Source organism: Heterodontus francisci, chromosome 3 (assembly GCF_036365525.1).
Source record: "Heterodontus francisci isolate sHetFra1 chromosome 3, sHetFra1.hap1, whole genome shotgun sequence".
NCBI classification, from domain to species: Eukaryota; Metazoa; Chordata; class Chondrichthyes; order Heterodontiformes; family Heterodontidae; genus Heterodontus; species Heterodontus francisci.
The window spans coordinates 146,245,140-146,533,497 of NC_090373.1; the positions used below are offsets into that span (position 1 = coordinate 146,245,140).

Genomic DNA, 288,358 nt, shown 5'->3' on the forward strand with positions numbered 1-288,358 from the left:
AAGTAGGGCTTCACGCATCAGAATTACATATTCAAAAATTGGAGACAATTTCCATGTTTTTCTATTAAAATGAATGGAAAATTATGAGAAGCATGACTCTGGCATGCAAAAGTCTGTACTAGGAGCATGAAGATTTATCCCATACCTTTTGTTTGAACGGAACACCTATTACAAAAGGTATTTTCTTCTGCTCTCTTGGGGTTTCCAAACCATGCACAGTTGAAAGAGTAGGCTGATGAAATCTTTCCAGGTTGCTGATAATGCCACTCTGGAACCAATCTATGGTGGAGCTGAAACTCCTAAGTTAGGTGAGGATGGAAATCTAGGTGTTTCACCATTTAGGATGAAATCTGCCAGGCTTTACACCCTGTTACCCCAATGCCAAAACCCAAAGCTCAACCATATCCAATCATGAATGGTGGTACACGATTAAGCAACTTGCAGGTGAAGGAGGTTCCATCAACCTTCCCATCGTCAATGATAGCAGAACCCGGCTAAAGTGTTTGCAACCATCTTCAGCCAGAAATGCTAATACTAAATGATCCTTCTCTGTCTCTTTCTGGGATCCCCACCATCACAAATGCCAGACTTCAGTCAATTCAATTTAGTTCCATGGCATCAAGAAACAGCCGAGCACAATTAACACAGCAAAAGCTACATGACCCGACAACCCGACCTGTGCTCCAGAATTAGTGGTGCCCCTAGCCAGGCTACTTCAGCACAGCTAAGATTCTGAGATCGACCTGATATCAATAACAACGTGCATTTACATAACACCTTTAACATAGTCAAAGAGTCATAGATTTATATAGCACAGAAACAGGCTCTTTGGCCCATCATGCCTCTGCCGGCCATCAAGCATCAATCTATTTTAATCCCATTGTCCAGCAATTGGCCCGAATCCTTGTATGCTATGGCGTTTCAAGTGCTCATCTAAATACTTCTTAAATGTTGTGAGGGTTCCTGCCTCTATCACCTCTTCAGACAGTGCGTTCCAGATTCCAACCACCCTCTGGGTGAATTTTTTTTTCCTCAAATCCCCTCTAAACCTTCTGCCCCTTACCTTAAATCTATGCCCCCTGGTTATTGACCTCTCCACTAAGGGAAAATGTTTCTTCCTATCTACCCTATCTATGCCCCTCATAATTTTGTATACCTCAATCATATCCCCCCTCAGCCTTCTCTGCTCTAAGGAAAACAACCCTAGCCTATCCAGTCTCTCTTCATAGCTGAAATGCTCCAGCCCAGGCAACATCCTGGTGAATCTCCTCTGCACCCTCTCCAGTGCAATCATATCCTTCCTATAGTGTGGTGACCAGAACTGTACACAGTACTGCAGCTGTAGCCTAACTAGCGTTTTATACAGCTCCATCATAACCTCCCTGCTCTTATATTTTGTGCCTTGGCTAATAAAGGCAAGTATCCCATATGCTTTCCTAACCAACTTATCTATCTGTGCTGCTGCCTTCAGTGATCTATGGACAAGTACACCAAGATCCCTCTGACCCTCTGTACTTCCTAGGGTCTTACCATCCATTGTATATTCCCTTGCCTTGTTAGTCCTCCCAAAATGCATCATCTCACACTTCTCAGGATTAAATTCCATTTGCCACTGCTCTGCCCATCTTACCAGCCATTCTATATCGTCCTGTAATCTAAGGCTTTCCTCCTCACTATTTACGACACCACCAATTTTTGTGTCATCTACAAACTTACTGATCATACCTCCTATATTCACGTCTAAATCATTAATGTACACTACAAACAGCAAGGGTCCCAGCAACGAACCCTGTTGTACACCACTGGTCACAGGCTTTCACTCGCAAAAACAACCCTCGACCATCACTCTCTGCCTCCTACCACTAAGCCAATTTTTGATCCAATTTGCCAAATTGCCCTGGTGTAGTAAAACGTCACAAGTTGCTTCACAGGAACAAATTTGACACCAAACTGCATTATGGGTTATTAGGGCAGATGGTCAAAGATGTAGATTTTAAGGGGGTTCTTAAACAAGGAAAGACAGGCAGAGAGATTTAGGGAGGGAATTCCAGAGCTTAGGGCCTTGGAAAATGAAGGCACAGTTGTCAATAGTAGAGTGATTAAAATTGGGGATGTACAAGAGGCCAGAGTTAGAGGAATGCAAATATCCCGCAGGGGGGAGGGCTGAGGAAAACAAAGATGAGAATTTTAAAAATGGGAACCAATGTAGGTTAGTCAGCAGAGGGTGATGGGTGAACAGGACTTGGTGCGAGTTAGGATACAAGCAGCAGAGTTTTGGATGAGCTTGATCTTATGGAGGATGGAAGACGTGAAGCCTGCTAGGAGTGCATTGGAATAGTCAAGTCTAAAGGTAAAAAAGGCACGGAGGGTTTTTAACAGTTAATGAGCAGAGACGGGGCAGAGTCGGGCGATGTTACCAAGATGGAAATAGGTGGTCTTAATGATGGCGTGAATCTGTAATTGGAAGCTCATCCCGAGGTCAAATATAGCACCAATGTTGCAAACAGCCTGGTTCAGCCTGACAGTTGCCAGGGAGAGGGATTGAGTTGGTAGCTGGGGAGAAAAGTTGTAGTGGGGACTGAAGACAATGACGACGGTTTTCCCAATATTTAGGAGGAGGAAATTTCTGCTGATGCAGTACTGGATGTAGGACAAGCAATCTGACAACTTAGAGACGCTAGAGGAGTCGAGAAAAATGGTGATGAGGTAGAAATGGGTATCATCAGCGTACCTGTGGAACCTGATGTGTTTTTGGATGATGTCGCTAAGAGGCAGGCAGCATGTAGATGAGAAATAGGACGGAGCCAAGGATAGATCCTTGGGGGACACCAGAGGTAATGGTGGACAAGCGGGAAGAGAAGCCATTGATTCTCTGGCTATGACTGGATAGAAAAGAATAAAACCAGGCAGTCCTATCAGGATGGGCAATGGAGGAGAGGCGTTCGAGGAGAATAGTGTGGTCAACACCTTCAAAGGCTGCAGACAGGTTGAGAAAGAAGAGGATGGATAATTTGCCATGGTCGCAGTCACATAGGATGTCCTTTATGACTTTGATGACAGCCATTTCAGTACTGTGGCAGGGGGCAGAAACGTGATTGGAGGGATTCCAACATGGAACTTGGGGACGGAAGGGTATGGATGTGTGAGGCAACAGGATGTTCAAGGACTTGAGAGGGAAGGGAGTTTGGAGATGGGGCAGATGTTTGCAAGGACAGAGAGGTCAAGGGTTTTTATTTTTGAGGTGATGACCAACATACACTCATTTTTTTCTGAAGTGCGTGGCCCCCTTAATTTTTTTTTGCAGCTGTGCACATGCGGTAACTTTAAGGGACTGGTTTGTGCATGGCCACTTTCTGGTTGCTGTGCAGCCATACAGCTTAGAGGGAACAATGGTGATGACAGCAGATTTGAAGGGAGGAGGTCAGTACTCTGAGGAGAGAGAACAGTTAACAATATCAGCTAATGTGGGCCAGGAAGGGAAGTTGGATTGTCAACAGTTCAGTGGGAAGCAGAAGAGCCTTCTCAGTGTCAGACCAATCAGGTACAACTGTGTTTGCACTGATAATCAACTGTTCTCTCTTGTTTAAAAGCATTGGAGAGAATACTGGTCATGTGTCGTAAAATGCCTTGGAAGTGGGTAGGAACAAGCCTGCTGCAGCAGTGAATAGAAATAGTATTATCCAACTACACATATGGCACATTGTCCTGTGCTGTGGTTTTGAATAGATTTTAGGGCTATTCTTCTCTCCAATGAATTGATTAGACAAAAGTTAAAAATCACCTTATGTAAGTAAGCGTCTCCTCAACCTCAACAATACTATTGTCCTCCATTGTCCAGCTCTATGGAACTACCCTTGCATGGTTTTATTGCTACCTATCCAAATGTAGCTAACATCTCTTCCCTCGCTTGCATGGCCGCTACGGAAGGCATGAAAGTTCGATGAAAGGTCATCGACCTGAAACATTAATTCAGTTTCTCTCGCCACAGATGCTGCCAGACCTGCTGAGTATTTCCAGCATTTTCTGTTTTTCTGGAAGTCCCATCCTTGGCCTTTTACTCTTTATTACCTGATGCCCTCCATCAACACAGGGCTAGTTTCCCCATGTATACTGATGATACCTAACTTTACCTCAACCACTTCCATATTGTCAGACATCAGGTCATGGATGAACCACAACTTCCTCAACCTTATTTGCACATGTGAAGTGTCCACAACTGCTTCTGATGCAGGCTCATGACACTTTTTTTTTGCCGAAAACAATATGGTGGGTGCTACACTTTGAGCTTGTCACAGGTGTGCACTTCCTGCCTTCCATATTGAAGGCTGAGACAATTTAGTGCCCAAAATACAGAAACTTCTCAATCGAATTTCTAAGCCCTTACCTTTAAACTCCATTTTTTTGTCCCACCATTACTGTCAGAGCTTTCTTCTGCATTGCCTTACTGTCTGGGACTCCCTGCATATCTCCTTTCGACTTATCTATCTTTAAAAACCCATTTTTTGATCAAGCTATTAACTATCTTTTCTAATCATTCCTCTCTAGCTCAGTGCCCTTTTCCTCATAAATTTCTATTTTGAGAGGTACCTTCGGACACTTTTTTTCTACCAAAGGTGCTATATAAATGCAAATTATTGGAGACCAGGTGTTTTCTCTGCTGCTCCCTTGCAGATACCCGTCCCAATCAAGGGGCCAAGAATGTTTATCAATGTTAACTTGAGTATAGGGGAGCCAGCCAGAGGGCCACTTAGCTCCAGATCTCATTACAGCCTCAGTCTTGGTCAGCCATGGACAAAAAGAGCTGAATTCCAGAGGTGAGGTGAGTGAATGCCCTTGACATCAAGGCAGCATTTGACTGAGTATGACATCAAGGAGTCCTAGAAAAGTTGAATTCAATGGGAATCGGGGGGAAAACTTTCCACTTGCCAGAGTCATAGATACCACAAAGGAAGATGGTTGTAGTTGTTGGAGACCAATGATCTCAGCCCCAGGACATCACTGCAGTAGTTCCTCAGGGTAGTGACCTAGGCCCAACCATCTTCAGCTGCATCAATGACCTTTCCTCCATCATAAGATCAGAAGTGGTGATATCCATGGATGATTGCAGTGTTCAGTACCATTTGCAACCCCTCATATACTGAAGCAATCCACGCCCGCATGCAGAAAGCCCTGAACAACATTCAGGCTTGGGCTGAGAAGTGGCAAGTAACATTCACGCCTCACAACTGCCAGGCAATGATCACTTCCAAGAGAATCTAACCATCTCCCCTTGACGTTCAACAGCATTACCATCACTGAATCTCCCATCGACAACACCATAGCGAGTTATCATTGAACAGGAACTGAACTGGACCAGTCATATAAATACTGTGGCTGCAAGAGCAGGCTAGAAGCTAGGAATTCTGTGGCGAGTAATTCACCTCCTGTCTCCCCAGTGCCTGTCCACCATCTACAAGGCATAAGTCAGGAGTGTGATGGAATACTCTCCACTTGCCTGGATGGGTGCAGCTCCAACAACACACAAGACGCTTGACACCATCCAGGACAAAGCAGCCTGGTTGATTGGCACCCCCTCCACCACTTTACACTTTCACTCCCACCACCACTGGCAGACAATGGCAGCAGTGTGTACCATCGGCAAGACAGAATCATAGAATAGTTACAGCAGAGAAGGCAGCCATTCTGCCCATCATATCTGTGTCGGCTCTCTGCAAGAGCAACTCACCTAGTCCCACTCCCCTGCCTTCTCCCCATAGCCCTGCAAATCTTTTCTCTTCTAATAATTATCCAGTTCCTTTTCGAAGGCCTCAATTGAATCTGCCTCCACCACAATCTCAGGCAGTGTAATCCAGATCCTAACCACTCGCTGCGCAAAAAAGTTTTTCATCACGTTGCTGTTTCTTCTTTTGCTGATCACTTTAAATTGGTGTCCTCTGGTTCTGGATTTTTTAGCCAATAGGAACAGTTTTTCCCTATCTACTCTGTTCAGATCCCTCGTGATTTTGAGCACTCCATCCAATTTCCTCAATCTTCTCTTCTCCAAGGAGAACAGTCCCAGCTTCTCCAAACCATCCACGTAATTGAAGTCCTTCATCCCTGGAACCATTCTTGGGAATCTTTACTGCACCCTCTTTAATGCCTTCACATCCTTCCCAAAGTGTGGTGCCCAGAACTGGACACAATACTCCAGTTGAGGCCAAACCAGTGTTCTATGCAGGTTTATCACACTTTCCTTTTTCTTGCACTCCATGCTTCTATTTATAAAGCTCAGGATCCCACATGCTTTATTCACCACTTTCTCAACCTGCTCTCCAACTTTTAATGAATTGTGCACATATACTACTAAGCCCCTCTGTTCCTGCACCCCCTTTAGAATTGTACCCTGTAATTTATATGGCCGTGCCTCGTTCTTCCTACCAAAATGCATCACTTCACACTTTTCTGCATTAAATTTCATCTGTTACTAGTCCACCCATTCCTTAGCCTGTCTATGTCCTCTTGAAGTTTATCACTATCCTCTGGTCCAGTTCTGGGAACCACACTTTAGGAAGAATGTTAAGGCATGTCTACATCCTATTGAGGTTTATCGCTATCCTCGTCATAGTTCACAATACTTCCAAGTCCTCAAATTTTGAAATTATGCCCTGTAGGCACAAGTCCAGATCATTAGTATATATCAAGTAAAACTGACCCCTGGGGAACCCCACTATATACCTTCCTCCAGTGAGAAAAACAACCGGTCACAACTTTTTTTAATTTGTTCATGGGATGTGGGCATCGCTGGCTTGGCCAACATTTATTGCCCATCCCAAATTGTCCTCAAGAAGGTGCTGGTGAGATGCCTTCTTGAACCGCTGCAGTCCTTGGGGTGTAGGTACACCAACAGTGCAGTTGGGAAGGGAGTTCCAGGATTTTGACCCAGCGACATTGGAGGAATGGCAATATAGTTCCAAGTCAGGATGTTCTGTGGCTTGGAGGGGAATTTGTAGGTGGTGGTGTTCCCATGCATCTGCTGCCCTTGGCCTTCTGGGTGGTAGAGGTCACGGGTTTGGAAAGTGCTGTTGAAGGGGCCTTGGTGAGTTGCTGCAGTGCATCGTGTAGATAGTACACACTGCTGCCACTGTGCGTCAGTGGTGAAGGGAGTGAATGTTGAAGGTGGTGGATCAAGCAGGCTGCTTTGTCCTGGATGGTGACGAGCTTCTTGAGTGTTGTTGGAGCCGTACTCATCCAGGCAAGTGGAGAGTATTCTATCACACACCTGACTTGTAGATGGTGGGCAGACATTGGGGAGTCAGGTGAGTTACTATCGCAGAATTCCCAGCCTCTGACCTGCTCTTGTAGCCACAGTATTTATATGGCTGGTCCAGTTCAGTTTCCAGTCAATGATAACCCCAGGATGTTGATAGTGGGGGATTCAGCGATGGCAATGCCATTGAACATCAAGGGGAGATGGTTAGATTCTCTCGTGTTGGAGATGGTCATTGCCTGGCACTCGTGCGGCAAGAATGCTACTTGCCACTTATCAGCCCAAGCATGTATGTTGTCCAGGTCTTGCTGCATTTGGACACAGGCAGCTTCAGTATCTGAGGAGTCACGAATGGTACAGAATGTTGTGCAATCATCAGCGAACATCCCCACTTCTGACCTTATGATGGAGGGAAGGTCATTGATGAAGTAGCTGAAGATGGTTGGGTGTAGGACACTACCCTGAGGAACTCCTGCAGTGATGTCCTGGGACTGAGATAATTGGCCTCCAATACTCATAACCATCTTCCTTTGTGTGAGGTATGACTCCAACCAGCAGAGAGTTTTCCCCCGATTCCCATTGATTCCAGTTTTGGCTCCTTGATGCCATACTCAGTCAAATGCAGCCTTGATGTCAAGGGCTGTCACTCTCACCTCACCTCTGGAGTTCAGCTCTTTTTGTGAAGGAATATAGGCATAATAGGCTTAATTAAGTAGAATTTGGAAATAGGTAGTGTACTATGCCTTTAGAGTTAAAGATTGAATAAATGGTTAGTATTCAGAGCTCACTGAAGTTCCCCTTTAAGATGGTAGAGTTAAACATTTCAAAGTCTCTGTTAGAATAGAATCTCTGTTACCAGGGACTTGGAAGATAAACACAAACATTGAAATATCCTGTGTGACCTCAGTAAGAGGTAGCAATAAAACTTAATTGGTTTATGGGGTTGTTGTTCAGACAGGTCGGCTCTGGAAGTTGCTGTGGGTACCATGGAAAGGTAATTAACAATAAATGGAATGTACTCACAGGAACAAGAGAGGTCAGGTAAACACAATTATGAACACTTTGACCAGATAAAAGCTCACAAACTGCAAATTCCAGTAAAACATTAAATTACAGATATATATTTTAAAAGGGAACACAGAAAAGTCACATCGAATGCAAAAGTCAGATGACACCTGAGAAATAGTATAAAAATACAAGGTTCTGCAGTAGATGCTTAGGAGTGTTGGATCCTCAAACAACACTTCTCATCCCATGCCTTATTCGGGGATTTAAGGCACAAGTTTACTTTAAATTTTGATAGATATTCTGGATATTCTAAGATAATTTTTCTGTAACATTAGCAAGGTTAAACTTATGAATTCTATGTTAGAAATAAGAATATGTGTTACATCTCTCAGTAATGTTTGATATTGTGATATAGAACAAAGAACAAAGAACAGTACAGCACAGGAACAGGCCATTCGGCCCTCCAAGCCTGCGCCGATCTTGATGCCTGCCGAAACTAACACCTTCTGCACTTCCGGGGCCCATATCCCTCTATTCCCTTCCTATTCATATATTTGTCAAGATGTCTCTTAAACGTCGCTATCTGCTTCCACCACCTCCACTGGCAGCAAGTTCCAGGCGCTCACCACCCTCTGTGTAAAAAACTTGCCTCGCACATCCCCTCTAAACTTTGCCCCTCGCACCTTAAACCTATGTCCCCTAGTAACTGACTCTTCCACCCTGGGAAAAAGCTTCTGACTATCCACTCTGTCCATGCCGCTCATAACTTTGTAAACCTCTATCATGTCGCCCCTCCACCTCCGTCGTTCCAGTGAAAACAATCCGAGTTTTTCCAACCTCTCCTCATAGCTAACGCCCTCCAGACCAGGCAACATCCTGGTAAACCTCCTCTGTACCCTCTCCAAAGCCTCCACATCCTTCTGGTAGTGTGGCGACCAGAATTGCACGTAATATTCTAAGTGTGGCCTAACTAAGGTTCTGAACAGCTGCAACATGACTTGCCAATTTTTATACTCTATGCCCCGACCGATGAAGGCAAGCATGCCGTATGCCTTCTTGACTACCTTATCCACCTGCGTTGTCATTTTCAGTGACCTGTGGACCTGTACGCCCAGATCTCTCTGCCTGTCAATACTCCTAAGGGTTCTGCCATTTACTGTATACCTCCCACCTGCATTGGACCTTCCAAAATGCATTACCTCACATTTGTCCGGATTAAACTCCATCTGCCATTTCTCCGCCCAAGTCTCCAACTGATCTATATCCTGCTGTATCCTCTGACAATCCTCAACACTATCCGCAACTCCACCAACCTTTGTGTCGTCCGCAAACTTACTAATCAGACCAGCTACATTTTCCTCCAAATCATTTATATATACTACAAACAGCAAAGGTCCCAGCACTGATCCCTGCGGAACACCACTAGTCACATCCGTCCATTCAGAAAAACACCCATCCACTGTTATCCTCTGTCTTCTGTGACTGAGCCAGTTCTGTATCCATCTTGCCAGCTCACCTCTGATCCCGTGTGACTTCACCTTTTGCACCAGTCTGCCATGCGGGACCTTGTCAAAGGCTTTACTAAAGTCCATATAGACAACATCCACCGCCCTTCCCTCATCAATCATCTTCCTCACTTCCTCAAAAAAGTCAATCAAATTAGTAAGACACGACCTCCCCTTCATAAAACCATGCTGTCTCTCGCTCATAAGCTTGTTTGTTTCCAAATGGGAGCAAATCCTGTCCCGAAGAATCCTCTCTAATAGTTTCCCTACCACTGACGTAAGGCTCACCGGCCTATAATTTCCTGGATTATCCTTACCACCCTTCTTAAACAAAGGAACAACATTGGCTATTCTCCAGTCCTCTGGGACCTCACCTGTAGCCAATGAGGATGCAAAGATTTCTGTCAAGGCCCCAGCAATTTCTTCCCTTGCCTCCCTCAGTATTCTAGGGTAGATCCCATCAGGCCCTGGGGACTTATCGACCTTAATGCTTTGCAAGACATCCAACACCTCCTCCTTTTTGATAATGAGATGACTGAGACTATCTGCACTCCCTTCCCTAGGCTCATCATCCACCAAGTCCTTCTCCTTGGTGAATACTGATGCAAAGTACTCATTTAGCACCTCACCCATTTCCTCTGGATCCACGCATAGATTCCCATCTCTGTCCTTGAGTGGGCCAACCCTTTCCCTGGTTACCCTCTTGCTCTTTATATATGTATAAAAAGCCTTGGGATTTTCCTTAATCCTGTTTGCCAATGACTTTTCATGACCCCTTTTAGCCCTCCTAACTCCTTGCTTAAGTTCCTTCCTACTGTCTTTATATTCCTCAAGTGCTTCATCTGTTCCTAGCCTTCCAGCCCTTACGAATGCTTCCTTTTTCTTTTTGACTAGGCTCACAATATCCCGTGTTATCCAAGCTTCCCGAAACTTGGCAAACTTGTCTTTCTTCCTCACAGGAACATGCTGGTCCTGGATTCTAATCAGCTGACGTTTGAAAGACTCCCACATGTCAGATGTTGATTTACCCTCAAACAGCCGCCCCCAATCTAAATTCTTCAGTTCCTGCCTAATATTGTTATAATTAGCCCACCCCCAATTTAGTATCTTCACCCGAGGACTTTTTTTTTTCTTTGGCCTCCTTATCTCGAGAGACAATGGATAAGCGCCTGGAGGTGGTCAGTGGTTTGTGGAGCAGCGCCTGGAGTGGCTATAAAAGCCAATTCTAGAGTGACAGGCTCTTCCACAGGTGCTGCAGAAAAATTTGATTGTCGGGGCTGTCACACAGTTGGCTCTTCCCTTGCGCCTCTGTCTTTTTTCCTGCCAACTGCTAAATCTCTTCGACTCGCCACACTTTAGCCCCGCCTTTATGGCTGTCCACCAGCTCTGGCGATCGCTGGCAACTGACTCCCACGACTTGTGATCAATGTCACAGGATTTCATGTCGCGTTTGCAGACATCTTTAAAGCGGAGACATGGACGGCCGACGGGTCTGATACCAGTGGCGAGCTCGCTGTACAATGTGTCTTTGGGGATCCTGCCATCTTCCATGCATCTCACATGGCCAAACCGTCTCAGCGCCGCTGACTCAGTAGTGTGTGTAAGCTGGGGATGTTGGCCGCCTCGAGGACTTCTGTGTTGGGAGATACGGTCCTGCCATCTGATGCCAAGTATTCTCCAGAGGCAGCGAAGATGGAATGAATTGAGACGTCGCTCTTGGCTGACATACGTTGTCCAGGCCTCGCTGCAATAGAGCAAGGTACTGAGGACACAGGCTTGATACACTCGGACTTTTGTGTTCCGTGTCAGTGCGCCATTTTCCCACACTCTCTTGGCCAGTCTGGACATAGCAGTGGAAGCCTTTCCCATGCGCTTGTTGATTTCTGCATCTAGAGACAGGTTACTGGTGATAGTTGAGCCTAGGTAGGTGAACTCTTGAACCACTTCCAGAGCGTGGTCGCCAATATTGATGGATGGAGCATTTCTGACGTCCTGTTCCATGATGTTCGTTTTCTTGAGGCTGATGCTTAGGCCAAATTCATTGCAGGCAGCTGCAATCCTGTCGATGAGACTCTGCAGGCACTCTTCGGTGTGAGATGTTAAAACAGCATCGTCAGCAAAGAGGAGTTCCCTGATGAGGACTTTCCGTACTTTGGACTTCGCTCTTAGATGGGCAAGGTTGAACAACCTGCCACCTGATCTTGTGTGGAGGAAAGTTTCTTCTTCCGAGGACTTGAACGCATGTGAAAGCAGTAGGGAGAAGAAAATCCCAAAAAGTGTGGGTGTGAGAACACAGCCCTGTTTCACGCCACTCAGGATAGGAAAGGGGTCTGATGAGGAGCCACCATGTTGAATTGTGCCTTTTATATTGTCATGGAATGAGGTGATGATACTTAGTAGCTTTGATGGGCATCCAATCCTTTCTAGTAGTCTGAAGAGACCACGTCTGCTGACGAGGTCAAAGGCTTTGGTGAGATCAATGAAAGCAATGTCGAGGGGCATCTGTTGTTCACGGCATTTCTCCTGTATCTGACGAAGGGAGAACAGCATGTCAACTGTCGATCTCTCTGCACGAAAGCCACACTGTGCCTCAGGGTAGACGCGCTCGGCCAGCTTCTGGAGCCTGTTTAGAGCGACTCGAGCGAAGACTTTCCCCACTATGCTGAGCAGAGAGATTCCACGGTAGTTGTTGCAGTCACCACGGTCACCTTTGTTTTTGTAGAGGGTGATGATATTGGCATCGCGCATGTCCTGAGGTACTGCTCCCTCATCCCAGCACAGGCATAGCAGTTCATGTAGTGCTGAGAGTATGGCAGGCTTGGAACTCTTGATTATTTCAGGGGTAATGCTGTCCTTCCCAGGGGCTTTTCCGCTGGCTAGAGAATCAATGGCATCACTGAGTTCCGATTTGGTTGGCTGTTTGTCCAGCTCATCCATGACTAGTAGAGGCTGGGCTGCCTTGAGGGCAGTCTCAGTGACAACATTCTCCCTGGAGTACAATTCTAGGTAGTGCTCAACCCAGCGGTCCATTTGTTTGCATTGGTCAGTGATTATGTCCCCTGATTTAGATTTGAGGGAAGGGGCGATCTTCTTGATGGTTGGCCCAAGAGCTCTCTTAATGCCATCATACTTTCCTCTGATGTTTCCGGTGTCTGAGGCCAGCTGAATATGACTGCATAGGTGGTGGTCAGAGATGGTCAGCAAGAGGTTTACTTGCCCTGATAGCTCTCCTAATCTTGGCACAAGGCCCCAGGTGTCAGTAAGGAGGACATTGCAGGGTCGACAGGGCTGGGTTTGCCGTTGTTGCTTCCAGTGCCTCGGTCGATGCCTGGTGGTCCGTCCAGTTTCATTCCTTTTCTTAGACTTTGTAGTGGTTTGATACAACGGAGTGGCTTGCTAGGCCATTTCAGAGGGTATTTAAAAGTCAACCATATTGCTGTGGGTTTGGAGTCATATTTAGACCAGACCAGGTAAGGCAGATTTCCTTCCTTAAAGGACATTAGCGAACCAGATGGGTTTTTAACAACTATTGACAATGGTTTCATGGTCACCAATAGCTTTTTAATTCCAGATTTATTAAAGTGAATTCAAATTTCACCATCTGCCAAGGTGGGATTTGAACCCATGCCCCCAGACCATTAGCCTGGACATCTGGATTACTAGTCCAGTGACATTACCACTATGCCACCACCTCCTAACCTCTGTTTCCTCTCACTCAGCCAATTTCATATCCATGCTGCTACTGTCCCTTTTATTCTATGGGCTGTAACTTTGCTGACAATCCTGCTGTGTGGCACTTTATCAAATGCCTTTTGGAAGTCCACGTACCCACATCACCCTCATCGACCCTCTCGTTACCTCGTCACAAAACTCAAGCAAGTTAGCTAAACAAGTTTTGCACTGTCCTTATACCCTTCTTTTCCCCAACACGGGTGTAACATTTGCAATTCTACAGTCCTCTGGCACCACACCTATACCGTAGGAGAATTGTAAGATTATGGCCAGTGCCTCTGTAATTTCCACCCTTCTTTCCCTCAGTATCCTTGGATGCATCTTATCTGGTCCTGGTATCAACTTTAAGTACAGCCAGCCAATCTAATACCTCCTCTTGGCAACGCACCAAGGCTCCTTCGACAGCACCGTCTAAACCCACGACCTCTACCATCTAAGGCGACAAGGACAGCAGATAGATGGGACCACCACCACCTGCAAGTTCCCCTCCAACCACACTATCCTGAATTAGAATTATATTGTCAGTCCTTCACTGCTGCTGGGTCAAAAACCTGGAATGCCCTTCCTAACAGTACTGTGGGTGTACCTACACAATATGGACCTTCTTTTCAAGGGCAATTAGGGATGGGCAACAAATGTTGGCTTTTCCAGCAATGCTCACATCTCAGAAACGAATAAAAATGCCTGCTCAGTGTTGGTTACATAAAGATTTAGGGTCCAGAAAAATGGATGCTATCAGACTTAAGCATAATATATCTTTACAAGACTCCTTGAATTCAGCAAAGAAAATATTCAAAACAGTGTGCATAAACAGGCGTAGCTGGACAATGTGCTAATAATGAATTACATGCACTGTAGACCTGTTACATTAGCATAATGTAACTATTACATCAAAGTCAAAGAAAAAAAAATAGCTGATTTGGTACAAATACTTAATTGGAATAGGAACACTATACCAATTTTTATTTGCTATTATTTTAAACCGCACATTTCAAGTGAGAAACAAACAGTACATGAAACTGCAGAGAATCACTCTTCAATAGTAATTACTATCTTAATGTGAGTATACTTCTGAAGCAAATTTGTATTACATGCATAGGAATGACCACAAATTGTTACATCTTCACTCATATTACATTTCACACAACATTCAGTGCTAACAAATGTCTCAGAATTTCACTGGAATTACCAGTTAACTTCAACTTTCCCTCAGTTAAAGCAAGTAGACTAGATCTACAATTTAATGTTCTTTTCCCTCCTCTTACCCTAAGGCATCAATTTAAAGTGTCATTATCTAAAACTCATCAGTAAATTCTCCAATGACTACATCATGTCTTTTCGTAGTTCTTGTCCAAGTATTTCTACATCGGAAGAGCTTTGAAAGGTGAAGTTATGATATGATATACCAATTGCAGGACAAAACAAATATCACTACACAGAGCATTCATCACAAATTCACCCAAGAAAACTATTTTGTTTGAAGTATAATGTACTCTCACATGCTTTTTATTTATATTTACAAATCAATTAGGTCTAGCATATTAGTAACAATTGCAATCAGCTGATTATAGCTGATATTTAGATTCATCAAAATTTGTCTTTTTTTAAAACACAAAAGAGTATTTGTATATCTGGCTTAGACCAAGTTTAATAGGTGCTGCGATTCAAAGGATTTACAGGTTATCTCGATATGTGTGTGTATGTAGGTAGCTAGGTGATGCAACACACTGACTTGTCAATCAGGTTGTGCATCAAAGAAAATTCACTGTAAAGGCAGGGAAACCTCCATCATTACACACCTCGAATTCTAATTGATTGATCAATTAAGTGCAAATTCAAGGTTGTAAAGTCTAAAATGTAAAAGCGACACAATGGGTTAGACTCTACTTTTTCATCTTTGATACCCATGTTAAATTTTAGCCCAGAACGATGAGTGATATTTCTGGCAGCTGAATATGAATGAGTTTGGATAATCTCCATTCAGTTCCTAGAATGTAGGGGAACACAGCAAAAGACTTGATTTGACAATTTCAAGAGACCCTCAGTTCATTAAGCAATATGCAAAAGGATCAGACTGTGCAGTGGTGGCTGGTCTTCCAAGATTGGCAAGAAGTAGAGAGGACTATACTTTACCTCAAACTTCTACACTTGACGTAGGAGTGCTTGATGAAAAGAAAAAAATTGTTACCTAATTTTTTGTGGAAACTTGAATTGTAATTGTATTTTTAAAAATCATGTTAAGTTCTTAGGGTTAACCTCAATTCTTCCCGTGTAAATCTGCACACAGAGTCTTGTACACTACTGCTATTACAGGTGGATAGGTAAGCACTAACACACCATGATGTTACACACAAAAGACTATAGATTATAAACACAAACAGATCAGCGACAGCCACAAGACAGTTTTTAAAGGATTAGGTCAATTTTCCATCACTCTACACGTTCCAAGAGACACATCATCCAAACTCCCAGCCTTTGGGATTGGCTATTCTCTGGCTTGATCCACATTTTTCAGAGGAATTCATCATTATATTTGTTACAAATTGTGACGGGATGACTTCATAAAAGCAGACACATCGAGATCATGGCCATTGTTGCACTGTTCCCATAAGGCCTACAAAAAGTAGAAAGTGAGTTAGGTTGCTGTAAGGCATGCTGTTTCAACATTTAAAACTGTTAAATCTTAGTTGCGATGATACAGGATCAAATGTGTATTAAATGATGTACAGACTTTGTTTTTCAGAAAATAAGTAAAAATAGAATGCAGTTTGAGTGCACAAACAGGCTACTATTTGTAACCCAAATAGTTTTCTCTACTTCAATCACATACAGAGGGTTTAACTTTAAATTAAACAAAATACCTGATAGTGTTTCAGGGAAAATTATGTGCAGAAGTATTTATAATTCTCATGTACCTCCCTCCACTTAAAAATTTTATTTATAAAGTATTATTCTGGATGCCACAAACGTGCTCACTATGTAACAGACTATTTCGCTGAGGACATGTATACATCATTCCAGAAGGCAACTCCAAAGCAAAGTTTTTAGTTTGGAACCAATCGAGTACCATAATGTTATTTTGTGAAATAAATTGTAAAGCCAGATTCTCGCCATGGGTAGGATTACAGAAAAATGCAACAGCCAACCAGTAATCAAATATAAAATAAAAACAAGAAATGCTGGAAATACTCAGCAGGTCTGGCAGCATCTGTGGAGAGAGAAGCAGAGTTAACATTTCAGGTCTGTTTCAGTTCTGAAGGGTCACTGACCTGAAACGTTAACTCTGCTTCTCTCTCCACAGATGCTGCCAGACCTGCTGAGTATTTCCAGCATTTCTTGTTTTTCACATTTCCAGCATCTGCAGTATTTTGCAGTAATCAAATACACTGGTTTGTATCTTGACTTACTGAACATAAATCAGGAAAAGTTCCATTTCAGTACTTTTATCAGAAGTATTTTTTCAATTAGGGGCGACACAGTGGCGCAGTGGTTAGCACCGCAGCCTCACAGCTCCAGGGACACGGGTTCAATTCTGGGTACTGCCTGTGTGGAGTTTGCAAGTTCTTCCTGTGACCGCGTGGGTTTTCGCCGGGTGCTCCGGTTTCCTCCCACAGCCAAAGACTTGCGGGTTGATAGGTAAATTGGCCATTGTAAATTGCCCCTAGTGTAGGTAGGTGGTAGGGAATATGGGATTACTGCAAGGTTAGAATAAATGAGTGGTTGATGGTCGGCACAGACTTGGTGGGCCGAAGGGACTGTTTCAGTGCTGTATCTCTAAATAAATAAAATAAAAATAAATTAGAGTAAATTTAGCCTGTAAAAATTTTCAGACAAACACACTACTAGAGAATACTCTAGATTATGCCATGTTGTAACACAAAATATTTTCTGGGTAAAAACCAGACAATTTAGAGCTATACTACAACATAAAACACCTTTGTGGACAGAACTCTGTGCACTGTGTAGATTTACCTAGCTTGGCTTAGTTGGTAGCCTTGGAGTCAAAAAGGCTGAGTTGAGGCCTTTCCACAATTTAAGCATATAATTTGGAGCCATCCTAATGCAGCACTGAGAGAATGCCACATTGTTGCAGATTCCATTCTTCAGATGAGGTGTGAGATAGAGTCCCTATCTGACATCCAACTGCTCAACCACAACTGGCAAAGATCCCATGGTATTGTTTTTAGCATAGACAATTCGTCTGGCCAACAATTCTTCAACCACCACCACAAACAGATTAACCGTTCACTCACTTCATCAGCTGTGGACAGAACAGCTTCTGTGTTTATCGAATGCTGCGGTCTTTATCTGCAAAAGGGGCAGTTTTTCCAACTAATTTATTGCATATGGCATGTCTCAGGAATGTTGTGACAAACCCCTAGTTGTTATACTGCACAATGCATTCTAGTTGTTCTGATTCCCAAACTGCAATAAATCAGGGCATTAAAGAAATGAAAGCAAAATACTGCGGATGCTGGAATTCTGAAATAAAAACAAAGTGCTGGAAATACTCAAAGTCTGGCAGCATCTGTGGAAAGAGAAACAGAATTAACGTTTCAGATCTGTGACCTTTCATGAGAACTGATGAATACTTCCAGCACTTTCTTTTATTTCATTAAAGAAATGAATATGGAATAGGGAATTGTAGAAAGGAAAGGTTTAAAAATGCAATAAACTTGAAGAAACAGAAGTGATAGCAAAAAAGTTAACTATTTAGGGAATCATACAATGTTTTTCTGTTTGATTCCTGGACCACTGACACGGACTTCAAGATGATTCGTGATGCCGAATGTAAAATTGAAAGCTTTTGTGAAAATATAGCATTTTTGGCATGTCTTATTATTTTACATCACAAGTATAACCACTGCAAGATGGTCAAGGCAGAAAAACAAGACCTAGCTGACTTTGACCATTTAACTTGTTTTTCCGTTCATGGGATGTGTTGTTGCTGACGAGGCCAGCATTCATTGCCCATCGCTAATTGCCATTGAGAAAGTGATCCTCAGCCGCCTTCTTGAACCATGTGGTGCAGATACACCCTCAGAACCGTTGGGGAAGGAGTTTCAAGATTTTAACCTAGTGTTATGACAAAGGTTGGAAGAATGCACTGTCTTTATTTAATTCCCCTACTCCACTGGTCGCAACATATAATTTAAATGTTTTACCCAGTTACTGATATGGCCAATTAAAAATTCACCAACCAGGTTTTTAAATAAACAAAATTGCTGATTTGTTAGAAAACAAGACTTATTCAATAAAGATGCAAAGCTGATCACAGTTTGAAATATCAAAGTATAAATATCTACCTTTCTAAAATAACCTAAACACACCGGTTAAAGATAAAAATAAAGAAAATGAAAAAACTGGCTCTGCAGGGATCAATTTTTAAAAAAAAACTTTGGCAAATTATTGGTCAATATTTGAAGAAAAAGGGCAAGATATAGAATGTTCCAGCTGACTTTCAGTCTGGCATCCTGGTACATGTAGACAGGTGTCACTAGACACATGCGATTGTCAGTGGGATCTTTTCAGAAACAGTTTGTTCAGCTGTCGAGAGGAAGTCTTCCAGAAGCTTCTCGGGAGAAATACTGCATCAGTGTCTCCAGCTCTCTCACTGGATTCTCAGGGTTTCTCAAAGAGGTGGAACAGGATGAGTTGGTTGGCTTCTCTCTTACTAGGCTATACACCAACTGACCAAACAAACAATCCAGCCCCAAAACAGAAAGCCAAAAACTCCTGACAACCACAAACCAAGACATGTGACTTCTCCATAACCAACTCCAATAACCAGCAAGGCTCCTAATGTTTATTTAGCACTTAATTGGATTTTTTAAAAACACTTACGGGAAGATACAAAGTGTCCTTCCAGTAACCTTTTTTTTTAAAAAAAAAGCCAAATCCAGGCATCATCTCAGTCTTTCAAATGAACCAATTTTCACAATCTTTTAAACAAGAGTCTTCAAAAAAGTTTTAATAATGGAAGCACCTTCATGACACGAGCAAAAGTGAAAGGATGACAGTATATTTCCAAGTCAGGATGGTGTGGGACTTGGAGGGAGACCTGAAGGTGGTGGTGTGCCCACTACCCTCGTTCTTCTTGGTGGTAGAGGTCACAGGTTTGGAAGGTTCTGCTGGAGAAGTTTTTGAGAGTTGCTCTAATGCATCTTGTAGATGGTGCCTCTGTGCGCCGATGGTAGAGGAAGTGAATGTTTAAGGTGGCAAATGGAGGTTCAATCAAGCGGGCTGCTTGGAGGGTGTCGAACCTCGAGTGCTGTCGGAGCTGCACTCATCCAGGCAAGTGGGGAGTATTCCATCACACTCCTGATTTGCATCTTGTAGATGGTGGAAAGGCTTTGAGAAGTGGAGAGTTATTTACCGCAGAGCGGTGGCATAGTGACGTCATTGAACTAGTAATCCAGTGGCCCAGGCTAATGCCCTGGGGACATGGGTTCAAATCCCACCACGGCAGCAGGTGGAATTTAGCTTCAATTAATTAATAAAAATCTGGAATTGAAAACTAGTCTCAATAACAGTGCCATGAAACTATCGATTGTCATTAAAACCATTCACAAATGTCCTTTAGGGAAGGAAATCTGTCATCCTTACCTGGTCTGGCTTACATACGACTCTGGACCCACAGCAATGTGATTGACTTTTAACTGCCCTCTGAAATGGCTGAGCAAGTCACTCAGTTGTCAAGTGCAATTACGGATGGGCCATAAATGCTGGTCTTGCCAGTGACACCCACATCCCATAAAATAATTCCCAACCTCTGACCTGCTCTTGTAGCCACTTTATTTATATGGCTGACCCAGTTAAGTTTCTAGTCAATCGTGATCCCCAGGATGTTGATGGTAGGGGATTCAGTGGTGGTAATGCTATTGAATTCAAGGGGAGATGGTTAGATTCTCTCTTGGAGACAGCCACTGCCTGGCACTTGTGTAGCATGAATGTTATTTGCCACTTATCAGCCCAAGCCTGAATTTTGTCCAGATCTTGCTACATATGGGCGCAGACGGCTTCAGTATCTGAGGAGTTGCGAATGATATTAATCATTGTGCAAACATTCACACTTCTGATCTCGTGCTGGAGGGAAGCTAGTTGATGAAGCACCTGAAGATGGTTGGGCTGAGGACACTACCTTGAGGAACTCCTGCAGCAATGTCCTGGAGCGGAGATGATTGGCCTCCAATAACCACAACCATCTTCCTCTGTGCTAGGTATGACTCCAACCAGAGGAGAGTTCCCCCCCCCCCTCACCAATTTCCATTGACTAAATTTTGCTAGGACTCCGTGATGTCAAGGACAGTCACTGTCACCTCACCACTGGAATTCAGCTCTTTTGGTCATACTTGGACAAGGCTCCCATGGGGTCTGGGGCTGAATGGGCCTGGCAGAATCAAAACTGAGTATCGGCGAGGTGATTGGTGAGTAAGTGCCGCTTGCTAGCACTGTCGACAACAACTTCCATCACTTTCCTGTTGATTGAGAGTAGACTGATGGGGCAGGAATTAGCTGGATTGGATTTGTCCCTGCTTTCTGTGGACAGGACATACTTAGCAAATTTTCCACTCTCTCACCAATGTTGCAGTTGTATTAGAACAGCTTGACTAGGGGGCAGCTAGTTCTGGTGCATGTCTTTAGCATTACAGCTGGAATGGTGTTGGGCCCACACAAAGTAATGCCATTGATGAAATAGAAATCTGGTGCCGTACACATTTTAGCATACTGAGTGCAACCTGCAAAGATATCAAGTGGAACCAACACTGCTGAATTTCCAATCTGAGGTATGTTGCTGTGTTACTGAGCAGATGCATGAATTCTGCTGTGGCAGTTAGTTAGGTCAGGAAGGGAGAGGGGTGGGGTCAACGAGAGAACAAACAGTAATAAGAGGTGATAAAAATGTATCTGAGATAACTACTGAGAAGCACAAGAGTAGCAAGCAATACCATAACCCTGGGAGCACAGCACACAGCCAGGTCAATGCAAGGCCCTGGGAGACAGTGTTTCAAAGACATGACCAGCAGGAGGGGGCAACACAAACTGGAAGTGAAAGTTGTACTTCAAACAGGGCAACTCCAGAAAAAATTATCCAGGCTGAAGACTCTTGTGCAAAACAGACACTGCACTTCAAAGTAATATGAAAGACTGAAATGACAAAATACTCTAAACATGAATGCATTATATTGCAAGTTATCAACAAAAAAAACACTACGGCACAAGTTTTGCTGCATTTCCAAATAAATGAAATCGGACAGTTAACTACAACTCAATTACCCAAGTCCAAAACATGAAATGAGTCAGGATGAGACTTACTCTAGTTGCCCTTGTGATGCTGTTTGGAGAATTCAAAGCTACCAACTGGCTTAAGATGTGATGCATTTCTTGTCTGGATGTCTTGCAGGGTTCCACTACTACACAAAATAAAGTATTCCATTGTTATGTCCAACATTCAAACTCGCAAACAGTTTAGCCAGATAGAGGAACACTCTATTCAAACAGTGGCACTTTCTCAGATAGAGTTGGATTCCTGTCCTTATTTTCTCCCTGGCCATTGTGTAACTCAGCAAGTACATATTTAAGTAAAAAAACTATTAAACATTTCATAATTATGCTTAATCCTGGCACATGGATAAAACTTCCCATTTTATTCTGCACTCAAAAGGCCAATTAAGGTTTTAATTACTTTTTGCAATGAAATTTCAAAAAGATCATTAAATTCCATGTTCCTGTGCAGAGCTCATGTTCCCCTTCTCTCCCCAAGCAAATAAACTTCAGTATTGCTTAAAAAGACATGCTGTCAAAGCCTTTCATCTTGCACTCATCAGGACAGACGCACAAATGCCCAATTTTAAAGGGAGCAACAATTTATACTGCATGAGCAAAGGGTGCCCATTGTTGGCTAATTGACTCTGGCCGAAGTGTTGCCATGGAGAATGCACCAGGGAACTACTGTCCAAGATTTTCAGTCGGGCTCGCAATGTGGCTCACTTATGCTTGCCAGAAGCTACATATATTCATATGCAGGAACCTATCCTCTGCAGGCAAAAGGAACATGTTAAGGCCTTTTTTGAATTTAACAAAAGCATGGGGAACAATAGTTCCCTGGTGCATTCTCCATGGCAGGTTAATGAAACAGAGGATCATGGTTACTGCGGTAATAGATCAGGATGTAATTTTATAATAAGTAAGGAACCTTAAAATAGATTGGGCTTCCAGCCCAAATGATGTTTATGTGAGGACCCTTAAGGAGATGAGACAGGTACTATGTGAGCCCTTTGTCATATCTTTATTATCTTTAATAGCTCATTGGAGTCTGGGACTGCTCGTTGGACTGAAAAGCTAACATAATTCCAATTTCTGAAAAGGGGTTAAGGCAAACTCTGGTACCTACAGGCCCATTTAGCTTGACTTCAGTGATAGGTAAGGTGCTCAAGACTATATTAGGAGTGAATGTTTGTTTGTCTGTAGGCAGAAAGTGGTTGTCAATGGATTTCGATCATCTTGGAGCGGTATTTTGCAGGGGTGGGTGTTGGACACTTTGCAATGACTATTTCCATGAATGATCTAGGTGCAAGTATTGGGGCAATATTCTCCACGTTTGCAGAAGATAGGAAGATATATGCGAGCATTAGAGTGCTCAACTACTGAAGCAGAACTCGAGTGTCAGCCGTGGTTCAGTTGGTAGCACTCTCAGCTCGGAATCAGAATTGACTTGCCAACCTATCAGCACCCTTTTCTCATGCGTCTTTCCTGATGAGTGCAAGACGAAAAGCTTCAACAGCAAGTCTCTTTTTTTCAGAATACACAAGTTCTATACTACCAAGCAACAATTAAACTTCACATTTTCCATTGGAATAATGCTAGTGATTTTTGACAATTTTTGGAGGAATTAGATTTCCAACCTGGACAGCCCATTGTCCGACTGGTCCATATAGCCACTCCCCTACAACAGTGATGCCTTAAGCATTACAATAAGTGCACTCAACACCCAACCTGAGCTATCTAAATGCATGGGAGAAGCCAAAAACAAATTTCTTACATAATAGTAATGCATTTCCTACATTACAACAGTGGCTAACTTCAAAAAGTACTTAATTGGCTGAAAGGCACCAAAATTGTGAAATGCACTTTGTAAATGCAAGTCTTTCTTGTATATAACCCCATGCCAATTAATTTTTTAAAATCTGGAAAATTCCTCTTTAGCTCCCTGAAGCAATGAAAACTAGTCCAAGAGATCTTGGTTGTTTTTCTTCAGGTTTGCACTTGCTGATGTTCATTATTCAGTATATTCACACCTAATCTGTACTAATGCTTTGTCTTTCAACACACCATTAACATATTGTTTGCCTTTGCTCCGTGACCTTTTGGTCAGCTATGTGGCCTGGTCCAATCTGCACCTTCTCCTTTGTTATCTCTTGCCCAACCCCCACCTCACTTGTTTATAATCTGTGACTTTTCTAATATTTGTCAGTTCCGAAGAAGGGTCACTGACCCGAAACGTTAACTCTGCTTCTCTTTCCACAGATGCTGCCAGACCTGCTGAGTGAATCCAGCATTTCTTGTTTTTGTTTCAGATTTCCAGCATCCGCAGTATTTTGCTTTTATTTTAGTGTTTAATTCACTGCCACTTCTCTTCCAGGAATGCCTACCTTGAAGAAGTTCTGCTCTTCTCTCCGACGGGATTTTCGTTTGTCTCTTTTACCTTGTTCACCTTCATTGCTTTCTATTTCCCTCCTGGTGTTTGATAAGGTATCTACCAAAACTCGTTTTCACAGCCACATCTCCTTCCTCAGTGACTGTCTCCGGCTCCGACTGATTCCACGTGGATTCCAACTGCAGTTTCACCCATCATGCTTTGAAACCACCCAGGATCACAGGTATCTCCGAGAAATACAACGTTCCTCGGACTGCTACTCTCGCCGCATCCTGAGATCCACACTCAGTGCTATGCGCCGCCATATGCACACACTGGACCTCTCTCTCCAGCAGCACCGTCTCACCTTATCTCAAATCTGTTCTACTCCGCAGTTTCATCTCATCTTGCGTCTCATCCGACGCATTAACAAAAAACTTTTTTTCTTCCTTTCAGGTGTTAAGGAACGCAAGCTCCAGCAGCTGATGGGGACTAATGCCCCTCCAGATCCTCCTTCCGCTTCACTTCCCTCTGACCCCACCCCTTCTGATCTGACCTCTTGCCGTGTATTCACTATACCCTCTGACCTCCCCCTCTCTGATGCTGAGCGTTCTGTACTCAGCAAAGGTCTCAGTTTTATCCCCTTACGCCCCCATCTCAATGAATTTCGCGCTCGGCATGATGTTGAGCTCTTCTTCCGTCGCCTCCGCCTCCGGGCTCACTTCTTCGACCAGGAGTCCTCCCCCCGACCAGCAGACCCATTCACCCGCCTCCAGCATTCTCCCTCTACCTGGACCCCTCACCCTGGCCTCTTACCTGCTCTTGATCTCTTCATTGAAAACTGTCGGCGAGACATTGGTCGTCTCAATTTCTCTGCTCCCCTCACTCACTCTAACCTGTCCCCCTCTGAACTTGAGGCACTCCGTTCTCTCAGGTCTAACCCCGACATGGTCATCAAACCTGCAGACAAGGGTGGTGCTGTTGTTGTATGGCGTACCGACCTCTACCTTGCAGAAGCTCAACGCCAACTCACAGACACCTCTTCCTACCTCCCTCTGGACCATGACCCCACCACCGAACATCAAGCCACCGTCCAAAGGACTGTCACTGACCTCATCTCCTCTGGAGATCTTCCCTCTACAGCTTCCAACCTCATAGTCCCGCAACCCCGGACAGCCCGCTTCTACCTCCTTCCCAAAATCCACAAACGGGACTGTCCCGGCAGACCCATTGTGTCAGCCTGCTCCTGCCCAACTGAACTTATTTCTTCCTATCTAGACTCTATCTTTTCTCCGCTGGTCCAGTCTCTTCCCACCTACATCCGTGACTCTTCTGACGCCCTACGTCATTTTGACAATTTCCAGTTTCCTGGTCCCAACCGCCTCCTCTTCACTATGGACGTCCAATCGCTCTACACCTCCATCCCCCACCAGGATGGTTTGAGGGCTCTCCGCTTCTTCCTGGAACAGAGGCCCAACCAGTCCCCATCCACCAACACCCTCCTCCGCCTGGCTGAACTTGTTCTCACATTGAACAACTTCTCCTTCAACTCCATGCATTTCCTTCAAGTAAAAGGTGTCGCTATGGGTACCCGCATGGGTCCTAGTTATGCCTGTCTTTTTGTGGGATATGTCGAGCATTCTTTGTTCCAGTCCTACTCAGGCCCCCTCCCCCAACTCTTTTTCCGGTACATTGATGACTGTATCGGAGCCGTTTCCTGCTCCCGCCCCGAACTAGAAAACTTTATCAACTTTGCTTCCAATTTCCACCCTTCTCTCACCTTTACATGGTCCATCTCTGACACTTCCCTTCCCTTCCTCGACTTCTCTGTCTCCATCTCTGGGGATAGGTTGTCTACCAATATCCATTATAAGCCCACTGACTCCCACAGCTACCTCGACTACACTTCTTCACACCCTACCTCCTGTAAGGACTCCATTCCATTCTCCCAGTTTCTCCGTCTCCGACGCATCTGCTCTGATGATGCTACCTTCCATGACGGTGCTTCTGATATGACCTCCTTTTTCCTCAACCGAGGATTTCCCCCCACTGTGGTTGACAGGGCCCTCAACCGTGTCCGACCCATTCCCCGCACCTCTACCCTCACCCCTTCCCCTCCCTCCCAGAACCGTGACAGGGTTCCCCTTGTCCTCACTTTTCATCCCACCAGCCTCCATATCCAAAGGATCATCCTTCGCCATTTTCGCCACCTCCAGCGTGATGCCACTACCAGTCGCATCTTCCCCTCCCTTCCCCTGTCAGCATTCCGAAGGGATCGTTCCCTCCGCGACACCCTGGTCCACTCCTCCATTACCCCCACCACCTCGTCCCCGTCCCCAGGGCACCTTCCCTTGCAATCGCAGGAGGTGTAATACCTGCCCATTTACCTCCTCTCTCCTCACTATCCCAGGCCCCAAACACTCCTTTCAGGTGAAGCAGCGATTTACTTGTACTTCTTTCAATGTAGTATACTGTATTCGCTGCTCACAGTGTGGTCTCCTCTACATTGGGGAGACCAAGCGCAGACTGGGTGACCGCTTTGCGGAACATCTCCGCTCAGTCCGCAAGCAGGACCCTGAGCTTCCGGTTGCTTGCCATTTCAACACTCCCCCCTGCTCTCATGCTCACATCTCTGTCCTGGGATTGCTGCAGTGTTCCAGTGAACATCAACGCAAGCTCGAGGAACAGCATCTCATCTACCGATTAGGCACACTACAGCCTGCCGGACTGAACATTGAGTTCAATAATTTCAGAGCATGACAGCCCCCCACTTTACTTTCATTTTTAGTCATTTTTAGTTATTTTTTCTTCCTTTTTTTTTTTGCATTCCTTTTTACATTTTTTACAATCTTTTTTTGCATTTATTTCATTTCATCTTAGTTTGTTCAGTTTGCTTACCCACTGTTTTTTTCAGGTTGTTTTTCTTCAGGTTTGCACTTGCTGATGTTCATTATTCAGTATATTCACACCTAATCTGTACTAATGCTTTGTCTTTCAACACACCATTAACATATTGTTTGCCTTTGCTCCGTGACCTTTTGGTCAGCTATGTGGCCTGGTCCAATCTGCACCTTCTCCTTTGTTATCTCTTGCCCAACCCTCACCTCACTTGTTTATAATCTGTGACTTTTCTAATATTTGTCAGTTCCGAAGAAGGGTCACTGACCCGAAACGTTAACTCTGCTTCTCTTTCCACAGATGCTGCCAGACCTGCTGAGTGAATCCAGCATTTCTTGTTTTTGTTTCAGATTTCCAGCATCCGCAGTATTTTGCTTTTAGATCTTGATTTATGTTACAGAATACCTAACTCTTGTACAAGGGGCTAAAGTGAACTGGGAAAATAGATTAAAAGATAGGAGTTGGAAGCAGTGGCAGAAATTTAATGAGATATAGCATAACTCTCAGCAAGGCTATGTGCCATTGAGAAAGGAAGATTATGAGAAGGATGCACCATCTGTGGCTAACTATGGAAGTTAAAGATAGTATCAAATTGAAAGAAAAAAAGCAGACAATACTGCAAAGATTAGTGGTGGGTCAGAAGATTGGACAGATTTTAGAAATCTGCAAAGAATGACAAAAAAAGGAAGCAGAAATTAGAGTATGAGAGAAATTTAGCTAGGAATAAAAAAAATAAGAGTTTCTACAAGTATTTAAAAGGGAAAAGAGTAACTAAAGTGAGCACTGGCCCCTTAGAGGGCGAGACTGGGGAATTAATAATGGGAAACAAAGAAACGACGGAAGCGTTGAACAGATATTTTGTGTTAGTCTTCACTGTAGAAGACACAAGAATGCTTGAAAGTCAAGAGGTAAATGGGAAGGAGGCACTTAAAACAAATCAATAGGGAAAAGGTACTGTGAAAACTATAGAACTAAAGGCTTACAAGTCCTATGGACCTGATAGCTTGTATCCTAGGGTCTTGAAAGAAGGAACTGTAGAGATAGTAGGTGCATTGGTTGTGACCATCCAAAATTCCCTAGATTCCGGAAAGGTCCCAGTGGATTGGAAAATCACAAATGTAGCACCTCTATTCCAGAAAAGAGGGAGACAGAAAGCAGGAAACTATAGCCTCACATCTGTATTAGGGAAAATGCTAGAATCCATTATTAAGGAGGCTATCACAGGACATTTAGAAAATCATAATACAATCAGGCAGAGCCAACATGGTTATGGTTTTGTGAAAGGTAAATTGTGCAACCAAACCCTGTAGATGTGGTGTACTTCAATTTCCAAAAGGCATTCGATAAGGTGCCACATCAAAGGTTAATACACAAAATAAGAGCTCATGGTGTAGGGGGTAACATATTAGCATGGATAGAGGTTTGGTTAGCGAACAGGAAGCATACAGTTGGGATAAACAGGGCGGCACAGTGGCGCAGTGGTTAGCACTGCAGCCTCACAGCTCCAGGGACCCGGGTTCAATTCTGGGTACTGCCTGTGCGGAGTTTACAAGTTCTCCCTGTGACCGCGTGGGCTTTCGCCGGGTGCTCCGGTTTCCTCCCACAGCCAAAGACCTGCAGGTTGATAGGTAAATTGGCCATTGTAAATTGCCCCTAGTATAGGTAGGTGGTTGGGAATATGGGATTATTGCAGGGCAAGTATAAATGGGTGGTTGTTGGTTGGCACAGACTCGCTGGGCCAAAGGGCCTGTTTCATTGCTGTATCTCTAAATAAAAAAAATAAAAATGGGTCATTTTCAGGTTGGCAAACCATTACTAGTGGAGTGCCACAGGGATCAATGCGGGGCCCTCAACTATCTACAGTCTATAACAATGACTTGGATGAAGGGACTGAATGTATGATAGCTTCATTTGCTGATGACACAAAGATAGGTAGGAAAGTAAGCTGTCAAGAGAACATGAAGTCTACAAAGGGATTTAGATAGGTTGTGAGTGGGCAAAAATTTGGTAGAGGGAGTATAATGTGAGAAAATGTGGACTTGACCACTCTGACAGGAAGAATAGAAAAGCAGATTATTTGAATGGAAAGAGACTGCAGAACTCGACTGTACAGAGGATCTGGGTGTCCTGGTACATGAATCACAAAAAGTTAGTATGCAGGTACAGCAAGTGATTAGGAAGGCATATGGAATGTTGGCATTTATTGCTATGGGAATCGAGTATAAAAGTAGGGACGTGTTGCAACAGCAGTATGGGGTCTTAGTTGGACTGCATCTGCAGTATTGTGTATAGTTTAGGTCTCCTTACTTAAGAAAAGATATAATTGCATTAGCAGTTCAGATAAGGTTCACTCAACTGATTCCAGAGATGAAGGTGTTGTCTTATGAAGAAAGGTTGAGCAGCTTGGGCCTATACCCATTGGAGTTTAGAAGAATGAGAGGTGATCTTATTGAAACATACAAGATCCTGAGGGGATAATAAAAGCAAAATACTGCGGATGCTGGAAATCTGAAACAAAAACAAGAAATGCTGGAATCACTCAGCAGGTCTGGCAGCATCTGTGGAAAGAGAAGCAGAGTTAACGTTTCGGGTCAGTGACCCTTCTTCTCTTTCCACAGATGCTGCCAGACCTGCTGAGTGATTCCAAGATCCTGAGGGGACTTGACAGGTCGGAGGTTGAGAGGATGTTTCCCCTTGTGAGGGGTGGGGAGTCTAGAATCATGAGAAACTGTTTAAAAATTCAGAGTCTCCCATTTTTAAGACTGAGATGAGGAGCAATTTTCTCTTTCATGGTCATTAGTCTACGGACTTCTCTTCCTCAGACAGCAGTGGAGACTGTGCCATTGAATATATTCAAGGCTGAGTCAGACAGATTTTTGATTAACAAGGGAGTCAAGGGTTATGGGGGGCAGACAAGAAAGTGAGGTTGAGGCCACAATCACATCAGCCATGATCTTATTGAATGGTGGAGCAAGCTCAAAGGGCCGAATGGCCTACTCTTGCTCCTAGTTCTTGTTTTGCAGCATCACTCCAGACTTGGGCCTTGTAGATGGTGGACAGGCTTTGGAGTTATTTGCCACAGAATTTCCATCCTCTAACCTGCTCTCGTAGCCACAGTATTTATGTGGCGGCTCCAGTTAAGTTTTTGGACATTTGTAATCCCCAGGAAGTTGATGGTAGGGGATTCAGCGATGATAATGCCATTGACTGTCAAGGGGAGATGGTTAGATTCTCTCGTTTGAGATTGTCATTGCCTAGCACTTGGGTAGTGCAAGTGTTACTTGCCACTTATCAGTCCAAGCCTGAATGTTTGTTCAGGTCTTGCTGCACGCGGGCACGGACTGCATCAGTATCTGAGGTGAGGAGTCACGAATGGTACTGAACACTCTGCAACTATCAGAGAACATCCCTTTCTGACCTTGTGATTGTGGGAAGGTCAATGATGAAGCAGCTGAAGACAGTTGGCCTGGGACACTACCCTAGAGGAACTCCTGTAGCAACATACTGATATGATTGGCCTTCAAACAACCACAAACTTCCTTTGTGCTAGGTATGACTCCAAATCATGGAGCGTTTTCCCCTGATTTCTATGGACTTCAATTTTGCTGAGGCTCCTTGATGCCACAGTCAAATGCCACTTTGACGCAGAGGGCAGTCACTCTCACCTCACCCCTAGAATTCAGCTCTTTTATCCAAGTTGGATCAAAGCTGTATTAAGGTCTGGAGCCAAGTGGCCCTGATGGAACCCAAACTAAGCATAGATGAGCAGGTTATTGCTGAGTAAGTGCTGCTTGATAGCACTGTTGATGACACCTTCCATTACTTTGCTGATGATTGAGAGTAGATTGATTATTGGATTCGTCCTGCTCTTTATGGACAGGACATATCTGGGCAACTTTCCACATTGTTGGGTAAATGCCAGTGTTGTAGCTGTACTGGAGGCTTGGCTTGAGGCGTGGCTAGCTCTGGAGCACAAGTCTTCAGTACTACAGCTGGGCCTGCATACTTATAGACTGAGCATTCGCAGCCCTCTGGGTAGAGAATTCCAAAGATTCACAAACTTGAGTGAAAAAGTTTCTTATCTCAGTCCTAAATGGCTGACCCCTTATTCCAAGACTATGCGTCCTTGTTCTAAACTCTCGAGGAGAAACAGCCTCTTAGCATCTACCCTGTCAAGTCCTCTTAATCTTACACATCTCAATGAAATCACCTTTCATTTCTCTAAACTCCAGAGAATATAGGCCTGTTTTACCCCATCTCTCCTCAAAGGACAGCCCCCTCATCCCAGGAATCAATCTAGTGAACCTTCATTGCATTGTCTCCAGGGATATCCTTCCTGAGGTTAGGAAACCAAAACTTTACATAGTACTCCAGGTGCGGTCTCACTAAAGCCATATATAATTGTAGCAACACTTCCTTACTCTGGTCCCTTTGGCTTCTTCTTACCACGCTCCCTACTTCTGAACTTGGGAATATACATGGGTTCAGCGTGTTTTATTCTGTTCTCAAACACTGCCTTTTATATTCTCCTTCAGTTTGATCTCACCTCCTAGAGTTGACCAATTGAACTATTCCAAATACTCTTATTAATGTTAGCCCTTTTGAAATATGGAATTAACTAGATTTTCAACAATTTTGGTTCTACCAGCCAATTGAAATCTTATAATATTGTGGTCACTGCAATCCAGATGTTCTCCCACATGGAACTCGATACCAAATTAGGCTGGCTATTAAACAGTAGATCTAGTATATGATTGTCACAGTGTCCTCCTTGACATATAGAAACTTTCAACAAGATGTAAAAAAATCTCAGAATCATAGAATCTTACAGTCCAAATGGAGCCCATTTGGCCCATCATGCCTATACCGGCTCTTTGAAAGAGCTATGCAATTAGTCCTGCACCCCGCAAGCTTTTCTGTTCCAAATATATATTCAATTCCCTCATGAAAGTTATTGAATCTGTTTCCACCACCTTTCAGGAAGTACATAACAGCTTGCCATGTGTAAAAAAAAAAAAATCTTCATTTTGGTTTCTTGGCCAATTATCATAAATCTGTGTTCTCTGGTTACAGAGTTAAGAGTTCAATACATCGGAAACAGTCAATGTGAGATTACATGACCTACCTGACTGTTGTTGAACTTGAAGATGTACATAGGGATGATCGAGAAGTGCAGTGATAGATATCCTTTCTTTAGGGTTCCTCATCAAGCATTTCTATTTGTATAAAACAAGCTTCAACTCATGCAGTAGAACAAGTGACCACACTGCAGGATAGTCACATTTAATCTGAAAGTTTCCTAAGTATTTAAAGCCATGACATCAAATGCCAGCCTCAGCAACATTGTGCAGTTACAAATCTTACATAATGAATTAAAGACTCAATACTTTTTGTATTTTTACTTATTCAATTAATAAAATTACACTGTTTAAACATGGATTTTTATTGCGCTATTCAGAAGAATAGATATTGCAGTATGGAACAACATTTAGTTTTTATTTTCTCTCCAGTGAAAAACAGATACCAGACTCAAACCCAGACAGTTGCATCTTCAAACCATAGACATTTATATTGTTGGATCTGGTGCTGGGGAATGAAGTGGGCCAAGTGTCTGTGGGAGAACACTTGGGTAAGCGTAATCATCATAAGGTTTAGATGAGCAATCTGAAGTACAACTTCTAAATTGGAAGATAGCCAACTTCAATGGGATGAGAGGGGATCTAGCCAGGGTAAAATGGAACCAAAGATTGACAGGAAAAACTGTAACGGAACAATGGGTGATCTTTAAAGGAGGAGATGCTTCAGTTACAGGCTAGGTACATTCCAACTAGGGTGAAAGTAGGGAAACCAAAGCCTGGGCTCTTTGGATAATGAAGGAGATACAGAATATGACGAAACAAAAAAAGTGAATTCTTCAAGCGAGAACTAGGTCAAATACAATAAGTTGAGTGGGGACGTGAAGAGGAAAATAAGACTGGTAAAGAGAGAATAAGAATAGTATGGCAGTCAACATAAAAGGGCAAGGCAAGGCAAGAATACTCAATAAGTACTTTGCATTGGTGTTTACTAAGGGAGAGGATGATGACAAGATATTGATAGAAGTGGAGATGGTAAAGGTAATGGATGGGGTGAAAATTGATAGGCAGGAGGTACTGGGAAGGCTGGCTATGCTTTGTGGATAAGTTGCCTGGTTCAAATGGCTTGCATCCAAGGTTGCTAAAGGAAGTGAGGGTGGAGAAAGCAGAAGGGCTCAGAATAATCTTTCACACATCCCTAGGTATGGAGGAGGTGTCAGAGGATTGGAGAGTGGCAAATGTAATACCCTTATTCAAGAAAGCATGTAAAGATAGCCCTAGTAACTACAGGCCAGTCAGTTTAATAAGAGAGGTGGGTAAGCTTTTAACAAACCCATAAATCGGGTTGGGGGGGGGGGGGGGGGGGGGGGAGGGGCTGGAAAAACAAAAAACAGGCACTTGGAGAGGTTTGAGCTAATTAAGGATAGCCAGAACAGATTTATAAAACGTAGATTGTGCTTGACTAATTTAATTGAATTTTTTGATGAGGTTAGAGAGAAGGTTGATGCAGGGAAAGTAATGGATGTTGTCTCTATGGATTTTAAGAAAGCCTTTGACAAAGTACCACATAAAATGCTGGCTCATGGAATAGGACCGTCAGTGTTACTTGGTTTAAAAAAAAAAAATTGGCTTAGGAACAGAAAATAGCAAGTCATGGTAAATGGTTATTTTTCAGGCTAGAGGATGGTAGACAGTGGTGTTGTCCAAAGTTCAGTGCTAGGACCACTGTTTTCTTGAATATATATATATATATATTAAAAATAAATGACTTGGATATTGGAATACGCAGTAACAATTCAAAATTTGCTGCTGATACCAAACTTGGAGGTGCAGCAAACAGTGAATATGATACAAATTGACTGCAACAAGACAGATAGGCTAGCAGAATGGGCAGACAAGTGGCAAATGGAATTTAACGCAGAGAAGTCTGAGGTGACGCCTTTGGGCAGAAGAGACAGGGAGAGGCCATATAGAATTAATGGTACAGTTTTAAAGAATATGGAGGAACAGAGGGACGAGAGGGGTGCATTTGCATAGATCTTTGAAAATGGCAGGACATATTGAGAAAGCAGTCAACAAACTATATGCAATCATGGGCTTCATAAATAGAAGTATGGAGTACAAAAGCAGGGAAGTTATGCTGAACCTTTATAAACCTCTGGTTAGGTCACAACTAAAGTATTGCATCCACTCTGGTCACTACTCTTTAGGAAGAATCTGAGGGTCCTTGAGAGGGTGCAGAAGAGGTTTACCAAAATGATTCCAGGGATGAGGGATTTTAGCGACCAGGTTAGGTTAGATAAGCTGGGGTTGTTCTTGAAGCAAATGAGATTGCAGGGAGATTTGGTAGTCGCGTACAAGAGTATGACTGTTTTGGATAAGGTGGACAAAGAGAAAGTGTTCCTATTAGTTAATGGTGCTAGGGGAGACAGATTAAAATTTTGGGCAAGAGGTGCAAGGTGGACATGAGGAAGAACTTCTTTACACATCGAGTGGTAACGACCTGGAACACACTGCCTGCAAGGGTGATGGAGGCAGAGACAATCAATGATTTCAAAAGGAAACTGGATGGACACTTGAAGTAAATAAACTTGCAGGACTACGGGGATCAAGTGAGGGAATGGAATTGACTGGATTGCTCTACAGAGAGCCAGCGTGGACTTGTTAGGCCGAATGCCCTCCTTCTGTGCCGTATATGACCATGAGAAAGCTGTTTGATCAATTGCTTTGGTGCTGGTTCTTTACTGGACCGATTCAAAGCTAAACCCACTGCTCCATAGAATCCCTATAGCTCTGCATCTTACCCCACTTCAAATAATTATCTATTTTTTCCTTAAAAGATGCAATTATCTCTGCTTTAACTACTCAGAGTGACAAATCATTCCGTGCTTTTAAAAACACATTGCATGAAGAAATGTCTCCTAATCTTCTGCATGTTGTGACAATTTAAAATGGAAAATTCTCCAATCTGTGAAAATAGTCTTTCCCTATTCATTAAATAAATACCTCCAATTTTAAAAATGTCTTAAATTCCCATCTATCTCAGTGGAAAGTTCCACTGTAATTTCTAAGTAATTCATCGAAAATTGGAACGTAAACATTTACAACAGGAAAACTCAGGCAAGCACTTCAGTAGCTGGTCACAAATAAAAGGGTTTTCATGACCTGGCACTGGTGCGGAGCTGTCTCATTTCTCTTTTCCCTCCATCTCCAACTCTGATAGCCATGTTGCTTTTCATTTGATGGGAAGGCAAGTTTGATTTTATTTCAAAAATTAAAATATATAGATCAGTGAATTTTTATATTTACTATTTTCAGTCTCCAGCTGCCCCTCTCAAACCAAACAAATTATCCCTCCTCTCACAGTCCATTGAGCTTCCTGACTATGGTCCACCTCAATCATGTCCTGCTTCTATGTCCAGCACCAGCAGCCTGCTCCTTCACCAAGCTAGCTTCCCTGTCTGAGATCCTCTCCCACTCTATCCAACCGAGTATCTTGCTCATCACCCATCACTGCAAACCTTCTTGAAAATTATGCCTTAATTCCATGGCCTCAGTCCCAGTAGACTCCAAAGCAACCTGTTGGACATTAATGATCCAACGGTCCTTCTACAGACACGATCACATTCCTTTCTTTAGCCCCACTTGGAAAAGCCTTTCCTGGTCTGCAGCAGGAACCAGTTTTTGGATACATCATGGGCAATTACACAGCACCATGAAGGCTCTTTAGGCAATCCAAGCCCCAGTGCACTTCAAAAATGTGGTTCCCAGTAATGGCCAAATTTGTATTTTGACTTACAAGGAGCTTCCCTTCAGGGCTCACCCATTAAGGAAGTTATTTAAAACACAAAAGAGCCTTCCCAAAATCAGCAGCTGTGACAAATTAAATTTTTCTCTCTTCCCAACCTGGTGGAAGGGTGTGTGGGGTCAGGGAAAAGGAAGTAAGGAAGTTGGCAGGGGTGGTCAGACACACAAAGAACAGTACAGCACAGGAACAGGCCATTCGGCCCTCCAAGCCTGCGCCGATCTTGATGCCTGCCTAAACTAAAACCTTCTGCACTTCCGGGGACCTTATCCCTCTATTCCCATCCTATTCATGTCAAGATGCCTCTTAAACGTTATCATACCCGCTTCCACCACCTCCCCCGGCAGCAAGTTCCAGGCACTCACCACCCTCTGTGTAAAGAACTTGCCTCGCACATCCCCTCTAAACTTGGCCCCTCTCACCTTAAACCTATGTCCCCTAGTAACTGACTCTTCCACCCTGGGAAAAAGCTTCTGACCATCTACTTTGTCCATGCCACTCATAACGCGCACACACAAACAGGTTTTGTCTCTTCACTGTTTTTCCTTTAGTGAGTTTGATATGCAAGGTGAAAATTTAAAATAAAATGTTGTTTTAAACAATTTGTTTGATAGAACATTGCATACCTTCAGTACATCAAGAAGATCTTTTTCTGCAATAGGAGGGAATTGAATTTCATGGTTTGGATCTGTAATAGCCTGTAGCTTGATGATCTGGTTTGTAAGGTGCTGAAATGGAGTCTTCCCGTAAGTCATGTAGTACAAGATACAGCCAAGGGACCACACATCACTCTTTGGACTTATCTGTAATGAAGTGCAGAGTGAAATTTTAAGTGTGCTGCAATAGCATGGGTACCTTTCAGTAAGGCATCATTCAGGGAATAGGTCTAGATGTTACAAGCCAATAACATTCCTCTTAGAATTAAAAACAAGAAATGCTGGAAATACTCAGCAGGTCTGGCAGCATCTGTGGAGAGAAGCAGAGTTAACGTTTCAGGTCAGACACCCTTCATCAGAACATCCAACCAGTTCTGAATCATGGGCATTGAAATGGCTGGAATATTGGTACAAGCTATGAGCTATCCATCCAGAAAACAACCCAACAGCCATTTCCATACTACCTTCTGATGAAAGGTCATTGACTTGAAACATTATCTTCATTTCTCCCTCCGTAGCTGCTTCCTGATGTACTGAGTATGTTGATAATTTTACATTTTTAATCCTGGTTACCTGTAGCCTTCAGCAAACTTGCTATGCTGCATGGCTCAAAGTCTCCATTCATATCTTGCCCAGGTATGAAATGTAGAAAGAAACAATTCTGTGCCTTTTTTTTTAAAAAACCAGTTCAATTTTTATCTTCACTAGTTTTAAAGTTGCGTATATGCAGGAAGATGGTATATACAAGATGCATCAGTTGGAGTTTGAAATCTGCTGATAATTTCCTCAGGGCTTCTACCACACTGCTGCTCTAATTTCAACAAGTGCAGTAGAAGCCCCAGAATACCCAATGCCGGAATTTAATAATACTCAGTAGAATCACTGGGGGTATAGCTGCACTGAGGGTTGTGCTCTGTTTTGGTAGCAATGGGAACAGTCTTGGACACTGACATCAGTGCAACGGGGCTGTTGGGATTTGGCACCATGGTGAAGGCGATAATTTCGCTGGTTCAGCATCACTGTGGAAGGAAAACCTAGGGTTTAGTAGAACTGGGGTAGGTAGGAATGGAAAATGAAGCGCGGCTCACTGATGGATTCCTAGCTTGTGTCAATAATGAGGGGAGGGATAGGGCATTCGCCTGATGACACAACATGGGTTAGCAGCATCTCAAGTCAGGCAGGCCTGGTTTGTAACCTTCCAAGAGATCTCTGCCAACATGAAATTTGAAGGTAATTTTCATCTTCACTGCCTGAGTAGTAATCTGGCAGACAGATCAGATTTAGTACCCGCCAGAAACCAATAAAAAAAAAAGAAAAATCAGTCAGGTTGTCCAAAGGGCAGGTGATCAGCTCACCAGATTACTGTTTTGTCAGTGAAGATACAAATCTCCCTCAGTGTTTTGCAGTTGGTTCCTGGAAGTGCATCTTTGTTCATTTGTCAGTCACTCTCTATCTATCCTTGTCTCCCAGTTATCAGGAAATGTAAACATTGTAAACAGTATCAACAAAAACACAGGCGATAATCATGGTTACAGGCTTTACTAATGCTCAAACGAGGATGAGAAAAGACAATAATGCCTCTCAGTCTAAAACCTTCTGAAACCAGAAGCTGCAACAGGTGCGATCAGTACAGATTTTGTTCGTTAATTTAGTTAAATGCTAAAGAGACACCCTGGGAAATTTGCATTATGCATTTTCCTACTGCAGGATCACCCTTCAACTAACAGTCAATGAAAGGAGCAAAAGATCCAAGTTCAGGCTTTAGGGAGAGGCTGAAGCCCTCAACTAAACATTTGAAAGATATTAAAAGACATAAAATAACACAACTGAAAAAGATTGTTGATTTTTTTTGTTTAGCACTTCATTTTGTATATTCGATTACAAGTTGAGGAAATAGGGCAGACTTTTTTTCAAAATAGCATCAATGATTTGATTGGCTCATCAAAAGAGTGAAACATTTATATAGGATTTTTCCTTATAAATACTTATGAAGCCAATTTCTATTATAAATGCTGACACAAAAACAACATACATGTTACATAAGAACTGAAAGCCACATGGAATAGTTGTAATATACTAGCTGCCATTGTATTGCTCTAGGTGAGTTGGAAGGTAAAGTGGGAAAGGGTTGGTGAGTGAATGGGGTTGGGTTGCATTAGCAAAAGTTTTAGGCTGGGCAGAAAAAAAGGATTTCAAATAATAATTAGTATGCTTTCCAAACATATTAAAATAACTGATTTTTTTATATTCGTGTTTTGTATAGCATTGTTTGCAGTAAGTCACAGAATATGATCGATGTACTGCAGGTCTGCAATATTCGTTTTGCTAGTCATCGATTTTCCTTTACTGCATCTCGTGTTTTTTTTTAATTGCTTGTATCCTGTTCTTCTCCTCCTGTTTATTGTTATTTTGCTTTCTATCCCTATTCTTGTTGCTGAGCAGTGTGGGCACAGTTGGAGACTGTGTTAATAAGCAAGACTGTTAATCAAGTGTTAAGCTTGATGATTGGTGGAGGAATCCAGGTGGAGCTGTAGGAAGGTTTTGAAAGATAGCAAGCACCTGGCTGGCTTGAGGCCTCCCCTACCTTCCCATAACACATTTGCTCTGGATGCCCATTTCCCACTTTTGCTTAGCAGCATTACCTGATGCACATATACTCTCTGCTGCTCTCCATTTTATCACTCCACTTCCCTTGTAACCAAATACCTTCTTTGTGACCCATCCACCCTTACTTACCACCAAATTCATCTTCCCTTGTACTCTGTCTTCATGTCCCTACTCCTATTTTCTCCCCCTCCTCATGCCACCACTTCCCCTGAACATTTACTCCCCAGTTGCCCGCCACACTCCTTTCCCACTTCACGCACTCACAAATATCTCCATCATACTAAAATTTTACCTTTGCCTTGTTCCTAACCATTTGGCTATATAAGGCCCGATCCTTATTCTTTTCTCTACACTCCTCACTAGCCCACTGTGACAGACTGTCTCTCTGGTGCATACTGTGCAACTTCACAAGACTTAATTATTTTTTTCTGCTAAACTAGCAGTTCAATTCTCAAAACACTAGGATTACAACTGATTCTTCCAGTGGTTATAGTTGCAATTCATAATACATCAAAATTTAAATTCAAGTACATGCACAAAGCCAATTTTAACATACAGCATACCAGAAGTACAGTTCTTACCTTAGACTTCGGTCTATTTTCACCATTGGAAAATGTATCTTTAATCGTCTCGGGTGCCATGAAATTCAATGTGCCAACCTGAGGGGCAAATAATGTTAGTATTCAGAGACTGATACGCTGATCAGATTAAAACAATATTGGTGCATTGCTTTCAAATTCTAAAAGTTTATTCTTTGGCTTAGGAATTCCTTCACATATCACTGTTTTTAGAAGAAAATCTGTACCAAAAACAGTTGCTAACCTTCCTTAATTCACACTTGCCTTGATCAGAGGTAGGATTTTTGTTCTTGGCTAAAAGGAGACAGCTGGAGCACTGAAACATCCAATGAAACAGACAAGTGGAAAAATCTGTAACAAACCAATCAAGTACAAATGCTGCTCCAAGCAACACCAGACCAAGTTGATCAAGAGGGAACTTTGTACCTGGATACTATATTACAAAAATAGGAAGGCCTAGCTACAATAAGTGATTCTCATTTAGCCTTCACATATAAATTTGGTGGTATGTGAGGGCCTGCATTTTTGAGTTACCTTCAGACATAGCAGATTAAAGTGCTTAAGTCAAAAAAGGCTGATGAGAAAACAATTAGTGGTAGAGGACTCACTGGTTGCTTCAAGTTAAACACTGCTTATGTTGGCCCACAACATGGCCACTATCTAAGTAAACAAAGTTTAAATGCCTCTCATGGCTTCTTCCATTAGAGAATAAGGGGAAATGCACTCCTTTACCAAATCAGTTAGTCACTGAAAACTAGTGTTTTTGCTCTCAAAGGAAAAACAGGATTGACAAATAACCTTTGTTGCATCTGCACAAAAGGAAGGACTGCAAGATGGCAGATGATAGACACATCTTAGAAAAATGGATTAGCTGGATTTGCTAATACACATGCCAAAAGATAAGGATGGTTTTCTATGAATAAATGCAGTTTATTAACCCTCAGGCTCAAGGTCTAGCAAAGTAATCGTCTTAAGTGAAGTTTAAATTGGTACTTCTCCCCTCAGAAAATAAATGAAGTTACTTCCAACGATCTGCCCAATCCCAATGGGATGTGCACTAATAGGGAATTCAATGAGTGGAGTTGTAGCAGCAAACTTTTTTTTCCAGCAGCTTTCTGAAAGCCATGGCAGACACACAATCATCAGGGTTAATCGCCCTTGATCGCAAAAGCCAATTTTTTTTTGTTGGGGGGGGGTGGGGGGGTGCTCAAAAGAGGGGAGCTAGATAGCTGCTTGGTCAGAATCTGTCCTCAAATATCTATTGGGTTGCAGCAAGAATGGCTTGCAGCAATAATTTTGCTTTTTAAAATATAATAACCTTAACTGAAAAACACTTGCTAAAGTGAAAAGATGTTGTTTGCTAATCGTTGCTGCAGCTTAGCCTTTAGGTAATGTAGCATGTATCAGGCTGCTGGCTGTAGCACAAATTTAAAGTAATAGCCAAGTCAGGCCCTAGTATAGTTGATTCAATTGCCTGAATGAACTTGGGCTTTCTCCCTCCCAAATGAGGGAACTTGGCATATTTAACCTTTATATAAAACTGGAAACTCAGTGGTCTAATTATGAAACTTCTCATTAGGACAGGACACACAGGCCTGGTGCTGTCTAGTGACCAAAAGAGATATTGCTGTAGCTGCTGGATAAGTTCCAGAACTTTTAGTGACTCTTAAACCCTCCCCAGACAGCAGCACCATCTCATTCCTGTGCCCCAATGCCATCAAGGGTAGCCTGGCTGCAGCAGAGTAAGGTGTAGTAAATGGGGCACCAATTAACACTGTCCAAACGTAGTTTTCATCCAGAACAGAAAAAGTGAACAGCTATTTGAAATAGGTCTTTCACATTATCAGTCTGGATTGGATACAGTTCCCAATTGTAAGTAAAACAATTTCACACAGCCTACCATCATTTACTCACTCAATGATTTCTCTTAACAAAAGTCCAACTATGGACAAAGTTCCCCTTAAACACTACAAGCTTTATCAACCTACTAAAATCTTTACAAAAATGTCAGCATAATCTAACACGGCAATAACTCACCAGAGCATCTTTACTAATACTGGTCACATCTGGCTGTATCTCATTGGCGATACCAAAATCTATCAATTTCAGCATTCCTTCAACCAGCAGAAAATTGGCTGGTTTCAGGTCACTGTGAATAATGCCTAAAAAAAAAGACATTATGCTTTTTCACGGAGTGGGATGAAATTAGAAAGACCACATTATCTTAACATTCAGTAATATTACAATAGCCAGTAAAACAAGATAAATAAAATATATACTTGACCAAATTCAAGATGTTGGTTGGTAGCAATGGGCAGCAAATTGCAAGATGAATAGACCTTAACATCCACTTCAATTGTGCAATTGTTATAATAATACAGAAATCCCTGAGAGGTTTTATTTATCTGAAGGAGTTATGCCTCATTCTGTGGTTGAAGGGGTGGCTTGGTGTTTGTAGTCAGCAAAATCTTTTTCAGGTGTTAGCCTTCAGGTTTGCACATCTGGTTCCATTGGTAATGTAATCAGGGACACACTTCCATGTTCTGAGGCCTGAAGAACACTCCATTCAGCTCACACATGAAGAGCAGCCATTTAGGTGGAGTAACAGAACTTTATTGGCACTCGTGCAATGATACATTTGCAACATTTTAAAGAAGGAAAAAAAAGTTAGTTAAAAATGGAGTCTTATACAAGTACTTACCATGCTGATGAATCGTGTGAACAGCTTCCAACATATTTTCCCAGTATAATTTGCGCTCTAATGGATTGATGACCTTTTTCCTTCGGAGCAGAGTGTTTAAGTCTATATTTCCGCATTCCATTACCATGTAGATATAATTTTCTGTGATATCACTGCATTAAAAGGAACCGATTATATAACCGCATTACCTAAAAATGTTATATACAAAATGTTAAACTCTTAGCTTCATAGGTACTGACTGACCCGCTGTGTATTTCCAGCATTTTCTTATAGCATTTGCAGATTTTTAAATTTTTTTAGTAATTGGATGGTTGGTAGTGATGAAAAGAAGCAGGGGTTTATTTTTACTGTCCAAAGTGATTTGGGAGTAGTAGGCTTTCTTAGCAGGAGACCCACTAATATGCTGTGGTATAGCCAGATGCAATAGATAGCTAAATCAGTTATGTACGGTATACACTCAAGTTTGCATCCTTAGTGCATGAGCGAACAAACATGGGAGCCATACCAGGGGACACTGGGATGGAGAAGAGCAGAAGTCTTACTACGAACAAGGGCAAAAAAAAAAAACCTGAAGTTGAAGAGGTGAATGAGGAACAAAAGAAAAAGAAAAAAAGATGGCTATTTAAGTGACTTGGGGAAGAGTGTTTTCTGGGGGGTGGGGATGCAGAAAGAAATGAGGTTGGAAGGGGATAGGAACCAATAGAAGGAACTGGTCAGAAAATACCTAGATGATAGAGACCATAGGAGATGCAATGGAAAATTACACGGTTAAATGGTCAGCTATGAATACAAGTAGGAGAACTTACTTAGATGTAGAGGTTTAGGATAGACAATGAATTCCTTGGCCCCAAGGTCTGTATGTTATTGAAACCACTAACCCCCAAATCCTATGAGGTGGCCCTGAAAATGGCCAAATCTATCAAGATCTATGATCCAAACAGCCCAGTTCTAAAGAGGAAGTATTTATGGCGACCTCATCAGCACGGTCATAGAGATCAACACCTTTTTTTAAAATTATAAAATAAATGTAAGGGCCGCTGAAATGGAGATTGAAACCACCAAGGATGTGAAGTTGCTCAGTGCCGAGGGTCAGGGAAGATATCTCGGGAAAACAGGGTGGAGCTGGGGGGTGGAAGAATTTTTGAAGAAATGCTAAGGATGGAACAAGGCCGAATACGTGAAGAAAGTAGCAGAGGAAATGGGAGACTTCAGCCTCAAGCCACTGTATTAGATCTTGGCTGATATATACCTCAACTCCATTTACCTGCCTTTGCTCCACATCCTTACTTAAAAAGTGATCGTAAATTAGAATCCTAACCCATCCTCACTCTCCCCTTGAGGGATGTCGAGACTAATTCTAGCATGCTTGCTAAGATCAACTAATGCAGTACAGATGGGCAAACACGTGATCACCTTCATCTACATGACTCAGTAACAAAGCAACATGTTGCAGAGTTTTACTGCAACTTAAACATTGAAAAATCAATAAGTAGCTGTTGAACCAGTCAAATTGATTTTTTACCAACTTGTGAAAGACTTAAAAACTGCATTTATATAGCAACTTTAACAGAGCAAAATGGCCCATGGACTGTATTTAGAAATTGTGTGGACCATTTAAAATTGATGAATTGAAGTACTATAGTGACAACAAAAAAAATGTAATACTACATAAACTGCCAATAGTAGTCTAGAGGCACATCAAAAAGGGATCCAAGTGTCTATCAGAAAGGTTGACAAACAACCAAATTAAAACAATTCTCAGTGTAACTTATCCAAAACTCTGCTACGTATATCCTGTTGTATTTGCCATCAACATAGCTATCCTACATCCATTAACTCCCCATTCTCCAGTGTGCTAACTCCAAAATCCCGGTCTTGTTTACAAAGCTCTGCATGGCTTTGCTCAAAAATATCGCCACAAATGTCTCCAGCTCAATGTAACAATCTACATCCTTCTTCTTAGTTATCCATCTTCTCCTCCCAACACAGCTCACTCAGTAACAGACCTGTCAGCAGTCTGGGACCAATACTATGGAACCACCTCCCTCTCTAAACCTCTTGGCCTCATTACTTTCCTCCCCTGCTTTAGACTGTGCATTTGGTCAACCATGGTCTTCAATTATCGCATAGCAAATGTCCCTCTGATATGAAGAGCCTTGGGAACAACTACTTTAATGCAAGTAGTTCATAAAGTAATTGTATTTTTAATGCATCTTAGTAACTAAAGTCACCTGGTAAAAACAACTCACTAATCAAAAAGCCTGATTATCTTGTCACTGTGTTGTTGTAGACGTTTCAAGTATTCAATTTCATCCTTGTAGCCAGCTACTGCCAGGTGATCAGCATCCTGCAGATTAACTTGCTTAACAGCGTACAGTTGTTTTTTCTGGTCAAGTACTTGGAACACCTGATGGGAATAGAATAGGTTATTGCTGGATGCAAATATTCCTCATTATTCTGATTAAATTCTTCTCTATAAACACCCAGATTATAAAAATAAAGAAACCCAACATGAGAATGGTTCCAGGGATGAGGAACTTCAGTCACACAGATAGATTGGAGAATTTGGAACTGTTTTCCTTGGAGAAAACAAAAAGGTTGAGTGGAGATTTGATGGAGATATTCAAAATCATTAGGGATCTGGACAGAGTAGATAGGGAGAAACTGTTCCCATTGGTGGAAGGATCGAGAACAAGAGGGCACAGATTTAAGGTAATTGACAAAAGAAGCAATGGCGACACGAGGAAAAACCTTTTCATGCAGTGAGTGGTTAGGATCTGGAATGACCTGGGAGTGTGGTGGAGGCAGGTTCAATTGAGGCATTCAAGAGGGAATTGGATTATTATCTGAAAAGGAAGAATGTGCAGGACTATGGGGAGAAGTCAGGGGAGTGGCATTGGGTGAATTGTTCCTACAGAGAGCCAGCACAGAAACGACAGACTGAATGGCCTTCTTCTGTGCTGTAACCATTCTATGATTACATGAACAGTTCACACCACTTTTCATCCAATCTCCTTTGCCATTTCTAATTCAGCTCATTAAGCACATCAGTAATTCAGTGAGAAGACGTGGTGAGGGGGTCAGGGGGAATGAAATATTAAACACGTTAACAAAGTTTTACTTAGTTTTAAAAAAGGTTGCATCACTCTTTGAAGTGCTGAAGTCGCTTCGATCAAAGAAAAAATTGCATTTCTTTTAAAAAATATTTAACTAAAGAGTAGTCAGAATGGATTTTTAAATTGATTTCGAGTTCGCCTTGGCTGCAACAGCTCTTGTGGTAGGTCAGGGAAGAAAGCAATGCACAAGCAGTCTAAAGATAGCTATCAGTTTCAAGGAGAGGTACACAGCTATTCTATCGGTGGCATTGCTTTATCAGAAACCATTCAGGCCATGCTTGTTTGGCCAGTCCATCGTGTTTTCCAAATGTCTATGTATGCTCATGGACTCGTGCTAAAATCAATTGTGGTTGTTGTCGTCAGAGGCCCAATTAAATACCTTGAACACTAATTTGCATTTATGTAGTCTCTTTAGTGCAGAAACAATGTCCCAAAGAACTCCAAAGAGGCATAATCGGACAAAAATGGACTTTTGGACAAATGAGGTTTCTGGGACCGAGGTGGAGTGGGGGAGCCGGTGACAAAAGCTTAATCAAAAAGATTGGTGTTAAAGAGAGTTTTAAAGGAGAGAGAAAAGAAAAAAGAAAAGAGGATTAGGGAGCAAATTCCAGAGTATGGGACAGAATATGCACAGCTGAGACAATGCCAAGGTTGTTGGTGGAATTAGTGGCCAGAATTTAGTGTTTCCTAGGGGGTCCAAGTACAATGTTTTCCTAAAGTTTAACTGGTTATCAGACAAATAATTTGACAGAGGCAGCAGAGGGGCGGAGGGTTGTCACAACTGGCAGAGAAGTAGAATTGGGCATCTTCAACGGACATGTGGAAATCATCCCCAGGTCTGTGGATGATGTCACCAAAGGATGGTGTGGTCAAAAGGTTCAAAGGCTGCAAAGACTTCTTTTTGTATTCCACTCTGTTACTGTGCCCCTACTCACTGGAATCTCCTGCCTAATTCCCTATACATTGCCACCTCCCTGCTTTTAAAAACTCCTCATCTTTAGTTCCTCATCCTAACCCAATCAATTTTTCCTTTTTTCACTCCTGCGCTTAATGCAAAAGGCAATATAAAAATGCAAGTTGTGAAAATGATTGTCACAAGTCTAAAACATTAGATATCTTTAAGGTAAATGTTAATTCTGGAAAAAGACCATAATCGTAGTTTGAGCTCCATGGGAATTTATAGAATCAAAGAATGATCAGCCCACCAAAGCTTGCACTGGCTCTTTGAATTAGAATTAGAATATTACAGCGCAGTACAGGCCCTTCGGCCCTCGATGTTGCGCCGATCATCTGACCTACACTATTCCATTTACATCCATATGTCTATCCAATGACCACTTAAATGCCCTTAAAGTTGGCGAGTCTACTACTGTTGCAGGCAGGGCGTTCCACGCCCCTACTACTCTCTGCGTAAAGAAACTACCTCTGACATCTGTCCTATATCTTTCACCCCTCAACTTAAAGCTATGTCCCCTCGTGTTTGCCATCCTCATCCGAGGAAAAAGACTCTCACTATCCACCCTATCTAACCCTCTGATTATCTTGTATGTCTCTATTAAGTCACCTCTCCTCCTCCTTCTCTCTAACGAAAACAACCCCAAGTCCCTCAGCCTTTCCTCGTAAGACCTTCCTTCCATACCAGGCAACATCCTAGTAAATCTCCTCTGCACCCTTTCCAAAGCTTCGACATCCTTCCTATAATGCGGTGACCAGAACTGCACGCAATACTCCAGGTGCGGCCTCACCAGAGTTTTGTACAGCTGCATCATGACCCCGTGGCTCTGAAACTCGATCCCCCTACTAATAAAGGCTAACACACCATATGCCTTCTTAACAGCCCTATTAACCTGGGTAGCAACTTTCAGGGATTTATGTACCTGGATACCAAGATCTCTCTGCTCATCTACACTACCAAGAATCTTCCCATTAGCCCAGTACTCTGCATTGCTGTTACTCCTTCCAAAGTGAATCACCTCACACTTCTCCGCATTAAACTCCATTTGCCATCTCTCAGCCCAGCTCTGCAGCCTATCTATGTCCCTCTGTACCCTACAACACCCTTCGACACTATCCACAACTCCACCGACCTTCGTGTCATCCGCAAATTTACTAACCCACCCTTCTACACCCTCATCCAGGTCGTTTATAAAAATGACAAACAGCAGTGGCCCCAAAACAGAACCTTGCGGTACACCACTAGTAACTAAACTCCAGGATGAACATTTGCCATCAACCACCAATTTCTGATCCAAAGCTCTAAATCACCTTCAACCCCATACTTGCGTATTTTCTGCAATAGCCTACCGTGGGGAACCTTATCAAACGCCTTACTGAAATCCATATACACCACATCCACGGCTTTACCCTCATCCACCTGTTTGGTCACCTTCTCGAAAAACTCAATAAGGTTTGTGAGGCACGACCTACCTTTCACAAAACCGTGCTGACTATCGCAAATGAACTTATTCTTTTCAAGATGATTATAAATCCTGTCTCTTATAACCTTTTCCAACATTTTACCCACAACCGAAGTAAGGCTCACAGGTCTATAATTACCAGGGCTGTCTCTACTCCCCTTCTTGAACAAGGGGACAACATTTGCTATCCTCCAGTCCTCCGGCACTACTCCTGTCGACAATGACGACTTAAAGATCAACAACAACGGCTCTGCAATCTCCTCCCTGGCTTCCCAGAGAATCCTAGGATAAATCCCATCTGGCCCAGGGGACTTATCTATTTTCACTCTTTCCAAAATTGCTAACACCTCCTCCTTGTGAATCTCAATCCCATCTAGCCTAGTAGCCTGAATCTCAGTATTCTCCTCGGCAACATTTTCTTTCTCTACTGTAAATACTGACGAAAAATATTCATTTAACGCTTCCCCTATCTCCTCTGATTCCGCACACAACTTCCCACTACTATCCTTGATTGGCCCTGTTCTAACTCTTATCATTCGTTTATTCCTGATATACCTATAGAAAGCCTTAGGGTTTTCTTTGATCCTATCCGCCAATGACTTCTCGTGTCCTCTCCTTGCTCTTCTTAGCCCTCCCTTTAGATCCTTCCTGGCTAGCTTGTAACTCTCAAGCGCCCTAACTGAGCCTTCACGTCTCATCCTAACATAAGCCGCCCTCTTCCTCTTGACAAGCGCTTCAACTTCTTGAGTAAACCACGGCTCCCTTGCTCGACAACTTCCTCCCTGCCTGACAGGTACATACTTATCAAGGACACGCATTAGCTGCTCCTTGAATAAGCTCCACATTTCGTTTGTGCCCATCCCCTGCAGTTTCCTTCCCCATCCTACACATCCTAAATCTTGCCTAATCGCGTCATAATTTCCTTTCCCCCAGCTATAATTCTTGCCCTGCGGTATATACCTGTCCCTGCCCATCGCTAAGGTAAACCTAACCGAATTGTGATCACTATCGCCAAAGTGCTCACCTACATCTAAATCGAACACCTGGCCGGGTTCATTACCCAGTACCAAATCCAATGTGGCATCGCCCCTGGTTGGCCTGTCCACATACTGTGTCAGAAAACCCTCCTGCACACACTGGACAAAAACAGACCCATCTTTGGTCACTATTCAATTAGTCTCACTCCTGCTTTTTCCTCACAGCACTGTAATTTTTTTTTCCTTCAAATATTTATCCAATTTTCTTTAGAAGGCCAATATTGAATGTGCTTCTGCCACCCTTGCAGGCACTGAACTCCAGATCACAATAACTCAGTGTAAAAAAAAAAAAGTTTGTTTGCTGACAATGCAATGACCAGGTGGTGCATTACTGGCACATACACAAATGCAGCCTCATCGTCTGAAACATCACTGTCTGTGACATCTCAGGCAGCTTCCAGTAACAAAGATGGCACTTCTCTGACAAAAAAAGCAAATTGAACCCGAACCCCCTCAACAGCCGCGATTGCTGCCTCTACCCCACCTGGCCCCAACAGTAACCTGCCCCCTCCCGCGATTGACACTTCTCTTCCCTGCTGCCTCCTATGATTGCTGCTCCTTCCCGCATCCGTCTGCTCACCGTTCCCTCCCGCCACTCCAAACTGCTCGCCACTCGCTCCCCACCTCTTGCCCCATCCCCAAAGCGTGGTTAAGTCATAACACACTGACATCATTATGCGGTGATGTCGGCCCGCGCATGCACAGATTCATATTGGCAATCTGGCAAGTGTTCAGATGCACTGAAGTCGAAGATCACTCTGCGCATGCTCTGCTCGTCAGGAGACACTCCAAAAAAAATTCATGTCACTTCTCATTCTTTTGCCAATCACCTTAAAACAGCATCCAACCCTTCTGCTACTGCACAGTTTATCCTTATATACTCTCTCAAAGTCATTTCTGACTTTAAACATCTAATTCAATCTCTTAACATTCTCTGCTCCAAGAACAACTCAGCTTCTCCAGTCTCTCCACAGAACTGAAGTCGCTCATCGCTGTAGCTATTCTAATAATACTCTTACGCATCTGCTCCAAGGCCTTGACATACCTCATAAAGTGCAGTGCCCACAACTGAACATAATACTGCTTCACAGCTGCTTCATCAATGACCTTCCTTCCATTAAAAGGTTAGAAGAGGGGATGTTTGCTGATGTTTGCACAATGTTCAACATCATACGTGACTCCTCAATTACTGAAGCAGTCCGTGTCCATATGCAGCAAGAACTGGACAACATTCAGGCTCGGGCTGATAAGTGACAAGTAACATTTGCACCACACAAGTGGCAGGCAATGACCATCTCAAACAAGAGAGAATCCAAGCATCTCCCTTTGACATTCAATGGCATTACCATCGCTGAATCCCCCACTAACATCCTGGGGGTTACATTGACCAGAAACTGAACTGGACCAGCCATATAAGTACTGTGGCTACAAGAGCAGGTCAGAGGCTGGGAATTCTGCAGCAAGTAACTCACCTCCTGACTGCCCACAGCATGCCCACCATCCACAAGGCACAAGTCAGGAGTGTGATGGAATATTCTCCACTTGCCTGGATGACAGCAGCTCCAACAACACTCAAGAAGCTCAACATCATCCAGGACAAAGCAGCCAGCTTGATTGGCATTCTATCCACCACCGACACACAGTGGCAGCAGTGTGCACCATCTAGAAGATGCATTGCACCAACTCACCAAGGTTTCTTCGACAGCACCTTCCAAACCCGCGAGCTCTACCACCTACAAGGGCAGCAGATGCATGGGAACACCAATTCCTGCAAGTTCCCCTCCAAGCCACACACCATTCTGACCTGGAACTATATTGCTGTTCCTTCATCGTCACTGGGACAAAATCCTGGAACTCCCTTCCCAACAGCACGGTGGGTGCACCTACAGGACATGGACTGCAGCAGTTCATGACAGTGGCTCCCCACCACCTTCAAGGGCAATTAGGGATGGGAAATAAATGCGGGCTTAGCCAGCGATGCCCACACCCTGCAAAAGAATTAGAAAAAGAACTCTAGCTGAGGCTCAACTAGTGTTTTATAAATTTCTAGCATAATGTCCTTGCTTTGTACTCTATTCCTCTATCAAAAAAGCTACAAATCTTGTATGCTTTTTTAACAGCCTTTTCAAGTTGTCCTGTCACCTTCAAAGATTTGTGCCCCTACACCCCAGATCTCTCAGCTCCTGCTTCGCCTTTCAAATTCTATAGTTTTGTTTATATTACCTCTCCTTATTCTTCCTGCCAAAATGTATCACTTCACATTCCCGGCTTGAAATTTCATCTACCATCTGTCTTCCCATTTCACCAGTCTATGCTCTCCTGAAGTCAGTTACTATCCTTCTTATTTACTACATTTCCAGGTTTTTCATCTGCAAACTTAGAAATTATGCCTGTACACCCAAGTTCAGGTCATTAATATATATCAAAAAGAGCAGTGACCAAATACCTACCCAAGGGGAACACCAGTGTATACTTCCCTCCAGACTGAAAAAGAACTGTTGAGCATTACCCTCTGCTTTGTCTTAGTCAATTTTGTGTTCACGCTGCCACCGTCCCTTCAATTCAACGGGCTTTAATTTTTCTAAAAGGTCTATTATGGGGCACTACACCAATCTATACTCTCCATTATAAATAACTCAAACACGAGTTGCCTTTAACAAATTCATGCTGACTTTCAATTTTTAGCCTATATTTTTCCAAATGCCAATCAGTTTTGTACCAGATTATTGTCTGAAAGTTTTCCCCACCAGACGTTAGGCAGACTGGCCTGGATTTGCTGTGTTTATCATCCTCCCCTTTTTTGAAAAGAGGTGTAACATTTGCAATCCTCCAGTCCTCTGGCACCATCTCCATATCTATGGAGGACTGTAAAATTGTGGCCAGAGTCTCTGCAATTTCTAATATAAAATAAAAGCAGGAAATGCTGGAAACACTCAGTAGGTCTGGCAGCATCTTTCATCAGAAAGGTCACTGCAATTTCTACCCTTACTACCCTCAGTAACCGAGGATGCATCCCATCCTGATCAGGTGACTTTTCTATTTTAAGAACTACCAACCATTTAAGTGCATCTTTTAAAGTATTTTTATCCTATTTCTGATCGTGACTACTTCCTGCTTAAGTTGTGACTGTAGATTTGCATGAGACACAAGATAATTATGGATAACCATTCAGACCATCTTTGGTTCATCAGAGAATGGTTCGAAAACACACCCAATTGCAGCATCAAATTAGCTTCTCAATTATTCCATCGCTTTCAGTGCCACTCTGCTATGGGATTCTATTCCATGCGTTGATCACTTTGAAGATAAAACTCCCGACACCAGCCCTGAATTTGCTTTTAATTAGTTTGAACTTGTGATCTTGGGCTACTCTTACAATGTAACAATTATTGCTCAGATTTACCTTTTCCATTCTGCCTTTACTGTTTAAAAATTGTACAGTATCACCATAAATGTCACAATGATCTAGCTTAACTTGTTACAAGTTCTACAATGTGAGTCTATGGTCTTGAGCTGCTGTAATGCTTTTTCGTACTTCATATTAGTCCGACTAATTGCTTTCAACTGAAAATTAATAGTAAAGGAATTAAATGTATTTTATTACCTTACTTGATCCTCCTGTTCCAAGTAATTTTATTATGGTGTAGACTCTCTCCTTAATCACAATAGTTTCATTGACAGCGAAAGTACCTGCAACCTGACAAAATAAACCACCAACTTGAAGTAAAACTTCACATTCAAATTCAAAACGCATTTCAATTATTTCTCAAGCTGAAGCTTTTTTGAAAATTCATCATGAAATATATTACCCCAAACTGTGACAGAAGCTGGGAAGATCCATATTGTTGCAGCTGATCACAATGTTGTTGTGGTGTTGCTGGAGGAGGTGGGAAACTGGTGTAAAATTGGGAAGCTGGTGTAAAATTGTGTGGAGTTGAAACCTGTGAGAGTACAAGTTTGCTCACAACAGGAGTCTGTGAACTAAAAAAAACCCACAGTACTTAAATAGTTTCAAGATTACATTTCAGACATGTTTTAAGGCATAGCATATAACTTCAATAAATATTTAACAAACATTATTACCTGTTTGTGTGGTGATAGGACATTTTGGTGCTGGGTGTCTGACAAATAGATGCTGTCGGAACTGCACTTTTACCAACACCACTAGTGGATGGAAATTTCTTTGGAGCAACCATCACAGCAGCCTTATTAAGTATTACTCCATTAGCCTGTATTTAAAAAAAAAAATACTTTCAATGACAAAAAGCTGTGAATTAGGGAGTTTTGACATTTACAGCTGCATGCATATTCAGGGCATCAACTAATTTTAGCTTGAGGAAGATTAGTAGATAGAAAGTTACGGGTAGAGTGAAACCCAAACTGTCAGTGGTGGATCCTGTCAAAATTACATGATTGCCATTAATCAACATTTTGGATTTGATTATGATTAATAGAGGTTATCAAATCTCCAACACAAGGGGTGATCAGGCTTTAAGTACCAGTGTTCGTAATGTGATCACATTTGACATTACAAAGATTGGAGAAGTTATTAAAAACCCAAATTAAATTGGAATTTTTTTTTTTTTAAAAAAGGACTAACTTTATGCACGTGGTTAGTCTGGGTCAGAGAGCGCCCGACAGGTTTGGATATGGCAGGGGAGTGCAGAAACTATAGAATTCAGTCAAGGTGGTGATTCGGAATGCCATGGACCAATGTACAGCCATATTAATAAGCAAAGCTACCACATTCAAAAAGGCATACCTGCCTGGTTGAATGGGATTACCAAATAATTCAAAGAAGGAAAAAAACCGCATTTATGGCCATGAAGGAAATGGCACAGAATTAAGAAGGATGCAATACCAAAAGGCATACCAGGATTATAAAAAGGCCATCAGAATGATTTTCATCAGAACAATTTCAAATTGCATATAGCTAGAGAAGTGAAAGATAATAAGAAGTTTAATTATATTAAGATAAAAGAAAGACATGGGAGGGAGTGGGACAACTGAAAGCAAGATCGGTGAGGGCATGATAACTGATAGTATACAATGTATACAAGCTGCAAAAACTGTCTTGGTTTTTATCAAGATGACATGCAACTGATTTGATTTGAAAGAGGGAAACAGGGTGATGCAGAGGTAATTTGTGACCATTCACATACAACCAACATGGTTGCCGAACAGCTGTCCAAACGCAAGGTAAATAAACTTTAGAAGCTGGATAAGATGCATCAGAGGATTTTCAATTAACTAAGACAGGACATTGTAAAAACTCTAACTCAAATCTCCCAGAAATCAGTGAATAACGGACAGTGCCTGGAGAAAGGGCAGATGTTACTCCCATTTAAAAAAAAAATGGTAGTTTCACATGACCCACGAAACATAGATATCCATCGTGTCTATAGTTATGGAAACACATGCTAAAGGTAAAATATAGATAAGTGTTATTGCTGGTAAAGATATATCCTACTCCTAACTTATAAAATAAGCGCTGTATTCAATGTTGACTCTTTGTCCACTTTTTTTTTTACAAAAAGGAAAAGTCAGTTTCAATGTGCTGCAAAGATGGCCAAAGGTCAGATGACTTGGCCTGTGCATTCAAAAATTGCCTCACTGTCTCGAAAAGTCAAAAGGATATATTTTAGACGAAGGATACATTGCAGTCGACTACACCCAGCTTGAAACCATCAAGAGGTATTCCTGAATTGAATGGGTTTCTTCTGAGACAAAGGTGGCGTGAAGTAGCCACATCAAAATAGAATGGCACCCATTCAGACATCAACAGATAGCCATGGATTGCACATCCTGGCCAATTGTGTGTCATACCGGGGAGAAAGCCATGTGTCAACTAACAGAAATGCTAATGTGATGGATTTTGACTTTAAAAGGTAGCCCTCTGGAGAGAGGAGGGAGATCAAAACATCACAGAAAAAGAGGCTGTGGAAAGAGATCCAGCCTAAACAATGAAAAAGGCCCGCTGCTAATTCTACACTTCAACTTGCTGCAGCAGAGAACTGAAATTGACCACCACATCCAGTCTGAAGTCTTAACCACCAGAAATCCACAACATCTCAACAGGTTCACTACAAACACCCAGGCCTGCACCTTTAAGAAAGACTGTCCTTCCGAGAAGATTCAACACGTCTACCGTAAATCACGAACACCTACCTCACTTTAAGCCACCTATCTTTTTTCTCTCTATCTATTCTTGTGTATGCATGTGTGAGTGAGGTTGTGACCATTTCAGGAATCGTGTAAAAATTGTTATTTTTTAAAAAACCTACAAGAAAACCTGTCATTTGTCTGTTTATCTGACCCTAAAAACACTCCGAGACCAACTCATTTTAAACAAAACACAATTGCTGTCAATTGGGAGGTGAACAGTGGGAACCACTCACACTCCTTACCATTTGTCCATAATATAAAACACGATAGAAATAAAATCCTGATCGCCAATATTGCTTCATGAAGGGGAGATCTCACCAAGCTAACATACTGATTTTCTTTGAGTTTGTGAGCTAAGGCAATGGATGTAGTGTACTTAAATTTCACTAAGAGAAATCATTCAGAGAACCAGGCAGGTAGTGCAGGAGTCCCCGAGACGATCTCGCTCGCTAACCGGTTTTCAGTTTTGGAAACTGGTGAGGGCGATGGTTCCTCATAGGAGGAGTGCAGCAAGAGCCAAGTCCGTGGCACCACAGATGGCTCAGCTGCACAGGAAGGGAGAAAGAAGAGTGGAAGGGCAATAATAATACGGGATTCATTAGTTAGGGCAACAGACAGGCGTTTCTATGGCCATAGACGTGACTCCAGGATGGTATGTTGCCTCTGTGGGGCCAGGGTCAAGGATGACACAGAGCAGCTGCAGGACATTCTTCTGGGACAGTCAGAGGTCGTAGTCCAAGTTGGTACCAACAACATAGGTAGGAAGAGGGATGAGGTCCTGAAAGCAGAGTTTAGGAAGTCAGGAAAGAAATTAAAAAGCAGGACCGCAAAAGCAGTAATCTCAGGATTACTCCCAGTGCCATGTGCTAGCAAGATTAGGAATAGGAGGAATGAGCAACTGAACATGTGGCTGGAGAATTGGTGCAGGAGGGAGGACGTCAGATTTCTGAGGCACTGGGACCTGTTCTGCAGCAGGTGGGACCTGTACAAGATGGATGGGGACTAACATCCTCGCAGGCAGGTTTGCTAGTGCTGTTAGGGAGGGTTTAAACTAAATTGGAAGGGGGTTGGGATCCTGAGAGGGAGCTCAGATTGGAGGGAAGCAGGCGAGTAATGTGAAATTAGAAGGCAGATGAAACGAAGGCAAACATCAAATAGTATCAAAATGCGGAATAATGTTAAGACAAAGTTAAGGGCACTCTATCGGAATACACTCAGCATTCGCAACAAGGTAGATGATTTGAAGGCACAAATAGAGGCAAATGGATCTGATCTAATTGCCATTACGGAGATGTGGTTACAGGATTACCAGGACTGGGAACTGAATATTCAGGGATATTCGTCACCTGGAAGGATAGGTGGAGGGGAAAAGGAGGTAGGGTAGCACTGTTAATAAGGGATGAGATCAGTGCATTAGTGAGAGAGGATCTTAGATGGAAGGAACAAGATGTAGAATCTGTTTGGGTGGAGCTAACAAACAGCAAGGGGCAGCATACATTGGCGGGAGTTGTTTATAGGCCACCAAACAATAGTGGTAATGTTGGGCACAGTATAAATCAGGAAATTAGAGCTGCATGTAGCATGGTCAATACAGTGATAATGGGCAATATCAATGTACATATAGACAGGGTAAACCTAATCAGCACTTATTCTGTGGAGGATGAATTCCTGGCATGTGTACGAGAAGGGTTTCTGAAGCAGTATGTTGAGGAACCAACTAAGGATCGGGCTATTTTAGATTTAGTATTATTTAATGAGAAAGGGCTAATTTAATAACCTTGCTGTGAAAAGAGCCATTAGCAAATAGTGACCACAATGATACAATTTTACATCAAGTTTGAAAGAGATATAGTTCATTCTGAAAATAGGGTCTTAAATCTGAACAAACAAAACTGTGAAGGTATGAGGGGCAAGTTGGCTACGGTGGATTGGGAAAGTACATTAAAATATTTGACAGTAGACAGACAATGGCTAGTATTTAAAGAAGTATTACAACAAATATACTTTCCTCTAAGACACAAAAACCCAACAGGAAAGGTGAATCAACCATGGCTAACAATAGAAGTTAAAGATTGCGTTAGATCAAAGGAAGCGGCTTATAAGGTTGCCCCCCCAAGCCGGAGGATTGGGAACAATTTAGAATCCAGCAAAGGAGGACCGAGAAACTGATAAAGAAAGGGTAAAGAGAATATGAATGCAAGCTAGCTGGAAACAAAGGCGGACTGTAAAAGCTTCTTTAGGTATGTGAAAAAGAAAAGATCAGCAAGGACAAAGGTGGGTCCATTACAGGCGGAAACTGGAGAATTTATGGTGGAGAATGGGGAAATGGTGGAGACACTAAACAATTACTTTGTGGCTGCCTTCACAGAGGAAGATATAAAAAATGTCCCAGAAATACTAGGGAACCAAGGGACTTGTAAAAATGAGGAATTGAGAGAAATTAGTCTTGATAAAGAGATAGTACTTGAAAAATTAATTGGAATGAAAGTTGATAAATCCTCTGGACCAGATGAGCTACAAGAAGTATTAAAAGAGATGGCTATAGAGATAGTGGATACATTGGTGGTTATCTTTCAAAATTCTATAGATTCTGGAAGGGTTCCTGCAGACTGCAAAGTAGCAAATGTCACCCCACTATTTAAGAAGGGAGTGAGAGAGAAAACAGGGAACTACAGACCAGTTACTTTGACATTAGTAGGGAACATGTTAGAATCTGTAAGAAAGGAAGTAACACTTGGGCAAAGTCAACATGGATTTATGAAAGGGAAATCATGTTTTGACAAACCTATTTGAATTTTCTTTGAGGAGGTTACTTGTAGCATAGATAAAAGGAGAACTATTGGATGTGGTGTATTTGGATTTTCAGAAGGCTTTTGATAAGTTACCACAGAGGAGGTTAGTGAACAAAATTAGAGCACATGGGATTGGGGGTAATATACTGCTATGAATTGAGAATTGGTTAAAAGACAGAAGGCAGAGAGTAGGAATAAATGGGACATTCTCAGGATGGCCAGCTGTTACTAGTGGGGTACTGCAGGATCAGTGCTTGAGTCACAGCTGTTCACAATCTATATAAATGATTTGGATGTGGGGACCAAATGTAATATTTCCAATTTTGCTGGTGACACAAAACTAGGTGGGAGTACAAGTTGTGAGGAGGATTGCAAGGAGACTTCAAGGGGAATTGGACAGGCTAAGTGAATGGGCAAGAACATGGCAAATGGAATAGAAAGTGAATAAGTGTGAAGTGGTCCAAAACAGAAAGGCAGAGTATTTCTTAAATGGTGAGAGGTTGGAAAGCGTTGGTGTCCTTGTTCAGGAGTCACTAAAAGCTAGTATGCAGATGCAACAAGCAATTAGGAAGGCAAATGGTATGTTGGCCTTCATTGCACTGGGATTTGACAACAGGAATAAAAAGATATCTTGCTGCAATTGCATAGAGTCTTGGTTAGACCGCACGTGGAGTATTGTAGACAGTTTTGGTTTCCTTATCCAAGGAAGGATATACTTGCCATAGAGGGAGTGCAGCAGAGGTTCACCAGACTAATTCCTGGGATGATGGGATTGTCTCATAAGGAGAGATTGTAGAAACTGGGCCCGTATTCTTTAGAGTTTAGATGAATGAGCCGTGATCCCACTGAAACTTACAAAATTCTTACAGGGTGTGACAAGGTAGATGTGGATAGGATGTTTCCTCTGGCTGGTCAGTCTAGAACCAGGGGACACAATCTCAGAATAAGGGGAACGCTATTTAAGACTGAGATGAGGAGGAATTTCTTTACTCAGAGGGTGGTGAATCTTTGGAATTTTCTACCTCAGAGGGCTGTGGAAGCTCAATCATTGAGGATGTTCAATCGATTTCTGGATACGAATGACTTCAAGGGATATGAGGATAGTGGGGAAAAATGACGTAGAGGTAGATGATCAGCCATGATTTGTTCAAATGGCGGAACAGACTCGACAGGCCAAATAGCCTACTCCTGCTCCTAAGGGTGTCTGATACAGTTCCTCAGGAAATATAGATACTGAAAAGAAAAGCAGTAACTGGTGGAAATATTTTATAATGAATACATAATTGGTTGACCAATAGAATGCAGAAAGCAGTAATACAGGAATTAACAGCAGCCTGGGAGACTGTTACGAGTGGTCCCGCAGGAGTCTGCTTAGGAAACTTTCCTGCTTAATGTCTCAACAAATGAACTCGAGTCAGGAGTCACAAACAGAGTGGCTAAATTTCCGGGTAACACAAAGCTAATGAACATCAGCGATTCTAAAACTGTGCAGGTAAAGCTCCAGGAGGATTTGAATGTACTTGGGTATTGGGCAGATGGAATTCAATGTAGAGACATATAAAGTACTTCACACAGGGACAAAATAATCCAGAAAGGGACATAAATTATCTAATGGATAGAAAACAAGGAGAGATATCTCAGAGCCCTGACTGACAACAAATCAAACTATTGCAATAATGCTTGGTGGCAATGAGTAAAGCAAATCAGATGATTTCAATAGTAGAAATTAATTTCCCGGTATAAGCAGCACTTCACAGTCCAGTTGGGCAAACGCCAGAAGCAGGTGTGAACGGCAGGTTTGTGTTAAATCTGACATCTCGCAGCTCCACAACTGTCACTTAGAGAAATTTGGCAGCGAAGACAAATAGCTGCCATAAAATTATATTTCCAACCTGTACAAAAGAAATGTTAAAAACAAAAATCTTATTCCAGTAGGATAGAAAAATGGTTATGTTACCTCGGGTGAAATGTAAGCAAATTTTTCTTTTCCCTTCACAGCTTCCACAGCAAAACAACCTTGTTTCTTCATCACACCAACAGTATGTGCCTTGGATTCCTTTAACCCCTTTTCTTTCAGGTTGTCAGATTTCAGTGCACATTCTTCCTGTTTAATTTGGTCAGGAATTGCTGCAAAACAAAAGCCAAACTTCTTACCTTTATTCTCATTCAAAGATTACTAGCTCATTGAGGGTGGCCAATGAAAAATGTTGAGTAGAAAGGGAAAAAGAAAAAAAAACTAGCACTTTAATCATCTAATGCCTTTTACTTATAAACTGCTCTCAATATAGCCAGACTCAATGATTTTGATCTTTTACAATGTAGGTAATATTGATGTTGTACCCAGAAACTCTAGTTAGTGTTAATCGTCATTCTATGGAAAGGATATCATTGTCCAAAAAGTCTCCAAATCCAAAATATGAGTAAAGATTTAGAGTTTGGCATGCACTCTTTCAAGGTTACATAAATATGCTTTGAAAATTGTTAGTGGGGTTTGATAATATTGATCCAGATAAATTTGGCAACTGATGAAGGCCTCTGAAACGTATGAAGTGAATAGAGAATTTAGGGAGAATTGCATCTCAAATGGCAATACACTCAGCTTATTAAAGCAAATACTAACAATAGTATGACTTGAGAAAATTATGATTGACAGTCACACTCACAAAGGGAACAGTGATTGAAATATGAAATGAAGTGGAGGAATTATGAAGTAAACGTCAACTGTTGAACTGAACTACAAATGGACACATTTATGCCACAGACAAAATGGAGTAGAGGTCAGGTGACCCATTCGGTCCGCTCAATAAACATAGCTGTCTGCTGAACATGAAACCCATTATCCACATCTGAATTGGCTTTGGGGAAAATACATTGGAACGTAAAACAGTGCACTCCAGGCAAACAACTCCTACCTTCAGCAGTGGAGCTAATAAAGACTATTTTAGACAGACTGACCCCGCAGCCAAGACTAAAATAGGCGCGAAGTAGCATCTATTCATCAGAATGGACCACATTCAGACACCCTCATGGAACAATGGTTCCTGGAACATTGTATGCATCACCCCAGGGGACAGCACCTTTAGTCACCTGGCCGACACCCCAACCTGACAAGTTTCTACCTTCAAAGGTATCTCTATAGAGAAAGAGAGGGACAGAACAGAAGAACAGACAGAGAAGGTCTATTCCAGCACAACAGCTGTGAGACTGTTCCAGCTAAGTAGGTGCCCTGCTGACTACATTTTCTAACTACTGCAGAGAAATTGCAAAGTGACTTTGGGACGCCCCATCTGCAAAGGGAACCAGGAGTTTCCCCATCGATTTGGGATAGAGGCTTAACAAGGAGCCTACAATGTTTCATTCTTTTCAAGACAATCAACATTCAGGTCTGCAACGATAAAAGATTTCCTCCAGAAAAGCTTCTAAGTTTTCTTAAACAACAAACACTTTGACCACAATTGAACTCTAACTGCATGTTACCACTCTCCTCGCTATTTTCTGTGCGCGCGCGAGTAGGAGAGGTTGCGAACATTTTCTGGTTATTGTGTAAAAGTAAACTTTTTTTAAACCCATGAGAAAACCTGTCCTTTATCTGTTTATTTGACCCTTAAAACATTCAGGGACTGAAACAGTATTTTTTTTTTTAAAAACACTATTTTCAGTCAGTTGAGAGGTGAAAAGTAGAAGTTACCCACACCACCTCTCACCTGTCCACTACAACAGTCTTTGTTCGTTCCATTCCTGAAGAAACGAGTTGTTTGCATGGAATGTGCTGTTTTACAGTTCAAACTGTTTTCCCCAAAGCTAATTCAGATGTGGATAATGGGTTTCATCTTCAATAGACTGATATATTTATTGATAATATAGGAGGGGTCACCTGACCACTACTCCATTTGGTCTGTACCATAAATGTGTCCATTTGTAGCTCAGTTCAACAGTTGACTTTTATTTCATAATTCCTCCAGTTCTTTTCATATTTTATCACTGTTCATTTCCTGAGTGTGACAACAGAATGATGCACTGCAATGTAGCCCACAATGGCACCATAAGGGAAAATGGGATTTTTCCCCCGTTTTATATACATTTTCAACAAGTTACTTCCATGTGATATCATTCCACTTACTCATAATATAAATTATAATTTTATAAGGCAGATGAGGCCTGCCCCCTTATTAGTGAGTCGAAACCATTGCGGTAGCAGCATAGAAATACAAATGGACTCCCTGAAGCTCCAACTTGTGCAGCAAATACTTCCCAAGTGGGGATAAATTGGGATAAACATGGGACATAGAAACGGAGTAAAGAAATAAGGCCAACATCCAGTTGTTTAAAATGAGCAAATCTAGAAAAATATAACTGGCTTGTTGATTCAGTCCTGCGTAGCTGATACTGTAGAAAAACCACGTTGAAATGGAAGGATGTAGGCTCCATTACGCAGAATCAAACAACAGCTAGACAGACATACCAGTCCCGATAGTTATGGGGAGTAATTAGGAGAGTCCTCAGCAACCAGGAAAGCCGGAAATGCAGGGAACGTGGAGGCTTTGCAGATTTTTTTTTCTCCATTTCTCAGACAGCAGTCAGCCAGACTGAAGGCTGACCAGACATTGGGCAGGAAGGCCTGTCCTTGAAGAGGGGTGTGGGGGTGGGGAGATGAGGTGTGGCAAATTTGATCGTGGGTTGGCCTTTAGATCAGTTGATTGCAGCTCCTCCTGACCACAAACAGTGCTATAAAAAAGTTAGATTCAGCAGCTCTCCCCTCTCTTCAGCTAATGATTTCTCATACTCTTGAAAACCCAGCCCCCAGCAATTAGATATGAAGAGTATTAAAATATGAGGCATGCAGGCTCATTAACATACTTAAGGTACTAACCTGCCTCTCAACAGCTGGTTAATTCCCTGTTGCCCACCCCACCCCAGTTAAACCCAAAGCTGGCATTTTCTCAGCAGGTTACAGATATTTTGGTATTTAAACCAGTCTTTTTTCCTGGCCCTTTATGCCCTGAGAGGGTGAGGGTTAAAATTCCCCCACACCTCTGCAAAAGTATAGAAAAGTGTGGAAGTCTCTCCCAAACTGCAAGCACTTTACCAAATTAAGGCATCTTTTCATTGAATGCAAGCACAAATAAGATTTTCTTTTGCTTAGTCCTCACTCTGTTTTTGCAAATTCCCTTCAAAAAAGCAACTGTCGTATCTTCATAGCATTACCTAACAGTTTCATTTAGAAGTTTCAAGGACAGCTAATGCAGAAGACAGGGGCAATGTTTATGCAAGTTAAATTATGATTGGGGTAGAATAAGGACGGTGATCTTGAATCTAGCCTGTACTCACTTTTTGCACTATCAGCCAAGTGAGCAAAATAGGGCTGTACTCTCTAGCATTTGCATCCCAGACTTTTAAAAACACACCAGTTGCCCCTCGTGTCCCCACTATAGAAAATACATTCAAATCTTTAGCATGGTTAGCTCTCAGTTTGGAGAGAATACAATTGTTACATACCCCCTTCCATTCTTCCCAACCAAAAAAAAACAGTAAATGCAAAATGTTAATTGTGTTCACTAATGGAGAATACCCAACAACCAAGGTCAGTTAATTAAACCCAGCAGCTTTTAAGCTGCAGCTTAGATACTATTTTATTAAACACTTACCTCCTTGATTTTTTAAAGCAAATGGTTTGGTGCAAGAAAAGATGGGAGAATCATTAACTTTTTCACGATCTTCATTTGAGCTTTGCAAATTTGGAGAACTGGTGACACTTGAACCACACTGAAAGTGTAAAACAAACAATTAAAAACTTCCATATATGGTTCATATTTATTGGAGACACCAGTACAGAATAGTGACCACAAATGGATTGCACTAAAATTAATGTAAACCTGATGCAGGCATTATTTAATGTTTACAAGTGCATAATTTAATTTTTCAGATTCTGTTTACTGAAGCTACCTCAAAAACCACAGATCTAAATTATGCCCATTTAAATAACTGAATATAAGTAAGATAATTCTGAAATAAAAATAGAAAATGCTGGAAATACACAAAGTGCCGCAACATCTGAAGGATGCCTTTCATCTACCACATATACTTTAGGATTTGTGGATTTTATCTGACATTACACCAATTTATATGCTTTGAGTTCTTTTTATTAAAGCAATGGACAAAACTGTGGCATAGCACATTGGACAGGGCAGAGAACATATATTTGAACAGAAAGCTTACTGTATGACAGGTTCGCAGTATTAAATGCATTGTTGAGAGGAGCTACATAGAACCAGATACTTTATGAGACCAATTTATTACACAAACAGCTGGTTTAGGAGAAATATTAGTTGCCAAATGACAGCATTGGCTGCAGAAGACTTTTAAAAAGGGTAAATAGATTACCTTCGAGTCATAGATACATGGATCTGGTCGAGGCAATGCTGAAGCCAATACATGCATTGCTTTTGACGGGCAGGTTTGCCTGAAGATTTAAAAAAAAAAAAGAGAATTTGTCCACAAAATTAGGTACAACCAATTACATTACAAAGTTTGTAGCTCTCCTGCAAAATTACTGCAAAAAAGTAAGAGTAATTGAGTTGGGAGTCAGTGTTGCAGATACTACGACACATCAGGGAGGGGGAAAGTTACCTGGACATTTTGTACCAGTAGGCGGTTACACCCCTTAGGATAGGGTCTTTTGATGTAGTCAGTGGTCAGGGACAGGAGAGTGTGGTTGCAGCTGAGGCAGGTAAGGGGACCCAGAGGGCAAGAGTGCAGGAGCCTCAGCCTTTGTGATTGTCCAACAGGTTTGAGGTTCTTTCAACTTTTTTGGTTGAGAGTGGGGGCTGCAGGGTGGATGAGCAACCTGATCATGGCACCATGGTACAGGAAGCCATTCAAGTGGAGGGAGAAAAAAAAGGAATGTAGTGGTAGTTGTAGTAGGTGACAGTGCAGTTAGGGGGATTGACACTGTTCTCTACAGCAAAGAGCGAGAGTCCAGACGGCTGTGTTGCCTGCCCAGTGCCAGGGTTTGGGACATCTGCTCAGGGCTAGAGAGGAACTTACAGTGGGAGGGGGAGAATCCAGTCATTGTGGTCCATGTAGGTACCAACAACATAGACAGGACAAGGAAAGAGGTTCTGATAGTCAGTATGAGGAACTAGGCGCCAAATTAAGAAGCAGAACCTCAAAGGTAATAATCTCTGGATTATCTGAGCCACGTGCAAATTGGCAAAGGGCAAATAAGATTAAAGAAATTAATGGGTGGCTCAAAGACTGGTGTGGTAGATGTGGGTTCCAGTTCATGGGGCACTGGCACCAGTACTGGGGAAAGTGATGGCTGTACTGTTGGGACAGTCTACGCATGAACCGTGTTGGGGGCCAGTGTTCCAGCGAGCCGCATAACTAGAAAAGTAGAGAGGGTTTTAAACTGAATAGTGGGGGCAAGAGATCAAATTTGGGAAGATATGGCAAATCAAGGAGTAGAGGCACGGCAAGAGAGAAAGGTATTAATATGGGAAATGATAGACTGTGACAGGAAGGGACAGAGTGTATAAATCTAAGAGTAAATCAACAGAAAAGGCTAGAGGTTACAAAAATAATAAAAAGGACACAACTAATGGCTCTGTATCTGAATGCACGTAGCATTCGAAACAAAACAGATGAACGGTGAGCACAAATAGAAATAAATATGATCTGATAGCCATTACAGAGACATGGTTGCGGGACGACATAGACTGGGACCTGAATATTGAAGGGTACATGGCATTCAGGAAGGACAGAAAGTTAGGAAAAGGTGGAGGGGTAGCTCTGTTAATTAATAATGGTATTAATGCAATAAAGAGGGATAACCGAAGTTCAGGAGACCAGGACGTAGAAGCAGTTTGGGTAGAGATGAGAAATCATAAAGACAAGTCACTTGTGGGAGTGGTGGACAGGCCACTTAACATTATACCCCGTCCTACAGTGTGGTTAAAGGATGAAATAATGGCAGCTTCTCAAAGGTACAGCGATAATTATGGAGGATTTTAACCTATATATGGACTGGAAAAATCAGATGGGCAGAGGTAGCCTAGCTGAGGAGTACATAGAATGTTTTCGGGATAATTTCTTGGAACAATATGTTATGGAGCCAACCAGAGAGCAGGCTATACTAGACCTGGTATTGCGCAACGAGATGGGATTAATTAATGACCTCATAGTTAAGGTGCCCCTAAGTAGCAGCAATCATAATATGATTGAATTTTACATTCAGTTTGAGGAAGAGAAGTGTGGGTCCAAGACTAGTATTTTAAACTTAAATAAGGGAAATTATGAGGACATGAAAGCAAAGCTAGCTAAAGTGAACTGGCAGATCAGGTTAAAGGATAGGTCAATAGAGATGCAGTGGCAGACCTTTAAGGGGATATTTCAGAATACATAGAATAGATACATTTCAACAAGAAAGAAAAATTCCAAAGGGTGGGGCCCACCATCCGTGGTTAACTAAAACAGTTAAAGATAGTATCAAAGTATTAAAGAAAAAGCCTACAGCTGCGCAAAGGTGGGAGGCAGGTCAGAAGATTGGACAGAATATTAAAAAAAAACAAAGAATGACTAAAAGATTGATAAGGAAGGTAAAATTAGAGTACAAGTGAAAGCTAGCTAGAAATATAAAGAGTTTCTATAGATATTTTAAAAAGAGTTAACAAAGTGAGCGTTGGTCCTATAGAAAGTGAGTCTGGGGAATTAAGAATGGAGAATAAGGAGATGGCAAATGAAGTGAACGGATGTTTTGAGGATACAAGGAACAGCCAGTATTAGTTTAGAAGAATGAGGGGTGATCGTATTGAAACGTAGGAGATTCTGAGGGGGCTTGACAGGGTAGATGTTGAGAAGATGTTTCCACCAGTCAGGGAATCTCGAACGAGGGGACATAGTTACAGAATAAGGGGACACTCATTTAAAACGGAGATGCAAAGGAATTTCTTCTCTCAGAGGGTAGTAAATGTCCGGAATTCTCTACCCCAGAGTGTTGTGGAGGCTGGATCACTGAAAGTATTTAAAGAGGAGGTAAATAGATTTTTGAAATATCTGGGGGTTGAGGGCTTTGAGGAGCTGGGACGAAAGAGGAGTTGAGGTCTGGGGCAGATCAGCCATGATCTTATTGAATGGCAAAGCAGGCTCGAGGGGCCGAATGGCCTACTCCTGTTCCTATTTCTTATGATCTTATTAGCTGCAAGTCAGGAAATGGAAGGGAGGGAGGAACTCAAGAAAATTACAATCACCAGGGAAGTGGTACTGAGCAAATTGTTGGAGCTACGGGCTGACAAGTCCCCAGGTCCCAATGGACTTCATCCTAGGGTGTTAAAAGTGGCTAGTGAGATAGTTGATGCATTAGTTTTAATTTTCCAAAATTCCCTAGATTCGGGGAAGGTTCTGTTAGATTGGAAAATAGCGAATGTAACTCCTTTATTCAAAAAAGGAGCAAGACAGAAAGCAGGAAACTACATGCCAGTTAACTCAACATCTGTCTTAGGGAAAATGTTAGAAGCTATTAAAGATGTTATAGCAGGACATTTAGAAAAATTCAAGATAATCAGGCAGAGTCAACATGGTTTTGTGAAAGAGAAATCATGTTTAACCAATTTATTGGAGTTCTTTGAAGGAATTACATGTGCTGTGGATAAAGGGGAACCGGTGGATGTATTGTATTTAGATTTCCAGAAGGTGTCACATCAAAGGTTATTGCAGAAAATAAAAGCTCATTGTGTAGGGGTAACATATTGGCATGGATAGAAGATTGGCTAGCTAACAGGAAACAGAGAGTAGGCATAAATGGGTCATTTTCTGTTTGGCAAGATGTAATGAGTGGTGTGCCACAGGGATCTGGAATGGGGCCTCAACTTTTTACAATTTATACAAATGACTTGGATGAAGGGACCGAAGGTCTGGTTGCTAAATTTGCTGATGATACAAAGATAGGTAGCAAGGTATGTTGCGAAAAGGACATAAGGAGGCTACAAAGAGATATTGATAGGTTAAGTGAGTGGGCAAATGGAGTATAATGTGGGAAAGTGCAAAATTTTCCACTTTGGCAGGAAGAATAAAAAAGCATATTATCTAAATGCTGAGCGATTGCAGAGCTCAGAGGTGCTGAGGGATCTGGGTATCCTCGTGCATGGAATCGCAAAAGGTTAGTATACAGGTGCAGCATGTAATTAGGAAAGCAAATAGAATGTTATCATTTATCACAAGGTTAACGGAATACAAAAGTAGGGAGGTTATGCTTCAGCTATACAGGGCATTGGAGAGACCACATCTGGAGTACTGCGTACAGTACTGGTCTCCTTATTTATGGAAGGTTGTAAATGTGTTGGAGGCAGTACGGAGGTTTACTAGACTAAAACGTGGAATTGCCAGATTGTCTAATGAGGAAAGATTTGACAGACTAGGCTTGTATCCACTGGAATTTAGAAGAGCAAGAGGTGACCTGATTGAAACATACAAGATCCTGATGGGTCTTCACAGGATGGATATGGATAGGATGTTTCCCCTCGTGGGAGAATCTAGAACTAGGGGTCACTGTTTAAAAATAAGGGGTCGCCCATTTAAGACAGAGATGAGGAGAAATTTTTTTCTCTGAGGGTCGTGAGTCTTTGGAATTCTCTTCCTCAAAAGGCAGTGGAAGCAGAATCTTTGAATATTTTTAAGGCAGAGGTAGATAGATTCTTAATAAGCCAGGCGGTGGAAGGTCATCAGGGGTAGGTGGAAATATGGAGTATTCAGTTCAGCCATGAACTTATTGAATGACGGAGCAGGCTCAAAGGGCCGAGTGGCCTACTCCTGCTCCGAATTCGTAGGTAATATTTTATATTACAGCGTGCACCATTTACAAGATGCACTGCAGCACCTCATTAAGGCTGCTTCGACAGCACTTTCCAATCCTATGACCTCTACCACCTAGGACTAGCAGGCACTTGGGAATACCACCACCGGCAAGTTCCCTTCAAAGTCAAATACCAACCTGACTAGGAACTACATTGCCATTCGTTCACTGTCACTGGCTTAAAGTCCCTCCCTAACAGCACTGTGGGTGTACCTACACCGCATGTACTGCAGTAGTTGAAGATGGCAGATCACCACCATCTTCTCAAAGACAATTAGGGATCTGCAACAAATGCTAGCCTTGCCAGCAATACCCATATCCCATGAACGAATTAAAAAGGAGAGAGGTATATTTGCCAAAATTACAAGACACAAATTATTTTATGATATACCAAATGGCAAAAATTGGGTCAACACAAAAAAAGATACTGTCCATAATGGGAAGTAGGAATGACTGACAGGGTAAATAAATATTCACCCATTCATCTTTTACTTAAAAGAATATGTATTCACTAGTTGCACTATTATTAACGTGTTTAAGGTTTACATCTTCATAGAGGCAACATCCATCTTCTTGTAGCCACTCACTGCTTCATTCATTATTGGTTGAAGGGGGACACTGCCTGCTTGCAAGACCTGTAAAGAAAGTACAAAAATTGGCTTGTGCTGCAACAATTAATAGGGGGCACTTTCTTTTTTGGTGGGAGTGTTGGGAGCAGGGAGAAATTACAATTATCCTGCTGAGCCAGATTGTCCTCATTAAAACTGACACCTTTGTTCGATAATGATCATGTTTTAACCTAGAGTCAATGATTATTGCATATTTAAGCGTAGGTAAAAAAAAAAATGACCTATATTTTGTCCAGATAATAACAGACTAACAATCCACATCATTACAAAAGAATATATCAGACAGAACTTACAGCGTCTGTGTATGTGCAATTAAACACGGAAATCAGGAAGTTGTTGTCAGAGATACCCTGCTCCTCCACAGGCTGTGCTATAACAATACTTTGCCAATAGACTCAGCACTCAATGCAATGGATGAAGTTGCCCACTAATTACCCACCAAACTCAGCAGAAAATGTTCAGGCTGCTGCTGTCAGAAGTACATAAGTTTTTAACAGTGCGACAAATGATAATTACTGCCAAACAATCTCTTTAGCCCTGAAAATGTAATTTTACAAATGTGGAGACTTATTTCTTCAAAAGTTCGTTAGTGTTGGGAGATTTAAAAGTTTTTCAAAAAACAAACCCACCAGCCTTTCCCCACCTTTATTTTGCTTACTGTGTATGATTTAAACCTAATTTATACTTCCTGGTTTAGACTGCACGTTTCAATGAGGATTTTTCAAGCTGAATGGTTGGTTCACTGTTTTTTGCCCTGCTCACAGATGCTCTGGAGAGAGCACCACACTAGATCAGATGCCAGATTTGAGCAAGTCTCCACTCGAAAGACCACAAAAAATCCATAGGCAATTGTCAGCGATGTGAACGACGAGTGCCATTCCTTCACCATTGACTGCAAAATCCAGGCCACTGAGTTCACGTGAACACATATGTATTCAGACACAGTCAATTGAAAAGCAACATAAAACCGATATAACTTGAAATTTGAATAGCACTGTTACACTCTCAAAAGTTAATACTTACATGAAAAAGACTATTTCCATTTAAAAACTAACTTGAAACTTGGGACTGCCAAGAAAATTATTAAAACTAAATGAAACTGCCATATAAGTCAGATTTCAGTTATGATAGCTTATCAATTTGTATCATCACAAAGTTGCTTTTGCTATTCAGATAATGCATCTTATTCTCCTCTAACCCTGAAAGCATTTCTCTGTCCTCTAAAGTGGTAACAGACCATATAAAATCAGATTTCACTACTTTTCCATGGATTGAATACCTGCAAACAACAGTCACAACTCTAGACAAAAATATGAAATCAAAGTCTATATTTTAAAGGAGATACCAAGATCAAGTAAAAATTTCAATGAAGTCATTAAAAAACATAGAAGACAATGGATAAATGTTAATGGTCGTTGTTCAATATTATCTTCCAACTTTATTTTTAAAAATGTTGCTAAAAACCACATACTTGGCATTAGAAATTTTAGTTTGCAAAAAATAGGGTGGCGATGCTGGGCTCTTCTGGTGAGAGAAATTGTTACAGCAAACTGTTATTTAACATTGAAATCCACATTTAAAGTGCATAAACACTTCTAACACAAAATCTTGATGTGGAACTGCTTGTGAACAAGAACTGCATGCCATATGCAAGGATGTTGCATATATGCATTTTAAGAAAACATTTGATAAAGTACCACATAAAAGGCTGGTTAACAAAATTGAAGCTCAGAATAGGAGGGTCAGTGCCCAATTGGATTAAAAAAATTGGCTTAAGGACAGAAAATAGCAGGTCATGGTAACTGATTGTTTTTCAGACTGGAGGATGGTAGACAGCAATGTTCCCCAAGAGTCAGTACTAGGACACTGCTTCTTTTGCTACATAAATGACTTGGATCTTGGAATACAGACTAGAATTTGAAAATTTGCTAATGATACCAAACTTGATGGAGTGGTAAAACAGTGAGGATGATACAAACTATCTACAACAAGACATAGATAAGCTAGCAGAATGGGCAGATGGAATTTAATACAGGCAGGTGTGAGGTGATGCATTTTGACAGAAGAGATAGGGTGAGGTAATATAGACTTAATGGTGCAGTTCAGAAGAGTGTGCAGAAACAGAGGGATCTGTGTGGCAGGACATATTGAAAGAGTGGTTAGCAAAGTATGTGGGATCTTGGGTTTCATAAATAGGTGAATAGAGTACAAAAGCAGGGATGTTATCCTGAACCTTTAGACCCCAACTGGAGTATTGCCTCCAGTTCTGGACACATATTAGGACGGATGTGAGGGTCCTTGAGAGGTTGCAGAGGAGGTGTACCAGAATGGCTCCAGGGATGGGGGATTTTAATTGCAAGGTTAGGTTGGAAAAGCTGGGTTTGTTCTCCCTGCAGCAAAGAAGATTAAGGGGAGATTTGATAGAGATGTATAAGATTATAACAAGTTTAGATAAGTTACACAAGGAAAAACTGTTCCCATTAAGTAATGGTACACATGAGGGAACACAGTTTAAAGGTTTTGGGCAAGAAATGTAGGGAAATGAGAGGACGAACATTTTTTTTAAAAACACAAGTTGAAAAAAACCTGGAACTCGCAGCCCACAAGGGTGGTGGAAGTAGAGACAATCAATGATTTCAAAAAGAAATTGGATAGGAACCTGAAAGAAATAAAATTGCAGGGCTGTGGGGATCGAGCAGGGGGAATGGGACTGACTGGATTGCTCTGCGGTCCCAGTATAGACTCGATGGACCGAACAGCCGCCTCCTATGTCGTAAATGGCTTTATGACTCTATTCCCCTATAGCTACAAGGCTAGGAAAACCAGAGAGGACAGAGACATGAATGAACACATTGTATGCAAATATTAGATATGCATGGAAAAAAAACAGCTACAACACTGACATCTACCTGACAATAGAGCTCTGCACAGGGTACTTACATGGAGGTAGAGGTCTGCATAGGAAACCTGACCCGAGCCCGAATGCCGGACCTGGAAGTCCGACCATAGAGTCATAGAGAGATACAGCACTGAAACAGGCCCTTCGGCCCAAATCTATGCCGACCATTAACCACCCATTTACACTAATCCCATTTCCCTCTCACCTCCCCACCTTGCCTCGATTCTCCTACCACCTACCTACACTAGGGGCAATTTACAACGGCTAATTTACCTATCAACCCACAAGTCTTTGGCATGTGGGAGGAAACCGGAGCACCCGGAGGAAACCCACACAGGTCACAGGGAGAACTTGCAAACTCCGCACAGGCAGTACCCAGAACCAGACCCGGGTCGCTGGAGCTGCGAGGCTGTGGTGCTAACCACTGCGCCACTGTGACCAGAGCCGACATGTCACTGGGACCCATTGGAGTCAGGTCGGGTAGCAGGTCTTTACAACAGTACATGGGTAAAGGCCAGCTACCAGACCCGATGGGACCGCATATTCGTTGGGTTCGGGTTGGGTCAGGTCAGACCTCCGGGTCCGGCATTCGGCCTCAGGTCGGGTTTCCCATGCAGACCTTTACCTGACAATATGAAAAATTGCCCAGGTATATCCTGTCCAAAAAAAGCAGGACAAGTCTAATCTGGCCAGTTGCCACCCCATCAGTCTACTCTCGATCATTAAAGTGATGATAGGTGTCATTGACAGGGCTATCATGAGCCACTTACTTAACAACAACCTGCTCACTGATGCTCAGTTTGGGTTCTGCCAGGGCCACTCAGCTCCCTGACCTCATTACAGCCTCGGTCCAAACATGGACAAAAGAGCTGAATTCAAGAGACAAGATGAGAGGGATTGCCCTTGACATCAAGCAGCGCTTGCCAAATTGAAGTTAATGGGAATTGGGGGAAAACTCTCCACTGGTTGGAGTTATACCTAGCACAACGGAAGATGGCTGTGGTCACTGGAGGCTAATCATCTCAGTCCCAGGACCCTGCCGCAGGAGTTCCTCAGGGTAGTGTCCTAGGCCCAACCATCTTCAGTTGCTTCATCCATGACTCTCCTTCCATCAGAAGGTCAGAAGTGGGGATGTTCGCTGATGACTGTACAATGTTCAGTACCATTCGCAACTCCTCAGATACTGAAGCAGTTCATGTCCATATGCAGCAAGACCTGGACAACATTCAGGCTTGGGCTCCAAGTGGCAAGTAACATGCACGCCACACAAATGCCAAGTAATGACAATCTCCAACGAGAAAATCTAACCATCTCCCCATGACATTCAACAGCATTATGAATCCCCAACCAACAACATCCACTGACCAGAAATTGAACTTGAACAGCCACATAAATACTGTGACTACAAGAGCAGGTTAGAGGCTGGGAATACAGCAGCAAGTAACTCACCTCCTGGCTCCCCAAAGCCATCCACCATCTACAAGGCACAAGTCAGGACTGCGACGGAATAGTCTCCACTTGCCTGGATCAGTGCACATTCAACAACACTCAGGAAGCTCAACACCATCCAGGATAAAGTAGCCCACTTGATTGGCACCCCATCTACCATCTTCAACATTTACTCTCTCCATCACTGGCGCTCAGTGGTAGTAGTGTGTACCATTTACAAGATGCACTGCAGCAACTCACCTTCGATAGCATCCTCCAAACCCACAGCCTCTACCGCCTAGAAGCTCAAGGGCAGCAGACGCCTGGGAACACCACCACTTGAAAGTTCCCGTCCAAGCCACATACCATACTGACTTGGAACTATATTGCAGTTCCTTCACTGTCGCTGGATTAAAATCCTAGAATTCCCTCCCCAACAACAGTGTGTGTGTACCCGCACCACTTTTTCAAGGGCAGTTAGGGATGGGCAACAAATGCTGGCTTTGCCAGCAACTCCCATGAAACGAATTTTTAAAAATGCAAATGAAAAATGGAGAAACTAGGCTCTCAACTATCTAATATGGAACTATGGATTAACATAGAATATGCTGATAATAAGCAAGTTAAAAACAATTAAGCCAAAATTACTGAAAATATTGACTGGAGAACATTTAAAGTACAATGGTGGATAGCATGTTTAGCGAGGTGGTCACACCACAGGCAAATGCTGCAAAGGCAGGAAAGGAATGGGTGACCACCAGGCAGAGCAGAGGGAGGCAGGTAGTGTAGGAGTCCCCTGTGGCCATTCCCCCTCTCTAACAGATATACTGCTTTGGATATTGTTGGGGGGAGATAGTTCAGGGGAAAGCAGCAAGAGCCAAGTTCATGGCATCATGGGTGGCTCAGCAGCACAGGAGGGGAGGAAGAGGAGTGGCAGGGCTGGAGTGATAGGAGATTCTATTGTAAAGGGTACAGATAGGAGTTTCTGTGGCCGCAAACATGACTCCAGGATGGTATGTTGCCTCCCTGGTGCCAGGGTCAAGGATGTCACGGAGCGGCTGCAAGACATTCTGAAGGGGGAGGGTGAACAGTCACAGGTCATGGTACACATTGGAGTGGAGGTACAGCAAGGGATGATGCACAGTCAAATATAGGAGAGAAGCTGAGTCAGTCTGGAAGGCACAGCAAATATAGACCTGTTAAGGCACAAGTGAACAATGCAAGGCTGGATTGCATCTTTTTTTAAGGCAAGGTGTCAAGGCAGATGAATTGAGGGCATTGATTAACACATGGAAATATGATATTATTGCTATCACAGAGAATGGTTGAGGAAAGGGCAGGACTGGCAGCTCAATATTCCATGGTGTAGAATCTTCAGGAGAGACAGAGGAGGGTGTAAAAGAGGTGGCATTGCACTGTTGATCAAGGAGTCAATTACCGCAATAAGGAGGCATGATATCTTAGAAGGTTCCTCAAATGAGGCCATTTGGGTAAAACTTAAAAACAAAAAGGGGGCAATCACTTGGCTGGGAGTGTACTACAGGCCACCAGTCAGGAAGAGATAGAGGGGCAGATATGTAGGCAAATCTCAGAGGTGTAAAAATAATAGGGTAATAATAGTAGGGGATTACAACTTCCTCAATATTAACTGGGATAGCCTTAGTGCAAAAGGCTTAAAGGGAGCGGAATTCTTAAAGTGCATACAGGAGAGCTTTTGTAGAAAATCCTACAAGAGAAGGGGCGGTACTGGACCTAATCTTAGAGAATGAAGCTGGACAAGTGGTAGAAGTGTCAGTGGGGGAGCATTTTGTGGATAGTGACCATAACTCTGTAAGATTTAAGGTAGTTATGGAAAAGGACAAAGATGGACTGGAAATAAAAGTACTGAATTGGGGGAAGGCCGATTTCAATGATAAAACAGGATCTGGCCAAAGTGGACTGGGAGCAGCTACTTGTAGGAAAGTCAGCATCAGACCAGTGGGAGTCATTCAAAAAAGGAAATAGTGAGAGTTCAGGGCCAACATGTTACCGTAAAGGTGAAGGGTAGAACCAACAAATCCAGGGAACCCTGGATGTCAAGGGATATAGAGGATTGGATCAGGAAAAAAAAGGAGGCTGATGGCAGATTCAAAGTGCTGAAAACAGCAGAGGCCTTTAGAGGAGTATAGAAAGTGTAGGGGGTACTTAAAAAAGTAATTAAGAGAGCAAAGAGAGGACACGAAAAAACATTGGCGGGCAAGATAAAGGAAGAACCCAAGGCATTTTATGAGTATATTAAGGGCAAGAGGATAACCAGGGAAAAAGTAGGGCCCATTAGGGACGAAAGTGGCAATCTGTGTGCAGCCGGAGGACATGGATGAGGTTTTAAATGCCTACTTTTTACTCTGTGTTCACTACGGAGAAGGGCGACGTAGGTGTAGAGATCAGGGAGGGGGATTGTGATATACTTGAGCAAATTAGCATTGAAAGGGAGGAAGTATTAGCTGTTTTAGCGGGCTTAAAAGTGGATAAATCCCCAGGCCCAGATGAGATATATCCCAGGCTATTATGTGAAGCAAGGCAGGAGATAGCAGGGGCTCTGACACAAATTTTCAAATCCTCTCTGGCCACAGGAGAGGTACCAGAGGACTGGAAGACAGCAAATGTGGTACCATTATTCAAGAAAGATAGTAGGGATAAACCAGATAATTACAGGCCAGTGAGTCTAACATCAGTGGTAGGGAAACTATTGGAAAACATTCCGAGAGACACTAATCTGCACTTGATTAGGGAGTGTCAGCATGGCTTTGTCAGGGGGAGACCGTGTCTAATAAACTTGATTGAATTTTTCGAGGTGACTTGATGTGTAGATGAGGGTAAGGTAGTTGATGTAGTCTACATGGACTTCAGTAAGGCTTTTGATAAGGTCCCGCGTGGGAGATTGGTTAAGGTGGTAACAGCCCATGGGATCCAGGCCAATTTGGCAAATTGGATCCAAAGTTGGCTTAGTGGTAGGAGGCAGAGAGTGATGGTCGATGGTTGATTTTGCGAGTGGAAGCCTGTGACCCGTGGTGTACCACAGGGATCGTTGCTGGGTCCCTTGCTGTTTGTAGTGTACATTAATGATTTAGACTTGAATATAGGAGGTATGATCAGTAAGTTCACAGAGGACACAAAAATTGGTGGAGCCGTAAATAGCGAGGAGGAAAGCCTTAGATTACAGGACTATGTAGATTGGCTGGTAAGATGGGCGGAGCAGTAGCAAATGGAATTTAATCCTGAGAAGTGTGAAGTAATGCATTTTGGGAGGACTAACAAGGCAAGGGAATATACAATGGATGGTAGGAACCTAGGAAGTACAGAGGGTCAGAGGGACCTTGGTGTACTTGTCCATAGATCACTGAAGGCAGCAGCACAGGTAGATAAGGTTAGGAAGCATATGGGATACTTATATTCTATACCTCGGCTAATAAAGAAAAGAGCAGGGAGGTTATGATGGAGCTGTATAAAATGCTAGTTAGGCTACAGCTGGAGTATTGTGTACAGTTCTGGTCACCACACTATAGAAGGATGTGATTACAATGGAGAGGGTGCAGAGGAGATTCACCAGGATGTTGCCTGGGCTGGAGCATTTCAGCTATGAAGAGAGACTGGATAGGCTACGGTTGTTTCCCTTAGAGCAGAGAAGGCTGAAGGGAGATATGATTGAGGTATACAAAATTATGAGGGGTATCGATAGGTAAACTTTTTCCCTTAGCGGAGGGATCAATAACCAGGGGGCGTAGATTTAAAGGTAAGGGACAGGAGGTTTGGAGGGGATTTGAGGGAAAATCTTTTCATGCAGAGGGTGGTTGGAATCTGGAACACACTACCTGAAGGGGTGGTGGAGGCAGGGACCCTCAAAACATTTAGGAAGTATTTAGATGAGCACTTGAAACGTCATAGCATACAAGGCTACAGGCCAAGAGGTGGAAAATGGGATTAGAATAGATAGGTGGTTGATGGCCGGCACAGATACTATGGGATGAAGGGCTTCTTTCTGTGCTGTATAATTCTATGACTCTAATGTGCAATTCTTGCCCCCCAATAAAAGATCATAGCACGCTTATGCAGACATAAGAAACTACTTCATTCAGGCACCTGTAATTTTCTTTAACAAAGCAAGTTTAAAGAATGTCAGGCTCATCATTGGGAAAAGCAGAAATTTAACTTAAAGTCTTCAGGATTATGAAGACAAAGCTGATTGAGAAAAGCTATTCATTACAAATCTCAATAACACACAGAATTTCTTTAATAGAAAACACTAGCAGTTACAATGGAACAAGTTGGTAAGAAATGTCAAAGAAATAAATTGTACATCTAGTTAAAGTGACAGGAAGAATTTCTGAAGAAAAGATTGGAGGGACAAGGAATTTGTTTTTAAAAACAAGATTATTTGGGTTGTGCTGGGATATTTAACAAATGTAGCCTCACCCTCATATTATGCTCCTATGGTAGTTAAAAAGACACTAGCAGCCAAAGGCAAGATAAATCCTTATTTAACCATAAAATCCTTGAAAGAGATATATCTAATCTTGAGACATAACGGAGCACAAATCAGTGAGCAATACTTTCAATGAAATTAGTAATTTAAAATTGAAGAAACTCAAAAATATATGCAAATATGGAATATTGTCACCTGAATAGCCTCTCTTAGCAATTGGCCTTCGGGTATGATAGGTCTATCATGGGTGTCATGAGCATCTACATTATCACTATCCAGTTGTTGATTTACTCATGACCTTCATCATAAAATACATGAACATTTAAAGTATAAGTTGAAATAAAAACAGACGGTGCTGGAAATACTCAGCAGGTCTGGCAGCATCTGCAGCAGGAGAAACAGAGTTAACATTTCAGGTCTGTGACCCTTCATCACACACAGACTCTGTGGGGTTAACTCTGCTTCTATCTCCAGAGATGCTCCCAGACCTGCTAAGTATATCCAGCATACAGTAAAAGCAAAATACTGCAGATGCTGGAAATCTGAAATTAAACTGGAAATGCTGGAAATATTATAGAAATATTATAAAAGTATTTCCAGCACTTGGTTTTTATTTCAGATTTCTAGCATCTGCAGTATTTTTCTTTAAGATACAAGGTGCCTCGCTTATTTCTATCAGCTGCTCAGAGTCTGAGATTTTATAATTAATTCCGATTATTGTCTTATGATGCTTCAGTGCTCTTCGAATTTTCTCCAAGACCTCAGCCTTGATGAAAGCCCATATCCCATCATGCAAAGCATTCAAATGTGCAGGAAAAAAGTTAGTACCTTCTAGAGCAGATAACTACTGCACAGCATAGAAGGCAATTTGGGATTTTGCCCATAGGTAGAATTGATAAGAGACTATATCCTTCAACCATCTGAAGTGAATTCTTTGCATGAACCGCCCCATACCAGGGCAGGTTGTGAACTTGCAGTCTGGTTGATCAGCTAAAATTTTTTTGCAGTATTTCATTGATCACTGCATATCCATGGCGAAAAGGACTTTCATCTGTGGCCTTCATGATTATCTTCATATTTTCACATATGTCTCTGAACTTTTCATTAGTAATGGAGGGGAATTTACCAGTCAAAAACTTCACTAGCATCCCAAGTCCAGTCCCTATTAATTTCTCCATGATTTTGTCTATAATAACCATTTTGTTCTTACCAAGTATTATTGTAGAAAGACTAAATCTGGTTGCCAGGTGCACAAAATGTTAAATGAAAATATTTGTCCATGTCCATACCTTTAGACTCTTGGCAACTACCTTGTTAGTCACATGCCAATGGAAGGCTTACAATAGGACATGGCAGTGTCCTCCAATACTCGTTTTTTTAATATAGGTTTCACACTTCTCAGTAATTCCTAGTAGCCCTGGATATTCTTCAATCACACCTGCATCTTCTAGCAGGATTTTTAACTAGACAGCTAGGATCAGCAAATAGTCAATGTATCTTAAAGACAAAACGCCATAGCACACAAGGCTACGGCCAAGTGCTGGAAAATGGGATTAGAATAGATAGGTTTGATGGCCGGTGCGGACACGGTGGGCCGAAGGGCCCGTTTCTGTGCTGTATAACTCTATGACAACGTTCCCCCCTCCCCCCCGATTCTCATCCCCTGATGTCATTAATATTTGTCTAACACTAATAAGGGAATACAAATAATGTCCTGACTGGGTAAACTGCAGATCTACTGACTTTTCATTTTATTTGTGCCTTTTTCATGAGTTTACTCAACAGCATAGGCATCTCACTAGAGACCTAATCAGTACTTGCAAAATGGCTTACGCCTGCTATCTTACATGGAATTACAACTTTCTTTAGTGACCTCAATATAATTTGCTCAGAATCATTATCTTCATCCTCAGAATTCTCGTCATTTTGAGGACCCTGCCTCTTCCCTTTGGGCAGTCCACTGCATAATGATACTTCAGTATCACACCTGAAGCCCCTTTTAACTATTCCTTGGGCATTCCTGGGATTCATTCACCTATTATTGCTGTTCCAATTTTGTCGTCTGCTATAATAGCCCAATCTGCTTAAGATGCTTTCATCCTCATGCTGCCTGTCTTTAATCCTTCCATTGTCTTGACTACTACATCCAGCATCTGGACCATTTCAAAATCTGGTAATCATGAAATCCTCGTCCCAGGAATCTTTTCACGGCAGCAGACATCTGATCCAAAAGGGTCTCGCTCTCAGAGAACCAAACAACAGTTAGAACAAGTAACCTGACCACGAGACACTTTCGCACAATCCAGCAATTTAAACACTAGCACTGATCCCCAAATTGTATAAAAGACTGACAAAATTCAATCTGTTCAAGTCCATGATATATCCGTCCATGGAATGACTATCTGCTTTTCGAAATCTCAAAGTCTGACTTTGCCTTATAGGCAATTAACAGATCTTTTTTGGTAGATTTCATCCAAGAATTCTAATAGGTCAAAATAATTATCACTATCCAACAGATAGGAATCCATCTCAAAATGCTTTACTTCCAATCTTATTTCTTGTTAGAAGCAACACCAATTCCATACCTCGTTTCCTCTTTGGTAGGGACATAACCCGTGTCCACATATCCACTTAATTGTTCCACTGACCATATGGTTCAGACTCTGAGAACAGAGGGTGAGCATACCCTGACTATTTACACTTACTTTGTCATTTTCCACAATGGCCACTAGGGTTTTAGTTTTCTGTCTACATTTTTTTCCATAAGTTTCCAACCTTCACCTTTAGGCAACATCCTCTGTTACTATGGTTTACTAAGGAGGATACAATCTACAAGGGCCAGGACTGGTTAGACCAGCTGGTCACATGACTAACTGGCTGTTCCAGGGTTTAATTTTGAACTGGCCACAGAAACTTTAAATTCAGAAAGACTGTTTGTTCCTGGACTGAATATATCCCCTGTCTGCTCCCATCTCTTTCTCACAAGCCTCCGAATCCACTGAAGACACATGAATCCCAATCTTTTACACACTTTTTAAGCATTACATATTAGAAGCATATACCTCCTAATCCAACAACCAAAGTTTCGGTCTGTGTCTATTTATTGGGACACATGTGAATGCCCACCACCTGCATACAATTAAACACAATGAATGCACAATTAACAGTGAACAAACATATTTGCAATACATTACAGTTAAAGTTTTTGCCGTGAAAGCTCCTACCTTGCTACTAGCACTGTTTTTCAGTTGCTTGACGGTTATCTGCTCCAGTAGTGATTCATCATTCTCTTTGGCTAAGTTGCCCGTGTCAGTCCTAACATAAACAAGCAATAATTGGTGACCACTTGATGACTTGAGCCTATGCTCAAAGAATGAAAACCTGAATCAGTACTGACAAATAGTAATCTTTTGCAAGAGACAGAAAACTGCTTATTTATTTATTAAGGACTTGACTTCACACTTAAATAGCATTGACCAAAGACCACACGCAAGAAAATGATTGCCCTTGAGCCGCAGCAGGTATTTACTTGCACATATTTTATCAGCTATTTTAGAAAGGCAAGAGGAAAACCAGGGAATTATAGGGCAGTGAGCCTAACATCTGTTGTCAGGAAATTACTAGAGTCTATAATTAAGGATAAAGTGAGTCAACATCTTGAAAATTTTCAGCTGATCACAGAGAGCCAATGTGGATTTGTTAAAGGTAGGTTATGCCTGACTAACATATCTGAATATTTTTGAAGAGGTAACTAAAGTAGTGGACAAGGGAATGTTTCTGGAAGTTATTTATATGGACTTCCAGAAGATATAGGAGATAAATTTCCCTTAACAGACTGTTAGCTAAAGATGAAGCTCATGGAATTGAAGGTCTGCACTGAGTGCTGCTGGAAGGCTCAGAGTGTGAAGAAGGGGGTTTGGTCAATGAGTGAACTTTTAAGGGTTAATCTCTCAAGAATAGTTCTCGTTTGGTTTACATCGAGCAATTAATTGAAATTCCTGTTTCAGTTAAGAGGCAAGCTAGGGTTCTTGCAGTTTTAAATAGGGGTATACTATCACTGAGTAGCTGAAGCAAGTTAGTTAATTAGGTATCTCGCTTCAACTAGTTTCTAAGCTTTAGCAGAGCTCCAGCAGAGCTGACAGCATTGTTTTCAGAGTATAAATTGAGGGGACTCTCAGTGCTGCTTGTCTGCATTGAGTGCTGCTGGAGGGCAGAGAGTGTGAAGAAGGGAGTTTGGTAAGTGAGGGAGTTCGGTAAGGAGGGGAACTATAAATTAAGAAGAAAATGAATGAGTGCACCGAATGTAAAGTGGGAGTTTGGTGCATGAGGGACGGGCTTGTTTCTTTCTTTCTTTTACCTTTTTTCAGCCTCCAGTAGCTGTCTTTCTCTTCAGTACAGGGATAGAAATTGATTGGTGAGTAACTGGCAAGTTATTTTACTTCTTATTGTAATAAAAAGTTTTTAAAGTTATGTTATGGCAGGTCAGCTTGGCCAAGTGGAATGTACACCCTGCAGTATGTGGGAAGTCATGGATGCACCATGTGTCCTAGACGTACACATCTGCAGGAAGTGTCACCAGCTGCAGAAGCTGGAGCTTTCGGTTTAGGAACTTGATCGGCGGCTGGAGTCACTGTTGTATCCACAAGGCAGAGGACTATGTGGAAGCACATCTAGGGAGGTGGTCACTGCAGATTAGGAGCATACAGGCAGAGAGGGAATGGGTGACCACCAGGCAATCCAAGAGAACCAGGCAGACATTGCAAGAGTCAGGAGTCTATCTTGCTTACTAATCGGTTTTCCATTTTGGATACTGGTGAGAGCGAAGGTTCCTCGGGGAAGTGCAGCCAAAGCAAAGTCTGTGACACCAAAGATGACTCAGCAGCACAGTAGGGGAGGAAAAAGAGTGGAAGAGCAATAATGACAGGGGATTTGATAGTCAGGGGATCAGACAGGTGTTTCTGCAGCAGTAAACGTGACTCCAGATGGTGTGTTGCCTCCCTGGTACCAGGGTCAAGGATGTCATGCAGCAGCTCTCCCTTCTGGGAGAGGGTGAACAGCCAGAGGTCATGGTCCACATTGGTACCAATGACGTAGGTAGGAAGAGAGATGAGGTCCTAAAAGCAGATTTTAGGGAGTTGGAGAGAAAATTAAAAGCAGGATCTTCAAAGCAGTAATCTCAGGATTACCCCCAGTGCCAAGTGCGAGTGAGCACAGGAATAGGAGGATAGATCGATTGAACATGTGGCTGGTGAATTGGTGTAGGAGGTAGGGCATCAGACTTCAAAGGCATTGGGACCGGTTCAGGGGTAGTTGGGACCTATACAAAATGGATGGGCTACACCTTAACAGGATCGGAACTAACATCCTCACAGTGATTTGCTAGTGCTGTTGGGGAGGGTTTAAACCAGTTTGTCAGGGGATGGGAACCATTCTACGACTCTATGGCATTTGATTCCTAACTTGCAAGAAGTCTGCTCAACTCTCACTCTGATTTCAGAATGACTTTTTATTTTTATTTAGAGATACAGCACTGAAACAGGCCCTTTGGCCCATCAAGTCTGTGCTGACCATCAACCACCCATTTATACTAATCCTACATTAATCCCATATTTCTACCACATTCCCATCTTCCCTCAATTCCCCTACCACCTACCTATACTAGGGGCAATTTAGAATGGTCAATTTACCTATCAACCTGCAAGTTTTTGGCTGTTGGAGGAAACCGGAGCACCCGGCAAAAACCCACACAGTCACAGGGAGAACTTGCAAACTCCGCACAAGGCAGTACCCAGAATTGAACCCTGGTCACTGGAGCCGTGAGGCTGCGGTGCTAACCACTGCGCCACTGTGCCACCCATCTCACTTAGAGATGCCTTCAAAGCCCTTTGAAGTTAGGCCTCAACAAACAGGTGCCAATCCCACAGGATTTAAAAAATGTATATAAATCCAATATCTCAGCCTTCTGGAAATAAAGCAATTGGTTGCAAACATTTTAAACTGGCTGCCACACCATTCAAAAATGTCTAGGTAATGGCAAATGGATTAAAAACAAGAAATGCTGGAAATACTCAGCAGGTCTGGCAGCATCTGTGGAGAGAGAAGCAGAAAGGATGGCAAATGGATGATTGTTGTCTCTTACTAACAACTCTGAAAACAAAGAGCAAAACACGCAGGTAAACAGTTATAATTTTAAAAAGGTATTGCATATGTATGTATCCCTGTCACATTAGGAGGCATATTGTTTATTCTGGGTTTACTGTGCATCAACAGCCTGGGATACGGTGTGTGTGAATCTGGTTTCTTACAGTATGTACAATGACAAGAAAGAAAGGGAGAAGTTATAACCCAACATATTAGAGACTTTTGTCACACCATCGAGGGAAATATTCCAGGTACTCTTACCAACCCTTACTACAGGATACCAAAAAAACCCGCAGGTATGCTCAGGTTGAAAAGCAACTTCCAAAAGATACAATCACACAAAGAATTCTGAAATTAATGATGAAATTCAACTTCACCTCAATGATAAAATAGGGTCAAATTGCAATTCTTCAGAACAATTGCTGTTTTTTCTGTTCCTGTTCACTGTAGCAGTATTGGTTGATAACATGCTTGGTGTGGTTTTAATCACTGTCACTATGAAAGAAAAAAAATACTCAAGTTAAAGATGTACAAATATGCTTAAATATTTTAGCCAGGGTGGCTAAAGAAGTCATATTCCATTTTAATTAATTGAGATATCAGGATTTATACTTACCATAAAAAGTTAACTAAAAAAGGCAGCAAGCTTCTATTTTATGAAAGGAAAGACATTATCAACACATGCATACAAAAAGCACCTAGCTGGAATTCTCTCAAGTGCAAATAGATTTCTTTTCAGTCTAAGTTACAGCAAAGTTCTAAAATTCCTTCCCAGTGTTCTCTACAGAGTTCCCCCAATATTAGTATCAGGAGGTGGTGAGAATTATGCAACTACAATCTTTAGTCTACAGGATTGCGGAACTTCGGATTTTGAAAGTTTAAGCATTTGAATTGAAAAGCAATGCAATATTTTTCAGAGTAAGCCATTTAATTCACGTCATATTTAATACATGCTAATCGTGGATAATCTTACAGAAAAAAATGTTCAGAACGCATTGAACTCCCAAAAAATAGTACCAATACAAACTAGTACTGCTGAAAAAAGAGACATAATGTTGAACATTTTTGTCTTGCACTCATCAAGACAGACACAAGAATGCCAAATTTCAAAGGTAGCAACAATTTATACTGCATGAAAAAAGGTACTGATTGGTTGGTAAGTCAACACTGGTCGAGACATTGCCATCGAGAATGCACCAGGGAACTACTGTCCCTCACGCTCTTGCTTAATTCAAAAAAGGCACAACACCTGGACATGTTCCTTTTGCCTGCAGAGGACAGGTCCCTGCATATGAGTATATGTAGCTTCTAACAAACGTAAGTGAGCCACATTGTGAGCCTGACTGATAATCTTAAATTGGGTGTGAGTGTAATTCTTAGCACACTCGGGGTTGTTCAATACGTGCCGTTTGATCGAGGAATCCGATCTAACATTAGACATTATGTCCTGAGTTTTGCAAGTATGGGCTGGTTGAGTATGGTCAGTACTTTGCCTATTGCGCACAGCCGAAGGGACGTGTTGTTTGATACGATCTGACAGTCGTTGGGATGTGCAGCCTACGTATCTGGCATTGCAGTGGCACTGGAATTCATATACATTACTCATTGCGTGGTAGGCAGAATGTCTTTTTACCTTGACTGCAGTATCCTGTTAGTGGAAAATACCACCTGTATTGCTACTGCATAGTAGCTGCGTGAAACAGCGAGCTTCACCCATTGCTCAATTTTTTTGAGATACCTTACCCTTCCAGGGTAATTTGATATTTTTATTCCAGCAACTCTCATTTTCTTTTTTGCCTTGCCCTCCCCCAACCCATCCAAACAACTTCCAATTTGATACACTTACTCACCAGATAGATTTTCTTTCTCTCCGTCTTCAGGTAATACAAGCTGCGCTTTTCCCTGATTTAAATTTTGAAAAGCAACTTGCAAGAGCTCAATGGGTTTTGCTTTGATATCCAGTGCTTTCTGAAGAATGCTTCGACATTTCCTTACAGAGCCTGTCCATAGGCAATAAACTTAATTACTTACTTTCCACAAATCTCTAATAGCACAGTTATTAAAGTCTTTCAATAATAAAATTGGAATACAAATCGTACAAACCTCGGTTCAGCTCAAATTGTGCATACGCTATGTGCACAAAGGCAAATTTCTTGCAGTTCACTCGAGCCAAGTTGAATTGCTCCTGAGCTTCATCGACATCTACAAAACTGAAGGGAACAAGTGATGAGAATCGTAGTGCTTACCTAAAGATGTAAGCATAACTGAAGTTTGAACACTTAAACTATGAGTATTTCTAAGCCTCCAGAAATTGTTGCCCATGGGATAACAATGTTTCTTTACTGGATCTGCATGCCTGTTCAGTGTTAATTTTGAATTAAGTTTTCATAACTTAAGGCTTCTATAGGAGAAAGTCCTTTTTAACTTATTGTGCTTTATTTTATACAATGCAAAGAATTTTGTCACTGTACTAAGTGCCCAGGCGTAACTGACATAGAAAAATCTATGCCACTGCCATTTTTCAATTTTAAAGAAGCATATACATTTTGCCTATACATTTACATTAATGGTTTGCACTTGATCACTAGATTACAAATAGCCTAAGTTTCAGTGAGACTGTGAGCTCATTTTAAAGAGATCTTCAGAATAATGGCCTTCCCCGTTAATTCACTTTTGACCTGTTAGCACTTTACTTCCATGTAGTAATTTTCCAGTTCAGTTAGCTCAAAACAGAAACTTATGTGGAGCAATTGATTGCAGGGAGAGGAATGGAGTAAAGTGAAGAGACACAGTGGGGTATACTAGGGACTGCCACATGCTCTGAGTAGGCAAGAACTTCTGTAGCTGCAGCTGCAAGTCACGAGTAGCATGCTGTCTCCCCGAGTAGCAAGATAAAGGACAAAATGGAACAAGTGCAAGAGATTTGAATGGGAAATAAATAGCAGGAAGGCAGGGTTTATATGAACATGGGAAATGAACCATGAAAAGGGAGTTTCAGAAATAAGCAAACTGAAGAGCACGACCTCAAGGTAGTAACTTACCAACTTACTCCCAAGAGACACGTTTTAATAAATGTAGGAATCAAAGGACAAGGGAGGTAAATGAGTGGCTAGAAAATGGTGAAAAAAAGTAAAAGTCCAGATTCCTGGGACATTGGGGTCAGTTGAGACTAATGGAAGTAACGGTGTGGGTGAGCAAGGAGAAAGAACAAAACAACAGTAATTTATACAGCGCCTTTGAAGTAGAAAAACACCCCATGGAGCTTCATAAGGTGTAAAGAAGGAAAGTTTGGTCAGAGACATGTTTTAAGGAGGATCTTAAAAAGCAGCTAGAGGTAGAAATGGGCAGGGATTTAGGGAGGAAATTCCAGATGGAGTTGAATGTACAACTGTCAATAGTGGTAAAAGGCTTACAGGGTGGTGGCTAGGACATTGAGGGATGAAGCACGTAAAGGGAGCAGGAGCCAGTGTAAATCTGAGCGCACAGGTTTGGTGGGCAATTGTGATTTGATGTGGGATGGGATATGGGCAGCAGTTTCAAATGAGCTGATGTTTATAGAGGATGGAGAATGAAATGGCATCAGAATATTGAGTTTGGAGACAAAGGCATGAACAAGACTTCCAGCTGAAGATAGCTGAGGTAGGAACAGTTTGGCCGGGGGGAGGCGTGGGAATAAAGCTTCTAATGTTGAAATGTATAGCTTTTGTAATTGAGCGACTAATGAGGTTGGAACTCAGTAGAGAAAGGGAGCAAAAAAGGATGTACCAAACATCTAATAGAAAAAAACAAAGCATTAAAGAACAGCTTCTCAGGAGGAAGAATTACAAAGAGTAAAATAGGAAATTGGTGGTAAATTTAAGTTGTAAATTGTACAAAACATTTATATGGTAAGAAAATTGGTGAGCTAGAAGTACAATTGTTCAGGTTGGGGAGTGGCAGTAAAAGAGTAGGTATGATTTACACCAAACCAAGTCTTCAAGAATGAACACACAATTGTAATTTCCCTTTTGCTGTATATATCAGTTGGCATGGAGGGTGCAGTGAAGGGCAGTTAACAACTTATGAATTTGACTTCAGCAGTTATTGGGAACTTTAAGAAATTGCATTGGTGCAGCAACAGGCAAGTCAGTTTCCAATAACTCACTGCATACTTTAGCAGTCCATAGTCAGAAATGATTAACTGTACATTTTAAATACAAAAGTAGATTCAAACAATTGTGGCCTGTTAAAGCATGTCCAATGATATTATGAGTCAGTCAGCAAAGAGTTTCTGAAGACCATCTACAAGTTCTAAGTGTACAGTGAACATCCTTTCCTGAGGAATCACTACACTGATGTCAAAGCAATGTAATCTTGAAGATTATGTTCTCTGATGAAATGATGCACCCAGTTCAACGAAACGTCAGTTTTCATCTTCTATTGATGTTTACACGCCATATCCAATCAACAGTCTACAAATAGAGAGCTACTGCCACCGACATTTCTGGTTCGCAATAATGAGATCAGCGATCAACAGATTGCAACCAGAAGCTAACTAGTGTCACCTAGCAATTTTTGATTATATCATAATCCCTCCTACACAAAGGTGGCAACCTCATCCTGTAACACTCAACACAAAGGTATAAATAACTGTGTGCCAAAACATAACTCTACAACTTCAGATGGTTTTAAAAAAAAAACGTAGTGAAAAATTCTCAATTTTAATCTGAATTCAAATTAAATAAATTATATTAGACTAGGCTAAACTACACATGGGCTGCCTTTTCTCTGCCAGCAAACTGTTCCTTCAAAAGATAAAACACTGATTTTGTTCACATCCAAAATTCCATACTGTAGGATAGGAAGTTCAAATACCTGTATCTAAATGCTTTTATTGTACAAGATAATAGAAAAATACTTACACTTTAAGCTCTGCAAAACGGATCAAGATGCGAGCATAGCATTCATTTGCATAATGCTTCTCGACGGATAGGGCAGCAACTGTGTCATTATATAGCTCCATAAGCCTATTCAATAAGCTCTCATTAGTTTGAGGATCACCCATCTTTTCCACTTTCTGAAGGTATGCAAACCAGTCTTCTGGAAAGTTTCCATCAGCCATAATTTGCCTGATAGTAGCAGTGTGATCTGTTGTAAAATAAAATTTAATTACAATATAAACATTCCAAGTGATAGTTAAAACATGTGGATAGATGATGTAATCACATCAGCAATAAGGCCCAGGTCAATTCAGTATTTTAAATTAATTTTATTTTGGCATCATAACACTGACATTCCCTTTACTATGAATGAAGGGTTTTTAAACTCACTTTTTGAACTGCCTCCTACTTTTGTAAATTCCTCAAGTACAAACAGGGCCTAGCTTTAAGAATTGAAGATCTCTCCCAAGCTGGTATTCACTCAGACCAATTCAGTTGATTCACCATTCATTCAGAGCACATTAACAAGCATGTAATACTCACATACTAGAACTTGTTATGATGGGGGTGGTGGAAGTGTTCAATTTTAATTGGCAGTTCAATGTTTTTCCAATTATGGATATCTGAACATTTCAGTTTACCTATTTGGAATTTCAGAAAAAATTGCTGCACTGTACCTGTAATATCCGAATTCGATTTCAATTCTTCAGTTCTGTTTGCTTCCTCACATTTTGTTCGAAGATATGCTAATCGGCTCGTAAGGCGAGCCAGTCGCATCCTTGACTCATTTATTTCATCCTCCATCACTATAAGCAAAAAAGGATAGCATTAAAGTATCTAGACTGTTAGAAGTTCATCAATACTTTCAAAATATAATACCCCACTGAAAATGTGTTTAAGAAAAAAATTCTAATTTCTTATTAGAAAATTTCTTCACTCAAAGGGTTGTGAACCTTTGGAATTGTCCACCCCAGAGGTTGTGGATGGTCCATCATTGAGTGTATTGAAGGTTAAGAAACAGATTTTTGGTCTGCCAGGGAATCAAGGGGTACGGGGAGCATGCAGGAAAGTGGAGTTGAGGCAGATCATCAGCCATGATCATATTGAATGGTGGAGCATGCTCAGGGGCAGCATGATCTACTCCTGCTCCTACTTTTTAATGCCATAGGTCAAGCTCAAGCACAGAACGCACATGGCATGATCATCTCATTATAACCATAATCCCACTTTTGGGGTCCAAATTAAATATGCATTATAATGAGACACACTAAACAACAAGTCTCAAAATTACATCACAGTCTAATTAATCTGTGTAGCATAAGATTATTTGCTGTCCAGAACACATTCTGGAGTAAATGAATAAGACAACAGCTTATTAAATGTCTAGGTTAAAAAGGGATGCATACGATTTCCAGCTTTGGGTTCTTTTATGCATTGCCTGTATGGTTACAAGGCCAGAAGAACTGTTGCATTTGTCTCATCCTGTAAGAAAATATATATTGTTGAATTTAATGTAGATGGATCGTGAAAGATGCCGTTAAACATCTAATTGAATATACAGGCTGAGAGATGAGGGGGGTAGGAAGTGGAGCAGAGAGTCATGGGTCCCATAAAACAATGGCAAGGAAACCTCAGCTGAGGAAAAAGGATAATGTTTCAGAAGTTCTAGTGTGGAAAGTAGGACTGGAAGCAGCATAATCAAGATATGCAGGGGAAACCTTGAGCTTGTAATAGATACGGTTGATTACAAATGTTAAAAACCCATTGACAGAGAGAAGACAGGAAGAGCAGGTGCAGAGATGGGACATGTAAAAGTGAAGAATCAGTGACCATTTGAAGTACAGTAAACATAACTGTGCAGATCAGAGACAGAATAAAGAAACAGAACTTAGAGTTATGATCCCGTTAGAGGTCAGTGACTTTTTTTTTTAAAAAAGGAAATTTGAACTCCCAGTTATGCCAGAAAGAATTATGCCACAATATTTCACATTTTAAACAAAACAACTTTACTGTACAAGAGTTTAAAAAGTAAGCACAACTAACACTACAATTTGAAATCATTTTTTAAAACTTAAAAAATTAACAGAACATGAAAACGTGAACTTTAAACTCTAAATCTCAACAGAACTTTCAACTTTAAGTTCCATCCCAGGAGTTCCCTTATACTTTACAGGATCTTGGCAGTTCGTTCACTTCTTTGGGACCAATTCAAAGTGTACCACAGCTCTAAGGAACTCACTTCAGTTTTCCTTAGCTTCACAGCTATCTTCCAAGGTATGAGATTTCTTGGCTTCTCTCTCTAGCATCAGCAAGGAAAACCCTCCAACTCTCTCTCCTTCAACACCTCAAAAATCTGGATTTCTCAGTTTGAGCATGGGCCTCACTCAAATCAGAAACATCCCTGGTTCCTGACGGCCTCTTTACTCCCGGGTCCAGCTGCTCCCAAAACTGACTTTTCTGTGAGCAAAACAGAGATAAAACACCTGATCAACGGGCATCCCCCTGCACATCTATCTCCATAGGAATGTGGTACATCTGGGATGTCCCCAATAGAAATTTAAAATAATTAACTCCAACTCCAAAACATCTTGATTTCAGATACCCACATAAATAAATACTGCCAACAATGACAGGGCAAATTCTCTCCCCAGATGTACTGGCTTCAGTTCCCCAACTAAATAAGGCCACCTGCTGTTTTATGGCTCTCATCTCTCAATCCGTGCCTGTGAGTACAAATGGAAAAATCTTTGAAATAAAATCCCTTGGGTGGTCCTGCACCTTTTTTAAATTCCAGAGTTTCAATTATTTTACAACTAGACATTTAATGTCTCAAAACTAAAAGTGACCTCTAAAATATTAATACAAACCATGAACTAGACGATTGTAACAATAGCCATCAGTATAAGAGCAAAAGGTCAAGGAACCCCACGCCCACCCAACTAGGATTAGAAATCTATTCATTATACCAAACAAAGCCAATGGGAATCAGAGGAAAACTCTCCAATGGTTGGAGTCATACTTAGCACAAAGGGAGATGGCTGTGATTGTTGGAGGTCAATCATCTCAGCTCCAGGAAATTGCTGCGGGAGTTCGTCAGAGTAGTGTCCTCAGCCCAACCATTTTCAGCAGCTTCATCAATGACCTTCCCTCCATAAGGTCAGAAGTGGGGATGTTCGCTGATGATTGTACAATGTTATGTACAATTCGCGACTCCTCAGATACTGAAGCAGCCCATGCCCAGATGCAGAAAGACATTCTGCCTTAGGCTGATAAGTGGCAAGTAACATTCGTGCTACACATGTGCCGGGCAATGACCATCTCAAAGAAGAGTGAATCTAACCATCTCCCCTTGTTGTTCAATGGCATTACCATCGCTGAACCCCAACTATCAACATCCTGGGGGTTACCACTGACCAGAAACTGAACTGGACCAGCCACATAAATACTGTGGTTACAACAGCACATCAGAAGCTAGGAATTGTGCAGTGAGTAACTCACCTCCTGACTCCCCAAAGCCTGCCCACCATCTACAAAGCAAAGTCAGGAGTGTGATGGAATACTCTCTACTTGCCTGGATGAGTGTAGCCCCAACAACACTCAAAGAAACTCGACACCATCCAGGACAAAGCAGCCAGCTTGACTGGCACCCCAGTCAACATTCACTTCCTTCACCACCGACACACAGTGGCAGCAGTGTGTACCATCTACAAGATGCACTGCAGCATCTCACTGAGGCTCTTTCAACAGCACCTTCCAAACCCGTGACCTCTACCACATAGAAGGACAAGGGCAGCAAATGCATGAGAACATCACCACCTGCAAGTTCCCCTCCAAGCCACACACCCCATCCTGACATGGAACTAGATCACCGTTCCTTCACTGTCACTGGGTCAAAATCCTGGAACTCCCTTAAACAGTACTGTTGGTGTACGTACACCCCAAGGTCTGCAGCGGTTCAAGAAGACAGCTCACCACCACCTTCTCAAAGGCAATTAGGGATGCGCAATAAATGTTGGGCCCACATGACCCCACATTCCAGAAACAATTAGGAAAAAAAAACACCATACTTTTCTCTTTATCAAAAAGAGTCCATCCTGGTGAACAAAGTTGTACGAGAGCTAAAACAATAGCAATGGGAAAAATGTTTGGGCTGGAGAATCTGAAATCATGTTTAACAATAACGTGTACAGAATCTCAAGAGTTCGAGGAACCAAAATTTGTAATGTAAACAAAACTACATTGCTGTAAGGAGTGCACTATAGTAACTGTCATAGCTGACCACGGGCAGCATTGAATGCAAGCTAAACACAATCCAGTTAAGACAGCCTCCCCACAAGTAAAACCCAACACTTGCATCAGACTAAAGAACATGTACAAGATGCTGTAAAGAAATGGTTTCCCACTCAAAATGGCAAAATTGGCTTTTTATAGCACTAATGCTTTCCAGATTTCAGGAATGTTGTCAGCACATAAATAGAGTTACTAAAAACTTAGTCCCTCATGTAATCGATCAGATCAAAAGCAAAGCCAGGGCTTCAACTGGGGAAGCAAGACCCAGAGTAAAATCATATGGTGAGGGAGACAGTGGTGTGAAGAAATAGGGTTGCCAACTCTGCTTGGAAGTACTACAGGAGGAAAAGAACGTGCAAGGCTACAGGGAGAAGGCGGGGGAGTGGCACTTGAGAGCCAGCACAGATACGACAGACCGAACTGCCTCCTTCTGTGCTGTAGCAATTCTGCGACCTCCTGCCTCTAACCACCCACCAACACACTCGCCAAGGTGCCTGTCTACCCTCCTGGCACATTCCCTTCCCACGCCAGGAAAGCAAGCAGATTCGCAGGTGCACGACTAGATAATTCTCGACTCTCAAAAAAGCTTTCCTCCAATAATTTTGTAACTGATAAGTTATATTTATATAGCACCTTTAATATAGTAATAAACGCTTCACAGAAGCGTTATCCAACATAGCCGCGCACGTCAAAAGCTACAGAGATCGGTATCCAAAAGCTTGGTCAGAAAGGTAGATGTTAAGGAGCATCTTAATGGAGGAGAAAGATGTTTAAAGTAAACGGAAAGAAAAGCGCCAGTTTTTTTTTAACGCCCGATATTTCTCCCCGGTTGCCCGCAGCCTTTACTTGCCGAAGGACGGGCAGACCGCTCCACAACAGCACAAAGGCTGTTTTGCCGCTTGAAGCTATTGCGCCACAACACCTCACTTACCGAGTTCAAAATCGCCGCTCTATAAACAGCACATCCGCCACCAACTGCCCACATTCAAAGTTCCCGCACTTCTCAATAAAACGTAACTGAATTGGCTGGGAGCACATCACAGATTCCGATTGGCGGCTGGCTGCCTTACTCGTCTCGCCCCGTCCCGCTCCGCTGTGAGCATGCGTGAGAAGAGGGCGGGGTTGCAGTAAAATGCAGCTCGGATCTATCAGCCAGTCTCCTGTCCAATTGGACACTTTGAATCTTAAAGGGACGGAGCTTCTGTCGCGTTGCCAGGGACGCCCTGGTTTCGGAATCTGGTTGCGCCTCGCGGTGGCGGCTGTATCATCCCAGTGCAAAAATTACAGAATATTGAAAGTTTACTTCATGCTTTTTTTAAATACATTTTTATAAGACTTTCTACGCAGAATTCTGCAAACCTTTCCTCTGCCACACAAAGTCCACTAATCTATTACCTCCTCTCTCCTCACTATCCAAGGCCCCAAACACTCCTTTCAGGTGAAGCAGCGATTGACTTGTACTTCATTCAATGTAGTATCCTGTATTCGCTGCTCACAATGTGGTCTCCTCTACATTGGGGAGACCAAACGCAGACTGAGTGACCGTTTTGTGGAACACCTCCGCTCGGTCCGCAAGCAGGACCCCGAGCTTCCGGTTGCTTGCCATTTCAACACTCCCCCCTGCTCTCATGCTCACATCTCTGTCCTGGGATTGCTGCAGTGTTCCAGTGAACATCAACGCAAGCTGGAGGAACAGCATCTCATTTACTGATTAGGCACACTACAGCCTGCCGGACTGAACATTGAGTTCAATAATTTCAGAGCATTTTTTACAACCTTTTTTTTGCATTTATTTCATTTCATCTTAGTTTGTTCAATTTGCTTACCCACTTTTTTTTCACGTTTGTACTTGCTGCTGTTCAATATTCAGTCCGTTAACACCTATTCTGTATTAATGCTTTGTCTTTCAACACACCATTAACATATTGTTTGCCTTTGTTCCACGACCTTTTGGTCAGCTATGTGGCCTTGTCCAATCTGTACCTTCTCCTTTGTTATCTCTTGCCCCACCCCCGCCTCACTTGCTTATAACCTGTGACATTTTTAATATTTGTCAGTTCCGAAGAAGGGTCACTGACCCAAAATGTTAACTCTGCTTCTCTTTCCACAGATGCTGCCAGACCTGCTGAGTGGTTCCAGCATTTCTTGTTTTTATTTCAGATTTCCAGCATCTGCAGTATTTTGCTTTTATCTCCATTCTCTACTCCGCCCAAATGGAACAATTTACATTTTTGCTCACTAAAGAAGTTGTTGGTTTGATTGGCATCCTTCCATCTATGAAAGATGATGGATATGCAACAAACAATCCATTTAGGTTGGGGTGTCTTCTCTTGATGAACCTTTGCTGATGACTGTGAAGGTCAATTCTTGAGAGGAAGGTTCTGCCACATGTGCTGCATGTGAAGCTGCCAAGTGACGCTGTAACTTGTTGTTTTTGGTGTTGGCACCTGTTGGCAAGCTGCTATAACCACTGGTCTTTGTGGTAGTGCATGCCAGTCCACAGAATGTGTTGCCATTTCCCTCTTTCGCCAGCTAGTGACTCCCAGGTGCGATAGTTGACATTTAGGGCCTTCATCTCATGCTTCCAAGCATCCTTAAAGCGGAGCTTTGGATGTCCCACTGTGGTATAATATCTACTTTTTTATTTGTAGAGGATAAACTAGTAATTAGAACTAAACCACTATTTTTTATTTCATGTTTTTTTTGTTTTTGGAGAGCAGTTTTATAGATGATTTTGCTATTTCCCATATACATCTCCTGTAGACACATCTTTTGTTTCTTGTCCCACTACCATCTCTTTTTGCCTTGCACTATCATCCTTTTTGTCATTTAACCTCTTCTGTTTTTCACCCTCTCACAGACCCCTTTTGTTCTTCCCACCCACCCCCTTTCCATCCTTTGCTTAAAAACTCTTGTATCTTGAAGTACTCCCAGTTCTGACAAAGGGTTAGCCACCTGAAATGTTAATTCTGTTTTTCTCACCATAGATGCTGCTAGGTCTGCTGAGTATTTCCAGCATTTCCTGTTTTTATTTCAAGTTTACCAATTTAGTTGGAGCCAAAAAAAAACTGCAGACACTGTAAATCAGGGGAAAAACACAGAAAATGTTGGAAACACTGAGCAAGTCAGGCAGCATCCGTAAAGAAAGAAACATTATAACATTTCAGGCATAGCTCCTCATCAGAATCTGAAGATATGTCTTTCTGGGGAAGAAACCTGTCATTCTTATCTGGCCTGGCCCTATATGACTCCAGTCCCACACAAACATAAATGTCGTTGCCACACAGTCAGATTTTACCCTCCAAGATTGTCCTGCTATTTCCAGGAATTAAAGATTAATCTTGTCATTGCTGCAAGAAATCTGGGGGGGAAATGATATGGGCATTAAAAATAAAATATGTTGTTTTCATTTTCTTTGAGTGCTTTAATTTATTAGTTAGAAAAATATCAGAGATCGGGAACAAAGACTGTTTGACCAGGCAGGACAGTTGGAGGCGTGAGATCATATGATGATACCTTCAGTAATATGACCAACGAGAAATGGCAATCTCAGTTGTATCAAACCACTTTGATTCACGTAGAAGTCCCACCAGCGCCTTTTCAGGGCAACTACGGATGGGGATTAAGTAATAAAAACAGAAAGTGCTGGAAATACTCAGCAAGTCTGGCAGCATCTGTGAAGAGGGAAACAGAGTTGATGTTTCGAGTCGGATATGACTCTTCTAGTTCCGACCAAGAGTCATATCCAACTCAAAACGTCAACTGTTTCTCTTTCCACAGATGCTGCCAGACCTGCTGAGTATTTCCAGGACTTTCTATTTTTATTTCAGATTTCTAGCATCCGCAGTATTTTTCTTTTATTGTGGGGATTAAGTGCCAGCCTTGTCAGTGACACCCACAGAATGAATTATAAATGAGAGCACCTTACCAGAAAGAACAAAACAAGGGAAAGAAGGGGAAGGTCATTAAGTTCGGAAGTTATTGAGGTCAATATTAAGGCCAGATGACTGCAAAATTTCCAACAGAAAGATGCGGTGCTGTTCATTGATTTACATTGAGCTGTAATGGAACAGTAGTTGTAAGCAAGGGTGCCTCATTATTGTTAATTCACTATATATGTGATTCAAAAGTGGGAGCTTCCAATGTTGAGAGTAGAATAAAATATGTGACAGGCTTTAAAATCTTGTATTGGGTCTTGAAGATATAGTGCTTTTGAAAAAGAGTTTTGTATAAAGTTGCATCGAGATATTGAATAGCATGGAAACAGGCCAGGAAAGACAGTAACAGAATGAGCCCAAACATTTAGGCATGCTAGCCTGAAGGTGTTGCTTGAGCAGTTGTGGCTCAGGAGCACAGCAATATTTGCAAAACAAAGGCATAATAGGTCTCAGAGAAGTATAACCTAAAATGCCTAAAAGGAGGTAGCTACAAATGTCATCTTTTATAACAACATAGCTGCAAGTCAGAAAGAAAGAATATTCGTGACCTCATAACATCTGAAAGGGAGGTCCAAGAACTACTGCTGTTTATAGAATGCTTCTAAAACAGCAAATGTTCCAAAGCACTTCACAAAAGTGAGACAGACAGCAAACATCAGGCTTTATAAATAGGGCTATAGACTACCAGAGCAAATGCACAAGGTAATGCATATGTCACAATTGTGAGAAGTTTTGTGGGCTCCATTATAGAAAGGACATTAACACTATACAGAATGCACAAGTATGGTACAGGAAGATACCACTGATGAGAAGCAATAGTTATGTGGAATAATAGTTATTGAGACTATTTCCACTGGAACAATGGCTAATAAGGTTTTTTTTTAATTGGTAAAGGGTTTTAATAGGGTGACAACAAAAAGATTTCTTCTGATTGAAGAATCAGTAACAAGAATTTTAAATTGTGACTGAGGAGAGAGATTAGGATAAAGTTATTTACACAATCATTAGAGCATGTAATGCTTTGCCAGAGACTAGTTGAAACAGAGACAATTGTAACTTCCAAAGGAAATGTAGATAAACATTTGAAACAATGAGATTAGTTTTGTATTGGTCTAGCAAAGAGTCAGCACAGATACAATGAGTTAAATGGTCTTCTGTGATGAAAACTTCTTTGTATGGAAAGAAGACTGGAAGCATGATCAAAAGGTGTTGGAGAGGTGTGGAGAAAATTAGCAAAGTGGACAGATTTTAGGATGTGCATTCAGAAAGGAGGCTGAAGATGGCTGAAATCTTTGTTTCAGACAATAGAGTGGCAAATAGGAGGGTGATATACAGGAGGCCAAGTTTGGAGGATAAAAGCAGCTGGAGGGGAACATAGGATTGAAAGAGTTGCAAGGAAAAGGAATTTTGAATTCCGTGCATCAGGGAGAGAGAACTAACAGAGTTTGAGCACTGGAGAAGTCATAATAGGTTTAATATAGCAAAGAATGTGGGCGAGGAGTTTTGGACAAGCTCAGGGTAATAATATTGGGCAAAGATCATGAGGTCAGTTAGGAGGACATTGGTGAAATTAAGTATATATAAGATAGCACAAAAGCAAAATATTGCGGATGCTGGAAATTTGAAATAAAAGCAAAAATGCTGGAAATGCTCAGCAGGTCTGGCAGCATCTGTGGCGAGAGAAGCAGAGTTAACATTTCAGGTCTGTGACTTTTCATCAGAACTGATAAGATAGTGTTTGGAGAAAATAAAAAGCATGGATAAGCGTTTTAACAGCAGTGAGGTGATGTAATGCCTGAAGAATTGCCTTCAACACGTTCTCAAAATTGAGTTTTTTTTAACATTTGTTTGTGGGATGTGGGCATCACTGGCTAGGCCAGCATTTATTGCCCATCAACTGAATGGCTTGTTAGGCCATTTCAGAGGGTATTTTAAGAGTCAACAACATTGCTGTGGGCCTGGAATCACATGTAGGCCTGACCAGGTAAGGATGGCAGATTTCCTTTCCTAAAGGACATTACTGAACCAGATGGTTTTTACAACAATTGACAATTTCCAGATTAATTGAATTCAAATTTTATCATCTGGCATGGTGGGATTTGAACCCATATTCCCAGAGCAATAACATAAGTTCTTCATTTAGTAGCTCAGTGACATTCCCACTACACCATCACTTCCCCCGAATAAATACTAGGAAAGGAAACTGTTTATCTTCATTAAGTAATGGACATTGCTACAAACAAAACATTACTTACTGGGGAAACACAAAAAGTTATCAACAAGACAACAGGCTCTCAGGTTGTTCATTAAGGGGATCTCAACCATTCACTATTTATTAACGACTAACTGAAGGGAAAGGAAGCCACATATCCAAATTTGTTGATGGCACAAAGATCACTAGTATTGTATGCAGCGTGGATGGAAACATTACAATATTGATAAATGAAGTGAATAAGTGAAAACTGAGGCAATTGGATTTCAATGTAGGCAAATATTGCTTGATTTCTCCTTTGGAAATTTTCTATTTAATGCTGAAATTACAGTACTAATTGATGTTATTTTGGTACAATTTACCCAGTACCATTTTGCGGCACTTGCCCTGTCTGGTGAGCGCGGGATGTGCCATGATGTTTGAGTGACAGGTGCAACCGCATGCGCAGTGAAGGCTGTGCGAGTGTGATGAGCTGCGGGGTGGACAGTGATGGACAGTCAGTGTCGGGCGGAGTGAGGGAAAGGCGCTGGTCGGGCCGGATCGGGTAGTAAAATAAGGATCCCCCCCCCCCCCCCGCCGCCACAGTAAAAAGCGAAAGCTTATTAGATACCCCTTGGTTTCAGATTGTTGACTGTCGTCGTTTTGACCCGCCAGCTGGCCAGTGGGTCGGTTGGAACAGGGGGCGGTTTGTGTGAGTCTCATCTCCCGGGAGCGCGGGCAGGCGGGAGCGAGCGGGGGAGCGCGAGCAGGCGGGGGCACGCGGGCAGGCGGGAGCGAGCAGGCGGGGAGACACTGACCTTGGAGCGGATGAGCAGCAAACGAGCTCTGATCGCACTCAAGGTAAGTGCAACAAGAATAAATATCTAGCATTGCCCACAAGAGTCCCCGCCCCGGGCCGTAATGCCAAGGAGAGCCCGTGTATGTTGAGGTTCTCATGGTTTGTACCAATCGCAATCCTCGTGTAATAACTGGGTGATCGGTTTGGAACGAGTGCATTTCCCCCCCCCCCCCCCCCTTTATCTTATGCGATTAATGTGGTTGATCAGACGAAGGAGGATTTGGAATCAGCGATGGGCTTGGCCTGCCTGCGGGTTTGCAGAATAGTTTGCAGAACTAAATATTTCTTTCCCCAAAATTCTTATTTTTACAAATTTTATATTGTGTGTGAATTTCAAGTTGGTTTTCCTTGCCAGATGTTGACATGTTAATTTGATCTTGTTTTCGTTTGATTTGTTCATCTAACGGTATACCAATAAGGAATATTTCTAGAAATCTAAGACTGAGACAATGCAGAGGGATGACATGCAACTCACTTGATGACATTATCTTGGAAGAGGGACGGAATCGTACAAGAGTTGCCGCTGTTTAAAATGGAAATAGTCGTCTGTTTTTGGCTGGTTTTTTTTAACCCTATTTTCACATGAGTAAAATAAATGGTGACTCCATTTTAGCCAAAAATACATTTTTCAGCGATGATTTGGAAGCTTTGTATTTATTTCCAACAAGCTGCGTGTAGGAATAGAGATAGCATAATGAACGCCGTTAATCTGATTTTTATGCTGGCTAATATTTCGATTGGTTGCTTAGCATTTAGCAATAAGTCTTCACATTTAGTCCTGGTAAATTCGGTCTTTCAGAAAAGAAATCGATGTTTTTCGGTATCCGCCTAGTAATAACTAAGGGCATTTTTTTTATTGCTTTGTGAGATGTTCAAGATTATTTTGAATGTGCCAATTTCCAAGAGTTCACCAGTAAGAGAGAAATCGGCGTGTGTGTAATATCCTTTAACATCGCGCATTGATACAGGTCAAAAATGTATGATAATTTACTGTTGGTAAATTCTGCTAAAAAGAGATTTACACTGTTCGGGGTTCAGCCCAAATGTAACACGGAAGATTGCAACTCAGAACATTTGACCTTTCCAGAAAAAGGTTCATCACTCCAGATACATGTTTGTAGGTTCCTTAGGAAATATGGAAAATTAGCACAATTCATACGTATTGTTTTAATATTTATTTTTAAATAATGAAAACATACAAAATTATGCACAATTCAGAAACAGCCCTCACTTGTTCTAAATGTATGTACAACAGCTAATGTGTTTGCCATTTCCAGTTAGAATATAAATTAATCAAAGTGGACATATTTTCAATATAATACATGGTAATAGTAATAAAAGCAAACAGATTAGTGCAGTATTAATAACGTGCTATCAACTTTCACAAGTAAACTACAAAAATAGTACACATTATGCAAAAGCTGTTTTAGGAGCAAAATGTTTAACATGTTAGCAAGCATTTTTGTTCCAATTTATTCCCTTCTACAGTCTTCTGGATATAGTGACTCATGCTGCAGCATAGTTTCATAGGCACTGGCAACCATGCTGCACTTTTTCGATTCTTCATCTGTGAGTCTAGACAACATCAGTAGCTTGCATTTATATAGCGTCTTTAACATAGGAAAGCATCTGAAGGTCCTTTACAAAAGCGTAATCAGACACAATGGGCACTGAGTCAAAGAAGTAGAATTTGGAAGGGGTGATGTAACTTGGTTAAAGGTCATTGACTGTAGGTTGACCATTCACCAAGTAAGACATTGTAGCAAATCTGGTTCTGTTCTGACTTGGTATCTATACTTTCCTTCAGATAGGCCCTGGTTAACAATCTGAATTGAGAATCCTTGCAGTGAGTCCAGAATGTCTGAGGTCAATTATAGCAAACCACTGCCACCCTGCTAACTCAACACAGACAAGGGACCTCACTTGTAATATTCCAGCTTTGTTAGGCTAAGTGGAATACTGTGACATGTTATCCATGGAGTCATAGGAAAGAACTGAAAAGTATTTGAATTTTGTAAATTAGTGCAAATTGCAATATTACCAAAATTTGAGGATTCGACTGGGAGAAGGGGAGGATTTTTTCTTTCAGGGTGAGACTCCATTTTAAGATTTTGGCTTCTTTACTTGGGCCTCCTTCCACGACATACCAACCATAGTCAGGAGTCAAGTATCACATGGTAGAAGTTGTTATTATAGAGTCATATCCGTTAGGAAGTGTCCGGAATAATTTGAATTGCAACCTTTATATAGCTGAGAGAGATTAGAGACTGAATTTTAATCTAGATCGTAGAAGCAAAAGGACAATGTTCTGTCTCACAGCACCTTCTAATCCTCATAATTATATTTAAAGTGGTGGATGGGGTTCAAGCTGGCTACTTTGTCTTGGATGTGTATGTTGAGCTTCTTGAGTAGTGTTCGAGCTGCACTCATCCAGTCAAATGGATTACGCTTTTGACGTGTGCCTCGTAAGCTTTGGGGAGTCAGGAGGTGATTTACTCACTGCAGAGTACTCCGTCTCTGACCTGCTCCTGTAACCACAGTATTTATGTAGCTGGTCCAGTTTAAGTTTCTGGTCAATGGTGACCAACCCAGGATGTTGATGGTGGGATTTGGTAATGGCATTGAATGTCAAAGGGACTTTCTCTTGTTGGAAATGGCCATTAGCTGGCACTTGTGTTGTGTTCATATTATTTGGCACGATCAGCCCAAGTCTGAATGTTGTCCAGGGCCATAGCCATTGCTGTATCTAAGTGTGCTGTTTCTTGCTATCATGTGGAGTGAATCTAATTTGCTGAAGTTTGGCATCTGTGATGGTGGGGACTTCAAGAGGAGGCTGAGATGGATCATCCACTTAGTACTTTTGGCTAAAAATGGTTGCCAATGGTTCAGCCTTGACTTTTGCACTCAAATGCTGGGCTCCACCATCGTTGACGATGTTCGGGAGCCTCCTCCACTTGTTAGTTATTTAATCGTCCATAATTGGATGTGGCAGGTCTGCAAAGCTTTGATCTAATCTGTCATTTGTGGGATCCCTTAGCTCTGTCTGTAGCATGCTGCTTCTGCTACTTAGCATGCATGTAATCCTGTGTTGTAGCTTCAGGCTGGCACCTCATTTTTAGGTACACCTGGCACTGCTCCTGACATGCTCCCCTATACTCCTCATTGAAACAGGGTTGGTGCCCTGGCTTGATGGTAATAGTAGAATGAGGGATATGCCAGGTCATGAGGTTACAGATGGTGGTGGAATACAATTTTGCTATTATTGATGGCAAACAGCACTTCATGGATGCCCAATTTCTAGCTGCTAGATCTGTTCTGAATCTGTCCTATTAGGCACAGTGGTGATGCCACACAACAGGATGGAGGGCATCCTCAGTGACATTGTCAGAGCCAGTAACTAATCAAGAACATTTGTCCCATTTCCGTATCATTAGAAATCACAGTTGCAGCAAAATAATTGAATAAATTGACTAATTTTGTTTAAATTCACACCATTGTTCGTAGCTGTTACTTATTGTGGGGGAGACTAAACTCAGTAGAATGAAATGGCCATATGTTGTTTGAAACTGATCCTGGAATGCTCAATTTAAATTCAGAAAATATCCAAATGACTCAAAAGTCTGGTTTATTTAATGATGATCAATAAATGTGTGCAGCACATGCTGAATTGTTCAGAGAACACAAATGATCTATCAACTTTGTTCAGTGAGCAGCTGAGTCATACAGACTCGGAAATTCCCAGGTTCAATCTCTATGCTGAGTTATCTGATATTTGTAGGATGGTGGCAGGGACACCAGAATTGACCTTAATACACATTGGTTAGGGAGAGGAAAGTTATTCAGCGTTCCTGTTTTTGGTTGCTAACCAGTGACCTGGACAGCAAATTAGGAGTGGTTTGGGTACAGCTATGACTCCCTCCTTGGTTGAATAATGACATCGTTGAGCCTCACTTTTTTTTTAATTCTTCCGTGGGATGTGGGCATTACTGGCAAGTCCAGCCCTTGTTGCTCATCCCTAATTGCTCTTGACAACTGAATGCCTTACTAGGCCATTTCAGAGGGCACTTAAGAATCAACCACATTGCTGTGGGTTTGGAGTCACATGTAGGCCAGACCAGATAAGGACTGCAGATTTCCTTCCCCAAAGAACATTAGTGAACCAGATTGGTTTTTACAACAATCAATGATAGTTTTATGGCACTGTTACTGAGACTACCTTTCAATTCCAGATTTTTATTAATTAATTGAAGTTAAATTCCACCAGCTGCCCAGGGCATTAGTCTGGGCCTTTGGATTATTAGTCCAGTGACATCGCCACTACACCGCCATCTCCCCCTATGAATAATGATCACATGGGCTGGTACTGGAGGGTATCCAGTCCCATGGAACCATATCCTAAGGATGACTTACAAACTATGGAAGAGAAGAACTGGTGGAAAAACACTTTAAATAAAAAAACACAAAACATTAATGGAAAATGAAGCTTCAATGATATTAGGGATAATATATACACAATACAAATGTTATTTTTGATTTATTTCAATGGAACTGACTGCAACTAATTTTCACACAGGTAACAGACACTGAATAACCAATTTTTAAATAAATTGCTTACAATTTCATTGGAGTTATTAATCAGACAGCTTCTTGTGCAGCTATGTTTGCAGCTTGATGGTTAAAATTGTTCAGATGGTTTTGTTTCATGCGCTTGGTAAATGGGATGGGGGGAGTGACAGAACAACTTTCCTTATTCCGTGCTGTCGTGTAATAAACTCATCCCACGCTTTAATAATATTAAACTGTTGTCTCTTTGTTGTATGAAAGACAATAGCTTCATACTTTAATATTTTTCATTATTTGGCATACAGGCTCAAATCTTATACCGTAATATTTGAAAATAGAGTATAACTTAGCTTATTACTAGTTTCTTGACTGTGTGCAGCCTTCACTTCACATCCATCCCCATTCCCAACAACTTTACTGCTATGTCTATTTTTTCATATAATTTAGAGCTCATTATCCTGATAGGGATTTTGCTCTTTTCTTTGTGCCCCGTTTGAGTCAAACGGGTCGGATGATTGAAAAACTTAAGAGTATACTTTCATCTCGGACAGAGTTTGACAAGACAGTCTTTATGGTGGACCTCTTTAACTGCAAGGGCATGACCTGCTCCAAAATGTCAATCAGAATGAAAGAGCTGGAACTTCTAGATCTTGAGTGATATTCTACATTAAGCTTTAATTGCATCATGCACATTTCTTGTTTCCATGCCGATCACGAGCTCAAGTCAATATTGGCAGCAGACGCAACCTGTTTGTCCGTCTCATCTTAAACTAAAAGGAAACTTAAGCAAAATTCTTGAACCCCCTATTCTAGATGTTATTCTTTTGCTTCAAGGATTTATCATAATGATGAAAAAAAATTAGATGAATCACAAAAGATGGAGTTATTTTTTCAGAGAAAATAGCTCAACATTTTATCTGTTTGCCTATAATTCTATAGCAATACCTGTTGTTTTCTGTAGTGTACATTCTTTGCTAGATCTTGGTTGGAATGCGATTTGTTGTTTCTTTTGATTCCTTTGCCTTCCTGATGATAAATCAGAAGTATTTTGGAGTATGTTTTTTCCCCCAAAAATATACTTTAGTCATAAAAATCTGTTTAAAAAAAATGCATTACAAAACAGTTCAAAACAGCACCAAGTTGACATTCCAAAAAGTGCAAAGGAAAGCAGTTTTCTTCGATACAGGAGTGAGTTGCCTCACAACCCTTCCTGTACATTTTACAGCAAACCCATATTTGGTGTATACAGCCCAGGGGCTTTCCCATGGGTCCAGCCCCTCAGTTCACTTTGGTAGGAGGACCTTACACAGTGCATCCCTCAGCATGTAGTCTTGGACCTTGGACTGTATTTTGGAGTATGTTTTTTTTAATTTCCAAAATATACTTTATTCATAAAAATCTGTAAAAAATACATTGCCAAACAGTTTCAAACAGCACCAAAAAATACAAACATTGCAAGGGAGATCAGTTTCCTTCATTACAATCATGAGTTGCCTCACAACCCTTCCATTTCACATTTGTCATGCCAATTACATTTTTACATTTACAGCAAATGAAAATTTTCCCGATACAGTTCGAGGGGTTTCCCATGGATCCAGCCTCTCAGTTCAGCTTGGTGGGGGGTCCTTACACTGTGGTCTTTCCCCATTGAGCCTTTGCTGTGGCTGCCCCAAGCTTTAGTGCGTCCCTCAGCACGTAGTCCTGGACCTTGGAATGTGCCAGTCTGCAACATTCGGTCGTGGACAACTCTTTGCGCTGGAAGACCAGCAGGTTTTGGGCAGACCAAAGGGCGTCTTTCACCGAATTGATAGTCCTCCAGCAGCAGTTGATGTTTGTCTCGGTGTCCCCCCCTGGGAACAGCCCATAGAGCACAGACTCTTGTGTTACAGAGCTGCTTGGGATGAACCTCAACAAAAACCACTGCATCTCTTTCCACACCTGCTTTGCAAAGCCACATTCCAGGAGGAGGTGGGTAACCGTCTCTTCCCCACCGCAGCCACCGCGGGGACATTGCGCGGAGGGGGGCGAGACTTCGGGTGTGCAGGAAGGATCTGACGTGGAGGACCCTTCTCACCACCAGCCAAGCTACATCTTGGTGCTTGTTTGAAAGTTCTGATGATGAGGCATTCCGCCAAATGATTTTGGCGGTCTGTTCGGGGAACCATCCAACAGGATCCTCCATCTCCTTTTCCCGTAGGGCCTTGAGGACATTCCGTGCAGACCACTGCCTGATGGATCGGTGGTCAAAGGTGTTTTCCCGCAGAAACTGCTCCACGAAGGATAGGTGGTACGGCACGGTCCATCTGCATGGAGCGTTTCGCGGCAATGTGACCAGGCCCATCCTTCGCAACACCGGGGACAGATAGAACCTCAGCACGTAGTTGCACTTGGAGTTTGCGTACTGGAGGTCTACACACAGCTTGATGCAGCCGCACACGAAGGTGGTCATGAGGATGAGGGCCACGTTGGGTAAATTTTTCCCGCCCTTATCCAGAGGTTTGAACATCGTGTCCCTCCGGACCCGGTCCATTTTTGATCCCCAGATGAAGCGGAAAATGGCTCGGGTGACCGCCACAGCACAGAAGTGGGGTATGGGCCAGACCTGCGCCACGTACAGCAACAACGTGAGCGCCTCGCACCTGATGACCAGGTTCTTACCCACAATGGAGAGAAATCGCTGCCCTCACATGCTCAACTTTTGTTGTACCTTGGCTACTCGCTCCTCCCAGGTTTTGGTGCACGCCCCGGCCCTTCCGAACCATATCCCGAGCACCTTCAGGTAGTCTGACCTGACGGTGAAGGGGACAAAGGATCGGTCAGCCCAGTTCCCAAAAAACATGGCCTCGCTCTTGCCTTGGTTAACTTTGGCTCCCGAGGCCAGTTCAAACTAGTCGCAGATGCTCATCAGTCTGCGCACGGACAGCGGATCCAAGCAGAAGACGGTGACGTCATCCATGTACAGGGAGGTTTTAATGTTTTTATTATAATGTTATCACTAAAGTTTCTTCTTTAATTTGAGGCCATTTATTTGCATCCTTGACATCCCTTCTTTAAGTTCCCTTTAAAATAAAGTACAGGGGTGTGGGCTTGGTGATAGTGTGAGGGTATTTCACCTTCTCATTTACCATTAACTATATTGAATAGATAGCCATTCTTTGTCAATGACATAGGATATTACTAACAGCTATTTTTATTGAAATATGCCAAATAATTAGATCTGCATATACTTTGCATAAAGGCATTGTAAAACATGGTTTTCCCATTTTAAAGGTGAATCAAAATATGTTGTAATTGAATTGTTCACATTAGTTAAAGGAGATTGGGGTTGCTCACACAGATAAAAATACAAAATGTTTATCTAAGTGGTGTCCTATAGCATTTTTTTATATTCCTTATACTAATTTTCATTTATTTTCTCAGGTCTTGTATTCCTTGCTCAATTTGAATAATTTGGGTTTCTTATTTACATGATTTCATATTTCATGTACTTTGACTTGTGAGGCCCCTCTTCACTGCCTTTCCAGACTGTAAAGCTATGCTTCTCTAATCTTTCCTCCTAGTTCACCCCCTTTATACTTGAATTTGGTCGTGTCCTTTATTGTATCCTTGTTTATCGTTATTATGGTAAGGTCACGAACATTCAACAGAAGGTCTGGACGGTGCATTATAAAACCTAAATAATTACTGTAGAGTTTTCTGGTGTGTGTTCTATTAGATTTTTTAAATTACTTCCATGTTTTGTGGAAATCTCACTGTACTAATTCAATTCAACTTGCTGATAAAAAAATCATTATAATTATACAATACTTAACATTTACCGATGTGAGAATATCATCTCAGTTGTAAATTCAATTGTGTAAGCAATCTAAATCCATTTGCAAATCATTTGTTGTATTCTCTACTGCTCTCCCTGTTTTAGCTGGTTTTAGGATCAGGTGATTAATCTACATGGGAATTAACACAGATCCAAGTATTGTTTCCATCAAACCACTCTTTTTATTCATTTGTGGGATGTGGGTGTCGCTGGCTAGGCCTGCATTTATTGCCCATCCCTAATTGCCCTTGAGAAGGTGGTGGTGAGCCGCCTTGAACCGCTGCAGTCTATGGGAGGTAGGTACACCCACAGTGCTGTTAGGAAGGGAGTTCCAGGATTTTGACCCTGTGACAGTGAAGGAATGGCGATCTGGTTCCAAGTCAGGGTGGTGTGTGGCTTGGAGGGGAACTTGCAGGTGGTGGTGTTCCCATTGCAACTGCTGCCCTTGTCTTTCTATGTGGTAGAGGTCGTTGGTTTTGAAGGTGCTGTCTAAGGAACTTTGGTGCGTTGCTGTAGTGCATCTTGTTGATAGTACACACTGCTGCCACTGTGTGTTGGTGGTGGAGGGAGTGAATGTTTGTGGATGGGGTGCCAATCAAGTGGGCTGCTTTGTCCTGGATAGTGTCGAGTGGCTTGAGTGTTGTTGGAGCTGCACGCATCCAGGCAAGTGGAGATTATTCCATCACATTCCTGACTTGTGCCTTGTAGATGGTGGACAGGCTTTGGGGAGTCAGGAGGTGAGTTACTCGCCGCAGGATTCCTAGCCTCTGAACTGCTTTTGTAGCCACAGTATTTATATGGCTACTCCAGTTCAATTTCTGGTCAATGGTAGCCTCGAGGATGTTGATAGTGGGAGATTCAGCGATTGTAATGTCATTGAATGTCATGGGGAGATGGTTAGATTCTCTCTTGTTGGAGACTTGTGACTTGTGTGGCACGAATGTTACTTGCCACTTATCAGCCCAAGCCTGAATATTGTGCAGGTCTTGCTGCATTTCGACACAGACTTCTTCAGTATCTGAGGAGTCGTGAATGGTGCTGAACATTGTGCAGGCATCAGCGAACATTCCCATTTCTGATCTTATGCTCCCCCTCAAATCTGATGTTAAACCTCAACAGTCATAACAGCTGTTTTTTTTTAAAAATTAGCTTTGTACCCAATCTAGTACTTTTCTGAATTTCTGTGGCTTTTAGCTTAATTAAAAATTCAGTGTGGCTAGTGTTCTGTTTGTTGAGACTTTATTTGTCTTGCCCTATGGGTTTATGGGTTGATTCATAGAGATTGAGGGAGAAAGATTTCAAACAGGCTAAATCATGATGTGCCATCATGTATCTTCAAAATCCTCAAAGAAGCCGAAGGGGTTGTTAGGCAGGATCTTCCCTTTCTAAATCCATGCTGACTATTTCTTAAGTATTTGCTATACAGCCACTCTCTATTCCAATATGTTACCTATATTTGATGATGTGTAGTTGCTAGACTCCAATTTACCCTTTTAAAATCTGTTTTCTTGCTCCAAGCCTTATGGAGCCTTACCAGACATTACCCAATGATTCCTTGTTGATAGCTAGTGTCCCGCAAATTTACTCCCTAGTCTCCTTTAACATCCTAGGATACAAGCCGTGAGTACCTCTTCCAAGCTGACTTTAATAGCCACTAGTTTTTCGGGTGTGTTACAGATATCAGTTTGCAAATTAGTAAAACTGTTTATGATATCTCCAACCAACCACTGCTTGCATTTAAAATGTTTTCATAGAGGAGAAAACATAGATACTGAGCCTTTGATAGATAGTTGACTGGAGATATGACTTTTGAATATGGCTTTTCATGACTGTGAGGGTTGTATAAGGACAGAGCGGTTTAACAAGGAAACTCTAGATAGTAATGCCGAGTTGGCTGAAGGATCTAGTAGTGAAATGGAGAGGGGAGAGGTAGTGCTGTGTGAGAGGATAAAGTGAGATGACGGGAGGGCATATGAGGGACTGTAAAGCTGGAGAAGGTTGTGGAGGAGTTTGTAGATGAGGATTTTAAATTCAAGATATTGGGGAAATAGGGAGCTAGTGTTGGTTGGTTGAGATGCTGGGCAAGCTGGACTTAGTGTAGGAGAGAGTATGGATGGCAGAGTTCTAACAAATTTAGAGGTTGGGTACTTGAGGAATACTGCGTTGGAGAAAGAGTTTGATGCAGAGCACTAACTTAGAAATTGAAAATGTGTTCTTTTCAATGCTAGGAATTTTTAAAATATTGAGAGGAAGTGCGAACAGCATATTAGAAATAATTTTCTGTCCGTTTACACCATGCCCTTCTTACTAAAAAGTTATATTTAATTAATGTTAATTTAGCGTCTCTTTGGTAGTCATTGAGGTGATGCTTATTTTGAAGAACGTAATTGGGTTCTATTGATTTCAGTAATGAGAAACCTACAATATTCTGGTACATTTTTAGCAATTTTAGAGTCTACAGAACAAAAACCAAATACAAATGATGTGCCTATAAGCAGCCAGACTTGAAGATTGGGCAATTGAGCACTATTAATAGTACAGTATTACAGTTGCTGGGATGCTGTTGCTGGGATGCTGTTATCAATATTGGCCAATTTTTGAAGGTGCTGCTGTGTAATGTTAGTCCAGGAACTGGCAAGGAAGTTGTGATTCACAGATACCATTGAAATAAAGAAAAAGATTTTGTTGGCATGCTTTAACATATATTAGTTTTTATATTGAGTTTCAAGTACTAAATATAATTACTATCAGTGCTATTGATTTTTTTTTGTAATATGACTTTAAGGTACCCTTATTGTATCTGTGCTTTGGAGTAATTCAGTATCGTACAGTAGATCACTGACAGTTCACTCTTCTATATGAAGGCAAAATCAGGCCATTTTAGAAATTTCCACTTTTAAAATAGTTCAGGTCTTATTCTTTACTATCTGAACATCCTGAATGTTTGAGTTAGTTGGACTGTAATATTTATGTGGGGACAGACTGTTCTGGTTAAAATGAACTGCTGCTAGATATTGTTGCAATGATAATTGTCACAGGTGACTGGCAGTTTGTTGGCATGTTAAATCACTGTTCTAAGGAGTAGCTTATAACAATATTTCCACCTCCGTGTTAAATTTCTGTTGTTGATGTGGCTGTCTGGCAGAGGTGATAAACTTGAGTGAGGGGTTTCCTCCTGGGAAGGGAAAAATTTACAAGTTAACTCTTGCATAGTTCCTGAAGTCCAGTTAGATGGTGGCATTGACAGAGACATTTAGGAACAAATTGTTGCTTTGTTTATGCAATTGTGCTATCAGTGAGGAGAGCTGAATGAATCAGAAATAACAAAAGATAAGATGAAATACATTTGGTTAGGGTGGGAGTGGGGACATTGGTTTATTTAAATTAATTTTTCCCCAAATCATTCACAGGCTTGAGTTGTTCATCTTAAAGATAAGAGCTTGAATTTATATAGTATATTTATGTGTCCCAAAGAGCTTTGTAGCTCCTTTTTTATTCTTTCATGGAATGGAATGCGGGTGTTGCTGGCAAGGCCGGCATTTGTTGCCCATCCCTAATTGCCCTTGGCAACTGAGTAGCTTGCTCTGCCATTTCAGAGGACAGTTAAGAGTCAACCACACTGCTGTGAGTCTGGAGTCATACATAAGCCAGACCAGGTAAGGATGGTAGATAGTAATTGAGACTAGTTTTCGATTCCAGATTTTTATTCATTAACTAGCTGCAGTGGTGGGATTTGAAATCGTGTCCCCAAGGGCATTGGCCTGGGTCTCTGGATTGCTAGTTCAGTGACATTACCGCTACGCCAATGGCTCCCCCAATACTAATGAAGCATTTTTCAAGTGCAGTCACTTGCTGTAATGTAGGAGGCATAGCAGCAAATTTGTTCAGCCACAGCAACAACAACTTGCATTAATATAGCACCTTTAATATAGGAAAACATCCCAAAGTGCTGCACAGGAGCTTAATCAGATAAAAATTGACACCGAACTCATGAAGGAGATTAGGAGGGTTGACTAAAAGCTCAGGTAAAGAGGTATGCTTTAAGAAGGGTCTTAAAGGAGGAAAAAGACGTAGAGGTTTAGGGAGGGTCCCACAAACGGCAATGAAATAAATAACCAGCTCATCTCTTTTACATGTTAGTTGGGAAACAAATGTTAGCAATGAGAACACCCTGCTTTTCTTCAAGTAGGGCCATGGTGCATTTCCCTTCAGGGAAGAGGGCAGACTTAGTTTCACATCTCATCCAAAAGACAGTGGGCTGAATTTTACAGACCCCCCAACGCAGGGTTATGGTGGGGGTGGGGTGCAGAGGGGCGGAAAATGCCTCTGGCAAAGGTCTGCCATGGGCCTCGACGCTGGGACTGTGCGGCCCAATATTGCTGGTGGTGGTGAGGCCTCGTGGCGGCGCACCTGCACCCCCCCCCCCCCGCCCCAGCTCAGTGACAGCAGCCAAATTTAAATGTGTATATTAATTTAAATAAAGGAATAAATTACGTTCTTGCTCCCGCCATCTGTCCTGGTGCGATATTGGTGCCGGTGGCCTTCACTACCACACCTTCGGATCCCCATCTGCGGATTCAGGCGGAACACTGGTGGCTGGTGGGGATTGGGGGAGCAGGTAAGTTTGTCTGTGCGGGAGTGGAGGGTGGTGGTGTGGAGCAGGGGCAAAATAATATCATTGATTTAGGGAATGGTGGGAAGGGTTAGAGTGTAAGGTTTATGTACTTTGGAGTGGGGGGGGGGAAGGTCAGGTGAGCAAGGGAAGTGTTTTGGGGGCGGAGAGGGCAAGTGATTAATTTTATGGTTTTTGTGGGGGGGGTGGGAGAGGAGCAATTTAAATGGATTAAATTTTTTTATTGACGTTACCTTGGTTTGTTAAGTGCGTCCAGGATAGTTTTCTGAAGCAGTATGTGGATGGCCCTACTAGAGAAGGGGCTACACTCGACCTCCTCTTAGGAAATGAGGCTGGGCAGGTGGTTGATGTGTCAGTGGGGGAGCACTTTGGGACCAGTGACCATAACTCCATTAGCTTCAAAATAGTTATGGAAAAGGATAGGACTGGTCCTCAAGTTGAAGTCCTAAATTGGGGGAAGGCTAATTTCGATGGCATCAAACAGGAACTCTGAAAAGTTGAATGGGAGAGGCTCTTTACAGGTAATAACGAGGGATATTGTGAGCCTAGTCAAAAAGAAAAAGGAAGCATTCGTAAGGGCTAGAAGGCTAGGAACAGACGAAGCCCTTGAGGAATATAAAGAAAGTAGGGAAGGGTTGGGATTTTCTTCTCCCTGCTGCTTTCACATGTATTCAAGTCCTCTGAAGAAGGAATTTTCCTCCACACAAGATCAGGGGGCAGGTTGTTCAACCTTGCCCGTCTAAGAGCAAAGTCCAAAGTACGGAATGTCCTCATCAGGGAACTCCTCTTTGCTGACGATGCTGCTTTAACATCTCACACTGAAGAGTGCCTGCAGAGTCTCATTGACAGGTTTGCGGCTGCCTGCAATGAATTTGGCCTAAGCATCAGCCTCAAGAAAACGAACATCATGTGGCAGGACGTCAGAAATGCTCCATCCATCAATATCGGCGACCACGCTCTGTAAGTGGTTCAAGAGTTCACCTACCTAGGCTCAACTATCACCAGTAACCTGTCTCTAGATGCAGAAATCAACAAGCGCATGGGAAAGGCTTCCACTGCTATGTCCAAACTGGCCAAGAGAGTGTGGGAAAATGGCGCACTGACTCGGAACACAAAAGTCCGAGTGTATCAAGCCTGTGTCCTCAGTACCTTGCTCTATGGCAGCGAGGCCTGGACAACGTATGTCAGCCAAGAGCGACGTCTCAATTCATTCCATCTTCGCTGCCTCCGGAGAATACTTGGCATCAGGTGGCAGGACCGTAACTCCAACACAGAAGTCCTCGAGGCGGCCAACATTCCCAGCTTATACACACTACTGAGTCAGCGGCGCTTGAGATGGCTTGGCCATGTGAGCCGCATGGAAGATGGCAGGATCCCCAAAGACACATTGTACAGCGAGCTCACCACTGGTATCAGACCCACCGGCCGTCCATGTCTTCGTTTTAAAGACGTCTGCAAACGCGACATGAAGTCCTGTGACGTTGATCACAAGTCGTGGGAGTCAGTTGCCAGCGTTCGCCAGAGCTGGAGGGCAGCCATAAAGGCTGGGCTAAAGTGTGGCGAGTCGGCAGTTGGCAGGAAAAAAGACAGAGGCGCAAGGGGAGAGCCAACTGTGTAACAGCCCGACAAACAGATTTTTCTGCAGCACCTGTGGAAGAGCCTGTCACTCTAGAATTGGCCTTTATAGCCACTCCAGGCGCTGCTCAACACACCACTGACCACCTCCAGGCACTTACCCATTGTCTCTCGAGTAAAGGAGGCCAAAGAAGAAGGAAGGAACTTAAGCAAGGAGTCAGGAGGGCTAAAAGGGGTCATGAAAAGTCATTGGCAAACAGGATAAAGGAGAATCCCAAGGCTTTTTATGCATATATAAAGAGATAGAGGGAAAGGCATGACCCACTCAAGGACAGAGGAGGGAATCTATGCGTGGAGCTAGAGGAAATGGGCGAGGTACTAAATGAGTACTTTGCGTCAGTATTCACCAAAGAGAAGGACTTGGTGGATGATGAGTCTAGGGAAGGGAGTGTAGATAGTCTGGGTCATGTCATTATCAAAAAGGAGGACGTGTTGGGCATCTTGCAAAGCATTAAGGTAGATAAGTCCCCTGGGCCTGATGGGATCTACCCCAGAATACTGAGGGAGGCAAGGGAAGAAATTGCTGGGGCCTTGACAGAAATCTTTGTATCCTCATTGGCTACAGGTGAGGTCCCAGAGGACTGGAGAATAGCCAGTGTTGTTCCTATGTTTAAGAAGGGTAGCAAGGATAATCCAGGAAATTATAGGCCGGTGAGCCTTACGTCAGTGGTAGGGAAATTATTAGAGATGATTCTTCGGGACAGGATTTACTCCCATTTGGAAACAAATGAACTTATTAGCGAGAGGCAGCATGGTTTTGTGAAGGGGAGGTCGTGTCTCACTAATTTGATTGAGTTTTTTGAGGAAGTGACGAAACTGATTGATGAAGGAAGGGCAGTGGATGTTATCTCTCTGGACTTCAGTAAAGCCTTTGACAAGGTCCCTCATGGCAGACTGGTACAAAAGGTGAAGTCACACGGGATCAGAGGTGAGCTGGCAAGATGGATACAGAACTGGCTCGGTCATAGAAGACAGAGGGTAGCAGTGGAAGGGTGCTTTTCTGAATGGAGGGCTGTGACGAGTGGTGTTCAACAGGGATCAGTGCTGGGACCTTTGCTGTTTGTAGTATATATAAATGATTTGGAGGAAAATGTGGCTGGTTTGATTAGTAAGTTTGCGGACGACACAAATGTTGGTGGAGTTACGGACAGTGATGAGGATTGTCAGAGGATACAGCAGGATATAGATCGGTTGGAGACTAGGGTGGAGAAATGGCAGGTGGAGTTTAATCTGGACAAATGTGAGGTAATGCATTTTGGAATATCTAATACAGGTAGGAAGTATACAGTAAATGGCAGAACCCTTAGGAGTATTGACACGCAGAGAGATCTGGGCGTACAGGTCCACAGGTCACTGAAAATGGCAACACATGGATAAGGTAGTCAAGAAGGCACACGGCATGCTTGCCTTCATCGGTCGGGGCACAGAGTATATAAATTGGCAAGTCATGCTGCAGCTGTACAGAACCTTAGTTAGGCCACACTTGGAATATTGCGTGCAATTCGGGTCGCCACACTACCAGAAGGACGTGGAGGCTTTGGAGAGGGTACAGAAGAGGTTTACCAGGATGTTGCCTGGTCTGGAGGGCATTAGCTATGAGGAGAGGTTGGATAAACTCGGATTGTTTTCACTGGAACGACGGAGGTGGAGGGGCGACATGATAGAGGTTTACAAAGTTATGAGTGGCATGGACAGAGTGGATCGTCAGAAGCTTTTTCCTAGGGTGGAAGAGACAGTTACTACGGGACATAGGTTTAAGGTGAGAGGGCCAAAGTTTAGAGGGGATGTGCGAGGCAAGTTCTTTACACAGAGAGTGGTGAGTGCCTGGAACTTCCTGCCGGGGTAGGTGGTGGAAGCAGGTACGATAGCGACGTTTAAGAGGCATCTTGACAAATACATGAATAGGATGGGAATAGAGGGATACGGTCGCCGGAAGTGCAGAAGGTTTTAGTTTAGACAGGCATCAAGATCGGTGCAGGTTTGGAGGTCCAAATGGCCTGTTCCTGTGCTGGACTGTTCTTTGTCTGGCAAGTGGGAGGTTTTTAAAAGTGAAATAGGAAGAGTTCAGGGCCGGCATGTTCCTGTTAGATTGAATGGCAAGGCTGGCAAGTTTAGGGAACCTTGGTTGACGAGGGATATTTAGGGTCTGGTCAGGAGAAGGAAGGAGGCATATATAAGGTATATAAAAGCAAAATACTGCGGATGCTGGAAATCTGAAATAAAAACAAGAAATGCTGGAACCACTCAGGAGGTCTGGCAGCATCTGTGGAAAGAGAAGCAGAGTTAACGTTTCGGGTCAGTGACCCTTCTTCGGAACTTATGGCATATATCAGGTATCGGCAGCTGGGATCAAGCGAGTCCCTCGAGGAGTATAAGGGATGTAGGAGAACACTTAAGAGGGAAATTAGGAGGGCGAAAAGGGGCCATGAGATTTCCCTGGCAGATAAGATAATGGAGAATCCTAAAAGATTCTATAAGTATATTAAGAGTAAAACGGTAGCTAGGGAGAGAGTAGGTCCCCTTTAGGATCAGTGTGGTAATCTATGTGTGGAACCACGGGAAATGGGTGAGGTCTTAAATGAATACTTCGTCTGTATTTACCGTGGAGAAGGTCATGGAAGCTAGTGAGTTCAAGGGAGGGAACAGCGATATCCTGGAGCATATCAACATTACAAAGGAGGAGGTGTTGGAGGTTTTGAAGCGCATTAAGGTGGATAAATCCCCAGGGTCTGACCAGGTGTATCCTAGGATGCCATGGGAAGCAAGGGAGGAGATTACTGGGGCCCCTGGCAGAGATTTTTGTATCATCGTTAGCCACGGGTGAGGTACCGGAAAACTGGAGGATAGCTAATGTTATGCCTTTATTTAAGAAGGGCAGCAGGGATAAGCCAGGGAACTACAGGCCAGTGAACCTTACATCAGTGGTGGGAAAGTTATTGGAAGGGATTCTGAGAGACAGGATTTATATGCATTTGGAAAGGCAAGGTCTGATTAGGGATAGTCAGCATGGCTTTGTGCGTGGGAAATCATGTCTCACGAATTTGATTGAGTTTTTTGAGGAGATGACCAAGAGGATTGACGAGGGCAGCGCGGTGGACATTGTCTACATGGACTTTAGCAAGGCCTTTCACAGGGTCCCGCATGGTAGGCTGGTCCAGAAGGTTCGAACACATGGGATCCAGGGTGAGCTAGCCAATTGGATACAAAATTGGCTTGGTGATGGGAGGCAGAGGGTGGTAGTGTAGGGTTGTTTTTCAGATTGGAAACCGGTGACCAGTGGTGTGCCGCAGGGATCGGTGCTGGGCCCTGTGTCGTTTGTCATATATATTAATGACTTGGGTGTGAATGTAGGGGGCATGAATAGTAAGTTTGCAGATGACACCAAAATTGGTGGTATAGTGGACAGTGAAGAAGGATGTCTAAGGTTATAACAGGATATAGATCAACTGGGAAAGTGGGGAAGGGAGTGGCAAATGGAATTTAATGGAGACAAGTGCAGAGTGATGCATTTTGGGAAGTTAAACCAGGGCAGAACATATACAGTGAATGGCAGGGCCCTGGGGAGTGTTGTTGAGCAGAGAGACCTTGGGGTGAAAGTACATAGTTCCCTGAAAGTGGCAACACAGGTAGACAGGGTGGTAAAGAAGGCGTATGGCATGCTTGCCTTCATCGGCCAAGGTTTAAAGGGGATCAAAGGGGTAAATTTTTCACACAAAGAATAGTGGGTTTCTGGAATGAGCTGCCAGAGGAGGTGGTGGAGGCAGGAACAGTAGCAACATTTAAGAGGCTTCTGGACAGGTGCTTGAACGAGCAAGGTATAGAGGGATATGGAATTAATGCAGGCAGGTGGCATTAGTATAGATAGGCATTATGGTCGGCATGGACGCAGTGGGCCGAAGGGCCTGTTTCTATGCTGTACAACTCTATGACTCTAAATATTTAAATTGAATGTTAGGGCTTAGAGCCCTTTAAAAATGGCATCAGCGCCTGCGCAAAGGCGGCTGACGCCATTGCTGGGGATGGACTGCCCGCCCCCTCCATGTCATCGGGATGGGCGGGCCGCCCTGGCTATTTGAATGAGCTGTCAAGCTGAATAGCATGGCAGCTCCGCGAAGTGTGGTCTGCGCGGGTGAACCTCCACTGTTTTCGTCTGCCGCCAATTATGGCGGCGGAAGTATAAATTCTAGTCCAGAGTCTCTGATGGTGCAGTACTCCTCAGGCTGAAGGGTCACCCTAGAGTAAGTGCTGAAATCTTTGCAGTGGGGCATCAATCCATGGCCTTCTGACTCAGCATAAGCCAAGGCAGACTCAATAGTGCAAGTCTTGAAGTTAGAGTTTATTAACCCCTGCTGTAGTTAACATGGATTTTATTAGATTTTGCTGGGTTTTATGATATGTTGTGAGATCCCTATATTTAAGGTATGATAAAGTAAAGTATAAAAACATTGGCGCTGTGACTGGAATAATTGATGAAACAAACCAAAATGTTATTTTTGTTTTTCTTAGGTTTTGTCGGGATAATCCTTTATGGGTGAAATCATGGATGCAGTAGTCCACCTCATTAATGATTCTTTGGAATTCTATCGATGGAGCCTCATCATTGCAGGTACTTATATATATTCTATTCAGATTAATGCTGCATTAATACTGGTCTTTCTGTATTCTTCCTGTGAAGTGAGGGTGTGTTCACATTAATTCTATTAGAAAAGCACACATTGAGTATTGTCTCTATGTCAAGCCCACGTATTATCTGGTTTGGATTAAAAAAGAGCCTTTTGTTACAATTTAGTCTTCCTCCAAATGATTAATGTGCTCATGCCAAATATCTAATTGTGGATACAGCCCAAATGTCTAATGTACAGACACATCATAGGTCATGAGAGGATAACAATGGAAAGAACAGCACTTTATATTCGTAACATGTCTCCAAATATTCTGAGGTGAAAATAAGTGACCATGGTGATGAGAAAGGTTAAGAATGCTGACTTTAACTAGATCAAAGATTTAAATTTTGTGTATGCTTCTGAAAGAAGGGAGAAGTAGCAAATTAGAAGGATTTAGGGAGAGCATTCCAGAGTGTGGGATGGACATGGCTGTAGACTTTGACTGAAAGTGGAATGGAGGGAGGGGTATTCACAGAAGCCCAAGTTAGTGGAAAGTCTGGGGTGAGGGATAGGTACTGGTTATTGAAGGCATAGGTGATTGGGAAGCAGGCTAAGTCATAGAATCATTATGGCATTCGGCCCATCGAGCCCAGGCTGGCTCTTTGTAGAGAAATTGAATCAGTCCTATTCGTCTGCTCTATCCCCGTAGCCCTGCAAGTTTATTTTCCTCAAGTGCCCATCCAATTTCAATAAGATCACCCATCGTTCTGTTACAGTTTATCCTGTCAGTCTTTGGTTCCATTTTACCCTGGCTGGATCCTCTTTCATCCCATTGTAGTTAGCCCTCTTTGATTTTAGAAGTTCTACTTCAGATTGTTCCTTGCTCTTTTCCATTATTAACCTAAACCTTACGATACAGTGATCACTCTTACCCAAACATTACCCGCAGACACTTGGCCAAACTCATTCCCCAGCACCAGATCCAGCAATGCCTCCTTTCTAGTTGGACCAAGGACATAATGGCCAAGGAAGTCCTTCTGAACACATGTCAGAAATTCCTCCCCCTCCTTACCCTTTACTATAACATTATCCCATTAGATATTTGGATAATTAAAGTCCCCCAATATCACCACTCTATAGTTCTGGCACATCTGTGATTTCTCTACGGATTTGCTCCTCTCTCTCTCACTATTTGGAGGCCTATAAAATACCCCCAGTAGCGTGATCATACCTTTTTTGCTTCTCAACTCTAATCAAATAGATTCTGTCTTTGCCCCCTGAAGAACATCCTGTCTTTCCAACACTACAATGTCTTCCCTAATCAATACTGCCAGCCCACCTCCCTTTTTTCCTTCCTTATCTTTTCTGAATACTTTGTATCCTTGAATGTTAAGTGCCTAGTCCACACCATATTTAGGCCGTGTTTCCATTATTGCCACCACATTATATTTCCACATACCTATTTTACTTGTAGCTCACTAAGCTTATTCACCACACTTTGTGCTTTTACATACACGCATTCTTAACTGGTCTTTGTATTCCTCATAGTCCTTCTTGGTCTGCTCCGAATATGGTCCTACATTCTTCTCTAATGTTATCCAACACACTCACTTCTTTATACAACTTATTCCTCTTTTCTACTTATATATGTTAATACCCATCCACCTGCCAATTTAGTGAACCTCCCTGCGAGGACATTGGTCCTAGTCATGTTGAGGTGCATCCCATCACTTTTGAATGGATGCCTCCTGCCCCAGAACTGGTCCCAATGTCCCAAGAATCTGAAGCTCTCCCTGCTGCACCATGCTTCAATTGCAAGCAAAAGGTCTCAGCTTTCCATCCATGATCCAAAAAAAAATCTCGATTCCCTCTTTTAGAATCTAGTTAATACTAATATTATATTAAAATAATAATTTGAATTAACACCTCTAGACCTGCTCTTAATACTAATGCCCTTACAATTGCACTTCCCCCAATTGAAATTTTTTAAATTAGTTTCACTAGTTAAGGAATAACCCCTTCCTGAGGTTCCCAGCATCACAGATGCCAGTCATTTAAGCAATTCGATTCAGTCCACATACCATCAAGAAACAGCTGAGTGCACTGGACACGGCAAAGTTTGTAGACCCCGACAACATCCCAGCTGTAGTGCTGAAGACCTGTGCTCCAGAACAAGCAGCACTTCTTGCCAAGCTGTTCCAGTACAGCTACAATACTGGAATCTATCGGGCAAATGTAAAAAATTGCCCATGTGTGGTCCTATTCACAAAAAGCAAGACAAATCCAGCGCAACAGTTTATTACTTTATTTGCCTAATCCCAAATATCAACAAAGTGATGGAAGGATCAAGGGGAAAACTTGATCATATACTGCAGTAAAGGAAAATGCTTTTTGTTGTTGAGGACCGATTATCTCAGCCCGAGGACATTGCTACAGGAGTTGATGGACTTGATGCCTTTTGTTGAGAATTATTTAATTGTTGTCTGTTTCATATGCCATTTTTTATTTTCATAAGTAGCTTGAAAACCACATGACTACTGAAAATTTTAGAAGTTCTTGTGAATGTTTTGGTTAGTCTTGTGGTTGGTTGCTAGTTGATAGATTTTTATTGTCTACCAATGGTTCATTTGTAGTTTTCCTACTGTATAGTCATATTTGAGGCAAACGGCATGCTCAGTTGACAGTGATTTTGTTGTGATTTTCTCTCAATTTCTCTTGAGGCCGTTGCACATGTCCAAGCTCTTGGTCCCATTTTCTGTCCATACACTTTTCCATTCTTGCTCTAACCCTCTCCTGCACCATTTTCAGTCCCGATTTTTGATGCACTCCCAGTTCATTAATCTTTCCTGAACATGGATTTTGGCAGTGCTATTGTTTTCACCCCTTCCTGGGGATTGTGGTGATGTTCTACAGCCCATCAGTACTGAAATCTTGAGAAGCAGTGATGCTGACTAACTAGGCTAGTATCTGAAGGCCTGCATTTAGCAATGAGAGTTCAATTCCAAAGAAGTTTCCAACCTTGACAATCTTTTAATGTGACTTGGAGCAACAAAAGTGCTGAGCTAGTTGTTGATGGGAGAGCTGCCATGTCCTAGCCACTGTGAAATATTGCTGGACTTCGAACCCATTGCTACCAGATTCCAGTCCTACCTAAATGCCATCAGGCTCCAGCATGCTTTACCTTCCAAAGTGCCACCAAGTCACACATCCTTGTCATTGAGTGTTTCTAGCCCCTCACCCTGGGTATCTGAATATTTGTAGTTCCTGCCCAAGTGCTTCAAGACACCCCCCTCTTTTTTTTTCTCCCACCCACTCCTGAGTGCTGTCCATTCTCAAACCTAGTCATGAAACACAGACCACCTAACCTCTTGCTCCCTTTCTATTCTATATGCCAACCTCATCCCCAAATTCCCTCCTGGCCTCAGTCATAACACCCAGTTTCTCAGTCGTTTACTTGTTTCTCATCAGTGCCTGAAACACCCAGTCATTCATGTTGGATGATATTAATGCTGCTTACCTTCAGTTTTATAAAGTTCAGTGCTAGAAATTCCAAACATCAGGAACATGTATAACTACCAAATGAAGAAATTTGAAAATGAACAAAAGAAAGCAAAAAAAAGGCTTGCAGAAGGAATGAGAGCAAGAGTTGGACACAAATGTTATCACAGAATCTTAGTGCACAGAAGGGGACCAGTCAGCCCATCATGCCTGTGGTGGCTCTTTGAAAGAGCTGTCCAACTCAGTCTCACAGTGTAGCCGTTCCCTTGTATCCCTGCAAATCATTTCTCTTCAAATATGACCAATGTCCTTTTGAAAGTTTGTATGGAATCTGGTTCCACCACCTTTTCAGGTGGTGCGTTCCAGGTCATAACAACCCTCTTTGTGAAAAACTTCTCTTCATTTCCCCTCGAGGTCTTTTGACAATTATTTTAAATCTATGACCTCTGGTCATCGATCCACTTGCCAGAGGAAATTAAGTAAGCAGGGAGAAACTATCAAAACCTGTCATAATTTTGAACACCTCTGTCAGGTCTCCCAATAACCTTCTCTGCTCTAAGGACAACAATCTCAGCTTCTCCAATTTCACCACATAACTGAAGTCCTTTACCCCTGGTAAACCTCCTCTGTAACCTCTCCAGGGCCTTGAATTGTACATAATACTCCAAGTGGGGCCTAACCAGTGATTTGTATAGGTTTAGCATAACTTCCTTGTTTTTGCACAAAATGCCTCTGTTTACGAAGCAAAGTATCCCATGTCCTTAACCACCATTTCAACTTGCTGTGCGACCTTCAAGGATCTGTGAATATGGTTACAGTCAAATGAAGAGGGATCCTTGTTTGAGCACAACAGGTTTAATTGTTTCTTAAAGTGGATGTACTGGCCAATTCAGTAGGTGTTTGATTATTTACTTGCTATCATCATAACAAGAGTCAATCGGACAGGTTTTCTTGAGTTTAACAAAGAAAGAGGTTAACTTTATTGTACCTAAATCGAACTAATGAAAATAATAAACTACGCGCCAACTTGCGCACACACACACTAAAGGTTTACACACACAAATAGGTTACAGAGAGTGGACGGGTAGATTGGTTCAGTTAGAGTCTATAGAAAAAAAGGGTTATGCAGTCTGCGTCTTCTGGCCGAATTTGGTGGTCCTGGGATTTTTGGTTCAAAGAGGTTGATGACTGGTTTGGTGGCTCTCTTGGAGACAGTGATGCGGATGATTTCCTCCAATGGGGTTTCGGATTGTAGCCGGAGTATGCAAAAGTGGTCAGTCAATGGGCAGGATTTGAAAGCATTCAGGCTGGAATTGAGACAGACAGAGAGAGAGAGACACCCACCTGGGTCTGTACGTGTCAGAGTCCAGAAGCTGCTTTTCTCCATGCAGAAAGAAACAAGCTTAAAACCACAGATGGGGAGGGGCTTTTCACATGACAGTCACTCAGTGATTCAAACATAGTAGTTAGCAGTATTTCCCTCTTGCTAAAAAGAACACGCAGCTCTCTTAAGCTTTCTGGGTCTTGGTTCTTGCTGGGAAATGCAGCCATTTTGTCTCCCTCCTCAGTCCTTGCAACGTAGGATACAGTGTTGCAAATTAGGTTGCCAGCTTAAGCTGCTAGAACAGTCATCTTTTTTAACACTTCCTTTTAAATTTCTTCAATAAAAATATAATTTCAGATATCCAGTCAGTAGATTAAAGAAAATTATCATTCAACACAGCCACATTTTACACCCCCCCCCTTAAAATAGTACTGTTAAGATTATGATACCAGTGACGAGCTCGCTGTACAATGTGTCCTTGGGGATCCTGCCATCTTCCATGCGGCTCACATGGCCAAGCCATCTCAGGCGCCACTGGCTTAGGATGGTGTATATGCTGGGAATGTTGGCCGCCTCGAGGACTTCTGTGTTGGAGATACGGTCCTGCCACCTGATGCTAAGGATTCTCCGGAGGCAGCGAAGATGGAATGAATTGAGACGTCGCTCTTGGCTGACGTACATTGTCCAGGCCTTGGCTCCGCTTTAAAGACGTCTGCAAATGCGACATGAAATCCTGTGACATTGATCACAAGTCGTGGGAGTCAGTTGCCAGCGATCGCCAGAGCTGGCGGGCAACCATAAAGGCGGGGCTAAAGCGTGGCGTGTCGAAGAGACTTAGCAGTTGGCAGGAAAAAAGACAAGGGCAAGGAGAGAGCCAACTGTGTAACAGCCCCGACAACCAATTTTATCTGCAGCACCTGTGGAAGAGTCTGTCACTCTAGAATTGGCCTTGATAGCCAATCCAGGCGCTGCTTCACAAACCACTGACCACCTCCAGGCGCTTACCCATTGTCTCTCGAGACAAGGAGGCCAAAGAAGAAGGAGAAGAAGATTTAGATTATACTACCTCTCCATGTTGTTTCTCCTAAAATTAATCACTTCACATTATCCACATTAAATTGCATCTGACATGGGTCTGTCCATTTCATCAGTCTGTCTATGTCCTCCTGAAGTTGACATTCTTTACAGTATTTTGTTTTATCTGCAAACTTCGAAATTGTACTCCTATACCCAAGTTCATGCAATTTATATAGAACAAGAAACGCCATGGTCCTAGTACCAACTGCTGGAGTACCCCATTCCTTACTTCTCTCTCGTCAGAAAACATCCATTCACCACTATCTCTGCCTGCTATTCCTCAGCCAAATACCTACCCAAGTCACCACTGTCCCTTCACTACCATGTGCTTTTATTTTCCAAGTAAGTCTGTTATAAAATACTTTATCAAATACAATATTTACAGAACTACCTTCATCAACCAATATACAAACTGGGTGGTTTTATTTTAATAAAAAAAAGTCAACAGATGAAACTGTCCGCCGAACAAAGGCGGTGGAGGGGTGCCACCACCCGGTAAACGGGACCTGGAGAGGAACTTGATGAGGTTAGTCAGACCATTCTTAACAAATCTGTGCTGGATGTCCCTTGTTAACCCATGCTTCTCCAAGTGAGAATGATTTTTGTTCTTGGTAGTGGTCTGTTGTAGTTTTTCCACCACTAACCTTAGACTGATTGGCCTGTATTTCCAAGCTTTATCCCTCTCCCCTTTTTTGAAAAGGAGTGTGACATTTGAAATCCCCTGATATGCCACAGGAGTTCTGCAAATATTCTGTAAAAAAAGTTGTAAATCTGCATTCAGTCATTCACAAAAATGTAAATCTGCATTCAGTCATTCACAAAAAAAAAGGAATAATAAGTAACGTTGAATTTTTGAAAAAATGTTAATTAACTGAAGTCCTCCTTTAGTGAGCCCTGTCGCCAGCACCCCCCCCCGTCACTAGCCCAACCCCCGTCGCCAGCCCCCCCCCCCCCGTTGCTGTCCCCAGCCCGGTTTCCAAACTTCAGACAGGTTTGGGGTTCCGACTTTTCTTCAAAAGCCTGCCGGAAAACTGGAGTCTGGAACTTCGGGACACAGTCTGAGTATGGGGTTGCCTATTTAGGACTGAGATGAGACGTTTCTTCACTCAAATGGTTGTGACTCATTGGAATTCTCAACTCCAGAAGGTTGTGGATTCTCAGTCAATGTGTATATTCAAGGCTGAGGTAGATATTTTTGGACACTAAGGGAATCGAGGGATGGGGGATTGGGTGTTAAAGTGCACTTGAGCTAGAAGATCAGCCATGATCTTACTGAATAACAGAGCAAGCTCAGAGAGCCGAATGAGCTTCTCTTCCTATTTCTTATATCCTGAAAGACTATTTAAATGCAAGTTGTTGTTGTTTTTCCTTTAATTGTGACATGCAAATTTTGAAGGTTACTATTTGGAAATACATTAATAGCAAGTTTTGAAACAGCATGCCGACATATGCTGTAACTGGGCTTAAGTTGTCTATCATTGTCATTATTGGGGGGAAAAATTAAGAGTGTACTCAGTAGTTCTTGACTTTCATTAAAATTATGAAGGCTATGGGAAATTGTGCCAAATAGGAACATAGGAGCAGGAGTAGGCCATTCAGCCTATCGAGCCTCCCCATCATTCAGTATGATCATGGCTGATCATCCACTTCAATGCCTTTTCCCCACACTATCCTTATATCCCCTTATGTCATTTGTGTTTAGAAATCTGTCAATCTCTGCTTTAAACATACTCACTGACTGAGCTTCCACAGCCCCCTGGAGTAGAGAATTCCAAAGATTCACAACCCTCTGAGTAAAGGAATTTCTCTTCAGGACCTTTCTTCGTCCTCCTTTGCTGTATTCTAAGGCATCCCCCTTATTTTGAAATTGTGTCCTCTGGTTCTGGACTCCCCAACCAGGGGAAACATCTTACCTGCATCTACCCTGTCTATCCCTTTAAGTATTTTGTAGGTTTCAATGAGATCACCTCTCATTCTTCGAAATTCTAGAGAATACAGGCCCAGTTTCCCCAATCTGTCTTCATAGGACAGTTCTGCCGTACTGGGAACAAGTTTGGTGAACCTTCGTTGCGCTCCCTCTATGGCAATAACATCCTTCCTAAAGTAAGGGGACCAAAACTGCACACACTACTCCAGATGCGGTCTAACCAAGGTTCTATACAATTAAAGCAAGTCTTCACTACTCCTGTACTCTAATCCTCTTGCGATAAAGGCTAACATACCATTAGCCTTTCTAATTGCTTGCTGCACCTGCATGTGAGCTTTCAATGACTTATTGACAAGGACACCTAGGTCCCTTTGTACATCTACACTTCCTAATCTCTTACCATTGAAGAAATACTCTGCACGTCTGTTCCTCCTACCAAAATAGATAACCTCACATTTTTCTACATTATATTCCATCTGCCATGTTCTTGCCCACTCACTAAGTCTGTCCAAATCCCCTTTAAGCCGCTTTGCATCTTCCTCACAGCACACATTCCCACCTAGTTTTGTGTCATCCGCGAACTTGGAAATACTACATTTGGTTCCCACATCCAAATCATTGATATAGATTGTGAACAGCTGGGACCCAAGCACTGATCTCTGCAGTACCCCACCAGTCACAGCCTGCCAACGTGAGAAGGATCCATTTATTCCTACTCTCTGTTTTCTGCCTGTTAACCAATCCTTAATCCATGTCAGTATATTACCTGCTATCCCATGTGCTTTAATTTTGCTAACCAACCTCGTGGGGGACTATATTAAAAGCCTTCTGAAAATCCAAGTATACCACATCCACCAACTCCTCTTTATCAATTCTGGTGGTAACATACTCAAAAAAGAAAACTCCAACAGGTTCATCAAACATGATTTCCCATTCATAAGTCCATGTTGACTATGCCCAGTTAGATCATTATTATCAAAGTGGCCATTTATCACATCCTTTAGAATAGATTCTAGCATTTTCCCAACGACTGATGTAAAGGCTAACAGGTCTGTAAGTCCCAATTTTCTCTCCCTCCCTTCTTAAATAGTGGGGGTGACATTTGCGACCTTCCAATCTGCAGAAACCACTCCAGATTCTATAGTATTTTGGAAAATGATCACCAGTGCATCCACTATCTCCATAGCTAACTCCTTCAACACTCGGGGATGTAGAAAATCAGGTCCTGGGGACTTATCAACCTTCAGCCCCATTCATTTCTCCAATGCAGCCACCTTACTGATACTAATTTCCTTCAATTCCTCATTCCCTCTAATCCCTTGGATCTCTAATTCTGGGAGATTTCTTGTATTTTCCTCAGTGAAGACAGACACAAAGTAATCATTTAGCTTCTCTGCCATTTCTCTATTCCCCATTATAAATTCTTCTGACTCTGCCTGTAATGGACCCACATTTGTTTAAGCCAAGCGTTTCCTTTTTACGTCCCTGTAGAAGCTTTTACAGTCCGTTTTTATATTTTTAGCTCACTTACATTCATGTTCTATTCTCCCTTCATCAGTTTCTTCGTCCTCTTTTGCTGTATTCTAAAATCCTCCCAATCCTCATGTTTACTACTATTTCTGGCAACTTTATAGGCCTTTTCTTTTAATCTTATCCAATTCTTAACTTCCTAAGTTATTCATGGTTGACTGCCTTTACTTTTGGGGTTTTTGTGTCTTAAGAGATTGTATAGTTGCTGTAAACTATGTAATAGTTCTTGAAAGACTATCCATTGCCTCTGTACTGTCCTACCTTTTAATGTATTTTCCCAATCCACCTCAGCCAGTTTGCCCCTCAAAGCTTCATAATTTCCTTTGTTCAAATTTAGCAGCCTGGCTTTGGATTGAACTACCTCACTTTTAAACATAATGTAAAATTCTATTATATTATGGTCACTCATCCCTAAAGATTCTTTTACAACAAGATTATTAATTAGCCCTTTCTCATTACATAATACTAGATCTAAAATAGCCTGTTCTCTAGTCGGTTCCTCAACATACTGCTCTAGAAAACCATCCCTAACGCACTCCAGAAACTTGTCCTCCACAGCATTAGTGCTCATTAGGTTTACCCAGTCTATATGCAGATTGAAGTCACCCATGATTACTGTATTACCCATGCCACATACTTCTCTAAACTCCTGATTAATATCATGCCTCATGCTACCACGACTGTTTGGTGGCCTATAAACAACTCCTACCGATGTTTGCTGCTTCTTAGCTCCACCCAAACAGATTCTACATTTTGTTCTTCGTATCTGAGATCCTCCCTTACTAATGTACTGATCCCATCCCTTGCCACCTCCTTTTCCTTTTGGCCTGTCATTCCTAAATGCTGAAAATCCTTGAATATTCAGTTCCCAGTCTTGGTCACCCTGTAGCCATGTTTCCGTTATGGCAATTAGATCATACCCATTTACCTCTATTTGGGCCTTTAAATCATCTACCTTGTTGCAAATGCTGCGTGCATTCAGTTAGAGTGCCCTTAACCTTGTCGTCTTGACATTCTGCATTCTAAACCTAGTTGATGCTCGCCTTTGTTTTGCTTGCCTTCTGATGTCACTTGCTACTTTTCTACCTCCTGTACTCAGCTTTACTTTCCAATTTGAGCTACTCCTCAGGTTCCCATCCGCCTGACAAGCTCGTTTAAACCCTCCCCAACTGCACTAGCAAAACTCCCTGCGAGGAATGAATTGGTTTTATAGTTTCACATAGCATCAAATCTGGTTACTGAATTCCATTAATCATGTCATCATTCTTTATAGAGTAGTCCAATGTGTCACATCAGCAAGATCTGAATATAGTAATTGAATGCCATATCAATTTGTTGACTGTAAAACAACTTAATCTTGGCCTCTAACAAGTCTATTTCTGATTGTTGATTCACTCTGCTAATTAAGTTCCATTGCAGAATATTGTGAACAATTAATCCAGTTTTAGTGTTTTTTACATTTTTCAATTTCTGAAGTTACACAATTTGAGAAATGTTTCTAGTATTAAATAATTATAAAAACTTGTCTCTGGTTTAAGTTCCATGATGGCTATGTTTGTTTGAATGCTAATCCCAAGGAATTTTCCAGTGGGAAGTGCTGGGAAATGCTAATGGCTAACCAAACCTTCCTGCCATCCCTTGGAAAACACCTTTGTCCTGCTGGACACTTCAACACTATGGTGGAGGGAGTGGGTGTTTAAATTGGTTGACAGCCTGCTTTTTCTTGGATGATGTCGAGTTTCTTGAGTGTGATGTAGCTGCACCCATCAATGTTGATGGCATGTAAAGTTCACAACAAAAGGAACAACAACAACAAACCGCAGTTATATAGTAATTGTCCACAGTTCACAGGTGGGACTCAGAACCACGGAAAAGTAGTAGGGAGTTGTGAGGAAGTGGCTAAAAATGTAGTCGAAAAGGAAGGTTTGAAGAAAGATTTTGAAAGTGAAGAAAGGATTTGCAAGACAAAACGAATTGGGGTGGAATTAGAGTGTGGGAGCAAGATGGCTGAAGACTGCCACTGAGAGTGCAGTGGAACAAGAGAGAAATGCTTTGTCATCTACTTTCTAAGTCCTACATCACCCTTTACAAATCACTGGTTAGCTTAGTTGGAGTATTGTGTTGTGCCCAGAATTCTACACTTCAGGAAGGATGTCAAGACCTTGGAGGGTCTTCAGTTTTATGAAGAGATTGGAGAAGTTGCGATTGTTCTCCTTGGAGCTGTGAAATTTAAGAGGAGACCTAATAGAAGTGCTCAAGATACAAAGGGTTTTGATAGAGCAATTAGGGAGAACCTGTTTCCTCTGACAACTGGGCCAGTAACCAGAGGTCACAGATTTAAATTAGTTGGCAAAAGATCTAGAGGGGAAATGCGGAGAACTTTTTTCACACAGAGGGCTATTATGGTCAGGAATGTACTACCTGAAAGAGTGTTGGAAGCAGATTCCATAGTAGGACATGTACTTGAAGAAGACTAATTTGCAGGGTTATGGAGAAACAGCTGAGTTGTAGGACTAAGTTGGAGAGCTCTTTCAAAGAGTTGCCACTTGATGCGCAAACATTTTTTTCCCCAATTTCCTCCTTGGATTTTTTGTCAATTATCTTATATCTGCATCCTCTCAACCTCTTGCCAACAGAAACAGTTTCTCCCTATTTATCAAAACCCTCATAATTTCGAAAACTTCTGTTGAGTCTCTTGTTAATGTTTTCTCCTCTAAGGAGAACAGTCCCAGTTGCTCCATGTAACGGAAGCACTTAATTCCTGGTACCATTCTGGTAAATCTCCTCGGCACCCCTCTCCAAGGCCTTGACATTCTTTTAAAAAGTGGTCCATAGGTACATGATAATGTTGCTGATGTGTAAAAAGTGATTCATAAAGGTTTCCCATAATTTCCTTGCTTTTGCACACCATCCCTCTATTTATAAAGCTCTGCAGATATTGAATTAAGTGTTTTTGGAAATACCTTTTTTGAAGAAAAACACTATATATCACAGGTACCTAATAATGCTTTTCTACTATTTAGGCTAGCTTTTGTTGTCCTTAACTATCTATTTTTGAGTGGTAACAGTGTGGCCGGTGAAAGACCAGGGAACCGAATTGCCAGCTCCCAATTGGTTGCCGCCACTCTTGGGACTTCCTTCCGGAAATGAAAGTGGAGGCTGAATAAGCTTGTCCATATTTGGGCAGCATGCTCAGTAACATGTTAACAAATATAAGTATTTTGATGTATTTCCTTCATTAATAACTTAGCAACACTACTTATTAGGATTACTTTTGCAGTCCTGCATCGAGCTAAGGAGGTGGAATGAGCATCATTTTAAATGGCTTGCAAGTCAAATGCCCTTGTTTTTTTTTATTCTTTCATGGGATCTGGGTGACACTGGCAAGGCCCCTGCATTTGTTGCCCTTTTCTAATTGCCCTTGAAAACTGAGCGGCTTTCTAGACCATTTCACAGGGCAGTCAAGAGTCAACCACATTGCTGTGGGACTGGAGTCACATGTCGGTCAGACCAGGTAAAGACGGCAGACTTCATTCCCTAAAGAACATTAGTGAACCAGATGTTTTATGTTTACGGCAATCAATGCTAGTTTCATGGTACAATTAATGAGACTAGCTTTCAATTCCAGATTTTTTGTTCTTTAATTGAATTTGAACTTGTGTCTCTGGGGCAATAGCCTGGGCCGCTGGATTACTAGTCCAGCGACATTACCACTACACCATCATCTCCCCTGATAGAAACATAGGAGCAGGAGTAGGCATGCATCTCAATCAAAGACATTTGAACAGCCCTACCTAATTTAATGCCAAATGGTTCTGCTGTTGCTGCAAGTGCCCAACGCCTGCAACAGTGACATTTCTCTACTTCCTCCCATTGATCGAACTGGGTTCTCCAGTGCTGTTGGAAATTCATCGGGAACCATAAACAAGCTAACCCAGGAAAGTCCACCAGGGTCATCATCAGGAACCATGGGCTGGCACAAAGCCTGCTCTGCTGCAGCTTCAGTGAAAATAGTACCGAAGAGAAAAATCTGTCTCTGCTTCTACCTCTCAGAGATAGTAAATAGACAGGCTGCATTAATAAAATGGTTCCAACTTTCGTTAGCAAAATTAAGTCAACAATTTTTTCAGCTTCAGAAAATGAATGGAAGGCTTACAACCAATATTCTGGGCTAAAAATTGATAAAGAGCAGGTATTAGATGGGCTGGCTATTCTTAAAGTTAAGTAACCAGGACGGGATGAGGTGCATCCAAGGATACTTACGAAAGGAGGGTGGAAATTGCAGAGACACTACCCGTAATCCTCCAGATTCAGGTGTGGAGCTGGAGGACTGGTGATTTGCAAATGTTACATGCTTATTCAAAAAGGGTGTAAGGACAACCCAGCAACTACAGGCCAATCAGTTTAACCTGAGTGGGAAAGCTTTTAGAAACAATAATTTTGAACAAAATTAAAAGTCATTTGGACAAATGTGGATTAATTAAGGAAAGCCAGCCCAGATTTGTTATGGGCAAATCGTGTTTAACTAGCTTGCTTGAATTTTTTTGAGGTAACAGAGAGTTGATGAGGGTAATGCGGTTGATGTAGTGTAGATGGACTTCCAAAAGGAATTTGATGAAGTGCCACGTATGAGGCTTGTCAGCAAAGTTAGAGCCCATGGAATAAACAGGACAGTAGCAGCATGGGTACAAAATTGGCTGAGTGACAGGAAACAATAGTTATGAATAGTTGTTTTTCAGACTGGAGGAAGATATATGGTAGGATTCCCCAGGGGTCGGTGTTGGGACCCCTGTTTTTGATATATATTAATGACCTAGACTTGGGTGTACAGGGCACAATTTCAAAATTTGCTGGTGACACAAAACTTGGAAATATTGTGAACTGTGAGGAGGATAGTGATAAACATCAATGGGACATAGACAGGCTGGTGGAATGGGCGGACAAGTGATTGATGAAATTTAATGCAGAAAGTGTGAAGTGATTCATTTTGGTAGGAAGAATGAGCACTGGCAATATAAATTTAAGCGTACAATTATAAAGGGGGTGCAGGAGCAGAGGGAGCTGGGGGTATATGTGCACAAATCATTGAAAGTGGCAGGGCAAGTTGAGAAAGCAGTTAATAAAACACATGGGGTCCTGGACTTCATAAACAGGGGTATAGAGTACAAAAACAAGGAAGTTATGATTATCCTGTATAAAACACTGGTTTGGCCTCAACTGGAGTATTGTGTCCAGTTCTGGGCACCACACTTTAGGAGTGATGTGAAGGCATTAGAGAGGATGCAGAAAAGATTCACGGGAATGGCTTCATGGATGAGGAACCTCAGTTACATGGATAGATTGAGAAGCTGGGACTGTTCTTCCTGGAGAAGAGAAGATTAAGAGGAGATTTGATAGAGGTGTTCACCACCCTGAGGGGGTCCGGACAATGTAGATAGGGAGAAACTGTTCCCATTGGCTGAAGGATCCAGAACCAGAGGACACCAATTTAAGGTGCTTGGCAAAAAAACAGCGACATGATGGAAAACTGTTTTACACAGCGAGTGGTTAGGATCTGGAATGGACAGCCTGAGAGTGTGGTGGAGGTAGATTCAATCAAGGCCTTCAAAATAGAATTAGAATTATCGGAAGAGAAAAAATTTGCAGGGCTATGGGGAAAAGGCAGGGGAGTGGGACTGGGTGAGTTATTCTTGCCGAGAGATGGCGCGGACACGACGGCCTCCTTCCTGTGCTGTAACCATTCTATGATTCTACATGGTCACTCTGTAGGACCTACCATCAGCTAACTCAGCCATTTAGGGCAAAAAATATCAAATCCAAGTTTAGGCTTTTGGAAGAAGCTGAGATTATTATCGTTAAAATAATTCTGTTAGTTCTGATGAAGGGTCACAGACCTGAAACATTAACTCTGTTTTTCTCTCCACAGATGCTGCTGGACCTGCTGTGTATTTCTAGCATTTTCTGTTTTCATTTCAGATTTCCAGCATCCGCAGTATTGTGCTTTTCTATTGTTATCATTAAGTTTAATCATACTATTATATATAATTTTAGTTTTTTTTAGGTAACCGATCTTATTTGGATAATTCAATTACTGAGGGAAAAATGGTGGATAATGATTTTTTTTCCAAAATTTTGAGAGTGATCTGTTTAATTCAACTACATTTAGTAGTAGTTTTCTTAACTGGGCATTCAGGATTGGTTGATTCTATAAGTCCTTAATAGTTCCCCTTCAGTTTTCCAGCTGATTTCCTTGCACTTGATTCATGTTTCTAATTTGCTGCTTTTAAAATCTAATAGATGGTATTTGTACCATGCATTTCCTATCCATCACACTTTCAAATATCACATTCAGATTTCTGATTACATCAGGGGGAGAAAAAGTCAGCTTAGAAAGCTCCCAGTAGTAGAAAATATCTTAATTGAAACCAAAATACATATCTTCTTTAATGAACCATATCAATCATACACATTTAATAAAATCTTAAATGAAAGGCAGCATCTAAGCACTTAAACTCAGTCCTTCATTATCATTTACTTAACAGCGAGTAAATCTTTACACAATTTTACTTTATCAGTCAGTAGCTTTGAGAGGTCACTGTCAACCCACTGACTCCAGAGATCTGGTTTGAGGAGATCATATGCCTTCTGAAGGATCACAGGAGCAATACACAGACATGTCAACTTTCACTTACTGATTGTGGGGGATGAGATTTTTCAGCTAAGTCCAGCCTCATTCAGCCATATACCCCTCCACAGGGAAGAGGGAATGGCCACTGAGATGCAGCTGGAAGGATACAAGACCCCCTACAGAAGGTCTGCAGGCAGAGGGTCAGCTGTCCCGACAAATGCAAGCGCCAAGCTCTCCCGGCAAGTTGCAGCTGACATTGGCAATCTCATTGCTAGACTGCCTTCCTAGTGGACCAGATGGGCATGCATTGCCAGTGGCTGACAAGGTGCCTGTTGCTAGATGCCCACACGCCCTGCCTCTCCCAACCATGCATCTCTGCCTCCCACCAGGTTGCGTGTTCTCTGATATAAAATAAAAACAGAAAGTGCTTGAAATACACAGCAGGTCTGGGAGCATCTGTGGAGAGAGAAACAGAGTTAATGTTTCAGGTCTGTGACCTTTCATCAGAATGCTTGGGCTCAGATGGGGATGTGAGGCGCCTGCAGGGAGAGGACTGAGTGGAGCTGCAAGACGTGTTGACCTGAGGCTTGCTGTACAGGAGAATGCTGTGTAAGTCAGAATATGGGGATTGGCACCTGAAGATGTTATGCCACTCACCTGTCGTGCCCTCCTGAAGTCCTAGATCCTCATGGTACACGATATCCAGCTTGGAGACGACACACTGTTGCTTCTCACTTTCTCGGCCACTTCCATCCCTTGCCCGCTTAGTTGGAGTGGCTGTCATCTTCCTGCCATCCTTGGGATGGATCACCTCACTGCAGCCTCTCAGCTGCACTTCCAAGTATGTGTCAGGAGACCTGGGGAGCAGCCTTCCCACGTCTCCTTTCCATTCCATTTGTTCCTATTTTTCTTGTATTTTTAACTATTTATTTACTATTCATGTAGCACACAGTATGTTATCTATATAAAACATTAAAATTCTTCAATTTCCTCTTTGGCATTCATATTTCCTCTATGCCAGATTCAGTAATGTTTATATAAAGCCAATTCCCCACAACATTAGATAGGTAATGAAGTCAAGTCTTTTCTAACATGTCCAAGTACTGTGGAGGGGTGTCTAAAGGAAGCTTCTGAGGTATCATCTAGCGTGGCCAAAGCATCTCATGGGCTGTATATAGTCCGTCAGTGTAATATTTGCTTCATCTAACATTCATGTCACCTCATAATTCCTATATAGCGAATATCCTGTGGAATTGCTCCCAGTCAGTTGAAATGGCTATCTGCCATTCCCCTACACCTCTACACGTCCTGTTTACTGATAATCAATGAGCCTAGCTGATCACATTTCAACTCCGGAGTTATCTGTTTGCGGCAAGACTCCAGATTTTGGGTTATGCTCACCAGGGCTTGTAACGGCTTTTGGGCTATCAGAGGACAACACTGACTTGGCTAGAGTGCAGGGTGACTTTTCAGCTACCCATTCCTATCTAATGCTGTGGGGGAAGGATACTTCACAATGCAGACTACTACAGAAGTGTATGATGACCTGCACACATCTGGATTAAGGAGTGTTCCTCCTGTGCAAGTGTAGGTTACCACACCATTAAACTTTTCATGTCGGATTCTTCCAAGCCAGCTAGGAGTCACCTACCACATGAGACCACCTGCAGTGCAAAGGCATGAAGCAAAGGCTAACATCTTTATCACTTTGCTTTTGGAATGGGGCGCTGGCAGGACATTATATACAGCAGATGTGGAATTCTCTCAAGTGCAAATGTGACAAATTACATTTGGAATTTTTCATTTCTTTTTTATTTTATAATGTGTTCTCAGTAATTGAAGCAGCTGAATCACTTTTATCCATGTGTAGCCAAGAAAAAAAGGAAACAGCAGAGATTGTAGCTAGTGGTGTCATCTGTGATGAGCAGAATGAGAAGGAAGTTGGAGAAATTAGCACCTGAAAATTATAAAGGGCAAGGTGGCTGCTGAGTGCAGAAAATGGGCAGTTTGGATTGTGTGATTTATGGTTTAGAGAAAAAAAATAATTAAAACTGCTTTTATATTGGTTTGGTTCTGATGCCAGTACACCAGCATCTGAGCCATTTCTTGCCATTCATATGGCTAAATCAGGCACCTTTCTCCTAAAAATAGTATGTGGCTCTTTAGGTCTGCCACTAGGATAATGAAACAGAGTTCAGCAATGTAAACTTTAGAGCTTTATAGGTGCTGATTTTCTGAACTCTGAATTAAATGATGCCAATCTAATAGCAGCTTGAGTTGAAAGCTGTATTGTTTGCTGCATGCAGCTATTTAAAAAAACATTTAAAACTAGTTTATTATTTTAACAGACAAACGGGTGGAAAACTGGACTTTGATGCAGTCTCCCCTACCTACGTTGGCAGTGAGCTGTCTTTACCTCCTCTTTGTGTGGCTGGGTCCAAAATGGATGAAGAACAGGGAGCCTTTTCAGCTACGATCTCTGCTTATTTTCTACAACTTCGGCATGGTTATACTAAATTTCTACATCTTTAAAGAGGTTAGCCTATCATAACTATACATTCTATTTAAATTGGCTCTTTCGGCTATGTCTAGAGGTTTGTGTTCCTTAGATTGGAGAATACTTAAGTTTTAATTAAAAAGAAAAACACATGTAATATTCACAGTTCAAAAAAGGCCATTCAGACCAACAGGTCCATGCTGGTGTTTATGCTTCACACTACCTCCTCCCACCTTACTTCATCTTTTCCTATCAACACATCCTTCTTGTCCTTTCTCCCTCATGTACATATCTATATTCCTCTTAAGCCTCAGTTCCTCCTTGTGGTAGCAAGTTCCACATTCTAACCACTTACTGGGTGAAGAAGTTTCTGCTGAATTCCTTAATGGATATGTTAGCGACTGTCTTATAATTTATGGCCCCTAGTTTTGGTCTGCATAGTAAGTCATAACATATTCTCCCATTCCCCTCTGATAAACTTGATATTTATGTCGTCATTGTCGACAGGAATAGTGCCGGAAGACTGGAGGATAGCAAATGTTGTCCCCTTGTTCAAGAAGGGGAGTAGAGACAGCCCTGGTAATTATAGACCTGTGAGCCTTACTTCGGTTGTGGGTAAAATGTTGGAAAAGGTTATAAGAGACAGGATTTATAATCATCTTGAAAAGAATAAGTTCATTAGAGATAGCACGGTTTTGTGACGGGTAGGTCGTGCCTCACAAACCTTATTGAGTTTTTCGAGAAGGTGACCAAACAGGTGGATGAGGGTAAAGCAGTGGATGTGGTGTATATGGATTTCAGTAAGGCGTTTGATAAGGTTCCCCACGGTAGGCTATTGCAGAAAATACGGAAGTATGGGGTTGAAGGTGATTTAGAGCTTTGGATCAGAAATTGGCTAGCTGAAAGAAGACAGAGGGTGGTGGTTGATGGCAAATGTTCATCCTGGAGTTTAGTTACTAGTGGTGTACCGCAAGGATCTGTTTTGGGGCCATTACTGTTTGTCATTTTTATAAATGACCTGGAAGAGGGTGTAGAAGGGTGGGTTAGTAAATTTGCAGATGACACTAAGGTCGGTGGAGTTGTGGATAGTGCCGAAGGATGTTGTAGGGTACAGAGGGACATAGATAGGCTGCAGAGCTGGGCTGAGAGATGGCAAATGGAGTTTAATGCGGAAAAGTGTGAGGTGATTCACTTTGGAAGGAGTAACAGGAATGCAGAGTACTGGGCTAATGGGAAGATTCTTGGTAGTGTAGATGAACAGAGAGATCTTGGTGTCCAGGTGCATAAATCCCTGAAAGTTGCTACCCAGTTTAATAGGGCTGTTAAGAAGGCATATGGTGTGTTAGCTTTTATTAGTAGGGGGATCGAGTTTCGGAGCCACGAGGTCATGCTGCAGCTGTACAAAACTCTGGTGAGACCGCACCTGGAGTATTGCGTGCAGTTCTGGTCACCGCATTATAGGAAGGATGTGGAAGCTATGGAAAGGGTGCAGAGGAGATTTACTAGGATGTTGCCTGGTATGGAGGGAAGGTCTTACGAGGAAAGGCTGAGGGACTTGGGGTTGTTTTCGTTAGAGAGAAGGAGGAGGAGAGGTGACTTAATAGAGACATACAAGATAATCAGAGAGTTAGATAGGGTGGATAGTGAGCGTCTTTTTCCTCGGATGGTGATGGCAAACACGAGGGGACATAGCTTCAAGTTGAGGGGTGATAGATATAGGACAGATGTGAGAGGTAGTTTCTTTACTCAGAGAGTAGTAAGGGCGTGGAATGCCCTGCCTGCAGCAGTAGTAGATTCGCCAACTTTAAGGGCATTTAAGTGGTCATTGGATAGACATATGGATGAAAATGGAATAGTGTAGGTCAGATGGTTTCACAGGTCGGCGCAACATCGAGGGCCAAAGGGCCTGTACTGCGCTGTAAATGTTCTAATTCTAATTCTAACATTTACCCTACCGAACCTCTTCACAATTTAAAGAACTCTACCAGGTCACCTTCCAGCTTACTCTTTTCTTGGAAAAAAAAGAGTGTTACCCTCTTCAGTCTTTCAGAATTCAGAGTACACAGCATTTGGATCTCTGCACAATCATGTGGAGATGCTGAGTTAAGGCTGGAGAGAAGATTGGAGGGACAGATTCATTGCAAGCTCCTGAGAAATGGTCAGGCACTGCAGCTGAAGCTGAGAAGCAGATCACCTGCCGATCCTGTCTCTTTTTGCTTTGGTACATTGGAGCAGGAGTAGATCATTCAGCCCATTGAGCCTGCTTCGCCATTCAGTTAGATCATGGCTGATCATCTACCTCAACACCACTTTCCTGCACTATCTCCGTATTCCTTGATGTCATTAGTCTTCAGAAATCATTCGATTTCTGTCTTGAAGATGCTCAATGATTGAGCTTTCCCAGCCCTCTGGCTTAGAGAATTCCAAAGATTCACCACCCTCTGAGTGAAGAAATTCCTCCTCATCTCAGTCTTAAATGGCCTACCCCTTTTTCTGAGATTATGTCCCCTGGTTCTAGACTCACCAGCCAGGGGAAACATCCTATCTACATCCACTCTGTCATGCCCTGTAAGAACCTCTCATTCTTCGAAACTCTAGAGAACATAGGCCCAATTTCCTCAATCTCTCCTCAAAAAACATCCTGCCATCCCAGGGTTTGACTGGTGAACCTCTGTTGCATTCCCTCTATGGCTTAGATAAGGAGACCAAAACTGTACACAATACTTCAGGTGCGATCTCACCAAGTTTCTATACAATTGCAGCAAAACATCTTGCTTCTGTATTCAAATCCCCTTGCAATGAAGGCCAACATACCATTTGTCTTCCTTATTGATTGTTGCACCTGCATGCTAGCTTTTAGTGACTCATGAACAAGGACACCAGTACTTCCCAACCTCTCTCCATTTAAGAAATATTCTGTCTTTCTGTTTTTTTTCCCTACCAAAGTGGATAACTTCACACTTATTCACATTATATTCCATTTGCCATGTTTTTGCCCATTCACTTAGCCTGTCCACGTCCGCTTGAAGCCTCCTTGCATCTTCCTACATGAATAAGAGAAGGGAAAATAAAATAAATTTTACCCAAATTTTCTAGCCTTAATTACCTCTTTTCAGATTTACACCTGGGGCTAACGTTTGCTCCAGGCGTGTTATGGCAAAACAGATTATCTGGCGATTTACTCATTGCTGTTTACCTCAGTGCCCATATTGGCTGGAACGTTTCCCTGCATTACAATAGTGACTGCACTTCAAAAGTGCCTTGTTTGGGATATCCTGAGGTTGTGAAAGGTGCTGTGTAAAAGCAAGTTCTTTCCTTCCCATTCTTTCCCTTTCATTTTCCAGCTGTGTAATTGTGGACAATATAAGGAGGACTCCAGATGCTGACCAGGCGGTTGTTGCTCATCCACTTAGCTACCCTCAAATTAAAAAAAAAAAGGGTTACCAGTATACAGGCTACAGAATGATCATTAGCATTAAATAGTCTCCAGATAAGATGTTTCATGTGTGACTTCTGTTTGCCTAATAACAAATGACAAAATGTATAAAGACATCTGTAAATTTAGAAATAGAGAGACATGCATTCCTAAAGCGTCTTTCACAATGTCGGGACATCCTAAAGCACTTTAACAGCCAGTGAAGTACTTTTGACCTGTAGTTACTGTCGTAATGTAGAAAATGTAAAATGATTTCTGACTGTAAAATGCAGTCATCTAAAGATACTTGTGGCTAATTACAAGATTTTGAACTTATTTCTTTATTAAATGTTGTTGAAATTTGCATGTGAGAAACAAAAGCAACCTTTGTGAAGGAAACACAGCCACCATACAATTGATGCCTATTTAACCCATAAGATCTTTTTCTATGTTAATTGTTTATGTTTCATTATATACGAGTGGAGGGCATTCATTGGGATTTCACATAAGCACATATAAAGAGATACTTACTGAAGCTGTGGGGTGGTTGAGTTAGGGGGTGTATGCTTGTAATGTTTCACTTTCTAAATAAATGTAAGACTGAGTAAAGATTGGCTCCAGTATTATCCTTCACCAACTGGCTTTCTGGAATAGGGATGTTATTCCTTTAAATGGGAGTTTATACAAGTTTTCAGACACCAGCTTAAAATATTTTGCAGTCTGTTTTTGTTGTTCATCACTAACGCTGCATGATGATTTATTGTTTTTTTTTACAGCTCTTCTTTGCTGCAAGAGCAGCAGGATACAGTTATATCTGCCAGACTGTCAACTACACAGATGATGTCAATGAAGTGCGGGTAGGAACTTTCATTAATTGTGCAATTTTTGATCTCCATAATGTTGGGGATTTTGCTTTCCTACACTGTTAAAAGGATCATTTACCTCTAGTGATGTTTCATTTCCTTTAACTTAATGTACAGTGGTCAAATGGTGTCCCTCTGTTATCCCTATGGTAAAGTGCATTATAGTTTGAGAGAGATCATTGAACAAATTACTGTGTTTTATGTATACTAATGAACCTAGGGTAAATTGAAGGAAGAAGTGGGAGTGGGTGGTATGGAAAATATTTAATGTCTTAGGGGTGGGAAGGAAAGAAATTAAAATGGGAGAGACAGTTTTTAGTACATAAGTAGAAATAATTTTTTTCTACAAGAAATGCCATAGCATACCTTGCAGTAAGCTGCACGATGCACTCTTTCTTAGCTGTCTCTTTTGCCTCGTGTTGTCCATCCATCCATCCTTCCCTTCCTTCCTTTGTTTTCATTATGTCCAACAGTTTATAGTATTGGAATGATAATTCATTAAAAAAATTTAATTCTTGGCAGGTAGGTGGCGCCGGCAACGCCAGCATTTATTCCCCATCCCTAGTTGCCCTTTGAAGCTGTTGACCTCTTGAACTGCTGTTGTAGTAGTTTGATAAACTGTGGCTTGCTACGCCATTTTAGAGGACAGTTAATAGTCAGCCACGTTGGTGTGGAACTGAGGTTACATATAAGCCAGACCAGGTAAGGATGGCAGATTTTGTTCTCTGAAGGAACTTGTTGGCCTTTTTCTAACAATCTAATAGTTTCATGTCCCTTTTACTGATAACCCTTTTTATGGAGTCTCACTCAAACTATTCATCACTTTCAAACATTGGCCAACTTGTTAATTTTTTCTGGCAATTTCTTTTTGGTTCAGATTTCCAGTGTTTGTCATTTTTATTTGACATTGTTAGTAAAAACATCAGTTATGAAATGTACATGTTGTGAAATTCATGTTTTGTTTGTAATTGTTGAAATAGTTTTATTCATTACAATTATTTTTCTTGTTGACCACAGATAGCTTCAGCCTTATGGTGGTATTATGTCTCAAAAGGGATTGAATACTTGGACACAGTATTTTTTATATTGAGGAAGAAATTTAACCAGGTCAGCTTCCTGCACGTATATCATCACTTCACAATGTTTACCCTCTGGTGGATCGGAATCAAATGGGTTGCAGGAGGGCAATGTGAGTACAAAAGGAGAATTGCCAGACATAGTCATAGACAATAGAGTCCTGATTATTAGGGAAACTAAATCTATATCAAAATTAAGTTATCAAGATGAAAAGATTTGCAGAGGAATTGAGGAACAGTGTAGTCTAAGTTATCTTCTCTCAAGTTATGGGCCTGTCTTGAAGTCCTACTACCATATAAATATAAGTAAGTTATGGACATGATCAAATAGTAATAAAAGAGGAAAACATTTTTATATACTTGTTTCATCCATAGCTGGCTATAGTATATGATCTCATGAGGGTAAGCACAAAAGTGTTATGGTGTTCTCAGCTCTTGTGCTTGGGTGTCAGTTAGAATGTGGGAAAATCCTTGCATATCTTTTTGAATGTGTGATTACCTTAAAATTCTATCTCCAATGCATTTAGTTTTAAAGCATCAATATAGGAAGGGAAAAATCTTTCCAGTGCTTACCAATTATAATGGGCTGGAGTTTGCAGAAGATTTTGTAGAAGAAGTGAGAGACCTTGGAGTGCATGTCCACAGGTCCCTGAAGGTGGTAGGATAGATAGAAAAGTGGTGAAGAAGGCATATGGAATGCTTTCCTTTATTGGCTGAGGTATGGAATACAAAAGCAGGGATATAGTGCTGGAACTGTATAAAACGCTGGTTAGGCCACAGTTGGAGTACTGCATACACTTCTGATCACCACGTTACAAGAAGGACATCATTGCTCTGGAGAGAGTACAGAGGAGGTTTACAAGAAGGTTGCGAGGGCTTGAAAGTTGCAGCTATGACGAAAGATTGGATAGGCTAGGGTTGTTTTCCTTAGAACAGAGGAGGCTGAGGGGTGACTTAATTGAGGTGTACAAACGTATGGGCGGCCTAGATAGAGTAGACAAGAGAGACCTGTTTTCCCCTAGCGGAGCGGTCAATTACCAGGGGGCACAGATTTAAGGTGATTGGTAGAAGGATTAGAGGGGTCATGAGGAAAAACGTTTTCACCCAGAGGGTGGTGGGTGTCTGGAATTCACTGCTCGGATCGGTGGTGGAGGCAGAAACCCTCAACTCATTTAAAAGGTATCTGGACATGCACCTGAAGTGCTGTAACCTGTAAGGCTAAGGTGCTGGAAGGTGGGATTAGATTGGGCAGCTAGTTTTTTTTTAGCCGGCGGAGACACAATGGGCTGAATGTCCTCCTTCTGTGCCGTACCTTTTCTGTGTTCTATATAGATTTTGAGGGAAATCCCCAGGAAAGTAAAGGTAGGCAATTTAATGTTCTTCCATATCCCATCATCCTTGGCATACAAATTAGTTATATCAAAATATATTAATTGAGGTGGATAGGATTGAGTCCAAGTTGCAGCTGAAGAGTGGCAAACGTTTTGTCATCTATCAAAACAAGGCAATAATTCATCATAAAAGCACAGTTAACTTGTAGATAATTAAGAAATTCTTTGCATGTTTGCCTAATGAGATGCAGAAACAAAGGATGAATGATGAGTTAGAGGATATGATTTAGATTTTATAGTGAGTTATGATTAGCATCATAAGTGGAATATAGATCCCACAGCTGCTCACCTAAGGTAGAGTGAAATAAGATTATCCTTTGTGGTCGAATTGGAGACATGTTCTTGGAATCCATCCTTACTTAGTATGTTGCAAGGAAATATACAGTGCTAGACCTGTGTAACCAAGCAGGATAAGTAAGTGAACTGGAATTAGAACACTTGAGTCACAATGACCAGAGCCCAATTAAATTCATATTGGGAAAGTGCGGGAGTGTTACCCACCCTTCCAAATTGAGAGACCCTCTCAAAGCCTTCACACTGAAAGTTATCTGAGTGCTGACAATCATTCCTTTAGTCCTACGCAATGGCCTCTGTGCCTGATATTCCGTTCCCAACAACTAGCTAGTTGCTGCTTCCTGCATAGAGGTTGGGGGTTTTGTTGCTCACCACGGCCCCTGCATGATTCCCATTCTGGGTTTTTTGCTTATTCGTATGTAGGATGTGGGCGTCGCTGGCAACCCCAGCATTTATTGCCCATTCCTAATTGCCCTCGAGAAGGTGGTGGTGAGCTGCCTTCTTGAACTGCTGCAGTCCTTGAGGTGTAGGTACACCAACAGTGCTGTTAGGAAGGAAGTTCCCGGATTTTGACCCAGCGACAGTGAAGGAACAGTGATATAGTTCCAAATCAGGATGGTGTGTGGCTTTGAGGGGAACTTGCAGGTGATGGTGTTCCCATGCATCTGCTGCCCTTGTCCTTCTAGGTGGTAGAGATTGCAGGTTTAGAAGGTGCTGTCGAAGGAGCCTTGGTGCGTTGCTCCTGTGCATCTTGTATATGTTACACATTGCTGCCACTGTGTGTCGGTGGTGGAGGGAGTGAATGTTGAAGGTGGTGGATGGAGTGCCAGTCAAGTGGGCTGCTTAGTCCTGGATGATGTCGAGCTTCTTCATTGTTGGAGCTGCTCCCATCCAGGCAAGTGGAGAGTATTCCATCACACTCCTGACTTGTGGATTGTGAACGGGCACTGGGGAGTCAGGTTGTGAGTTACTCACAGCAGAATTCTCAGCCTCTGACCTGTTCTTGTAGCCACAGGATTATGTGACTGGCCCAGTTCAGTTTCTGGTCAGTGGTGACCCCAAGATGTTGATAGTGGAGGATTCAGCGATAGTAATGCCATTGAACGTCAAGAGGAGTTGGTTAGATTCTCTCTTGTTTGAGATGGTCATTGCCTGGCACTTGTGTGATATGAACTTATCAGCCCAAGCCTGGATGTTGTCCTGGTCTTGCTGCATATGGACATGGGTTAAAGTCAGGCCTTGTGTTTGCAACAGACAAAAAGAGGAACTGTTGAGCATCTAGAACATGAATTTGTATGTAGGATTAGTGTTGCTACTGTGAGGTTATAAAATCTGTAATTTCTTTTTTTAATTGCACAAGTAAATAGGCATCCTCTAAACAGAATTCCAGAGATTGTTTCTCCCTCTTATTTGGAGGGCACCCCATTTATATGTGAAAGCTAAAATGAATTCAAAAATGAGAAAGATAGTACAAAAGACTGATGAGACTGAAATGTATCTTATAACATTTAAGGTGGGGGAAATTTGGCTTGGATTTTTCTGAAAACTCCTTTTTCTCAAATTATGGCTGTTTCAGAATCCAATTTTGTAGAAATCCAAACTTGAATTTGTTTTCTTGAGGTTATTTAGCACTCTATCCAATTTCTTAGATGTAGATCATGTATTAAAACAATTATGGACACTAAGAGGGATGCAGTGAAGAAGTTCGTTGTAGACATGAATCCTGTTACAAAAGTCTCAGTAAAACAAGAAAATATCAATAGCTGGAAGCAGTATGACCCATTAACTGGGGTGAGTCACAACTTTTGACAAGTTGGATTGCTTTGTACCAATACTGAAAATACTATTAAAAAGTCAAATATCTGATCTTCTAAATTTTTTCATAATTTAAGAGACTTTGACATTATCAGAAAATTAATTATCAGTTAAGTTTGAAGAATGTATTTCTCTGACTTCAGTAACTCTTTCTTTTGCTATTTCAGCTTTTTTTGGAGCTCATATGAATGCTGTCATCCATGTTGTTATGTACCTGTACTATGGATTAGCAGCTTGTGGCCCACAGTTTCAAAAGTACCTCTGGTGGAAACGATATTTGACCATCTTACAACTGGTAAGTTTAAATCAGTTTTTTTTTAAATGTAAAAATGATTCAGATCGTATTGGGGAGGTCTGGATGTTGTAGTAGGAGGATATTTGCACATTCTTCTTTGCAGCTTGGTCCAAATACAGCCCAGTCAGGTGGAATCAGTCACTCTTTACTGGCTGTAATGGTCCTACATCAAATGAACCTTGTAGTGGTATGGGTCCATAGATGATCTCTCAACCTCTGAACTAGCTAATCACACACCATTTCCACCTGCCCTTCACACCTCAGTGGAAAACGTCAGAGCTGTAATTGGATAAATATTAACAGTGACACAGAAAGAAACCCTATTTTAAACATATTGGAACTGTGTATATTTTTAAAAGTGATGTATATAAATATAGTTTGCCATTTTTAGATTAAAATGGATGATTGTCTCTCCTGATGAGTGGCATAGCTGAATATGTTTACAGTAAAGAGCATTTTTGCTTCCCAAGAGGGAACTTAACAGAAGCAGCAGTGTATTTAACTTGCCGCTTTCCCAAAGGAACACACATTGTTTCAAAACAGAGTATTTAACAGTAATAACTTCCCACCATACTGTAACTGCCACTTAATTCAACAGAGAAAATGGAAGCTATTGCACAACAAAATTACCACATATTTTCAAAATAATTGTACAATAAAATTGTAAATAGTTGCTACTCAATTTATAGTTGAATAATTTTTGCCACAGACAAAGAGTAATAGATATCTTAATTGTTTAAGCTGTTACATCCTTCACATGTAGGATAAATAATGAGCTGCTCAATACTGTTAACAATTTTTAACTCACTCTCAACGTAGAACTTAATTTCAAGATTTGAATGCCGTTTCCATGTATAGTTGGGCTCTTTGAATACATCTTTCACATTTCTGGACAGGATGCAAGATAAAGCTTGCCACCTAATAGGTTTTTCTTTGTTTATCTTTAGCAACCAACCTCTATTTTCCATTACAATCTTTTACTTAATAAATATACTACTTAGAGTCATAGAGTTATGTTTTTCTCTCAAAGTGCAAATTCAGAACAATTTGCTACATGTTCTTTGTCCCTAAATGGTGGTTATTTTGATCCGTTATAGTTTTATTTTATTCATTTTTTTATTTAGAGATACATTACTGAAACAGGCCTTCGGCCCACCGAGTCTGTGCCAACCAACAGCCACCCATTTATACTAACTCTACAGTAATCCCATATTCCTTACCACCTACCTACACTAGGGGCAATTTACAATGGCCAATTTACCTATCACCTGCAAGTCTTCGGATGTGGGAGGAAACCGGAGCACCCGGCGAAAACCCACGCAGTCACAGGGAGAACTTGCAAACTCCGCACAGAATTGAACCCGGGTCCCAGGAGCAGTGAGGCTGCGGTGCTAACCACTGTGCCGCCTTTCTTGACCAATCTCCCATGCGGGACCTTATCAAAATCCTTACTGATGTCCATGTAGACTACATCAACTGCTTTGCCCTCATCTACATACCTCGTTACCTCCTCGAAAAATTCAATCAAATTTGTTAAACACAATCTTCCCCTCCAGAAGCTATGATGACTATCCCTGATTAATCCCTGTCTCTCCAAGTGGAGATTAATCCTGTCCCTCGGAATTTTTTCAATAGTTTCCCTACCACTGATGGTAGGTATTCACTGGCCTGTAATTACCTGGTTTGTTTCTACTACTGTTCTTGAATAATGGTACCACATTCGCTTTCCCCAGTCCTCTGGCTGCTCTCCTGTGGCCAGAAAGGATTTGAAAATTTGTGCCAGAGCCCCTTCAATCCCTTCCCTTGCCTCACAAAGCAGCCTGGGATTCATCTCATCGTTGACTAAGGCAATTTTATAGTTTTGTCCCTCCAGGTTCTTAAAATTGCAGAGCTTACCTTCCCCTGCCTTTTTCCTTCCTCCCGCACTTCTTTGAGATTTCTCAATTATTACATTTAGTTCATCTAGTCTTTTACTTTTTTATAAATTCTTGGTGTCCTGCACAATAAGCCTGGGCCTTTCAATTTGATTAGTGTGCAAATGTAAAGTCACTGTAATATTCTTTGTACTTTCACTTGAAACATTCACTTGTCTCCAGAAGTGTTTGTAATGTCCCATCCTATTTAGGTTATTTTCAATATAGTGTAGAAGTTCAGAAAAGTTCGAAAAAAAAGGGAAATTTCATGGTTTAAGGATATTTCATATGGGGAAAAATATGAGATACAAGAAGATAATGATGTCAAAATATATAATTTAATATCTGGACAAAATGTTTAAACAACACTGTTTGCTCTTATTAAAAATATCATTTTCTTAATACAGGTACAGTTTCATGTTACCATAGGCCATACTGCTTACTCCCTGTACATTGATTGCCCTTTCCCAAGATGGATGCACTGGGCACTGATAGCTTACGCCATTTCCTTCATCATCCTCTTCGCCAACTTTTATTACCAGACCTACAGGGAACCAAAGAAAGAGTCCATCAAGAATGGAAAAGTAGTTGTGAATGGCAATGGAATGGCTAATGGAATGATCAAATCAGAAAACAAACTAGTGATAGAAAATGGGAAAAAGAAGAAGAAAGGAAAAGCCAAGCGTGAATAAGATAAATGGGCAAGGTTTAAAATAAAAGGTTGTGTTTAAAGCCAAAAAGTCTGTCAGCAAAAGATGGCTGCATGTGTTGCCAGTTGGCTTTAAACCGATCTATTGTACCCTTTGCCATCTTTGTAATTTATTGTATTTACTTTGTAAATGAAATTTGTGATCAATACATTGGTATTGACATGAAGATAGACAAGAAAACTCACCATTAAATAAATTGCACTGAACAAGTTTTATGAAAGAGGAATTTGGTCTTTACCCTTTTTCAAATCCATATCTTAGTGTTAATTTTTTTTATGTTTAGTTATGTTTACTGTTTTAGTGAATTCTTGCTATATAGCTTTTTACTTTACCACTACCTCAGTTTTAATGCTGCTTTTTATGGCTCCATTTTCTACTGTATACAAACATTGGTGTACCCTTTGTTATCAGTTCAGATGTCTACAAATCCAATGCTAGTTTTGATTGCAAGTTATTAGCTTCTTATAAGAAAGTCAAGGAAATGGCTAGTGTTCATTAGCTCTGATGTTTGTCTTTGTATTGAAGGTCCTAACATAGAGGTAGAGTGGTCATGCTAATCGCTGTCTGGACCCATGTAAATAGATGAGTACAGTTTTATTAACATTAAAACTTAACTCTCAACTTCGGAGCAGATCTTAAGTCTGATGTTTCTTTTGAGTAAGATCATAATTTTCTTCTGTTGATTTTATACAATACAAATTATTGGGGGCTTCTCAACACCTCCCAACCCATCAATTTTCTTCCTTTTACTTAAGTCAGTGACTGCTGGGGTACAGTTTGCTGAACCCTAGCAGTTGTACCCTACCCTGCAAAATGTTCAATTTCTTTGCATGAGCCGAGGCAATAAATATTAGTTTGATTTGTAAGGGGGAGGGGGATTCAACATCAAGGCCAATCCAGCCCGTGACTACAATCCACATACATGCACTCTCCTTCAGTGCTCAAAGACAGGAACCCTGACTGATTTTCCCTCCCTAAGGAGACTAAAACCAAATGTAATCTTCTCACAGCTGCCGCTCTGGCTGAACTTAGTCAATTCTGCACAGACGAGGAATGAAATAGGACCTTTTTGACACTATGGCTTAGTGTTAACCCACATTTATCTACCAAGCCACTGGGATAGCCTACAAATGTATTTTATAAGGTGGAGTTCATAAAATCACACTGTACAATTTATACTGAGGATAAGCAATTGAATTAGTCTTTTTCCACATCTTCAGAGTATTGGGATCTACAATGAGTTGTGCATTGGTCTTAACTGTATACCCAGCGGTTTATACCAGAGGAGAGCGTGTGCTTTAAACAGAAAAAAGTGTTTCAAAATATTTTTTCATCCAAAAACCTGAAATACTAGAATCACATGTATGTCTGGCTGTGGCAACAAAACAGATACAAAACTGGACCTGTTACTCTGCAACCAGGATTTTAAATCCTGGATGTAGCACGTTTCTTGCCGCAAAAGATGCATTTCAAAATTAAATTAACATTTTAAGCAATAAAATCGCACTTTTTTTGTAGTGACGGCCATGTTGTCATATGGGACCTCAACTTCTAAGTTTAGATTCCTAGAGTTGTCCACAGTGTGGAACCAACTTCAAGTAGTATATTATAACATATTCACTGCATTATAAAAGGTTTCAATTATGAAAAAAGAAAGCAACTGTTTGGGGGAAATATAAATCATTTCCCTCAATCTATACATTTTATAAAATGCAAAGAAACAGCTGAACACTTATTGTAACAATTATGTTTCAAGTTGGCTATACAGATTTACAGCTTACAAGATGAGAGTTGAACCAAACCAATCCATTCTTAACCAGGGTAAGGACGACCTGGTTTCAAGTAAAGTCTTATTTTGGGGGATGATTTCCTATATTGCTTGTATAGGCACATTAATGATTCAAAGCTTCATTTGTGTGCAGCAAAATATTATCTGCAGAGCAGCTTACAGCTTCATTACGTGCAGTACAAAATGAAATCATCCTTTGTGATTATCACAGTAGATCAGGTGTTTGTATTTGCACATGTATGATCTGGCTTTAGTCATTTTTCTGACATGAGGTCCATTTAATCCTATTCTCATACAAATATTTCTTCGCTGCCCTTCATTCCCACATTCGAATCTGGCACTTTTATAAATGAAGTCCATTAGAGTGGTTTTGCAGAATTATTTCCTAATAAGCTTATCGACGGTGATATTCCAATCACCAAACCTTCAGTGCAAATATAATTGTGTATCAATGTCATGCGTGCACTAGCAGTAAGTGCCAACACTGTCTTCAGTTGCCAGAACAGAAATGGACCTACAACTGAATAAAGCTCCCATATAAAATTGGAACAATATATTTATAAAGACATCTAAAAGAGTGATTTGGAGACTATATTGGATTTTTGACATTGAAATGACTCAAATTACATTTGCTGACTTGTGAACACCAAATATCCATTATATAATAAATATAGCAAAATTGTGGTCTAGTGTGATTATACCGCTCTAAATATCTGGTACCAATAATGAAACAGTGGAAACCTTTTCTCTCATTCATTTTTCAGTTGAGCAGGTTTATTAATGTGTGATGAGTATGGCATATCCTTTCTAATCCTAAATCTACATAAACCCTTGTGACTTGTGTGACACTCATATCCTGACCATCCAGAAATTTGAGATGTTGTTGTGAGTGGCATAACAGGGCCAATGTATTTTGTTATTTTAAAGGCTGAGGTGGTTATACTTAAGGTAGGCTGTCCAAACAGGATAATGCTTCTTTAAAATTCTTAATTCAGTGGCTGCTGATGTGGGTGAGAAGGCTTGGATAAGCCTGAGCAGCATCTTGCCTAGGTTTAATTTTCCTGCTGATTTAGTTGATGACATCCTAATTGACATCAGTGAGTCTTTCTACTGAGTCACAGAAACCCAGTCTTATTGCTAATAGCTTAGACTTTCGTGTACCTGGGTCATGTAATGAAAGTGTGAACCCCCAATCAAACTTTTAGTTCTGGAATAAGAACTAGGTTAGTGCCAAAGAGATTTTGTTGAATACTAATTATAACACGCGTAAGCTCTTTGAATGTAAGCTAATCCTTATATTGGTCAAAATCCTGGAACTCCATAACAGCACTGTAGGTGTACCTTCCCAACATGGACTGCAGAGGTTCAAGAAGGCAGCTCACCTTCTCAAGGGAAATTCGGGATGGGCAATAAATGCTGGCCTCGCCAGTGATGTCCACATCCCAGGAACGAATCATAAAAAAAACAACTGCCAGGGGCATTCCCCTATATATTTATTTTGATAGAGATTGTAGTGTGTTCTAGTTTTAGTACTTGGTAATATTGTGTGCACTTGAAATAATTTATTTAGCTATATGTCATTGATTTCACTTGGGTTTAACGCAAACTGATGTGACCCTAATGCTCTTGCTGGCTGTTATTGCTGATGTTATTTATATTTTGGGGGGCAGTTTTATAATGCATTTAATATTGTATAATTTCAGAGAAAATTAAACTGTATATACTATCGGTTTTCCTTTAGAATACTAGATGTTAAAGTAAAGTACTTTCTGTACTGTTCATTTTTGTTTTTTATTTTTCAACATTAAGGTATTTGAAAGCTATGCAGGGAATTCTGGCTCCTAAATTAGTTATTCCTATGGATTAAATGCTAATATGAAGGCCTTTTTTGTGTGTAGGGGTGGCCAGTTAACAAAATCAGTTTAAAGGATTTTTTTGGCGCTATTAAGATGATAATATGCTTGGGAAACAGTTTGCATCATATACTACAATTGGATTTGCAGCAATAATTAGACTGGAGGATTTCATGAGCACCAAAGTTCAAAAACACTGAAACAACGTTTTAACAAGTTTTCAGTCTCTGAAAATGGGGGTAGAAATCTGAACAAGTTTCGACATGTACAATGAGTTATCCACTCCTTACATATTTTTCAGGTCATTTGAAATGCTTTCTTTTTATTAACAAAAAGGCACAAAAACAACAGATGCACAAAAAATGTAAATAAGTATTCGCTGTATCTTACAGGAGTTTTTTCTTGATGCTGCTTTCTTTGGATCTGCTATTTCAACAAATTAGAACATCTTTAAGAAATCTGTTTTTCCATTTATTAATACTAATGGTTTATTTCCTGGATATCTGAAATGAATGTTATTGAAGAATTGGATAATTTGTATTAATACATTACTTGTTTCTGTTAACAATGAAATCTGTCAAATGGCATTGCACTGTTCACTAATTTAAACAACTTTAATATAGGAAATGCTGATGTATTAGTTGTCTCATTTTTTTAAAAATGTAGTTAGTTCATTTTAAGATGCATGGACTGCCCTATTAAAAACTGGAAATGTAATCTAATACAGGTTAGATCTATTCATCCCTTAGTTAGCACATTGCCTATCAACATATGTGCATTTTATCTTTCAGTGGTTATCATGATACCACTAGACAAAAATAGTATAGGCTTAATGGATGCAGTTTTTTCTAATATACTTGAGTATTTTCTAGGTGGTATTGTTGAGATTCAGCTGACAGTTATAAATTAGCATGTGCTTTGCTGCTGAGATTGTTTTCTGAGCTTTGTTGTTTGAAGGTCCTGAAGGGCACATTCAGGACAAGTGTCAAGAACTATTTCTTTACACAGAAGGTGATCAACAGCCAGAGTAGATAGTCAGGAATGACGATTGAGACCAGGAGATTGTACAGATCAAATCAAAGGATGAAATCTAGTGGGCTGAAGGGCTTCCTCATTCAGACTGATCTGTAACCATTGCTCAGTGGCCAATGCTCTCTGAGAAATAATTGAAATTAATAACCATAGTGTCCAAAACTGTTATTGTATATATGTTAACCAGCAGCGCAAGTGGTTGTCTGCTTAGTTTCCAACTCAGAAGTCACTGAGTTAACTTTTTTTTTTACTCGCATTTGTTTGCCTCTGTTGAGTGAGCAGCAATGGTGGAATCCAAAACCCCTCAACCTGTATTGTTTGCACCTGCTACTATGTAATCATAAAACAACACTGAGAGCAGCCATTGAGATGTCTTCTGGCCCATTGGATGATGGACGATGGTATACTTGCTTACTATGCTCTAATGTTAATATGTTACATTTTTACATATTCAAATGAGTGCATATCCAAGATGACGTGTATTCAAAGAAATGATTCCAATAAGATCACATGCTCAATATTGTATTACCTGTTAGTTTTATTCATAATCTTGTATCTATTATGGCTTCTCTGCAGTAACTTTTGAATGTTTTGAGAGCACTGGAAACTTTTTATTTTTTAAAAATTCTTTGTTTACAAAGCGCTCAGGAGTTCTACTGGATCCCTAAGTATAAAATGAATTGACACTGCATTGTAGTTATGCCCCATGTGTTGTCAAGCCTAAGCAGTGCAAGATGGGATTTCATGCATCTTGGCTCCAGATGTTGATCAGAACCAAACACCAGTTATATGAAAATAAAAACAAAATGCTGGCAATAGCAGGTCAGGCAGCATCTGTGAAGAGAGAAACTGTGGCAAGGCCATGGACCTGAAGCATTAACTCTTATCCCAGCATCTGTGGAGAGAGGATAAGAGTTAATGTTTCAGGTCCATGGCCTTGCCACAGTTTCTCTCTTCACAGATGCTGTCTGACCTGCTGAGTATTTCCAGCATTTTCTGTTTTTATTTCAAATTTCCAGAAGCCACAGTATTTTGCTTTAGTATCCGGACTTGTACTGTCACTTTTGCACTCTCATGAAGCGGAAATCTCTGCAGCAATACAAATGTAACATATAGCACCTTTAAAATATTGTATTTATTACATAAAACATGCATCTAAAGATGGCTAAATGTTTTTCTAATATTCTACACTAATATTTTACCTATGTTTATCTTGCACAAACAGAATTTTATCCAATTCATTAGTTGACTTGCAAATAATAAAGTTGTAACTGGAATGTTTCCAGTAATTTCTGGATAGTGTCAACAAAGAAATCTGAATTAAGTTAAAACAAAGTCGAAGAGCAGACATATTGGGTAGATATTAGTTGCATGTGGCTGTTTTTAATGACAAAAATGAAATTGCTGGCAGTTTAATGCTTATTTTTAGTATATGCTGTTTATTTGTGTTTATTTCTAGTTTACACTTTATGTTTCTGTTTTAAATTAAATTTGCAACTTGAAGTATTATTACTTCATGGAACATAATGTTTCAATATATTACACATATTATAAATGCAAGTTGATTTAAGTGTTGCCAGTACAAGTAAGCTGTTGATGTAGAGCATGGTCTTGCCTGTAACTTTGCTGCTGGTTACATAAGGGTCAAATATGGGTAACTCAAGTTGTGCTGACTTACCATATACAGAGATAAGATGCAGGATTTTCTCAACTACCAAAAGTGGGTGCCACACCACTTCACCTTTCTTTCTCCATTTTGGATGAAAGTTTATAATAATGGTTGTGGACAACATGTACTTTGAAGTGCACAGTACCCACTTTGTAAAGAATTTGGGGGAGAACCTTGAAATGTTGTATGGAGTTTCATGAAGATCTAATTTTGACTTGGTGTGTATTGACTTGGTTCTGTTGTGTTGTACTGTCCTAAAATGCATCAGTTAAGTAACTTCACTGTTAAAAGTTAATAAGTTCACATAATAAATGTGTAAACTTGAAAGTGTGCAGTATTATAAAAGTTAAGGCCAAGAACTGAAAAGTGTATATAATAATGTACACCATCTTTCTGTATGTAAACACTTTGCTGTAATTGCCGTGGAAATAAATAGAATACTGCTACTTGTGTTTGGCTTCCACATAATTTATTCATGGTGCAAAACAACCACTTGATATTTGAGATGCCAGAATAACTCCTACCAAATACAGGATATGTTTCAGACAGGGCTTGCCACAGAAGATATCGAATGCATGCATTTCTTAACCCCAATCCAGAAATGTTACATAGGGATATTGTGAGATATCAGAAATATTTGGGTAGCTGAAGTTAAAATTTGTATTTCCAAGACCTATAGAACAATTTTTAAAAATGTGTTTCTTCCTTTGTTTTATTAAGAAATACCTTTAGTAATTGATGCAGTATGCAAGGTTTTGTGATCTATACTCAAAAAGGCATAATATATTAAGAGAGCTAAGATGTTACAGCTAAAAAATACCCTATGGAGCTAATCTAAAATGAGATAGAGCTTTATTATGTAAAATAGCATTATATTCTGTATGTTTGATACTGGCACTGATATTCTTATCCAGCTTTAAAGCTATAGATCTAAATTGTAGTCAAAGTTGTAATTTTAGGGTTTTATAAAAATGAAAGGGGTGAAAATTGGATGGATTCTACAATTATAGGTGATCTGCTTTGCCAGATTACCACCCAGGCAACAGAGCTGAATATTACTCACCAAGTCCTAGATGCTAACTTGAAATTAATTTTACATTGAATACTTGTAAACATACTTTCATCAATGTAATGCATCACATACCAAGGAGTGAATCAGCCTTCTGCATCCATCTGTCTAAACGCATACCAAAATTATGAAATAATGCTTAAAAGTAATCTCAACTTTTAACCTACTAGATCTCACACGCATTTCCACAATTCTTTACTGAAGTAGAGATTTACAATTGAATTTAACAATATATATTGTCAATTGTATGAGTTCAGTAAACAGATGACACCAAATAATAAGGATGAACATACTTTAGTTGCTTCACATATACAAGTCAGAAATGGAACAAGCAGATTCATAGAATGGTTGCAGCAGAGAGGAGGTCATTTGACCTGTTGTGTTCGTGCCAGTTCTCTGCAACAGCAACTCACCTAGTCCCACTCACTGCCTTTTCCCCGTAGCTCTGCAAATTTTTTCTCTGCAGATAAGGGCGGCACAATGGCATAGTGGTTAGCACCGCAGCCTCACAGCTTCAGCGACCTGGGTTCGGTTCTGGGTACTGCCTGTGCAGAGTTTGCAAGTTCTCCCTGTGACCATGTGGGTTTCCTCCGGGTGCTCCTGTTTCCTCCCACATGCCAAAGACTTGCAGGTTGATAGGTAAATTGGCATTGTAAATCGCCCCTAGTGTAGGTAGGTAGTATGAGAAATGAGGGAAGGTGGGGATGTGAGAGGGAAATGGGATTAATGTAGGATTAGTATAAATGGTTGGCATGGACTCGTTGGGCCAAAGGGCCTGTTTCGGTGCTGTATGACTCTAATTATCCAATTCACTTTTAAAGGCCTCTATTGAATCTACCTCCACTACACTCTTAGGCATTGCATTCCAGATCCGAACCACGTGCTGCGTAAAAAGGTTTTTCCATCATGTCGCCATTGCCTCTTTTGCCAATCACCTTAAATCAGTGTCCTCTGGTTCTGGATTTTTCCAGCAATGGGAACAGTTTTTCCCTATCTACTCTGTCCAGATCCCTCATGATTTTGAGCACTCCATCAAATCTCCTCTTAATCTTCTCCAAGGAGAACAGCCCTAGCTTCTCCAACCTTTCCACGTAACTGAAGTTCCTCATTCCTGGAACCATTCTCATGAATCTTTTCTGCAGCCTCTCTAATGGCTTCACATTCTTCCTAAAGTGTGATGCCCAGAACTGGACATAATACTCCAGTTGAGGCCAAATTAGTGTTTTATATAGGTTTATCATAACTTCCTTGTTTTTGTACTCTATGCTTCTGTTTATAAAGCCCAGGATACCATATGTTTTATTAACTGTTTTCTCAACCTGCCTCACCACCTTCAATAATTAGTGCACATATACCCCCAGGTCCACCTGCTCCTGCACCCCCTTTATAATTGTATCCTTTAATTTATATTGCCAGTCCTCATTCTTCCTACATGGATTACTGAATCCAATGCAAATATTGCACACCTTTTGATAAATTGTTGAACAATAAAATCAAATTGTTGTCATAAATTGTGCTACAGTACTTGAAAAACAATCAAGGTTTTTAAGAACATAAGAAATAGGAGCAGGAGTAGGCCATTTGGCCCTGCAAGCTTGCTCTGCCATTCAATAACATCATGCCTGATCTGATTGTGGCCTTACCTCTACTTTCCTGCCTTCCCCCCCCCTAACTCTTGACTTCCTTGTAATTCAAAAATCTAACTCAACTTGAATATATTCAATGACCCAGCTTTCACTGCTGTCTGGAGGAGAGAATTCCAAACATTTACAACCCTCTGAGAGAAGAAATTCCTCCTTATATCTGTCTTAAAGGGAGACCGCTTAATTTGAAACTCTGTCCCCTAGTTCTGGATTCCCCCATGAGGGAAAATCCTCTTGGCATCTACTCTGTCAGGTCCCCTCAGAATCTTATGTTTCAATAAGATAACCTCTCAATCTTCTAAACTTCAATGAGTATAGGCCCAATCTGCTCAACCTTTCCTCATAAGACAGATTCTCCCCCCACCCCCCCCCCGCCCCCACGAATCAGCCTAGTGAACCTTGGCTGAACTGCTTCCAATGCAAGTATATCCCTCCTTCAATAAGGTGACCAAAAATGTACACAGTACTCTAGGTGTGGTCTCACCAATGCCCTGTACAGTTGTAGCAAGACACCCCTACTTTTATACTCCATCCCCCTTGCAATAAAGGCCAACATTCCATTTGCCTTCCTAATTACATGCTGTACCTGCATGCTGACTCTTTGTGGTTCATGTACAAGGACACTCAGATCCATCTGTACCACAGTATTCTGCAGTCTCCATTTAAATAATATTCTGCTTTCCTATTCTTCCTGCCAATATGGACAACCTCACATTTTCCCACATTATACTCCATCTGCCAAATTTTTGCCCAGTCACTTAACCTATCTATATCCCTTTGCAGACTCTTTGGGTGGAATTTTGTTCTGGTGGCGGTGGTCTCACCGTTAGGGGAAACTGATGCTGAAATCAATGTGTTGGCTCTTGTATAGAAGACCTGTCGAATTTAGTGCCAATCAGGCAATTAACTGGACGGTGGATGGTTGCCAGAAGTCCTGCCCTTGGAGAGCTGTCAGCCAATCAGAGACCGGCAGCTGCAGTGCCACCATGGAGGTGGTGGCTGCTGCTGTATCTGCGGCAACCAGACACCAAGTAGCGGCGCTGGAACCAAGCTGAAGGTAGGGCAGGTCAGGAGGGGTCTCGTGAGGTGGGGGTCGTTGGGGGGGTAGCGGTTTGGCAGCAATGGCAGGGGTGGGCCTTCAGCAGGCCCCCCCCCACTTTTCCTGATGCCGGTCCCTTTTTCAGGCACGGTGCCTTTGAATGAGGGACACCCCCTTCCCCCCCCCAATCCCCCCACTTCCCCATTCTCCCCCCAAACCCGGAGCCGGGAAGCTGCCCACACGGTTTTTCATGCTATGCTTCTTGTGCAGTGATGGGGCTGCCCGATGCATGGGTAATTGTGGCTACAGCAGGAGAGGCCCTTAATTAGAGGTTAATTACCCAGTTAGGAGCCTCAATTTGCAGCGGGGCAGGAAAGCGGGTCACAGGCCTTCCAGCCCTGGACTAAATTTTGTCGGAGGTGGGATGGTGGTGAGGTCCCCCCCACCACTGCTACCATCCCACCCAATTTTATGCTCTCCCCGCCTCCAAACCTGCTGCAGAGGAGAACATAAAATTCTATGCTTTCTATCCTCCTCACAACTTACTTTCCTACCTATCTTCATAATCATCTACAAATTTTGCAGTCCCTTCATTCAAGTCATTGATATAGAATATTGTGCAACTCAAGTATTCCTAAAGTTTATTGAGGGTGGGGTACTGAAAGCCAGTGTAACATAACCAAACATACATTACATTTTTACCTTAAGATGGAATCAAAACACTCCATATAGGGAAGATGTTATGACTGATCAATTTCAAGTGTCCATACTAAATAATATACCAAAGAGTGCAACTTGAATTTCAGAATGTGACTGCCCTATTTGCCTAAAGATGGCTTAATCCTAATCTTCACATTTCCCTTGAGGACAGTAGTGATTAAACCAGGCAAATTTTAGTTGATCCTTAAACTCTGGTCAAGAATAGGGCTTACTGGTATCAAAAAGCTATAAGTAAAAACACAGACATGTGATAGTATGCAAATTATTTAAATGATTGTAATGTGCAATTCCTGATATTAAAATGAGTTTAAATAGCATATGCAACTGGACAATATTGTTCCTAAAGGTAAAAACATCTTGTTATATGCTGGTTCTGTATGCTGCCACCTTACTTAGTCTAGCCAGAGAGACTCTTAGTCTGTAGTAGTTAAACATTAATCTTTATTACAGTATAACTATTTAAACTCTACACTAGTCTGTGTGACTCCTCCAAAAGCCACACTGTATCTGTTCTCGAGTCTCTCTCACATGATCTCTTACGTCAACATGGTGGGAGGTATTCTTTATTCGCGCTCAAGATTAACTCTTTTCAGACCCTTATACTACACATCTCTAATTAGTAAACAAGGATCACAGACTGTGCACCCTGTTTTCACATATGAAACCAACAATTGCCTTGTTTAGCAGAGCTTCAAAAGTTCTTGAACTCTGTGCGATGCAATATGTGCTAAGAGTTAAAAACAGAAAATACTGGAAGTACTTAACAGGTCAGGGAGCATTTGTTTCAGGTCGTCTTAGTATACCCTAGCAAATTATCAGTGATTCCTCCTACTATTGCTGTGTAATGAGAGTGCATAGGAACATTAAAAAGAAAAAGGCTTGCAATCTCTAGCGTCTTTCATGACCACCATATGTCCCAACGTGCTTTTACAGCCAATGAAGTACTTTTTCTGATGTGTAGTCACTGTAGTAACATTATTGAAAGCCTCTCCATGCCTCAAACTAGGTCATAAGTCGTCATTGTCAGTCCCTCGAAACGCCAGGGTTCATGATTTGTGCGTCCTCAGGTGACTCAGCAAGCCAATCCTGGAACCATAGGTCTTTGTGCAGAGAGGACAAGTGGTACCCCATCTCAAGGATAAGAGAGAAAATGTTTGAAGGACGCTCTAAAGGCCTCACTGAAAAGGGGGCAACATATAACGGAGCAATGTTGAGGAGGAACCAAAGCCAATTAAGAGAAATGTGCAATATTCCAATTGTGTACAGCAGACTGGAAAGAACACACTTCCGACGATGAGGGTATGATGGAACAACATGACAACACCCAACACACTGACAACTTGCCTGCAAACCACAAACAGCCAAGGGTAAAATCCACATCCCCAGAACGTTATACCGCAACGAGATCTGGAAGAGTTGTCAAACCACCGAAATGATACAAGGGCTCTTAAGCTTCTGTATTTGTAAATTTTACAAGACCTATCTTTATATTTGTAAATTTTATAATCACTATACCTGTGTAATTAATTTTGATATTATCCAATTTTACGTGTTTTTACTTGTAATATACAAGATTTATCTTTGAGAAAAAAGGGGATGTTGTATTATCACTTTAAAAAGTGCTATAACCTGCAAGGCTATGGACCAGGTGCTGGAAGGTGGGATTAGATTGGGCGGTTAGTTTTTTTGGCCAGCACAGACACGATGGGCTGACTGGCCTCCCTCTGTGCTGTAATTTTTCTATGGTTCTATGGTTCTAAGAGTGATGTCCCTTTAAGAACTCAGTATGCTAATGAGCTAAGTACCAGAATGTAGTCTTGTGACTAGAAGCCATAGGCATTCTGCACTGCAACATCCTGCACAAAGGTTCTGTATATAGTTTGCTCTGTATTGTATATATTAGTTTTAGCTGTTAATAAACCTTCTAGAGATCGTCAAGAAACTGGAATCCACGTACCTCATTGCATTGCTTAAGATAACACAAAGAAACACATGACAGCCATATGGCATGGTTAGTTCCTCCCATGCACTGATGTCAATTTGTCCGCTTTTCAATGAGGGTTTCGGACCGTCCTTAAAACATTTTCTCTCTCATTCTTGAGATGGGGTACCATCCTTATGTTGTGAAAAGAGGATCTGCTTTGGAAGCTGATCATTTGGCATGTGGATGTAATGTCCAGACCAGTGGAGCTGATTTTGCATGGTCATGGTTGTGATGCTGGAGGAGTTGGCTTCGGTGAGGATGCTGGAATAATAGCTGGAGATGTTGGTGCTTGTTCGAGGGAGGGCTGGTGGAGGATTTTGGTCTTGCTGATGTTGAGTGAGAGACCAAACCTTTTGTATGCGGAGTTGAAGCGGCTGAGAGTGGTCCTAATGTCACTTGCAGTGTTGGCCACAACTGCACAGTTGTCTGCATATTGTAAGTCGTGAATGTGCTGGAGAGTCACTTTAGTCTTGGCTCTCAGCCTGTTAAGGTTGAAAAGCTTCCCATCGGGTTGAAACTCAATCATGACTCCTTGTGCAAGTTGATCCTGAATGAGTTCCATGACCAGGCTGAGATAAATAGCAAAAAGAGTTGGTGCAATCACACAGCCTTGCTTGACACCCGTTCGGATACGAAAGGGCTCGGTCTCCAATCCATTGCAAAGGATGGTTGCTGTCATACCATTATGCAAGAGTCACAGGATAGTAACATATTTTCTGGACAACCAGGTTTCTAGAGGACTTTCCAAAGAGCTTTAAGGTTAATGGAATCAATGGCCTTTGACAGATCAATAAAGGCCATGACAAGCTCTTTAAGTTGTTCCAGTCACTTTTCTTGGATTTATCGAGTGACAAAGATCATATCTGTGGTTCCTCTGGATGGCAATAAACCAGATTGGGTCTCCAGAAGTAGGTCTTCATTGATGGGTAGGAAGCAGTTCAGGAGGATTTGTGTGAGAATCTTCCCGACAGTGGACAGAAGGAATGTGCCTCTAGAGTTCCCACAAATTGATTTCTCACCTTTCCTTAAAAAGTGAGACAATGATGGCATTGTGGAAGTTGGGAGGTAGTACCCCCTCTTCCCAGCTTTTTTTTAAAATAGGTCTGAGAGTTTGAGCAAGTGTACATGACCACCATCTCTGCAGGAATGTTGTCCGGACCACATGCCTTATTCTTCATCTGTTGGATAGCCTTTTGTATCTCAGCAAGTGTTGGCAGCAGGCCCACATATGACCTCTCAGGCTGTTGAGGAATTGTTTTGATGGTTTTGTCTGACACTGTTGACTCTCAATTGAGAAGGTTCCGGTAGTGCTCCTTCCAACGGTCTCGGATAGCTGCATCATCTTTGAGAAAAGTAATGCCATCTTTGGCTCAGTATAGAGGATGGACCATTTGTTTTTGGTCTATAGATGGTCTGGAAGAAACTACGCATGTCATGCAGATCTGTGTAACATTGGATTTTACTGCCGTTCTCTGCACACCATTGATTCTTGATGACTAGACATAGTACTTAAAGGAAGAAAATGATATTGGAGTGCAAGGACAAGAGTTTTGACTGGAGCCGCACTGCATTGAGTTGCTACAAAATGGAGATCAAATGCTTTCCCATGTGAGAAAAGGAAATTTGATTGGCTAACAACATTATTAGAATATCATTTACAATTCATAAAGGTGTTCAAAATTATGAGGTGTCTTGATAAAGTAAACTGGAAAAATTATTTCTACTGTTCAGTGAATCAATAATCAGAAAGCATAAATTAAAGAGCACCAGCAAAAGAATGAAGGAAAAGATTGGAGGATTTTTGGCGTGCAGTTCCTTGCTGATATATATTCTGCAAACATGGGGGGTTAGGTTCCATATGTAGTTTAACTGCACCTAGACCTGCCTATGCACCACCTCCCTCAATCCTTTCACTGCTTCTGTTTTCTAAGATTGCTTGTTTATCGTCCAGTCTAGGATAAGCTGCAATTTCCTCCAGTTAAACATTGGTAGGACTGAAGCCATTGTCTTTGGCTGTCTGAAAACGTCACACCCTGCCAGGCGATTCCATCCTCTTGCCATGACCACCATTTCAAGCTGAATCAGACTTATCAAACTTGGTGTCATATTTGACCCTCTGCTGTGCTTCCACCTCCATAATCTCTCCATGACAAAGACTGCCTACTTCTCCCTTAGAATTCTGATGCAAGCTCATTGATATGAAACATTAACTCTTTTTCTTTCTCCACAGTCGCTGCCTGACCTGTTGAGTATTTCCAGCATTTTCTGTTTTTCTCCCACCTGTGTAATATTGCCTGTCTCTGCTGCTATAGCTTTGCAGCTGAAACCCTCATCCATGCTTTTCTCCTCCAGACAATATTTAGCTCTCCACTCTCCATGTTGACCTACCTTCCTACACACCCAATAAATGTCCATTCATCCAAAGCTCTGCCACCCATATCCTATGCCACACCAAGTACCACTTATCCTTCATCCTTGTCCTTGCTGATCTACAATGGCTCTTTGTTCCTAATCTTCATGTTGAAATCCCATCTTGGCTTTGCTTGTCCTTCTCTGTAAGTTCCGACCCTACAACTACCCCATGCCTACATTCTTCATTTCTCTGACTCTGGCCTCTCTGTATATCCTGTAATCCCTTCAGCCCACCTTTGGCAAGAAGGCATTCAGCTGTCTAAACCCATGCTTTGGAATTTCCTCCCTAAACACCTCTGCCTCTCCATCTCCCTTCCTTCATCTCCTTAAAACTCACCTCTTTGACCAAGCTTTGATCTCACTTCCTAATATCTCTTCCTTTGGCTTGATGTTCAATATTCTTCTGGTTGCACTTCCATGAAACGCCTGAGGATGTTTTTCAATGTTAAAGGCATCATTTAAATGTAAAGGGTTTTTTAATGTATAAAGTGTACAAGTGCCAGAAACAGTGGTAGAAACAGAATCTGTAACTTCTGCTCCTCCTGGTTCCACATCAACCTTAAAAACATTACCTAAAGTTTTAGCACCTGCTCCGCTCAAGTCAGCCAATTGCTCAGAGGGGAATTAGCATATTCAAGTTTGCTTAAAGGTTGGTGATTTATTCCCCACAATTCAATCTTTTTGATTGAGTTTAGAAGCAAGTTTGGGAGGCATCAACTCCTTGTGCTGCCTCTAGAGAGTGAGAACTGGCTGCTGTGATGGTGCTGATATAGCTGAGGAAACAAGAAATTCACTATCAATGCAGATGTACAGCAAAAACATTAGGCTCATTAGCTTCCTCACTGCCCCCAACCTGCCCCCAGCCCCTTGTCTAAATATTTGAACTGGAGGAATTTAATGCTGAATCTTTAATAGAAATTATACTTTACTTAATGGCGGCCAGCAATTTCACAGAGATTTAATCTGTATTTTTCTTCTGGACATACACAACGTTTTAGTGCCTTTCCCCACTCTTGCAGCCTCTGCATTTGTAAGCTCTTAATGCCATCCTTGAAGATCAGTTATGGTACTTATTATGACTTTTAATTTTAAAATATCCCATTTCATGACTAATTTATTTCCTTTCTTTTCCTGGTTGTCCCATGCCATGCTCCATTCCCAAACTGATACCAACAGACTGGGTAGGTGGTCTGCTTCCAGCCTTCCGAAAACATGTTTCTGGAGGTTGCTGTGCTCAGAACAGCAACATGCGGAGAGCTGCAATTACGAAACTGCCTGCTAGATGTAGCATAATCCAGGTGATGTACAAATGTTCTGTGTCACTTTGTACTTGAAGGCGCAACTCATGGACAAACTGTAGTTTGTGTCTAACCAGATGAACATAAAAACCTATAGTTATTGTCATAGCTGCAACAATCGGTACTTGACCTCTGAGTTTTGGAGTCAATCATCAGGAGCTACAAAGGTCAAACCTTTGCATATTCTTGCCAAGTGCCAGAGGGAAAGAGAGGCACACCTGGCCTTTCTGACAGCAGAGAGCAACATTATTAGGGTCACCCCAGATCCCCATCCTTCCCCCTTTAACAAATTGAACCACAGTCCCTCCGTTGGAAACACAGTAATATTTCCTCAATCACTGCTAGGAGCACGCATTAAAAACATGCTTATGAGGAAAACAATTGATCTCCCACTTCCGCTCAGAAATGTAGTGGCATGAATTATGTTATTACCCTAAACCTGTTCTAATAAACTGCAAAGACACTCTATATGTTATTATTTGTGTTCTCTACATGATGGGGTGGAAGATTATTGGGGGAGGGTGGAAATGTGGAGTAATCAGTTCAGCCAAGAACTTATTGAATGGCGGAGCAGGCTCGAAGGGCCAAACGGCGTACTCCTGCTCCTAATTCGTATGCTCGTATAAGCCTTAACCTACTTTTATAATTTAATGTTCACTGGTTGATTTTCTGTGGTGTACATGGGGAGGCAAGACCAATTGTGGTATTTGCATCAAGCAGGGTTAAAATTCTGGAAAATATTTATACCCAGGTGAGGCGGGGGTGCCCAATTCCTTATCGCCACAGGAGTACCAAAGAACCTGTTCACTGTTGTACATCTGCCATCTCCACCAGCAAGAAAAATGCAGCCCAGCTTGCAAGAAAATGTGCACAATAGGGAAATGGTCTTGTACAATGCTTGAAATCGTGTCCCACAGAGAATATTGCAGTTCCCAATTCATGTTTATGGAACACTTGATGAGCCATATCGAGCTCAAGAATGGTGTGCAAAAGTGCGAAACACACTTACTTTTGCCTTGCTCCTGATACCAGGAACACTTTTACTCACTTACAGCCAAGTACAAGGGACCTGATAATTGCTTTGACTTGGTTGGCAACCTCCCCATCATGCTGTTTGCATCTGTGTTTTTACTGGATGGTGGCCTAACCTCAATTGGGCCACTTTATTGCACCTCTTGCAGTAGGATCTCAAATCCTTCAGCATCAAAGGAAATAATCAATTCCATGTCTCCACTGTGCCATTGTGAACCACTTTCTTGCTATTACCACAACTTCCCCTTTAATGGTGAACTGCAACCCTTTAAGAGCTGCTGCTTCACCAAATTTTATATTAATCAACCATGTCTGATACAGGCCAAACTCTCTGAACGTTAAGTAGCCTATTCCAATTAAGGGGATGAATTTCCTTCAGTAAACTTGGTGTGTCCTATCCTGAGGTGCTGTCACTGATGAATTTGTGCTGTGTTAACTGCAGTAAAGACAGAAATAATATGGACATCAAAAACAGTACTTTGTCAATTAATATTGTCTGACTTTGATGTAGTATGTCTTGTTTGAACTATATCGATCACCTCTAACCAAACGAACCACATGATACATTTCAGGATTTTTGATAATTTTCTTCTTCATGGAAAAATGTGCTTTAAAACTGAGTGTATTCACGCAGGCTTGAAATAAAATCCACAAGTTGTAGGCATTAAAGATGTGTATTAAAGCTAATTGAATCAGTCTGTGAAATGCCACTATACTTCAAATCAAGGCAACAGGGTTCAATTGACCAATGAAGCCACCATCATCCCAATTCATTTTGAGAACAGCAGGAGATGGTGTCTTGAGATCTATGCCCCAAGGAGGATACTGATTTAATTACAAGGCCTACTGGTGAATTACTGAAAGGCAAAGAAGACAGCGAGACAGCCCTCCCACACATGGACAGACAGTCAGCCATCTATCTAGTTCTGGGGAGGAAGCCTGATGTAGTAAGCACAAACTTGTTCATCTCAAACTCAGAGCTGGTTAGAATTAGAAGACTGACCAGGAAAAATTAAGCGAGCCTAATGGGATCCCAGCATATTTTACTATTTTTCTTGTTCTCAAGGATGGTTCTACAGTTAGTTGAATCAAGCTGAGATTTGATTACTAGCATTAATCTGTATGTTCAGCAAGAGGTAGAAATGAAAAACTATTATTAAAAACAGCTCTATGCACTTGTAATTCTATGTGCTTATTCATGAAATGATTCTATTCATATTGTGGAGTGGTTCCAGAAGCAGGAAGGAAAAAGAGGCAGCTAAAAATATATTAGATACACAACTACCTCCTGCCCCATTCAAGCCCTCCTACTCTTGTAATTTTTGGAGCACTTGTCAGTGCCATGTATTGGGACAACTATGCAGGTTACAAACCACTCTGCATACTTGTGGAATGAATATTCATTTTTTAAAGTTTAAATTTTTAATAGTTTTATAATGTTATTCAGTGGGGCCAGGGACCAAAATCTGCTTCAGTTACAGCATGGGCTGGAAGAGGAGGAGATTGTCTTTATCAAACTTTACTTCTGCTACTGCTACTGAATTTTACAGCCCCCCAACGAGCAGGCTGGTGGCGGGTTGCTGAAAAATTGAATGGGGGTTGGGGGGGGGGATGCCATTCCCGACATCTTCCCATCTCCGCTGTAATTTTATGTGGGGCGGCAGCACGAAATGGCCCGCCTGCCCCAGGCCCTTACTTGGCCAATTAACTGCCACGTAAGGGCCTCCTCCTGCCATCGCTAATATTTTACCTGAGGCGACTGGATGGCAAAGGCCCCAAGAACCCCGCCTGGTAAAGCCTGGCGGCCACCTTGCGGGCTGGGGGGATGGCCCACCTGATCAGGCAGCCTGTGCCTCACGGAGGGCTGACCCGAAGCCCCAACTGCCCCCAACACACGACACTCCCCTTCCCCCCAACTGACCCCTCCTTGCCTTTCAGCGGCCTGGCCGATTGTCCCCAGTGAGGCCCCGAAAACTTACCATCTTTCGGGAGCCATCCTTCCTCTTCCTGCTGAAGCTGGGTGTAGTCCAGCAGTGGCTACCATTCCTGTGGCACTACTGGGACTAAGAGCTGCCGACCCACTGATTGGCCAGTAGCTGTATTAGGCAGGACAAGCCCAAGACCAATTAAGGGCCTGCGGAGCGGGAAATCACAGCGTGGTTCCTCAGGCCCGGCGGAGGCGGGCAAGCCATCGGCTTTTTGGCCAGTGGGCGGGGCCTCCTGCCCAATGTAAAATTTCGACCAATAGTTCCACTGCTGATTTTTAGACATCTACTGAAAAGATAAGCTTCATTTAAGTAAAATTTACAACACCTATTAGTGAAACTTCTTTGTGCAACAGTGATAAAAGTCTGTTAGGGTCTCCCAGGCAAAGTAATGGACTCAGAAACATTAAGATTGCTCCAAGTATTAATTCGAACCAATGACAGGAAAAATAGGGTACTCAAGGGATGAGATTTAATGAGCCAAATGGTCTTTTCTTGTCCTTGACTTTTCTTATGTGATGTTCTACAGCCACATGAGATGATAAGCTTTGTATAATAGGTCTGGTGAAATTGGAAACCCAGTCCTTATAATCTCATTTCTGATGTCATTACACCTGAAGCACAGACAAAACCTTCACCCCTGTACGTAACAGAAGCAAATGGGAATTAAATTGTGTGTTCGTTCTGCTTCTGTTCTAAATGGGATACAGTTGACATCAGATAAATTCAATCTTAATCCAAATATTTAATGCTTGTGATTCAAATGACTTCTGACATTCAAATAATCATAATAATAAAAGTGTTCTTCCTCAATTATTCAGATCTTTGTTGCTCAGCAATATATGTTAATATTGTTAATCTGTTGTGACATACTAATATTTCACATGCTGCAATAAAGTTAACAGCATTTGAACCTAGTCTCTCAGTTGAAGTATGAATAATTAATTGAGACTGGATACAGGTTTAAAATAAAGAGGTGATGAGTAAGAAGGGAAATCTGGTGAAATGCTTCATTAAAAATGTAATAGCGTCGTGGAATAGGTTACCTAGAGATGACATTGAAGTGGCAGGGTCTGGAACCTGTGTAAAACCCCTCGGGCTATATGCACCAAAATGTTTTTTGCTATATAATGTCACGTACATTGCATATAAAATGGAATGGCAAGAGTTGTGAGGCATCTCATGTTTCTGTGTCGAAGAAATCTGATCTCTATTGTACTTTCCGAAATGTGAAATTTGACTGTTTTGTAATGTCTTTTTGCAATTTTTTAATGAATAAAGTACATATTTGTAAAAAGAAAACATTGAACAGATGTGTTCAAGAGACAATTGAGTGCATTTCAAGAGAGAAACTGGATAAAGGATGCAGTACTGAAATGGCCACATGTGTCAGGGGATTTTATCCCAGCGACGGGGGTCTTGACCACCAGAAAAGATGTCAGTGAGAGCCCCACCTCATCTCCTCTGGGAAAGGCCCGCCAGATCAAGTGCCAAATATGCACTTAAATGGACAGCAGTGGGCCTTTGCTGGGATCAAGGATCCCTGGGGTGGAAGTCCCGCCTGCTGAGAACTGCTGGCCAATCAGAGGCCGACAACTCTTTAACTGAGCAGCGCCACTGCGGAGGTGGTGACTGCTGCTGGTAGGAGCACTCACCTGAGGCCCTGGACCCAGGCCAAGGCAAGTCTCAGCGGGCGGAGTTTCGTGGGGTGGGAGTCATGGGGAAGGGGGTGTGGCGGGGTTGGTAGCAAGGGCAGGGGAGTGGCTCTCAGTGGGCCCCCTCCTCTTCCCAATACTGGGTCCCCCATTCAGGCACTAAGTGCTTTTTAACAAGGCCTCCCCCACCCCCAGAGCTGGCAAAAGCCTGCACGAGTTTGCTTGGCATGCTCCCCGGGTGGCGACAGGTCTGCCTGCCTCTGGGCTAATTCCGGTGGTGGTGTTCACACGCCTTCCCACCCCAGACTTAATTTGGGTGGATGCGGGAAGGTGACAGGGTTCCTTCCCCACCACCGTCCCACCCTATTATATGCTCTCCCCCACCTCCAAACCCAACGAGGGGGAGAGCATAAAGTTCCCCCAAGGTGTTGATCTAGCAATAATGATTGGGTGTCATGGCTTTTTTCCTTTTCTTAATGTACTTATGAATTACAAACAATTTTTCTCTTTGTATAAGCTGTCTGTAAGTATTTCTGTCCAAGTATAATATTAAACATTAGCTCGGCTGTGTTTATCAAGATTCAGTTGTATATCTCATGGCAGCTGGGTCTGCACCATTTATGATAAATTCAGTGGAGTTAACTTTTTCATATAATAATCTGTCACTAGTACTGAGAAGGGTTAGCTGTAATTCATCCCCTGAATGTTACCTTCAGTTGCTTTTAGCAGTAACAATAAGTTAATGAGTCAATACTAATCTTTTACCATTCTCACTGGTATCTGCCTGTGCTAAAGGGAAGCTTTCTAAAGTTAATTTTTAGATTTAAGCGTTAATGAATGGGAAAGCCTGCATAATGTGGAGGGGATGACGTTGGAGGCCTTTTAGCAACAATAATTTTGGTACCAAACTCCATTTGTAAAAAAAATGAAAATCACAATTTTTTATTGATGCCTTTGGATCCTATTCTTGTTATTAACAAATAAAATAACAATTGTTCACATATGGAGTTTAACTCTGAAATAACAGATTTGGTAGTCTCATGTTTATGATACTGCGCTCGTAATGCAAAGGTTACAAGTTCAAATGCTACCATTGGCAGTTAAATGTGAAATTAAACTCAATGAATCTTGTGGTTTGTGAGCTAGCACCAGATTAAAAAAGACCATGAAAGCTGTTGGATTGTTGTAGAAAAAAGCCAACTGGTTTACCAATGACCTACAAGTGACTTCTGTACCATGCTAAAGGCAGGATTTTATCTGGACGATGGGGGTCTCGACCACCGGCTAAAGTGCCGGTGAGAGCCCTGCATCGCCTCCTCTGAGGAAGGTGGGCCAAATCAAGAGCCAATTAGGCACTTAGGTGAACAGCAGTGGATTAAGGACCCCGGCAAAGGATGTCCCGCTCTCTGAGAGATGTCAGCCAATCAGAGGCTGGCAGCTCTTCAACTGAGCGGCGCCACTGTGGAGGCAGTGACTGTCGCCGGTACTGGACTCACCAGAGAGGCTGGATCCAGACCACAAGTAAGTCAGGAAGGGAGGTGTTTTGTGGGATGGGGGTTGCAGGTTGGGAGGTATGGGGGAATCAGCAGCAAGGACAGGGAGTAGCTCTCAGCGGGCCCCCCCCCCCCTTCCTGATGCTGGGTCCCTAATTAAGGTACTATGTGCCTTTTACTGAGGCAGCCCCTCCCTCGAGTTGGCAGGCACCCCCCGCCGGGTTTGCTTGGTGTGCTTCCCTTGCGGCAACAGGCCTGCCCACCACTGAGATGATTCTAGCGGCTGTTGGATGAGGCCCTTAATTGGGCATTAATTGCCCACTTAAGGGCCTCGATTGGCTGTGGGGCAGGAAGACTAATTTGGGTGGAGGCGGGAAGGTGGTATGGCACCGCCCCCACCACCATCCTGCCTGGTTATATGCACTCCCTGCCTCCAAAGTCGCCGGAGGGGAGAGCATAAGGTTCCCCCCTACATGTGTAACTCATGATGCCCTCAGGGCAATGAAGAATCAAGAATAAATACTATCTTCAGGTCCCAAGAACAAATGAAAAAAATGACTGTTATACAGCACATGTGGAATCCAAATGCAAAATCTCAATTTAAAATTTACTTCTTTATTACCATACTGTCACGACCAGCCATTGCACTGAGATCTAATGAAAGATTTTGTGCTTCATTCTTTACTATTGATAAAAACTGAGGCAGCTTGGAGGATTCTATCACTCCCGACTGTCCGTACCAACAGAAAACACTGAGATCAAATCGTCCAATGTATCAGGCAATTTCACTTTATAACAAAAAATTCATAGAAACACATATTTATAAGAAATATTCTTTTGAGTGTAAAATATTACTTTATTTGAAAAATTTGTTGTATCTTGCATAAAGAATATGTTAAATTAACATTCAGCACATAAAGAATAACACAGAAGTGACGATATTTTGAAGTCAGGGTTAATGGTAGTGCTAATTATTTCTTAATTCAATTACATTTTATTTTAAAAAGGTAAAACAAATTCAATAATCACCCAAGCTAATGGGGAAGTGATTCACAATCTCAGCTAAAACTGAGAAGAATTGAGTTTGTCAAAAAATAACATTGTGGGTCGGCCTGATGTGCATCATGTCGTGGTCGGAAGGTAAAGATTTGCAGCGAACCTCTAATTCTTCAAATGTGCTTCAGTATAACTTTGGGAGCCTCTCCGCCACAGCAACGCTACAGCAGGAAATTGCAATGGTTATCTTAAAATGAAGGGTTTTCTGGGAGAAAGTTATGAAGCAAAGCAATATGTTCGGGAACTAACAAAACTTCCCACTGATCTTCACATAAATTACCATTTATTGCGATATTTGCTTAAACCATCAGTTTTCAAAGTGGGGTCCATGGGTATTCTTGAGATCATCAGATTTCTACATCTGTTGACCCAAAAGTATTTCATCAAGCCATGCACCTCCTTAAGTCAACCTGCCCCACATCACTACCAGTACTGCCTTTCAGCCACTTCCCCCCAGGACTTGCAACACCAATGGGCTTTCCCCCACCAGCTGCAGAGGCCATGGCTTCCATTTTGAATCTCACACAATGCAGTGCAGCACAGCACAACACAGTGCACATTAGCAACATTGAAATAAGAACAGAAATACTCAGCAGGTTCTAGACTCCCCAGCCAGAGGAAACATCCTTCCTACATCTGTCCTGTCATGCCCTGTAAGAATTTTGTATGCCTCAGTGAGATCACCTCTCATTCTTCTAAACTCTAGAGAATACAGGCCCAGTCTCCTCAACCTCTCCTTGTTGAACAATCCCACTATCCCAGGAATGTCTGGTTGCACTCCCTCTATGGCAAGTATATCCTTCTTTAGGTAAGGAAGCTTATGCTGTATCTCTGTGCTCTGTGATGCCAAGTGCTGATGCCTCTTTGATTGTTGGTATAATGGGTGAACATACACATGATTTTTAATGCCGCAGTGATGAAACTATCAACTGCGAATTTTTACTTCATCTGATCTTGCAAGTTGCATTCTCATATCTAGGTCTTATCCGATGCTGTAATATTGGTTTCCAGAGAGTCACTTGTGTATTTCCTAGAAGGGCATGATTATTAGAAGAGGTTCTTTAGCAGTGCATTTGATACCAGCCACAGTGTAGGCCTGATAATTGTACAGATCAAAGATTAACCTGAATTGCTTGAGGGTATCTAATTTCGATCACATCCATCCAATCTTGTTTTAGGCCTGGCGATGTAAACGACAGTAAAGTGAGTGAACTGTCTCAATATCACTTCAGATAATCCAGCAGGAAGAATGCAAATCATGTGGGAACAAAATTCATCTTGTGCTCACATTTGGCATAAAACTGGATGAAAACATTAATATTTCCACAGATAACTGCTATTTCCATCTGGCTGCAGAATAACAGGAAACATAAATATGGCAATGAAATAAACATACACATGTGGTTTCTTTGTGGCCATTTACTCTTTATGAATAATTACTGTTTATGAACAGAAGAAATTGATGCTTGTCAGATAAATCTCTATTCCTCCTCTTCTCCTTTTAAATGTTTTTATTCATTGGTAGGATGTGGGCATTGCTGGCAAGGCCAGCATTTATTGCCCATTCCCTAATTGACCTTAAGAAGGTGGTGGTTCTTGAACCGCTGTGGTATAGATACACCCACAGTGCTGTTAGGAAGGGAGTTCTTGGATTTTGACCCGGCAACAGTGAAGGAACAGCGATATAGTTCCAAGCCAGGATGGTGTGTGACTTGGAGGAGAAGTTGCAGCTAGTGGTGTTCTCATTCGCCTGCTGCCCTTATCCTTCTAGGTGGTAGAGGTTGTGGGTTTGGAACACACTGCACATTAATAATATTTATGTAAGCCTGGGCATAAACAAACGGACAATATATTGCTTTCTACGTTCTGTAAAACTGCCATACATGAGAAGAGTAGATTTGAGGAAAAAGGCATGCAAGCACATTTTTAGCAGTTAACAAACACGCAATTCCAAAGACATTCAGTTTTCAAAAGGGTATCTGCATCTACAAATAACAACGATGTACGTGTGAAAAATGTAAACAAATTTCATTTGTGATGCTTCCACAGAAAAACGCAATCGAATTGCGTAGAATCACCCTAAAGAAAGGAACAAACCAACACTTTAGTGTGACATGTTTCTCAAAACATATGTCTCCTCTTTACTAATGACATTATTAACATAGAAGAGAAGTTGCTCCTGGTGTCGGGGAGGAACCTCACTCCCCCAGCTCCAACAGAAAATCTTAGGAATGAATGGCAGGGCAGTGTTCCCTACCAAATTCCAGCCCCCAGCAGGCACTTTATCCATTCTTTGTTCCTGGCACTGACTGGAATTCTGGATTCATTAGCTCCAAAAATACACAGGACTTCAGGCCCATCCCTGTCATAACCCCAGGGGAAATGCAGCTAAAAGCACAAAAAACATAGTAACAGGAATGGGCCATTCAGCCCCTCAAGCTGATCTCTCAGCATTTTTTTCTCTTCATCAATCTCCCATGGCATTGCACATGAGGAATCAAGACTGAGTGCAGCATTCAGGGCAAGATGAGATCAAGGGTAGAGGAGTTATAGAGATAGATATAAACAGGCAATAGGCTGGGGAAAGAGGACGGGAGAGGAGAAAGAAGAGATGGATAGAATGAAAGAGGAAGTAGGAGAGAGGGGATGGAGAGTGGGGAAGTGGGGAATTGGGTGAGGGAGGGAGCTGGAGAGTGGGTACATGGAGTGGAGAAGAGGCAGGGAGAGGTGGAGGTGGAAGGAAGAGGATGGGAGAGACAGGAAAAGAAAGAAGGAGTGAAGGGGAAAGAAAGGAGAAGGGAAAGAAAATGGGAACAATGGGAGCAATGGCAGGGAAACTCAGCAAGGGTGACTGGGAATGATTATTATGCACATGGGGTTTGAGAACACATTGATACAGGCCTGATTTTCTTGTCAGTTTAAAATCTATGAGTTTTGTATAATAACAACTTGTTGGACCTGATTATTAAGGAAAGGTTCTGCAAAGTGGGGCTGTCATGTAATGTTAATTGAGACTCAATGTATTTAATAGATCACATAAAATAGTCCACTCAGCAGCCCTGACATGTAATTCTAATGGAATGCGGCAGCCACTCACCAATTTTACTGTGTAATAGATTGCATAAGAAGCACACTGATACAGTTACCTTATGGTAATAGGCTATTTTTTAAAAAAAGATCATTACAGAATGAGTCTCACCATCAGGATACCCTTTCAAAGTTAAACCAGTACAAATAACGATAATTAACTATAACATACTCTGTTTTTAATGGGACCAATGTTCCTGACCCACTCCAACCTGGCACTAAAAAGGAGCAGTGCACCTGAAGTGTGCTGCACCTGTTTAGGCTCAAGTACAAAAAAAGCTCTTGTCCCAGGAAATTAGTATGGCCATGGGTTGGGGCACTTTCTGATATGGCTTGATCCCATGGCTAGGCCCAGGACAAGAAACCAGGGCAGCTAACAGGAGCACAGCTACTGGCCTGCAGCTGTGTTACTGACTTCTGACCTCACAGCCTTCTGGCTACTACTCTCTGTAGCCTGTAGGTCTGCTGGGAACATATCAACTTAGACAGCACCTTCCAAACCCTCGACCTCTACAATCTAGAAGGACAAGGGCAGCAAATGCATGGGAATACCACCAACTGCAAGTTCCCCTCCAAGTCACACACCATCCTGACTTGGAACTATATCGCCGTTCCTTCACTGTCGCTGGGTCAAAATCCTGGAACTCCCTTCCTAACAGCACTGTGGGTGTATCTACACCACATGGACTGCAGCGGCTCAAGAAGGCAGCTCACTACCACCTTCTTAAGGGCAAGTAGGGATGGGCAATAAATGCTGGCCTGGTCAGCGATGCCCACATCCCATGAATGAATAAGAAAAAACACCTTTGAGCTTACCTTCCTCTTCGGCTTGGGGGAAGGCCAACTATACCAAAATTCGGCAGGAGCTGGGGAATGTAGATTGGGAGCAGTTGTTTGAAGATAAATCCACATTTGATATGTGGGAGGCTTTTAAAGAGAGGTTGATTAGCGTGCAGGAGAGACATGTTCCTGTGAAAATGAGGGGTAGAAATGGCAAGATTAGGGAACCATGGATGACAGGTGAAATTGTGAGACTAGCTAAGAGGAAAAAGGAAGCATACATAAGGTCTAGGTGGCTGAAGAAAGACGAAGCTTTGAAAGAATATCGGGATTGTAGGCACAATCTGAAACGAGGAATTAAGAGGACTAAAAGGGGTCATGAAATATCTTTAGCAAACAGGGTTAAGGAAAATCCCAAAGCCTTTTATTCATATATAAGGAGCAAGAGGGTAACTAGAGAAAGGATTGGCCCACTCAAGGACAAAGGAGGAAAGTTATGCGTGGAGTCAGAGAAAATGGGTGAGATTCTAAACGAGTACTTTGCATCGGTATTCACCGAGGAGAGGGACATGATGGATGTTGAGGTTAGGGACAGATGTTTGATTACTCTAGGTCAAGTCGGCATAAGGAGGGAGGAAGTGTTGGGTATTCTAAAAGGCATTAAGCTGGACAAGTCCCCAGGTCCGGATGGAATCTATCCCAGGTTACTGTGGGAAGCGAGAGAGGAAATAATTGGGGCCTTAACAGATATCTTTGCAACATCCTTAAACACGGGTGAGGTCCCGGAGGACTGGAGAATTGCTAATGTTGTCCCCTTGTTTAAGAAGGGTAGCAGGGATAATCCAGGTAATTATAGACCGGTAAGTCTGATGTCAGTGGTAGGGAAGCTGCTGGAGAAGATACTGAGGGATAGGATCTATTCCCATTTGGAAGAAAATGGGCTTATCAGTGATAGGCAACATGGTTTTGTGCAGGGAAGGTCATGTCTTACCAACTTAATAGAATTCTTTGAGGAAGTGACAAAGTTGATTGATGAGGGAAGGGCTGTAGATGTCATATACATGGACTTCAGTAAGGCGTTTGATAAGGTTCCCCATGGTAGGCTGGGAGAAAGTGAAGGTGCATGGGGTCCAAGGTGTACTAGCTAGATGGATAAAGAACTGGCTGGGCAACAGGAGACAGAGAGTAGCAGTGGAAGGGAGTTTCTCAAAATGGAGACGTGTGACCAGTGGTGTTCCACAGGGATCCGTGCTGGGACCACTGTTGTTTGTGATATACATAAATGATTTGGAGGAAAGTATAGGTGGTCTGATTAGCAAGTTTGCAGACGACACTAAGATTGGTGGAGTAGCAGATACTGAAGGGGACTGTCAGAGAATACAGCAGAATATAGATAGACTGGAGAGTTGGGCAGAGAAATGGCAGATGGAGTTCAATCAGGGCAAATGCGAGGTGATGCATTTTGGAAGATCCAATTCAAGAATGAACTATACAGTAAATGGAAAAGTCCTGGGGAAAATTGATGTACAGAGAGATTTGGGTGTTCAGGTCCATTGTTCCCTGAAGGTGGCAACGCAGGTCAATAGAGTGGTCAAGAAGGCATACGGCATGCTTTCCTTCATCGGACGGGGTATTGAGTACAAGAGTTGGCAGGTCATGTTACAGTTGTATAGGACTTTGGTTCGGCCACATTTGGAATACTGCGTGCAGTTCTGGTCGCCACATTACCAAAAGGATGTGGATGCTTTGGAGAGGGTGCAGAGGAGGTTCACCAGGATGTTGCCTGGTATGGAGGGCGCTAGCTATGAAGAGAGGTTGAGTAGATTAGGATTATTTTCATTAGAAAGACGGAGGTTGAGGGGGGACCTGATTGAGGTGTACAAAATCATGAGAGGTATAGACAGAGTGGATAGCAAGAAGCTTTTTCCCAGAGTGGGGGATTCAATTACAAGGGGACACGAGTTCAAAGTGAAAGGGGAAAAGTTTAGGGGGGATATGCGTGGAAATTTCTTTACGCAGAGGGTGGTGGGTGCATGGAACGCTTTGCCAGCGGAGGTGGTAGACGCGGGCACGATAGCGTCTTTTAAGATGTATCCAGACAGATACATGAATGGGCAGGAAGTAAAGAGATACAGACCCTGAGAAAATAGGCGACAGGTTTAGATAGAGGATTTGGATCGGCGTAGGCTTGGAGGGCCGAAGGGCCTGTTCCTGTGCTGTAATTTTCTTTGTTCTTTGTTCTTTGCTGCTGGGTTTTCAGTGTCTTAGGTGGTGCATGTTTCCTGGTTTCCTGCAATATCTTGCTTTTAAAATTTTCCTCTGTGTTTTCAAATCGCTCCATGGCTTGCCTCTCTCTACCTCTGTAATCTCCTCCAGCCCTCTTGAGCATCCCCAATTTGAATTGCCCCCTCCATTGATGGCTGTGCCTTCAGCTGCCTTGACCTAAGCTCTGGAATACCCTCCATACACCTCGGCACCTCTCCACCTTGCTTTCTTCCTTTAGGACACTCCCTAAAACCTACCTCTTTGAGCAAGCTTTTGGTCATCTGACCCAATATCTCCTTCGGTGTCTCGGTGTCATCTTTTGTTTTGTAACGTTACTGTGAAGTGCGTTGGGATGTTTCATTATGTTAAAGGTGCTAAGTTGTTATGGTTGCAGTGGTTGTGTTGAATGTCTAATGCAAGCCTTTTGGGAAACAGCTGCATGTGGGTGCACATGGCCACACCAAAATGAAATTGTGGACAGAGTGCCAGGAATGTCTTTTCAGCCTCATTCACATGAGTTATTTAGGTCTATTCCTATAGTAGGTATGAGCATGGCTCCACTCACCACCCCCGACCCCAATGAAACCCTGGAAAACCAAGGGCAATGTAATCAAGTGCAATACTAGCACAGGTCTCTAGCCCCTCTTTCCTGACCTTTGCATCTGGGGGATGGGCATTGCCCAAAGAAAAACCGTCAGGAAAATTATCCCTCTTCTGTCCTTTTCTGTCAATCTTGTTTAACACTGAGCATTGATGACTTTACGAGAAAGTACTGATTATTACTAAAGGGTAATGAATCAGTGTAAATCCAGGAACGGTAATATAAAGGTTATGTTACTGGGCTAGTAATTCAGAGGCCTGGACTAATGATCTGGAGATATGAATTAAAATCCCAACACGGCAACTGGGGAATTTAAATTCAGTTAATTAAACAAGTCTGCCATTGATTCTCTAGCCAGCGGAAAAGCCCCTGGGAAGAACAAAGAACAAAGAACAAAGAAAATTACAGCACAGGAACAGGCCCGTCGGCCCTCCAAGCCTGTGCCGATCCAGATCCTCTATCTAAACATGTTGCCTATTTTCTAAGGGTCTGTATCTCTTTTCTTACTGCCCATTCATGTATCTGTCTAGATACATCTTAAAAGACGCCATCGTGCCCGCATCTACCACCTCCGCTGGCAACACCCACCACCCTCTGCGTAAAGAACTTTCCACGCATATCCCCCCTAAACTCTTCCCCTTTCACTTTGAACTCGTGTCCTCTAGTAATTGAATCCCCCACTCTGGGAAAAAGCCTCTTGCTATCCACCCTGTCTATACCTCTCATGATTTTGTACACCTCAATCAGGTCCCCCCTCAACCTCCGTCTTTCTAATGAAAATAATCCTAATCTACTCAACCTCTCTTCATAGCTAGCGCCCTCCATACCAGGCAACATCCTGGTGAACCTCCTCTGCACCCTCTCCAAAGCATCCACATCCTTTTGGTAATGTGGCGACCAGAACTGCACGCAGTATTCCAAATGTGGCCGAACCAAAGTCCTATACAACTGTAACATGACCTGCCAACTCTTGTACTCAATACCCCGTCCGATGAAGGAAAGCATGCCGTATGCCTTCTTGACCACTCTATTGACCTGCATTGCCACCTTCAGGGAACAGTGGACCTGAACACCCAAATCTCTCTGTACATCAATTTTCCCCAGGACTTTTCCATTTACTGTATAGTTCACTCTTGAATTGGATCTCCCAAAATGCATCACCTTGCATTTTCCCTGATTGAACTCCATCTGCCATTTCTCTGCCCAACTCTCCAGTCTATCTATATTCTGCTGTATTCTCTGACAGTCCCCTTCACTATCTGCTACTCCACCATTGGAGGACGCCATTGCCCCTGAAATAATCAAGAGTGCCAAGCCTGCTATACTCTCAGCACTCCATGAACTGCTTTGCCTGTGCTGGGATGAGGGAGCAGTACCTCAGGACATGCTTGATGCCAATATCATCACCCTCTATAAAAACAAAGGTGACCGCGGTGACTGCAACAACTACCGTGGAATCTCCCTGCTCGGCATAGTGGGGAAAGTCTTTGCTCGAGTCGCTTTAAACAGGCTCCAGGAGCTGGCCGAGCGCATATACCCTGAGGCACAGTGTGGCTTTTGTGCAGAGAAATCGACCATTGACATGCTGTTCTCCCTTCTTCAGATACAGGAGAAATGCTGTGAACAACAGATGCCCCTCTTACGTTGCTTTCATTGATCTCACCAAAGCCTTTGACCTCGTCAGCAGCCATGGTCTCTTCAGACTACTAGAAAAGATCGGATGTCCACCAAAGCTACTAAGTATCATCACCTCATTCCATGACAATATGAAAGGCACAATTCAGCATAGCGGCGCCTCATCAGACCCCTTTCCTATCCTGAGTGGCGTGAAACAGGGCTGTGTTCTCGCATCTACACTGTTTGGGATCTTCTTCTCCCTGCTCCTCTCACATGCGTTCAAGTCTTCAGAAGAAGGAATTTTCCTACACACAAGATCAGGGGGCAGGTTGTTCAACCTTGCCCATCTAAGAGCGAAGACCAAAGTACGGAAAGTCCTCATCAGGGAACTCCTCTTTGCTGACGATGCTGCTTTAACATCTCACACTGAAGAGTGTCTGCAGAGTCTCATCAACAGGTTTGCGGCTGCCTGCAACGAATTTGGCCGAACCATCAGCCTCAAGAAAACGAACATCATGGGACAGGACGTCAGAAATGCTCCATCCATCAATATCGGCGACCACGCTCTGGAAGTGGTTCAAGAGTTCACCTACCTAGGCTCAACTATCACCAGTAACCTGTCTCTCGATGCAGAAATCAACAAGCGCATGGGAAAGGCTTCCACTGCTATGTCCAGACTGGCCAAGAGAGTGTGGGAAAATGGCGCACTGACATGGAACACAAAAGTCCGAGTGTATCAAGCCTGTGTCCTCAGTACCTTGCTCTATTGCAGCGAGGCCTGGACAACGTATGTCAGCCAAGAGCGACGTCTCAATTCATTCCATCTTCGCTGCCTCCGGAGAATCCTTGGCATCAGGTGGCAGGACCGTATCTCCAACACAGAAGTCCTCGAGGCAGCCAACATCCCCAGCTTATACACACTACTGAGTCAGCGGCGCTTGAGATAGCTTGGCCATGTGAGCCGCATGGAAGATGGCAGGATCCCCAAAGACACATTGTGCAGCAAGCTCGCCACAGGTATCAGACCCACCAGCAGTCCATGTCTCCGCTTTAAAGACGTCTGCAAACACGACATGAAGTCCTGTGACATTGATCACAAGTCATGGGAGTCAGTTGCCAGCGATCGGCAGAGCTGGTGGGCAGCCATAAAGACGGGGCTAAAGTGTGGCGAGTCAAAGAGACTTAGTAGTTGGCAGGAAAAAAGACAGAAGCGCAAGGGGAGAGCCAACTGTGTAACAGCCCCGACAAACAATTTTATCTGCAGCACCTGTGGAAGAGTCTGTCACTCTAATATTGGCCTTGATAACCACTCCAGGCGCTGCTCCACAAACCACTGACCACCTCCAGGCGCTTACCCATTGTCTCTCGAGTCAAGGAGGCCAAAGAAGAATTAAACAAGTCTGGAATAAAAAGCTAGTATCAGTAATAGTGACTGTGAAAGTACTGGATTGTCATGAATACCCATCTGGGGTTCACCAATGTCCTTTAAGGAAAGAAATCCTTACCGAGTCCGGCCTAAATGTGACTCATCTCTGTGGTTGACTCTTAAGTGCCCTGTGACATGGCCTAGCAAGCCACTCAGTTGTCAAGCAGGCAGTTCACCACCACCTTCTTAAGGGTAATTAGGGATTTGACACCCACATCCTGTGAATGAATTAAGAAAGATTCAGCATGCATGATATATCTCCAATACTGATAATTCAAGTGCCTTGTGGTGGTCACCCTCAGTACCTCCTTCTTGGGAGCACCCTTCAGGATTTTATTTGCTTTGAATGTTTCAACTAAAAATATTTGAGGACACAAAAAAACAAAAGCAGGCAAAACCAAAGGATGTTAACATCAATTATAATTTTTTTCCCGACTTGATTCAGTGTGATGGTGACTCACAATTTTTTACAAATAGTGGCAGTGCAGGTGTTTTGGTGTGAGACGACATCCTGTAACAAATCGCTTAAATTTCTACATTTACCACATGTCACACAACTTGCTACCAAATTACAGCATTTTTGTGTAAAAATGTCCTGGAAGCTACGCTGAATAAATATCAGTACTCATTCACTTGTCCTAAGTACAGCCAATGAATCACACAACTATTGAGATTAATGGAACAAAATATAATGAATGTACTTATTCCTTCTATAAAACTTGTTCCAATAACAAGCGAAAACCAAGTTTATATATTAACATTTCAACTATTTTGTTTTGGAAGCTGCAGGGAGGTAACTTAGGGTTACTTTTTGTCGTGATTTTGAAAGAATCAGTACTGGTGATGGAAACTGACTTTAATAATGTGTTTGCACACAAAGTGGGTTATAAAATATGCAGCAAGTCCTCCTGGCAATTCTCACTTGCTGAAAGACTTTCCATGTAATATGTGACAAACAGGACCTGCATTAATTTATCACTTAAATGCAGTAAATGAAAAATAGTGAACTAGACACAAGCAGTAATTTCTTCAAATGTCCCTGTTTGTTTTGCAAATACTCTGCTGTATGATGTTTGAATGGAAAACAAATAATAAATTATGATGCCAAGCTTACTGATATACATAGAAAGTAATCAATATATGGGAGTGATTACAAGGCAGTAATCTCATTAATGGTATTTAGATGGTGTTGCAAACAATAGGAATGAGATTTAAAAGCTTCACAAATCAAAAAAACACAGCGACTACCATCATAGAATGATATAGCATGGGAGGAGACCATTCAGCCCATCACACCTGTGCCTGCTCTTCAGTAGAGCTATCCAATTTTTTCCCTTCAGTTATTTATCCAATTCCCTTTTGAAAGTTACTGTTGAATCTGCTTCCAACAGCCTTTTCAGCCAATGCATTCCAGATCATAGCAACTGGTTGCGTAAAAATAAATCTCATCTCCCCTTCGCTTTTTTCGCCAAGTATCTTAAATGTGTGTCCTCTGGTTACTGACCCTCCTGCCAGTAGAAATAGTTTCTCTCTATTTACTCTATGAAAACACTTCATAAAATTACTCTTAAATTATTTCCTGTTTTTGCACCATCTGTGGCTGTTAGGACTATCTCGGTGCCGTGAGTGTTATTTTGGTGTATAATGCTACTGCACATGATTGTCAGAATTTTATTGGCATGCCAGGGGCCCTGAAGACAGCTGTAGGATCCCCAGCTGCATCTTTTGCCCGTCCAGCAACTAATTGGGACTTCTGTCCCTTTAAGGGATGGGTGCCCACCCCCAGGTGGTGCTGACCAATTGGACAGCCGGCAGCTCAGCAGCCTCACTGGGAGCAGTGGTCACTTCTGGGACTGCGCCTCGAAGAGAGGATGCCATAGAAGCACTCTGCCCTCCCAACCAGATAAGTTGGGTCTTGAGGCGCCAGGGCCAGTCTGGCAGACCCCGGCGTTGGGGGCGTCCATTGCCGCCAGGACTGGGGGAGGGCCTCAATGGGCCACAGCATGCCTGAATAGGAGGGCCTTCATCTCCGAGCCAGCAGGGAGGATGCCAAGGTTTACCAGGTGGTCTCCCCACATGTGGCGGGTCCACCCACCACCAGTAAAATGTCAGCAGTGGTGGAAGGAGGCCCTTAATTGGACAATTAAGCGGCTCAATTGGCCTCTGGGTGGGAGGGCGGATCTCCACCTTCTCCGCTGCTGGCAAAATAATGGCATGGCAACGGATAGATGATGGGCACTCCACCCCCGCCATTTAATGGGCCCCCCCGCCTCCAAGCTCATCCCCGGAGGGCTGGGAAAATCCAGCAGGATGATTAAATTGTGACGTAATTACTGCTGATATATCAAGGAACAATCAACAGTCGATTAATGGGAAATCCTATAATTGCTGTTATTGGATTTTAAATGACTAGCAATGCACAAAGTTGGGCATTATGAATATAATAAAATAAAACACAAACTTGAGAATGTTGAAAATCTGAAATAAAAACAGGCATCATACAAGTGCATCAGCATCCAAAAGAACTAATGGCAGCTTCGATCCTTTATTAGAAATGCTGCAAGAAAGAATTGGAATCTGAAACATTAACTTACCATTCCCTTTCACAGATGCTGACAGAACTAGTTTTAATTTTTTTTCCCTGTTCATAGAATGTGGGCATTGCTGTCAAGGCTGGTAGTTCTTGCCTATCCCTAATTGCCCTTGAAAAGGTGGTGGTGAGCTGCCTTCTTGAATCGCTGCAGTCCATGTGGGGTAGTTATACCCACAGTGCTATGAGGAAGGGAGTTCCAGGATTTTGACCCAGCGACAGTGAAGGAACGGCGATATAGTTCCAATCAGGATGGTGTGTGGCTTGGAGGGGAACTTGCAGGTGGTGGTATTCCCATGCATTTGCTGCCCTTGTCCTTCTAGTTGGTAGAGGTCGCGGGTTTGGAAGGTGCTGTCTAAGGAGCCTTGGTGCATTGCTGCAGTGCATCTGGTAGATAGTACACAATGCTGCCACTGTGCGTCGGTGGTGGAGGGAGTGAATGTTTGTAGATGGGGTGCCATTCAAGCGGGCTGCTTTGTCCTGGATGGTGTTGAGCTTTTTGAATGTTGTTGGAGCTGTACCCATCCAGGCAAGTGTTCCATCACACTCCTGACTTGTGCCTTGTAGATGGTGGACAGGCTTTGGGGAGTCAGGAGGTGAGTTACTTGCCTCAGGATTCCTAGCCTCTGACCTGCTCTTGTAGCCATGATATTTATATGGCTACTCCAGTTCAGTTTCTGGTCAATGGCAGCCCCTAGGATGTTGATGGTGGGGGATTCAGTGATGGTAATGCCGTTGAATGTCAAGGGGAGATGGTTAGATTCTCTCTTGTTGGAGATGGTCATTGCCTGGTACTTGTGTGGCGCGAATATTACTTGCCACTCATCAGCCTAAGCCTGGATATTGTCCAGGTCTTGCTGCATTTCGACACGGACTGCTTCAGTATCTGAGGAGTTGTGAATGGTGCTGAACATTGTGCAATCATCAGCGAACATCTCCACTTCTGACCTTATGATTGAAGGAAGGTCATTGATGAAGCAGCTGCAGATGGTTGGGCCTAGGACATTACCCCGAGGAACTCCTGCAGTGATGTCCTGGAGCTCAGATGATTGACCTCCAACAACCACAACCATATTCCTTTCCGCTTGGTATGACTCCAGCCAACGGAGGGTTTTCCCCCTGATTCCCATTGACCTCAGTTTTGCCAGGGCTCCTTGATGCCATATTCGTTCAAATGCTGCCTTGATGTCAAGGGCAGTCACTCTCACCTCACGTCTTGAGTTCAGCTCTTTTGTCCATGTTTGAACCAAGGCTGTAATGAGGTCAGGAGTTGAGTGGCCCTGGCAGAACCCAAACTGAGCGTCACTGAGCAGGTTATTGCTAAGCAATTGCTGCTTGATGGCACAGTTGATGACACCTTCCATCACTTTACTGATGATAGAGAGCAGGCTGATGGGGCGGTAATTGGCCGGGTTGGACTTGTCCTACTTTTTGTGTACAGGACATACCTGGGCAATTTTCCACATTGCAGTGTAGATGCCACTGTTGTAGCTGTACTGGAACAGCTTGGCTTGGGGCGCGGCAAGTTCTGGAGCACAGGTCTTCAGTACTATTGCCGGAATATTGTCAGGGCCCATATCTTTTGTAGTATCCAGTGCCTTCAGTTGTTTCTTGATATCACGTGGAGTGAATCGAATTGGCTGAATTCAGCATCTGTGAAGCTGGGGACTTCAGGAGGAGGCCGAGATGGATCATCAACTCAGCACTTCTGACTGAAGATTGTTGCAAATGCTTCAGCCTTATCTTTCGCACTGATGTGCTGGGCTCCCCCATCATTGAGGATGGGGATCTTTGTGGAGCCACCTCCTCCAGTTAGTTGTTTAATTGTCCACCCACCATTCTCGGCTGGATGTGGCAGGACTGCAGAGCTTAGATCTGATCCGTTGGTTATGGGATTGCTTAGCTCTGTCTGTCGCATGCTGCTTATGCAGTTTGGCACGCAGATAGTCCTGGGTTGTAGCTTCACCAGGTTGACACCTCATTTTGAGGTATGCCTGGTGCTGCTCCTGGCATGCCCTCCTGCACTCTTCATTGAACCAGGGTTGGTCTCCTGTCTTGATGGTAATGGTAGAGTGGGGGAAATGCCGGGCTATGAGGTTACAGATTGTGGTTGATTACAATTCTGCTGCTGCTGATGGCCCACAGCGCCTCATGGATGCCCAGTTTTGCATTGCTAGATCTATTCGAAATCTATCTCATTTAGCACGGTGATAGTGCCACACAACACGATGGAGGGTATCCTCAATGTGAAGGCGGGACTTCGTCTCCACAAGGACTATGCGGTGGTCACTCCTACCAATACTGCCATGGACAGATGCATCCGCGGCAGGCAGATTGGTGAGGACGAGGTCAAGTATGTTTTCCACTCTTGTTGGTTCCCTTACCACCTGCCGCACACCCAGTCTAGCAGATATGTCCTTTAGGACTCGGCCAGCTCGGTTAGTAGTGGTGCTACCGAGCCACTTTTGGTGATGGACATTGTAAGTCCCCCACCCAGAGTACATTTTGTGCCCTTGCCACCCTCAGTCCTTCCTCCAAGTGCTGTTCAACATGGAGGAGTACTGACTCATCAGCTGAGGGAGGGCGACAGGTGGTAATCAGCAGGAGGCATCCTTGTCCATGTTTGATCTGATGCCATGAGACTTCATGGGGTCCAGAGTCGATGTTGAGGACTCCCTCCCAACTGTATACCACTTGCCACCAGCTCTGGTGGGTCTGTCAGGATGGTGTGTGACTTGGAGACGAACCTGCAGGTGGTGATGTTCCCATGTGTCTGCTGCTTTGGTTCCTCTCGGCAGTAGAGGTTGCGGTTTTGGCAGGTGCTGCTGAAGAAATCTTGTCGAGTTGCTGCAGTGCATCTTGTACGTGGTACACACTGGTGCCATGATGTGCTGGTGGTGGATGGGGTGCCAATCAAGCGGGCTGCTTTGTCCTGGATGCTGTCCAGCTTCCTGAGTGTTGTTGGAGTTGCACCCATCCAGGCAAGTGGAGAGTATTCCATCACACTCCTGACTTGTGCCTTGTAGATGGGTTAGTCACTGCAGCTTATCCAGCCTCTGACCTGCTCTTATAGCTACAGTATGTCTCTGCTCCTGTTAAGTTTCCAGACAATGGACCCCAGGGTGTTGATAGTGGGGAATACAGCAATGCTAATCCTGTTCAATGTTAAGGGAAGATGGTTAGATTCTTGTTGGAGATGGTTATTGCCTGGTTCTTGTGTGTCACAAATGTTACTTGCCACTTATCAGCCCAAGCCTGAATGTTGTTCAAGTCTTTCTGCATGCACATAAGGGCTGCTTCAGTATCGGAGGAGTTTTGAATGGGATTGAACACTGCATAATCATCGTCAAACATCCCCACTCTTGGCTTTATGTTGGAGGGAAGGTCACTGATGAAGCAGCTGAAGATGGTTGGGCCTAGGACATTACCCTGAGGAACTCCGGCAGTGATGTCCTGTGCTGAATTGATTGGCTTCCAACAATCACACTCATCTTCCTTCGTGCAAGGTATGACTCCAGTCATGGGAGAGTTTACCCCGGATTCCCATTGACCTCAATTTTACTAGGGTTCCTTGATGCCACACTCAGTCATGGCTGCCTTGATATCAAGGGTAATCATGCTCAGCTCACCTCTCGAGTCCAGTTCTTTTGTCCATGTTTGGACCAAGGATGTAATGAGGTCAGGAGCTGAGTAATCCTGGTAGAACCCAAACTGAGCATTAGTGAGCAGGTTATTGCTGAGTAAGTGCCACTTGAAAGCACTGTTGATGACACCTTTCATCATTTTGCTGATGACTGGGAGTAGTCTGATATGGGGGATAATTGGCCGGACTGGATTTGACCTACATTTAGTGGGCAGGACACACCTGGGCAATTTTCTATTAATATGAGAGCATTGACAAGGCTGGCATTTAATCCCCATAATAAAAGCAAGATACAGCAGATGCTGGAAATCTGAAATAAGAACAGAAAATGATGTAAATACTCAGCAGGTCAGGCAGCATCTTGTTATGACCAAGGCGGGAGGAGTGCACTGTTAACTCAGTCCCACTTCTCCACAAGTCACAACATATTCTTTAAATTTTCCACTTGTTGAAACAATCAATCGGATACACTATTTCTCCCCAGAATAGAACACACTAACCAGGTTTCTTTACTGAACATCAAAATTAACAGTTTATTATAAAACAAGTCTTAACTTGTAATGAAGTAAAACACTAGCACAGAGATCAAATTTTTAAATATCCAGCATTAAATTTTAAAAAGTCCTCTTTTCTACCTTAACCAATTTAAAGTCCCTTTTTATCTTAGTCCCTTCACACTCACATTCACATGCACATATATATATTCCTACACATTTTCCATTAACCGGAAAAAGTACAAAAGGATTTTTAGATCAGAGCTCTGTTACGAACAAAAAGAGCTTTGAATAGATTACTTGCTAATTTTTTTGAAGTAATCAGCAAATGAGATATGTTGTTCCAAACTGGCATAACGTCCAACCTTCTAAGCACACGAATCTTTAGGATCTTTAGAATCTTCAAGAAATTAGTTCTCTTCAGGCAGCATTGGAAGTAATTTAGCAGGCCTTCTTGAAATACAGGAAACAAGACAAATTCATGGTGGACTTCACAGGATCCTTCAGAGATATTGGAAATGAAGCTGGGTTGTGGTCTTCTGTTCTTTCTTGACTTCTCCTCCAGGCTTGATGCATGCACTTTTTTTTTTATTCATTCATGGGATGTGGGCGTCACTGGCCAGGCCAGCATTTATTGCCCATCCCTAATAACCAAACAGCTTGCTGAGTTTTACCCACCCAAATGTTCTGTGCCTGCTACTAGGCTTGTCCAATCAAAGGAATGTTGTCAATTTTCTGCCCCTGTTGCCATGACTTCTGCCATAAGCCTAGCCCGAACCAGATGGCAAACCATAACACTGTTGCCAATCCAGCCCTCACTGATCTCTTGATTAAAACGTTTATCTAGCTTAATTAAGAATTCCCTTTTTAAAAAATTATTTTTAACAAGTCAGAGTCACTTTCATAACAATCTGTCGTGAAAGAAACAGAATTAATGGGATGGATTTTACCTTAGGCGGACAGGTCCTTGGGCTTTAATTGTCCTGAAGCGGGACTTCCACCCACTTGAGGGAGGAGGTCCCACCTCAGTGAGCTGCCGGCCAATCAGCAGGCCGGCGGCTCTTAGTCCCAGCAGCACCACTGGGACTGCAGCCCAGCCGACCAGATGGATCCAGGAGTGAAGGTAGGTTGGGCATGCCTAACCTGGAAGATCAGTCCTTCCTTGGTGAAGCTGGAGTGGTTGTTTGGGGGGGTTTGGTGTCTTGGGTCTGGGGGTAGGTTGGGAGGCGGGGGTGGCCCTCAATCGGGCACACTGTGCTTGACTGCCATGCCCCCCCCCAGGGCGCAGAAAGGCCGGCAGCTGCTGCTGGGTGGCCTTTCAGATCCCCAGCATACCCGCTTGCCACAGGTAAAATGCCCATGGAGGTGGGCGCAGGCCCTTAAGTGGTCATTAAGTGGCCACTTAAGGGCCTTGATTGGTCTCGGGTGGGCGGGCCGTTCCCCTCGCCATCCGACCGCTTCAAAGTTGACCGGAGGCGGGAGGGGGACGGGTAGGCCTCCCGAAGCCTCCCGCTCAATTTTACGCTGCCCCCACGCCATCAAGCGACCCGCTGGGGCAGCGTAAAATTCAGCCCAATGTTTCAGGTTATATGGGCAATTTTCTACTTTGTTGGTTTGATGCCAGTGTTGAAACTATACTGGAACAGCTTGCCTAGTGCCACAGCCAGTTCTGGAGCACAAGTCTTCAGCACTACAGCCGGGATGTCGTCAGGTCCCAAAGACTTTCCAGAATTTTCTAAATTTACCTGCATTTTTACAAGTGAGTACAGATATTAAAGGCACTGCTAACCTAAAATACATTGTCACAATGTATCCACTCTTGCATAGTACCATGTTTTTCTTTAATCTACTCCAAGAAAAGCAATTTAAGTTCTCTGATTTGCTACAGACTCAATGTGCTCTGCTCGCCTGAGTGTCCTCAGGTGAACAATCACCTGCAAAAACTACAACACTACACAGATAGACTGCGTACAGTCTCACCTTGTTTTAGGCAGGAGCATTTGGTAGCCTGTTTCTAGGCTTGCTCGAAAATCAAGCTTGGCTTGTATTCAGTGGCAAGTGAGGGGTAGATGTTTTGTTTTTAAAAAAGCGTCTGTCTACTGCCCTATTTATGCTGAAAAAAATCATCCCTTTGTATATTCAATTACATTTTATTGCACTTCAGTTCATGTAGTAGTTATTTTTCTTTTTAAGGTAGTCCAACAGTTATGCATTTTTTTGGTTTATTTTTCCTGTCAATACTTCTCTTCATTATTCTTGGTTTCTCCTGGCACTCAAATTGCACCACAAAAAGTGGTCATGGATTCCTGATGCCAACAAATATCTGAGGTATTTTGTCCACAACAGTCACTTCCTCCAGGAGTTATATTTATAGGTCTGTTCAAACATTCCTGGACACGTATGAGAGCTGATGTTACTGTTTACACTTTGCAAAACAGGTTATTACACAGTCGTACATCTGGGTCAGAATGATCTGCAGGCAACATCTGAATGGAATTGGCTCTTCCTGGAGAAATGGTGCACATACACAGTTGGTGATCTGTAGTCCAAATTTGCAGCAAGATTGGAGTCCTGCACATGTGTGACAGTGCAAACTTTGATAACCAGACGTTCTCATTCCTTGGCAATATTCACTCCTTAGAAATTATGGTTACTACAGCATGACAATTCAGGCTACTGTACCAAACCAACTCCAGAGAACATTTGACACATTATGCAGTCTGCAATGCACACCAGCGAGCAAGTGACAAACTGTATTGCCTGAAATTTCATACGAGCATACGAACTAGGAGCAGGAGTAGGCCATTCTGCCCCTTCGTGCCTGCTCAGCCATTTAATAGGCTCGTGGCTGATCTGATTGTGGCCTCAACTCCACTTTCCCGCCCTCCCTCGAAACCCTTTGACTCCCTTGTTAGGCAAGAATTTATTTACCTCTGCCTTAAAATTATTCAATGACCCTGCCTCTATCGCTTTCTGGGGAAGAGTTCCAAAGACTCACGACCCTCTGGGAGAAGAAATTTCTCCTCATCTCCATCTTAAATGGACGACCCCTTATTTTTAAACTGTGCCCCCTAGTTCTAGACTCTCCCACAAGGGGAAACATCCTAGGAACATAGGAGCAGGAGTAGGTCATTCAGCCCATCGAGCCTGTTCTGCCATTCAATACGATCATGGCTGATCATCCACTTCAATGCCCTTTTCTCACACTATCCTCATATCCCCTTCACATTTTCCTTTCAGCATCCACCCTGTCAAGTCCCCTCAGGATCTTATATGTTTCAATAAGATCACCTTTCATTATTCTAAACTCCAATAGATACAGATCCAACCTGTCCAGCCTTTCCTCATAAGATAACCACCCCTCCACTCCCATCCCAGGTATCAGTCGAGTGAACCTTCTCTGCACTGCCTCTAACGCATTTATATCCTTTCTCAAATAAGGAGACCATAACAGTACTCCAGATGTGGTCTCACCAATATCCATTACAGTTGTAGCAGAACATCCCTACTTCTATATTGCATTCCCCTTGCAATAGACGACAACATTCCATTTGCCTTCCTAATCACTTGCTGTATCTGCATACAGCAGGGCACCCAGATCCCTCTGTACCTCAGAGTTCTGCAATCTCTCTCTATTTAAATAATATGCTGCTTCACTATTCTTCCAGCCAAAGTGGATAACTTCACATTTTCCCACATTATACTCCATTTGCCAATTTTTGCCCATTCAATTAACTGATCTATATCCCTTTGTAAACTCCTTTTGCACTCTTCACAATTTACTTTCCTACCTATCTTTATGTCATCGTCAAATTTAGCAACCATACATAGCAAATCTTGATGAAAGATTAGGGGAACCCTGTGGAAATCCTCCCCTTCCATCATTTTCTGGATAGAAAGGGGACATCAGCTGGACAGGGTGTACAGCATTATCAGATGGCAGGTTTCCCTTGAGTACAAAGGGTTGCTGATGGTACCATTTAGACATCAAGGCTCCTTGGATCAATTCCATGGCCTACATGAAGCATAAAGGTTTGTAGTCTGTTAATGTTCAGTTAGTATCTGACCACAGAACTATCACTATGTATGTCAATGGCCATTATGCAGGAAGAAATCTGGAACGATCTCCCACAAAAAGCTGCTGCAATGAGGTCAACCGTAAATTTCAAAACTGAGATTGATAAATTTTTGTTAAGCAAGGGTATTAAAGGTTATGAAACCAAGGCGGGTAGATGGAATTAAGATACAGATAAGCTGTGATCTAATTGAATGGCAGAACAGACTTGAGGGACTAAATGGCCTACTCCTGTTTCTATGTTGTTCAAGAGAGTTGCACACTCCCTGTGGCCTCCACTCTGTGTGTGCACTGAAAAAGTCACTGCTTTCAGTGTCTCAAGGTCAGTTTCATCCTAGATCACTGGCTGCCTCCACTGGCTTTAATCACAATAGGTTCCGTTAAGTAAGGGTCTTTGTCCCATTTTGATTTCACCCTTCCAGATTACCAACCCTTCCACCTTCTGTTACATTACACAATGTAGCTGTTTCTGAAATGACCTTAACGCCGTACCACCCAGAGGAACAATCTCCATGATTCATTTGAGGAAGTGACAACCCAAGTCGGCTGTTGCAATCTTAGGATATTCTGAACTCAGGATCCCACAATTTGATTTTAAAAAAATCCAGATTAAAGGTTCCTAAATAAATTCAATGTTGCAGGGATTTTGTTGTAAAGTTTAGATATGGATATAAAAGTGGCTTAACGGTAGTAAAGAAGCGGTACTGGTTAGAGTTGTAATGTCAACTTGTGGGTGAGGAGAGGGATACTGAGTGCAGTGTCCCAGGTCTCAGTGTTGGGATCATGACTGATTTGGATTCAGAAGTTTAATGCTTCTAAAAATCTTCTATCAGCGTGCAAGTAGTAAGCGAGTAGTAAGAGGTGGAGTGGGGGCTATTAGGGACTGAGGGTGATATATGTTTAGAGGCACAGGGCAAGGCTAGAATACTTAATAAGTACTTTGTATCAGGATTTACTAAGGAAGAGGAATCTGACAAAATATTGATAGAAATGGAGAGAGTAGAGGCTATATGTAAAAATTGAGAGGGAGTGGGTACTGGAAAGGCTGGCTATGGTCACCTGGACCAGATGGCTTTGATGCCAAGTTGCTAAAGGAAGTGGGGATGGTGATAGCAGAAGGGTTTGCCATAATCTGCTAATCTTCCCTAGATGTAGGAGGGTGTCAGAGGATTGGAGAGTGGCAAATGTAACACCCTTATTCAAGAAAGGGTGTAAGACAGTCCTAGTAACTACAGGCCAGTTAGTTTAACATCAGTGGTGGGTAAGGTTTCAGAAACAATAATCAGGAAAAAATGAACAGGCACTTGGAGAGGTTTGAGTTAATTAAGGAGAGCCAGCACGGATTTGTAAAAGGCAAATCATGCTTGACTAATGTCGTTGAATTTTTGATGAAGTAACAGAGAAGGTTGATGAAGGGAATATGTGGATGTTGTTTATATGGAGTTTAAGAAAGCATAAGAAAATACCACATAAAAGGCTGGTTAACAAAATTGAGACTCATAGAATAGGTGTGTCAGTGTCCAATTGGATAAAAAAAATGACTTAAGGACAGAAAACAGCAAGTCCTGGTAAATGATTGTTTTTCAGAGTGGAGGATGATGTTGGACAGTGATGTTTCCCAAGGACCAGTGCTAGAACCACTGCTTTTTTACTATATATAATTGACTTGGATATTGGAATATAGAGTAAAATTTCAAAATTTGCCAATAATACCAAACTTGGAGAAGTGGCAAACAGTGAGGATGATAGGCTAGCAGAATGGGCAGACAAGTGGCAGATGGAATTTAATACAGAGAAGTGTGAGGTGATGCATTTTGGCAGAAGGAATAAGGAGAGGCAATATAGGCTTAATGGTACAGTTCTAAAGCGTGTGCAGGAACAGAGGGACCAGGGGTTACATGTGTATGGATCTTTGAAGGTGGCAGGACATATTGAGAGAATGAGACATTTTCACAGATTGAAGGCTTTGGGCAAGAGATATTGGGGAAATGTGAGGAAAAATTTTTATGCAGCAAGTGGTAATGACCTGGAATTGCTGCCCACAAGGGTGGTGGAAGCAGAGACAATCAATAATTTCAAAAGGAAATTGGCTGGGCATTTGAAAGAAATAAACTTGCAGGGCTATGGGGATTGAGTGGGGGAGTGGGACTGACTGGATTGCTCCGCAGAGGTGTTTGTAAAGCATATGGGATCTTGGGCTTCATAAATAGAGGCATAGGGCTGAATTTTACCTGCTCGCCGCCATTCTCGGCAGCGACCTTGAAGAAAGGCGTGCATCACGCGTGACGTCTCCGTCACTGAGCCCCCGCGATATTACGAGCGAGGGCTCATTTAAATTAAATGGAGGAGGCGGAACGACCACCCCCAATAATGTAGAGGGGGCGGCCGGCGTGTACCCGGCAACGGTGTCCAGCGCCACCGCACAGGCGCCGGCACCATTTTTAAAGGGCTTTAAGCCCTTAGAAGTAATTTTAATTTTTAATGGTACAGTATTCGTTATTTTTATTAACAAATAATAATGATATGGAGGCCGTTCCCCAACCCCCCTCAATGGTCATTTCATTGTCCGAAATTAACAATACTTGCCTTTTTCCCTACCCGAACATCCCCCACAACTTTCTAACTTTTTCCCTTCAACCCCTTCCCACCATCCTCACAGCCCATAAAAAGTGTTTTCCTCGTTTCCCCATCCCTCCTACCCTGAAAATATTATTCCTCCCCCCCCTCCCCACCAGGTTCTCACCTCGGAATTCCGTACTCTGCGTTTGGCTACGGTAAAATTGACATGGGACGGCCGCCGCCTGCAAGTAAGTTCATTAACATCTATTTAAGGTTAATTTAAATATTTAGATGAAGGTCCCACCGCCAGGCGGCGGGGCAGCTGTACCGAGGTCCCCCCACCGCTGGTAATACGCAGCAGGCCCTTCATGTGTCGGGGGTTGAGGTAGACCTCTCCCCGCAGAATTTTACAGCCCCCGCCATGACCCACGATGTCGAGGGGCTGGTAAAATTTAGCCCATATAGTACAAAAGCAGGGAAGTTATGTTGAACTTTTATAAAGCTCTGGTTAGGTCCCAACTAGAGTATTGTGTCCAGTTCTAGTCACCACACTTCAGGAAAGATGTAAAGGTTCTTGAGAGGGTGCAGTGGAGATTTACCAGAATGGTTCCAGGGTTGGGTATTTTAGTTACCAGATTAGGTTGTAAAAGCTGGGGTTGTTCTCCCTGGAGCAAAGGAGATTGAGGGGAGATTTGATGGAGGTGTACAAGATTATGACAGGCTTATATAAGGCAAGGAAAAACTGTTCCCATTAACTGATGGTACAAGGACTAGGGGACACAGATTGAAGGTTTTGGGCAAGAGATGTTGGGGAAATCTTAGGAAGAATTTTTTTACGTAGTGAGTGGTAATGACCTGGAACTTGCAGCCCACGAGCTTGGTGGAAGTGGAGACAATGATTTCAAAAGGAAATTGGATGGCCACTTGAAGGAAATAGTCTTACAGGGCTATGGGGATCGAGTGGGGGATTAGGACTGACTGGATTGCTCTGCGGAAAGCTGGCATGGACTTGATGGGCCAAATGGCCTCCTTCTGTACCGTAAATGATTTTATGACTCAATGAATGCAAATTGGTCAAATTTGCAGGTGATGGAATGGGTTTTGTGCTGGAGGCAGGGCTCCCAACGCTGGGCAAAAAAGGTGGGGGGAACCCCACCTCCTTCTGCAAAGTTTTAAGAGACTTTAAAGCGACGGGGATTCCGCCTTCAAGAGCTGCTGGCCAATCAGAAGACTGGCAGCTCAGCACTATTAGCAGTGCTAATGGAAGCGGTGGCCACTGCCAGTATTGTAGAGGCCTCATACCTTGGAGCAGAGGTAGGTGAGGAGGGGTTGCTGGGGCCAGTGTGGAAGGCCATGATGAGAGGGGTGGTGGTTGTTCTTGCAGTCATGGGGAAGGGGGATCCTGGGGGTGAATTGGTTCCCGGTGGGGGTCCTCCGTGGGCCACAAATTGCCCAAGACAGAGGGACCCCCTCCCAAAACCACAGGAATGGCACCTCATTTTAAAGGTGGCCTACCCACATGGCAGAGGCCCCCCGCCACTGGCAAGATCCCACCAGCGGCTGGGATGCCCTTAATTGGCCCTTAATAGACGACTTAAGGGCCTCAATTTGCCTCTGGGCGGGAAGGCAGTTATCAGCCTATCCCACCCCCAGGAAGATTGCTGGGTGACAGAGACATGATGGGCCTTCCGGCCTGCCAACCCCCCATCCCCCCACCACCCATTGCACTTCTCCATGACCCACCCCCCGCCTCTGATCCCACCTCGAGGGAGGGGGGCTGTAAAATCCCAGCCGATATCAAAGTTAGAGGGGCAATGGAATCAAAGGAGGCAGACCATAAATTCCATAATGAACTAAACAACATATGTGATGGGACAAACAATGTAAATGTAAACTGATGAAATTGGTGCAACAAGGGGGTCATGATTTCAAACTAGCAAAAGGACTGATAAGGAGGAAGTTCCTCACACAAAGTGAAATCAACACTTAGAATGGCTTGTGTGCAGAGTGGTGGTGGCAAAAACTCCGGATGTATTTAAGTAGCAATTAGATGCTGCAGTAGAGGAATGTAAGGCTGTTTTAGCAGGATGAATTAAAATGTCCCTCCTACATTTATAAGTATCTTGTGAACTTCCATATATGGTGACATCATTAACACAAAGCGTAATTGAAGTCAAGGCAAAGTAATTAATTTATGCTTAACAACCCCAAAGGTATTTACACTGGGTCCATGCATTATCGTGAGTGAAACAATTTTTGGAGAGGAAGTAAAAATTCATAACCATTCTGTGAAAGCAAACACACAAAATTACTACACTTTAACACACTTAAAGAATGCATCAGGGCTAATATCAGAGTAATGCTGGCACCACAACGAGACCCTACTGTCAGCTATTCTTTCAGATGAAGCATGAAAACACACCAGGCATCTCCCCACAAAATAGAAGAGCACATCTCGCAGAAAAAGATGAACAGAACAACTGACAAATCCATTCCCCAAAATACTGCTCAAAGCAAGGCCAAGCTTGCCCATATAAACAGTTATGTTTAATATTATGTACCCAGTTCCATGGTTTATTTGTTCTTGGAATAAGTTATGTTCTGTGTTCTTATCAAATTGTCTATTAGAAACAGTGAGAAACTGGATAGTAGTAATTATTTATAAAGTGAATAATACATGCAATTTGTAAATAGACTTCATTAATAAGTAAGATGATATTTGGGTTGATGTTGCAGTACTTATGCTTTTTGCACATTTTCATCGATGCTAAATAAAATGTGAACTCATTCTACTTTAAACCAGAAACATCATCAGGCAGCCTCTGATCAGCTATAACACAGGATCAATTTAGTAAAGAATGCACACCCACACAGCTTCTTTACTCCAACATCAAAACAGAGTACGATTACAATAACATACAATTTTCCTCAATTAAAATAGAACTTTGAATGCCACTTCCTTGACAAGAGCGACATCGACTGGCCAATTTGAAGAATACCAATAAACTGAGAGAGAGAGCGAGAGAGAGAGAGATCCTATTTTGTGCTTTGTTTTATAATCCTTAGCTTACATGACCCTTTCTGGAAAATCCATCACAGGAACAGGGAGCAGAGGATGATGAAGAGGAGGAATATAATGAGGAGGAGGTGCCGAAGCAAACAAAATTCTTTTTGGTGGACTATGATGACGATGGTGAAGAGGAGGAAGAGGATGCTGAGGACAAGGTCACATAGAAGTCACTGGAGTAAGATGGTATATTATGTTACACTGCTTCAACTCCCCTCAATATCTGATCACTTGTTTCCTCACTCTCGCACACCAATTCAGAATCTTTCATCTGGAGGAATCAGATTGTCTAAGTCAGAATGTGGCACTGGATTATGCACAGAGCATGATGGATTCGAATGGCCGTGAACAATTCTGGAACTCTGTTAGTTGCTGTTTTTGGAACTGAAGAGCTAAGTGGATATAAAGCAGAAGGAAGAATTGGAGAACTGAAAAAAAATCATTGATCTAAAGCTGTATGGCAAATGCATACCCGACATCATCATATCACAACTACTTCAACTGGGTCTAGTACAGTATAGGATCTGGGATCAGCCTGCTCGGCTGGAATCAGGAAGGTCTGAATGATGGGAAATTTGGAGGTGTTACTGGATCCATCCAGAACAACGTTTGTAACATCAAAATCAGGAGCAAAGCATGGAGTTGATGCAGTATGTTTGGTGGCAAGAACAGGGTTATTGCTATTACTTTAAAATACAAACTATGGCAAGTCTTTGCCCCATCTGGCTTCCCTTTAACCTCATTGGTCAACAACAATTTGGGTGGTTGTTGGTCGGCACAGACTCGGTGGGCCAAAGGGTCTGTTTCAGTGCTGTATTTCTAAATTTAAAAAAATTATTTTTGCTTAAAAGCAAAATACTGCGGATGCTGGAAGTCTGAAATAAAAACAAGAAATGCTGGAAATACTTAGCAGGTCTGACAGCATCTGTGGAGAGAAACAGAGTTAACGTTTCAGGTCAGTGACCCTTAGTTCTGAAGAAGGGTCACTGACCCGAAACGTTAACTCTGCTTCTCTCTCCACAGATGCTGCCAGACCTGCTGAGTATTTCCAGCATTTCTTGTTTTTATTTTTAATTATTTTTGCTTATCTGATTGGTGCCCCCTTAATCAATCATCACCGGGAAAATAGCCATTCTAAAAATTTTATTTATTTTGTATCTTCACACTCTTTCCTTAGAGAACAGTGTGAAGGAGCAAATAGCAGGCTGATTAACAGTGCTATCAAGTGGCACATACTCATCAATAACCTGCTCACCGATGCTCAGTTTGGGTTCCACCAGCGTCACTTGGACATCAGACATCTTTACAGCCTTGGTTCAAAGATGTGCACTACAGATGAATTTCAGAGGTTAGATGAGAATGATTACCCTTGACATCAAGGTAGCATTTCACTGAGTGTGGCACTGAGAGGCCTGAGTAAAATTGAAGTGAATGGGAACTATAGAATCATAAAAAAATTCCGGCACAGAAGGAGGCCATTCAGCCCGTCGTGTCCGCGCTGGCTGAAAAAACTAGCTGCCCAATCTAATCCTACCTTCCAGCACCTGGTCCATAGCCTTGCAGGTTACAGCACTTCAGGTGCATGTCCAGGTACTTTTTAAAAGAATTGAGGGTTTCTGCCTCCACCACCGTTCCAGGCAGTGAATTCCAGACACCCACCACCCTCTGGGTGAAAAGGTTTTCCTCATGTTCCCTCTAATCCTTTTACCAATCACCTTAAATCTGTGCCCCCTGGTAACTGACCTCTTTATTAGGGGAAACAGGTCCTTCCTGTCTACTCTATCTAGGCCCCTCATAATTTTGTATATCTCAATTAAGTCATCCCTCAGTTTCCTCTGTTCTAAGGAAAACAACCCTAGCCTATCCAATCTTTCCTCATGGCTGCGACTTTCAAGCCCTGGCAACATTCCTGTAAACCTCCTCCGTACTCTCTCCAGAGCAATAATGTCCTTTCTGTAATGTGGTGACCAGAACTATAGAGGAGAAACTCTCCAGTAGAAATAGTTACACCTGTCATCAAGTAGGATGGTTGTGATTGTTTGAGACCAATTATCTCAGCCTCAGGGCATCGTTTCGGAGTTTCTAAGGGTAGTGTCCTTCGTCCAACAATCTTCAGTTGTTTCATCAGTGACCTTCCCTCCAACATTAGGTCAGAGGTGGGAATGTTTGCTGATTACATAGTGTTCCTCTCCATTTGGAATCCCTCAGAAAATGAAGCAGTCTGTTCCCACACACGGCAAGACTTGGATAACATTGAGGCTCACAAGTGCCAGACAATGACCATCTCCAACAGGAGACAGTCTAACTGCTTCCCCTATGATATGCAGTGGCATTACCATTGTCACATTCTACCCCCCACCACCCCACCCCACCACCAGCCCCCAACCCCCATCAACATCCTGGAGGTCACCATTGATTTGAAACTGAACTTGACCAGCTACAAAATGCTGTAGCTACTGCAGCAGGCCAGAGACCGGGCATTCTGTAGCAGGTGGCTTACTTCCTGACTCCCCATACCTCCTCCACCACCTACAAGACACAAGTCAGGAGTGTGATGGAATACTCTCCACTTGCCTGGATTGGTGTAGCAGCATTAACACTCAAGAAGCTTCATACCATACAGTAAACAGCAGCGTGCTTAACTTGTACTTCATTCACAAGCCTAACCATCTGCACCCTCCATCATTGTCATATCATGGCTGCAATGTGTATTTACTGGATGCACTGCAGCAACTTGCCAAGGTTTCTTCAGCAGCACCTCCCAAACCCTTGATCTCAACGACCTACAAGGTCAAGAGCAGCAGGTGCCCTTCTCCTCCTAGTTCCCCTCCAAGTCAGACACACCATTCTGGCTTGGACATATATCACAGTCCTTCATTATCACTGGATCAAAATCCTGGAACACCACACTACAGAAAATGGGAGTACACAGAGACTGCTGTGGTTCAAGGAAAGGTACAGCATCACCCACTCATAGTATCATAGAATGGTTACAACACAGAAGGCCCATCGTGTCTATGCCGGCTGTCTGCAAGTTCAACTCACCTAGTCCCATTGCCCCGCCTTTTCCCCATAGCCCTGCAAATCTTTTCTCTTCAGATAATTATCCAATTTCCTTTTGAAAGCCACGATTGAATCTGCCTCCGCTACACTCTCAAGCAGTACATTCTAGATCCTAACCACTCGCTGTGTAAAAGAGGTTTTTCTCATTCTGCCATTGCTTCTTTAGCTAATCACCTTAACGTCCTTTGGTTCTGGATCCTTCCACCAATGGGAACAGTTTTTTCCGATCTACTCTGCCAGACCCCTCATAATTTTAAACACCTCTGTCAAATCTCCTCTTAATCTTCTCTTCTCCAAGGACAATAGACCCAGATTCTCCTACCTATCCACGTAACTGAAGTTCCTCGTCCCTGGAACCATTCTCATGAATCTTTTCTGCACCGTCTCTAATGCTTTCAAATCACTTCCGAAAGTCTGTGCCCAGAATTGGACACAATACTCCAGTTAATGCTGGAACAGTGTTTTATACAGATTTATCATAATTTCCTTCTTTTTGTACTCTATGCCCCTATTTATAAAGCCCAGGATCCCCTATGCTTTATTAACCGCTTTCTCAACCTGCCCTGTCACTTTAACAATTTGTACACATATACCCCCTGGTCCCTCTGCTCCTGCACCCCCTTGAGAATTTTACCCTTTATTTTATATTGCCTCTCCTCGTTCTTCCTAGCAAAATAAAGTACTTCACATTAATAATCTAGACTTGGGTGTACAGGGCACAATTTCAAAATTTGTGGATGACACAAAAATTTGAAAGTATTGTGAACTGTGAGGAGGATAGTGATAGACTTCAAAAGGACATAGACAGGCTGGTGGGATGGGCAGACAAGTGGCAGATGAAATTTCATACAGAAATGTGATTGGCATCCTTCCATCTACGAATGATGATAGGCATGCAGCAAACAATCCATTTAGGTGGATTCTCTTGGTGCACCTTTATTAATGGTTGTGAAGGCCAATCCTTGAGAGGCAGGTTCTGCCACAAGTGCTGCACAAGAAGCTGCCAAGTGATGCTGTGAGTTGTTGTTTTTGACGTTGGTGTTAAGGTAGGTCAAGAAAAGCAGGGGTCCTAACCCCGAATCCTGGGGAACCCCATTATAAAACATCCTCCAGACCGAGAAGGGCAACTAAGAATGGGAGATAAATGCTGGACCTAATAGTGATGCCCACATCCCTAGGATGATGTCACAAACACATGCTATGCCGAATGATGATTTTTTTAATCCAATGGCTGGAAACCTGAATTAAATTGTAAAAAAGGATAAAGGAACAGACAAAAGGTGACTGCCAGCACCACTGAAATTTGCATCAAAATTCCTTACATTTCAATGCATCAAGAGGAAGTTGAATTGTCAGGCCAGTCCCCTCCAGAACAATGACTTGGGATGTTTGGAGTGTGTCACCTGGCCAGTCCCCATTGACAAGACATTTAGAGGCAAACACTTAGGGCATTAAACTGATGGAGATGAACCATTCAAAGGTAATCACTTGAATAATGGGACCCTGATTGAGAGAAGGGGATTCCTAGACATGAACTAATTAAGTTGCAAGAGGAAATGCCCACTGAGCCATCATCTGTGTGTTTTAAGCTGGCTTTTCTCTCTCTGCAGGAGACAAGTAACTGGACACTGATCAGAAGAAACCCAAGTGGGGTCCCCCCCTCTCTCTTCCCAGTCCACCTGGCAAGTTTCAAGCCCTGCCTGTTGGCCATAGCCACCGAAACCTATCACTGCAGCAGAAGAGACCCTGTGAAGGAACTCAACTATGTCATCGTTTCCAGGAGGACCACCAAATCTGCTAACCACATCTACAAGTCAGAGGCCTCAGGACCACTGGGTTCAGCCAGAAACCAACCAAGTCACCAAATCCCAAAGACTGTATACCCCTTTATATTGCTTCAAACTCTTAACCAAACAATCTATCATTCCCCACTCTGTAATCCATTTGTGTATGTGCATGTGTGACTGTTGAGTGTGTATGTGTGTGTCTGAAAGTTGGAGCGTAGTTTATTATTTTGTTTAGATCAGTTTAGGTACAATAAAGCTAACCTCTTTCTTACTTAAACTCAAGGAAACCTGTCCCATTGATTCTTTTATGATCATTGCACGTGAATAGTTAAACACTCACTGGATTGGCAAGTACATTCACTTTAAAAAAAGAAATAAACCCTGTTGCAGTCAAGGAGAGGGACAAGAGGGGAGCCCTTCGATCCCTCCTCACCTGATTGTAACAATGACTTTAAACTAAACTCTAAGGAGGAAAAATTCGATTGTGTCTATTTTTGTGCGTGATTCGCATTTAGCCCGTGCCCAATCCTTTTGAGGCAAGTAGCATGCAAACTTTGTGCTGCCTTCTCATTTGAATGATTGTAACATGCAGCCCTGCACCGAACGCACTGCTGGCTGACTGCATCCTCAACAGGGGGCCAAGCAGCATGTGTGGTTAGCATGTGCTTCAGCTAACCTGCACATCTTAGAAGAGCCTCTCCCTCTTACAGGCAAGCTGCATTCATCGTACAGAGGCCGCTGCTGACTGCCTGGGGAGGAACGGACTACAAGGAGAAGCACACCAAATGGAACAGCATGTCAGAGAGAGGGCTCCAGGTTTTCCAATGAGACACTGGAGGTGGAAAGAAAGAGAGAATCAATCAATGTTCCCACAAGGGATCAGGAGACCTTTATGTCCACCCTGAGGAGGAAATGGGAGCAGATGGACAGGAAGATCAATTCTCGGAGTCTAACCCTGAGGACCTTGCTGCAAAACCTAAAAAGTTCAATTGGCCTTGCAAAAGTGGCTAAGGGCAGTGAATGCTGCCAGGATGATGTTCTGGGCATGATTGCACATTAATGGAGTGATAGCCTTTGTGGTTCCTGTTCCTATCCCCATTTACATGTGCGGCCTGTAGAGTCACAGACATGCAGTTGATGGCTACCTGCATCACTGGGAATCCCAGGCCACATGCCAGCTCCTCCTGCTTCTCTCTGGTAAGAGACCAGATGATGAAGTCACCCCTCCTAGCAGTCAGGGCCTCCGTCACCACCCTAATGCAGCAGTGAGTGGCGAACTGGGAACTTTGGCTATGATGACTGCTTCTGTAGAAGTTGAAGGCAACGGTAACCTTGATGGCCACTGGCAGGGCTGTCCTCGCCCTGCAGTACAGCTCCAGGTCCTGTTGTCACAGTTCAATGACCATCTCCTTGCTGAATTGTAGGCACCTCAAACATGTTCCAGGTTTTGGTGGAGTTAGGAGGCTGAGCTGGATGACTGGCTCTTTAAATAACACTAATGCAGCTGAATGAATGTTCAGCTGTGAATATTTAGGACACAGCATTACCTGAACCTGTGCAGTCCAAATTGGCAGATTGTGGGTCCAATCAGCCTGAGAGGTTGTTTGACATCACAGTCTGCCAACTGTGAAAACTTCCAGCACATGCACAGCACCTGCACTGGCATCCGTACCAGCATGGCGGCTGTGTGGGCTGCACCGGAAGTGGATGGAAGTTTAGTGTCTGCCATTTTTGGCAACTACAGTTTTCGGAGAGTTAACCCCAGCGGTACGATGGAGATGAAAGTTTCAGCCTAAGCTTGTTAAAAATATCTTAGTATTAGTTCTCATCCTACTAAACAAATGTTATGAAAAGCACCTACATTATTCTTTTTTTTAACAAATATCATTACTTTTAGTTAATCCATTAAATCAAGACCTAAAAATCCATTGTAAATTTTATTATTCAATTCACAATGTTTACCACACATAAAAAGCATAATACAACAACAGTAATAACTTGTATTTGTATAGCACCTTTAAAGGAATAAAACATTCCAGGAACACTATAAAGCAAAGTTGACACTGAGCCATGTAAGGAGGTATTAGGGCAGATGACCAATAGCTTAGTCAAAGAGGTAAGTTTGAAGGTGCATCTGAAAGGAGGAAAGAGAGGCAGAGGGGATTAGGGAGGGAATTCCAGAGCTTCGGACCTTGGCAGTGGAAGGCATGGCCACCAATGGTGAAACAATTAAAATCAGGGATGCTCAAGTGGAATTCGAGAAGCGCAGATATCTCAGAGGGTTGTGGGGCTGGAGGAGATTACAGGAATGTTACAATAATCATCTTGTAGATTTTATACACAAAAAGGTGTCATTGGAAATACAATAATTCTCATGAAGAGCAGGCTGAAAGAATTTATTATGGAGTATACTGTAAACAATTATATTACAATAAAGATCAGTTTTGTTCTGCGGTTAAAACTTCCTTGGGCCTCACCTCAGGTGTTCAAACCTGTTCTCAACAGGCTGGTATTTCCGATATCCTGGAGCTCTTCAACTGGATTGAATGAATCATTCAACTGGTGCAGAGTCTCACTTTCCACTTTTAGGGCTGGACTTTGTGCTCAGCCTGAAGGTGGGTTCTACAGTGGGGTGGGTGGTTGTTGGGGGGAGTGTTGGGGGGGGTGGTGGGGGTTAGGGGGGTGTTGTTGGGGTGGCCGGAGAATTGGTGCAGAATCGTCTGCCACTGAACCAAATGCCAAGTTCCGATCTTCCCGGAGGCGGCTAAGTTCTGTGGCGGCACTTCCAACGGGACCGTAATTTAAATATGTTAAATAATGCTTTGCATTAATTAGAATGCAATTCATCATGATCCTACCATCAGGTCACAATCTTCTGCTTGAGATGCAGCACTCTCATGCCTTCACTTTCCTGTCCTTGACAACTGGTGTCACTGAGGCAACTGTCCTTGATGCCTGCAAAGATTAGGTAAGTTAAAACTTGTTATGCTATTGATTTCTTTTCACTAAAGTTAATCTGCAGATGTGAGGGGAGGTTGAAACTCTGCAAGTGGATGTCGTTGGGGGGAGTGGGGGGCAAGGGGGAAACTGCAAGTGGATACACTGTTTGTGGAGTGGGGAATGCAGGCAGTACTAGGAAACTGTATAGGCTGCTTTTGTCAGGGGTCCAGTGCAGGCAACTCAAATGCTATTCCAATGGTCATGGTGGCTTGCATTTATTTAAAGGTTATGAGGGCAACGTCAGGCCATACCATACAGCTCATGCCGGAATACTGCTGAATCAGGAATTAACACAAATCTCTGGACAGGTATCTGTACTTGACCTTTTCAAGGAATCCGAAGTTACCAGGAGCATAGCGATGGGTCTGATTCACCCTGTTTTCCTAGATCCCCTTGCTCAGATGAGGCATCTCCACTGGAGGTGGGCCCAAGAGGCATCTGTTGCCAAGAGGAAGCTGGCAGACACGAGAAGCTGCAGCCACCAAGGCACAGAGATGTCAGCGAGTCTGCAGGACTCACATGGCATACCTACAGATGTCTGAGTGCCAGTGCCAGAGAAGACTGTGGATGACCAGAAAGGCCGTCACACACCTTTACTCACTGCTGAATAATGATTAGCAATCAATGGGTTTTGTTGGTCACCCGATGCCTGTGGCACTCAAAATTACTGTGGCCTTAAACTTCTTCACCTCTGGTTCATGTGTGGGGTCTCTCAATCTGCTGTGCACTGCTGCATCAAGGAGGTGATTGGTTATCTGTTCAGGAAGACTGGCAATTATGTCTGCTACAGGATTGACCCTAAGACTCAGGTCAAGAGGGCCATTGGATTTGGGGCCATTGCAGGATTCCCACAGGTGCAAGGTGTCATTGTCTGCATGCATGTAGCCATCAAGGCTCCCACGGACCAACCAAGTGAGTTGTGAAGAGGACATAAGGAGGCTAAAAAGAGATATAGATAGGTTAAGGAAGTGGGCAAAGATCAGGCAAATTAAGTATAATGTGGGAAAATATGAAATTATCCATTTTGGCAGGATAAATAAAAAAGAAGCATATTATCTAAATGGTGAGAGATTGCACAGCTCTGAGATGCAGAGGGATCTGTGTGTCCTAGTGCATGAATCGTAGAAGGTTAGTATGCAGGTACATCAAGTAATTAGGAAAGCTAATAGAATGTTACCAATTATTGTGAGGGGAATTGAATACAAAAGTTGGGAGGTTATGCTTCAGTTATACGGGCATTGGTGAGACCACATCTGGAGTATTGTGTACAGTACTGGTCTCCTTATTTAAGGAAGGATGTAAATGCATTGGAGGCAGTACAGAGAAGGTTTACTAGACTAAGACCTGGAATGGGTGGGCTCTCTTCCGAGCAAAGATTGGACAGGATAGGTTTGTATCCGCTGGAATTTAGAAGAGTAAGAGGTGACTTGATTGGAATGTATAAGATCCTGAGGGGTTTTGACAGGGTGGATGTGGAAAGGATGTTTCCACTTGTGGGAGAATCTCGAACTAGGGGTCACTATTTAAAAATAAGGGGTCGCTCATTTAAGACAGAGATGAGGAGAATTCTTTTTCTCTCAGTGGGTCGTGAGTCTTTGGAATTCTCTTCCTCAAAAAGGCAGTGGAAGCAGACACTTTGAATATTTTTAAGGCAGAGGGAGATAGATTGTTGATAAGCAAGGGGGTGGAAGGTTATCGGGGGTGGGCGGGAATGTAGAGTCGAGGTTACAATCAGATCAGCCATGATCTTATTGAATGGCAGAGCAGGCTCGAGAGGCCGCGTGGCCTACTCCTGCTCCTAACCATATGTTTATATGTAACCAGCCGCCTTCATAAACAGAAAGGAGTTTCCTTCCATCAATGTCCAACCAGAGTGCGACCACAGAAAGTGCTTCCTACAAATGTGTGCCCAGATTCCTGCAAAATCCTCAGAAGTGTCCGTAACAATGGATGTCCAAATATATACAGTCTACTGTAAAGATCTGAAAAGCAAAGGAAATCAGTATTATCCATCAATAAACTAACCAAATGATAGCACAAATCAGCCTTCCGTACCAATACCATGGACTGTATAAAGCTATATGGAGTTAGGTCACAGATGAGCCATGATCTCACTGAATGGCAGAACAGGCTGTAAGGGCTCAGTGGCCTACTCCTGTTCCTATGCTGCTATATTATTTAAACCCTTTCCCTTCTGAAGGTGCAACAGATATAGGTTTCAGATACTAATATTAGAAAATCCAAACATGGTGAGAACTAATGATTGAGGAGTTTTGGAAGAGGCCAAAGATGTTAATTTCAGATGGCACAGAAAAGAAATGTAAAATATAGTCCAGCATTTGTTAAATGCCTGCAGACTTGCGATGTTGATATTGAAATTCAGTGTTGACATCACAAATAGCATATGGATATTCTAAATAAGATATAAATATTAAAAATATCGGGGTAGATAGAAATGATTACATTGAAAGGGTGAACATCTGACTTTTTATTGCTGACAAGGATCTTCGTCCATTATGAGTGCAAGTTGGGAATTTAGCAGCATGCATTGCAGGATTTTCCAAACATTAGTTTAAATATTTGGGGACAGGGAATATGCCTGAAATGCTAAGCCAGGAAATTACCCCTTGAATCTTCTCTTCAGGTTCACAGTATTGTAGCTGCACCATTAGAACTTGTAACATCTGGAACACTGAATAGAAACAGAGTAATCAATCGAAAGTTCATAGGTTTTAGATCAACTATTCAATCCGGCAAACAAATGCCAAAAGAAATTTGATGTTAAAGGTTGTGTGTTGGACAAAAGTGAAATAAATGGAATAGAATTAGCATAAGAAGACTTAGAAAAGGGCCTGAGAGAAAGAGTAGACTCATCACTTTAAATGTCTAGACAATGTGGCAAAGCAATTTAAAAAAACCAATAAAAATGGACAAAACTGTACAAAACTCTGGTGAGACCGCACCTGGAGTATTGCGTGCAGTTCTGGTCACCGCATTATTGGAAGGATGTGGAAGCTATGGAAAAGGTGCAGAGGAGATTTATTAGGATGTTGCCTGGTATGGAGGGAAGGTCTTACGAGGAAAGGCTGAGGGACTTGAGGTTGTTTTCGTTGGAGAGAAGGAGGAGGAGAGGTGACTTAATAGAGACATATAAGATAATCAGAGGGTTAGATAGGGTGGATAGTGAGCGTCTTTTTCCTCGGATGGTGATGGCAAACACGAGGGGACATAGCTTTAAGTTGAGGGGTGATAGATATAGGACAGATGTTAGAGGTAGTTTCTTTACTCAGAGAGTAGTAGGGGCGTGGAACGCCCTGCCTGCAGCAGTAGTAGACTCGCCAACTTTAAGGGCATTTAAGTGGTCATTGGATAGACATATGGATGAAAATGGAATAGTGTAGGTCAGATGGTTTCACAGGTCGGCGCAACATCGAGGGCCGAAGGGCCTGTACTGCGCTGTAATGTTCTAATTCTAATTCTAAAAAAAGGTTGGAAAATGCAACTGGAAAAATAGATGACAAGGTAAATTATTACAAGTCTGCACACCAATCCATCAAGAAAACATGTTGGGGATGCAGATGTGGAAATGAATGGGCCCCACAGGATTTCTTATAGTAATTTTAATGGATGATGCATCCATGGAACCACTGACTCTGCCTAAATTCCCAACATTCCCTGCAGAGAAAGCTCCGCAACAGAAAGCTATTATGAATCTACTGTTATACAATGCACTTGGTTTCTGGTCAGCACACGAGGAGCATGAATTGTAGAAGGTTCAGAAAGGAGCAATGAGAATGATCCCAAGTGTGAAAGTGATAATTTACACAAAGGACTACAAGAAGATGCACTGCAGCAATGCACCAAGGCTCCTTAGATAGCACCTTACAAACCCGTGACCTCTACCACCTAGAAGGACAAGGGCAGCAGATGCATGAGAACACCACCACCACCTGCAAGATCCCCTCCAAGCCACACACTATCCTGATTTGGAACTATATCGCTGTTCCTTCACTGTCACTAGGTCAAAATCCTGGAACTCCCTTCCAAACAACACTGCTGGTGTACTGCCATGCAGGCCCCCACCTGCCAAGAATGAGGCACACATTATTTCGTCACATGAACATTGAAAACTTAAAAACGTTGCTGGGAAGGAACTGGAATTGCTAGGCCCCTCACCGGTAAGACCTTTTTGCCTTCTAACAGACAGTGTTGGAACAAAGGACCCAGTCCCTGCTTCTCCAATACACAGAAGACATGGTCAGACCAGTTTAGTCACATGACTAACTGGCGGTTTGAATTTGAACTTGCCACAGAGTGTTTGAAACTCAGAAAGCTCTTTATTCCTGGACTGAAAAGATCTCTCTCCTGTCTGCTCTCATCTCTTTCTCACAGAACTGAAGATCCATTGAAGACACATGAACCCCAAGAGAGAAAAGTCTCCTCCAGTGAACAAGGTTTAAGATGAATACTGGGTCCCAACGAAAAGCAAGAATTACCTACAATCAAGGATTACAGCGAGCTCGAAACAGAGTAAAAACCCCTCATCAGAGATTGCCTCAAACTTTTTTACTTTATTTTTCTTCTGCTCTTTTCTGTCTCCATTTGCATGTGCCTATCACGTTTGTATGCTAACCTAGGGTGTGGCGTGTATTCAAAGGCGTTAACCAAATTAGAGTTTAAGTTTAAGATTTAATAAATTTCACTTTTCTTCTTTAAACCTGAGAAAGCCTGTTCATGCTTATTTCTTTGCCTTATAATTGGAAAGTAATGAACAAGGATTCACCAAGGGGGAGCTCAAAACACAGCGTGTTTAAAATTAAATCCTATTCCAATAAGACCAGGTGAAGACTAAAAGGGACCCCTAGACACCTTTCTCACCTGGTCATCACGGAAATTTACCCACAGACAAATGAGAGAAATTGGGAGTGGAAAGCCAAATTGTTCCCAATCAAAAAAGAGTAAGATTAATACAGGTTTTCTTGTGGTTGTGTGTGCTTGAATACTAACATGTCTGCAACTGAAGCAAAAACTCTCCAAGCCAGGGTGAAGTAACTTGGGATAAGTTAAAAGCACTGTCTATGGAGGAGTTGAGGAAAATGGCTGAGCAGTGTGGGATCACTGTATGTGGCAAGGCTAGGAAGTCTGAACTCCTCAGACCATTTTTCCCTTGAATCTGAAGAAGCAGAGGCAGGGTTAGAAGCAGACTCCAACAGGGTATTGTTAGCAAAGATACAATTGGAACAAAGGAAACTTGAATTAGAGGAAAAAGAGAGAGAGAGAGGCAGGAGAGAGAGAAAGAGACGGCCTTCCAAAAGGAACATAAAGAAAATGAAAGCCAGGACAGAGAGAAAGAAAGACAGGAGGAGGAGCAAGAGAGAGAGGAGAGAGAAAGAGAAAGAATATTCCAGAAAGAATGGGAACAAAGAGAGTTGAGGTGGCTTGAGTTAACTAGGGGTGACAGAGTAACCCAGTGAAAGCATGACCAATATGGAGGAGCATAATTCAGGGCTGGGTACAAGATTGCTAAACCTCGCTCAATTAGATCCAAAATTCAATCAGGAAGAGGTGGAAGTGTTTTTTGTGTCTTTTGAGAAACTGGCAAGGCAGCTAAAATGGCTAGCTGAGACCTGTCTCTCTTATTGCAAAGCAAACTTACCGGAAAAGCCCATGAGGTTTATTCCTTGTTGCCAGATGAGAGTTCATCAAATTATGAACTGACCAAAAATGCTATCCTTAAGGCACATGAATTAGTATCCGAAGCCTATCACCAAAAGTTTAGAACCCTCAAGAAGCAAGCTAATCAAACCTATCTGGAGTTTGAAAGAAGTAAGCAGCTGGATTTTGACCAGTGGCTGAGGACTCTTAAAATACAACTCAGCTATGAGAATCTCAGGGAAGTAATTCTGTTAGAGGAATCTAAAAACTCTCTCCCATTCTCAATAAAGACCCATGTAGAGGAACAGTGGGTTCAGGGAGCCCGGCAAGCAGCCATTCTTTCTGATGAGTTTGCTTTAATTTATAAGTTGGTTTCCATTCCTAATCACCCCCACAAATTCGAAAAGGACAAAGGGTGGGAAGGTGATAGGAGCCCAGGCAGTCCTGGGAGAGAAAGGAAAACAAGAGACACAGGGGGCCCTCCTCCAGCAAAAAACATGCTGTGAGGAAGAGTGAGACCCAGAGACCTGTGTGCTTCCATTGTAATAAAGTAGGGAATTTGAAAGCTGACTGCTGGAAACTAAAGGGGAAACCGGTAGGGTTAATCAGGGCACATCTGCTCAGTGCAGGTGGGACCCTGATGCAAAGCACAGCAGAACAAGCTGTGGCTTTAACTGCAGTAAGAGTGCAACCCAGGAAGCTTACTATGGCCAGTGCAGGAAAAGTGAATAGGATTCCTGAAGGTTATCAGGATTTTGTGTTTGAAGGGAAAGTAACCCCATACCCCTCGAGTTGGGCAAGCAAGCCGATAGTGATTCTCAGGGACACAGGGACCACCAGATCCCTTTTATGGGGAAAAGGCCTGACCTTTCCCCCAGAGAGTGCAGTGAACACCAAAATGGTGGTGAATGTTATTGGAGGGCAGTGTATGCCTGTACCTGTACATCGGGTGCACCTGGAATGCGACCTAGTTTTGCGATAGGTGACCGTAGGGATTGTCCCTAGTTTGCCTGTGGACGGGGTTGACCTGCTCCGAGGTAATGATTTGGCGGAGGTGAAGGTGGTAGCCCCCCCAGTAGTGAAAGAAATACCGCAGGAGGTCAGAGAGACAGGGCAGTGACAGAAGATGGTCCCCTGCAGTTTCCCTGAATGTGTAGTGGATCAGGCCAGGATCAAACCAGCTCCCCCAGAGGAGACTGCAGGCAGATGATCATGAGGTCTGCCTGTCCGAGACTTTCTCAGCATACATATCCAATACGCACATGCAAATGGAGACAGAAAAGAGCAGAAGAAATATAGAGTAAAAAGGTTTGAGGCAATCTCTGAAGAGGGGTTTTTACTCTGTTTTGAGCTCGCTATAGTCCTTGATTGTAGGTAATTCTTGCTTTTCGTTGGGGCCCAGTATTCATCTTAAATCTTGTTCAATGTAGGAGACTTTTCTGTCTTGGGCTTCATGCCTTAAAAATATTCAAAGACTCTGCTTCCACTGCCTTTTGAGGAAGAGAATTCCATAGACTCAGGACCCTCTGAGAGAAAAAGAATTCTCCTCATATCTGTCTTAATTGGGAGACCCCTTATTTTTAAATAGTGACCCCTAGTTCTAGATTCTCCCACAAGTGGAAACATCCTTTCCACATCCACCCTGTCAAGACCCCTCAGGATCTTATAGATTCCAATCAAGTCACCTCTTACTCTTCTAAACTCCAGCAGATACAAGTCTAGCCTGTCCAACCTTTCCTCATAAGACAACCCGCCCATTCCAGGTATTAATCTAGTAAGCCTTCTTTTTTTTGAGAGATACAGCACTGAAACAGGCCCTTCGGCCCACCGAGTCTGTGCCGACCAACAACCACCCATTTATACTAACCCTACAGTAATCCCATATTCCCTATCACCTCCCTACACTAGGGGCAATTTACAATGGCCAATTTACCTATCACCTGCAAGTCTTTGGATGTGGGAGGAAACCGGAGCACCCGGCGAAAACCCACGCAGACACAGGGAGAACTTGCAAACTCCGCACAGGCAGTACCCAGAATCGAACCCGGGTCCCTGGAGCTGTGAGGCTGCGGTGCTAACCACTGCGCCACTGTGCCGCCCTGCTGTACTGCTTCCAACGCATTTGGATCTTTCCTTAAATAAGGAGACCAATACTGTACACAGATGTGGTCTTACCAATGCCCTGTATAACTGAAGCATAACCTCCCTAATTTTGTATTCAATTCCCCTCGCAATAATTGATAACATTCTATTACTTGATGTACCTGCATACCAATCTTTTGCAATTCATGCACTAGGACACCCAGATTCCTCTGCATCTCAGAGCTGTGCAATCTCTCACCATTTAGATAATATGCTTCTTTTTTATTTATCCTGCCAAAATGGACAATTTCATATTTTCCCACATTATACTTCATTTGCCAGATCGTTGCCCACTCACTTAACCTATCTGTATCTCTTTTTAGCCTCCTTATGTCCTCTTCACAACTCACTTGGTTGGACCGTGGGAGCCTTGATGGCTACATGCATGCAGTCAATGACACCTTGCACCTGTGGGAATCCTGCAATGGCCCCAAATCCAATGGCCCTCTTGACCTGAGTCTTAGGGTCAATCCTGTAGCAGACATAGTTGCCAGCCCTCCTGAACAGAGAACCAATCACCTCCTTGATGCAGCGGTGCACTGCGGATTGAGAGACCCCACACATGTCACTGGTGGATCCCTGGAATGATCTAGAGGTGTAGAAGTTTAGGGCCACAGTAATTTTGAGTGCCACAGGCATCTGGTGACCAACAAAACCCATTGATTGCTAATCATTATTCAGCAGTGAGTAAAGGTGTGTGACGGCCTCTCTGGTCATCCACAGTCATCTCTGGTACTGGCACTCAGACATCTGTAGGTATGCCATGTGAGTCCTGCAGACTCGCTGACATCTCTGGGCTCCTCTGTGCCTTGGTGGCTGCAGCTTCTCATGTCTGCCAGCTTCCTCTTGGCAACAGATGCCTCTTGGGCCCACCTCCAGTGGAGATGCCTCATCTGAGCAAGGGGATCTAGGAAAACAGAGTGAATCAGACCCATTGCTATGCTCCTGGTAACTTCGGATTCCTTGAAAAGGTCAAGTACAGATACCTGTCCAGAGATTTGTGTTAATTCCTGATTCAGCAGTATTCCGGCATGAGCTGTATGGTATGGCCTGACGTTGCCCTCATAACCTTTAAGTAAATGGGAGCCACCATGACCATTGGAACAACATTTGAGTTGCCTGCACTAGACCCCTGACAAAAGCAGCCTATACAGTTTCCTAGTACTGCCTGCATTCCCCACTCCACGAACAATGTATCCACTTGCAGGTTCCCCCCTTGCACCCCCCCACTCCCCCCAACGACATCCACTTGCAGAGTTTCAACCTCCCCTCACATCTGCAGATTAACCTTAGTGAAAAAAAATCAATAGCATAACAAGTTTTAACTTACCTAATCTTTGCAGGCACCAAGGACAGTTGCCTCAGTGACACCAGTTTTCAAGGACAGGAAAGTGAAGGCATGAGAGTGCTGCATCTCAAGCAGAAGATTGTGACCTGATGGTAGGATCATGATGAATTGCATTCTAATTAATGCAAAGCATTATTTAACATATTTAAATTACGGTCCCGTTGGAAGTGACGCCACAGAACTTAGCCGCCTCCGGGAAGATCGGAACCCGGCATTACGGCATTTGGTTCAGTGGCAGACGATTCTGCACCAATTCTCTGGCCAGTCCCCAACACCCCCCCACCCCCCCAACACCCCACCCCACCGTAGAACCCACCTTCAGGCTGAGCACAAAAGCAAGCCCTAAAAGTGGAAAGTGTGACTCTGCACCAGTTGAATGATTCATTCAATCCAGTTGAAGAGCTCCAGGATATTGGAAATACCAGCCTGTTGAGAACAGGTTTGAACACCTGAGGTGAGGCCCAAGGAAGTTTTAACCGCAGAACAAAACTGATCTTTATTGTAATATAATTGTTTACAGTATACTCCATAATAAATTCTTTCAGCCTGCTCTTCATGAGAATTATTGTATTTCCAATGACACCTTTTTGTGTATAAAATCTACAAGATGATTATTGTAACATTCCTGTAATCTCCTCCAGCCCCACAACCCTCTGAGATATCTGCGCTTCTCGAATTCCACTTGAGCATCCCTGATTTTAATTGTTTCACCATTGGTGGCCATGCCTTCCACTGCCAAGGTCCGAAGCTCTGGAATTCCCTCCCTAATCCCCTCTGCCTCTCTTTCCTCCTTTCAGATGCACCTTCAAACTTACCTCTTTGACTAAGCTATTGGTCATCTGCCCTAATACCTCCTTACATGGCTCAGTGTCAACTTTGCTTTATAGTGTTCCTGGAATGTTTTATTACTTTAAAGGTGCTATACAAATACAAGTTATTACTGTTGTTGTATTATGCGTTTTATGTGTGGTAAACATTGTGAATTGAATAATAAAATTTACAATGGATTTTTAGGTCTTGATTTAATGGATTAACTAAAAGTAATGATATTTGTTAAAAAAAAGGATAATGTAGGTGCTTTTCATAACATTTGTATAGTTCTTTCTTTTGGGCCTCCTTATCTCGAGAGACAATGGATACGCGCCTGGAGGTGGTCAGTGGTTTGTGAAGCAGTGCCTGGAGTGGCTACAAAGGCCAATTCTGGAGTGACAGACTCTTCCACAGGTGCTGCACAGAAATTTGTTTGTCGGGGCTGTTGCACAGTTGGCTCTCCCCTTGCGCCTCTGTCTTTTTTCCTGCCAACTACTAAGTCTCTTCGACTCGCCACATTTTAGCCCTGTCTTTATGGCTGCCCGCCTGCTCTGGCGAACACTGGCAACTGACTCCCACGACTTGTGATCAATGTCACAGGATTTCATGTCACGTTTGCAGACGTCTTTAAAGCGGAGACATGGACGGCCGGTGGGTCTGTTACCAGTGACGAGCTCGCTGTACAATGTGTCTTTGGGGATCCTGCCATCTTCCTTAAAAAAAAAAGGAATAATGTAGGTGCTTTTCATAACACTTGTTTAGTAGGGTGAGAACTAATACTAAGATATTTTTAACAAGCTCAGGCTGAAAAATTCATCTCCATAGTACAGCTGGAGTCAACTCTCCGAAAACTGTAGCTGCCAAAAATGGCAGACACTAAACTTCCATCCACTTCCGGTGCAGCCCACACAGCCGCCATGCTGGTACGGATGCCAGTGCAGGTGCTGTGCATGTGCTGGAAGTTTTCACAGTTGGCAGACTGTGATGTCAAACAACCTCTCAGGCTGATTGGACCCACAATCTGCCAATATGGACTGCACAGGTTCAGTTAATGCTGTGTCCTAAATATTCACAGCTGAACATTCATTCAGCTGCATTAGTGTTATTTAAAGAGCCAGTCATCCAGCTTCCAGTTGAGGGGCTTTTTGACTTACTTTTGCTCTTGTGGAGTATTTGATGTGTTCTTGAAGATGTTTCGGTGGATTTTGAAGAGAGTGTTGCTGTATCTTGACAGGGAGGTCAGAGGAGCTTTCTGTCCTTTGTACCGAAATCCCGCTAGAGTTATTGGGGCTATAGTTGCAGTGCATCTTGGGTTACAACACGACAGGGTTCAGGTTGCAGAGAGGGGAAGGGGAGGGGTGGGGGGGGTGGGCTCTCCATAAATGCCCTAACCAACAAGGGTTATCAGAGACTCGACCTCCTAACTCCACCAAAGCCTGGAACATGTTTGAGGTGCCTACAATTCAGCAAGGAGATGGTCACTGAACTGTGACAACAGGTCCTGGAGCTGTACCGCAGGGCAAGGACAGCCCTGCCAGTGGCCATCAAGGTCACCGTTGCCCTCAACTTCTACAGAAGCGAATCCTTCCAGACAGGAGCAGTCATCATAGCCAAAGTTCCCAGTTCGCCACTCACTGCTGCATTAGGGTGGTGACGGAGGCCCTGACTGCTAGGAGGGGTGACTTCATCATCTGGTCTCTTACCAGAGGGAAGCAGGAGGAGCTGGCATGTGGCCTGGGATTCCCAGTGATGCAGGTAGCCATCAACTGCATGCCTGTGACTCTGCAGGCCCCACATGTAAATGGGGATCGGAACAGCCACAAGGGCTATCACTCCATTAATGTGCAATCATGCCCAGAACATTATGTTGGTGAATGCCCGGCATCCTGGCAGCATTCACTGCCCTTAGCCACTTTTGTAAGACCAATTGAACTTTTTTCGGTATTGCAAGGTCCTCAGGGTTGGACTCCGAGAATTGATCTTCCTGTCCATCTGCTCCCATTTCCTTCTCAGGGTGGGCCTTAAAGGTCTCCTGATCCCTTGTGGGAACATTGTTTGATTCTCTCTTTCTTTCCACCTCCAGCGTCTCATTGGAAAACCTGGAGCCCTCTCTCTGATATGCTGTTCCATTTGGTGTGCTTCTCCTTGTAGTCCGTTCCTCCCCAGGCAGTCAGCAGCGGCCTCTGTACGATGAATGCAGCTTGCCTGTAAGAGGGAGAGGCTCTTCTAAGATGTGCAGGTTAGCTGAAGCACATGCTAACCACACATGCTGCTTGGCCCCCTGTTGAGGATGCAGTCAGCCAGCAGCAGGGCTGCATGTTACAATCATTCAAATGAGAAGGCAGCACAAAGTTTGCATGCTACCTGCCTCAAAAGGATTGGGCACGGGCTAAATGCGAATCATGCTCAAAAATAGACACAATCGAATTTTTCCTCCTTAGAGTTTAGTTTAAAGTCATTGTTACAATCAGGTGAGGAGGGATCGAAGGGTCTCCCCTCTTGTCCCTCTCCTTGACTGCAACAGGGTTTATTTCTTTTTTTAAAGTGAATGTACTTGCCAATTCAGTGAGTGTTTAACTATTCACGTGCAATGATCATAAAAGAACCAATGGGACAGGTTTCCTTGAGTTTAAGTAAGAAAGAGGTTAGCTTTATTGTACCTAAACTGATCGAAACAAAATAATAAACTACGCTCCAACTTTCATTGTGTATCTAATAATTAAACCCTGTTACAATAAGACCAGGTGTAGACAGTAAAAGACCCCTAGACACTTTTCTCACCTGGTCATAACAGTACCTACACCCCAGGAACTGCAGCGGTTCAAGAAGGCAGCTCACCACCACCTTTTCAAGGGCAATAAGGGATAAATGTTGGCAGCAACATCCACATCCCACAAACGATTGAAAAAAGGACTGTAGATTAATCCCCACAGTCTAGACAAACTAAGGCTAAGGAGGTAGCTCCTCAAGTTATATAAAATATTCAGTGGTAAACAAATAAGGTAAATAAATAAGAAAATTCTTGTAGGGTAGCTTAGGGTAGTAGAACCAATGAAGATACTTTTAAATTGGTGAAAAAGTACATTTAAAACAGATATATTTGCTCAAAGAGTTATAAATGCTAGGAATAGTTCACCAGCAGGGCAGTAAATTCAAAGATATTAGTGCTGTTGAAAATGCAGTTAGATACTAGACTGGGAGAGCCACAGGGTAAGGCTTTGATGGGGCAAATGGCCTTTTCTCTGCCTTGATTTTTCTTATGTTCTATTCAGATCATTTCCCGGAAATAACTCCTGTGGGATGAATTTGGTCTTCGGCAATAGTGTGAAATGAGTGATAGGGAATTGGCTGCTTGATCGCACAGCGACTGGTTCACTTTTCCATCAAAGTGAATGGAAAAATAATTTGGGCATGGTGTGAATTTGGCTGCCCATTCGCTATCCCCTATTTCACGCGACTGCCGAAGACCAAATACATCCGCCGTCCCCCCATTTTCAGCACAAATTACAGCATTCAATGTCTCCTAAATCGAGGTGAGGTGCTGCTTTCCAGTTTTCTACCCTCTTCCATTTCAAATCCATAATTTAAAACCCATAACTACACACAGCCAATAAGGTTCTGAACCTCTATGTGCTGTGGGCTGGTATGGTTTCCAACACAGGTTGGACATATTTCTGGTGGCTTCATCACAAGACCTCCCACCCCCGATGGTCCTGCATGGTCAAACAGCCTTTTTGACACATTTCCAATATTTCTATGAATCATAAATGAATTGTTCAAATAATGAAAAAGCACGTAATTTTTTTAATGCCCCTATGCTTTCTGTCCTGAATTGTTTGCAGCAGTGACCAGTAGATTAATCTTCAATTCCTGCAGACTTCAGAACGTTCCTGGAAGATTGGCAACACTATAGACTGGTCAAGGGGAACATTTACTTCCCTTTGCAGTGAAGCACACAAAACATGAGTAATTATGATGCAGAAAGGGGGAAGTGGAAAGTGGGAAAGTGAGAAATAATAAATTAAAACAAATTATCTGGCTCAGCTCTACAAAAAATAATAAATGAACTTTTTAAAGTGCATACAATTAATTTACACCAATATAGTGTCTATTATGAAATTTGCTTCCATCCAATTGGATCGTATGATTATGGATATTCCCTCTACTGAAATAATTCAATTTGCATGGATAGTGGATCAGTTGTAAAAAGTAATTGGGCTCCAAGCTGAATAAGCAATTGCTTTAAACCATTTCACTATTACGAAAACCATTCTGATCTCTCTTCCTCTGGAATGTCTTGATTTCTTCTTTGATTTGCAATATCTATTCAACCTCTTTGCAAACAACTAGCTGCTCAGAATTATATGCAGTAAATTCTTTACAAGATCCATTAATGCCCAAAGAAGTAATAGTACATGGCAGCTGTTACAGCTGGAAGTAAGAGGAAATCTATTAAGAAATTAATAGCTGATTTAAGCATAGGACTGCCAAAATATTGCCTTTAAATAGCACGGATGTACAAAGCACTATCACCCTTCTGATTATTGCACATTAAAATTATAAAATAATTTGTTTGTGCACTCAGTAATAGGATCTGGGCCTCTCCCCGAAGACCCATCACATGCTGAATTCCAGTCTTGGGCAGGTCATGGCAATGAAAGCAAAGCATTTTTCTGGAAGTGTGAAGCCCTGAGCACTTTCTAGTGTTCAGTTATAGAAAACACCTTCCCACCCGACCCTATTGAAAAATAGCACATGGCACAGGAAAATGACTGTGAAGTGAGGCAGAGAAATTAAAGTGGGAATCAGATACTTACTTGGAATGCCTGTGGATAGTGTCGAAGGATGTTGTAGGGTACAGAGGGACATAGATAGGCTGCAGAGCTGGGCTGAGAGATGGCAAATGGAGTTTAATGCGGAGAAGTGTGAGGTGATTCACTTTGGAAGGAGTAACAGCAATGCAGAGTACTGGGCTAATGGGAAGATTCTTGGTAGTGTAGATGAGCAGAGAGATCTTGGTATCCAGGTACATAAATCCCTGAAAGTTGCTACCCAGGTTAATAGGGCTGTTAAGAAGGCATATGGTGTGTTAGCTTTGATTAGTAGGGGGATCGAGTTTCGGAGCCACGAGGTCATGATGCAGCTGTACAAAACTCTGGTGAGGCCGCACCTTGAGTATTGCGTGCAGTTCTGGTCACCGCATTGTAGGAAGGATGTGGAAGCTTTGGAAAGGGTGCAGAGGAGATTTACTAGGATGTTGCCTGGTATGGAAGGAAGGTCTTACGAGGAAAGGCTGAGGGACTTGGGGTTGTTTTCGTTAGAGAGAAGGAGGAGGAGAGGTGACTTAATAGAGACATACAAGATAATCAGAGGGTTAGATAGGGTGGATAGTGAGAGTCTTTTTCCTCGGATGGTGATGGCAAACACGAGGGGACATAGCTTTAAGTTGAGGGGTGAAAGATATAGGACAGATGTCAGAGGTAGTTTCTTTACGCAGAGAGTAGTAGGGGCGTGGAACGCCCTGCCTGCAACAGTAGTAGACTCGCCAACTTTAAGGGCATTTAAGTGGTCATTGGATAGACACATGGATGAAAATGGAATAGTGTAGGTCAGATGATCGGCGCAACATCGAGGGCCGAAGGGCCTGTACTGCGCTGTAATATTCTAATTCTAAAATTCTAATTCTAATATGTTTTACACATAGGCCCATCTGTAGATGCTGGGCTCCTAGGCTTCCTTTAAAGAACTGGTGATAGGCAGAAGATTATTGCCAAGAATCCACCAGATGAAAGAGATAAGAGCTTGTTTTCATTCAGCATAAGAATAGAACCATAGAAAAATTACAGCACAGAAGGAGGCCATTCAGCCCATAATGTCCGTGCTAGCTGAAAAAATTAGCCGCCTAATCTAATCCCACCTTCCAGCACCTGGTCCATAGCTTTGCCGGTTACAGCACTTCAGGTGCATGTCCAGGTACCTTTTAAAAGAATTGAGGGTTTCTGCCTCCACCACCAATCCTGGCAGTGAATTCCAGACACCCACCACCCTCTGGGTGAAAAAGTGTTTCCTCCTGTCCCCTCTAATCCTTCTACCAATCACCTTAAATCTGTGCCCCCTGGTAATTGACCTCTCCACTAGGGGAAACAGGTCCTTCCTGTCTACTCTATCTAGGCCCTTCATAATTGTGTACGCCTCTATTAAGTCACCCTCAGCCTCCTCTGTTCTAAGGAAAACAACCCCAGCCTATCCAATCTTTCCTCATAGCTGCAACTTTCGAGCCCTGGCAACATTCTTGATCTAGAATGCGTTGCCTGAAAGGGTGGTGGAAGCAGATTCAATAGTAATTTTCAGAAGGGATTTGAATATATAATCAAAAAGGAAAACTTTGCAGGGCTCTGGGAAAAAAACAGGGGAGTGGGGCTAATTGGATAGCTCTTTCAAAGAGCCAGCACAAGCCACAATGGGCTGAATGACCTCATTCTGTACGGTATCATTCTATGATTCCGGATACATAACTGGCCATATAATCAAAACTTTCGCACCCAGCCTGGGCCTGTAAGAGTGTGGGAAAACATTCCATATGGCAAAACGTTTTGATTGGTTCAAATATCTTATTGATTAAAAAATAGTCCTCTGTCTGAACCAGACTAACTGACACAAATATCCCATTGAAAAGCCAACTAATTAAAAAAAAGTCTCTATTCACTGAAAAGCTGGGAAAAGGTTCCAATAAACATGCAGCAACCAACACAAAGCTAATCGATTGCAACTGTCTGCAGACACTGTAGTATCAATGGAAGTAATTATTGACACAAGTCCAGCACAGCTTTGAGGTGATTTTCATCTGCTCTGAGGATTTATGGACTGGACAAAGGGGCAAAGTATTGTCAGGTACATGCTCCTTCTGCATGCATTTCAAGTGACCAAGTTGAAACAGGAGGGGACTTCAGTATAATATGCAAATGATGCAAGAGTGAAAATATGAGAACTCCTTTTTGCACCTCTGCACTAGGTCCAAAGCCCTTTTGCAGGAATCACTTGAATAAAGTTTCAGGGGCTGCAGAGTATATAACAGGTATGTGTCAGAAAGATAAGAAGTTGATATGGATCTGGCCAAATTTTCCAAAATATATTTCCCCCCTCCTATTTAGCCATTATGTTAATTAAATTAACTATATTTATCACCAGCACCACGATTGGCATCAATGAGTTTCCTGATGAGAATAAGCCCAACTGAGGTGTTCGGAAGAAAACAAGGAAGACTATGAAAAGGAATACAAAAGCAAAATCCTGCAGATGCTGGAAATCTGAAATAAAAACAGTAAATGCTGGAAATACTCGGCTGGTGAGGCAGCATCTGTAGAGAAAGAGAAACAGATTTAATGGCCTAAATTTTTCGTTGGGCGGGAGGCCTCATCCATCGGGCGAAAAGACGGTGGCGAGCTTGCCTACGCCAGGGCTGGGGAGCCAGACCAGGGTTTTTTCGATCCCCAGGCCATTAATTGGTCTTGGGCGGAACTTCCACTTCCTTGAGGCAGGAAGTCCCGACTAATTGAGCTGCCAGCCAATCAGTGGGCCGGCAGCTCTTAGACCCAGCAATGGCCACCGGGAGCGGTGGCCACTGCTGGGACGACACCCAGCCATCGCAAGCAAGATGAAAGACGGCCCTGGAACTAAGTTGTTTTTAGGGCCTCGCCGGGGACAATCGGTCGGGCCCCAGCGAGGCAAGAGGGGTCGGTTGTGGGGGGGAGGACTGTTGTGCATTGGGAGTGGTTGGGGCTTCGGGGGTCGCCCTCTGTGGGGCCCAATCAGGAGGGGCCTCCACTAGCCTGCAAGAAGGCCCCCTCGTTTTACCAGGTGGGGTTTTTGAGGCTTCTGCCTTCCAGCCACCGAGGGAAAATACCCGGGGCGGTTGCCTTATAATTGGAAAGCGTTAACAAGGATTCACCAAGGGGGAGCGAAAAACACAGTGTGTTTAAAACAAAACCCTGTTACAGTAAGACCAGGTGAAGGCTGAAAGGGAACCCTAAACACCTTTCTCACCTGGTCGTAACAATATATAAAACACTGCCTCAGAAAGAACATTTAAACATATCAAACATGGAATAGCCTGACTTTATACAGATGTCATTCACTCTGATCTTCCAAAACATCAGTCTTGAGACACCTACCTGTGGAGGAGTGGGAACTTAAACATCTGAGGGATGTCTACACATCTAACTCTGGCAACCTTTTGCAAGAAAATAAATAACGCATCATTTAACACACCATCATAGTATGAGAGATACAGACTAGACTGAAGAACTGCTGCAGATCTATCAAGGTACCTGAAGCATGCATCCAGAATACCAATTTTGGTGACATCATAAATCTTGTTACATTGGTGTTTATCTGGAATCCAAAGGATTCAGCTTGAGGTCCCTGTGGGACAGGGTAGCCCTGAAGTTCAAAAAAGACACCTTTTTTTTCAGTAACCAATAGCAGTAGCAGTAGGTGCAGCAGGCTATTAGGAAGACAAATGACATGTTGGCCTTTATTGCAAGGCAATTGGAATACAGGAATGAAAAAGACTTACTAAAATTGGACAGGGCTTTGGTGGGACCGCACTTGGAATACTGTGTGCAGTTCCAACACGAGGGAAAAACATACTTGACCTCGTCCTCACCAATCTGCCTGCTGCAGATGCTTCTGTCCATGACTGTATTGGTAGGAGTGACCACCGCACAGTCCTTGTGGAGACAAAGTCCCGCCTTCACATTGAGGATACCATCCATCGTGTTGTGTGGCACTACCACCGTGCTAAATGGGATAGATTTCGAACAGATCTAGCAATGCAAAACTGGGCATCCATGAGGCGCTGTAAGCCATCAGCAGCAGCAGAATTGTACTCAACCACAATCTGTAACCTCATGGCCCGGCATATCCCCCACTCTACCATTACCATCAAGCCAAGAGACCAACCCTGGTCCAATGAAGAGAGCAGGAGGGCAGGCCAGGAGCAGCACCAGGCATACCTCAAAATGAGGTGTCAACCTGCTGAAGCTACAACACAGGACTATCTGCGTGCCAAACTGCGTAAGCAGCATGCGATAGAAAGTACTAAGCGATCCCATAACCAACGGACCAGATCTAAGCTCTGCAGTCCTGCCACATTCAGCCGTGAATGGTGGTGGACAATTAAACAACTAACTGGAGGAGGTGGCTCCACAAATATCCCCATCCTCAATGATGGGGGAGCCCAGCACATCAGTGCGAAAGATAAGGCTGAAGCATTTGCAACAATCTTCAGCCAGAAGTGCCGAGTTGATGATCCATCTTGGCCTCCTCCTGAAGCCCCCAGCATTACAGATGCCAGACTTCAGCCAATTCGATTCACTCCACGTGATATCAAGAAATGACTGAAGGCACTGGACACTGCAAAAGCTATTGGCCCTGACAATATTCCGGCAATAGTACTGAAGACCTGTGCTCCAGAACTTGCCATTCCCCGAGCCAAGCTGTTCCAGTACAGCTACAACACTGGCATCTACCGTGCAATGTGGAAAATTGCCCAGGTATGTCCTGTACACAAAAAGCAGGACAAATCCAACCCGGCCAATTACCGCCCCATCAGCCTACTCTCTATCATCAGTAAAGTGATGGAAGGTGTCATCAACAGTGCCATCAAGCAGCACTTGCTTAGCAATAACCTGCTCAGTGACGCTCAGTTTGGGTTCCGCCAGGGCCACTCAGCTCCTGACCTCATTACAGCCTTGGTTCAAACATAGACAAAAGGGCTGAACTCAAGAGGTGAGATGAGGGTGACTGCCCTTGACATCAAGGCAGCATTTGAACGAGTATGGCATCAAGGAGCCCTAGCAAAACTGAGGTCAATGGGAATCAGGGGGAAAACTCTCCGCTGGCTGGAGTCATACCTAGCGCAAAGGAAGATGGTTGTGGTTGTTGGAAGTCAATCATCTGAGCTGCAGGAGTTCCTCAGGGTAGTGTCCTAGGCCCAACCATCTTCAGCTGCTTCATCAATGACCTTCCTCCAATCATAAGGTCAGAAGTGGGGATGTTCGCGGATGATTGCACAATGTTCAGCAGCATTCGTGACTCCTCAGATACTGAAGCAGTCCGTGTAGAAATGCAGCAAGACCTGGACAATATCCAGGCTTGGGCTGATAAGTGGCAAGTAACATTCGCGCCACACAAGTGCCAGGCAATGACCATCTCCAACAAGATAGAATCTAACCATCTCCCCTTGACATTCAACAGCATTACCATCGCTGAATTCCCCCACTATCAACATCCTAGGGGTTACCTTTGACCAGAAACTGAACTGGAGTAGCCATATAAATACTGTGGCTACAAGAGCAGGTCAGAAGCTAGGAATCCTGAGGCGAGTAACTCACCTCCTGACTCCCCAAAGCCTGTTCACCATCTACAAGGCACAAGTCAGGAGCGTGGTGGAATACACTCCACTTGCCTGGATGGGTGCAGCTCCAACAACACTCAAGAAGCTCGACACCATCCAGGACAAAGCAGCCTGCTTGATTGGCACCCCATCTACAAACATTCACTCCCTCCACCACAGATGCACAGTGGCAGCAGTGTGTACCACCTACAAGATGCACTGCAGCAATGCACCAAGGCTCCTTAGACAGCACCTTCCAAACCCTTGACCTCTACCATCTAGAAGGACAAGGGCAGCAAATACATGGGAACACCACCACCTGCAAGTTCCCCTCCAAGTCACACACCATCCTGACTTGGAACTATATCGCCGGTCCTTCACTGTCGCTGGGTCAAAATCCTGGAACTCCCTTCCAAACAGCACTGTGGGTGTAGCTACCCCACATGGACTGCAGCGGTTCAAGAAGGCAGCTCACCACCACCTTCTCAAGGGCAATTAGGGATGGACAATAAATGCTGGCCTGGCCAGCGTTGCCCAGATCCCATGAAAGAATAAAAAAAAAAGTTTTGCTATCCACATTTAAGAGGGGAATTCTTGGATGAGGAAAAATCAAATGGAGTTGAAGAAAAATAATCAGCCATGATCTAATGGAAAGGTGGAGCAGACTTGAGGGGCTGAATAGCCTACTCCTGTTCCTAATGTTCCTATAATTATGAGGAGTTTTGATAAGATACGTAGGGAAAAATAATCTCCACTGGTTGCTGAGTCAGCAACCAAAAGGTAGAAATTTTGTTCAAAACAAGATGGAAACAGAATCTGTTATGACCTTAGTAAAGACCGCCTACTTTTAAACAAGGCCGATTAAAGAATTACCCAAGATTTCACTCACAAAGACTTTTACTACAACAACTGAACGGAAACTCAACATTGACTGAACAGTACTTAATAGGCAGCTAACACACTAAATTACAGCAAAGGGAATTTCCCATTAACTTATTAACACACTCGAAAACCACAAACAACATTTATACATTACACAGTGTTCTCAGTGAAAAAGGTATCCTTGCATTTAAAAGTCCCAAACTCCTCCCAACTGCAATGGGTTGGATCTCCCAGTGTCCTTCTCAAAGCCAACATCCTCTTTGCTCCTTTCTTCCAAGAATATTCTCCTGGACTTGCGTTAATAAGGAAATCTCTGGTGACCCTGTTGGTCTTTAGCCCTCCACAAACCTTGAGCCTTTGAACCAGGTTCAAATCTCAGCAGCCTTTTTGCTGTATAAGAAACAGTTCACTGGCTTCTCTCTCTCTCTCTCTCTAGGCTGCACAGCTGACTGCTGGTCTTCGTTTCTTCCTTTGAGCCTCCAGACCTAGGAAAGCCTCTCGAATTTATCCAGATCAAAAGACAATAGCCGTTTGCCAATTTCACAATTCTCAGAGACCATAAATCTGACCATAGCAAAACCACCTGTGCCTTCCTTTATTCCCAGGTGTTAAAAATTGCAACTCAAATCTGCATTTTAGAGTCTCTGGCTCCCAATTTGCAATTTGTGAGCCCGGGAAAGCGAAACACATTATCGTCCAGGTGTTAAAACCTTGCAGCCTGCTTTCAAAAGGGTCTTTCATCTGGATTCCTTGTTCTCATAGTAACCAAGACCCCTGGTTTATCTCTAAGGAGAATTTTTTATGAGGTCACATTTTTCCTCTGAACGTCCATTTTATACTGCATTAAAGATCACAGTTTTAAAACATATCCATACTACGATATCCAGCACTCATAACAGAATTCATAACAATTCTTAAAAGGAAAATGGATAACGGTTTGAACAAAAGTTTAAAAGCAGAGGAATGGGACTAAGCAGATAGTTCTTTTATTGAGCTAATGCAGTTCCAGGCAGCTGAATGGCATCCTGTGCTGTTAACTGTTATGATTCTATGAATTGCTAGACACATTGGTCAGTTTCCCAAAAAGGTACAGCAGAAATCTATAAACCTTCTACTCTACCTGGTGTGCTATTCCACCCCAAACCACACAAGGAAGTCACGAATAATATTTCACCTCGTGGACCTCACAATGAGGTTTGCAATTTATGATATGCCTCATAACTGTGCTCTCTTACTGGCAGCGCATCACCACATTAATTGGCTGAATGTTTTCATGGCAGTTAGAGAATATTGTTGAATGTGTGACCAATGACAGAGAATAGGAAACCAGGGAATCATGTCCAAATGAAATTACAATCCACGCCCATTTTTAGTGAACCTATTAAAGGGGTAAGTGTAATAGAATCACAGACTGCCCGAAAGAAGTTAAGGAAAAAAATACATGTTAAGGCTGGTGAAGTGTTCATTCCAACAGATATACTTATGCGCAACAGGATCCTAGCTTATTCATTTTATATCCCTAATGTCTCCCACTTGTGGAAATAGAGCCAAATTCATCTAATCTAGGGGTGTCCAATCTTTTCGTGTGAGCGGCCACATTACAAATTTTTTCTTACGTAGGGGTTGATGAGCAAATTTTGGAAGGATAAAGGCGTTCAAAATTTATTTTACTATTAATCAAAGCAACAAAAAAATGTGCATTTTTGTGACCAAGCTTTAAATGATTTACTATGTTGGACACTGATTTAGTGAGATACCTGTTTTGCTTGCACAAGTTATCAATATCTGCCAGCACACTTGATGTAGTGATGCAGAGTATTCCAGATAGATGTTCATCTGTCAGGAGTGATCGTGATCACTCTCTTTCGTCCCCCTCTCGATGTGTCTGTCTCTCTCTCTCCCCATTTCTCTGAGTCTGTCTTCTCTCCCCCACCCCCGTGTCTGCCTCTCTCCTTCCCTCTCGGTGGGACTAGATCGCAAGCCTCCGGCTCACCTTCACTTTAATCAACATGCTGTCGGTGCTCAGGCTCACCGTGACGACTGTCTCTGTCTTGACCTGCTCCACTCATTAACCTCTCGGGTCGCGCTTCTGGACCACAGCCAATCACCACGTCAGCTCATGGTGCTCTCAGGGAGTTGTTGTCCCGGGTTACAGTTCCATGCATAGGGACCAGGAAACAGGGGGGCTGCATGTCTCAGCAGGCCTCGCTCACTGAAAACAGCACGGGCTGTCAATTGTCAGTAATAGAAATCTTTGGCGACGGGAAGAAATTTTGTTGCTGAAAGCAAATGGCCGAAGGCAAAAACCGCGCAGCAAGGAGGAGGAACGGGCTGGATGGTAAATTTTGACGGCCGGATTCTGGCCTGTCAGCCATGTGTTGGACAACTCTGTTCTAATCCATCCTACAATTAAACATAGAATTACATTGTATTTACAACACAGAAACAGGCCATTAAGCAGAAGAGGCCTATGGTGGTGTTTGTGCTCCACACTAGCCGCCTCCTACCCCACTTCATCTAACCCTATCAGCATAACCTTCTATTATCTTTCAATCTCTTTTGTCTAGTGTGTACAGTTTTGGTCTCCTTACTTGAGAAAGGATATAATTGCATTGGAAGCAGTTCAGAGAAGGTTCACTTTACTGATTCCTGGGATGAGAGGGTTATCGCATGAGGAAAGGCTAGACAGGTTGGGTCGATATTCAAATAAAAGCAAAATACTGCGGATGCTGGAAATCTGAAATAAAAACAAGAAATGCTGGAATCACTCAGCAGGTCTGGCAGCATCTGTGGAAAGAGAAGCAGAGTTAACGTTGCGGGTCAGTGACCCTTCTTCAGAACTGACAAATATTCGAAAGGCTGCGTTTGCTGACAACGCTACCACTAGGGGGCATGCACAAATGCAGCAGGTGCCACTGAAACGTCACAGTCTGCGACTTTAGGCAGCTGCCAGGACTAAAGATGGTGCTGCTCAAATAATCACACGGAGGCAACCTAACAAACACATGTCAGCACACAATGGCGGAGTAAGAGAGCGAACGAGCGGGCTGGAGCGCGGGCTGGGGCCAGGGAGTGGGGGGTGGGGATGGGGGTAGGTGGGGGTGGGTGGTGGTGTGGGGGGAGGGAGCAGAGCGGGCCTGGGGGGAGCGGAGCGGCCGGCGAGTGGCCGAGCGAACGGCCCGGTGACGGAGGGATGCGGAGCGGCCGGAGACAGCAGAGTGGCGTGGGGTGCGTTTTCTGCGCATGCGCCATAAATGTGCAATGGAAAAGACTTACCGGCCGGTCCCCGCACCCGGTGACACCAAGGTCTTCGGCCGCTCGCTCCGCGCGGCTCTCTACAGCCTCTCGCTTCCGGCCCTCTCCATCCAGCCGTTCCCTCCAGCTGCAGATTCCCCCATCCAGCCGCTCTCTCCCCTACTTCTCAACTGTACTTCAGGCATTGCAGCTGTCTGGTCCCTGCCTTTTGCATTCCTCTCTTCAGGAACTTCTGAATTTAACTCCCTCATACTACACCCCCACACCCCCTCTCCCCCCACACCCCATCTCCCCCACCCCCTTCTCTACCTCTCCCACCTACCCATCTCCTCCCCTCTTCCCCCACCTCTTCCCCCACTTCTCCCCCCTCCCCCTCTCCTCCCCTCTTCCCCTACCTCCCCCTCCCCCTCTCCTCCCCTCACAACCCCACCTCCCCCAAGGACCACACCGCAGTTGAATATCTGAAATGCAGTTGCAAAGTCGGGAAAATAATACCAAAAATCTCAACAATTCCAGGTTTAATTATTGAGAAATTTTATTAAGTGCATTAAACATTCGAGGCACTGCTGTGCATGGATACATGAGTGTTGTGTTGCCAGCATTCCCGTGAGACAGACAGGTCGAGTCTCTGCTGTGCAGAACTAAAGAGATTGTTCCTGGAAAGCCTTGTGGTGAATGAACGCGTGGCTCTCTATTCCACTACTGTATTGTCCATGTGAAGAAGGCAAAGTCACAAGAGTCTGAGCTCAGTCTATTCTTGGTGAATGTTCCCCAAACGCATCCCAATGTGCATTCCCAATTCATCCATAAATGCAATGTTCCTTTCCACATCGTGACAAGCTCTGCAGCATGATCCAGTTGCCTTCGTTGCTTGAATGCTGACCTTAAGTCTCAAGGATTGTTTTCTCGACGGCATGTTTTACATGAAAAAAAATAAGCAAAGAACGTCAGTATCAGAGCTTCCCTCCTCCAATGAAATTACTGTTGAGCAGGCTTTATGTTCTGCAGTAAAGGCATGTACTGATAACACCGCCAATGAATCACTTAGTAACCACCACAGCTGCAGGAGTCAGGATGATGTTACTGCCCCGATCTCGTGATGGTTCAATGCTGCTCTCAGGGAAACATGAACGAAGTGAGGGTGCTGGAAAAAGAAGCACATTTTTTTGGACAATGAACATAAAGCAGGCCATTTAGCCCAGCTGTTCCCTGCTAGTGGTTATGCTACTCGTGCGCCTTCCAATCTGTTCCCATTTAATCCTGCCTACTACTATCAGCATCACCTTCCATTTCTTTCGCTCTTATCTACCTTTACCTTCAAGCAACACTGAGGATGGATAACGGTGTGGCTGCACTCCACCTCACCAGTTGTGCACTCAGCAAGAGCATTCACATTTGTGCTACTACTGGACACGGCATGCCGGTTTCTTTTCGTGCTCAGACTCTTCTTTCTGAATGTTCCCCAAGTGCTTGACCGCTTTGGATGCCCTCTCTGTTTGACAGGCAGCAGCTGGCAATTGCGGAGTCGCACAAGGCTCTGCATGGTTGTTTCAAGGGCGGATGGGGAAACATGTGGCCTGGAGCACATGCAGAGTCCCAGACAATGGAAATGTTTTCAGAGCAACTTACAACAGGGCCTGGAGCACATGCAGTGACCCAGACAATGGAAATGTTTTAAGAGCAACTTACAACAGGGACTGGAACACAGGCAGTGTCCCAGACAACGGAAATGTTTTCAGAGCCACTTACAACAGGGACTGGAGAACATGCAGTGCCCCAGACAATGGAAATGTTTTCGGAGCAACTTACAACAGGGACTGGAGCACATGCAGTGTCCCAGACAATGGAAATGTTTTCGGAGCAACTTACAACAGCGACTGGAGCACATGCAGTGCCCCAGACAATGGAAATGTTTTCAGAGCAACTTACAACAGGGCCTGGAGCACATGCAGTGCCCCAGAAAATGGAAATGTTTTCAGAGCAACTTGCAACAAGGACTGGAGCACATGCAGTGCCCCAGACAATGGAAATGTTTTCAAAGCAACTTACAACAGGGCCTGGAGCACATGCAGTGACCCAGACAATGGAAATGTTTTAAGAGCAACTTACAACAGGGACTGGAACACAGGCAGTGTCCCAGACAACGGAAATGTTTTCAGAGCCACTTACAACAGGGACTGGAGAACATGCAGTGCCCCAGACAATGGAAATGTTTTCGGAGCAACTTACAACAGGGACTGGAGCACATGCAGTGTCCCAGACAATGGAAATGTTTTCGGAGCAACTTACAACAGCGACTGGAGCACATGCAGTGCCCCAGACAATGGAAATGTTTTCAGAGCAACTTACAACAGGGCCTGGAGCACATGCAGTGCCCCAGAAAATGGAAATGTTTTCAGAGCAACTTGCAACAAGGACTGGAGCACATGCAGTGCCCCAGACAATGGAAATGTTTTCAAAGCAACTTCCAACAGGGCCTGGAGCACATGCAGTGCCCCAGACAATGGGAATGTTTTCAGAGCAACTTACAACGGGGACTGGAGCACATGCAGTGCCCCAGACAATGGGAATGTTTTCAGAGCAACTTACAACAGGGACTGGAGAACATGCAGTGCCCCAGACAATGGAAATGTTTTCAGAGCAACTTACAACAGAGACTGGAGCACATGCAGTGTCCCAGACAATGGAAATGTTTTCAGAGCCACTTACAACAGGGACTGGAGCACATGCAGTGCCCCAGACAATGGAAATGATTTCAGAGCAACTTACAACAGGGACTGGAGCACATGAAGTGCCCCAGACAATGGAAATGTTTTCGGAGCAACTAAAAACAGGGACCAGAGAACATGCAGTGCCCCAGACAATGGAAATGTTTTCAGAGCAACTTACAACAGGGCCTGGAGCACATGCAGTGCCCCAGAAAATGGAAATGTTTTCAGAGCAACTTGCAACAAGGACTGGAGCACATGCAGTGCCCCAGACAATGGAAATGTTTTAAAAGCAACTTACAACAGGGCCTGGAGCACATGCAGTGCCCCAGACAATGGGAATGTTTTCAGAGCAACTTACAACAGGGACTGGAGAACATGCAGTGCCCCAGACAATGGGAATGTTTTTAGAGCCACTTACAACAGGGACTGGAGAACATGCAGAGCCCCAGACAATGGAAATGTTTTCAGAGCAACTTACAACGGGGCCTGGAGCAATTGCAGTGCCCCAGACAATGGAAATGTTTTCAGAGCAACTTGCAACAGGGACTGGAGAACTTGCAGTGCCCCAGAAAATGGAAATGTTTTCAGAGCAACTTACAACAGGGCCTGGAGCACATGCAGTGACCCAGACAATGGAAATGTTTTAAGAGCAACTTACAACAGGGACTGGAGCACATGCAGTGTCCCAGACAATGGAAATGTTTTCAGAGCAACTTACAACAGGGCCTGGAGCACATGCAGTGCCCCAGACAATGGAAATGTTTTAAAAGCAACTTACAACAGGGCCTGGAGCACATGCAGTGCCCCAGACAATGGGAATGTTTTCAGAGCAACTTACAACAGGGACTGGAGAACATGCAGTGCCCCAGACAATGGGAAGGTTTTTAGAGCCACTTACAACAGGGACTGGAGAACATGCAGTGCCCCAGACAATGGGAATGTTTTCAGAGCAACTTACAACGGGGCCTGGAGCAATTGCAGTGCCCCAGACAATGGAAATGTTTTCAGAGCAACTTGCAACAGGGACTGGAGAACTTGCAGTGCCCCAGAAAATGGAAATGTTTTCAGAGCAACTTACAATAGAGACTGGAGCACATGCAGTGCCCCAGCAATGGAAATGTTTTCAGAGCAACTTACAACAGGGCCTGGAGCACATGCAGTGCCCCAGACAATGGAAATGTTTTCAGAGCAACTTACAACAGGGCCTGGAGCAATTGCAGTGCCCCAGAGAATGGAAATGTTTTCAGAGCAACTTACAACAGGGCCTGGAGCACATGCAGTGCCCCAGACAATGGAAATGTTTTCAGAGCAACTGACAACAGGGCCTGCAGCACATGCAGTGCCCCAGCCAATGGAAATGTTTTCAGAGCAACTGACAACAGAGACTGGAGCACATGCAGTGCCCCAGAAAATGGAAACGTTTTCAGAGCAACTTACAACAGAGACTGGAGCACATGAAGTGCCCCAGACAATGGAAATGTTTTCAGAGCAACTTACAACAGGGACTGGAGAACATGTAGTGCCCCAGAAAATGGAAATGTTTTCAGAGCAACTTACAACAGGGACTGAAGCACATGCAGTGCCCCAGACAATGGGAATGTTTTCGGAGCAACTTACAACAGGGACTGGAGAACATGTAGTGCCCCAGACAATGGAAATGTTTTCAGAGCAACTGACAACAGGGCCTGGAGCACATGCAGTGCCCCAGCCAATGGAAATGTTTTCAGAGCAACTGACAACAGAGACTGGAGCACATGCAGTGCCCCAGAAAATGGAAACGTTTTCAGAGCAACTTACAACAGAGACTGGAGCACATGAAGTGCCCCAGACAATGGAAATTTTTCAGAGCAACTTACAACAGGGACTGGAGAACATGTAGTGCCCCAGAAAATGGAAATGATTTCAGAGCAACTTACAACAGGGACTGAAGCACATGCAGTGCCCCAGACAATGGGAATGTTTTCGGAGCAACTTACAACAGGGACTGGAGAACATGTAGTGCCCCAGACAATGGAAATGTTTTCAGAGCAACTTACAACAGGGACTGGAGAGCATGCATTGCCCCAGACAATGGAAATGTTTTCAGAGCAATAAACAACAGGGCCTGGAGCACATGCAGTGCCCCAGACAATGGAAATGCTTTCAGAGCAACTTACAACAGGGACTGGTGAACATGCAGTGCCCCAGACAATGGAAATGTTTTCAGAGCAACTTACAACAGGGACTGGAGCACATGCAGTGCCCCAGAAAATGGAAACGTTTTCAGAGCAACTTACAACAGAGACTGGAGCACATGCAGTGCCCCAGATAATGGGAATGTTTTCGGAGCAACTTACAACAGGGACTGGAGAACATGTAGTGCCCCAGACAATGGAAATGTTTTCAGAGCAACTGACAACAGGGCCTGGAGCACATGCAGTGCCCCAGCCAATGGAAATGTTTTCAGAGCAACTGACAACAGAGACTGGAGCACATGCAGTGCCCCAGAAAATGGAAACGTTTTCAGAGCAACTTACAACAGAGACTGGAGCACATGAAGTGCCCCAGACAATGGAAATTTTTCAGAGCAACTTACAACAGGGACTGGAGAACATGTAGTGCCCCAGAAAATGGAAATGATTTCAGAGCAACTTACAACAGGGACTGAAGCACATGCAGTGCCCCAGACAATGGGAATGTTTTCGGAGCAACTTACAACAGGGACTGGAGAACATGTAGTGCCCCAGACAATGGAAATGTTTTCAGAGCAACTTACAACAGGGACTGGAGAGCATGCATTGCCCCAGACAATGGAAATGTTTTCAGAGCAATAAACAACAGGGCCTGGAGCACATGCAGTGCCCCAGACAATGGAAATGCTTTCAGAGCAACTTACAACAGGGACTGGTGAACATGCAGTGCCCCAGACAATGGAAATGTTTTCAGAGCAACTTACAACAGGGACTGGAGCACATGCAGTGCCCCAGAAAATGGAAATGTTTTCAGAGTAAATTACTGCAGGGCCTGGAGCACATGCAGTGTGCCAGACAATGGAACTGTTTTCAGAGCAACTTACAACAGGGACTGGAGCACTTGCAGTGCCCCAGACAATGGAAATGTTTTCAGAGCAACTTACAACAGGGCCTGGAGCACATGCAGTGCCCCAGACAATGGAAATGTTTTCAGAGCAACTTACAACAGGGACTGGAGCACATGCAGTGCCTCAGACAATGGGAATGTTTTCAGAGCAACTTGCAACACGGACTGGAGCACATGCAGTGCCTCAGACAATGGGAATGTTTTCAGAGCAACGTACAACAGGGCCTGGAGCACATGCAGTGCCCCAGACAATGGAAATGTTTTCAGAGCAATAAACAACAGGGCCTGGAGCACATGCAGTGCCCCAGACAATGGAAATGCTTTCAGAGCAACTTACAACAGGGACTGGTGAACATGCAGTGTCCCAGACAATGGAAATGTTTTCAGAGCAACTTACAACAGAGTCTGGAGCACATGCAGTGCCCCAGACAATGGAAATGTTTTCAGAGCAACTTACAACAGGGACTGGAGCACATGCAGTGCCCCAGAAAATGGAAATGTTTTCAGAGGAACTTACAACAGAGATTGGAGCACATGCAGTGCCCCAGAAAAAGGAAATGTTTTCAGAGTAAATTACTGCAGGGCCTGGAGCACATGCAGTGTGCCAGACAATGGAACTGTTTTCAGAGCAACTTACAACAGGGACTGGAGCACTTGCAGTGCCCCAGACAATGGAAATGTTTTCAGAGCAACTTACAACAGGGACTGGAGCACATGCAGTGCCTCAGACAATGGGAATGTTTTCAGAGCAACTTGCAACACGGACGGAGCACATGCAGTGCCTCAGACAATGGGAATGTTTTCAGAGCAACGTACAACAGGGCCTGGAGCACATGCAGTGCCCCAGAAAATGGAAATGTTTACAGAGCAACTTACAGCAGGGCCTGGAGCACATGCAGTGCCCCAGACAATGGGAATGTTTTTAGAGCCACTTACAACAGGGACTGGAGAACATGCAGTGCCCCAGACAATGGAAATGTTTTCAGAGCAACTTACAACGGGGCCTGGAGCAATTGCAGTGCCCCAGACAATGGAAATGTTTTCAGAGCAACTTGCAACAGGGACTGGAGAACTTGCAGTGCCCCAGGAAATGGAAATGTTCTCAGAGCAACTTACAACAGAGACTGGAGCACATGCAGTGCCCCAGAAAATGGAAACGTTTTCAGAGCAACTTACAACAGAGACTGGAGCACATGAAGTGCCCCAGACAATGGAAATGTTTTCAGAGCAACTTACAACAGGGCCTGGAGCACATGCAGTGCCCCAGACAATGGAAATGTTTTCAGAGCAACTGACAACAGGGCCTGGAGCACATGCAGTGCCCCAGACAATGGGAATGTTTTTAGAGCCACTTACAACAGGGACTGGAGAACATGCAGTGCCCCAGACAATGGAAATGTTTTCAGAGCAACTTACAACGGGGCCTGGAGCAATTGCAGTGCCCCAGACAATGGAAATGTTTTCAGAGCAACTTGCAACAGGGACTGGAGAACTTGCAGTGCCCCAGGAAATGGAAATGTTCTCAGAGCAACTTACAACAGAGACTGGAGCACATGCAGTGCCCCAGAAAATGGAAACGTTTTCAGAGCAACTTACAACAGAGACTGGAGCACATGAAGTGCCCCAGACAATGGTAATGTTTTCAGAGCAACTTACAACAGGGCCTGGAGCACATGCAGTGCCCCAGCCAATGGAAATGTTTTCAGAGCAACTGACAACAGAGACTGGAGCACATGCAGTGCCCCAGAAAATGGAAACGTTTTCAGAGCAACTTACAACAGAGACTGGAGCACATGAAGTGCCCCAGACAATGGAAATTTTTCAGAGCAACTTACAACAGGGACTGGAGAACATGTAGTGCCCCAGAAAATGGAAATGTTTTCAGAGCAACTTACAACAGGGACTGAAGCACATGCAGTGCCCCAGACAATGGGAATGTTTTCGGAACAACTTACAACAGGGACTGGAGAACATGTAGTGCCCCAGACAATGGAAATGTTTTCAGAGCAACTTACAACAGGGACTGGAGAGCATGCAGTGCCCCAGACAATGGAAATGTTTTCAGAGCAATAAACAACAGGGCCTGGAGCACATGCAGTGCCCCAGACAATGGAAATGTTTCCAGAGCAACTTACAACAGGGACTGGTGAACATGCAGTGTACCAGACAATGGAAATGTTTTCAGAGCAACTTACAACAGAGACTGGAGCACATGTAGTGTGACAGAAAATGGAAATGTTTTCAGAGGAACTTACAACAGAGATTGGAGCACATGCAGTGCCCCAGAAAATGGAAATGTTTTCAGAGTAAATTACTGCAGGGCCTGGAGCACATGCAGTGTGCCAGACAATGGAAATGTTTTCAGAGCAACTTACAACAGAGACTGGAGCACATGCAGTGCCCCAGACAATGGAAATGTTTTCAGAGCAACTTGCAACACGGACTGGAGCACATGCAGTGCCTCAGACAATGGGAATGTTTTCAGAGCAACGTACAACAGGGCCTGGAGCACATGCAGTGCCCCAGACAATGGAAATGTTTTCAGAGCAACTTACAGCAGGGCCTGGAGTACATGCAGTGCCCCAGACAATGGAAATGTTTTCAGAGCAACTTACAACAGATTCTGGAGAGCATGCAGTGCCCCAGACAATGGAAATGTTTTCAGAGCAACTTACAACAGGGACTGGAGCACATGCAGTGCCCGAGACAATGGAAATGTTTTCAGAGCAACTTACAACAGGGACTGGAGCACATGCAGTGCCCCAGACAATTGAAATGTTTTCAGAGCAACTTACAACAGAGACTGGAGCACATGCAGTGCCCCAGACAATGGAAATGTTTTCAGAGCAACTGACAACAGAGACTGGAGCACATGCAGTGCCCCAGAAAATGGAAATGTTTTCAGAGCAACTTACAACAGGGCCTGGAGCACATGCAGTGCCCCAGAAAATGGAAATGTTTTCAGAGCAACTTACAGCAGAGACTGGAGCACATGCAGTGCCCCAGACAATGGAAATGTTTTCAGAGCAACTTACAACAGGGACTGGAGCACATGCAGTGCCTCAGACAATGGGAATGTTTTCAGAGCAACTTGCAACAGGGACTGGAGCACATGCAGTGCCTCAGACAATGGGAATGTTTTCAGAGCAACTTACAACAGGGCCTGGAGCACATGCAGTGCCCCAGACAATGGGAATGTTTTCAGAGCAACTTACAGCAGGGCCTGGAGCACATGCAGTGCCCCAGACAATGGAAATGTTTTCAGAGCAACTTACAACAGCGTCTGGAGAGCATGCAGTGCCCCAGACAATGGAAATGTTTTCAGAGCAACTTACAACAGAGGCTGGAGAGCATGCAGTGCCCCAGACAATGGAAATGTTTTCAGAGCCACTTACAACAGGGACTGGAGAACATGCAGTGCCCCAGACAATGGGAATGTTTTCAGAGCAACTTACAACAGGGACTGGAGCAATTGCAGTGCCCCAGTCAATGGAAATGTTTTCAGAGGAACTTACAACAGGGACTGGAGCACATGCAGTGCCCCAGACAATGGAAATGTTTTCAGAGCAACTTACAACAGGGACTGGAGCAATTGCAGTGCCCCAGCCAATGGAACTGTTTTCAGAGCAACTTACAACAGGGACTGGAGCACATGCAGTGCCCCAAACAATGGAAATGTTTTCAGAGCAAATTACAACAGGGACTGGAGCACATGCAGTGCCCCAAACAATGGAAATGTTTTCAGAGCAAATTACAACAGGGACTGGAGCACATGCAGTGCCCCAAACAATGGAAATGTTTTCAGAGCAACTTACAACAGGGACTGGAGCACATGCAGTGCCCCAGACAATGGAAATGTTTTCAGAGCAACTTACAACAGGGACTGGAGCACATGCAGTGCCCCAAACAATGGAAATGTTTTCAGAGCAACTTACAACAGGGCCTGGAGCAATTGCAGTGCCCCAGTAAATGGAAATGTTTTCAGAGCAACTTGCAACAGAGACTGGAGCACATGCAGTGCCCCAGACAATGGAAATGTTTTCAGAGCAACTTACAACAGGGACTGGAGCACATGCAGTGCCCCATACAATGGGAATGTTCTCAGAGCAACTTACAGCAGGGCCTGGAGCACATGCATTGCCCCAGACAATGGAAATGTTTTCAGAGCAACTTACAACAGAGTCTGCAGAGCATGCAGTGCCCCAGACAATGGAAATGTTTTCAGAGCAACTTACAACAGGGACTGGAGCACATGCAGTGCCCCAGAAAATGGAAATGTTTTCAGAGCAACTTACAACAGGGCCTGGAGCACATGCAGTGCCCCAGACAATGGAAATGTTTTCAGAGCAACTTACAACAGAGTCTGGAGCACATGCAGTGCCTCAGACAATGGGAATGTTTTCAGAGCAACTTGCAACAGGGACTGGAGCACATGCAGTGCCTCAGACAATGGGAATGTTTTCAGAGCAACTTACAACAGGGCCTGGAGCACATGCAGTGCCCCAGACAATGGGAATGTTTTCAGAGCAACTTACAGCAGGGCCTGGAGCACATGCAGTGCCCCAGACAATGGAAATGTTTTCAGAGCAACTTACAACAGCGTCTGGAGAGCATGCAGTGCCCCAGACAATGGAAATGTTTTCAGAGCAACTTACAACAGAGGCTGGAGAGCATGCAGTGCCCCAGACAATGGAAATGTTTTCAGAGCCACTTACAACAGGGACTGGAGAACATGCAGTGCCCCAGACAATGGGAATGTTTTCAGAGCAACTTACAACAGGGACTGGAGCAATTGCAGTGCCCCAGTCAATGGAAATGTTTTCAGAGGAACTTACAACAGGGACTGGAGCACATGCAGTGCCCCAGACAATGGAAATGTTTTCAGAGCAACTTACAACAGGGACTGGAGCAATTGCAGTGCCCCAGCCAATGGAACTGTTTTCAGAGCAACTTGCAACAGGGACTGGAGCACATGCAGTGCCCCAAACAATGGAAATGTTTTCAGAGCAAATTACAACAGGGACTGGAGCACATGCAGTGCCCCAAACAATGGAAATGTTTTCAGAGCAAATTACAACAGGGACTGGAGCACATGCAGTGCCCCAAACAATGGAAATGTTTTCAGAGCAACTTACAACAGGGACTGGAGCACATGCAGTGCCCCAGACAATGGAAATGTTTTCAGAGCAACTTACAACAGGGACTGGAGCACATGCAGTGCCCCAAACAATGGAAATGTTTTCAGAGCAACTTACAACAGGGCCTGGAGCAATTGCAGTGCCCCAGTAAATGGAAATGTTTTCAGAGCAACTTGCAACAGAGACTGGAGCACATGCAGTGCCCCAGACAATGGAAATGTTTTCAGAGCAACTTACAACAGGGACTGGAGCACATGCAGTGCCCCATACAATGGGAATGTTCTCAGAGCAACTTACAGCAGGGCCTGGAGCACATGCATTGCCCCAGACAATGGAAATGTTTTCAGAGCAACTTACAACAGAGTCTGCAGAGCATGCAGTGCCCCAGACAATGGAAATGTTTTCAGAGCAACTTACAACAGCGTCTGGAGAGCATGCAGTGCCCCAGACAATGGGAATGTTTTTAGAGCCACTTACAACAGGGACTGGAGAACATGCAGTGCCCCAGACAATGGAAATGTTTTCAGAGCAACTTACAACGGGGCCTGGAGCAATTGCAGTGCCCCAGACAATGGAAATGTTTTCAGAGCAACTTGCAACAGGGACTGGAGAACTTGCAGTGCCCCAGGAAATGGAAATGTTCTCAGAGCAACTTACAACAGAGACTGGAGCACATGCAGTGCCCCAGAAAATGGAAACGTTTTCAGAGCAACTTACAACAGAGACTGGAGCACATGAAGTGCCCCAGACAATGGAAATGTTTTCAGAGCAACTTACAACAGGGCCTGGAGCACATGCAGTGCCCCAGACAATGGAAATGTTTTCAGAGCAACTGACAACAGGGCCTGGAGCACATGCAGTGCCCCAGACAATGGGAATGTTTTTAGAGCCACTTACAACAGGGACTGGAGAACATGCAGTGCCCCAGACAATGGAAATGTTTTCAGAGCAACTTACAACGGGGCCTGGAGCAATTGCAGTGCCCCAGACAATGGAAATGTTTTCAGAGCAACTTGCAACAGGGACTGGAGAACTTGCAGTGCCCCAGGAAATGGAAATGTTCTCAGAGCAACTTACAACAGAGACTGGAGCACATGCAGTGCCCCAGAAAATGGAAACGTTTTCAGAGCAACTTACAACAGAGACTGGAGCACATGAAGTGCCCCAGACAATGGTAATGTTTTCAGAGCAACTTACAACAGGGCCTGGAGCACATGCAGTGCCCCAGCCAATGGAAATGTTTTCAGAGCAACTGACAACAGAGACTGGAGCACATGCAGTGCCCCAGAAAATGGAAACGTTTTCAGAGCAACTTACAACAGAGACTGGAGCACATGAAGTGCCCCAGACAATGGAAATTTTTCAGAGCAACTTACAACAGGGACTGGAGAACATGTAGTGCCCCAGAAAATGGAAATGTTTTCAGAGCAACTTACAACAGGGACTGAAGCACATGCAGTGCCCCAGACAATGGGAATGTTTTCGGAACAACTTACAACAGGGACTGGAGAACATGTAGTGCCCCAGACAATGGAAATGTTTTCAGAGCAACTTACAACAGGGACTGGAGAGCATGCAGTGCCCCAGACAATGGAAATGTTTTCAGAGCAATAAACAACAGGGCCTGGAGCACATGCAGTGCCCCAGACAATGGAAATGTTTCCAGAGCAACTTACAACAGGGACTGGTGAACATGCAGTGTACCAGACAATGGAAATGTTTTCAGAGCAACTTACAACAGAGACTGGAGCACATGTAGTGTGACAGAAAATGGAAATGTTTTCAGAGGAACTTACAACAGAGATTGGAGCACATGCAGTGCCCCAGAAAATGGAAATGTTTTCAGAGTAAATTACTGCAGGGCCTGGAGCACATGCAGTGTGCCAGACAATGGAAATGTTTTCAGAGCAACTTACAACAGAGACTGGAGCACATGCAGTGCCCCAGACAATGGAAATGTTTTCAGAGCAACTTGCAACACGGACTGGAGCACATGCAGTGCCTCAGACAATGGGAATGTTTTCAGAGCAACGTACAACAGGGCCTGGAGCACATGCAGTGCCCCAGACAATGGAAATGTTTTCAGAGCAACTTACAGCAGGGCCTGGAGTACATGCAGTGCCCCAGACAATGGAAATGTTTTCAGAGCAACTTACAACAGATTCTGGAGAGCATGCAGTGCCCCAGACAATGGAAATGTTTTCAGAGCAACTTACAACAGGGACTGGAGCACATGCAGTGCCCGAGACAATGGAAATGTTTTCAGAGCAACTTACAACAGGGACTGGAGCACATGCAGTGCCCCAGACAATTGAAATGTTTTCAGAGCAACTTACAACAGAGACTGGAGCACATGCAGTGCCCCAGACAATGGAAATGTTTTCAGAGCAACTGACAACAGAGACTGGAGCACATGCAGTGCCCCAGAAAATGGAAATGTTTTCAGAGCAACTTACAACAGGGCCTGGAGCACATGCAGTGCCCCAGAAAATGGAAATGTTTTCAGAGCAACTTACAACAGCGTCTGGAGAGCATGCAGTGCCCCAGACAATGGGAATGTTTTTAGAGCCACTTACAACAGGGACTGGAGAACATGCAGTGCCCCAGACAATGGAAATGTTTTCAGAGCAACTTACAACGGGGCCTGGAGCAATTGCAGTGCCCCAGACAATGGAAATGTTTTCAGAGCAACTTGCAACAGGGACTGGAGAACTTGCAGTGCCCCAGGAAATGGAAATGTTCTCAGAGCAACTTACAACAGAGACTGGAGCACATGCAGTGCCCCAGAAAATGGAAACGTTTTCAGAGCAACTTACAACAGAGACTGGAGCACATGAAGTGCCCCAGACAATGGAAATGTTTTCAGAGCAACTTACAACAGGGCCTGGAGCACATGCAGTGCCCCAGACAATGGAAATGTTTTCAGAGCAACTGACAACAGGGCCTGGAGCACATGCAGTGCCCCAGACAATGGGAATGTTTTTAGAGCCACTTACAACAGGGACTGGAGAACATGCAGTGCCCCAGACAATGGAAATGTTTTCAGAGCAACTTACAACGGGGCCTGGAGCAATTGCAGTGCCCCAGACAATGGAAATGTTTTCAGAGCAACTTGCAACAGGGACTGGAGAACTTGCAGTGCCCCAGGAAATGGAAATGTTCTCAGAGCAACTTACAACAGAGACTGGAGCACATGCAGTGCCCCAGAAAATGGAAACGTTTTCAGAGCAACTTACAACAGAGACTGGAGCACATGAAGTGCCCCAGACAATGGTAATGTTTTCAGAGCAACTTACAACAGGGCCTGGAGCACATGCAGTGCCCCAGCCAATGGAAATGTTTTCAGAGCAACTGACAACAGAGACTGGAGCACATGCAGTGCCCCAGAAAATGGAAACGTTTTCAGAGCAACTTACAACAGAGACTGGAGCACATGAAGTGCCCCAGACAATGGAAATTTTTCAGAGCAACTTACAACAGGGACTGGAGAACATGTAGTGCCCCAGAAAATGGAAATGTTTTCAGAGCAACTTACAACAGGGACTGAAGCACATGCAGTGCCCCAGACAATGGGAATGTTTTCGGAACAACTTACAACAGGGACTGGAGAACATGTAGTGCCCCAGACAATGGAAATGTTTTCAGAGCAACTTACAACAGGGACTGGAGAGCATGCAGTGCCCCAGACAATGGAAATGTTTTCAGAGCAATAAACAACAGGGCCTGGAGCACATGCAGTGCCCCAGACAATGGAAATGTTTCCAGAGCAACTTACAACAGGGACTGGTGAACATGCAGTGTACCAGACAATGGAAATGTTTTCAGAGCAACTTACAACAGAGACTGGAGCACATGTAGTGTGACAGAAAATGGAAATGTTTTCAGAGGAACTTACAACAGAGACTGGAGCACATGCAGTGCCCCAGAAAATGGAAATGTTTTCAGAGTAAATTACTGCAGGGCCTGGAGCACATGCAGTGTGCCAGACAATGGAAATGTTTTCAGAGCAACTTACAACAGAGACTGGAGCACATGCAGTGCCCCAGACAATGGAAATGTTTTCAGAGCAACTTGCAACACGGACTGGAGCACATGCAGTGCCTCAGACAATGGGAATGTTTTCAGAGCAACGTACAACAGGGCCTGGAGCACATGCAGTGCCCCAGACAATGGAAATGTTTTCAGAGCAACTTACAGCAGGGCCTGGAGTACATGCAGTGCCCCAGACAATGGAAATGTTTTCAGAGCAACTTACAACAGATTCTGGAGAGCATGCAGTGCCCCAGACAATGGAAATGTTTTCAGAGCAACTTACAACAGGGACTGGAGCACATGCAGTGCCCGAGACAATGGAAATGTTTTCAGAGCAACTTACAACAGGGACTGGAGCACATGCAGTGCCCCAGACAATTGAAATGTTTTCAGAGCAACTTACAACAGAGACTGGAGCACATGCAGTGCCCCAGACAATGGAAATGTTTTCAGAGCAACTGACAACAGAGACTGGAGCACATGCAGTGCCCCAGAAAATGGAAATGTTTTCAGAGCAACTTACAACAGGGCCTGGAGCACATGCAGTGCCCCAGAAAATGGAAATGTTTTCAGAGCAACTTACAGCAGAGACTGGAGCACATGCAGTGCCCCAGACAATGGAAATGTTTTCAGAGCAACTTACAACAGGGACTGGAGCACATGCAGTGCCTCAGACAATGGGAATGTTTTCAGAGCAACTTGCAACAGGGACTGGAGCACATGCAGTGCCTCAGACAATGGGAATGTTTTCAGAGCAACTTACAACAGGGCCTGGAGCACATGCAGTGCCCCAGACAATGGGAATGTTTTCAGAGCAACTTACAGCAGGGCCTGGAGCACATGCAGTGCCCCAGACAATGGAAATGTTTTCAGAGCAACTTACAACAGCGTCTGGAGAGCATGCAGTGCCCCAGACAATGGAAATGTTTTCAGAGCAACTTACAACAGAGGCTGGAGAGCATGCAGTGCCCCAGACAATGGAAATGTTTTCAGAGCCACTTACAACAGGGACTGGAGAACATGCAGTGCCCCAGACAATGGGAATGTTTTCAGAGCAACTTACAACAGGGACTGGAGCAATTGCAGTGCCCCAGTCAATGGAAATGTTTTCAGAGGAACTTACAACAGGGACTGGAGCACATGCAGTGCCCCAGACAATGGAAATGTTTTCAGAGCAACTTACAACAGGGACTGGAGCAATTGCAGTGCCCCAGCCAATGGAACTGTTTTCAGAGCAACTTACAACAGGGACTGGAGCACATGCAGTGCCCCAAACAATGGAAATGTTTTCAGAGCAAATTACAACAGGGACTGGAGCACATGCAGTGCCCCAAACAATGGAAATGTTTTCAGAGCAAATTACAACAGGGACTGGAGCACATGCAGTGCCCCAAACAATGGAAATGTTTTCAGAGCAACTTACAACAGGGACTGGAGCACATGCAGTGCCCCAGACAATGGAAATGTTTTCAGAGCAACTTACAACAGGGACTGGAGCACATGCAGTGCCCCAAACAATGGAAATGTTTTCAGAGCAACTTACAACAGGGCCTGGAGCAATTGCAGTGCCCCAGTAAATGGAAATGTTTTCAGAGCAACTTGCAACAGAGACTGGAGCACATGCAGTGCCCCAGACAATGGAAATGTTTTCAGAGCAACTTACAACAGGGACTGGAGCACATGCAGTGCCCCATACAATGGGAATGTTCTCAGAGCAACTTACAGCAGGGCCTGGAGCACATGCATTGCCCCAGACAATGGAAATGTTTTCAGAGCAACTTACAACAGAGTCTGCAGAGCATGCAGTGCCCCAGACAATGGAAATGTTTTCAGAGCAACTTACAACAGGGACTGGAGCACATGCAGTGCCCCAGAAAATGGAAATGTTTTCAGAGCAACTTACAACAGGGCCTGGAGCACATGCAGTGCCCCAGACAATGGAAATGTTTTCAGAGCAACTTACAACAGAGTCTGGAGCACATGCAGTGCCTCAGACAATGGGAATGTTTTCAGAGCAACTTGCAACAGGGACTGGAGCACATGCAGTGCCTCAGACAATGGGAATGTTTTCAGAGCAACTTACAACAGGGCCTGGAGCACATGCAGTGCCCCAGACAATGGGAATGTTTTCAGAGCAACTTACAGCAGGGCCTGGAGCACATGCAGTGCCCCAGACAATGGAAATGTTTTCAGAGCAACTTACAACAGCGTCTGGAGAGCATGCAGTGCCCCAGACAATGGAAATGTTTTCAGAGCAACTTACAACAGAGGCTGGAGAGCATGCAGTGCCCCAGACAATGGAAATGTTTTCAGAGCCACTTACAACAGGGACTGGAGAACATGCAGTGCCCCAGACAATGGGAATGTTTTCAGAGCAACTTACAACAGGGACTGGAGCAATTGCAGTGCCCCAGTCAATGGAAATGTTTTCAGAGGAACTTACAACAGGGACTGGAGCACATGCAGTGCCCCAGACAATGGAAATGTTTTCAGAGCAACTTACAACAGGGACTGGAGCAATTGCAGTGCCCCAGCCAATGGAACTGTTTTCAGAGCAACTTGCAACAGGGACTGGAGCACATGCAGTGCCCCAAACAATGGAAATGTTTTCAGAGCAAATTACAACAGGGACTGGAGCACATGCAGTGCCCCAAACAATGGAAATGTTTTCAGAGCAAATTACAACAGGGACTGGAGCACATGCAGTGCCCCAAACAATGGAAATGTTTTCAGAGCAACTTACAACAGGGACTGGAGCACATGCAGTGCCCCAGACAATGGAAATGTTTTCAGAGCAACTTACAACAGGGACTGGAGCACATGCAGTGCCCCAAACAATGGAAATGTTTTCAGAGCAACTTACAACAGGGCCTGGAGCAATTGCAGTGCCCCAGTAAATGGAAATGTTTTCAGAGCAACTTGCAACAGAGTCTGGAGCACATGCAGTGCCTCAGACAATGGGAATGTTTTCAGAGCAACTTGCAACAGGGACTGGAGCACATGCAGTGCCTCAGACAATGGGAATGTTTTCAGAGCAACTTACAACAGGGCCTGGAGCACATGCAGTGCCCCAGACAATGGGAATGTTTTCAGAGCAACTTACAGCAGGGCCTGGAGCACATGCAGTGCCCCAGACAATGGAAATGTTTTCAGAGCAACTTACAACAGCGTCTGGAGAGCATGCAGTGCCCCAGACAATGGAAATGTTTTCAGAGCAACTTACAACAGAGGCTGGAGAGCATGCAGTGCCCCAGACAATGGAAATGTTTTCAGAGCCACTTACAACAGGGACTGGAGAACATGCAGTGCCCCAGACAATGGGAATGTTTTCAGAGCAACTTACAACAGGGACTGGAGCAATTGCAGTGCCCCAGTCAATGGAAATGTTTTCAGAGGAACTTACAACAGGGACTGGAGCACATGCAGTGCCCCAGACAATGGAAATGTTTTCAGAGCAACTTACAACAGGGACTGGAGCAATTGCAGTGCCCCAGCCAATGGAACTGTTTTCAGAGCAACTTGCAACAGGGACTGGAGCACATGCAGTGCCCCAAACAATGGAAATGTTTTCAGAGCAAATTACAACAGGGACTGGAGCACATGCAGTGCCCCAAACAATGGAAATGTTTTCAGAGCAAATTACAACAGGGACTGGAGCACATGCAGTGCCCCAAACAATGGAAATGTTTTCAGAGCAACTTACAACAGGGACTGGAGCACATGCAGTGCCCCAGACAATGGAAATGTTTTCAGAGCAACTTACAACAGGGACTGGAGCACATGCAGTGCCCCAAACAATGGAAATGTTTTCAGAGCAACTTACAACAGGGCCTGGAGCAATTGCAGTGCCCCAGTAAATGGAAATGTTTTCAGAGCAACTTGCAACAGAGACTGGAGCACATGCAGTGCCCCAGACAATGGAAATGTTTTCAGAGCAACTTACAACAGGGACTGGAGCACATGCAGTGCCCCAAACAATGGAAATGTTTTCAGAGCAACTTACAACAGGGCCTGGAGCAATTGCAGTGCCCCAGCCAATGGAACTGTTTTCAGAGCAACTTACAACAGGGACTGGAGCACATGCAGTGCCCCAGACAATGGAAATGTTTTCAGAGCAACTTACAACAGAGTCTGGAGAGCATGCAGTGCCCCAGACAATGGAAATGTTTTCAGAGCAACTTACAACAGGGACTGGAGCACATGCAGTGCCCCATACAATGGGAATGTTCTCAGAGCAACTTACAGCAGGGCCTGGAGCACATGCATTGCCCCAGACAATGGAAATGTTTTCAGAGCAACTTACAACAGAGTCTGCAGAGCATGCAGTGCCCCAGACAATGGAAATGTTTTCAGAGCAACTTACAACAGGGACTGGAGCACATGCAGTGCCCCAGAAAATGGAAATGTTTTCAGAGCAACTTACAACAGGGCCTGGAGCACATGCAGTGCCCCAGACAATGGAAATGTTTTCAGAGCAACTTACAACAGAGTCTGGAGAGCATGCAGTGCTCCAGTCAATGGAAATGTTTTCAGAGCAACTTACAACAGAGTCTGGAGAGCATGCAGAGCCCCAGCCAATGGAACTGTTTTCAGAGCAACTTACAACAGGGACTGGAGCACATGCAGTGCCCCAGACAATGGAAATGTTTTCAGAGCAACTTACAACAGAGTCTGGAGAGCATGCAGAGCCCCAGATAATGGAAATGTTTTCAGAGCAACTTACAACAGGGACTGGAGCACATGCAGTGCCCCAAACAATGGAAATGTTTTCAGAGCAACTGACAACAGAGACTGGAGCACATGCAGTGCCCCAGAAAATGGAAATGTTTTCAGAGGAACTTGCAACAGAGACTGGAGCACATGCAGTGCCCCAGAAAATGGAAATGTTTTCAGAGGAACTTACAACAGAGACTGGAGCACATGCAGTGCCCCAGACAATGGAAATGTTTTCAGAGCAAGTTACAACAGAGACTGGAGCACATGCAGTGCCCCAGACAATGGAAATGTTTTCAGAGCAAGTTACAACAGAGACTGGAGCACATGCAGTGCCCCAGAAAATGGAAATGTTTTCAGAGGAACTTACAACAGGGCCTGGAGCACATGCAGTGCCCCAGACAATGGAAATATTTTGAGAGCAACTTACCTTGGAGCAATCTCGTCTTTCTGATAAAAATGAAGCCGACTAAAATCTTCAAAACGACTAAATAATTGCGATAAAATGCGAGAAAATGCCCGACAAGACCTCTCCTCATTCCTCTTTCAGAAACTCGTGCCGGAGCTTGACGCATGCGTGAATATCCGAAGGTTGACGCATGCGTGAATACCCATTGGCGTTGCATAAAGCGCATGCGCAGAGGCCGACCAGGTGCGTTGCCTGAAGATGCACACGTCACGTGATGACTTCATCAGCGCATGAGCTAACCTGTCCTGGCAAGCCAGAACGCAGCGCATGCGCAGAGAGCAGGAGACCGTCCGTGCATGTGCGCAACGCGGCACAGCCTGATGACGTCAGTGGCGGCCAGCGTTGTCAGGAATCACTTTGTATTAGAAATGTCACAGGTTATAAGCAAGTGAGGTGGGGGTGGGGCAGGAGATAACAAAAGAGAATGTGTAGATTGGACAAGGCCACATAGCTGACCAAAAGGTCATGGAGCAAAGGCAAACAATATGTTAATGGTGTGTTGAAAGACAAAGCATTAATACAGATAGGGTGTTAACGGACTGAATATTGAACAGCAGCAAGTGCAAACATGAAAAAAAAACAGTGGGTAAGCAAACTGAACAAACTAAGATAAACGAAATAAATGCACAAAAAAAAGATTGTAAAAAACGTAAAGAAGAAAAGAAGAAAAAATAACTAAAAATGAAAGTAAAATGGGGGGCTGTCATGCTCTGAAATTATTGCACTGAATGTTCAGTCTGGCAGGCTGTAGTGTGCCTAATCGGTAGATGAGATGCTGTTCCTCGAGCTTGCGTTGATGTTCACTGGAACACTGTAGCAATCCCAGGACAGAGATGTGAGCATGAGAGCAGGGGGGAGTGTTGAAATGGCAAGCAAGCAGAAGCTCAGGGTCCTGCTTGCGGAGTGAGCGGAGATGTTCTGCAAAGCGGTCACCCAGTCTGCGCTTGGTCTCCCCAATGTAGAGGAGACCACATTGTGAGCAGCGAATACAGTATACTACATTGAAAGAAGTACAAGTAAATCGCTGCTTCACCTGAAAGGAGTGTTTGGGGCCTGGGATAGTGAGGAGAGAGGAGGTAAATGGGCAGGTATTACACCTCCTGCGATTGCAGGGGAAGGTGCCCTGGGACGGGGACGAGGTGGTGGGGGTAATGGAGGGGTGGACCAGGGTGTCGCGGAGGGAACAATCCCTTCATAATGCTGACAGGGGAAGGGAGGGGAAGATGCGACTGGTAGTGGCATCACGCTGGAGGTGGCAGAAATGGTGCAGGATGATCCTTTGGATATGGAGGCTGATGGGATGGAAAGTGAGGACAAGGGGAACCCTGTCGCGGTTCTGGGAGGGAGGGGGAGGGTTGAGGGCAGAGGTATGGGAAATGGGCCGGACACAGTTGAGGGCCCTGTAAACAACAATGGGGGGGAATCGTCGGGTGAGAAAAAAGGAGGTCATATCAGAAGCACCGTCATGGAAGGTAGCATCATCAGAGCAGATGCGTCGGAGACAGAGAAACTGGGAGAATGGAATGGAGTCCTTACAGGAGGTAGGGTGTGAAGAAGTGTAGTAGAGGTAGCTGTGGGAGTCGGTGGACTTATAATGGATATTAGTAGACAACCTATCCCAGAGATGGAGACAGAGAAGTCGAGGAAGGGAAGGGAAGTGTCAGAGATGGACCATGTAAAGGTGAGAGAAGGGTGGAAATTGGAAGCAAAGTTGATAAAGTTTTCCAGTTCAGGGCGCGAGCAGGAAACGGCACCGCAACAGTCATCAATGTACCGGAAAAAGAGTTGGGGGAGGGGGCCTGAGTAGGACTGGAACAAAGAATGCTCGACATATCCCACAAAAAGACAGGCATGACTAGGACCCATGCGGGTACCCATAGCGACACCTTTTACTTGAAGGAAGTGCGTGGAGTTGAAGGAGAAGTTGTTCAATGTGAGAGCAAGTTCAGCCTGGCGGAGGAGGGTGGTAGTGGATGGGGACTGGTTGGGCCTCTGTTCCAGGAAGAAGTGGAGAGCCCTCAAACCATCCAGGTGGGGGATGGAGGTGGAGAGCGATTGGACGTCCATAGCCCTCCTTCCCAAAATCCACAAACGGGACTGTCCCAGCAGACCCATTGTGTCAGCCTGCTCCTGCCCCACTGAACTTATTTCTTCCTATCTTGACTCTATCTTTTCTCCGCTGGTCCAGTCTCTTCCCACCTACATCCGTGACTCTTCTGACGCCCTACGTCATTTTGACAATTTCCAGTTTCCTGGTCCCAACCGCCTCCTTTTCACTATGGAAGTTCCGCCATTTCCGCCACCTCCAGCGTGATGCCACTACCAAACGCATCTTCCCCTCCCTTCCCCTGTCAGCATTACGAAGGGATCATTCCCTCCGCGACACCCTGGTCCACTCCTCCATTACCCCCAACGCCTCGTACCCGTCCCATGGCATCTTCCTCTGCAATCGCAGGAGGTGTAATACCTGCCCATTTACCTCCTCTCTCCTCACTATCCAAGGCCCCAAACACTCCTTTCAGGTGAAGCAGTGATTTACTTGTACTTCTTTTAATGTAGTATACTGTATTCGCTGCTCACAATGTGGTCTCCTCTACATTGGGGAGACCAAGCGCAGACTGGGTGACTGCTTTGCGGAACACCTCCGCTCACTCCGCCAGCAGGACCCTGAGCTTCTGGTTGCTTGCCATTTCAACACTCCCCCCTGCTCTCATGCTCACATCTCTGTCCTGGGATTGCTGCAGTGTTCCAGTGAACATCAACGCAAGCTGGAGGAACAGCATCTCATCTACCGATTAGGCACACTACAGCCTGCCAGACTGAACATTGAGTTCAATAATTTCAGAGCATGACAGTCCCCTCATTTTACTTTCATTTTTAGTTATTTTTTCTTTTTTACATTTTTTACATTTTTTTTTTTGCATTTATTTCATTTCATCTTAGTTTGTTCAGTTTGCTTACCCACTGTTTTTTTTCATGTTTGCACTTGCTGCTGTTCAATATTCAGTCCATTAACACCTATTCTGTACTAATGCTTTGTCTTTCAACACACCATTAACACATTGTTTGCCTTTGCTCCATGACCTTTTGGTCAGCTATGTGGCCTTGTCCAATCTACACATTCTCCTTTGTTATCTCTTGCCCCACCCCCACCTCAGTTGCTTATAACCAGTGACATTTCTAATATTTGTCAGTTCCGAAGAAGGGTCACTGACCCGAAATGTTAACTCTGCTTCTCTTTCCACAGATGCTGCCAGACCTGCTGAGTGGTTCCAGCATTTCTTGTTTTTATACTGGGTCTATATTCATTGGAATTTAGAAGAATGAGAGGTGATCTTATTGAAACATTTAAGATCCTGAGGGGACTTGACAGGGTGGATGTTGAAAGGATGTTTCCCCTTGTGGGAGAGACTAAAAACTCAGGGGCACCGTTGTAAAATAAGGGGTCTCCCATTTAATACAGAGATGAGGAGAAATTGTTTCTCTCAGAGGGTCGTGAGTCTGTGGAACTCTCTTGCCCGGAGAGCGGTGGAGGCAGGGATATTGAATGTTTTTAAGACGGAGGTAGACAGATTCTTGACAAACAAGTGAGTCAAAGGGTATCGGGGTAGGCAGGAAAGTGGAGTTGTTTCCACAAACAGCTCAGCGATGATCTTATAGAATGGTGGAGCGGGCTCGAGGGGCCGAATAGCCTACTCCTGCTCCTAAGTCATATGTTCAATGAGCCATAGAAAAATTACAGCACTATAGGAGGCCATTTAGCCCATCGTGTCTGTGCCGGTTGAAAAAAGTATCTGCCCAATCTAATCCCACCTTCCAGCACTTAGTCCATAGCCTTGCTGGTTACAGCACATTAGGTGCATGTCCAGGTCCCTTTTAAATAAGTTGAGGGTTTCTGCCTCCACCACTGTTCCTGACAGTGAATTCCAGACACCCAACACCCTCTGGGTGAAAAACGTTTTCCTCATGTCCCCTCTAATCTTTCTACCAATCACCTAAATCTGTGCCCCCAGTACTCTATCTAGGCCCCTCATAATTTTGTACACCTCAATTAAGTCACCCCTCAGCCTCCTCTGTTCCAAGGAAAACAACCCTGGCTGATCCTATCTTTCCTCATAGCTGCAACTTTCAAGCACTGTCAACACATTCTTGTAAATCTCCTCTGTACTCTCTCCAGAGCAGTTATGTCCTTCCTGTAATGTCGTGACCAGAACTTTATGTAATACTCCAGCTGGGGCCTAACCAGCGTTTTATACAGTTCCAGTTCGTATGTATGTTCATAACCTCAGCCATTTCAACACTGTTCACAGTGTGTATATCATTTATTTCTTTCTTCTCGGGTGCAGTTCCTTATTTTTATCCTTTATGGTTAATGAGTGGAACGGGTCAAGACAGAGACGTGAGGTGAGCCTAAGCACCGACAGCATGTTGATTAAAGTGAAGGTGAGCCAGAGGCTTGCGGTCTAGTCCTGCCAAGAGAGAAGGAGAGAGGCAGACACTGGGGTGAGGGTGAGGTGGTGGGGGGGGGGAGAGAAGACAGACTCAGAGAAATGGGGAGAGAGAGAGACAGACACATCAAGAGGGGGCGAAAGAGAGTGATCACGATCACTCCTGACAGATGAACATCTATCTGGAATACTCTGCATCACTACATCAAGTGTGCTGGCAGATATTGATAACTTGTGCAAGCAAAACAACGCCAGGTATCTCACTAAATCAGTGTCCAACATAGTAAATCATTTAAAGCTTGGTCACAAAAATGCACATTTTTTTTGTTGTTTTGATTAATAGTAAAATAAATTTTGAACGCCTTTATCCTTCCAAAATTTGCTCATCAACCCCTACGTAAGAAAAAATTTGTAATGTGGCCGCTCACACGAAAAGATTGGACACCCCTAGATTAGATGAATTTGGCTCTATTTCCACAAGTGGGAGACATTAGGGACATAAAATGAATAAGCTAGGATCCTGCTGCACATAAGTATATCTGTTGGAATGAACACTTCACCAGCCTTAACATGTATTTTTTTCCTTAACTTCTTTCGGGCAGTCTGTGATTCTATTACACTTACCCCTTTAATAGGTTCACTAAAAATGGGCATGGATTGTAATTTCATTTGGACATGATTCCCTGGTTTCCTATTCTCTGTCATTGGTCACACATTCAACAATATTCTCTAACTGCCATGAAAACATTCAGCCAATTAATGTGGTGATGCGCTGCCAGTAAGAGAGCACAGTTATGAGGCATATCATAAATTGCAAACCTCATTGTGAGGTCCACGAGGTGAAATATTATTCGTGACTTCCTTGTGTGGTTTGGGGTGGAATAGCACACCAGGTAGAGTAGAAGGTTTATAGATTTCTGCTGTACCTTTTTGGGAAACTGACCAATGTGTCTAGCAATTCATAGAATCATAACATTTAACAGCACAGGATGCCATTCAGCTGCCTGGAACTGCATTAGCTCAATAAAAGAACTATCTGCTTAGTCCCATTCCTCTGCTTTTAAACTTTTGTTCAAACCGTTATCCATTTCCCTTTTAAGAATTGTTATGAATTCTGTTATGAGTGCTGGATATCGTAGTATGGATATGTTTTAAAAACTGTGATCTTTAATGCAGTATAAAATGGACGTTCAGAGGAAACATGTGACCTCATAAAAAATTCTCCTTAGAGATAAACCAGGGGCCTTGGTTACTATGAGAACAAGGAACCCAGATGAAAGACCCTTTTGAAAGCAGGCTGCAAGGTTTTAACACCTGAAGGATAATGTGTTTCACTCTCCCAGACTCACAAATTGTAAATAGCGGAGGAGGTGGCGTTGTGGTATTGTCACTAGACTAGTAAATCAAAGACCTAGAGTATTGCTCTGGGGACATGGGTTCAAATCCCACCACAGCCAAAGGTGGAATTTAAATTCAATTCAATTAATAAATCTGGAATTTAAAAAAGCTGGTCTAATGATGGCCATGAAATGATTGTTGTAAAAACCCATCTGGTTCACTAATGTCCTTTAGGGAAGGAAATCTGCTATCCTTACCTGGTCTGGCCTACATGTGACTCCAAATCCACAGCAATATGGTTGACACTTACATGCCCTCTGAAATGGCCTAGCAAGCCATGCAATTAGGGATGGGCAATAAATGCTGGCCTAGCCAGTGACGCTCATATCCCATGAATGAATTAAAAAAAGACTCTAAAATGCAGATTTGAGTTGCAATTTTTAACACCTGGAAATAAAGGAAGGCCTAGGTGGTTTTGCTATGGTCAGATTTATGGTCTCTGAGAATTGTGAAATTGGCAAACGGCTATTGTCTTTTGATCTGGATAAATTCAAGAGGCTTTCCTAGGTCTGGAGGCTCAAAGGAAGAAACGAAGACCAGCAGTCAGCTGTGCAGCCTAGAGAGAGAGAGAGAGAGAGAGAGAAGCCAGTGAACTGTTTCTGATACAGCAAAAGGATGCTGAGATTTGAACCTGGTTCAAAGGCTCAAGGTTTATGGAGGAGTAAAGACCAACAGGGTCACCAGAGATTTCCTTATTAACGCAAGTCCAGTAGAATATTCTCGGAAGACGGGAGCAAAGAGGATGTTGGCTTTGAGAAGGACACTGGGAGATCCAACCCATTGCAGCTGGGAGGAGTTTGGGACTTTTAAATGCAAGGAGATCTTTTTCACAGAGAACACTGTGTAATGTATAAATGTGGTTTGGGGTTTTCGAGTGTGTTAATAAGTTAATGGGAAATTCCCTTCTCTGTAATTTAGTGTGTTAGCTATCTATTAAGTACTGTTCATTTAATGTTGAGTTTCAGTTCAGTTGTTGTAGTAAAAGTCTTTGTAAGTGAAATCTTGGTAATTCTTTAATCGGCCTTGTTTTAAAGTAGGTGACCTTTACTAAGGTCGTAACAGATTCTGTTTCCACCTTGATTTTAACAACATTTCTGCATTTTGGTTGCTGACTCAGCAACCAGTGAGATTGTTTTTCCCTACGTATCTTATCAAAACTCCTCATAATTATAGGAACAATAGGAACAGGAGACGGCCATTCAGCCCCTCAAGTCTGCTCCACCTTTCAATTAGATCATGGCTGATTTTTTTCTTCAACTCCATTTGCTTTTTCCTCATGCAAGAATTCCCCTCTTAAATGTGGAGACCAAAACTGCACACAGTATTCCAGGTGCGGTCCCACCAAAGCCCTGTACAATTTTAGTAAGACCTTTTCATTCCTCTATTCCAATCCCCTTGCAATAAAGGCCAACATGCCACTTGCCTTCTTAATAGCCTGCTGCACCTACTGCTACTGCTGTTGGTTGCTGAAAAAAAAGGTGTCTTTTTTGAACTTCAGGGCTACCTTGTCCCACAGTGACCTCAAGCTGAATCCTTTGGATTCCAGATAAACACCAATATAACAAGATTCATGATGTCGCCAAAATTGGTATTCTGGATGCATGCTTCAGGTACCTTGATAGATCTGCAGCAGTTCTTCAGTCTAGTCTGTATCTCTCATACTATGATGGTGTGTTAAATGATGCGTTATTTATTTTCTTGCAAAAGGTTGCCAGAGTCAGATGTGTAGACATCCCTCAGATGTTTAAGTTCCCACTCCTCCACAGGTAGGTGTCTCAAGACTGATGTTTTGGAAGATCAGAGTGAATGACATCTGTGTAAAGTCAGGCTATTCCATGTTTGATATGTTTAAATGTTCTTTCTGAGGCAGTGTTTTATATATTGTTACGACCAGGTGAGAAAGGTGTTTAGGGTTCCCTTTCAGCCTTCACCTGTTACTGTAACAGGGTTTTGTTTTAAACACACTGTGTTTTTAGCTCCCCCTTGGTGAATCCTTGTCAATACTTTCAAAGTATAAGGCAAAGAAACCAGCACAAACAGGCTTTCTTAGGTTTAAAGAAGAAAAGTTTTTTTTTATTCATTCATGGGATGGAGGTGTCGCTGGCCAGGCCAGCATTTATTGTCCATCCCTAATTGCCCTTGAGAAGGTGGTGGTGAGCTGCCTTCTTGAACCGCTGCAGTCCATGTGAGGTAGGTACACCCACAGTGCTGTTAGGAAGGGAGTTCCAGGATTTTGACCTGGCGACAGTGAAGGAATGATGATATGCAGTTGAAATTTATTAAACATAAACTCTAATTTGGTTAACATTTACGGATATACGCCATGCCCCACACTAGCATGCATATACGATTCACACATGCAAATAAAGACAGAAAAGAGCAGAAGAAAAATAAAGTGGAAAGGTTAGAGGCAATATCTGAAGAGATGTTGTTCCGGTTCTTCAAGCTCACTGCAGAGTCCTTGATTGTAGATTGATCTTGCTTTTCATTGGGGCCCAGCATTCTTCTTAAACCTTGTTCGCTGTAGGAGACTTTTCTCTCTTGGGGTTCATGTGTCTTTTTTTATTATTCATGCGTGGGATGTAGGCGTCACTGGTTAGGCCAGCATTTTCGCACATCCCTTATTGCCCTTGAGAAGGTGGTGGTGAGCTGCCTTCTTGAACCGCTGCAGTCCATATGAGTTACGTACACCCACCGTGCTATTAGGAAGGGAGTTCCAGGATTTTGACCCAGCGACAGTGAAGGAACAGCGATATAGTTCCAAGTCAGGATGGTGTGTGATTTGGACGGGAACTTGCAGGCAGTGGTGTTCCCATGCATTTGTTGCCCTTGTCCTAGTTGGTAGAGGTCGCAGCTTTGGAAGATGCTGTTGAAGGAGCCTTGGTGCATTGCTGCAGTGCATCTTGTAGATGGTACACACTGTTGCCACTGTGCGTCGGTGATGGAGGGAGTGAATGTTTGTGGATGGTGTGTCAATTAAGTGGGCTACTTTGTCCTGGAAGGTGTCGAGCCTCTTGAGTGATGTTGGAGCTGCACCCATCCAGGCAAGTGGAGAGTATTCCATCACACTCCTGACTTGTGCCTTGTAGATGGTGGACAGGCTTTGGGGAGTCAGGAGGTCAGGAGTTACTCACCGCAGGATTCCCTGCCTCTGACCTGCTCTTGTAGCCACGGTATATATATGACTACTCCAATTCAGTTTCTGGTCAATGCTAGCCCCTAGGATATTGATAGTGGGGTATTCAACGATGGTAATGCCATTGAATGATGGGAGATGGTTAGATTCTCTCTTGTTGGAGATAGTCATTGCCTGTTACTTGTGTGACGCACATGTTACTTGCCACTTAACAGCCCAAACCTGGATATTGTCCAGGTCTGGCTGCATTTTTGCATGGACTGCTTCAGTACCAGATGCAGGAAGGATGTTCCTGATGGTGGGGGAGTCCAGGACCAGGGGTCACAGTCTAAGGATAAGGGGTAAGCCATTTGGGACTTAGATGAGGGATTTCTTCACCCTGTGTAGTGAACCTGTGGAATTCTCTACCACAGAAAACAGTAAGATATAGTTCTTAGGGCTAAAGGGATCAAGGGATATGGGTAGAAAGCGGGAACAGTACTGATTTTGGATGATTAGCCATGATCGTATTGAATGGCGGAGCAGGCTCGAAGGGCCTACTCCTGCTCCTATTTTTCTATGTTTCTATGTATCTGAGGAGTGGCGAATGGTGCTGAACGTTGTGCAATCATCAGCGAATATTCCCACTTCTGACCTTATAGTTGAATTTAGGTCATTGATGAAGCAGCTAGGACATTGTCATGAACATTGATTTTAAACCGTTACTAGAATGAAGAAAGGACTTGTTAAACAGATTAGCCGTGGCTGGAAAAGACATTTGCATTTTAACAGACGGTGTTTGGAAGGACAAAACAGCAATTCCCTGACACATTCAACCCACAATGGCAGTTGGTCTAGGACACTATCCTGAGGAACTCATGCAGTGATGTCCTTCAGTGCATTCAGAGGCTTGTGAGAAAGAGATGGGAGCAGGCAGACAGGAGAGACTGTGGCGAGCCAGCCAGGAGAGATCTTCTCAGTCCTGGGGCATTCTACTTTCTGCCCAAACTGTTTGTACAAATTGAAAAACTCAGGTTACCCAGCAGATTAGTCATGTGACTAGCTGGTTTGACCATGTCTGTTTGTGTATTTGGCCATCTTAGCAGTCAACCTGGAATGCAAGCTCCCCCACCTTCAACATCTGGTGATCAAAAGTCCATTGTGGGTTGAATGTGTCAGGGAATGGCTGCTTTGTTCTTCCAAACACTGTCTGTTAAAATGCAAATGTCTTTTCCAGCCACGGCTGATCTGTTTAACAAGTCCTTTCTTCGCTCCAGTAAGAGCTTAAAATCAATGTTCATGACAAAATTAATGTGCCTCATTCTTGGGAGATGGGGCCTGGCATGACATATATATGAGCAAGACTCTATGTGCTGCACAATAGAAGATCAGTTGCAGATACCAATAGACCCACTGAGCTACAAACCCTTTAAATTTACAGCCCCAAATATTTGCTGTAAAGTGGTCTTAAAGAAAAAGTTGAGTTTAGCTTCTTAAAAAATGTTTTAACTGAACCTTTCAGCAAGATCTGCTTAAGTAAAATTTACTTCATGCTAAAATAATCGTTAAAGATGTATTAGTAAGCCTCCGCCCCTTCCATTTTTTTCACAATGCAAATGACTTGCGTACATTGTATTTTACCGTTTGGAAACAGGAACAAGGGCGAGGCTGCCGTTTTGTGTTGAAGTGACAGAACGTTAAACTGTCTGCAACTCGCCTGGGTCCGGTTAAATTGAACTCCGAATCCTTTACCATGGTCGTCATTGTTTATTACACCAGCATCACTTCAACGATTTCGGTATTTATTCAATTATCTGTTAACTACTTTGTGTCACTTTTTTCCCGCACTACCCTTTATTGAAATGTAAGTCTTGTGTCTACTTAATAGTTGTAAACTTTAATTACATATTGTGTGGATTTACTCAGTGTTTAGCTGAAACATTCTCAATGCTGGTGAGACACAAAAAAATTAACAAGGGGTAAAGCGGTTCCGTGAAATTAGGAAAACGGAAGAATTATGTTTTGCGAAATGCAAAATTGCGGAAGTAACTATTTGGAAATGAAAATAATTCTAACTTTGGAAATAGTTATGTCAAAGTCCATGGAAATTGTTTGAATTCAGAAAAAATCAGACGCTAAAAAAACCGTATAGACCCTGAAATAATAATACTGATTGGAGAAAGGCACCGCAAAATAATAAGTCAGAATATTTACCTAAAATACATAGAACCCGACTAATAGAATGGTCTTCATTGTGCGGACTCTAATTGTTACGGGAGATCTTTTGGGATATATATTCCTTGCGTTTAACTTGCGAGGTTTGGCGAAAGGGAGCAGTGAGTCAGACGGTGTGGTAATACAACTGAGTGGAGTAAAACGAATTAACTTTCCCTCAACATGTAGCAACTCGATATAAAGTCAAATTTGCTTCAGTTGGCGCAGTTTTAAACCAGTGTGGTTAGATATTTGATCGGGTATGAATGCCACCATTTGACTCTCTTTTCCTACATCAGCTGATTTAAAAACTTGAGGTTCAGATTCCCTGGGGTGGGGTCCCGCCTGCCCTGTTAGCTGGATATAAAAGATCCCGTGGCATTATTTTAAAGAGCAAGGGTGTTGTTATTTCTGGTGTCCTGCCTGATCATTATCCCTCAATCAGCAGGGCAAAAAACAAATGATCTGGTCATTATCACATTGCTGTTGATGGGAGCTTGCTGGATGCAAATTGGCTGCCGCATTTACTACATTCCAACAGTGACTACACTTCAGAAGTACTTTGTTGGCTGTAAAGTGCTTTGGGACATCATGAGAGCGTGAAAGGCATTACATAAATGCAAGTCTTTCTTTAAATTAACTTGCAATTATAAACATGATAAAGAAATAAGGACTTGGCAGGGGAGAGACCATGATCCAGTGGCCTTTGATCCTGTTCCAGGTATGCTTTGAGTAAAATGGCAGTAACCAATTGTAGAACTTCAGGCCAGGGAGTGCGTAATACCGTTCGGGTGGTGGTGAAGGATGAAGAAGGAGATGCACCTGTTGATCGTACCTTCTTCATCAAGAGAATCCTCATTGATTGCTGTGGATTCCAAGCTACGGACATCTTCTGCCTGCAGGATTTCCCCAGCAGTGGATATTTCAACGTGACGTTCAAGAATGTGGCGGGATGCATCAAGTTCCTGAAGGTGTTTAAGGAGAAGGGAAACCTGCCGTCGCTCTCAATCCTCACAGCGGAGCCACTCTTCATGCATTGGTGACAACGTGACCGGGTGGTGACGATTCACCTCTACAACCCCCATGTTCCTGTGGTGGATGTACTCACCTTTCTCACCAGGTACGTCAAGGTGGCCGGCAGCAGCACTGATGTCAAGGACCCCTTTGGGATTTGGACCAGCAAGCCGCAGGTCAAGATGACCTTGAATGTCGATGCCAGTGGAGCTATCATCCACCCTCCCTCTAGCTTCGCTATTGGGGGAAGTCGAAGCTGCTTAGTCTACGCTGGGCAGCCCAGAGTTTGTCGCACCTGTGGCAAATCTGGTCACGTGGCAGCTAACTGCAGCACAGTCGTCTGCAAGAACTGCAAGAAGGAAGGCCATCAGACCAAGGACTGTAAGCAGAGTAAGTGTTGCAACCTGTGCGGTGAGGCAGGTCACCTCTACAAAACCTGCCCCAAACGCTGCCTCAGTTTTGCTCAGGCGGCAAGGTCCAAGGAAAGGCCGGGAGAAGGAACGGTGAATGCGTCTGGTGCTGGGAAGGAGACCAGCAACCCTCTCCGCAGTGAGGAAAGTCTACCTGAGAAGGAGAAGAAAGGGGAGGCAGCAGCCACCAGCGACCCAACACCTACCCCGAGCCCTGAAACCCCTCCTCTATAGACAGAATCAATGGAGGAGGTGGCAGCAGAAGGACAAACAGGTCAGTGGCAAGTGGTACAAAGGAAAACCACAAAGAAATAACCTCCAAAAGCAGAAAAGGCTACCACCCAAACCAGTGGTGAGAGGAGGCTACCGTCTGAGACAGACTACAGCAGCTCCTCTTCACTGGACGAGGAAGTGCCGGAACAATGGCACCTGCAAAAGAAGCGGCAGAACTCCAAGGAGCTGGAAGATAAAGCCCTCCAGCTCCGGGGCACTGGAAGCTGTGATGGGCCCAGTGCGCCTCAAACCCAAAGTGCCGAACCTAGTGACATGCCCAACGCATCCCAGCTCTGGGACACTGAGATCAATGACACGTCTGGTGTACTGCAGCTCTGGGAAGCCAGGAGCAGTGATGTTTTCGAGGAGGAACAGAGGGGAACAGCAGAGGACAGCCCAATCCTTGCTGCCTACAAGACCCCCCACTACCCCACCCCCCCCCCTGCCCCTGATGTCACCCCAGCAGAACAAGCCCTGCATGAAAAACCAGGCGGGGTTTCTGAGCCCAACAATTGTGAAACAGCTTGTGTACATTATGGGTATGCAGGAACATACCGAAGGACTGGGACCAGCAAGGACAAATGGTATGGGAAGCAAAAACTAACTTAAAAATGGGTATCAAGATTGCTTCAATTAACAATTTAGTTCGCATTAAATCCACTACGCAATGTGTTTCAACCTTGGATTACCTCGCCAATGTCACAGCCGAACTACTATTTCTGCAGGAGTGTGGAATACCACACCTCAGCACCGACAGGCGATGGTGGGCCCACAGGCCATCGATCTGGTCGGGGGGTAATGATTCCCGTTCCTCCGGCCTAGGTATTCTGCTGCGGGAAGGTAACTTCACCATCTCCGAAGTTAAGGAGGTGGTGGGTGGTCGACTCCTCGTAGCAGATATAATATACAAAATTGCTACGCTCCGGTTGATCAACGTGTACGCCCCAGTTCAATGCAACAAGCGGCTGACCGTCTTCCAGCAGCTCCCGCTGCTGCTGGCGACATCCAGGCCGGTCATTCTAGGCGGTGACTTCAACTGCATCATCGATGCAGCTGGACAATCCAGCAGTGACGACAGCAAACTGGACACTACGTCCAGATTCCTAATAGAAACAGTAAAAGATGCCAAGCTGCACGATCTCTTCAAACCTGCAGACGGAGCGCAGCGCAGATACACATGGTCAAGATCGGACGGGTCTGCCCGTTCCAGGATTGACTTCCTGTTTGTGTCGTGCTGTCACGGTCGGATCCACCGACGTCAAGCCGGTGTTCTTCTCCGACCATTGCCTCTTACTGGCCGACTGTCACTTACAGGATGACCAGTGGGTTGGCAGAGGGACATGGAAGCTCAATGCTACACTGCTAACCCCAGAGGACGTTGAGGAACTCAAAAGGAATTACAAAGGTTGGAGAACCGTGAAACCCCATTTGAGTCTGCAGTTCACTGGTGGGAGGCAATCAAGGAGAACATCAAGAGGTTCTTCATCCACAAAGGTGTTCAGCGGGCGAGAGAGAGACAATGGGGTAACGTCCCAACCCCAGAAAAGTATGCAAAATCTGCTCCGGCTGCAGTCAATGGGGGTCGAGGTCAAGGAGGACCTCCATGAGGCGACGAGCCAGCAGGCCTCGCTGTTGCCACGGAGACCTCCAAGATCATCTTCCGGTCCAGAGTCTGCTCCATTGAGCAGGGTGAGATGTGCTCGTGTTACATCTTCCAAAAGGTACAGAGAGAAAGCTCTGATCAACAGCCTGAAGAAAGAGGATGGCTCGGTAACGTCTTCGCAGTCCGACATACTAAGGATCACCAACTCCTTTTATGCTGGGCTGCATGACGCGAAGCCCACAGACAGCAGAGCCTCCCAGTCCTTCCTTTCATCTATCACAGAGATCTTAGATGACGGCATGAGGGAGAGACTGGACAAGCCGCTAACTCTGGACGAGCTGACAAAGGCCGTCAAGTCCTTCGAGATGAGTAAAACTCCCGGAAGCAATGCCTTACTGGTTGAGTTGTATTCGGCCCTGTGGGACTGGGTCGGCCCAGACCTGCAGGAAGTATACGAGAGCATGCTTCTGGCCGGCAGCATGTCAGAATCCATGAGGAAAGGCATCATCACCCTCATCTACAAGTGGAAGGGGGAGAGGGCAGAAATTGGCGACCCATCTCACTGCTTAATGTTGACTACAAGATTCTGTCCAAATTCATCGCCAGTCGAGTCAAGTCTGCTCTGGAGTTGGTGATTCACCCTGACCAGACCTGCACTGTACCCGGCAGGAAGATCTGATAGCCTCGCGCTGCCCAGGGATACGATCACCTATGTACGGGACAGGAGGGTGGACACCTGCCTCATCAGCCTGGACCAGGAGAAGACTTTTGACAGGATATCGCAAACCTACATGATGGACATGCTCTCCAAAATGGGGTTTGGGGAGGGAATCTGCAATTCGGTCCAAACATCAGTAGCGCAGTTTGAATCAGTGGGTGGGAATCAGAAAGTTTCCCGATCCAATCTGGAGTCAGACAGGGCTGTCCTCTCTCCCCTGTCTTGTTTATTTGCTGTATTGAACCCTTTGCTGAGTCTATTAGGAAGGATGCGAGCATAAGAAGGGTGACAATCCCAGGCAGTGGATGCACTCAGGTTAAAACCTCCCTGTACATGGACGACGTCGCCGTCTTCTGCTCGGCTCCGATGTCCGTGCACAGACTGATGAGCATCTGCGACCAGTTCGAACTGGCCTCGGGAGCCAAAGTTAACCACGGCAAGATCGAGGCCATGTTCTTTGGGAACTGGGCTGACCGATCCTTTGTGCCCTTCACCGTTGGGTCAGACTACCTGAAGGTGCTGGGGATATGGTTCGGAAGGCGTGTACCAAAACCTGGAAGGAGCGTGTCGTCAGGATATACCATAAACTGAGCATGTGGGAGCAGCGATCTTTCCATTGTGGGTAAGAACCTGGTCATCAGATGCGAGGTGCTCACGTTGTTGCTGTACGTGGCGCAGGTCTGGCCCATACCCCACTCCTGCGCTGTGGCAGTCACCTGAGCCATTTTCCGCTTCATATGGGGATGCAAAATGGACCGGGTCCGGAGGGACACGATGTTCAAACCTCTGGATAAGGGTAGGAAAAATGTACACAACATCGCCCTCATCCTGATGACCACCTTCGTGTGCGGCTGTATCAAGCTGTGTGTAGATCCCCAGTACGCAAACACCCAAGTGTCACTACGTGCTGAGGTTCTATCTGTCCCCGGTGTTGCGAAGGATGGGCCTGGTCACATTGCTGCGGAACGCTCCATCCAGTTGGACTGTGCCGTACCACCTATCCTTCGTGAAAAAGTTTCTGCGGAAAAACACCTTTGACCACCGATCCATCAGGCAGTGGTCTGCACGGAATGTCCTCAAGGCCCTACGGGAAAAGGAGATGGTGGATCCTGTTGGATGGTTCCCCGAGCAGATTGCCAAAGTCATTTGGCAGAATGCCTCATCACCAGAACTTTCAAACAAGCACCAAGATGTAGCTTGGCTGGTGATGAGAAGAGCCCTCCCCGTCAGATCCTTCCTGCATGCTCGGAGTCTCACACCCTCCGCACAATGTCCTTGAGGTGGCTGTGGAGGGGAAGAGACGGTTGCCCACCACTTTCTGGAATGTGCCTTTGCAAAGCAGGTGTGGAAAGAGATGCAGTGGGTTTTGTCGAGGTTCATCCCAAGCAGCTCTGTAACACAGGAGTCTGTGCTCTACGGGCTGTTACCAGGGACGCACACCGAGATAAACATCAACTACTGCTGGAGGACTATCAATTCGGTGAAAGACGCCCTTTGGTCTGCCTGAAACTTGCTGGTCTTCCAGCGCAAAGAGTTGTCCACGACTGAGTGTTGCAGACTGGCACATTCCAAGGTCCAGGACTACGTGCTGAGGGACGCACTAAAGCTTGGGGCAGCCGCAGCAAAGGCTCAATGGGGAAAGACCACAGTGTAAGGTCCCCCCCACCAAGCTGAACTGAGGGGCTGGATCCATGGAAAACCCCTCAAACTGTATCCAGATAATATTTGTTTGCTGTAAAATGTACATGGCATGTAAAATGAAATGGAAGGGTTATGAGGCAACTCACTGCTGTATTGAAGGAAACTGATCTCCTTTGCACTCTTTGTATTGTTTGACTTGGTGCTTTTTGGCACTGTCACGTAATGTTTTTTTACAGATTTTTATGGATAAAGTATATATTGGAAAAAAAGAAATAAGGACTTGCATTTGTGTAGAACCTTTTACAACCACAGCATGTCGCAAAGTGCTTTACAACTGGTTTATTACTTTAAGTATAGTCATTGTTGTAATATAGGAAAAGAGGCATCCAATTTACACAGAGCAAGCTCCCATAAGTAGCAATATGTTAATAACCAGATAATCTGTGTTTTTTGTGATGTTAATTGAGGGATCAATATTGGCCAGAACACCAGGGCAATTCCCCAACTTTTTTTTTAGATTTTTAGATTTAGATTTAGAGATACAGCACTGAAACAGGCCCTTCAGCCCACCGAGTCTGTACCGACCATTAACCACCCATTTATACTAATCCTACACTAATCCCATATTCCTACCACATCCGCACCTGTCCCTATATTCCCCTACCACTTACCTATACTAGGGGCAATTTATAAGGCCAATTTACCTATCAACCTGCAAGTCTTGTTGTGGGAGGAAACCGGAGCACCTGGAGGAAACCCATGTAGACACAGGGAGAACTTGCAAACTCCACACAGGCAGTACCCAGAATTGAACCCGGGTCGCTGGAGCTGTGAGGCTGTGATGCTAACCACTGCGCCACTGACAGAATACTGTCATGGGATCTCTTATGTTCACCTGAGAGAGCAGACTGGGCATCAGTTTCATATCTCACCGGAAAGCTGGCAGCTTAGATAGTATAGCACTGAGAAATCGCTGCTCTGGAGTGTCCGTTTTAATTTTTGTGCCCACATTTTGCAGTGATACTTGAACCCACAACCTCTGTTTCCCAAGAGAAGGTGTTACCAACTGAGCCACAGCTGATAGGAAAAAAGCCCCAAGGCATCTCCACAGAGGCTTAAAGAAAAATGAATGCCGAGAAGAGATTAGCAAGGGTGATAATGTTGATCAAAGAGCAAGGTTTTAAGAAGGATCTTAAAGAGGATAGGAAAGTAATAGCTCTTAGAGACAAACTTGCAACCTAGAAAGCTGCAGGCAGTGTTCTAATGGTGAGAAGGGAGATGTACAAGAGATCTGCAAAGTCCTCACAAACATCTAGGGATTTGTGCCAACATTGGGAGACCTGTGCCACAGACTAGTAAAGCAACTTCCCAGACTCTTGCCACTGGCTGGACAGACCCAGAAGAGTTTGGTGCACAGCGGTACACAGTTCGGAGAGAGTGGCCCAGTGAATCTTTAACATTCACTCCAAAGCCCCATGAGAGCTAATGGTATCAAGTCAAACATGGGCAAGGAAACCTCCAACTGATTACCACCTACCGCCTTCCCTCAGCTGATGAGTCAGTACTCCTCCATGTTGAAAACTTGGAAGAAGTACTGATGGCAGCAAGGGCACAGAATGTACTCTGGGGTGTCCATCACTAACAGTGACTCGATAGCACCACTATTGACAGAGCTGGCCGAGTCCTGAAGGACATGTCAGCCGGACTGGGCCTGCAGCAGGTAATGAGAACACCAACACAAGGGCAAAACCTACTTGACCCCATCCTCTCCTATCTACCTGTCGCAAATGCATCTGTCTGTGCAATATTGGTAGGAATGACCACTGCATAATCCTTGTGGAGAGGAAGTCCTGTCTTCACTCTGAGGACAACCTCCATCATGCTGTATGGCACAACTTTTTGTTTAATGGGATAGATTCAGAACAGAACTAGCAACTCAAAACTGGGCACAGTGGACCATTAGCGGCAGCAGAATTGTTTTCACCCCAATCGGTAACCTCGTGGCCTAGCACATCCTTCACTCTACCATCACCATCAAGACAGGACCAACCCTGTTTCAAAGAGAATGCAGGAGAGCATGCTAGGAGCAGCACCAGGCATACCTAAAAATGAAGTGCCAACCTAGTGAAGCTACAACACAGGACTACATGCATGCTACATGCATGCCAAAGCAGCACTCCACAGACAGAGTTAAGTGATCTCACAATCAAAATCAAAGCTCTGCAGTTCTGCCACATCCAGTTGTGAATGATGGTGGACAATTAAACAACTTGTGGAAGGAGGAGGCTCCATGAACATCCTCATCCTCAAAAATGGGGGAGCCTAACACGTGAGTGCAAAAGATAAGGCTGAAGCAACCATATTCAGTTGACTTAGTGTTGAGTGGATGATCCATTTCAGCCTCCTCCTGAGATTCCCAGGAATCTCAGCCAATTTGACTCCACGTGATATAAAGAAATGGCTGAAGACACAGGGTAAAGCAAAGGCTATGTGCCCCAATGGCATTCCAACTGTAGTACTGAAGACTTGTGCTCCCGAACTAGCCGGGCCCCCAGCCAAGCTGTTCCAGGACAGCTACAAAGTGACAAAGTGGAAAATTGCCCAGGTATGTCCTGTCCACTAAAAGGAGGGCAATAACTGTCTGGATTAGATTTGTCCTATCAGTCTACTCTCAATCATCAGCAAAGTGATAGCAGGTGCACCGACAATGCTATCAGGTGGCATTTACTTATCAATAACCTGCCCACCAATGCTCAGTTTGGGTTCTGCCAGGACCACTTGGCTCCAGACCCCATTACACTTTGGTCCAAACATGGACATAAGAGCTGAATTCCAGAGGTGAGATGAGAGTGAGTGCCCTTGATATCAAGGCAACATTTGACTGTGGCATTAAGGCGCCTTAGTAAAGTTGAAATTAATGGAAATCAAGGGAAAACTCTCCACTAGCAGGAGCTGTACCTAGAACAAAGGAAGATGGTTGTGGTTGTTGGAGGTCAATCATCTCAGCCCCAGGGCATCACTGCAGGAGTTCCTCAGGGTAGTATCCAAGACCCAAAGATCCTCTACTGCTTCATCAATGACCTTCCCTGCATCATTAGGTCAGAAGTGGGGTTGTTTGCTGATGATTGCACCATTCGCAACTCCTCAGATAATGAAGCAGTCCATGCCTGCATGCAGCAAAACCTGGACAACATTCAGTCTTGGGCTGATAAATGGCAAGTAATATTTGCACCACACAAGTGCCAGATAATGACCATCTACAACAAGAAAGTCTAACCTCCTCTCCTTGACATTTAACCATCGCAGAATTCCCCCACCAACCTCTTGAATATAACTTTGAATATAAACTTAACTGAACTATCCATATAAATACAGTGGCTACAAGAGCAGGTCAGAGGCTGGGTAACTCACCCACTAACTCATCAAAGCCTGTCCATCATCTACAAGGCACAAATCAGGATTGTGATGAAATACTTTCCACTTGCCTGGGTAAGTACAGTTCCAACAACACTCAAGAAGCTTACACCATCCAGGACATAGCAGCCTACTTGATTGGCACCCCGCCCATCACATTCAACATTCACCCCCTCCACCAACAGTGCGCGGTCGATGCAGGATGTACCATCTACAAGATGCACTGCAGCAATTTGCTAAGGCTTCTACAATAGCATCTTCCAAAACCGTAATCTGTAGAAAGACAAGGGCACGAGGAGCATGGGAACACCACCACCAGCAAGTTCCCCTCCAAGTCACAACCTATCCTCACTGAACTATATTGCCAATCTTGCTGGGTCAAAATCCTGGAACTCCCTCCCTAACAGCACTGTGGGTGTACCTTCACCATACAGATAGCAGCGGTTCAAGAAGGTCGCTCACCACCACCTTCTCCAGAGCAACTAGAGATGGGCAATAAATGCTGGCATTGCCAGTGATGCCCACATTCCATGAACAAATAAGAAAACAAATCAAGCGGTTAAAAAAATGAAAGTTGGAAGCCAAGTTGCACCAGCTTTTTAATCAAAGTGGTGGTATTAGTAACAGATCTGATGATTGAGGTACTTTAAGTGGATTAGTAACTCACTTTATTAGTCTCTAAATGGCTGCACCACCAGTACACCACCCCCTCAGTTCACCTCATCTCCCGTCTCACCATCTTGACTGTCTCTGGCCCCATCCCTGTCTGCCTTTTGTTAAACTTCTCTGCCTCTCTACCTCTCTTTCCTCCTTTAAAAGTCTTCTGAAAACCTACCTTTTCAAACAAGCTTTTGGCTACCTGTACTGTTTATTTTTTTTGCCTGATTTATGCTCCTTTGAAGTGCCTTGGAATATTTTACTATACTGAAGTAGCTTAGCCAATACATTAAAAATTACATCAGTACATTGGTAAAATAAAAGGGACTTTATTGTTTGACATCAGTAAAGTGGGTCTATAAAAATAGCACTGATGGAACACTAAGAAATGGGGTGGTTATATAATAATTACTGATTGGCTATCCCTCCCAAAAGAGATTTGTTAATGAGATATCAAACCAATTGCTTATTGAACTGATCGGCTTGGAAATTGAATTTGATCCAAGGTCAGTCTTCAAATTAGGAACATTGGAAGCAGGAGTAAGAAATTTAACCCCTTGTGTCTGTTCTGCCATTCAATGAAATCATTGACCTAATTCCATTAACCCACCTTTGCCACATATCCCTTAGATTTTTGTTAACAAAAGGTATAATCAATATCAGATTTAAAAGTAACAATTGATCTAGCATCAATTGTAGTTTGCAAAGAGAGTTCCAAATTTTTGTCACCCTTTGTGTGTAGAAGTGTTTCTGAACTTCACTCCAGAAAGACTGTAATTTTTAATCTATGCTCTCTAGTCCTAAACTCCCCAACCAGCAAAAATTGTTTCTGACTCTCTACCCTATTTGTTCCCCTTTTAATATCTTAAATTTTGATCAGATTGCCCCTCAATCTTCTAAATTCCCGGGAATACTGCAGTTTGAGTAACTTTCCCTTGTAATTTAACCCTTGGAGATTAGGTGGTATTCTGATAAATCTATGCTGCCCTCCCTCCAAAACCAATATATCCTTCCTAAGGTGTGGTCTGACCATGGCTTTTGCACTACTGTAGTACAACTTCCCACTTCTTCAAGCCCTGCCTCCTGTAAGAACTCCATTCCATTCTCCCAGTTTCTCTGTCTCCGCATCTGCTCTGATGATGCTACTTTCCATGACAGTGCTTCTGATATGTCTTTTTCCTCAACCAAGGATTCCCCTTTACTGTGGTTGACAGGGCCCACAACCGTGTCCGGTCCATTTCCCGCACCTCTACCCTCACTCCTTCCCCTCCATCCCAGAACTGCGACAGGGTTCCCCTTGTCCTCACTTTCCACCCCATCAGCCTCCATATTCAAAGGATCATCCTCCGCCATTTCCGCCACATCCAGCCTGATGCCACTACCAAACGCATCTTCCCCTCCCTTCCCCTGTCAGCATTCCGAAGGGATTGTTCCCTCCGTGACTCCCTGGTCCACCCCTCCATTACCCCCACCACCTCGTCCCCTTCCCATGACATCTTCCCCTGCAATCGCAGGAGGTATAATACCTGCTCATTTACCTCCTCTCTCCTCACTATCCCAGGCCCCAAACATTCCTTTCAGGTGAAGCAGCGATTTACTTGTACTTCTTCCAATGTGGTATACTGTATGCGCTGCTCACAATGTGGTCTCCTCTACACTGGGGAGATCAAACGCAGACTGGGTGACTGCTTTGTGGAACACCTCCGCTCACTCCGCAAGCAGGACCCCGAGCTTCCGGTTGCTTGCCATTTCAACACTCCCCCCTGCTCTCATGCTCACATCTCTGTCCTGGGATTGCTGCAGTGTTCCAGTGAACATCAACGCAAGCTCAAGGAACAGCATCTCATTTACTGATTAGGCACACTACAGCCTGCCAGACTGAACATTGAGTTCAATAATTTCAGAGCATGACAGGCCCCCCCAATTTTACTTTTATTTTTAGGTTTTTTTTTCTTTTTAAAATTTTTTTCGTGTTTATTTTATTTCATCTTAGTTTGTTCAGTTTGCTTATGTTTTTTCATGTTTGTACTTGCTGCTGTTCAATTATCAGTCCGTTAACACCCTATCTGTACTAATGCTTTGTCTTTCAACACACCATTAACATATTGCTTGCCTTTGCTCCACGACCTTCTGGTCAGCTATTCTGTGACCTTGTCCTATCTACACCTCCTTTATTATCTCTTGCCCCACCTCCGCTTTACTTGCTTATAACCTTTGACATTTCTAATATTTGTCAGTTCCGAAGAAGGGTCACTGACCTGAAACGTTAACTCTGCTTCTCTCTCCACAGATGCTGCCAGACCTGCCAAGTTTTTCCAGCATTTCTTGTTTTTATTTCAGATTTCCAGCATCCGCAGTATTTTGCTTTTATATTATTTTAGTACAACTTCTACCTCCTTCTATTCTAGTCCTCTAGATAGAAAGGCCAGCATTCCATTAGATCTTCTGATTATTTTCTGTAGCTGTCCAAGGCATTTTAGTAATCTATGTACATGGACACCGTAGTCTCTTTGGACCTCCACTGTTTCTAACTTTTCACCATTTAGAAATTACTCTGTTCTTTATAGGTCTAAAGTGGATGACCTCACAGTTTCCTGCATTGCAATCGATATGCTGCAGTTTTGCCCATTCACTTAATCTATTAATATCTTGGTAATTTTACACTTCTATCTAAAATGCTCACAATGATGCCTATCTTTGTGTATTGGCAAACTTAGATATGTGGCTATCCCATTATCCAAGTCATTAATAAATAGTGAATAATAGTTGAGGCTCAACACAGATCCTTGTGGGACACTACTGTCTGAACTCTATTAAGAAATATTATAATTCTGCATCCTTAATTAACAACTATTGTTAATATAACTTGCTTTTAAAATTCATTGTAGCTGGAAAAAAACCAGAGAAGCATCACTGACATGTTGTCTGCAATGAAAATATCCTTCCAATTACTGGATGTATCAACGGACAAAAATTTGTTAGAGGAAATGAGAGCGAAGATGGGGGATCCCAAAGCGATGGTGCCGCAGATATTCAATGGTGACCAATACTGTGGGGTAAGTTGGAATCTCGCCTCCTGAATGTTCTAATTATAACAAGATAATCAATTAGGAAAAAAAAGTCAATTTTTCTCATTACACTTTGCTTTTCAGTAGCTTAACATAGGCAACTCAATTAAAAGGTCATTTTGTCCCAATGCTGCCTGTTGCTTGAGTTAGGCCAGCAGTGTTCAGAAGCAGTTTTTATCTTTTATATGATGCAAGGCTACCCTTCTTCCCCTTAGCGTCCCCCAACCACCCCCAGAGAACGATCTGAGGTGGCTAGTTTACACCATTGCATGGTTCTTCCTAGCCAGTTGTTGCTGGGATCATTTCTGCTGGTATTCTCCAACACTGACCCTGCCAGAATTTGTGGCAGCATTGTGAGGGCACCTTATTTGCATACAGCTGGCAACACAGGGACCATTACGAGTGCATACCTGCTTCTGCCTGTCCCATTTGAAGCTGGAAAATCTGTCTTGTGCCCTTTTTTGAGGTGGGGGGAGGGGATGTTAGTCAGACCCCTAACCCCTCCACCCTGACTCCTCTGTGCATCCCTGGTATGAGCTATTTTTACCATATCATTGGAGAATTCAGGCTGTTTCATTTTGTCCCAACCCCACCAACATCATCCAATGGATTCACTCATGTTGAGGCCAGTGCATCTCATTTCACTCAACCTACCAGTCTTCAGTTCTTTCCTGAGTCCCAGCTGAGCTGGGGGGGCAGGAACCCCCACATAGTAGGGCCCCCTTGATACCAATGGCCTTGCAATAGTGGAACCTCCACCTGCCACTTTACGAGACCAACAAGAAAATGTCAGAAACAGCAGAGATCCGGTGCAAATGGGTCCCTGTTGTTTTCTGGTGGAACCTCTAAGAAACTCAGGGCAAGTGTATCCAATAAAACTTGCTGGAATCAATCAAAAAATGCAACAAAGTTACCAATGTTTTTGTTCTTAAAGTCCTGCAGTCATTAGACATACCATTATTTGCTGAAGCCTGGGAACTGGCCATCCATTTTTTTCTCTTGGCCCAAGAAATTCTGTCTGGCACAAGAGGAACTTAAAAACTAAGATTTTTAAAAACTCTGTAGCTGAATGCTCAATATGATGGTTTCCTGAACCTTAGGGGCCAGGAAAGATTAGATAGGTGGGAGAAGGTATATGGAAACAGGGTGGGTAAATGTGATTAGAATTATTTGTTCACATGGAGGGTAGTTGGACTGATCTCAGGAAATTCTTCATACAATGATCAACATGTGGAGCGACCTTCCAGATAAAGTAATGGACGCAGAAAGCCTGGAGTCAGTTAAGAAAAACTTGAATGCTACAATGAGGGGAACATTAGGATCTCTGTGGTTGGTTATACTATCCTATGTCTGTGCTAAGTTAGTGGAAGTCAGTTAGGGCTATATAAGGACAGCCTTTTGCTACAGAAGAAAATTTTCTGGGATTCACACTACTCATGACTGAGTGACCGCTGCTGGAGTGCCAATGAGTAAATGTCGAGTGAGGACAGCACTGTGATTGTCCATGGTGCTGCTTCACTCCACTCCAAGTAAACTTTGTGCCCCCACTTGCCCAGAAGGTCTTGGGTGGATACATAGCATGTCAGGACTGTCACAGTTGGCATGTGGATATTGGATATCTGTGTGAAGCAAGGAAGGATGTCAGACACCCAGGGAAGTATAACTCAAGAAGTAGCCAAAAGGAAAGGAGAGATATGTTGATGGAGAAGAAAATGTTGACATTTTTGAAATTATTTTCAGGATTATGAGGCCTTTTCCCAGGCTATGGAATTTGAGAAGGTAAAGGAGTTCTTCAAGGTGGATAGCTGTCAAGAACAGTCGCAAAAGGATTAATCCACAGAATCGAAGATACACAAATGAGTTTAATATTTTAATTCGTGCACATACAATTTCTTTTTAACCATAGTAACTATTATTTCAGTACTGGCAAATTTTCCTGCAGGATTGCACATGGTCTAACAATATCAAAAGCAATCCTTTCTTGCTCAAGTTGAGCCCTCTTGCTGTTAATTTTTTTGAAAGTTTCTTGAATGTATCCTCATTGCTTACAGCATTGCAACCTATATAAAGCCCAAATCAAATAAATTCTGCCTCAGTCTTTTTTTCTCATTTTTATTTGTAATATTTATCTTGATTGCAACAATGGAGAGGTTACAAAGATAACTGGTGTGTGAAAAAGAAAAAGGATCACATGGGTGCAGCAGGAGGCATTTTTCTGAAGTTGGGGTTTGGCATATTGGTTATCTTTTCCCTCGCTTACCAAAACAGGGGAGAAAAAACCTTGTTACCAGGTCAAAAATAAATTATAAACAATGTGATTTTGAAAAGTCCACCTCCTGAGACAGCAATTTTCTTTAGGGAGAAATGGTAAACACTGGCAGGGCAACATTTATTGCCATCTCTGAGGCATTAAGAGACAACTGCACAGTTTCCCGGGTAGATTTTTTTTTTGTTTCTGGTGAAGTTCAGTCCAGCATTGCTAGATTTGCATTATTTTGAAGCTATCTATAAACTGTGCTGATTGCTTCCATATGGCTGGAAGAGGTATCAGGAGTCTTTGGAATAGATAAGATGGCATAAAAAAGTGCAAAAGCATTACCTTCCATTCCTTTGGCCCTTTTAAGTCTTCATTACTGAATTGGACAATGCTGTAGTAATCCTGAATGTCTTGTACTGGGGTGTATAGTCAGTGCAAATGCTGGGAAATATCAGATATTGAGTTCCCAACTGTATGCTGCTTGATAAAGACTGCTCCAGAATGGTGTAGCGTTACATGTCATATCACTGCAATACAGCAGTGAATGTGGCCCCTGGAGCACACTTGCACATAACAATTAGTTCCTAGCTAATTAGTTTCCAGCTGTTTATGAACAATATTCCAATGTATATGAAACATGCCAACTCTGCAAATTAATCGCGAGAGAAGCAACTTAGTCAAATTCAGCCTTTTGCATGATTTCGCAAGAGGGCTCTGAAAACTGCAGATTTTTAATTCTCCTCCTCTGCATGTACACATGATCGGTCATGCCTGCACATGCACCAAGACTCTGGAGCACCAATTGGAGAAGAAACCAGAAGTGGCGTCTGCCAAAGAATGTTGCTTTGTCGAACCTGGAGATGCACAATGCGGTATTTTGTGCTATGTGTAAATGTTCCACGTGAGTTACAGCGTGATGTAGCTTATGGTCCCGAAGTTTGTGCTGGAGCTGGAAAGAAAGGATGTGTTGGTAGACTTGGGATACATGGCCCCGCCGCATGGAGCAGGTAAGAGGCCCTGAGGAGGAGGAGGGACCTAGAGTCCTGGACTCAATCACACAAACAGCTGGGGAAATGCTGGTACCAAATGGTCAGGTGCCACCTGAAGCCTGGGATGGGGTAAGGGGGAAAAAGTGAGTCCAAGGGTAAGAGAGGGAGACCGTCATTCATCGACCCCACATTGGAGGCGGATGAGGTGACTACTGAGCCTTCAAAGAGAGATCCCCATTGTTCTGAACAAGCCTGACATCTGGGCAACCAAATTTACCTTGGGGATCCTAGATCAGTCATTAGACCGCTCATTAATCTATGCAGGAGACCAAAGTGCCATCTTAGGCAGCCACATTGGATGCCTGAAAAAAATGGCCTGACTCAATCGCTGGTTGAACCTTCTTCAGGCATCCTTGGGATGCAAGACATTGGTCCCTGAAGTTAGGCCTCGATGCACACGGTGATTAGTTTTTGTAAACAGCTTTGGCCTATTAGAGATCAAATAGGCTACTAATGAGGTTTATAAACCACCTGTCATTCTATATTGGTTTACTTTTGAAAAAATAGCAACTCATGATTTTAATACTGAATCCCTTTGATTTTTAAAAGTTGTCTCCTGATTTATGAGACAGTGGGGTCGGCATTACTGTCCAATTGGGCTGTGCACATAGGCGCAGCTTCCTTCACCTTAACGATATGTTTGCAGGCATCTGCCTTTATTATGAGGTAGTCTAGTGTCCCTGCTGCCTTTCAGAAGCAAGCTGGGCTGGGCCTTTTCCTTGAACCACTGCAATCCATGTGCAGATGCTGCTCCCAAACAGTGTTGGGTAGGAAATTCCATGATAATGACACAGCAAGAATGAAGGATAGATATTCAGCCAATGGTTAGCGTGGGTAGCATTGGTTTTGCACTTGTGTGATTGAAAACAGCAGGCTGTATGAATATTGTATGCTCCCTTCATTGACTTTAACTGCTGTACTAGTGCGTGCCACGCCCCACTGTGCACCTGCTTTTTGGTGTGAACGGATTGCTAGATCATTATTTTTTCCAGCCTTTGTAATGTTTGTTCAGTGTTCTTGTACCCTGAATGCTCAACTATCCGAATCTTCTCAGGGCAGTGATTAATGAAGTGGGTGGGGCTCGACTGTCTGAACATGTAAGGTTTGAGTTGTTGATTCACTGAGTTCCTGAGGACGTGGCGCCTGTTCTCACTTTGCCACAATATTAATTAGACAGTACGTAATAAACTAATTATACACATTAGCTGTGCAAGTTATGCTGTTACAAGTAGAAATGCATTTCCAGAGCCTGCTTCACAGTTATTTTTCATAAATGTGTTCATATTTTACATTTTTCAATCACGCAAGTGCAAAACCAACGTTACTCATGATGAAATTGTCACAAGCCCAGATGTATGAAAACAAAACAAGAACGCAGAGACTATATTGGAAAAAAAATGTGGAAAATCTTCTTGAATGCATAGACAGCCAAGCACAACTTTCAAAACAACAGCAGCTTGAATTTATAAAGCGCCTTTAATGCAGTGAAACATCCAATGACATGAATTACAGAACTGACACAGAAATTACAGAAACAGGCTGTGTCCCCCATATTGATGTTTATCCTCCACAAGAACACGAGTCCTAATCCTGTGTCTCTGCTCAGTTCCCCTCCTCAGTTCCTTATACCAGCCATCTAACCTCAGAGAAGCTGCGTTGCGGGGAGGGCTAGTTTGTGCTGGAAGCTCTTTTGTGGTGCTAAAGTTGATTACTGAAATAACAGAACAGGTCAGCCTGTGGAATGTGGCATTTATCAACCAACTGTTGACAGGTATGATCAGCCTATTATGATAAGGCTCTTCCATACCATGTCCTGAATTTGTTCTTGACAAATGTTTCCAAGAGTTCCTCATTGCAACACTGAATCTATTCAGGGATATCTTCAGTGATATACTGTTGGAACTGCAGCAAGCACTTGAAGAAGGGTGGCCATAGATCCTGGATTGAAGGTAAGTGGGGGCTGACTCACCGTGGCCACTCAAGCAGCCATTGGCAAGGGGGGTGGGTGGAGGTGGGTTACTGAGAGCAGAGGGCGGGTGATGCCACAGGGTTGGCCTTTGTCAGCAGGGTCCCTTCGTGGGCCACAGATTGCCCATGGAGGAGCACCCCGCCCCCCCCCCCCACCCCCCAACCAGGCCCACACAGAGGCCACCTTGAGTTACTGGGCAACCTCCTCACGTGGCAGAGGCACACCCCCTGCTGCAGGTAAAATGCTATCACTGGCATGAAGAAGCCCTTAAGTGACCACTAATTGGCCACTTAAGGGCCTCATTTGGCTTCTGGCAAGAAGGCCATCTTTGGCCTTCCCCACCTCAGACTAAATTCCAAGGTTTCGGATTGGTGATACACACTCTGCCAATCCCCCCACACCACCCCACCCAGCCTCCATTCCCATCCCTATGGGACTCATAAAATTCAGTTCAATAAGTTGGTTACAGATGGCATCCATATATTGCGATATGTTATGTACACTTACTTCAGTCTGTAGCTCATGGATTGTCTAGGTTCAAGATTTATCATTGCCAGCAGTTCAGTGGCAAGAGCAAAAAGACAGGGAGATAGATGCTGCCTTTCCCTGGTCACCTGTTGAAGAGAGAATATGAAGATGCTCATTTCAATGCTGTAACGGTTCGATAAGAAAGCTTGTTATCAACTCAGGGAAATTAGGGCTGGGCAATAGATGTAGTATTGCCAGTATTATTCACATTCTGAGAACAAATTAAAACAACGCTCACGATGGTTCTACATTATTGTTTTAAATCGCATCAGCAGAGGTCAACCCTTGTCTTTGATATAGTAACTTCGTTAAGTTGCTGTTTGCTTAATAGGATGAAAGCTAAGTATATTCTTCTAGTTTCTTACTAGATTATCTTTGCTGTTGGCACGTTCTCAGATGCAATTATCTTAATTCAGCAGTCTCAGTTCTGAGAAAGCTTAGTTAAATGATTATGTTTGTACTAAAGGCAATGAGACTGGCGTCTGTCCTCCACTCTGTTGCAAATATGAACTTCAACCCCTTGGCCGACAATTTCCTCAGTTAAGTCACCCCTCCTCATCTCTGTAAACTCCTCCAGCTCCACAAAACCTCTGACATACCTGTGCTTCTCCAATTCTGGCCTCTTGACCATCTACGATTTTAATCAGTCCATGTTTGTGAGGGGTCAGTTTCATAGTGGTGATGTTACTGGTCGAGTAAACCAGAGGCCTGGACTAATAATCTGGAGACATGAGTTCAAACCCCACCACAGCAGCTGAGGAAAATTAAATAAATCGGGAATAAACGCAAGCCATGAGACTACCAGATAGTTGTAAAAACCCAAATGAACCAAACCTGGTTCATTAATGTCCTTTAGAGAAGGAAATCTGCTGTCCTTACCCAATCTGACCTACAAGTGACTCCAGACCCACAAAAATGTGGTTCACTCTTAACTGCCTTCTAAAATAGCCTAGCCATCCTCTCAGTTGTATCAAACTACAACTGGTAAGTCCAATAAAAATAAAACTGGATAAACCACATGGCAACAACCTAAAAACCACACAAGACAGAGGGACACTCTGCCCAGTTGACCTTGCAAAATCCTCATCACTAACATCTGGGGACTTGTGCCAAAATTGGAAGAGCTGTCCCATAGAGTAGTCAAGCAACAGCCTGACATAGTCATTCTCACAGAAACATAGCTTTTAGCCAATGTCCCACACTCCTTCTCCACCATCCCTGGGTATGTCCTGTCCCACCGGGAGGACAGACCGACCAGAGGTGGCAGTTCAGCGGTATACTGTCGAGAGGAAGAGACCCTGGAAGTCCTCAACATTGACTCCGGATCCAAAGAATGGACTCTGAGTGGGGGACTTCAATGTCCATCACCAAAGAGTGCCTCGATAGCACCACAACTGACAGAACTGGTCAAGCCCTGAAAGACATAAGCTTCCAGACTGGGACTGTGGCAAGTGGTGAGAGAACCAACAGCAGAGAAAACCCTACTTGAACTCATCCTCACCAATCTACTTGTCACAGATGTATTTGTCCATGGTATTACTGGTAGGAGTGACCACCGTACAGTCCTTGTGAGACCAAGTCCCGTCATCACACAAGGACACCCTCCATTGTGTTCTGTGGCACTACCACCGTGCGAAATGGGTTAGATGCAGACTGGATCTAGCAGCTCAACGTTAGGCATACATGAGGCACTGTGCATCATCAGCAGCAGCAATACTGTACTCCATCACAATCTGTAAACTCACGTCCTGGCATAGGCCTCACTCTACCATTACTATCAAGCCGGGGGACAAATCCTAGTTCAATAAGCTGTGTAGGAGAGCACGCCAGGAGCAGCACCAGACATAACTAAAAATGAGGTGCCAACCCAGTGAATCTACAACACAAGACCACAAACATGCCGAACAGCGGAACAGCATGCTATAGATAGAGCTACGTTATCCCACAACCAATGAATCAGATCAAAGCTCTGCAGACCTGCCTCATCCAGTTGTGAATGGAAGTGGACAACTAAACAACTAACATAGAATCAGAGAAACATACAGAACGAGGTCATTCAGAACATAACATAATTAAGAGCAAGAGTATGTCATTTGGTCCTTTGAGACTGTTCCGACACTCAGTAAGATCAAGGCTGATGTTCTACCTCAACTCCACCTTCTCATACTATTATAATTCCCATGATTTTCTTGCTATCCAAAAATCTATCGATATCTGTCTTGAATATACTCAAGCATTGAGCATCCTCTGGGGTAGAGAATTTCAAAGATTCACAATCCTTTGAGTGAAGAAATGTCTCCTCATTTCAGTCCGAAATGACCAATCCCTTATCCTGAGATTATGTCCTCTAGTTCGAGACATTCCAGCCAGGGAAAATAGCCTCTCAGCATCTACCCTGTCAAGCCCTTTCAAATCTATGTTTCAATAAGATAACCTCTCATTCTTCTAAACTTCAGACAGTGTAGGCCCAGAATCCCTTCCTGTTTATGTAGCGGAGAGGTTGTTCTATGGGAGCCCTCAATGCAAAGTTGGGTGTCAATAACTGCAGCCTCGGGAAAGGCATCAACCGCAAAAGAAAAGTACACCCTATCTCTCTGCTGCCTTGCTAAAATTACAAAAGTGATGAATTGGGCTGCTCTGCTGTAGAGAGGCATCAGTGAGCTGACAAAGATTGCCCGTACTGCTCCATGGCCTGATGTTGTAGAGATCCTCAGTAATTGCCTGAAATGACCCTGTGCAGCAAACGTTGAAGTTGGTGGGTACTTTGTAGCCATTGAGAGAGCAGCGCAGGCAGATAAGTTACGGTTTAACTATACTGTAGGATGGGGTATACAGGAAGAAGTAATGGGACCTTGTAAGAAAGGTACAGCAATAATCATGGGTGATTTTAATCTAAACATAAATTGGATGAATCAGATTGGCAAAGGTAGCCTGGAAGATAGGTTCATAGAGTGTTTTCGGGACAATTTCTTCAAAAGCACATTCTAGAGCCAACCAGAGAACAGGCTATTCTAGACCTGGTAATGTGCACTGAGGCAGGAATGACCTCATAGGAAAGGAGCCTCTAGGTAACAGTGATCATAACATGACTGATTTTCACATTCAGTTTGAGGGAGAGAAGAGTGGGTCTGAGACTAGCGTTTTAAATTTAAATAAAGGCAATTACAAGGGTATGAAGACTGAGCTGGCTAAAGTGAACTGGGAAATTAGTTTAAGGGGTAGGTCAGTAGAGATGCAGTGGCGGACGTTTCAGGGGATATTTCATACCACTCAGCAAAGATACAGTCCAATGAGAAAGAAAGACTCCAGGAGAAGGATGCACCATCCATGGCTATCTAAGGAAGTTAAAGATAGTATCAAATTGAAAGAAAAAGCATACAATTCTGTGAAGATTATTGGTAGGTCAGAAGATTGGACAGAATTTAAAAGCTAGCAAAGAATGGCTTAAAAAAAGGAGGGAAAATTAGAGTATGAGAGAAATGGCTAGAAATATAAAAACAGATAGTAAGAGTTTCGACATACTTTAAAAAGGAAAAGAGTAACAAAAGTGAGCATGGGTCTTCTAGAGGGTGAGTCTGGGGAATTAATAATGGGAAATAAGAAATGGTGGAAGCTTTGATCAGATATTTTGTGCCTGTCTTCACTGTAGAAGACACAATTAACATCCCAGAAATACTTGTAAATCATGAGGTGAAAAGAAGGGAGAAACTTAAGACAATTACTATCACCAGGGAAAGGGTACTGAGAAAACTATTAGAAATAAAGGCTGACAAGTCCCCAGGACCTGATGGACTTCATCCTACGCTCTTAAAAGAGGTGTGTGGGGGGTGGGGGGTGGGGGTGGCCTCCTCCATCAGATTGGAAAATAGCGAATGTATCTCCTCTATTCTAGAAAGGAGGGAGACAGAAAGCAGGTAACTACAGGCCAGTTAGCCTAACATCTGTCATAGGGAAAATGCTTGAATCTATTATTAAGGAGGTTATAGCAGGTCACTTAGAACATTTTAATGCAATCAGGCAGATTCAACATGGTTTTGTGAAAGGGAAATCATGTTTGACTAATTTATTAGAGTTCTTTGAGGAACTAACAAGCAATATGGATAAAGGGGAATCTGTAGATGTGGCTTTCCAAAAGGCATTTGATAAGGTGCCACATCAAAGGTTACTACACAAAATAAGAGTTCATGGTGTAAGGTGTAACATATTAGCATAGATAGAGGATTGGTTAGCTAACAGGAAGCAGAGAGTAGGGATAATTGGGTCATTTTTGGGTTGGCAAGCTGTAACTAGTAGAGTGCCAAAGAGATCAGTGCGGGGGCCTCAACTATTTACAATCTATATCAATGACTTGGATGAGGGACCAAATGTATGGGAGCTAAGTTTGCTGATGACACGAAGATAAGTAGGAGAGTAAGTTGTGAAGAGGACATAAGGCAAGTGCAAAGGGATTTGGATTGGTTGAGTGGGTAAAAATTTGACAGATGGAGTATTATGTGGGAAAATGTGAACTTGTCCACTTTGGCAGGAAGAATAGAAAAGCTGTATATTATTTAAATGGAAATTACAGAACTCAGCAACACAGAGGGATCTGAATCACAAAAAGTTAGTATGCGGGTACAGCAAGTGATTAGGAAGGCAAATGGAATGTTTTTGTTTATTGCAAGGGGAATGGAATATACAAATAAGGAAGTCTTGCTACAGTTGTACAGGGCATTGGAGAGACCACATGGAGTACTGTGTACAGTTTTAGTCTTCTTTAGGATTTAATTGCGTTAGAAACAGTTCAGAGAAGGTTCACTCAACTGATTCCTGGGTTGCAGGGGTTGTCTAATGAGGAAAGGTTGGACAGGTTGGGCCTGTATCCATTCAAGTTTAGAAGAATGAGAGGTGATCTGATTGAAACATATAAGATTTTGAGTGGACTTGACAGGGTGGATGCTGAGAGGATCTTTCCCCTTATGAGAGAGACTAGAACCAGGAGACACAGTTTAAAAATAAAGGGTCTCCCATTTAAGATGGAAATGAGGAGAAATTTTTTCTCTCAGAGGGCCATTGGGCTGGGGAATTCTCTTTTCCTGATAGCAGTGGAGGCTGGGTCATTGAATATTTTTAAGGCTGAGTTAAATAGATTCTTGATTGCCAAGGGAGTCAAAAGGTATAGGGGGTAGACAGAAAAGTAGAGTTGAGGCCACAATCAGATCAGTCATGATCTTATCAAATGGTGGAGCAGGCTTGAGGAGCCAAACGGCCTACTCCTGCTCCTAATTCGTATGTTCGTATTTCGTATGAGCATGGCTGCATGTCTTCTTGCATCAGGTAAAAGACATTACCTATTATATCACCGGTGAAGCGCACTTTTCATATGCAGAGCTCCTCTGAGAGATCTTCAGATTAGCTGTACTATTTGTATATTCTTTGGGGGAGGTGCATTCTTTGCATCCTCCTTGCCTTTCTCCCATCTTGTGCTGCTCCTTCTCCTCCTTCTCCAGGATGGTAGCAAAGAATGGTATGCCCATAGGTAAAGCCATGTTCCTGAGATACCCCAGGACAGGTGAAAGGAGGATACAAAATTCTTCCGGTGGGCTCATCCTGTGAGAGGCAGTCAGAATCAAATGCAGGTCTTGGCAGGTTAAAAATGCAACAGGAAAGAGTTAAAAACCTTTTCCAAACTGCAGAAATCATTTTGGAAATTTTCCAAATTTGTCAAGCTCACAAAGTCTACCTTGATCGGATGATCCTGGCATCTGATGGTCTCTTTATCTGTCTATCTTAGCCAGAATACAGGAGCAGTTCAAATCCATTAAGTTACACTCTGATATATGTGAATAAGGCCAGTGAGGAATCAGGGGGCAGATAGATGGCAAAAAGGCTCAAAACACCAGAGGAAATTCGGAGGGAAGAGTTTTAAATGCTCACAAGTGATGAAAAAAGTTCACCCAAATTTCATCACTAAAGTCAAATCCCTGCACAGTAAATACTCTGACAACGTCAAGGAAATTCACCTCCTTGTGTAACAGTCTACCTATTGCAACCTGCCACATTCACATTTCAGCCTTCACTCGAATTTGAATTAAATGTACTGCTTGCTTTGG

The 288,358-nt window shown here is 43.2% G+C and overlaps 3 protein-coding genes across 9 annotated transcripts; 2 read left to right on the plus strand and 1 right to left on the minus strand.

The window, feature by feature from the left end:
* Positions 1 to 14,423: 14,423 nt before the first annotated feature.
* Positions 14,424 to 94,647, minus strand: ttk (ttk protein kinase). Of its 6 annotated transcripts, none has more exons than XM_068026716.1 (23): positions 94,520 to 94,646; positions 90,705 to 90,780; positions 89,976 to 90,104; positions 89,281 to 89,506; positions 86,483 to 86,589; positions 86,230 to 86,379; positions 84,757 to 84,874; positions 81,463 to 81,553; positions 69,367 to 69,455; positions 64,356 to 64,434; positions 63,620 to 63,737; positions 59,932 to 60,101; positions 53,101 to 53,246; positions 52,827 to 52,998; positions 52,622 to 52,714; positions 44,697 to 44,854; positions 42,448 to 42,599; positions 41,784 to 41,908; positions 39,750 to 39,827; positions 36,532 to 36,708; positions 32,151 to 32,241; positions 21,808 to 21,905; positions 14,424 to 16,105 (listed from the first exon to the last, which is right to left on the minus strand). In XM_068026716.1, the coding sequence occupies exons 3-23, from the start codon at positions 90,100 to 90,102 to the stop codon at positions 16,028 to 16,030; spliced, it is 2,643 nt and encodes an 880-aa protein (XP_067882817.1). In that variant the 5' UTR covers positions 90,103 to 90,104; positions 90,705 to 90,780; positions 94,520 to 94,646; the 3' UTR covers positions 14,424 to 16,027. The 6 variants fall into 6 exon arrangements, with proteins under 6 accessions (XP_067882817.1, XP_067882804.1, XP_067882811.1 ...); XM_068026703.1 differs by lacking the exon at positions 94,520 to 94,646 and adding an exon at positions 94,439 to 94,490; XM_068026710.1 differs by lacking the exon at positions 94,520 to 94,646 and adding an exon at positions 91,538 to 91,575.
* A 5,678-nt stretch (positions 94,648 to 100,325) lies between these two features.
* elovl4a (ELOVL fatty acid elongase 4a) lies at positions 100,326 to 150,701 on the plus strand. Of its 2 annotated transcripts, none has more exons than XM_068026749.1 (6): positions 100,326 to 100,578; positions 119,728 to 119,827; positions 142,498 to 142,578; positions 143,602 to 143,773; positions 147,328 to 147,455; positions 149,776 to 150,701. In XM_068026749.1, the coding sequence occupies exons 2-6, from the start codon at positions 119,786 to 119,788 to the stop codon at positions 150,058 to 150,060; spliced, it is 708 nt and encodes a 235-aa protein (XP_067882850.1). In that variant the 5' UTR covers positions 100,326 to 100,578; positions 119,728 to 119,785; the 3' UTR covers positions 150,061 to 150,701. The 2 variants fall into 2 exon arrangements, with proteins under 2 accessions (XP_067882850.1, XP_067882844.1); XM_068026743.1 differs by lacking the exon at positions 100,326 to 100,578 and adding an exon at positions 138,158 to 138,345 and having other exon boundaries at positions 119,750 to 119,827.
* A 112,386-nt stretch (positions 150,702 to 263,087) lies between these two features.
* On the plus strand, positions 263,088 to 278,548 carry zgc:153284 (uncharacterized protein LOC751696 homolog). The gene is made up of 3 exons (XM_068019029.1): positions 263,088 to 263,249; positions 276,284 to 276,451; positions 278,204 to 278,548. Exons 1-3 carry the CDS (start codon positions 263,205 to 263,207, stop codon positions 278,294 to 278,296), a joined length of 306 nt encoding a protein of 101 aa, XP_067875130.1. The 5' UTR covers positions 263,088 to 263,204; the 3' UTR covers positions 278,297 to 278,548.
* Positions 278,549 to 288,358: the final 9,810 nt, after the last annotated feature.

Excerpts from the sequence above, each read along its gene's own strand:
- ttk (XM_068026699.1), bottom strand. The coding sequence starts at position 90,102 with ATGGAGGATGAAATAAATGAGTCAAGGATGCGACTGGCTCGCCTTACG. Across the intron at positions 42,600-44,696 it reads ATAATCAGGCTTTTTGATTA|TGATATCACAGAAAATTATA; the intron begins GTGAGTTGTTTT and ends CTTTTAATGCAG. Across the intron at positions 41,909-42,447 it reads TCACACGATTCATCAGCATG|GCATTATTCACAGTGACCTG; the intron begins GTAAGTACTTGT and ends CTTTTTTTTTAG.
- zgc:153284 (XM_068019029.1), top strand. The coding sequence starts at position 263,205 with ATGGTCGTCATTGTTTATTACACCAGCATCACTTCAACGATTTCG. Across the intron at positions 263,250-276,283 it reads GCATCACTTCAACGATTTCG|CTGGAAAAAAACCAGAGAAG; the intron begins GTATTTATTCAA and ends AATTCATTGTAG. Across the intron at positions 276,452-278,203 it reads ATGGTGACCAATACTGTGGG|GATTATGAGGCCTTTTCCCA; the intron begins GTAAGTTGGAAT and ends AATTATTTTCAG.
- elovl4a (XM_068026743.1), top strand. The coding sequence starts at position 119,761 with ATGGATGCAGTAGTCCACCTCATTAATGATTCTTTGGAATTCTATCGA. Across the intron at positions 119,828-138,157 it reads ATGGAGCCTCATCATTGCAG|ACAAACGGGTGGAAAACTGG; the intron begins GTACTTATATAT and ends TTATTTTAACAG. Across the intron at positions 142,579-143,601 it reads ATGATGTCAATGAAGTGCGG|ATAGCTTCAGCCTTATGGTG; the intron begins GTAGGAACTTTC and ends TGTTGACCACAG.